This window comes from Oncorhynchus keta, chromosome 28 (assembly GCF_023373465.1).
Source record: "Oncorhynchus keta strain PuntledgeMale-10-30-2019 chromosome 28, Oket_V2, whole genome shotgun sequence".
Taxonomy (NCBI): domain Eukaryota; kingdom Metazoa; phylum Chordata; class Actinopteri; order Salmoniformes; family Salmonidae; genus Oncorhynchus; species Oncorhynchus keta.
Window position 1 is genome coordinate 16,624,884 of NC_068448.1, and position 256,991 is coordinate 16,881,874.

The 256,991-nt window shown below is 42.1% G+C and overlaps 9 protein-coding genes and 2 long non-coding RNA genes across 25 annotated transcripts; 4 read left to right on the forward strand and 7 right to left on the reverse strand.

Annotated features, from left to right (window-relative positions):
• Positions 1–4,247: 4,247 nt before the first annotated feature.
• On the forward strand, positions 4,248–32,767 carry LOC118360710 (6-phosphofructo-2-kinase/fructose-2,6-bisphosphatase-like). 4 transcript variants are annotated; one of them, XM_035740045.2, is made up of 14 exons: positions 4,248–4,412; positions 12,241–12,366; positions 12,502–12,598; positions 12,884–12,950; positions 17,305–17,379; positions 17,537–17,593; positions 17,699–17,820; positions 18,130–18,337; positions 26,670–26,816; positions 27,118–27,222; positions 30,206–30,335; positions 30,536–30,598; positions 30,688–30,752; positions 30,857–32,767. In XM_035740045.2, exons 1-14 carry the CDS (start codon positions 4,376–4,378, stop codon positions 30,914–30,916), a joined length of 1,359 nt encoding a protein of 452 aa, XP_035595938.1. In that variant the 5' UTR covers positions 4,248–4,375; the 3' UTR covers positions 30,917–32,767. The 4 variants fall into 4 exon arrangements, with proteins under 4 accessions (XP_035595938.1, XP_035595936.1, XP_035595937.1 ...); XM_035740043.2 differs by lacking the exon at positions 4,248–4,412 and adding an exon at positions 4,600–4,755; XM_035740044.2 differs by lacking the exon at positions 4,248–4,412 and adding an exon at positions 10,636–10,878 and having other exon boundaries at positions 18,169–18,337.
• LOC127913231 (uncharacterized) lies at positions 27,664–29,647 on the reverse strand. Of its 2 annotated transcripts, XR_008085348.1 has the most exons (5): positions 29,610–29,647; positions 29,421–29,462; positions 28,434–28,517; positions 27,821–27,904; positions 27,664–27,757 (listed from the first exon to the last, which is right to left on the reverse strand). It is a non-coding gene; the product is annotated as an uncharacterized LOC127913231 (long non-coding RNA). The 2 variants fall into 2 exon arrangements; XR_008085349.1 differs by lacking the exons at positions 29,421–29,462; positions 29,610–29,647 and adding an exon at positions 28,707–28,755.
• Positions 32,768–32,964: 197 nt separating the features above from the next.
• Positions 32,965–66,904, forward strand: LOC118360707 (inter-alpha-trypsin inhibitor heavy chain H6-like). 5 transcript variants are annotated; one of them, XM_052485042.1, is made up of 20 exons: positions 32,965–33,415; positions 37,002–37,037; positions 39,670–39,824; positions 49,496–49,606; positions 49,906–50,153; positions 50,962–51,131; positions 51,291–51,407; positions 51,813–51,984; positions 52,209–52,669; positions 52,828–53,176; positions 54,857–55,072; positions 62,292–62,324; positions 62,646–62,663; positions 62,843–62,884; positions 63,022–63,045; positions 63,153–63,203; positions 63,291–63,404; positions 65,358–65,465; positions 65,674–65,759; positions 65,896–66,063. In XM_052485042.1, the coding sequence occupies exons 1-20, from the start codon at positions 33,293–33,295 to the stop codon at positions 65,929–65,931; spliced, it is 2,670 nt and encodes an 889-aa protein (XP_052341002.1). In that variant the 5' UTR covers positions 32,965–33,292; the 3' UTR covers positions 65,932–66,063. The 5 variants fall into 5 exon arrangements, with proteins under 5 accessions (XP_052341002.1, XP_035595928.1, XP_035595929.1 ...); XM_035740035.1 differs by having other exon boundaries at positions 65,358–65,759; positions 65,896–66,904; XM_035740036.1 differs by lacking the exon at positions 54,857–55,072 and having other exon boundaries at positions 65,358–65,759; positions 65,896–66,904.
• A 154-nt stretch (positions 66,905–67,058) lies between these two features.
• Positions 67,059–74,812, reverse strand: LOC118360717 (rab GDP dissociation inhibitor alpha-like). Its single transcript, XM_035740059.2, has 11 exons — positions 74,500–74,812; positions 73,577–73,684; positions 73,251–73,350; positions 72,776–72,910; positions 72,416–72,614; positions 72,158–72,289; positions 71,841–71,940; positions 71,417–71,588; positions 70,850–70,994; positions 70,283–70,337; positions 67,059–70,162 (listed from the first exon to the last, which is right to left on the reverse strand). Exons 1-11 carry the CDS (start codon positions 74,542–74,544, stop codon positions 70,010–70,012), a joined length of 1,344 nt encoding a protein of 447 aa, XP_035595952.1. The 5' UTR covers positions 74,545–74,812; the 3' UTR covers positions 67,059–70,009.
• A 4,062-nt stretch (positions 74,813–78,874) lies between these two features.
• LOC118360715 (V-type proton ATPase subunit S1-like) lies at positions 78,875–85,874 on the forward strand. Of its 2 annotated transcripts, none has more exons than XM_035740054.2 (10): positions 78,875–79,118; positions 79,314–79,440; positions 80,536–80,610; positions 80,809–81,002; positions 81,118–81,155; positions 81,280–81,365; positions 81,540–81,784; positions 83,271–83,324; positions 83,546–83,777; positions 83,985–85,874. In XM_035740054.2, coding segments are annotated over exons 1-10 (1,269 nt in total). In that variant the 5' UTR covers positions 78,875–79,116; the 3' UTR covers positions 84,201–85,874. The 2 variants fall into 2 exon arrangements, with proteins under 2 accessions (XP_035595947.1, XP_035595946.1); XM_035740053.2 differs by having other exon boundaries at positions 78,876–79,053.
• Positions 85,875–87,447: 1,573 nt separating this feature from the next.
• On the reverse strand, positions 87,448–92,983 carry LOC118360723 (transcription initiation factor TFIID subunit 8-like). Its single transcript, XM_035740067.2, has 9 exons — positions 92,797–92,983; positions 92,378–92,537; positions 92,088–92,186; positions 91,925–91,987; positions 90,257–90,381; positions 89,978–90,125; positions 89,649–89,791; positions 87,918–88,176; positions 87,448–87,779 (listed from the first exon to the last, which is right to left on the reverse strand). The coding sequence occupies exons 1-8, from the start codon at positions 92,842–92,844 to the stop codon at positions 88,036–88,038; spliced, it is 927 nt and encodes a 308-aa protein (XP_035595960.1). The 5' UTR covers positions 92,845–92,983; the 3' UTR covers positions 87,448–87,779; positions 87,918–88,035.
• Positions 92,984–93,846: 863 nt separating this feature from the next.
• g0s2 (G0/G1 switch 2) lies at positions 93,847–94,874 on the reverse strand. The gene is made up of 2 exons (XM_035740073.1): positions 94,797–94,874; positions 93,847–94,566 (listed from the first exon to the last, which is right to left on the reverse strand). Exon 2 carries the CDS (start codon positions 94,549–94,551, stop codon positions 94,213–94,215), a length of 339 nt encoding a protein of 112 aa, XP_035595966.1. The 5' UTR covers positions 94,552–94,566; positions 94,797–94,874; the 3' UTR covers positions 93,847–94,212.
• A 10,887-nt stretch (positions 94,875–105,761) lies between these two features.
• LOC118360706 (F-actin-monooxygenase mical1-like) lies at positions 105,762–155,346 on the reverse strand. Of its 2 annotated transcripts, XM_052485043.1 has the most exons (27): positions 155,163–155,346; positions 154,203–154,272; positions 144,634–144,944; positions 144,126–144,333; positions 143,778–143,885; positions 143,508–143,603; positions 143,230–143,385; positions 142,728–142,828; positions 136,550–136,807; positions 131,277–131,392; positions 130,855–130,981; positions 130,079–130,166; positions 128,091–128,238; positions 127,620–127,816; positions 125,135–125,235; positions 124,491–124,544; positions 123,910–124,144; positions 122,837–122,907; positions 121,949–122,603; positions 120,283–120,495; positions 119,940–120,052; positions 118,773–118,886; positions 117,979–118,072; positions 111,618–111,711; positions 111,231–111,301; positions 109,716–109,959; positions 105,762–109,456 (listed from the first exon to the last, which is right to left on the reverse strand). In XM_052485043.1, exons 3-26 carry the CDS (start codon positions 144,889–144,891, stop codon positions 109,751–109,753), a joined length of 3,885 nt encoding a protein of 1,294 aa, XP_052341003.1. In that variant the 5' UTR covers positions 144,892–144,944; positions 154,203–154,272; positions 155,163–155,346; the 3' UTR covers positions 105,762–109,456; positions 109,716–109,750. The 2 variants fall into 2 exon arrangements, with proteins under 2 accessions (XP_052341003.1, XP_035595926.1); XM_035740033.2 differs by lacking the exon at positions 136,550–136,807 and having other exon boundaries at positions 155,163–155,345.
• LOC127913232 (uncharacterized) lies at positions 137,098–140,231 on the forward strand. Of its 2 annotated transcripts, none has more exons than XR_008085350.1 (4): positions 137,098–137,303; positions 138,418–138,480; positions 139,121–139,640; positions 139,836–140,231. It is a non-coding gene; the product is annotated as an uncharacterized LOC127913232 (long non-coding RNA). The 2 variants fall into 2 exon arrangements; XR_008085351.1 differs by having other exon boundaries at positions 139,381–139,640.
• A 3,147-nt stretch (positions 155,347–158,493) lies between the features above and the next one.
• LOC118360730 (proto-oncogene tyrosine-protein kinase Src) lies at positions 158,494–197,384 on the reverse strand. 4 transcript variants are annotated; one of them, XM_035740074.2, is made up of 13 exons: positions 196,899–197,384; positions 167,810–168,041; positions 167,394–167,493; positions 164,241–164,258; positions 163,715–163,813; positions 163,499–163,525; positions 163,212–163,315; positions 162,045–162,194; positions 161,759–161,914; positions 161,234–161,490; positions 160,972–161,125; positions 160,686–160,817; positions 158,494–160,403 (listed from the first exon to the last, which is right to left on the reverse strand). In XM_035740074.2, the coding sequence occupies exons 2-13, from the start codon at positions 168,030–168,032 to the stop codon at positions 160,195–160,197; spliced, it is 1,629 nt and encodes a 542-aa protein (XP_035595967.1). In that variant the 5' UTR covers positions 168,033–168,041; positions 196,899–197,384; the 3' UTR covers positions 158,494–160,194. The 4 variants fall into 4 exon arrangements, with proteins under 4 accessions (XP_035595967.1, XP_035595968.1, XP_035595969.1 ...); XM_035740075.2 differs by lacking the exon at positions 164,241–164,258 and having other exon boundaries at positions 196,899–197,382; XM_035740076.2 differs by lacking the exon at positions 163,499–163,525 and having other exon boundaries at positions 196,899–197,381.
• A 5,376-nt stretch (positions 197,385–202,760) lies between these two features.
• LOC118360732 (potassium voltage-gated channel subfamily G member 1-like) lies at positions 202,761–228,818 on the reverse strand. Its single transcript, XM_035740078.2, has 3 exons — positions 228,676–228,818; positions 205,865–206,764; positions 202,761–204,382 (listed from the first exon to the last, which is right to left on the reverse strand). The coding sequence occupies exons 2-3, from the start codon at positions 206,675–206,677 to the stop codon at positions 203,615–203,617; spliced, it is 1,581 nt and encodes a 526-aa protein (XP_035595971.1). The 5' UTR covers positions 206,678–206,764; positions 228,676–228,818; the 3' UTR covers positions 202,761–203,614.
• Between the last annotated feature and the right edge of the window lie 28,173 nt (positions 228,819–256,991).

Genomic DNA, 256,991 nt, shown 5'->3' on the forward strand with positions numbered 1-256,991 from the left:
AAGGAGGAATTGGCTTTGGGGGTGACCAGTGAGATATACCTGCTGGAGCGCGTGCTACGAGTAGGTGCTGCTATGGTGACCAGTGAGCTGAGATAAGGTGGGGCTTTACCTAGCAGAGACTTGTAGATAACCTGTAGCCAGTGGGTTTGGCGACGAGTATGAATCGTGGACCAACCAATGAGAGCGTACAGGTCGCAATGGTGGGTAGTGTATGGGGTTTTGGTGACAAAACGGATTGCACTGTGATAGACTGCATATAATATAATCCCTAACTGTGTATTGCCGCTTTCCATGTTGTCTGTTTTCTGTAGCTTGTGAGGTGTGGAAACACTTTGTTGCTTTTATGAAATTTGTCTTGCTGCTTTTTGTTCTATGTTGCTCTGTCTGTATGCTACGTCTTGCTTGTCCTATGTTGCTTTGTGTGTATGCTATGTCTTGCTTGTCCTATGTTGCTCTGCGTGTGCTCACTGCTCAATGATTGTCTATATTGTAATTGTTTTTAATAACCTGCCCAGGGACTGCGGTTGAAAATTGGCTGTCTGGCTAAAACCGGCATTTTACTGAAACATTGATTAATGTGCACTGTCCCTGTAAAAATAAAATAAACTCAAACTCAAACTCAAACTCAAACAGAGCAATGTGAAATCTGGGCTGGTAGCCCTTTCCTGCAGTTAAATGACCTAGTGGCCTCATTGGTGGAATGTTATTCATATTTTTCATCATTTCATTTTCAATAGATAGCTTATCTATTAGTTCAAAACTACACAGAACAAAAATATAAACGCAACATGCAACAACTTCAAAGATTTGACTGAGTTACAGTTTGTATAAGGAAATTATTATATATATTTTTTAATTAAACGCTTAAAATCCTATGTTTCTTTGTCAAACGGTGTTATTCTATTTCAGTCTTCTGTGATGTATATGAAGTGTAATATTGGGATGTAAACTCATAACTGAATGAATTTCAACGCTGTATCTGACATGATATTGGTGTCTTCTCTTTTTTAACCATGTAAGTGAGGTGTATACTTTAGTTTCAAAGTAGATTTGTTTAAGACTACCAGGAAGCACTCTTTGTGACCCTGATTTAGCCGCCTGCAGTAAAAAGATGATGCATGTGCAGAGGAACAGGAAACAGACTAACTGTCAGCAGAGTTTTTAATATAGGTGTGAAACTCCATTCAAAGTAGAACATTATTATATTGTGCTGATCGGCTTTAAATGTGGTGAAGGTCTAAAAAGAATGCATGATACTGTATATATTCTAAAGTGAACATTTGAATTTAAAGAAGACTTTTGAACATATTCTTAGTCTTATTTCATGAAACATATATCTCATCCTTTATATGTATGGAATCAAATGTTACAATTTATACTGTATTACAAAATGTAGAACATTAGTTCAAATACATGGCGAAGGTACTTCATTACAATAACCCAATAAAAACTTGATTCAAAAGATGAATGTAATAGTTACATATGACTTGCATATTTTACATATTAGAAAGATTCTCTACATAAAATACCAGACACTTTGGAAACCCCATTATATCAACCTTCAGGTTTTTTAAATTGCTTTCCCTATATCTGAAATACACTGCATTACTTAACAGGAATGACAGGCCCACTGCCACTACAATCACTACATTAGAACTGATACATGGGAATAGATTTGAATCTTTAAACTAAGAATGTACAGGACTTCACACACCAGAGTTCGTTATCACTTTGGTTCACATTTTGCTTAGAAATGTTCTGCAATTTGATGCGACATAGTTGTTCTGCCAAGAATAGCCTTGTGTTCCTCAGTAAGAACATTCGGTAAAGTACACACTCTAGTGCTTAGCAGTCATTCAGCAGCAGACAGGAACACAACCTATTTACGCTGCAGGATGTGGCAAGGTCCCAAACGATCTCTAATGATGCACGGTAGTATTGTATAGCATACTATGTTAAGTTTAAACAAAGATCTCCTAGATTAGAGTGAGAAGTGCAATACTAGATACAGCACAGGAAAAGCTTCATAAAAAGGGATTAAAAATGATTGAGGGCAAAAACTATGGGAACCAGTGCTTTTCAAATGTCACTGTACAAATATATTTTCTCTGAAAATGTGATAAATTAATGTCATGACCTCAAGCAAAAATAGTGGTGTAATATTACAAGAACAAAACTACATACTGTGAAGTGAGGTAAATGACTGTGCCGTGAGGTCAATTACTGTGCATTGAGGTCTTCTTGGGTGCCATTGAGGATTTCTTGGGTGGGTGTTTTTTTGAAAATGTTTTACTCTAGTTGCCAGACTTCAAGGTTTCTTAAAACACGGGTCTCTTCTCAGTTTCCCTGTTGTATATATATGTATATTGTTATATATATATATATATATATATATATATATATATATATATATATATATATATATATATATATATATATATATATATATATATATATATATATATGTATATTGCGGACCCAAGGAAATCTAGTGCTCACCGATGCGTCTGCTAATGGGGATCCAGATTAAGAAAACTTTCGTTCGGTTACAACCCTCGCCATATGAAATCAACCTGCACCATATGAAAGGTCACACTTGTGTGGTGACCCAAAGGATCATTACAGTACTGTAACACACTGTGCAGGCAGCAACTCATTACAACAAAATACACCCAACAGTCTATTGAGAATAGGGAGGCAAAGTCTTGAGGGAGTACTGATTGTGATTAAAATCAAACAGATGATTATTTTCCATATTTACTATTGTTTTGGTGCACTAAGGTTTTTGCTCAGTAAATGAGCTGTAGTGATATGTTTGAGTTTTGCTGGCTGCCGTCCATGGCTGTGTGAGAGATAGGGATAGTGGTAAATGAGTAGATCCTGACAAAGTAAGTGGAAAAGTTTTGTGAAGGAAAATGCCCCTTTACAATCCATAAGAGATGGTACCTTACTAAACTATTTAGAATAGGAGCAGATCATTTGGGGCTTGGTTATAAAATAAGGCATGGCTAGATGCTTTGTTTTGCTGCCTTAATTAAACCACCATCCATTGCTTTTTACATTACCCCTGTATATCAAGATTTCACTGGATTCTTTTGGGTCCTCACGTGAAGAATGGAGCTTGGGTGTGGTACTGACTGCAGCAATACCATGCTTCTGTAGCAGACATTTCACATACAGCTAATGGTAGGCTATACATTTTGATGTGCATGCAGTAATATATATATATATTTTTTAATTGTATTTAACTAGGCAAGTCAGTTAAGAACAAATTCTTATTTTCAATGACAGCCTAGGAACAGTGGGTTAACTGCCTGTTTAGGGGCAGAACAACAGATTTGTACCTTGTCAGCTCAGGGATTTGAACTTGCAACCTTTCGGTTACTAGTTCAACACTCTAACCACTAGGCTACCCTGCCGCTGTATGTGACAGATTTTTTAATTTGTCTGCTGCATAACACAGTCGGTTAGTGGTTTTATGATTGCGGCACATAGTAAGCTCCAGTCATTAAAAACATATTTGTTGAAACTTTTAATGTTACACACCCTTTCAAATCAAATCAAATCCAAATATATTGGTCACTACACAGATTTGAAGATGTTATCGCGGGTGCAGCAGAATGCTTGTGTTTCTAGCTCCAACAATGGAGTAATAGACAAAATACTGCAAAGTTGTCTAGGAGCTAGAAACAGGGTGTCCGTGTCTGTCAGTGCCATCTTGCCAGAGAAACTGTAGTGTATGGAACACAACAACAAGAGTTCAAGACATGGCCTATAAGTCCTTACTTGTTGCATTCTCATGTAGTAATTACTTTGTATTAACCCTGGGCTCAAATACTATTTGATATTACTTCAAATAGTTTAGCTGGGCTTGATTAAGCTTGCCTGGTGCAATTGAACCAATAGAAGAGTCACAGAAGGGTAAAACCAGCCCGCCTGGCAATAAAGGCAGGCTTAAGCTAAAGCTAATAGTATTTGAAAGATTTCAAATGGTATTCAAACCCAGGTCTGAATGATAAGCGAAGCCACGGAGTTGTAAAGGTTCAAATCCCATCGGTGACCTTTGTTCCTGTTCTGAGCTCACTCCCCTGGCTGTGTGTGTGTATGTGTGCGTGTGTGCGCGTGTGTGTGTGTGTCTGTGTGTGTGTGTGTGTGTGTGTAAGTTGTGAATGGTGAACCCAAGACCTGGCAAACATTAAAGGACAAGCCCAGCGTATGTCCATGTGTCGTAGAAAGAGGGAGAAGGTGGTGAGAGGGGAGAGAATGCTTTGGCCGTGGGGTTTGGTTACATTAATAAGAGTATCTGACAGCAGAGCCATAGGCATTAGTAAGTCTTCTTCAGACCGTGCACCCTGCAGGGATAGAACTGCTCCATATGGAATACATAATGAGGCGTCGCTGTGACAGCGCAGGTGAGAGCATTCAATGATAAACATACACTCACTTGAGAGAGAGGAGTAGGAAGCACTAAGATGGTATAGTAAAGTCCAACTTTACTATGCTGGTTCACTTCTGTAAATGCACATGTTGTCCCGAGCACATGTTGTCCAGGGGGCTAAGTGCAGCAGCACAAAAATACACTCGAGTAAGATAGACTTGGTGGATTGGTGTTACACTCTATGATTCAGACAGTGGAGCAGACACTGCTACAGACCGGACAACGTCTTCTCTGGGTTTCAAGTTGCCTTGATTTAGAAAGCTGCATTGATTTAGAAAGGATGGACACGCAGACGAAATGGGAAAGGACTTGGGAAGGTCTGTCTGTCACTCTGGTAACTCTGATATCTTCTGTTGTTTCCCTTCTATTTCCTTATACAGTAGTGGTATCATCTTTGTGCTCTGTTACAGTGTGATTAGCACAGTCAAGTATAGTAGTAACCTATCACTGAATGAATGGTACAGTTGTAGGATCTTAATTGGAGCCAGTTTGCTACAGCAGGAAAATGATTCTACCGCAACAGGAAATGTGAATTATTATGTGGATTATAAATGATGGTATAGAACAAGAAGGCCTGCACACTGTTAAAGCTCCGAATTCACCGCTTTATTGACAACGTTTCCATCTGAAGCGGATCTTGATCAGGTCATTATAAATAATGGACATTGTTTGTAGGGGTTGATACATCTTTTGTGTCACAAAAAGGAAGCCTTTTTAAACCTTGAATATACTAGAAGTTAACATTTCCTGATGTGGAGGAAAGGTTTATTTACTGTTTTATAAACTTCAGATGTTTAAACTGCATTCTAGTCAAGGCACATCCTATATAACTACACCTGCACACACCTTTTCAATTCATATACTGTCTATACACACCATTACACACTGAGTGTATAAACATTATGAACACCTGCTCTTTTCATGACAGATTGCCCAGGTGAATCCAGGTGAAAGCTATGATCCCTTACTGATGTCACTTGTTAATTCCACTTCAATTGGAGTAGATGAAGGGGAGGACACAGAATAAAAAATGATTTTTAAGATTTGAGACAATTGAGACATGGATTGTGTATGTGTGCCATTCAGAGGGTAAATGGGCAAGACAAAATATGCAAGTGTCTTTGAACGGGGTATGGTAGTAGGTGCCAGGCGCACCGGTTTGTGTCAAGAACTGCAACACTGCTGAGTTTTCCATGCTAAACAGTTTCATGTGTGTATCAAGAATAGTCCACCACCCAAAGGACATCCAGGAAACTTGACACAACTTTGGGAAGCATTGGCGTCAACATGGGCCAGCATTCTCGTGAAAAGATGTGGACACCTTGTAGAACCCAGGCCCCACCGAATGGGAGGTGTGGGGGGTGCAACTCAATATTAGGAAACTATTCTTAATTTGTTGTACACTGAGTATATATACAGTGGAAGTTGGAAGTTTACATACACTTTAGCCAAAAAAATGTAAACTCCTAATATTTAATCATAGAACATTTCCCTGTCTTAGGTCAGTTAGGATCACCACTTTATTTTAAGAATGTGAAATGTCAGAATATTAGTAGCTATTTTGCCACAACTTTGGAAGTATGCTTGGGGTCATTGTCCATTTGGAAGACCCATTTGCGACCAAGCTTTAACTTTCTAACTTCCTTGAGATGTTGCTTCACTCTATCCAGATAATTTTCCTACCTCATGATGCCATCTATTTTGTGAAGTGCACCAGTCCCTCCTGCAGGAAAGCATCCCCGCAGCATGATGCTGCCACCCCCGTGCTTCATGGTTGGGATGGTGTTCTTCGGCTTGCAAGCCTCCCCCTTTTTCCACCAAACATAACGATGATCATTATGGCCAAACAGTTCTATTTTTGTTTCATCAGACCAGAGGACATTTCTCCAAAAAGTACCATCTTTATCCCCATGTGCAGTTGCAAACCGTAGTCTGGAAGTTTAATGGCGGTTTTGGAGCAGTGGCTTCTTCCTCGCTGAGCGGCCTTTCAGGTTATGTCGACACACGGCTCGTTTTTACTGTGGATATAGATACTTTTGTACCTGTTTCCTCCAGCATCTTCACAAGGTCCTGCTGTTATTCTGGGATTGATTTGCACTTTTCGCACCAAAGTACGTTCATCTCTAGGAGACAGAATTCAACTCCTTCCTGAGCGGTATGACGGCTGCGTGGTCCCATGGTGTTTATGCTTGTGTACTATTCTTTGTAGAGATGAACGTGGTACCTTTAGGCGTTTGGAAATTGCTGCTAAGGATGAACCAGACTCGTGGAGGTCTACAATTGTTTTCTGAGGTCTTGGCTGATTTCTTTTTATTTTCCCATTATGTCAATCAAAGAGGCACTGAGTTTGAAGGTCGGCCTTGAAATACATCCACATGTACACCTCCAATTGACTAATATTATGTAATTTAGCCTATCATAACCTTCTAAAGCCATGACATCCTTTTCTGGAATTTTCCAAGCTGTTTAAAGGCACAGTCAACTTAGTGTATGTAAATTTCTGACCCACTGGAATTGTGATACAGTGAATTATAAGTGAAATAATCTGTCTGTAAACAATTGTTGGAAGAATTACTTGTGTCATGCACAAAGTAGATGTCCTAACCGACTTACCAAAACTATAGTTTGTTAACAAGAAATTTGTGGAGTGTTTGAATTTTTTTTTTAATGACTGTTTTGAGGGTGCTTTGTTGCAGGAGGGACTGGTGCATCTCACAAAATAGGTGGCGTCATGAGGAAGAAAAATTATGTGGATAAAGTGAAGGAACATCTCAAGACATCAGTCAGGAAGTTAAAGCTTGGTAGCAAATGTGTCTTCCAGATGGACAATGACCCCAAGCATACTTCCACAGTTGTGGCAAAATAGCTTAAGGACAACAAAGTCAAGGTATTGGAGTGGCCATCACAAAGCCCTGACCTCAATCCTATAGAAAATGTATGGGCAGAACTGAAAAAGCATGTGCGAGCAAGGAGGCCTACAAACCTGAGTCAGTTATACCAGCTCTGTCAGGAGGAATGGGCCAAAATTCACCCAACTTATTGTGGGAAGCTTGTGGAAGGCTACCTGAAACGTTTGTCCCAAGTTAAACAATTTAAAGGAAATGCTACCAAATAGTAATTGAGTGTATGTAAACTTCTGACCCACTGGGAATGTGACGAAATAAATAAAAGCTGAAATAAGCTATTCTCTCTACTATTATTCTGACATTTCACATTCTTAAAATAAAGGGGTGATCTTAACTGACCCAAAACAGTTTTTTTTTTGTTTAAATGTATTTGGCTAAGGTGTATGTAAACTTCCGACTTCAACTGTATATATATATATATTATTATTATATTATTTATATTCCCGGACTCTGACATTGCTCCTTCTGATATTTTTTATTAATTTTTTATTTTGTGTATATTGTTTTGTATTGCTAGGTTTTATTGCTGCACTGTTGGAGTCATGAAAACCTGTGAAAACATCTCTGCAACCGACCAATAAACTTTGATTTTAATTGATTGATTGAAAATTCTCTGCAACAAAAGAGTGATCATCTTTACATCTGTTGTAGCCTATAAGTGAGTGAATGGTTAGGATTGGGTTCAGTTTTCTGCTAGCAGCCTAAATGTGAATGAATGAAAGAAGCGAGTCAACCGTACTGGGATAGTTATCCAACCAGGACCCTTCAAATGGAACCTGATCAGATCTTTGGGACCTGTTACGGAACGGGATGGTCTGTCTTCTGAAGGAATCTTGCTCAAGCATAAACCAACTCCAAAATGTCATGTACCCTCTTGCCATCTTAATATCTCATTCCATCTTCATATGGAATGTAACCTCAACCACCTTAAAGGCCCATCACAGTGAAAAACGTGATTTTCTGTGTTTTATATATATTTCCACACTATGAGGTTGGAATAATATTGTGAAATTTAGAAAATTATGGTAACGCCCTTTACGTGCAAGAACTATAAAAGACTGTTTGAAATTTCTGCCTGTTTTTGATGGGATGGAGTTTTGGCCAGACTGGTGACATCACAAGGTGGTTAATTAGTTAATAGACCAACAAAAAAGAGAGTTTCAAACTCTCTGCCATGTCTCTGCCATAAAAGCTAGTTTCTGATAGTCCTAGCAAAATTCTTGCTTGAGAAATTGCTCTTCGTTAGGAAGCTGTTTTTGTTTATTTTTTTTTGAAAACAATCACAGTAAGAACTATATTGTTACCGAAAAATGATTTGATATTGAGATAAACATTTCTGCATTGGACCTTTAAGTACAGTATGTTCCGTGTAAACTTTTATTATGCAATTTACAGTTCCTTGGAGAGAGAGAGAGAGAGAGAGAGAGATGTTTTCAGGAACACATTTACACTTAGCTGTGGTTTACAGGAGCTGCCCATAGGTCATTTCTCAGCAGCTACAGTGCAGTCAATCCCTGTCATTCTATTTGGAGCATGGAGGCCAGGCTAAATTCCTGCCAGGCCAAACTCTCAGCCAGCAGGGATAGCATGTTCCTCTCTCGCTTCTCCTGGGCTCTACTAACAAAACCAGATCTAGACTCTGTGGTCATTACTGTTGCTGAAAGGCATAAACATTGTCTGTACTGCAGAATATCAGGTTAGATACTTAACCTTTTTAACATATGCCCAGAATGAGGTCAGTTAGGTAGCTTAACAGTTGGTATGAGGTCTGACACTTAGATACAGAATGTATTTCTGTGTTATGGGAATTATATTTTCTGTTGGAGAATAATGGCAGAGGCCAAAGACACTGTAAGACTAACTGCCAAACTAACTGTCTGTCTCTGTTAGAATTTGACCCCAAAGTTTTATTCAAAGTATCCTGTTCCAATGCCCATTTCAGCCTTGCTAAGTTACTGCAGGTCTAAGTAAAAATGTGTTACAGCAAACACCACAGTGGAAATGTCTAAACAATGTTGCCACTGCATGTAAAACCTGATACTATACAGTAGGCCTACACTCGTAGAAAAAAGGGTTCCAAAAGGGTTAATTGGCTATCCCCGTAGGAGAACCCTTTTTGGTTCCATGTAGAACTCTTTTGAAACAAAAAGATGTTCCAAAGGGTTCTCCTATGGGGATAGCCGAAAAAGCCTTTTTAGTTCTAGATCGCAATCTTTTTTTAAAGAACGTATGGATATAACATAAATAAGAACTGCAGGGGTAACAATACCCAGTGGGCCCAGTGAACAAAGCTGGTTGACATGACGTCAATACAACTAGTTTGCAACCAGGTTGTAATGGTGTAGTACTGATATCATTTCAATCAGTTTTGCTCGCCTGCTGGGAGGCTACATTACGTATTGATGACATTATCTAACCCATGACGCCTCTTCCCTTTAATACTCCACTGCATTAAGTTGTAATGAGATCAGATCAGGGACTGTCCATGTCTCATAGGTTGTCAGATGTCTAATTCCTTAGTCAGGTTAATGCCTCGTTGCCTTGGTAACCTCTTGAAGTACTGTCAACAAAGTCAGATATTTTCTGAATGAGAATGATTGCACCAGAGCAGAAAGACAGCAGAGAACATAGGGATGAGCTGTTTTGTCCGTTTATTTGCTACCTACAGGCTACAGACCGTGAGAGTGTAAGTAGTGATAGAGCCAGTTGATCTTTCCTCTGGATTAGCATTTCAAAAGGAACTGTGAACTCTGACTTCCAACTGCCACCTTGTGGTATAATTGAGCAACACCACACCATTGCCAAATACAAATCAAGCAACATATATGTGCTGTACTATGGCCTCACAACATATATTGTTTTGATCAGTTCATCGTAACGGTTAACTATGGTAAACTGTTACTCTGTGATGAGCTTGGTCTTCAAAGGGACTGATATATTTAATGCTTTAGTGCCATGTCACCACCACAACACAGACTTGTGTGACTTTGTGATTCCTGGCTGATATCCCAGGATATTTTAGATCCCTCTAAAGTAGTTGGCCTCGGACCATGTTCTATGCTAACTGCTGAGTAGCAGTGAAACAGCATGGCATCAATGAGCTAACATGTATCCCAAATGGCACTAAATTCCCTATGGACCCTGGTCAAAAGTATTGCATTATATAAGGAACCAGAGCCCTATGGACCCTGGTCAAAATTATTGCATTATTTAGGGAATCGGATGACATTTAGAGGTCCTCCCCTTCCATCGTCCCCTCTGCCTTCTGCTCCTTGGCAACAGTCAGGTGACCCCGCCGGAGTTCACTGAAGCAGGCGGCTGTGTTGCTCCTCTTGTCTCCCTCACTCACACTTGCTCCGCTGAACAGGGCCAGGGGGACTGTGCTGTGTTGCATGACTCTGTCTGTCTGGGCTCTGCCGAGTGCTGACATGACCACAGAACAGGAGAAGAATGAGCTCACGCAGACTCCTCTGCTCAAGATATGGGTGCCATGGTTGGGGATGGGAGGCTGCAAGCTAAGTCGCCGGAGAGGCTGTAAGTGTGAAGAACCAATTTCTGTCTAGTGCTCTCTTTCTCTTTTTCTGTTTCTTTTTTTCCTGTTTCCGTCTGTTTCTGTCTGTTTCTCGCTCTCTCTTTGCCTCTCTCTCTCTGTCTCTCTGTCTCGCTCCTTCTCGTCTCCTGTCTGTTTTCTCTGTCTCTTCTTTCCTCTCAACTTCCTAATTCATTCATTAGTAAATCAAATCAAATCAAATTTTATTTGTCACATACACATGGTTAGCAGATGTTAATGCGAGTGTAGCGAAATGCTTGTGTAGTATAAGCCACAGGAAAGTTATCTTCAACAACAGGTGGATGAGTGCTCAAGTTTTGATCTTGTTGCCATGTTAAGACTATGATCGAATGTTTCCTAGTGTAAATCTTAGATCTGTTGAATGGCTTCCCTCCCTCCTCCTCCATGCCCCATGTGTGAGAATAAGATGAATCCTACTTTAACATTGTCCTGTGACCTGTAATATATGAATGAATACTGTATACTGACGCTGCAGTCAGTCGTCATTCATATAGACTACCAGCTTCTATATCCTGCAATAAGTCCTGGTTCTCCTATATCCTCCCTCATACTACCTATTGTACTGTAACGCTCCTCTAAAGTCACAGTTAAGTGGAGTTGCTTCCTGACATGTGAAATGATATCTGGTGCCGAGTTTGAACATTACTTCATTGAGAGGTCTGATGTAGCCTGTGGAGTGATTCTGTTCCACATGCTTTCACAGTTATTTTGTTTCTACGATTAAATCTCATGCTGAACAAGAGGTACTGCATGCTGGTACTGTCTGCAGTAGCACCCTTGTCCCAGTGTGTTGTCACCGATGTGACTGGCTGCATGGGATACTCTGTGGTTCTCAGGGTATATTCTGAAGTAGTCTTACACTCTTAAAGGAGTTGGCTAATTACTCTGGGATTATTATGCAGAACACATTACCTCTGGCGATCCTGTTGACAAGGTAAGTAAGACATAACATGGTAACAATGAGGGCTCAACCAATCCTTACCTGTTGGGAGATGACTCATCTGATAGGTGTGCCATGGTTAACAGATATTTGATCTCTCTGTCACCTGGTGTTCTCTCTCTTGAGGAGATGGTGAGGATTACCTCGGCAATTGGCGCACACACACACACACACACACACACACACACACACACACACACACACACACACACACACACACACACACACACACACACACACACACACACACACACACACACTGTGTGTGTAAGTGTTTACTCTCACCAGTGATTTGTGCCTTGTTAAAAGTGTTCACAGAGAACCACTCTATTTACCTACCAGGCATGTACAGTAGATTCCTACGGTCTGTCTTGTTTTTCCCCAGCCTCCGTGCCCCAGCTCACCAACTCCCCCACTCTGATTGTGATGGTTGGACTGCCTGCCAGGGGGAAGACATACATATCCAAGAAGCTCTCCCGCTACCTCAACTGGATAGGGGTTCCAACAAAGGGTCAGTTCACACCCACACACTAAGTTAAATGACCTGAGGTGTGCTTGAGTACTCATACACGTCACTGAGGATTGGAGTTTATGGTCTTTCCCTTATCTATCCTATATCATCTATCATCAATCACCTATCGTCTAGTCTTCAACTTGGGCCAGTATCGCAGGGAAGCAGTACAGAGCTACAAGAACTTTGAGTTCTTCAGACCGGACAATGAAGAGGCCATGCAGATTCGCAGGTAAGAGATTCCTCAGGTTTGATGGGTTTCTCTATCTATGTGACGAAGCTATGGGTGGGGCTGCGTCTGAAATAGCACTCTTTTCCCCATAGCACTCTACTTTCCCACTACTTTCATTGTCAAAGTAGCAATGCACTGTATAGGGAATAGGGTGACATTTCAGGTGCAGACTAGCGGTGGTTTGTGTAAATTATTACGTAACAACTGACATGCTATGTCCTTTTGTGCTGTGAATTATCTTTCTGTGGTTAATCCAATGATTTCTCATTGCATTTGCTTTCTCAGGGCCTGTGCTACAAATGCCCTTGAAGATGTAGTTATCTACTTCTCAAAGGAACATGGACAAGTAGCCGTGAGTAAGAGGACAATTTAAAACTGCCCCTCTGAGCTGACTGTCAATCGGGCAAACACACCATACCTCTTACACATGACTGAGACTCAGGGTACTGGGTAGTGGGTACTGGGTAGTGGGTTCGATCCCCGGGACCACCCATACGTAGAATGTATGTATACATGACTGTAAGTCGCTTTGGATAAAAGCGTCTGATAAATGGCATATATATATATTGAACTTCAAACATACTGTACATGATAAACTGGATACTTCCAGGTCTCCATGGGTAAAACTATATTTTGACCTCTATGGATTTACAGATGAAATAAAGGTTAAAGAAATATACACTGTGCCAATGTTCCCTCTATGCTGCGGGTGCACAGTAGCCTCAAGACTGCTGCTCAGCTCCCCCTGGACAGCCAAGCAGACGAAATATCAGCCCACAGAGAAGAGTGCGAGATTGAATTTCACTCAACTTTCTAGAGCAGTGGTCATCAAACTCGACTGATTGATCTTCAATGGATTCCTAATCGATCGACAAACATTTCTGTAAAAAAAAAAAAAGATGAAGCCTTGTGTTCCTATTTTGTTTGGCCATTTTGAACAATTTCATGTGTCTGAAAGTACAAACTCTGCCTGTTGGCGGGACCGGAGAGCAAATCAAGTGCACTATAGGCCTACAATGGGCCAATCGGATGGCTCAGATAACGTGTCTGCAGTAACGTAGCAGGCATAACAGAAAGCTACAGCAAAATTGATACTGTAAGATTTCAAAACATTTAAAACCATGACTAGAAAGAGACTGTCAATGAATATAGCAAAGAGCTGCTGTTTTACGAGTGAGTTCATGTTTAAGTTCTTACTCAGCACTGTCAACACTTCGTATTCAACATTAAACGTGTGTTTTTCCTATTTCCACTCAGCGCTACAATAAGCACTGTAGCAGTAAGGAATGAGTAGGAAAGTATATATATATAGGCTTGCGTTGTTGTTATTATTAGCGGCTTGGGTCTTTTTAACATTGAGGAATATTTCTCTTAATCTGTTCATAAGAGTAACAACACATTTGTGGATGATGTGCGGTGCAACTCCAGTTTCACCATCAGCTGGAAGACAGTGTCCCTTTTGGTGAGTGTCAGTGGAGGAAAGGGAGAGCGGAGGGATGGACCCTAAATCTGCTGCTCTCTGCCTCCATTGAGACTAAAGATCAGATGCAGGCACCGTCAGCCCAGTAAAATATTTAAATGTTTGCTCACTCAGCCGTGCTTCACAAGTAATACAACAACGGATCTATTACGGGAATGATCATATAGCCTACCTCCATTTTTTTTATATATCTTTTTTTAAATGCCCGAACAACAATGCGGTGATAATACAGTTGAAGTCGAAAGTTTACATACACCGTAGCCAAATACATTTCAACTCAGTTTTTCACAATTCCTGACATTTAATCCTAGTAACAATACCCTGTCTTAGGTCAGTTAGGATCACCACTTTATTTTAAGAATGTGAAATGTCAGAATAATAGTAGAGAATAATTTATTTAAGCTTTTATTTCTTTCATCACATTCCCAGTGGGTCAGAAGTTTACATACAGTACACTCAATTAGTATTTGGTAGCATTGCCTTTAAATTGTTTAACTTGGATCAAATGTTTCGGGTAGCCTTTCACAAGCTTCCTACAATAAGTTGAGTGAATTTTGGTCCATTCCTCCTGACAGAGCTGGGGTAACTGAGTCAGGTTTGTGGACCTCCTTGCTCGCACATGCTTTTTCAGTTCTGCCCACACATTTTCTATAGGATTGAGGTCAGGGCTTTGTAATGGCCACACCAAAACCTTGACTTTGTTGTCCATAAGCCATTTTGCCGCAACTTTGGAAGTATGCTTGGGGTCATTGTCCATTTGGAAGACCCATTTGCGCCCAAGCTTAAACGGCCTGATTGATGTCTTGATAATTTTCCTCACTCATGATGCCATCTATTTTGTGAAGTGCGCTAGTCCCTCCTGCAGCAAAGCACCACCACAACATGATGCTGCCACCGTGCTTCACGGTTGGGATGGTTTTCTTCAGCTTGCAAGCCTTCCCATTTTCCCCCCAAACATAATGATGGTCATTATGGCCAAACAGTTCTATTTTTGTTTCATCAGACCAGAGGACATTTCTCCAAAAAGTACAATCTTTGTCCCCATGTGCAGTTGCAAACCGTAGTCTGGCTTTTTTATGGCGGTTTTGGAGCAGTGGCTTCCTCCTTGCTGAGCGGCCTTTCAGGTTATGTCGATATACGACTCGTTTTACTGTGGATATAGATATTTTTGTACCTGTTTCCTTCAGCATCTTCACAAGGTCCTTTGCTGTTGTTCTGGGATTGTTTGCACTTTTCCCACCAAAGTACGTTCATCTCTAGGAGACAGAATTCATCTCCTTCCTGAGTGGTATGACGGCTGTGTGGTCCCATGGTGTTTATACTTGCGTACGATTGTTTGTACAGATGAACGTGGTACCTTCAGGCATTTAGAAATTGCTCCCAAGTACGAACCAGAATTGTGGAGGTCTACACTTTTTTTCCGAGGTCTTGGCTGATTTCTTTTGATTTTCCCATGATGTCAAGCAAAGATGCACTGATTTTGAAGGTAGGCCTTGAAATAAATCTCAGGTACACCTCCAATTGACTACAATTATGTAAATTAGTCTATAAGAAGCTTCTAAAGCCATGACATAAGTATACACACTTCTATACATAAGTATGTAAACTTCTGACCCACTGGAATTGTGATACAGTGAATTATAAGTGAAATAAGTGAAATAATCTGTCTGTAAACAATTGTTGGAAAAATTACTAAAAAACTATAATTTCTTAGCAAGAAATGTGTGGAGTGTTTGAAAAACACGTTTTAATGACTCCAACCTAAGTGTATGTAAATTCCGACTTCATCTGTATACGTGGTGATAATGTATTGGGCCTATAGCTTACTGCACAAACCTCATTGCTACAGTACTGTTTTTAATTGGTTAATGTTGCATAGGCTTACGTTTTTAAGCCCTGTTAAAAAAACAGAGCGGTAGATCTTGGCTAGCATTTTGAAAAGATTGGTGACCACCGTTCTTCAGTTTTCCCTGTTAACACTATCCACGTTTCCCTTTAATGTGGCAATTGTGATTGAATCTATGCAATATTAGCCACTTTTAATGGTACATATCGAAACAAAACAAACTATGCAAGAGATTTTGTTGTTGGCAGAAAGCATCAGAGTTGGATTCTATTGCATCGACACGCACTACTCAGTCCGTACTCTACACAGACCGATCTGTGCAATTTACTTTGATTAGAGTAGATGCGCTTGTTTTGAGATCAAAGTGAGAGCTGCATGTAGCAACGTGTGTACATTTTGTTCATATCCTTTGCTAGTTAGTGAGTTATTAGCCCAGTTATAGATAGGGAGTGATTGCTTCCTACAAGACCACAAAACATGTACATTTCCAGACATCTTTGAAAAGCGTTTCAGGCAAAGAGCTTTTTTTGTCTTAAAGGGGCAGTGTTTTATTTTGAGACAGGTTTGAAAAAGCTAAGTAGCCAATAGGCAGAGGGTAGCATAATTTGTCTGATTCTCTATAATAATGGTATGGGAATAATAATTTATTTTACTTTGTAAAGTGGTTTCTTACATCAAACAACACAACAAAATATTCAGTCACCTCCTTGTCTGATGGACAAGTGGATAAGCAGGTTAATGTCAAGCCCTGCATTTTTTTTCAAACCTCTCAAGGAATGTAGGCCTAAATTGAACACCACACATTGGCTGCTACTCTAGGCTGAATGATAGAACAGCTATTTCCATGTTAAACTGTTATGGGATGCATTTTCTCCATTGTTGTTGATGGTTGACCACCCAGCCTACATGGCCTACTTGGCCCCTGTTAAAACTGTAACTTAAAACGGGTACAGGCTCAGTGTTCACAGTAAACTTTCGCTGGAAGTTTTTTTACAAAGTTCAAGTTTGCGCTCAGCAGACCTGAAATTTGCCCAGTGCCAAAATAAGTTTGAGGGAACATTGCACTGTGCCCACAGTGCCCACATTCTGCTACATTGACTGGAATGCATAGATGTAGGATCTTCATTTAAGCCAGTTTGCTACAGCAGGAAAATAATTCTGAAGCAACAGGAAATTTGAATTTTTATCTGGATTATAATTAATGGACCTTTTTGTAGGGGTTGATACATTTTTCGTGGTGGGAAATGACAAACTATAGAAGCTTTTTTAAAAAGATATCAAATACACAGGAAAATGCTCAGCAACAAAATAGTAAAACAATCCTACATCTGTAAAATCCTACATCTGTACAGCCGATTAAAATATATTTCTTCCCTCCAGGTGTTTGATGCCACCAACACAACACGGGAGAGGAGGATATCCATTGTGAGCTTTTCCAAGGAAAAAGGCTACAAGGCAGGTTCAAGGGCAGGCCAACTGACAGTCCTGTAGCTGCTACTATACATAATGAATAAACACGTTACTACCACTGCAACAGCTAAATACAAACTCAGATGGTGAAACTGGACAAAACCCCTTTGGTATAATGAAAACAACTGAATTGTCCTTACAGGTATTTTTTGTGGAGTCCATTTGTGATGATCCAGACATCATTGCACAAAATATCACGGTGAGAAAGTATATTCTCAAACCTTACCGGAGGGCTCTCTGTTTCTAAGATGCCAAACTCTGCAAGATGTAAAACTCTACACTGTGACACTGACCTTTGTCCCAGGAAGTGAAAGTGAGCAGCCCAGACTATGTGAACTGTGACAAGGATGAGGCGCAGGCAGACTTCCTGAAACGTATCGAGTGCTACAAGCAGACCTATGTGCCTTTGGACGATGAGAAAGACAGGTAGAGTTCAACAGACTATGCCAACTAGCCTGGTCCCAGAACTGTTTGTGCTGTCTTGCCAACTCCTTTATAGTCATAGACAAAAAAACACATCTGGGATCAGGCTTTATGCCAACAGCTCCTCTCCCTGAATGAGAGAAAGAGTAAAAACTAAACTGAAAAAAATACTTGGTTATCAGATGCCTGTGATTAACAAAAAATCAATCTCTCCTTCTATCTTCCTGTATTTCCCCTACATGTTATTGTGTCGGCACCTGTCTTGAATAATAATTGTCTCCCTATGTGTCTCTCTATATTTCCTATACAAAGGCATCTGTCTTACATTAAGATCTTCAACGTGGGCTCTAGGTACTTGGTGAACCGTGTGCAAGACCATATACAGAGCCGGATCGTGTACTACCTTATGAACATCCACGTCACACCGCGTTCTATCTTCCTGAGCCGCCACGGGGAGAGCGAGCTGAACCTGCTGGGTCGCATTGGGGGAGACTCAGGACTCTCTCCCAGGGGTCACAAGGTCAGTAGGCCACACAGGCACAGTGGCTTGGAAAAACTCCCTAGGAAGGCAGGAACCTAGGAAGATACCTAGAGAGGAACCAGGCTCTGAGGGGTGGCCAGTCCTCTTCTGGCTGTGCCGGGTGGAGATTATAACAGAACATGTCCAAGATGTTCAAAAATTCATAGATGACCAGCAGGGTCAAATAATAATAATAATTACAGTGGTTGTAGAGGGTGCAACAGGTCAGGACCTCAGGAGTAAATGTCAGTTGGCTTTTCATAGCCGATCATTCAGAGTTAGAGACAGCAGGTGCGGTAGAGAGAGAGTCGAAAACATTAGGTCCGGGACAAGGTGGCACGTCCGTTGACCACGTCAGGGTTCCATAGCCACAGGCAGAACAGTTGAAACTGGAGCAGCAGCATGACCAGGTGGACTGGGGACAGCAAGGAGCCATCATTAAAACAATAGAGGTCCTAAAACGGAACCTTGAGGAAAACCAAAACTTACAGTTGATTTGTCAGAGGACAAACCATCCACAGAGACAAACTGATATCTTTCCCGACAGATAAGAACTGAAATCAGGCCAGAACTTGTCCGTGTATACCAGTTTTGGTTTCCAATCTCTCCAAAAGAATGTGGTGATCGATGGTGTCAAAGCAGCACTAGGGTGATTCTCACAAAATCTTGGTTTCAAATATTTCAAACATGAAATCTTTAAAAAGACTTGCATCAGCAAATTTCCTTTATAGGCATAAATAACAAGGTCTGTGTTTGTGTTTGTGAGCATTCATGTTTGTGAGCATTCATTTAAAAACATTTACTGACAATTTAACGCCTTTATGAACATATTTTCCAAAACAAGTACTAAAAAATATCATTACCAGAATGGTCTGAAAACATCAAGACCATTAGGAAAGCTAATACATTTAAAAAAAAAAGAAAGTAAAATAAAGATTATTAACAGTCATGCACAGAATACTTAAACTCTGAAATAATATAGATTTTTTATATAGATTTTTTAATTGATTTCTCCCATTACCGCAACACCTTCCGCAATCTACAATTTAACATTAACACTGGAGTGATAGATGTGCAGATGATGATGTGGAGATACTGGGGTGCAAAAGAGCAAAAATAAATAACAATATGGGGATGAGGTAGTTGGGTGTACTATTTACAGATGGGTTTCAAGTTCAATCAATTTCATTTTGCAGTGCTTCAAAAGCACATAACACACATACAGTGCCTTGTAAAAGTTTTCACCCCCTTGGCATTTTTCCTATTTTGTTGCATTACGACCTGTAGTTTAATTTTTATTTGGATTTCATGTAATGGACATACACAAAATAGTCCAAATTGGTGAAGTGAAATGAAAAATACAAAATGGAAAAGTGGTGCGTGCATATGTATTGACCCCTTTTGCTATGATGCCCCTAAATAAGATCTGGTGCAACCAATTACCTTCATAAGTCACATAATTAGTTAAATAAAGTTAACCTGTGTGCAATCTAAGTGTCACATGATATGTCACATGATCTCAGTATATATACACCTGTTCTGAAAGGCCCCAGAGTCTGCAACACCACTAAGCAAGGGGCACCGCCAAGCAAGCGGCACTATGAAGACCAAGGAGCTCTCCAAACAGGTCAGTGACAAAGCTGTGGAGATTACAGACCAGGGCTGGGTTATCAAAAAATATACGAAGCTTTGAACATCCCATGAAGCACCATTAAATCCATTATTAAAAAAATGAACGAATATGGCACCACAACAAACCTGCCAAGAGAGGGCCGCCCACCAAAACTCACGGACCAGGCAAGGAGGACATTAATCAGAGAGGCAACAAAGAGTCCAAAGTTAACCCTGAAGGAGCTGCAAAGCTCGACAGCGGAGATTGGAGTATCTGTCGATAGGACCACTTTAAGCCGTACACTCCACAGAGCTGGGCTTTACTGGAAGAGTGGCCAGAAAAAAGTAATTGCTTGCACATTTGGTGTTCGCCAAAAGGCTTGTGGGAGACTCCCCAAACATATGGAAGAAGGTACTCTGGTTAGATGAGACAAAAATTGAGCTTTTTGGCCATCAAGGAAAATGCTATGTCTGGCGCAAACCACACACCTCTCATCACCCCGAGAACTACATCCCCACAGTGAAGCATGGTAGTGGCAGCATCATGCTGTGGGTATGTTTTTCATCGACAGAGACTGGGAAACTGGTCAGAATTGAAGGAATGATGGATGGCCCTAAATACAAGGAAATTCTTGAGGGAAACCTGTTTCAGTCTTCAAGAGATTTGAGACTGGGACAGAGGTTCACCTTCCAGCAGGAAATATTTAAATGTCTTGGAATGGCCTAGTGAAAACCCAGACCTCAATCCAATTGTGAATCTGTGGTATGACTTAAAGATTGCTGTACACCAGCGGACCCCATCCAACTTGAGGGAGCTGGAGCAGTTTTGCCTTAAAGAATGGGCAAAAATCCCAGTGGCTAGATGTGCCAAGCTTATAGAGACATACCCCAAGAGACTTGCAGCTGTAATTGCTGCAAAAGGTGGCTCTACAAAGTATTGACTTTTTTTGGGGGGGGGATAGTTATGTACGCTCAAGTTTTCTGTTTGTTTCACAATAAAACATATTTAGCATCTTCAAAGTGGTAGGCATGTTGTGTAAATCAAATGATACAAACCCCCCAAAAAGCTATTTTAATTCCAGGTTGTAAGGCAACACAATAAGAAAAATGCCAAGGGGTTGAATACTTTCGCAAGTCACTGTAGGCTGAGAACAGAGAACACATAAAAACAACACATACAAAAATATTAGAACAGCACATCATCGTCAATAAACACACTGGCCTGTATAGTGTCCCTTGGGGATGATGTTTCTATGACCCCAAGCTGGTGCAGCTTCTTTATCTTCAAGCCAAAGTTGTCATGCATTTTGCAAGCACATGTTCTCTGTCTGTGACATGGCTTAAGGTTAAATAATTGAGGCTTGGAGAGGTTGTGCCTCATCAGACAAGTCTTCTATGAAGATAGTGTCCGTTAAGGCTCTCTTACGGAAATCTGGCCCTTTTTCCGAATTTCTCCGGATTTCCCATTTATTACAATGGAGACTTAATCTTGATGAAGGAATCGGCTAACAAGTTTGTGCATTAGTCTTCTCTGGCTGTTATTGGGTAATGTTCTCTGATGACCTCTCTTTATAGTTTTCTTCTGGACCTCTCTGCCTTCCATGTTGACAATTACCTGCATCCTCTTGGCCATCATCTCAAGTCTTTTCAGTCTTTTCTTTAGATTCACCATCTCTTTGGTCCTCTCCAGCAGCTTCTCTTCTGTGTAATGTAACTTTGACATACATTTGAATAGTGTTTTCTTTCTTCTGTTCCTCTTTTTGGGTGATTCCTTTGGGGTAGATGTCTTCATTGGTCCCAGTGTCTGTAGAGATGTCTCTCTTCTTTTAGGAGTTGAGTTGATGGCATGGACATTTACCTGCTGAGGTGATAATGGCTGTTCTCTTGGGGAGGCTGTGTCTTGAAGATTTTGAATAACTTCTTAATTTTGCTTTTTGAACATGTTGAAGTGTATCATCTTCCTGGTTTGATGGTGTCATGTCCAATACAGCTTTTAGCTGTTTCTCTCTTCTGTAATACCTTTTTTGAGTTTTCCCGCCACTCTTTTCTTCTTTTCATGTTGCTTCTTTGTCAGATCTAGAGTTTTCTTAATTTTACCATTTTGATTTTGATTTTGATATCTGGAACTGGAAAGGAAGATGAAATTAAATGAAATGAGCAAGTCTCAAAACATGGGAAAAATGTTACGGACCAAGTCATCCTATAGTAGTACAGACTGTGTGTGTGTGTGTGTGTGTGTGTGTGTGTGTGTGTGTGTGTGTGTGTGTGTGTGTGTGTGTGTGTGTGTGTGTGTGCATCCTACAGTAGGGACTGAATGGCTTACAGACTGTCTGTGTGTACACATCCTATAGTAGGAACTGAATAGCTTACAGACTTTGTGTGGACATTTTATAGTACAAACTAAATCGCTTACTGGATATGTGTGTGTCTGTGTGTGGTGGACGTGTGCTTGCGCATGTGTAGACTTCCTAACAATGTAGGGTATTGACTTTCTTTTTTTTGTTTTTTTACCTTTATTTAACTAGGCAAGTCAGTTAAGAACAAATTCTTATTTTCAATGACGGCCTAGGAACAGTGGGTTAACAGCCTGTTCAGGGGCAGAACGACAGATTTCTACCTTGTCAGCTTGGGGGTTTGAACTTGCAACCTTCCGGTTACTAGTCCAACGCTATAGAGACTGTATGAGGGCATAGGCTTCCTATAGACTATATATATGCTAATATGCTAATTACTCTTGCTGTAACCTCTCCAACCCCTAACCTCACTCTCCTTCCTTCTGTACTCTTCCAGCAGTTCTGGGAAGGGTGTAAACATTTTCTCTGAATTTGAATTTGTCAGCCTAGCCTTCGCTAAAGATTTATTTTTGTCCCTTGCTGACTGTCTGCAATTAAACAGGACATAAGGCAAAATATCAACAGTCAGTAAATAATATTTAAATGAATAGTTCATTATATATATTTAAAAATATAGTCTGTATGATTAAATTCTCATTACCGAAACAAAGGTTCTCTCTACCGCAACTGGCCTTAAATTGCAGCGGTGAGTGAAAATGGTGTTGCGGAGGAGGAGGAACCTTGGCATGTTTTGCTAACAATGGAGACGACATGATGACTAAGCACATTTTTACTTAATCTACATAATTAGACATTAATGAAGTATATTTTCATAGAAAATTTGAAATCTAACGTTTTTCTAAATGTGGAAACCTTCTTGTATCAGTAATGATAATCAATTCTGTCTCATAGTCTGACAAGAGAATGTTTAACTTTTAACTAGAGAAATATAAAGAGATCTGCTTACCTGGTAGCCATATTGAAGGTACTGGCAGATGTGTTGCTTCATTCAAAGTCAAACTTTGTTTAAAATTCTCTGTGTGTGTAAACGGCGGCAGCGTAGCCTAGTGGTTAGAGCGTTGGACTAGTAACCAGAAGGTTGCGAGTTGCGGAAGGTTGAGAGTTCAAATCCCCGAGCTGACAATCTGTCGTTCTGCCCCTGAACAGGCAGTTAACCTGCTGTTCCCAGGCCGTCATTGAAAATAAGAATGTTTTCTTAACTGACTTGCCTGGTTAAATAAAGGTAAAAAAAAAAAAAATTAAAACAGTCCTTCAAAAATGTTGCAGTGGATGAGAAAATCATTCCTATTATTATTATACATGAATATTCAGTTGATATTTTTTATGTCATTTGAAAACACCTGGTATAATATACATTTATTTTTTTCTGAATATTTTCATTTTACTCTGTTAAAATTAAAACATGACACATTCTGGACGCTGGACGCGTTGCGGTAATGAGTATTTCATCAGAAAATGCAATAAAACACCAAAATAATTCATTTCTACATTGAAATTACTGTTTGTGCAAGAGAACACTCTCTTTCTTATGATATTTTGTTATATTACTAAATTACATGTTTTATATTTAAAATCATTACTGCCGTAGTATTTCAATGGTTTCATGAGAATAATAAGTTCTAGGAGTGGGAGGACAGATACAGAGCCATTAAAAGGTAATTTACCATCTCCATGAGTGCAGTCTCAGTGTTATGATAGGGTCTAAAGCCAGATTGACGTGCTTCATATACATTGTTTGTCTTCAGGAAGGCAGTGAGTTTCTGTGCAACAGCTTTTTCTAAAAGTTTTGAGAGGAATGTGAGATTCGATATAGGCCAATAGTTTGTCAATATTATCTGGGTCAAGGTTTGGCTTTTTCAAGAGAAGCTTTATTACTGCCACTTTTAGTGAGTTTGGTACACATCCGGTGGATAGAGAGCCGTTTATTATGTTCAACATAGGAGGGCCAAGCACAGGAAGCAGCTCTTTCAGTAGTTTAGTTGGAATAAGGTCCAGTATGCAGCTTGAAGGTTTAGAGGCCATTATAATTTTCATGAATGTGTCAAGAGATATAGGATTCAAAAACTTGAGTGTCTACCTTGATCCTAGGTCCTGGCAGTTCTGTGCAGACTCAGGACAACTGAGCTTTGGAGAAATATGCAGATTTAAAGAGGAGTCCTTAATTTGCTTTTGTAATGATCATGATCTTTTCGTCAAGGATGTTCATGAATTTATCACTGCTGAAGTGAAAGCTATCCTTTCTTGGGGATTGCTGCTTTTTAGTCAGCTTTGAGACAGTATCAAAAATACATTTTGGATTGTTCTTATTCTCCTCAATTAATTTGAAAAAAATAGGATGATCAAGCAGCAGTGAGGGCTCTTAGATCCTGCACGGTACTGTCTTTCCAAGCTAGTCAGAAGACTTGCAGTTTAGTGTAGCGCCATTTCCATTCCAATTTTCTGGAAGCTTGCTTCAGGGCTCGGGTATTTTCTGTATTCCAAGGAACTAGTTTCTTATGACAAAAGTTTTTAGGGGTGTGACTGCATATAGGGTATTACGCAAGATTAAATTTAGTTCACCAGTTAGGTGGTTACTCTGATGTCCTAGGGTAGGTGCAGGGAGTCTGGAAGGGCATCTAGGAATCTTTGTGTTGTCCGAGAATTTATAGCACGGCTTTTGAGGATCTTTGGTTGGAGACATGTTGGACAAAACCCACTGAGTCAATGATGGCTCCGCAAGCCTTTTGGAGTGGGTCTGTGGACTTTTCCATGTGAATATTAAAGTCACCAAAAATTGGAATATTATCTGCCATGACTACAAGGTCTGATAGGAATTCAGGGAACTCAGTGAGGAACGCTGTATAAGGGCCAGGAAGACTGTAAACAGTAGCTATAAAAGGTGATTGAGTAGGCTGCATAGATTTCATGACTAGAAGCTCAAAAGACGAAAACGCAGTAATTTACTTTTTTGTAAATTGAAATGTTCTATCGTAAATGTTAGCAACACCTCCGCCTTTTGCGAGATGCGCAAGGGATATACTCACTAGTGTAACCAGGAGGAGAGGCCTCACAGTAAATTCATCAGGCTTAAGCCGTGTTTCAGTCAGGCCAATCACATCAAGATTATGATCAGTGATTAGTTCATTGACTATAACTGCTTTGGAAGTGAGGGATCTAGCCCTATTTTGAGATGTGAGATATCACAATCTCTTTCAATAATGACAGGAATGGAGGAGGTCTTTATTCCAGTGAGATTGCTAAGGCAAACATCGCCATGTTTATATTTGCCCAACCTAGATCGAGGCACAGACACGGTCTCCATGGGGATAGCTGAGCTGACTACACTGACTGTGCTAGTGGCAGACTCCGCTAAGCTGGCAGGCTGGCTAACAGCCTGCTGCCTGACCTGCACCCTATTTCATTGTGGAGCGAGAGGAGTTAGAGCCCTGTCTATGTTCATAGATGAGATGAAAGCATCCCTCCAGCTAGGATGGAGTCCATCACTCCTCAGCAAGCCAGGCTTGGTCCTGTTTGTGGGTGAGTCCCAGAAAGAGGGACAATTATCTACAATTCTATCTTTTGGGAGAGGCAGGAAACAGTTTTCAACCAGCGATTGAGTTGTGAGACTGTATAGCTCATCACTCCCCCTAACTGGGAAGGGGCCAGAGACAATTACTTGATGCCGACACATCTTTCTAGCTTGTTTACACACTGAAGCTATGTTGTGCTTGGTGATCCTAACATCGTTGGTGGCGACATGGATAACCATATCCCTATACTCTCTACACTCGCCAGTCTTAGCCTTAGCCAGCACCATCTTCAGATTAGCCTTAACATCGGTAGCCCTGTCCCCTGGTAAACAGTGTATGATCGCTGGATAATTATCTGTACTTATTCCTACACTTAAATTACCCTTGCTTAATTATTACATCTGAAGCTAGTCTTGTAGCACGGCTATCCTCACCATAAGGCGATCGTTCTCCTGTATATTATGAGTACAGTGACTGCAACTAGAAGGCATAATGTTAATGCTATTACTTTGCTTCGGCTGGTGGAGGTCCTGTAGAATCATGTCCAGATAAAGCGTCCTGGGGGAAAAATATGAATGAATAAAATAGAGCGAGGGAAAAATGAAAACATAATTGTTTTAATCCAGATATAATGCTATTGTCCCATCCAATGACTTAATGTATTGGGCCCTCCCTTATGTAGAAAATAAAAAAAACATAAAGCATAATGTATATGTGTCTCGGACGTTGGGTTGAAATCCGAAATATAAAATGTCATTCTCCGCAAAGAAAGTGGACAATAAAGCATTCCTCTATAGTAAATAATTGTGTAAAAAATCACCCCCACCCACTCCCTGTGAACATGGTCTGTCCCTGTAGTATGCCACTGCTCTGGGGGGCTTCATCAAGGGCCAGCATATAAAGGATCTGAAGGTGTGGACCAGCCATATGAAGAGGACCATCCAGACTGCAGAGCATCTGGGGATTCCATACGAACAGTGGAAGGCTCTCAATGAGATTGATGCAGTAAGTCACTGTTTACTGCTGAGTTTAAACAAGATTTATACAATAAGTCACTATTTACTGCTAAGTTTAAATGAGATTGATGCATTTAACCACTGTTTACTGTTGAGTTTAAGCATACATTTTATGTGAGTGTGTAATGCATGTATACAGTTTGCAGTGAATGTGTGACCAACTGAGCTAAAGTCAATGCATTGCCCTGAAGAGCAAATGCAAATCTTTCGGTCTCGGTATAGGTTACTCATCACTGTACATGCCCGTACCACTCATTGACATCTTCTCTGCACCGCCATTTCCTCCTCAGGGTGTGTGTGAGGAGTTGACATATGAAGATATCCAGGAGAACCACCCAGAAGAGTTTGCACTGAGAGACCAGGACAAGTACCGGTACCGTTACCCCAAGGGTGAGGTAGGACCTGACTTAATTCACCACACACTGCTTACAAAATACACACAAAATATACACACACTGTACATTACTCAGACAAATTGTGGAGATCTTAGTACAACACCTAGCAGTGGTCCTTCTGTAGCTCAGTTGGTAGAGCATGGCGCTTGTAACGCCAGGGTAGTGGGTTCGATTCCCGGGACCACCCATACGTAGAATGTATGCACACATGACTGTAAGTCGCTTTGGATAAAAGCGTCTGCTAAATGGCATATATATATATATTTTTTTCATAGAACAACACCTAGCGATCATAGTACAACACCTAGTCATCTTAGTACAACATCTAGTGATCATAGTACAACACCTAGTCCTCTTAGTAGAACACCTAGTCCTCTTAGTAGAACACCTAGTCCTCTTAGTAAAACACCTAGTCCTCTTAGTAGAACACTTAGTCCTCTTAGTAAAACACCTAGTCCTCTTAGTAGAACACCTAGTCCTCTTAGTAAAACACCTAGTCCTCTTAGTACAACACCTAGTCATCTTAGTACAACACCTAGTTATCTTAGTACAACACCTAGTCCTCTTAGTAGAACACCTAGTTATCTTAGTAGAACACCTAGTCCTCTTAGTAGAACACCTAGTCCTCTTAGAAAAACACATAGTACTCTTAGTAGAACACCTAGTCCTCTTAGTAGAACACCTAGTCCTCTTAGTAGAACACCTAGTCATCTTAGTAGAACACCTAGTCCTCTTAGTAGAACACCTAGTCATCTTAGTAGAACACCTAGTCCTCTTAGTAAAACACCTAGTCCTCTTAGTAGAACACCTAGCGATCATAGTACAACACCTAGTCATCTTAGTACAACATCTAGTGATCATAGTACAACACCTAGTCATCTAAGTACAACACCGAGTCCTCTTAGTAGAACACCTAGTCCTCTTAGTAGAACACCTAGTCCTCTTAGTAAAACACCTAGTCCTCTTAGTAAAACACCTAGTCCTCTTAGTAAAACACCTAGTCATCTAAGTACAACACCGAGTCCTCTTAGTAGAACACCTAGTCCTCTTAGTAGAACACCTAGTCATCTTAGGAACACCTCCTCTTAGTAAACCTAGTCCTCTTAGTAAAACACCTAGTCCTCTTAGTAAAACACCTAGTCCTCTTAGTAGAACAACACCTAGTCCTCTTAGTCCTCTTAGAAAAACACATAGTACTCTTAGTAGAACACCTAGTCATCTTAGTAGAACACCTAGTCCTCTTAGTAGAACACCTAGCCATCATAGTAGAACACTTAGTCCTCTTAGAAGAACACCTAGTCCTCTTAGTAGAACACCTAGTCCTCTTAGTAGAACACATAGGCTTCTTAGAAGAACACCTAGTCCTCTTAGTAGAACACCTAGTCCTCTTAGTAGAACACCTAGTCATCTTAGTAGGACACCTAGTTATCGTAGTAGAACACCTAGTCATCTTAGTACAACACCTAGTCCTCTTAGTAGAACACCTAGTCCTCTTAGAAGAACACCTAGTCCTCTTAGTAGAACACCTAGTCCTCTTAGTAGAACACCTAGTCCTCTTACACCTAGTCCTCTTAGTAGAACACCTAGCCATCGTAGTAGAACAGTCATCTTAGTTTTAGTAGTCCTCTTAGTAGAACACCTAGTCCTAGTCCCTAATCCTCTTAGTAGAACACCTAGTCCTCTTAGTAGAACACCTAGCCATCGTAGTAGAAGACTTAGTCCTCTTAGAATAACACCTAATCCTCTTAGTAGAACACCTAGTCCTCTTAGAAAAACACCTAGTCTTCTTAGAAGAACACCTAGTCCTCTTAGTAGAACACCTAGCCATCATAGTAGAACACTTAGTCCTCTTAGAATAACACCTAATCCTCTTAGTAGAACACCTAGTCCTCTTAGAAAAACACCTAGTCCTCTTAGAAGAACACCTAATCCTCTTAGTAGAACACCTAGCCATCATAGTAGAACACTTAGTCCTCTTAGAATAACACCTAATCATCTTAGTAGAACACCTAGTCATCTTAGTATAACACCTAGTCATCTTAGTAGAACACCTAGTCATCTTAGTAGAACACCTAGTCCTCTTAGAATAACACCTAATACTCTTAGTAGAACACCTAGTCCTCTTAGTAGAACACCTAGCCATCATAGTAGAACACTTAGTCCTCTTAGAAGAACACCTAATCGTCTTAGTAGAACACCTAGTCCTCTTAGAAGAACACCTAGTCCTCTTAGTAGAACACCTAGTCATCTTAGTAGAACACCTAATCCTCTTAGTAGAACACCTAGTCCTCTTAGAAGAACACCTAGTCCTCTTAGTAGAACACCTAGTCCTCTTAGTAGAACACCTAGCCATCGTAGTAGAACAGTTTGTCCTCTTAGTAGAACACCTAGTCCTCTTAGTAGAACACATAGGCCTCTTAGAAGAACACCTAGTCCTCTTAGTAGAACACCTAGTCCTCTTAGTAGAACACCTAGTCATCTTAGTAGGACACCTAGTTATCGTAGTAGAACACCTAGTCATCTTAGTACAACACCTAATCCTCTTAGTACAACACCTAGTCCTCTTAGTAGAACACCTAGTTATCTTAGTACATCTTAGCTACCCTAGTAGAGGTGGATCTGAGTGACTGGGAAAGATAATTAAAGATGATTTTCTTTATTGTCACATACACCGGATAGGTGTAGTGAAATGTGTGGGTCAGCCATGGTAGTACGGCGCCCCTGGAACAGATTAGGGTGAAGTGCTTTGCTCAAGGGCACATACAACAGATTTTTGACCTTGTCTGCTCAAGAATTCAAACGTTTCCAGCTGGAACCAAGCCGAGCTGGTAAGGAAAGAAAGAAAATAGATAGCATGGTGTGGTTCAGGTTGGTGCAATAGTATGAAGAAGGTACATTTCCTGGTGCAATAGTATGAAGAAGGTACATTTCCTGTTGCAATAGAATGAAAAAGGTACACTTCATTTTCCTCTCTCTACCACAGTCGTATGAAGACCTGGTCCACCGTCTGGAGCCAGTGATCATGGAGCTGGAGAGACAGGAGAATGTGCTGGTCGTGTGTCACCAAGCCGTCATGCGTTGTCTGCTGGCCTACTTACTAGACAAAACCGCAGGTACTTTACAGTCCAAAATACATGGATTCATTTAGCATTGTCTTGTGGTAATTTGTAAGTCGCTCTGGATAAGAGCGTCTGCTAAATGACTTAAATGTAAATGTAAATGTAATGAAGTTGGTCATGTCTAAGACTATCTCGTCACTCAGAACCAAATCTCGCATGCGCACTGGACTTGAGACTACTTTTTTTCCCCACAGATGAGTTACCATACCTAAAATGTCCTCTTCATACTGTGCTCAAACTTACACCGGTGGCCTATGGTAAGTTGTTGTTCCAATTGGACTTGAACAAATTCACATGCTGTAATTGGATCCAACAATTTCACTCATATCTCTTTCTCATGGTACAGGGTGTAGAGTGGAGCACATTTGCCTAAACATTGAGGCAGTCAACACGCACAGAGAGAGACCTGGGGTAAGCTTTACAAAACGTATCCATTTATTCCAAGCACAATAGGAAAATGTTATAAGAGATTTCACAAATCTAACAGTGTGACTCCATGTGTGTTGTTGTTATAGAATGTGGACATAACCAGAAACCCAGAAGAGGCGCTGAAGACTATTCCTGACCACTTTTGAATATGATTTAGAGGATATGGACTCTAGGACCGTACTGAACCAGCAATATTATATTTTCAAGTTTTAACTTTATTGCTCGATCAATTATGTCTTAGTACCTTTTCCCGATTAAACTTGTCAAAATCAGCAAGTGTCAAAGGGGAAAAAGATAAGGAAGAAGACTAGATGAATAGAAGGTCAAAAAGGACAAACCCCACTGCCCCCGGAAACAGTGAGGGGGAAATGGACATTCTGCCTCCAACATGGGACGGCTAAAGCCCAGTACTGTATGAGTGTTGTTGACTGACCTATAACGTCCAATAAATGTGCATCAGTCTGCTCTGTCTTACCCTGGAGTCTCATGGTGAAGTGCAGTCGGACAGGCTGTGTGAGAGGTGGTTTGGCATGGTATTGTCACTAGAGTGTGAAAGAGGCCAGACAATTCTGACATTAGGCTACAGGATGACAAATGTAAAATGTCCTCCATTCTAGTAGATTAATAAACACATCTTCTGTTACTTAATGATACATGTCTGACTAATTATTAACATCATGAACAGTTCCCAAACAAACAACATGTTTACATTTTAGCAGACTTATAGTAGTGAGTGGGTACATTTTAGCAGACTCTCTGGTCTTATAGTAGTGAGTGGGTACATTTTAGCAGACTCTCTGGTCTTATAGTAGTGAGTGGGTACATTTTAGCAGACTCTCGTCTTATAGTAGTGAGTGGGTACATTTTAGCAGACTCTCTAGTCTTATAGTTGTGAGTGGGTACATTTTAGCAGACTCTCTGGTCTTATAGTAGTGAGTGGGTACATTTTAGCAGACTCTCGTCTTATAGTAGTGAGTGGGTACATTTTAGCAGACTTATAGTAGTGAGTGGGTACATTTTAGCAGACTCTCTGGTCTTATAGTAGTGAGTGGGTACATTTTAGCAGACTTATAGTAGTGAGTGGGTACATTTTAGCAGACTCTCTGGTCTTATAGTAGTGAGTGGGTACATTTTAGCAGACTCTCTCGTCTTATAGTAGTGAGTGGGTACATTTTAGCAGACTCTCTGGTCTTATAGTAGTGAGTGGGTACATTTTAGCAGACTTATAGTAGTGAGTGGGTACATTTTAGCAGACTCTCTGGTCTTATAGTAGTGAGTGGGTACATTTTAGCAGACTCTCTCGTCTTATAGTAGTGAGTGGGTACATTTTAGCAGACTCTCTGGTCTTATAGTAGTGAGTGGGTACATTTTAGCAGACTTATAGTAGTGAGTGGGTACATTTTAGCAGACTCTCTGGTCTTATAGTAGTGAGAGGGTACATTTTAGCAGACTTATAGTAGTGAGTGGGTACATTTTAGCAGACTCTCTGGTCTTATAGTAGTGAGTGGGTACATTTTAGCAGACTTATAGTAGTGAGTGGGTACATTTTAGCAGACTCTCTGGTCTTATAGTAGTGAGTGGGTACATTTTAGATTATTTTTTTCCACACTGGTCCCACATGGGCATTGAACCCACAACCCTGGTGTTGCAAGCACCATGATCTACCAACCAAGCCACACAGGACTTGATGGATGTGAAAAACGGTGTGACTTTGCTAAAGGAGTCTCTTGGCTTGGCTAGATGTGCAACACTACTGATGACATATTTTTAAGAAAACTTGTTGACAATAAATACATTTGTGACAAAGGTATACGATACCACTAGTTAAGACAAAGAGTTTATTGTACTGAATAAGTGGAACTAGATTTATGAAATAAATGGTGAAATTAAAATAAATTGCCCCACCAATTTTTATAAATGTTTTACAGATCATGCAAACTTGTATTAGAGCCTAGATGTCAGATAGTCATGTATACAAATTAAAAATACTTGTTTTACATTTTTGTCGGCCTATGTTGTAGCCTATTTATTTGTATGTCAGGGTGGTATAGCTTCTTTATAGGGTCCCATTGTGGAATTGAGAAAGGGACAAGAGCAGAGAGTTTGGGATGTTTTTCTGTCAAACTGTCGACATTCATGGGTTAATAATTTGTCATTTCTTCTCATGCTGCTGATGGCAACAGTGCGCGAAATATCCAGTTATGTACACTCGAGGATACACTACCGAACTCAACTCTTGCAACTTTGCGCCCACTGATTTTCTTTTGAGTTTTCATCTGAATATCTGTCAGTTATAAATTATACTTCAACTTATTTTAGGTTATTTATTCATAGGTTACAAAACGATTAAAATAAAGTGGAGGGAGGGGAACGAGTCGACTGCCCCTTGCAAAACTAACTTGTGTAATATGTGAGGCTTGTACTCCTACCGCGCGCTGTGTATACGCACTGGATCTCTCTCACTGACTGGCAACGTGAGACCACTGGCAACATAACGTTTTTCATCTCGGAGACAAAAGTATATGACCATGGGGAAAGTGGATTTAAAAATCCGTTGTATTTTCTTTTTCATCATCATCTCAGGCCAGCGGGGATTTTCAGAGGAATTTGGAGCACACCAGGGTGCAAAAGGCATACTTTTACAGGTGAGAATTATTGTATATTCCTATGGGACTGGACTAATATTGGAAATGAATTTACATTTCTATGGGACTGAATTAATATAGGAAACTCTTGAAAAACATGCTACTCAGTCAAGACAGCCTCAAAAATCATGTTTTTTTTCTTCATAATTGATCCACGGTCAGCTTTCACCCCTTATACTACGCTACATTCCTTTTTGCACTCAATATGTCATTTTTCTACTCGAGTGAGGGTGTAACTTTACTGCACATTACTTTGGGATACAGTGCCTTCAGAAAGTATTCGTACCCTTGACTTATTCCACATTTTGTTGTGTTACTGCCGACATTAACATTAAAAATAGATGAAATATATATGTTCCAACCCATCTACACACAATACCCAACATGACAAAATGAAAACATGTTTATAGAATTGTTTTGCAAATGTATTGAAAAAGAATTACAGAAATGTCTAATTTACATAAGTATTCACATCCCTGAATCAATACATGTTAGAATCACCTTTGGCATCGATTACACATGTGAGCTTTTCTGGGTAAGTCTCTAAGTGGTTTGCACACCTGAATTGTACAATATTTGCACATTATTCCTTTAAAAAATATTCAAGCTCTGTCAGGTTGGTTGTTTCAAGTCCATTTTCAAGTCTTGCCATAGATTTTCAATACGATTAAAGTCCAACTGTAACAAGGCCACTCAGGAACATTCAATGTCGTCTTGGTAAGCAACTCCAGTGTATATTTGGCCTTGTGTTTTAGGTTATTGTCCTGCTGAAGGTGAATTTGTCTCCCAGTGTCTGTTGGAATATAGACTGAAGCAGGTTTTCCTTTAGGATTTTGCCTGTGCGTAGCTCTACTCCATTTCAGTGATTTGTTTTGTTGAATTAGCCCCAAATATAACACTTTGTATTCAGGACAAGTTCATTTCTTTGCCAAATTGTTTGCAGTTTTACTTTAGTGCCTTATTGCAAACAGGATATATGGAGTAACTACAATGTTGTTGATCCATCCTCAGTTGTCTCCTATCACAGCCATTCAACTCTGTAACTATTTTAAAGTCACCATTGGCCTCATGGTGAAATAACTGAGTGGTTTTCTTCCTCTCCAGCAACTGAGTTAGAAAGGATGCCTGTATCTCTGTAGTGACAAAGTGTAATAAATAACTTTCCATGCTGAAAGGAAGATTCCATTTCAGTTTATTTTTTGTTGTTGCCATCTACCAATATGTGACCTTCTTTGCGAGGCATTGGAAAACCTTCCTGGTCTTTGTTGTTGAATCGTTGTTTGAAATTCACTGGGCTACAAAGATGAGGTAGTCATTCAAAAATCATGTTAAACACTATTATTGCACACAGAGTGAGTCAATGCAACTTATTACGTGACTAGATAAGCATAATATTTACTCCTGAACATATTTAGGCTTGCCATAACAAAGGGGTTGAATACTTAATGACTCAAGACAAATTCATTTAATTTGTAAAAATGTCACAAAACCTACACTATATATACAAAAGTATGTGGACTCCCCATCAAATTAGTGGATTTGGCTATTTCAGGCACACCTGTTGCTGACAATTGAGCACACAGCCATGCAAGCTCCATAGACAAACATTGGCAGTAGAATGGCCTTACTGAAGAGCTCAGTGACTTTCAACGTGGCACCGTCATTGGATGTCAGTTTGTCAAATTTTTGCCCTGCTAGAGCTGACCCGGTGAACTGTAAGTGTTTTTATTGTGCAGTGGAAACGGCTAGGCTTCACAAGCTCACATAACAGGACCACCGAGTGCAAAAGTGCGTAACATGTAAAAATCATCTGTCCTCAGTTGCAACACTCACTACCGAGTTCCAAACTGCCTCTGGAAGCAACGTCAGCACAAAAACTGTTAGTCGGGACCTTCATGAAATGGGTTTCCATGGCCGAGCAGACGCACTCAAGCCTACGATCACCAAGCGTCGGCTGGAGTGGTGTAAAGCTCACCGCCATTGGACTCTGAAGCAGTCTAAATGCGTTCTCTGGAGTGATGAATCACGCTTCACCATCTGGCAGTGCAACGGACTAATCTGGGTTTGGTGAATGCCAGGAGAAAGCTACCTGCCCCAATGCATGGAACCAACTGTAAAGTTTGGTGGAGGAGGAATAATGGTCTGAGGCTGGTTTTCATGTTCGAGCTAGGCCCCTTAGTTCAAGTGAAGGGAAACCTTCACACTACAGCATACAATGACATTCTAGAAGATTCTGTGCTTCCAACTTTGTGGCAACAGTTTGGGGAAGGCCCTTTCCTGTTTCAGCATGACAATGCCCGCGTGCACAAAGCGAGGTCCATACAGAAATGGTTTGTCGAGATCAGTGTGGAAGAACTTGACTGGCCTGCACAGAGACCTGACCTCAACCCCATTTAACACCATTTGGGATGAATTGGAACGCCGACTGCCAGTCAGGCCTAATCACCCAAAGTCCCTGCAGAAATGTTTCAACATCTAGTGGAAAGCCTTCACAGTAGAGTGGAGGCTGTTATAGCAGCAAAAAGGGGACAAACTCCATATTAATGCCGATGATCTTGGAATGAGATGTTCGACGAGCAGGTGTCCACATACTTTTGGTAATGTAGTGTAATTCCACTTTGACATAATGGGGTATTGTGTGTAGGCCATTGGCACAAAATCTCAATTTATTCCATTTTAAGTTCAGGCTGTAACACAACAAAATGTGGAAAAAGTCAAAGGTTGTGAGTACTTTCTGAAGGCTCTGCATATGGCAGATGTGAATACGATTATGAAATGGAAACACATAATAAACATAGTAACACATAATATAGCCTACATTTACATTCATTTAAAATAAAGTTTCTATTTCACCTAAAATGTATATTAAAATTGTCACTGAAGAATGAACCCCGGCCTGCAAATTAAAATGTTTTCGTCTCTTTAAAGGTATTTGATTGTGTTGTATATCTTGGAAATGTGGTAAAGTATTGACACAACAATGATTTGTGATCTAAATGAACATTTGAAACCGAACCTGCACCTCTGTGTACAGTGAAAGCATTTATTTAAAGTTACCCCTTCATTCATGAATAGCTTCGATTCATCTTATTTTGACACAGAAATATTGACCCAACACCACACATAGATTCTGGAGATTAATTTAAAAGGAGGGGATTTTGTAAGGTAACCCTTGTTAGAATGTTGTCACTTTTCTAAGTCAAGTTCTCCTCTTTAATACAACTTATTATCGTAGATAAGGACCTAAATGTACTAACTTACATTTTAAATCATCTTCTTTCCCATACAGTGATAGGAAATTGTGTGGAAGCTTAAACATTTTGGAATAATGATGGCTTTAGGGCAACTCTGTGGTCTTAAGTCACTACTAAGCTAGCTTTTATGAATCTATTAAGATTTTAAAGCTTTGCACAATGTTCAGAGGACATCAGCTTGTTTTGATTACATTTTTCCAAACTACAGGACTCCAGAAATCTGTTACTGTCAGGGCACTGGTGTGAATAAATGTTCCTTACTGCTGTGCTCAATCCTATAGTTAGGATTCATTACACTTTTATTAACTTTCGCTCTGTTATTTTCTCTCCAGAGAGTGAGACGCCAGAGCAAAGCAGCTAAATCTGTGGTGAGTATGAGCTACATGAAACAGCCTGTTGTTCATGACCCAGTCCCAGTGGAATGTGTCATAAGCAAAACAAAACATTCAAATCAGGGATATCTGGCTAGTGACAAAAGTGTCGGCTTAGGGCCCCGCATGACCAACAAAATCAATGGGGCCCCCTGGAGGTCAAGGCCCTTGGGCACGTGCCCTGCCTGCCAGGTTGATCATTCGGCCACGATTATTACAAGTTTACTGTAGATACTGTCGCTGGCTAGACTAACTAGACTAATTTACCAATCCATTTTTATTTTTTACTAACCGTGTAATAGAGTGACTGTCAGTGAGTGACATATAACAAGAGGAAAACTCATCAGTAAATTGAATCTTCCCACCAAAAAAGTAGCTACATGCCTGCTGACAGTCACTCAATTAGCCAGTGATGTAATGTACTTAAGTAAAAAATACTTTAAAGTACTACTTAAGTAGTTTTTTGGAGTATCTGGACTTCACTTATTTTTGCCAACTTTTACTTTCCTAAAGAAAATAATGTACTTTTTACTTCATACACCCAAAAGTACTCGTTACAATTTGACAGGAAAATTGTCCTATTCACGCACTTATCAAGAGAAACTCCCTGGTCATCCCTACTGCCTCTGATCAGGCAGACTCACTTAACACAAATGTTTCATTTGTAAATTATGTCTGAGTGTTGGAGTGTACCCCTGGCTATCTGTAAATGGAAAAATGTAATTGTTCCATCTGGTTTGCTTAATATCAGGAATTTATCATTTTACTTTTACTTTTGATATTTATAAGTATATTTTAACAGTTCCATTTACTTTTGATACTTGAGTATATTTAAAACCAAATACTTTTAGACTTTTACCGAAGTAGTATTTTACTGGGTGATTTTCACTTTAACTTGAGTCATATTCTATTATGGTATCTTTTACTCAAGTATATTCATTAAGTACTTTTTCCACCACTAGCCCTTGTCAGCAACATTTTATAGATGGCTTTAAAACTGCTAAATGTTCTCTCCGTCCCATGGCATAATGTGAAGAACTGCAGGAAATTAGTTTTGAAAGTGCAACATTTTCTCTCCATCTCATAGGAAAATGTTTAGATTTGTATTAAATATGCTTTAAAACTGAATTTCTTTCTCTCAGACCCATGGCAAAATGAATAGAATTGCCTGAAATTAGTTTTAAAACTGCTAAATGTTTTCTCTGCCCCATGGAAACATTTGTAGAGTTGCAGAAATTATGCTTTAAAAATGTTTTCTCAATGCCCCATGCTACTCCACATTGGTTCAACGTAATTACGTGGAAACAACTTTTCTTTTTCAAAATAGTGTCAAAATTGACTACAAAGTGTAAAATAGGATACTTTTGGTCATAAAGTCAGTCTCGTCAAAACTGAGATTTGCGAGATGATAGGGAAACATTTTATGTCACGCAATGAATTGTCTCATAACAGTTTTCTATTGGTTGGGTTTGTTTTAATCCTGCCCACCTGCTCACAGCTGGCAGCACCCAATAAATATTCCTATGGGGCTAGTGAGGGACCATCAGTAAATTACACACTGTACATGGGACAATATTTTAAAAGGTCAATATCGACAAATAACAATGACTTGAAAATCTCCAACCACCTACAAATTGTAGAAATGCATATTTGAATGTCGAAAGCATTTAATGAGACAACTGAAAAATGTGCAACATGAAAATGTTGTCCCATTTACATTGCGTAGTTCATTGACTGTCCCTATCTATCCCCAGAGCTAGGCTATTCAAAGTCAAAACAACTTTGCCATGGTAGCGCACCAGCCAGCTGAAGCTAATTGGTTAAATAATTTGGCTTACACTTCCCACCTGCGAACACACACAAGAGACCCCCACATCAAACCCAACCCTGAACCAACTCATATTTGAATTCAGTTTATTAATGAACCAAATCTAAAACAAGGCAACATCAGGAAATGTATAGCAATATGATGATTAAAGGCACTAGTATTAGGTTAGGAAAAAGTCATGAAGCAAGTGAAGATCTACCTATCACTCTCATTGCAATCTGCAGTTATAACCTGTGTGCCACACATAGTAAGAAACCCTACAGTGCTCAATGGAGGCAACACTTTATTTGATGCTTTGAATGTTGACAGTGACAGAATGTAAATAATCCATTATTACACTAAATTGATAGGTCTCTGATGTGTCAGAAAGCTTGTCCACTGTCTTTGATACCAGTGAGTAACGAAAAACCTGTCTGTCTGTCTGTCTGTGTCCTGGCCTAGCAGTAATGTGGCCCAGCTGACCAGATTGGTCTCAGCAGGGCCCAGAATTAGCCAAGTAAACAAGGGGGTGGGAGGGATATCTTGCAGAGTGTGGCTTTGTATCATTTGTCTAAACTTGTCAAGCCACTGAAGCCAGGGTAAAAAGCCCAGTAATAGTTGGATTTCCAATTTCAAAAGAGCCTGATCAGGACTCAAACCTGGGTCTTCTCAACTGTCAGTCAAACAGCCATTACACCAAGAAGTCCAAAGCTCCTCATGAGGTCACTATTGGTTTTGTACTAGGGTAGCTATATAAAGATTTCATCAGATCAAATGTACATGTTAGTTGCTGAAGGTTTGGTGTGTCTTGTGTGTTCACAGCTGAAGGTGACAGACTACCATGTGAGGTGTTCTGTCGTGTCTCGCTACGCCCACACCACAATCCAAAGCTCTGTGTGGAACCAGCTACCTGTCACCAAGGAGGCAGCCTTTGAGGTGGACCTGCCCTCTGCTGCATTCATCTCCAACTTCACCATGTGAGTCAGAATCACACACTTCAAGTCAAGTTTACTTATTATCCTCTCTCTCTCTCTTGTGTTCTTATAAGACACCTCATCACAGGTAGTGGGCATGTAATCAAATTAATTGTTCTTTCCCTTGGAATTATATCCTTCTTGCCTGGGTCCCAGTCTGTTTCTGCTCCCTTGCCAACTCCTTATGCTTGACAATGAGGGACGAGGAGTTGGCATTATAGCACAAACATACTGGCACTCAGGCTATTGTCCTTCAGGATCAAAAGGACTTTTACTTTCAACTGTGAAGGGGATCGTTCACATGCGGGAGACAGTATGACTCACCTCAGAGAGTATAACATTTAATTAGTACATAGAAATATAGAAAAAAGTAAATAAACAAAACAAATCCTGTACACCAGTCAGGTCAGTGGTTCCAAATAAAAACTTCAAAGGAATTATGTCAGGAACTGACATTCCGTCCAGTGTGGAAAGGAGACACATCATTTGATGTGTAAACATTACAGACACAACGAGGAACCGCAGTCTGTAGTTGGGTTTGGGAGCAGAAGCGTCTCAGAAGGGGGAAGACTCGGAGGGACCTTAGAACCAGATGAATACCTGGCTTTATAAATGTACGTCGGAAAGTTCTAAGAAAAAATGACAGGACGTTGGCCTGTTTTCTTCCCCCTCTCTCTCCTGCGAAGTCTACCAAGGCATTGAGCCAAGGTACACGTGCACGCACGCACGCACACACATACAACTACATACTGACACACAGCCTACACATGTCACGCACAGACCCATTTACATGTAGTTTTAGTTTAACATGCATAGAGTCTCATAATCTCTTTTACTGTCAGTCACACACTCGACACACTCGACACAGGGCCGCCTGCTCGTCACCAACTAACTCAGTGGGAAAATAGCTGTGCGACTCTATTTCTTAGTTCAGTTGCATTTCTCAACGTGGGACTGAGGGCCTTGTGTTCTGTGTGTAGGTCACTCAATTGCAGCCGTTCCCAGTTCCCAGCTACACATACATACAGGCCGCTATATTTTCCACCCTGATAAACCCAACATTCCATTCTGCTCTGTGTCTGAAACAAGACTTGCTTCAAGGCTGCAGTTTATTTCGGTCCCTGTTGGTTATTATTTTAATATATTTGTTCAAAGGACCTTATTTTAGCACATAAACTGTATGGTTCGGATTAAGGTCTTTCCAGTAACCAGGTATGGGTCCCAAATGCCACTCTATTCCCTATATACAGTGCATTTTTAAAGTATTCAGATCCCTTGACTTTATCCACATTTTGTTACGTTACAGACTTATTTTTACGAATAAATCTACACACAATACCCCATAATGACAATCAGAAAAACAGGCCTTTAGAAAAAACTGAAATGAGACTCGAAATTGAGCTCAGGTGCATCCTGTTTCCATTTATCATCCTTAAGATGTTTTTACAACTTGATTGGAATCCACCTATAGTAAATTAAATTAATTAGACATGATTTGGAAAGACACACACCTGTCTATATAAGGTCCCACAGTTGACAGCGCATGTCCGAGCAAAAACGAAGCCATGAGGTCAAAGGAATTGTCCGTAGAGCTCAGAGTCAGGATTGTGTTGAGGCACAGATCTGGTGAAGGGTACCAACAAATGTCTACAGCATTGAAGGTCTCCAAGAAGACAGTGGCCTCCATCATTCTTAAATGGAATAAATGTGGAACACGAAGACTCTTCCTAGAGCTGGCCACCCGGCCAAACTCAGAAATTGGAGGAGAAGAGCCTTGCTCAGGGAGGTGACCAAGAACTCAATGGTCACTCTGACAGAGCTCCAGAGTTCCTCTGTGGAGATGGGAGATCTTCCAGAAGGACAACTATCTCTGCAGCACTCCACCAATCAGGCCTTTATGGTAAAGTGGCCAGGCGGAACCTACTCCTTAGTAAAAAGCACATGACAGCCCGCTTGGAGTTTGCCAAAAGGCACCTAAAGACTCTTACACCATGACAAACAATATTCTCTGGTCTGATGAAACCAAGATTAAACTCTTTGGCCTGAATGCCAAGGGTCACGTCTGGAGGAAACCTGGCTCCATCCTCCTCTGTGTAGATGGGAGAACCTTCCAGAAGGACAACCATTAGAATTGATCTTCTTTGGAGAATAAAACACACAGACGCATACAAATCTCTCCCTTGCCCTCCATTTGGCAAATCTGACCGTAATTATATCCTCCTGACTCCTTCTTACAAGCAAAAATTAAAGCGAGATCAATAAAAAAGTGGTTGGATGAAGCAGATGCTAAGCCACAGGACTGTTTTGCTAGCGCAGACTGTAATATGTTCCGGGATTCCTCCGATGGCATTGAGGAGTACACCACATAAGTAATTGGCTTCATTAATAAGTGCATAGATGACGTTGTCCCCACAGTGACCATACGTATGTACCCCAACCAGAAGCTATGGATTACAGGCAAAATCCGCACTGAGCTAAAGGGTAGAACTGCCACGTTCAAGGAGTGGGACTCTAACCCGGAAACTTATAAGAAATCGTGCTATGCCCTCAGACGAACCATCAAACAGGTAAAGCGTCAATACAGGACTAAGATCGAATCGTACTACACCGGCTCTGACACTCGTTGGATGTGGCAGTGCTTGCAAACCATTACAGACTACAAAGGGAAGCAAAGCTAAACTACTTCTATGCTCGCTTCGAGGCAAATGACACTGAAACATGCATGAGAGCACCAGCTGTTCCGGGAGACTGTGGGATCATGATCTCCGCAGCCGATGTGGGTAAGACCTTTAAACAGGTGAACATTCACAAGGCTGCAGGGCCAGATGGATTATCAGGACGTGTACTGTGAGCGTGCGCTCACCAACTGGCAAAGTGCCTTCACTGACATTTCAATCTCTCAGTGTCCGAGTCTGTAATACCAAAATGTTTTAAGCAGACCACCATAGTGCCCGTGCCCAAGAACACTAAGGTAACCTGCCTAAATGACTACCGACCCATAGCACTCACGTCTGTAGCCATGAAGTGCTTTGAAAGGCTGGTCATGGCTCACATCAACACCATTATCTCAGAAACCCTAGACCCACTCCAATTTGCATACCGCCCCAACAGATCCACAGATGATGCAATATCTAATGCACTCCACACTACCCTTTCCCACCTGGACAAAAGGAACACCTATGTGAGAATGCTATTCATTGACTAGAGCTCAGCTTTCAACACCATAGTGCCCTCAAAGCTCATCACTAAGCTAAGGACCATGGAACTAAACACCTCCCTCTGCAACTGGATCCTGGACTTCCTGACGGTCCGCCCCCAGGTGGCGAGGGTAGGTAACTACACATCCACCACGCTGATCCTCAACACAGGGGCCCCTCAGGGGTGCTTGCTCAGTCCCCTCCTGTACTCCCTGTTCACTCATGACTGCATGGCCAGGCACGACTCCAACACCATCATTAAGTTTGCCGATGACATAACAGTGGTAGGCCTGGGAGGTCAGATACCTGGTCGTGTGGTGCTAGGACAACAACATCTCCCTTACGGGACAACAAGCATACCTTACGATTATTTGAGAACATAGCCAGCAGACAAATCATTACAAACAGTAACCAGCAAAGTAGAAGAGTTACACAAGTCAGAAATAGAGATACAATTTATCACTTACCTTTGATGATCTTCATATGGCTGCACTCAGAATACATTAATTTATTCAATAAATGTTATTTTTGTTCGATAAAGTCTCTTTATATCCAAAAACCTCTGTTTTGTTTGTGCATTTTCTTCAGTAATCCACAGGATCAAACACAGTCACAACAGGCAGACAAAAAATCCAAATAGTATCCGTAAAGTTCATAGAAACATTTCAAACAATGTTCATAATTAATCCTCAGGTTGTTTTTAGCCTAAATAATCGATAATATTTCAACGGGACAATAACATCGTCAATATAAAAGGTAAACAAGAAAGGCACTCTCTCGGTCGTGCGCATGAAAAAGCTCTGACACGGCAGGGTCCACTCATTCAGACTGCTCTTACTCCCTCATTTTTCAGAATACAAGCCTGAAACAATTTCTAAAGACTGTTGACATCTAGTGGAAGGCATAGGAACTGCAATTTGAGTCCTAAATTAATGGATACTGTAATGGCATTGATTAGAAAACTACAACAAACAAAATAAATCCTACTTCCTGAATGGATTTTTCTCAGGTTTTCGCCTGCCAAATCAGATCTGTTATACTATCTTAACTTCTTGCGTCGAGCCATCCCGGATCCGGTATCGTGACTACACCCTCAAGCTCATTACCGTAACGCAACGTTAACTATTCATGAAAATCGCAAATTAAAGGAAATTAATCTATTTGCTCTCAAGCTTAGCCTTTTGTTAACAACACTGTCATCTCAGATTTTCAAAATATGCTTCTCAACCATTGCAAAACAAGCATTTGTGTAACAGTATTGATAGCTAGCGTAGCATTTAGCGTTAGCATTCAGCAGGCAACATTTTCACAAAAACCAGAAAAGCATTCAAATAAAATCATTTACCTTTGAAGAACTTCGGATGTTTTCAATGAGGAGACTCTCAGATAGCAAATGTTCAGTTTTTCCTGAAAGATTATTTGTTTAGGACAAATCGCTCCGTTTTCTGCGTCACGTTTAGCTACGAAAAAAATCTGTATCCAGGATTGTGTAAATCTATCCGCAAGCTCATTAGCATAACACAACGTTAACTATTCATGAAAATCGCAAATGAAATGAAATTAATCTATTTGCTCTCAAGCTTAGCCTTTTGTTAACAACACTGTCATCTCAGATTTTCAAAATATGCTTTTGAACCATAGCTAAACAAGCATTTGTGTAACAGTATTGATAGCCTAGCATAGGTTTATGCCTGTCTTTTAGCATGCAACATTTTCACAAAAACCAGAAAAGGATTCAAATAAAATCATTTACCTTTGAAGAACTTCAGATCTTTTCAATGAGGAGACTCTGTTAGATAGCAAATGTTACGTTTTTACAAAAAATATTATTCGTGTCGACTAATCGCTCCGTTTTGTTCATCACGTTTGGGTAAGGAAAAATAAAAATAAAATATATATATATATATATATATATATTAAGTAATTAAAACGCAAACTTTTTTTCCAAATTAACTCCATAATATCGACAGAAACATGGCAAACCGATGTTTAGAATCAATCCTCAAGGTGTTTTTCACATATCTATCGACGATAAAATCCTTCGTGGCAGTTGACTTTCTCTTCTGAAGAAATGGAACGCGCATGGACCTACAGATTACGCAATAATTTCGACACAAGACACCGGGCGGGACACCAGGTAAATGTAGTCTCTTATGGTCAATCTTCCAATGATATGCCTACAAACACGTCACAATGCTGCAGACACCTTGGAGAAACGACACAAAGGGCAGGCTCATTCCTGGCGCATTGACAGCCATATAAGGAGACATTGGAACACCGCGCCTTCAGAATCTGGGGCATTTCCAGTATGAAACTTCATCTTGGTTTCGCCTGTAGCATTAGTTCTGGGGCATTCACAGATAATATCTTTGCAGTTTTGGAAACGTCAGAGTTTTGTCTTTCCAAGGCTGTCAATTCCATGCATAGTCGAGCATCTTTTAGTGACAAAATATTGAGCTTAAAAAAATTTTATCCAATAATGACATAGCGCCGCCATAGATTGAAGAGGTTAACAGTTCTGGAAACGTTAGAGTGTTTTCTATCCAAATCTACCAATTATATGCATATCCTATCTTCTGGGCCTGAGTAGAAGGCAGTTTAATTTGGGCACGCTTTTCATCCAAAATTTCCAAAAGCTGCACCCTACCCAGAGAAGTTAAACTCAGGATTCTGTAAAGGCCTACCCCAATGAGGATATGTGTTTACTTTTAGCTTCCCGTGCCAATCGGAAGTGCATTACATTGGGGTCAAAAGGGCTGCTTCGAAGGGTTAAGAAAGTCACATCTTTCCAAAACTTCAAATGTGTGATTAGGCAACCCTCATGAACTTTAAATCAGTCATTTATCCCATCAGATTTCCAAGAAAAACTCACACACAGCAAAGATGGAGTGACACACTGTGGAGCTGACAGACACACAGAGCCTGCAATAGTTACCTTTGTTCGAACTATCAAAGAACCGTCAGACCTAGAGCTCTGAAACTTTAGAATCCTGTTCTAGAGCTCAAGTTGATAGTGCACGGTGAGTTATGTGGCTCTAGAAGGTTCTCAGACCGAGAAACAGCCTCGTACATTTGCAATAACTTTAATTCATTTTGACCATCACAAAAATTACGACATTTATAAAAGTCCCAGAGTCGCAAAACTAGGTGCATTGAAACTGCCTCGGCCCATAGAGACGGACCCTAACATTTCTGTCCGATAGCTCACTCAAGGACCCCGTAGCAAAATGTGGATTTTCAGCACCAATTAAGATCGCTGCTCGGGCTCCAAATGACCTATCGAGCCGAAACTCGGGATTCGGGGTCGCCTCACATAGGCCTACACATTATGTCAGAACTGGAACCGCAGCTAGAACGTAACTATGTGTTTTATGTTTTTATTATGGTTTAAACTGAAGGTGCTGTGAATTATGGGCCTGCTCTGAAATATGTAATAGATAGCTTCTAAACGAGTTGGAAAAAGTGGGTTTGGTGTCAGATGGTATCAGTTTGGTGTCAGAATGATATCTATTTGATGATTGACGATGACTTGCTGGCTGACTTTTGTACATTTGCAATATGTTTAAAAAGTGATGAAGCATCACCAAATTGACATTCTGAAATCAACACCAACAAGCAACGGAGAGGAACCAGAATCACTGCCCGGCCATCCCAAATTCTCCGGGACAGTACATTTGGGTAATTTTGGACGTTTTTCAAAAGATCGTAAAACAATGACAGAGTCCCACTTCTCTCATGTCACCATCGAGCAATGGAGAGGAACCACTATCACTGCCCGGCTATCCCGAGTTCATCGGGCCAGTCAATTTTGCATTTCTGCAGTATTTTTGAGTATGTCAAATTCATGATGGTAAATGCCTATTGAAACATATTGCAAATGGACAGTACACTTACAATAAGATTCAACAGTGAAAAAACATCACCAAATGGACATGATGAAATCAACACAACAAGTGATGGAGAGGAACCACTATCACTGCCCGGCCATCCCGAGTTCATCGGGACAGTCAATTTTGCATTTCAGCAGTATTTTTGAGCATGTCAAATTCGTGATGTAAATACCCATTGAAGCATATTGCAAATGGACAGCCGTGCACCTGGTGATTGGAATGGGTTCCCAGGAGCATATTTTAAAAAAATGTTTTTTAATGCCTTAAGGGGGTAGCAAGGGGTCTATGGTTGGGTAGGGAGCACCCTCCACCCGGGCCCACCCAATAGGGGGCGCCCCTGGTTATTTTGAACACTTTTCAAAAAATGGTTAAAAAACAACAGACTTCTCCCTCATCATACATGACAAATAGACCATCTAGGTTGATTCATGGCTTAACATAGTTCACTGACTTTTGGATTTGGAAACCGACTTCCTATGATCGTACATGGAAAATGGACATAACATCCTGATTTGTCACTTTCAATACTTTCATATTGCATTTAGAGATTTCTTATGGCATTTGGCAATGGTTCACTGACTTTTGACTTTGACTTTTGACTTCCTATGAAATCATATTGCAAATGGACAATGCCTTATGAACAACTTTTTAAAAAATGACAATAAAATATGACAAAGGTATGTTCATACAGTTCTTATACATGTATAATTGTCAAAATAATCTAAAGAATTTCAAAAAACGGTCCAGAAAGCACTTTTTGAGAGGGTGATACATTTTTTATTTTGTTTTCAAATGTTCTAAATTTCACCCTTGGGTCTTGATTTGATGTGCATTTGCAGTATGAAAATTTACTGTGGAGCTCGCTCGCCATCTTTTGGATTTTTGCTGTGTGACACTTGGCATTAGCCATATGACATTTGCCATATGACATTTGCCATATGACATTTGCCATAAGCTTTCAATGATCTGCTGTCCATTTGAGTGTTATTGGACATCATATATATATTTATTTAACCTTTATTTAACTTCTATATCAAGTGGCAACAGTGAGAGACTTATTTCTGGAAAGGTGGATTTTTAAAAGTTGTAGCTCGAACTGTTTGGGCACAGACCTGGATAGCATGACAGAACTTTGCAGACTGTCTCTGCAATAGATTGCAACTACACCCCCGTTGGCAGTTCTGTCTTGGTGGAAAATGTTGTAGTTGGGGATGGAAATTTCTGAATTTTTGGTGGCCTTCTAAGCCAGGATTCAGACATGGCTAGTACATCAGGGTTGGCGGAGTGTGCTAAAGCAGTGAATAAAACAAACTTAGGGAGGAGGCTTCTGATGTTAACATGCATGAAACCAAGGCTTTTACGGTTACAGAAGTCAACAAATGATAGCGCCTGGGGAATAGGAGTGGAACTGGGGGCTACAGGGCCTGGGTTAACCTCTACATCACCAGAGGAACAGAGGAGGAGTAGGATAAGGGTACGGCTAAAGGCTATAAGAACGGGTCGTCTAGTGGGTTGGGAACAGAGAATAAAAGGAGCAGATTTCTATGTGTGGTAGAATAGATTCAGGGCATAATGTACAGACTTTGGTAGGATGTGAGTACAGTGGAGGTAAACCTAGGCGTTGAGTGACAATGAGAGCGGTTTCGTCTCTGGAGGCACCAGTTAAGCCAGGTGAGGTCTCCGCATGTGTTTGGGGTGGGACAAAAGAGCTATCTAAGGCATGTTGAGCGGGACTAAGGGCTCTACAGTGAAATAAAACAATAAGATCTAGCCAAGACAGCAGTAGACAAGGCATATTGACATTAGAGAGAGGCATAAAGCATTCATAGATGTTGATCAGGCGAGCTAAGACAACAACGGGTAAATGGCGATGAATGGGAAAAGCGGGTCAGTTAGTTACATTCAGGACCTGAGTTCGAGACTGGGGCCGACAGGTAAACAAAATGAGGTACCGTGTTATTGAAACAGTCCAGGCGGCATCATCAGTGTAGCCGAGTGATCATAGGGTCAAAAGAGCAGCAATAGGTGAGTCAGGGTGCCGTTTGGTAGTCACTGCTATGCTAGGTGAACAGGGGATACAGCGTTCAGAAAAGCTTGTGGGTCGGGGCTAGTAGATGGATCTTCGGCGACAACGTAACAGAATAGCCTGTTGAGACCACATCGGGCGATCATGCCAGCAGTCCAGTCGTGATGGATCGGCAAGGTTCCGTGACGACAATAAAGGGTCCAGGCCAATTGGCGAAGGAGGTATTGTAGCCCTAGAATTAGCTGGTATATGGGCCTAGCTCGAGGCTAGCTCAATGCTAGCTGGTGTATGCTTTGGGACAAAGATGTCTAAGATGTCCTCCATCTTAGTCCAACTCAAATGCTGTGAAGTATAGTATATTATTGTTTTGTAACACGTGACTGATAATACAAATAGTTACCATAAAGGAAAGTACATTTATGGTAAAGAAAAGTCTATTTACTGTCAATAAACCTTGACGTTTTCAATCTATGAGACCAAAGCATGTTTGTTCACATAGTCGGACCATTGTGAGTTACCCAGAGGGCTATTTTACTTTATTTCAGTCCTCTTATTCCACAGCACCTCCAATGACAAAGTGTACATCGCCCAGGTGAAGGAGAGGAGTGTCGCCAGGAAGATGTATGACGCAGCCAAGAAAAAAGGAAAAACAGCTGGACTTGTTGCCACCAAGTCAGTCTGAAAAAGTATTTGATACCACGTTCACTCTTTGATATGCTTTTTATTCAGATTTCTATGTTTTGTGTGAAAGAGTAAGAAACTACTTCCATTTTTCTCTAGATTTTCTGCAGTACAAATCAGACATCCATCACCCACCCACTACATCCACTCACATCTTTCTATCACTTCAGTCTGGATCCTACTCCATTCCATCAATGCTCTCAGCCATTCTTTCAGGTTCACCATAGACCACTGACACCATCACTCCAATACTGTCTCTCTCTGTTGTTTATCCTCTGCTGTGGTCTAAGAGAGAGGGAGATCGAGAAGTTCCGCGTGGCGGTGAGTGTTCCCTCGGGGACCCGGATGTCCTTCTCTCTGTCCTACGAGGAGCTGCTGCCCCGCAGGTTGGGTCGCTATGAACTGACCCTGGGTCTGAGGCCTGGAGGACTGGTCACTAACCTTACCCTGGACGTCAGTATTGCAGAAAGGACAGGACTCAGCTTCATCAAGGTCCTCCCGCTGAGGAACAGTCGACTGCTCTACAACACTGTCACAGGTAACATAGGAAAAGACAACCATCAATGTTCATTGTCAAAGTAGTAGTACTAGTTGTAATACAATCAGCATGTTTAGGGCATCAGTTTGAGCAAGTCAGGGCGCAAAATCACTAATGGCAGGTAGCCCAGTGGTTAGAGCATTGGGACGAGCATTGAGACGGTAACCGAAATGTTACTGGTTGGAATAGCTGAGTCGACAAGGTGAAAAATATTGAGCAAGGCACTTAACTCTAAATTGCTCCAAGGCTGCTGTACTACTATGGCTGACCATGTAAAACAACATGTTTCACTGCACCTATCCGGTGTGTGATGTTAGGTTCTAATTTTCAGAGTACAAACTCAACGTACACTATGGAAGCTTCAAACCAAGGTTATTCTGCCCAGAGGGTCAATACAACTGCATTAGACAAAAAACATGGTTTCCCCCATGGTAGTTTTCATAAACATTGCATCATTATTGCTAGTCAGGGAGCTGAGTGATATGGGCCTTAAATGGTTCTTCCCCTTGTCAGTACTGCCACATGTGACCATGTTCCCTGCACTCAGCCCCTCCCAAGCTTCATTATGGCACCCCTCATGTGTCTTTTATAACTAATGATTAATTATAGTTAAAGCTCAGAAACCAAACCTATCAGTGACAATTAAACTTAAAAAATAATAATGAGTAGTTATTGTATAGTAGGGTGATTTGTGTTTGTGTGATTGTGGGCAGTCCGACTTCAACATTCTGTAGTATATCTCAAACATGCACAATGACTGTCTGTGAACTGACTGGGTGTTCTCTGGCCTCCCTTCTCTTCCATCCAGGTGAGTCTGAGGCTCCAGCCTCCACCCAGGTCCAGCAGAACCCTCGTTGTGCTCGTGTGCACTACAGCCCCAGCCTGCAGCAGCAGAGCAGTGCCTCTTCTAAGACACTCAACGCTGACTACATCATCCAGTACGATGTAGAACTCAGTGACCTCATTGGGGACATACAGGTCATCACACACACACACCCATGTATGCACGCTTGCACAAGCATTACACACTGTCTAGGACCAAAGTCCTTCACAACAAATACCGTACAAATGACAGTATCTAGTGAGACAATAATCTCATCAAGTGAGTTATCATTCTCTTCTTTTGGCCTCTCTCAGGTGTTTGATGGATACTTTGTCCACTACTTTGCACCTCGTGGGCTTCCTATTGTCCCCAAGGATGTCATCTTTGTCATTGATGTCAGTGGCTCCATGATTGGCACCAAGATCAAACAGGTACAGTAGAAGTATTACAGATGTATTTATTTATTTTACCCATATTGTCACAGCAAAATAATGCAGCAACAGGATTTTAACGTTTAGTCCATAATGTTGCTTGATCGGTGGTTAGGCTATTAGCTTGACAAAAGTATGCTACATGAAAAGTGCAATATTGTTAATATACAGTAACCGTGTGTTAGTGTGGGTTTTCAGTGAATTTGTGTAAATCACGAAGCTCATCTGCATTTCCTGCAAAATTCCCAGCTACAAAAGTGATCAAATTAAGATCCTACACCTGTACCTCTTTCACATTGCACCCAGCTGCACCCCATTCATTTAGACAAGAATGACAACATTGACTCTACATTATATAGATCAATAAATGATCCTGTCTCTTCTCTCTGCATTTGTGTGGACCAGACAAAGCAGGCGATGTCCACAATCCTGGGGGACCTGCGTGAGGAGGACCACTTCAACATCATCACTTTCTCAGATAAGGTCCACACATGGAGGAAGGGTCGCACAGTGAGGGCCACGCAGATTAACATACGAGACGCTAAGGACTTTGTCAAGAGGATCATCGCTGAAGGATGTGAGTGGGATTGAGTCTGATGTACTTGAATTGCAATATATCTGCAGCAACTTGACAAGACCATGAAAACACTGTCGGTATTTCTCTCTTCTTCATTCCATTCCATCTTCTGACTCCTCTTTTTCTTCCTCTTCTGCATCCTCTTCTGCATCCTCCATTCCTTCCACCGCCACCCCTCCCTCTCTGCTCCACGCCTCCTTCCCATTTGTTCCTCTATCCTCCAGGGACCAACATCAATGCAGCCCTCCTCTCAGCCGCCCAGCTGGTCAACCCTCCCTCCTCCTCCGGTGGTACCCGCCGGGTCCCTCTGGTCATCTTCCTGACGGACGGTGAGGCTACCATCGGCGTGACATCCGGTGACTTCATCCTGAGCAACGCTAAGAGCGCCCTGGGAGCCACCTCTCTGTTCGGCCTGGCTTTCGGTGACGACGCCGACTTCCCTTTGCTACGGCGTCTGGCACTGGACAACCGCGGCGTGGCGAGGATGGTGTACGAGGATGCGGACGCCGCACTCCAGCTGAAGGGATTCTACGATGAGGTGGCCAGCCCGCTACTGTCAGACATCCAGCTGACCTACATGGACGACCAGGCCTTTGACGTCACACGCTCCCTCTTCCCTAACTACTTCCAGGGCTCCGAGCTGGTGGTCACTGGGAAGGTCAAGCCAGGGGTCAGGGACCTGAAGGTTTGTGTCATTTAGATCATGTTGCTTGATCTGTGTTTGTCAATTGTCTATACCATAAGATGAAAGGAAATGTCCACTTGAATTATTCATATTGTAATGGCCAATAAAGATGTATCTTCTCTTATCTTCTCTTCTCTATTTTTGTATTTTCATCTCAGGTGTCTCTGACGGCCAGTGGCTCCAAGCAGAAGGTGGAGAATGAGGTGTTGGTGTCTAATGGAGAGGGGAATAGGACAGTGCTCTCTATGGGCTGCCCTGGGGGCATGGATGGGATCCCCAGCTTTGTACGGCGTCTCTGGGCTTACTTCACTATCAAAGAGCTGCTGCTGGCCAAACTGAACACCACTGACCCTAACATACAGAAACTGCTGGGAGAGAAGGCCACCAACCTCTCCCTCAAGTACAACTTTGTCACTCCTGTTACTTCCCTCGTTGTAGTTAAGCCTGATGCCGATGAAATTCCTACCTCAGCGTCAACTACAACGGTTCGACCCACCACCACCACAGGTACTACAACAACCACAGTAGCCCACACACCCACCACCACCACAGGTACTACAACAACCACAGTAGCCCACACACCCACCACCACCACAGGTACTACAACAACCACAGTAGCCCACACACCTGCCACCACCACAGGTACTACAACAACCACAGTAGCCCACACACCCACCACCACCACAGGTACTACAACAACCACAGTAGCCCACACACCCACCACCACCACAGGTACTACAACAACCACAGTAGCCCACACACCTGCCACCACCACAGGTACTACAACAACCACAGTAGCCCACACACCCGCCACCACCACAGGTACTACAACAACCACAGTAGCCCACACACCTGCCACCACCACAGGTACTACAACAACCACAGTAGCCCACACACCTGCCACCACCACAGGTACTACAACAACCACAGTAGCCCACACACCTGCCACCACCACAGGTACTACAACAACCACAGTAGCCCACACACCCACCACCACCACAGGTACTACAACAACCACAGTAGCCCACACACCTGCCACCACCACAGGTACTACAACAACCACAGTAGCCCACACACCCGCCACCACCACAGGTACTACAACAACCACAGTAGCCCACACACCCACCACCACCACAGGTACTACAACAACCACAGTAGCCCACACACCTGCCACCACCACAGGTACTACAACAACCACAGTAGCCCACACACCCACCACCACCACAGGTACTACAACAACCACAGTAGCCCACACACCCACCACAGGTACTACAACAACCACAGTAGCCCACACACCTGCCACCACCACAGGTACTACAACAACCACAGTAGCCCACACACCCGCCACCACCACAGGTACTACAACAACCACAGTAGCCCACACACCTGCCACCACCACAGGTACTACAACAACCACAGTAGCCCACACACCCACCACCACCACAGGTACTACAACAACCACAGTAGCCCACACACCCACCACCACCACAGGTACTACAACAACCACAGTAGCCCACACACCCACCACCACCACAGGTACTACAACAACCACAGTAGCCCACACACCTGCCACCAACATAGCCTCCTCAATCCCTGTGAAAAAGCCCAGGATGATCAAAGCTAAACCAGACCCTCTTGTCACAATTCCTCCACCTCTCCAACCACCTCAACCCAGAAAGGGCTCCACCCCACCAACAAAACCCAACCCAGTGAAAACAGTGGCTCCACCATCCCCCAAGAAAACCACTACAACTACCACCCCCAGCCCCAGTGCTGTCAAAACCGTCCCTGTCCCTCTCTCAGGGAAAATCCCTACCCCTCCTCCCAGCTCTCCTAAAACTGCTCCTGCCCCTCCTGCCAGAATAGTCAGTACCCCCCTGCCCAACTTGCTCAAAACAGCCACTGCTCCTGCACCTGGGAAACCTACCACCACAACCCCTCCACCCACCACAGTGAAGACCATCCCTACAACCACCACCACTACCACCCGACGCAAAACAGTAAAGACTACAGTCCCTACAACTGTGAAAACCACTACCTCCACTACCACCACCACCTCAGTCAGAGCCGACCCAACCCCTGCTCCACAGCCTGGGAAACCCACTACGCCCCTGCCCATCTCTGTTAGAACAGCCCTCCCACCAGTTAGAATATCCCTCTCATCCCGCTCATCCTTCTCTTCCTCAGAAAACGCCACCATGTCTGCTGCTGATGCCAACCAACCTCAGGTCACCACACACCTATACAGTCTTAAGTATGTCCCCCCTACTCCAGCTCCACAGGGCAGTAACACAGACACAGACCCAGATGTGGACCAGATTGCCACCTTTGTCTCTGCCACGTTTTCCCCCATGCCAGGCGTTACAGACGGACCGAAACTGTGGGAGGCTGCAGGACTATTGGGTAGGTCTTCCACTTATCTCGGAAACCCAGAACTAAAATCTTGCGTAATTGTGCCAGATCTTAGAAAATAAACTAGAATGGTAGCCCCTTCCCCTTCTCTCTATCCATGCAAGTTTATGGGTCAAATGTCCCTTCCCTTCCGAAATTGTAAAGATGCGAGCACCTGCAAAATCGTGATTTGTCTAAATGATCAGTGACAAAAAAACAGCTCACTGGAACAATGTTCTTTGTTAGTCGTGGCATCCCAGTCTGTTGACAGATGCTACAATATCAATTATGTGCATCTGTGTACGAGAGGTAAGTCCACTCTCTACTGTCTATTTCACTTGGAACTCGAAAAAGCAGTGTGCAAAGTATAGGCGAGGATACATTTTTACCGAATACCAGTATTGCATATTATATACATTTCTTTGTATCAGGTATTGAACTTACAGTCCATATTTTGTACTTGTCTATCAGAGAAGTACTAGTACAATAGCTAGAGGACTCCTGATATCACCAGGAGTGATAAGTATCATTTGTTTTGTCTTTATCTGTTGTGGTCTAGTACTGTATTTTTGCTAGCTATGGCCATCTACTTTAAGTGCTGCCTGTTTTCACAGTAGCATACTTGGTGTGAACTGCTGACTGCTTATAATTTTCTGATAGTTTTCACACATCAACCAGGATCAAGGGGCAGGGCAGTTTGTGACTTGTTTTGTAATCAGTGGCTGTATTGGGGGGGGCGAGTGGTTTCACCTCTCCTAGGCAATCAGCAATTAGTACAGGGTGTTGTGTTCTCCACCTCTTCTAAGCAATTAGCAATTATTGTTACTTCTTCAGTCTCCCCTGGTTTCACAGCAGCAGCTCTACGCGGTGGGTGTGTCAGTGGCGCTTTTGTCAAGGAAACAAAGGTGTTTTTTCCGAATAGTTCTGTGGAGTTGTTGGAGGAAGGAAAGAGAGAGAGGCGCTCCATCCCTCTCTCACTTGAGTATCTTGCCTACGTAGTTATTTACAGATGATCTCATTTTGCTCTGTTGTAGCTTTGTCAAATATGTGTGTGTGTTTTCAATGCCTGTTCGCACCACTCCCTGTAGGCTTTACAGATGTCCCCCACCCCTTGGCTGTAACCCCTCTAATTTAGTGTACCCTGTGTGCCCAACCCATGTGGAATTCCGGGTCTCTGGCAGTGTTTGGAACTGCTGATCTGCGGTCAAGAATTTTTGAGTTCATCTCATCCTATACTGCCCTTCAGACCCTTGACGTTTTTGGCCCTGACGGAGACATGGATCACTACAGAGAGCACTGCTACTCCAGCTGCTCTATTTTCACCTGACTATGTTTTCTCTCATAGTCTGAGAGCATCTGGTCGTGGAAATTTTCTCTATTCTCCATCTCTCACCTGTCCATCTTCTCATTTGAATTCCATGCTGTCACTTGTCATCTATCACCCACCAGGTGCCCTTAGAGAGTTCCTCAATGAGCTTGACACCTTGATAAGATAATTTCCTGACGATAGCTCACTGCTCTTTGTACTTGGTGACTTCCACCTCCCGACATCTGCCTTCAATTAATTCCTTTCCAAATCTCCCTTTCCCCTCCTTGCCTCTTGACCCCACCCTTTCACAATCCCCTCCAACTCACAAGGCAGGCAATACGCTTGACCTCATCTTTCTATCTTTCTCTCTCTCACTACTCTCTCCTCTTCTATTCTATCATCTCTCCATTCTGCTAAATCCTTCTCCCTTCTGTCTCCTGATTCCGCCTCTTTTCCCTTTCCGCATACTACGACTAACACTGTCCACTTTCCTCCCGGCCGGCTCGGCCCTCCTCTCCTGCTCCGTGGCTGGGTGAGTCATTGTGAGTCTCCCTCCTCCCTATCTGTGGAAAAAAAAGGTAGACCACATCCGCTACTTATTCAATCAGCCTATTGAGTCCACTGGTCTCACTCACACAGAACTACCTTACGCCTTGACCTCTTGCTCCCCTCTCTCTCCAGATGACAGAAAGAGGGGAGAAAGCGCCATTGAGAAAATCAAAGATGGTAGCCAATCAGTTTGTATGTGTGATCCTTGAGATCAAAGTTTTAAGAGTTATGTTTTAATGACCCTGAACCTGTTTACAGAAGCAAATACTTTTGATGTGAAGGTGGATGCTGTATATAACAATTATTTTTTAGATTTGTCTCTATTTTACAAAATATACTTGGATTTTGGATTGAGAAGGCCTTTATTTTTTTCTACACCTTTCTGGAGTTGGAACTCACCGAGTCAGGAGCGTCTGTCTGCGTGCAAGGCCTGCTACGCGAGCGCAGGTGCGCACTGAAGGCTAGGAGCGGAGTAGCGGTCAGATTGGAAAACCTGATGCACCTTGGGCGGTGGGAAAATCTACATTCTACAGTCTTCGCCAAAAGTTTTGAGAATGATACAAATATGAATTTTTACAAAGTCTGCTGCTTCAGTTTGCATGATGGCAATTTGCATATACTCCAGCATGTTATGAAGAGTGATCAGATGAATTGCAATTAATTGCAAAGTCCCTCTTTGCCATGCAAATGAACTGAATCCCCCAAAAACATTTCCACTGCATTTCAGCCCTGCCACAAAATGATCAGCTGACATCATGCCAGTGATTCTCTCGTTAACACAGGTGTGAGTGTTGACGAGGACAAGGCTGGAGATCACTCTGTCATGCTGATTGAGTTTGAATAACAGACTGGAAGCTTCAAAAGGAGGGTGGTGCTTGGAATCATTGTTCTTCCTCTGTCAACCATGGTTACCTGCAAGGAAACACGTGCCGCCATCATTTCTTTGCACAAAAAGGGCTTCACAGGCAAGGATATTGCTGCCAGTAAGATTGCACCTAAATCAACCATTTATCGGATCATCAATAACTTCAAGGAGAGATGGTGTCAAGAAGGGCAGCAAAGAAGCCACTTCTGTCCAGGAAAAACATCAGGGACAGACTGATATTCTGTAAAAGGTACAGGGATTGGACTGCTGAGGACTGGGGTAAAGTCATTTTCTCTGATATATCCCCTTTCTGATTATTTGGGGCATCCGGAAAAAAGCTTGTCCGGAGAAGACAAGGTGAGCGCTACCATCAGTCCAATTTTGCTTAAGAACACGGCCATGAATAAAGAACGGTACCAACACATCCTCCGAGATCAACTTCTCTCAACCATCTAGGAACAGTTTGGTGACGAACAATGCCTTTTCCAGCATGATGGAGCACTTTGCCATAAGGAAAAGGTGATAACTAAGTGGCTCGGGGAACAAAACATAGATATTTTGGATCCATGGCCAGGAAACTCCCCAGACCTTAATTCCATTGAGAACTTGTGTTCAATCCTCAAGAGGCGGATAGACAAACAAAACCCCACAAATTCTGAAAAACTCCAAGTATTGATTATGCAAGAATTGGCTGCCTTCAGTCAGAATGTGGCCCAAAAGTTAATTGACAGCATGCCAGGGCAGATTGCAGAGGTCTTGAAAAAGGGTCAGCACTGCAAATATTGACTCTTTGCATCAACTTCATGTTGCAGGCCCACACATGAAATGCTAGCAATTATACTTCAGTATTCCATAGTAACATCTGACAACACTATCTAAAGACACTGAAGCAGCAAACTTTGGAAATCAATATATGTGTCATTCTCAACTTTTGGCCACGACTGTAGACAACGTCTACTGGTCGTTGCACAGTTGTGCTGAAATACCTCTAAAAACTGACATTATCTATCTGTTACTGTGCTTGCTCTTTACTCAATGCCATCATGGATTAAATGGGCTGAATGATCAATGGGTGAGCGAATTATCTTCGCCTTATGCCCTACAATTTGCAAATGCTCCGAGACCATAATGTCAATACCACCAGGAACTTGGTCTCTTTCTGCAATTGCATTTCTACCACTCTCAAACGTGACTGGTCCTACACTTGATGACCTTCTTCCAAACTCTCAAACAATTGAATGACAAAAATAATTCTGTGTCAAAAGACTGTTTTATTGACAATAGTGCTGGCTCCACCAAGTCCTCACGCATTGGACAACAGATTTATTGTTATGCTTTTATTGTTGATCTCTGGTAATGTGTGACCAAACCCTGGGCCGGTAGATACCATGCGATCTCTACCGACTCCCTATGATTTCAAAAACAGAGCAGGTTTTGGCCTCTTGAATGTTAATGTCAGACGTCTATTTCCAAAAAATAGACATGATTAGAATATGGGCCAAAATGACAAATGCAGACAATGGCTTTATCAGAAACTTGACTAAAGAAGTCTGTGTCAAATAACTCGATTTCTATTGATGGGTACACGGTTTTTATAATGGATCGGATGAGTAAAGGAGGAGGGGTTGCAATTCATGTTAAAGCCGAGTTTAACACCTCTGCAATTCTCTCAATTACCAAAGCCAAACATTTTGAATTGCTTGCGGTTAAAGAACACAAACTCAACAAAAAAAAGAAGTGTCCTCTCACAATCAACTGCGTTTATTTTCAGCAAACTTAACATGTGTAAATATTTGTATGATCATAACAAGACACAACAACTGAGACATAAACTGAACAATTTCCACAGACCTGTGACTAACAGAAATTGAATAATGTGTCCTTGAACAAAGGGGGGGTCAATATCAAAAGTAACAGTCAGTATCTGGTGTGGCCACCAGCTGCATTAAGTACTGCAGTGCCTCTCCTCCTCGTGGACTGCACCAGATTTGCCAGTTCTTGCTGTGAGATGTTACCCCAGTCTTCCACCAAGGCACCTGCAAGTTCCCGGACATTTCTGGGGGGAATGACCCTAGCCCTCACCCTCCGATCCAACAGGTCCCAGACGTGTTCAATGGGATTGAGATCTGGGCTCTTCGCTGGCCATGGCAGAACACTGACATTCTTGTCTTGCAGGAAATCACGCACAGAACGAGCAGTATGGCTGGTGGCATTGTCATGCTGGAGGGTCATGTTAGGATGAGCCTGCAGGAAGGGTACCACATGAGGGAGGAAGATGTCTTCCCTGTATCGCACAGCGTTGAGATTGCCTGCAATGAGAATAAGCTCAGTCCGATGATGCTGAGACACACCGCCCCAGACCACGACAGACCCTCCACCTCCAAATTTATCCCGCTCAAGTGTACAGGCCTCTGTAATGCTCATTATTTCAACGATAAACGCGAATCCGACCGTCACCCCTGGTGAGACAAAACCACTTTTTGCCAGTCCTGTCTGGTCCAGCGACGGTGGGTTTGTGCCCATAGGCGGCGTTGTTGCCGGTGATGTCTGGTGAGGACCTGCCTTACAACAGGCCTACACGCCTTCAGTCCAGCCTCTCTTGGCCTATTGCGGACAGTCTGAGCACTGATGGAGTGATTGTGCGTTCCTGGTGTAACTCGGGCAGTTGTTGTTGACATCCTGTACCTGTCCCGCAGGATGTACCAATCCTGTGCATGTGTTACGTGGTCTACCACTGTCCGCCCTGTCTCCCTGTAGCACTGTTTTAGGCATCTTATAGTTCCGACATTGCCATTTATTGCCCTGGCCACATCTGCAGACCTCATGCCTCCTTGCAGCATGCCTAAGGCATGTTGACACAGATGAGCAGGGTCCCTGGGCATCTTTCTTTTGGTGTTTTTCAGAGTCAGTAGAAAGGCCTCCTTAAGTATCCTAGGTTTTCATTACTGTGACCTTAATTGCAGACCGTCTGTAAGCTGTTAGTGTCTTAACGACCGTTCCACAGGTGCATGTTCAAGCATGGGATCCAGTGTTTAAACCCTTTACAATGAAGATATGTGCAGTTATTTGGAATTTTACTAATTATCTTTGAAATACAGGGTCCTGAAAAAGAGACGTCTCCCACATCACTGTTGTCGGCTTCTACAGACCGGCTTTGGGAGGCGCACTAAACTCTTTCAATGTCATGCACAAGTTAAATGACTCTGTTTTTTAAAAATGAGATTTGAACTGGGACATGCTTACATCTGTCTGGCTTTAGATCGGGGCACAGCACCACAACTGCAGCTGTGTCAAATGACATTAATGCACTTGATAAAAAGCAACATTGTGCTGCTCCGTTCGTGGATTAATCAAAGGCCTTTGATTCAGTTGACCATGAACTGTTGCTCGCTAGACTCAGAAACATTGGTCTCAGTGAAGAGGCAGTAAATTGGTTTAGGTATTTGGTTGGATGACAAGTTGTCCTTTAAAGTGCATGTAGATAATCTTGTGACAAAGCTTAAATTGAAACTGGGTTTTTATTTTCTTAAGGCTTGCTTCCCTCTTTTGGCTAGAAAGAAGCTTGTTCGGGTCATTTTTCTCTTTAATTGATTATGGTGACTTGCTGTATATGCATACAACCTCCGTCTGACAGAGACTGGACTCTGGTTATCATGCATCCTTGCATTTTATTACAAATACCAAGTCACTCACCCACCGTTGTACCAAATGATGGGTTGGACCTCACGTTATATGTGCAGAAAGATACATTTGTATGTGTTCATCTACAAAGCCCTTTTGGGTAAACTCCCTCTTTACCTCTGTAGTATGGTCTCCTTCACCACCAGCAGTTACCATACCCGGTCTGCTAGGTGGTTGCTACTTAAACTCCCCAGGACAATCACAGTATTAGGCAAGACTGCCTTTTCTTCTTGTGCACCAGAGGCATGGAATAGTCTACAATCCATGCTTCATCTAGATATGTTAGTGCCACTGAATTCATTTAAAAAATGTTGTATGTTTTAATGATGTATTGATTGTTGCTGCCTTCTTGGCCAGGTCTCCCTTGAAAAAGAGACTGGGTCTCAATGGGCTTTTCCTGGTTTAAAAAAAAAAGTTTTATCCTGCAACGAGTGAAGTCTGGCCACCCGACAACCTGCCTGCTCAACCCCATCGCCTTCTCCAGACCATCTCTGGAGACCTCCTATTCGTCACTTCCCTCATCAACTCATCCTTGACCACTGTCTGCGTCCCCTCTGACTTCAAAATGTCTTGAGCTGCTCCCCTCCTCAAGAAACCAACACTCGACTCCTCTGATGTTAAACTATAGACCTGTATCCCTTTTCTTTCCAAAACACTTGTGTCTCTGATCAACTCTCTCTCAAAGATCTTCTTGACTCTAACTGTATGTCGCTCTGGAAAAGAGCGTCTGCTAAATGACTGAAATGTAAATGTACAATCGAATGCACCACAGGCACTGTACTATCAATCTGCCCTTAGTTGTGACATATTCCACTTCTCTCCACCAGATGTCTCTACTTCCATTCAGCTCCAGAGAAAAGGTGAATCAAGCACACACTTAGCACCTTTTTCTCTATCTAGAACCTAAAAGGGTTCTTCGGCTGTACCCATAGGAGACCCCTTTGAAAAACCCTTTTTGGTTCTAGGTAGAACCCCTATGAGTTTCATGTAAGACCTTTTGCACAGAGGGTTCTACCTGGAACCAAAAAGGGTTCTCCTTTGGGGACTGCTGGAATCCTTTTGGAAACATTTTTATGTAAGAGTGTGCCAGTAGATTTAATCATTCTATTGCACAAAATGTATTAAGTGATGAAGTGGTGCTTTAAACTGTAATCTTTTTTTCCTCCCGGGTCTTCCTTTAGATATGGAGGTGGTTAAAGGTGAGTTCTCTCTTACTTCCCTGCCATGAAAAATAGATTCACTGTCACAACATAAATGTTGTATATTAAAATCTGTTTCCCCTATAGAGATTCTGATGACAGCCCCCAGACCAGCTCAGGGAGAGGGTATGTTTTAACTGTCTGGTGTCTAATGATGTCCGTCTGATTTCATCTTTCAGATTATGATGCAACCTACGACAATGACCTTGACTATGACTCCTGTAAGTCATAGTTTCTAGATGTATATACATAAATGTGTGTGTATATAACTGTTTAGTTGTGTTGGCCATGTGGATACTTTGTTTCTAAATGGATACAGATGTTTAACATCTTTTTTTGGAATTTGTATTTTTTACAGGGGATGAATCAGCATCAAATCCTTGTAAGTATTTCTATGCATTCTAGCATAAGATTAATGTACTTCAGGCTCTGACCTGTCATTGGTTTCAGTGCTTCAGATAGATGAGATTGCCACTGTTGTCCTTCCAGGGCCGCCCCCCCCCTCCAGACTGAGCTCTGTCAGAGTCTTCTCCTCTTCTGGTAAGGGGCCTACACGACATAACATATGACTGAAAGTTAATGTTTCTCACCTGTTTTTCTTAATGTCCAACATGTTTTATTCTGAAGTTGATGGAGACCCTCACTTTGTGGTCCAGCTCCCTAAACTGAAACAGAATCTGTGTTTCACGGTGGACGGCAGGGCCAACGATGTACTGAGACTGCTGGAAGACTCCGAGAGAGGTTAGTCAGCACAGACGACCAAGACAAGTCCAGGACTCTCATATTATATTACTGGCATGCAATTTCATTTTAGCAATGTGCCGTATAATTTGAGAAGCACACTGACATTGTATAGGAACAGAATTGAATAGGAACTCATTAATACGAACACATTAATCCTGTTAATGCATATATACAGTGCCTTGCGAAAGTATTCGGCCCCCTTGAACTTTGCGACCTTTTGCCACATTTCAGGCTTCAAACATAAAGATATAAAACTGTATTTTTTTGTGAAGAATCAACAACAAGTGGGACACAATCATGAAGTGGAATGACATTTATTGGATATTTCAAACTTTTTTAACAAATTAAAAACTGAAAAATTGGGCGTGCAAGTTCTCCCACTTAAAATGATGAGGCCTGTAATTTTCATCATAGGTACACTTCAACTATGACAGAGAAAAAGAGAAAAAAATTCCAGAAAATCACATTGTATGAATTTATTTGCAAATTATGGTGGAAAATAAGTATTTGGTCACCTACAAATAAGCAAGATATCTGGCTCTCACAGACCTGTAACTTCTTCTTTAAGAGGCTCCTCTGTTCTCCACTCGTTACCTGTATTAATGGCACCTGTTTGAACTTGTTATCAGTATAAAAGACACCTGTCCACAACCTCAAACAGTCACACTCCAAACTTCACTATGGCCAAGACCAAAGAGCTGTCAAAGGACACCAGAAACAAAATTGTAGACCTGCACCTGGCTGGGAAGACTGCATCTGCAATAGGTAAGCAGCTTGGTTTGAAGAAATCAACTGTGGGAGCAATTATTAGGAAATGGAAGACATAAAAGACCACTGATAATCTCCCTCGATCTGGGGCTCCACGCAAGATCTCACCCCGTGGGGTCAAAATGATCACAAGAACGGTGAGCAAAAATCCCAGAACCACATGGGGGACCTAGTGAATGACTTGCAGAGAGCTGGGACCAAAGTAACAAACGCCTACCATCAGTAACACACTACGCCGCCAGGGACACAAATCCTGCAGTGCCAGACGTGTTCCGCTGCTTAAGCTAGTACATGGTCCAGGCCTGTCTGAAGTTTGCTAGAGAGCATTTAGATGATCCAGAAGAAGATTGGGAGAATGTCATATGGTCAGATGAAACCAAAATATAACTTTTTGGAAAAAACTCAACTCGTCGTGTTTGGAGGACAAAGAATGCTGAGTTGCATCCAAAGAACACCATACCTACTGTGAAGCATGGGGGTGGAAACATCATGCTTTGGGGCTGTTTTTCTGCAAAGGGACCAGGACGACTGATCCGTGTAAAGGAAAGAATGAATGGGGCCATGTATTGTGAGATTTTGAGTGAAAACCTCCTTCCATCAGCAAGGGCATTGAAGATGAAATGTGGCTGGGTCTTTCAGCATGACAATGATCCCAAACACACCGCCCGGGCAATGAAGGAGTGGCTTCGTAAGAAGCATTTCAAGGTCCTGGAGTGGCCTAGCCAGTCTCCATATCTCAACCCCATAGAAAATCTTTGGAGGGAGTTGAAAGTCCGTGTTGCCCAGCAACAGCCCCAAAACATCACTGCTCTAGAGGAGATCTGCATGGAGGAATGTGCCAAAATACCAGCAACAGTGTGTGAAAACCTTGTGAAGACTTACAGAAAATGTTTGACCTCTGTCATTGCCAACAAATGTTATATAACAAAGTATTGAGAAACTTTTGCTATTGACCAAATACTTATTTTCCACCATAATTTGCAAATAAATTCATAAATCCTACAATGTGATTTTCTGGATTTTTTTTCTTCTCATTTTGGCTGTCATAGTTGAAGTGTACCTATGATGAAAATTACAGGCCTCTCTCACCTTTTTAAGTGGGAGAACTTGCACAATTGGTGGCTGACTAAATACTTTTTTGCCCCACTGTGTGTGTTAACCATTGCCTTCCTCTCACTGAAGGTATCACGGTGGATGGTCATTTGATGTGGGCTCCATCCAAACAAGACGTCGAAGACCGTTCCCGTACATACTTTGACCAGATAACCATCTCCACCAGGGGCGGGACAGGTGTGCTGGGCGCCATAATGATCACCCTCTCATTGGATGCTGTGGTGGTGGAGGGGGAGGGGCGGGACACCCTACACACCAATCAGGAGGGATCTGTGACAAGGCAGGGTGTGATGGTTTCCATGGAAAGCAGAGATGACTTCCATCAGAGCTGTTGGATCGAGCTGACGAAGGACATTTGTTTCCTGGTTCTCTTCCACCACTACAGACACCCCAGCTACCTGCAGATGGCACACCTCGGATTCTACATCACTGACGGACAGGGCCTCTCTCTTTCAACCAAAGGCCTACTGGGTACATTCATTTATCACCCTTCAATTACTTTAAACGGGTTTCTTTGTCTTTTTGCACCTGACCCTGAAGCCCCTGCTGTATAAAGGAATTTAGAAAAATATGTAGTGATTTAGTGATTGTTCTCTTGTCCCAACAGGCCAGTTCCAGCATGCTGACATGCGTGTCACGCTGATGAAGGACCCTCGTGACACACTGCGTCGGCCCAGTAAAGAGGGGGTGCTGAGGTGGGGGGTGATACACATGCCCGTCACCCTACAGAACAAGACCCTGAAGGACACAGTGAGGAAATGTCACCTGGGAAGTTGTTGGGTCGTGCCCAAGGCGCAGGTGGAGAGACTGCTGGGGCATCCCTACCAGAGCTATGTGGTGGATCACCTGTAAATACTCACTGGCTCTTTTCAAATCCAAAACCCATCCTAGCACACTAGTTAGAATACTATACATGCCTAATGCATTGCTTTATATTAAGTGGTTTGGAGATTGGAACCGGACACTCATCTAGCTATCCCCTTCACCTCAAAGCTGGGTAGCTCAGGCCATGGGAAACTCTGTAAGGACAAACAGCACTGGGACAAAGGGTGCTGCTGGCTAGCCTTCAATACCAATGTCACATAGTGAGTTATTACTCTCTGAGAGCACCGGTGGCAGTGTGCATGAATGCATATTCATGATTATGAGAGGAAAAAGAGAGCCAATTACGAGACAGAGAAAAGAGAGGGCAAAAGAGAAAATGTGAGAGACTGATACAAAGAGAAAAATAGTGAGAGACCGAGGGAGAGTCCAGTAAGTATGATGAGGTAATTCACACAGGTGTCAGACATGAATAAATAAAGGATATGGGATGATGTCATTGCACCACTCCTTTCTGAAACAACAAGAGTGACAGACTTCTCCTTCTGCAGTTAACATTGCAACAGTAAGATCTTAATTTTCTGTATACTTCGGCAGACAAATGCTGCTTGATCTTCACATACAGCTCATTCCAATCTCTCCTTCACGCAAATCATGTTTCATAAGTACTTTTATAATTCCAATGTTATAACAAATATATTAGATGATGTGAGCAATGTGGAATTTTTTTAAGTGTCAGGGTTGTGTATATACAGTATGTATATTCCTAAAATGACTAAATATTATAAATTGTCTATGGAACTTGTTTTGGTCTTATTGGGGTAGGTAGTTTTACACAAATGATTTAGTTCTGTTTACATTTACATTACATTTAAGTCATTTAGCAGACGCTCTTATCCAGAGCGACTTACAATGAGTTAAAACACATAGACTCTCAGACACTATGGATTTGACTTTTCAGGTTTGCCATGTGCTTTTAATTTTTTTTCTATACTTTTGTTCATAGTTTAATTCATTTTATTTGTTACACAAGACATTGTTCACATACTAGTGATCAAACAAAGGACTGTAAGTTGTTTACTTCTCCGTCTGCCCTATGTTTTCGGCAATTTCAAGGGATGTCATCAATAATATTAGTCAAAGGCCAAAACTCTTAAATGAATACATTAAACCACATTTTAGGCTTTCATTTAAATAAATAAAGAGAAGACAGCGTCTGGTGTCGAGGAAGGGGAAAAATGCCCAAATATAACTAGCTACACTTGCAGAGTAAACTCAACACAATTCACCAAGGTAACATAATTCCAGTATGAAATTCACACAATGTGGAACCTGTAGAAATGAGTCTAAAAGATGAGTGGACTGAAGGGTTGAAAGCTTCATTGAACCCTATGATTGAGGACCAGACTGTTGCTATCGTCCCACTGTCCTTCATCACAACCTGTTATAAGACCTGTTAATGTTTAACCCATGTAAAACTGGAATAACCAGTAAATCAGGTCAAACATGATACAACAAAACTAAAACAATTAAGTTGGCATATGCATCACTTTGAGATCAGTTATGATAATATAACAAACTAATAGCAGAGAAGCATATTCAGCATTACCTTCCATCACCATAACGTCAGTGAAATCAAATAAATTAGCATTGTACTAAGACACACAGAGCCACCCCAAATCCGTAAAAACTGAGGCGTTTAGAGATATGAGGGACTACATGAAGGGATCGGCAATAATTCCCACTAACGTCATCCATGTTACTGTAATCGAATTTGAAGGGAAATGTTGTGGCATCTATCTCAGCATTGCTGCCCACAATTGATATGTACTGTAAATAACTAACCAAGCTGCAGATCCAAATCTCAAAACAATGTCATTCCTGGAAACATATAGATGAAGAGAACACAGCTAACCTCAAAGGGTCAGACGGAATGGAGGTTAAGGGTTTCTACAATGGAGGAGATTCACATTAGGGCCCAGCCAAGTCTACAGAACCCCAGGATTTACTAGAACATAGAAATAGAATGACTAGAATTTCTGAGATTCTATCGCTGTTATATTAGACTGTGGTGGTAGTTAGTGGAAATACAATGTTCACAGTTAGCAGTCATGAAAGACACAAGACATTTGCAGCATCAAGTCAACCAACTGACATCAATAAGCAGAGGAATGGTCGGCAGATAACATTGTTTTTAAATATACTGAAATTATTTGAGAACCCAAACCTATTGGATAAGACCCCAAATTTAAGGCTAAAACCAAGTAAAAGCAATTAGTTCATACTCTGGGGAGGCACTTCATATCGAGGCCTCAGAACCTTTTGTAATGGTGCATTCTGTTAAGTGTTTTACATTTTGGGAGTGTCCGTGTTTCCCTCCACTTGCTACTGTAAGGTTGCCTAGCAGGAGTCCAAAGGGAATTTGTCTCTCTGTGTGACATACACAACAAGGGTTAGTTAGACCACAACAATGATTTGGAGCTTCCTTTCACTACAAGCCGAGAGTTCAGTCTTCCTTCTTTTACACAAAAGCAATACTTTCCTGATCTCAAATCTGCGACAGTCCCTAACTACATTAGTTCTTTATCACCTTGTTTCATCGTATCTCAACATGTAGTGATCTGATTTCCTGTTTGAGTACAACTCAGTGCTATCCTTGGGATGTCCCTACCCTAAACCTAACCTTAACCATAACCCTTACCTAACCCTAACCTTGACCCTTACCTTAACCATTTTCAACTTCAATGAGGTGACATCAGTTCGGTCATCCCAAGGACACTGTTTAGACTTTCTCATTTCATGAAAAATGTATTCATGTAACCTCACCAACATGCCTAGCCTCCAGACAGACCCTCACTGTAACCGCCCTCTCTCACTCTTCTACACAACACATTCCCTTTTCAGTTTGACCTCAAGGTCCACTTCAGAGTATTACAGTCCATGTTTCTATTTCAAATTCAGTAAACTTCATAACTTCAGCAAGTGAAAATGCGCACCAAATGTTGAAATAAAAACTCTAAACATTTAAAAAATAAAGAACGGAAACCATTCAAATCGTAACTTTGACATCACACAACAAACAGAGAAATAAAACGTGGTTTTAGGGACAACAGAACAGTTAGCCACCGGTTAGCTTAACTACTAGCACAGAGAACACAACAGCACTGCAAAGTGAGCACTATCAGTTTGACAGAACAGCCTATTGATATAACTTTTCATTTTAAAACATTTTATCTGACCGAGCGAGAGATTTGCCGAAAAAAGAGCAGTTGTCTATGTAAATAAGTAACAGGTTAAATAGTAGGAAGAGAACAGGGTGAAAGCAGGGTTGACAGGAGGGAATGATCAGTGTGAGAATGGCCCAGCCTTCAGAACGCTGCCGCATCATCGTGTTCTATGTGCAATACTACTGTCTATTCATGCATGTCGAAAAGTGAAAAGGCTTTTGAAATTGCAACTACAATGAATCAGTCTACCTCTAATGATCATAGTTTAGACGTAGTTTAAAATAGAATGAGAGACCATATCAACCTTGCCTTTCAGTGAGAGATAGAAATAGGGAATGTGAGTCGTGGAACAATGTGCTGTGTGTGTGTGTGTGTTTTAATTATGTTTGAGTACGGAGACCTCAGGAGGGGGAAAAAAGGAGGACAACCGGAAGGCAGAACCTCCCTGTCTACTCTAGAACCTTCTAGAACTCCCCTGAACACTCCCACCGTCTCCCATATAAGGTACCCTACCCAGTACCCTGCCCCTACAATCTGTAAATGATCTAACTCGTTACCCTTTGTACTCTTTACCCTGCCCTCTACCACCTCATCCATATGTTCTGCCTTCTTCCATTAACCCCCTCTTCACTCCCTTCTCTGCCCCGCCCTCTCCCTGATGCCCCTCCCTCCTCATTGCTCATCCTCCCCAAACACATCGTTCTGTTTGCGTTTCATGTTCTCAAAGTCAAAGTCGCTTCCGGTCATACGCTTGTAGATGTCCTTGATGTCGTTGCAGGTGGTCTCGAAGTGAGTGGTGGCGTCGTAGGCCGATGAGGCAAATATCTGAACGAGACATAAAATCACACCAATATTTTTTTCACTCAACTGCCTTGTCCTAAAACATGTCTCAGAAAGGTGGTGTTTTAGCAATATAGGAGGTATATCCAGATGTGTTTGACTCACCTGACTCTCAGTACCGTCGTCTGTGGGCTCATAGAGGTCACTGAGGGACACAAACCTACAGATAAAGAGGGAAGAGGTCAGTTATTGACTTACAAAAGCCTCCTTACTGCTATTCATTTTATTAATTTGTGATAGCACACATCGTACAAGCTGAGTTTTGGACAGTGATGAAACAACACGAGATATACAGTATAATATATATATAAATACATAATTCGTAAGTCACTCTGGATAATAGCATCTACTAAATTACTAAAATGTAAATTATAATGCATGGCATTTAGCAGACACTTTTATCCAAAGCGACTTACAGTCATGTATGCATAAATGTTATGTATGGGTGGTCCTGGGAATTGAACCCACTTTCCTGGTGTTGCACGCACCATATGCTCTACCAACTGAACTACAGAGGACCAAGACAATCAGAGAAGTGGGAGGGAGAAGAGGAATGGAGGAGAGAGGAGGAGAAGACAGGAGGGAGCAGAGCGGAGGAAGGGGGACTAGAGAGGAGGGAGAAGAGAGTAGTAAAGGGGAGGAAGAGGTAGTAGAGAAGAGGGAGAGACACACTTCTGGTCAATGGGTTCCAGCAGCTCCAGAGCAGGCTCTATCTCAGCCTCAGGCTCGTTGGTCTCCACAGTGGTGCTGACAATGGCAATGTACTTCCCCTGGGCCGCCACATTGTGGGCATAGGAGATCATACACACGTAGATGTCTGGAGGACAGAACACAAGTTCGATCAGTTTAGGGATTTGGAAAAGAGGGTTTGTGATATATGGCAAATATATCACGGCTAAGGACTGTGTCCAGGCACTCGGCGTTGCTCTGTGCATAAGAACAGCCCTTAGCCGTGGTATATTGGCCATATACCACAACCCCTCGTGCCTTATTGCTTAAGTATAAAATATGCCTGACAAATATGTTCTGTGGCAGTCACTTTGCTTTTCTGATACCTAATTGTGTATTCGATTGAGATTTTACAATTGTACTTTTCTGGACTATTCCAGACTTTTTCACTCTCCAACAACACTGCTATTGTACTTTATGTGAGGTAAACTTACTGGTAGAGAGAACATCTGACAACAGGAAGTCAGAAACATCCCATCTTAGTAAACCTGTATTTGGTCCACCCCTCACCTGACTTGCGGTTGACCTGGTTCTGGGGGATGATGATCTGACAGGAGTTGGCGTCATTGGTGTCCTTGATCGGGTGGCTGAGGATACAGATGACCCTGATCACCTGACCTGCCTTACGCACACGGTCCTGGATGTAGCTGGGGTCACAGATCAGCTGTTTGCACCGAGCCACCTGACAAGGGAAGGACAATATAGAAGACAATGTCAATCTAACATACTGTACTTTCTCTCTTCTACCAATTGTATATGTGCAGGTATTGTTCACTTTTCTTCAGTGCATTATCAGAAAGAGAGAGATTAGATATTATAGACCTATTAGATTGTGATTTTAATGATAGTTTAGCGTGATTTTTATAGATACATTGTGATTTTATAGAAGTGATTAGATTGTGGTTTTATAGAACTGATTAGATGGTGAATTTACCTCTCCCTCAGACTTCACTCCCACCACATGGCCATCCTCCATCACTATCTCCTCCACTGGTTTGTTGAGCATGTAGGTTCCTCCATAAATTGCACTCAATCTAACAATGTATGAGAGAGAGACTATGAATTATACGTTATTATAAATATGCTAATACACTATTGAATACATTTTACATTTACAATTTAGTCAGTTAGCTTTAGCAGACTATTTTATCCTTATCCAGAGTGACTTAAGATCATAATTCTATATGAACAGCTTTGTCTGACTAAAGAAAGGACATAGAGATTTAGGGATTACAAATATAACACACAGACCTGGCAAATCCTTGAGGCAGCTCCCCCAGGCCATAAAGGGGGTACAGGTAGGGGCTTTTCCCATATCGGGCCAAGGATTCACTGTACAGCTTGATACGATTGATGGTCTCCAAACAGGGCACATCAAGGTAACTGGAGAAAATGTTAATTTATTCAATGCTTTTCAAAGCATTAATTTGGAATTTCAGTTTACTTTCTGATAGGCCCGGGCCAGGTTAAATCTCATTAGCGATTGGTAATCAATCTAAGTGCTCTTACTCGTCTGTCCTGTAGAGGGCCAGGGCGTGGCCAGTGAAGTCGATGACATCCTGACCCAGGTCAAACTTCTTGTACACATCTCTCATGGTGGTGACTTTGGGGTCGACGCCCTCGAAGGTCTTAGGGTCGTTCTCGTCAAAGTTGGCCACAAACACGAGGAATTTCCGGAACCTTCTCTTCTCAAACATACCCATAAGATCTGGAGGACACGTGACAAAAACAAAAGTGAAAGCTCTGCCTTATATATGACACTATACTGTATATATAGTAGGAAAACGTTAATAAATGTAATCTTTGATGGTACATATAGCAAACTCACAACACAATCTAAAGTACAGTTTACTGTATATTCAAACTTACTTGAAGCTAGAGCCTCAGTCTCAGTTGAAGGAACCTTGTAGATCTTTCCTCCCTTGTACACAAAACTACCCTCCACTACTTTGAAGTCCAGGTATCGTGTCACTTCTGTGTATAGCAGCATTTTCACAAGCTGACCTGTTTTATTGGATTGTCAGACAAAAAGGATGGTTTTCATTTAATAACTTGAAGGTATCTCCTTGTTTCATCAACAGCCATGCCATATTTTGCTTTCTTGGTATCATGATCTCGATGTACATTTTTTCTTGGGTAAATTCTGCTTCCTACTTATACTCATGATGTGGTGATGGTCTGCATACATGAATAAGTTGAGTAACTGAGCAACATGATTTATGATTGAGGCTATTGGTGTACCGATTGGTTCTGTATGTATCGACTGGTAACAGGAATATTCATTCATCTAATAGGTTTAATTGTATCTCTCATTTGCAAACAAAAAACAAATCCCACAACTGACCATTGGCCATAAGAAATTTGGGGATGAGGTCCACGTTCCAGTCTCTTCCACGACCCATAGACTCTGGAGGGCTGTCAGGCAGCTCAAACCGCTTATACAGCTGTGGAAGGGAAATATATGCACAAGTGAAAACATCAATAAATACTCTTACAAATACCAAACCATTAACCTGGGGCAGTGAAAGGAAAATACAGGATAATAAAATATCTGACTTAAACCATGGAGGGCTGGGTGCAACTTTGGAATATATTAAATATGATTGAATATTTGAGTGGATATTGACACAAAATGATGACCATTAGATCCACAATGTTCTACGCCCTTACCTCTTCCAGAGGGGTGATGGAGGAGCTTTCACCTCCATAGTAGGGGTTCCTATCCATGTGCAGAACTTTCTTTCCATTCACAGACATGATCCCAGAGAGGATGCATTCCTAAAACGATATGAAAGGCAAAATATGAATCAGTATTAAAAAAGCAAGTGTGTGTGTGTATCAGGAGGGAGAGATATAGAGAGAGGAGGAGGAGGGGAGGGGGGTGTAAGAGGGAAGATGTGCGCAAGCGCGAGCCGATGTCTGAGCCATAACAATAATACTGTACGAATAATACAAATAATACTATTCATAAAAAAACGAACAATTGTAGTATAAATAAAGAAAATACATTTTTTTTTATCTTTGCATGTGCCACCCCAAATGAAATGAGTGTAGTTGATATTGTTCATATCCAGGCGAAATCATGAACTGTCTGCACTAAAAAGAAAACATTTTATGTATATCCATCGTACTCGTAAAATGTTGGCTTTGTCTTATTGTAAACTCTGTACACATGTGCCTCGAATATGGAACAGGGTCTGATGACTGAGGCGAGTCTACGAAACATCATACAGTACTAGGGAGAGGTTCTATTTATTTAAAACCATTCTCAGACCTGCGCAAATGCTGTTCAATGAAGGCCACTACACCATCACTCTGGGGCTACGCCTAAAGATGCTGCACAACGAATGAACAATGCATTGACAACACAAATGTATCCAAATAAATTGTTGCCTACTTGTATCCATTATTCAAATATATCTTATTAGCTTTGGGGCAGATAGGCTATTTACCATCACATTTTCCTAAAGTCAGCCAGAGATGCAGATGCTCCTATCAATTGCATTATTGGATGAATAAGGAAACATAGGCTAACTTCATACATGTAAAGTTGAGTATGCTATATCACAAATACAATTGATTAGACTACTTACCGTGAGTCCGGTGCCCAAAACGATCACATCATATTCCTCATCCATGTTGTATCACCGCCTCTCCTGTCTCGCCCTCTTTTGCCTAGTGAAATTTCAGGGAATTGGCAGGAAAGGAAACCAAGTGGAAGAACGGACGCAATTTGTCCCCGTTTCTTTTTAGCAAGTGTATGTTGGTTAGATACCTTTTTAAGTTAGTATTTATTTATAATCAGTTGTAATTTGTAAGTGGAATATGGTCCACACACTGTCACCGGCAAGAACGACCAAAGATGGCCCTAACCATGGAACGCTGTGGAACAGCAATGATGCATTCGCGTCGGAAAGTAGGGCACATCCCTTGCGTCTGCGCCTCACACTAGGCTACACCCCTAGTCTCACAACAGACAAAACAGAGAAACCTCAAACCGTCCCTCCTCACATTTAAACAGTTATGTTATTGTATGCTTACGCTATTCATAAAAAGGCTTGATTTCTTTTTTTAAACATTTTTCAATTATCTTCTATTGTCTGATAGAATCTAACGTGTGCGTTTTTATTTTATTTTCCCCTTCAGTCCTTTTCATTGCGGTAGGCGCAGCAATTGCGGATGCAGTGGTATTCCTCCGCCAACACTGCTGTTATGAAAAAGCTCAGAAGAATGATAAAAGACTGAAAATAGTTACCGGTAGCTATGTCTTCTATGGGTCTAGTCAACTAGGTGTGTTTATAGGCGAAAAGTAACATCAGCTGTGTAGACTAAAGAATGACATACTATTAATGTTGCTCATGGAGGCATTATGTTGGTTACTTTGTGTAGCCTAGTCATGGTGGCATATAAAAAAAAACATTCATTTTAGCCCTATATGCGAATTCCTCCTCAAGATTAGACACACGTGGAAATGTCTAATGGCCTACTTATTTATACTATAAGACCACCATATTTGACTAGGTCTAGGGGCCACCTACACATTGATCATATCGATGACTGACAGCAACGAAAACGAAGTCCGGAAATATGCGCACGCTAGCTGTCACTCATATCAGCATTTATGTGACCCGCTCTGACGGTCCACTCAGGTCCTCGTTTCAGGACCAAGGAGAGCACCACAGTTTTCTCGGACAACAAAGCGCCCGGTTTACTTTAAAAGTCCCATATTATTCAACAATATTCTAAGATAAGGCCTAATGAGGGGTCTATAATAAATAGCCTTTCAATTACTTTATCAGATCATCACAGAGAGACAATTGATAGGCCTACAATCAATAGGCCTTCGTTGCTAGGAATCAAAGGCTAATCCTAACATAATGATTATATAATCTTACAGATCTAATTTGATAAAATCTCAAATATTGTGGTGGTAAATCAATTGTAAAATAGTCTAGCTATTTTGGGCTATTTCCTTCTTTGCCTACTGCAATTATTAGTGTTATTGCTTGGCAAAAAAAATACGCTTGATGTTGCATTTGTACGTGTAATCGCGGCAACGTTTGCAACGTTGCGTGAAGGTTTACTGCCCCCTACACTGTTGAGGACTAGGAGAGAAAACACTTTAAAGTTTCCAAAACTGTCAAAATATTGTCTGTGAGTATAACAGAACGGATATTGCAGGCGAAAACCTGAGGAAAATCCAACTAGGAAGTGCCTCTTATTTTGACAGGTCCCTGTTCCATTGAATGCCTTCCCTCCATTTAAAGGAATATCAACCAGATTCCTCTCCCTATGGCTTCCACATGGTGTGAACAGTCTTTAGACATAGTTTCAGCCTTTTATTCTGAAAAATGAGCAAGAACGATCACATCGCGCCAGTGATGGCTGGGTGCCAGCAGAGTTTTGCATGCGCCAACAGCTTGGAGCAGACATTTTCTCTCTCTCTCCAATTGAAAAAGCTACGGTCCGGTTTAAATATGATTGATTATTTATTGTAAAAACAACCTGAGGATTGATTATAAAAACCGTTTGACATGTTTCTACGAACTTTATGGATACTATTTGGAATTTTTGTCTGCCCCGTCGTGACCGCTCGAGCCTGTGGATTTCTGAACAAAACGTGCCAACCAAATGGAGGTATTTTGGATATAAAACTAATCTTTATGGAATAAAATGAACATTTATTATGTAACTGGGAGTCTCGTGAGTGCAAACATCCGAAGATCATCAAAGGTAAGCAATTCATTTTATTGCTTTTCTGACTTTCGTGACCAATTTGCTATCTAATTTGCTGGTAGCTGTTTGTAATTTTTTGTCTGCTGAGAGAGAGATGTCCTTACATAAATGCTTGGTTTGCTTTAGCTGTAAAGCTTTTTGGAAATCTGCCACGCCAGGTGATTAACAACAAGCGAAACTGTGTTTTGCTATATTGCACTTGTGATTTCATGAAAATTAAATATTTGTAGTAATTTAATTTGAATTTGGTGCTCTGCAATTCAGCGGATGTTGACGAAAATGAACCCGCTAACGGGATGGGTGCGCCAAAGATGTTAACGACACGTTTCCCAAAACAGTGTGCACAGTTCTTGAACGGCTTGAATCCCGCTAACGGGATCGATATGACAACAGCCAGTGAAAGCGCAGGGCGCCAAATTCAAAACAATAGAAATCTCATAATTAAAATTCCTCAAATATAGATGTATTTTACACCATTTTAAAGATAAACTTGTTGTTAATCCCACCACAGTGTCCGATTTCAAAAAGGCTTTGCAATGAAAGCACACCAAACGATTATGTTAGATCTGCACCTAGTCACAGAAAAACACAGCCATTCTTCCAGCCAAAGAGAGGAGTCACAAAAAGCAGAAATAGAGATAAAAAATGAATCACTAACCTTTGAAGATCTTCATCAGATGACACTTATAGGACTTCATGTTACACAATACATGTATGTTTTGTTCGATACAGTTCATATTTATATACAAAAATCTGAGTTTACATTGGCGCGTTATGTTCAGTAGTTTCAAAACATCCGGTAATTTTGCAGAGAGCCACATCAATTTACAGAAATACTCATAATAAACATTGATAAAAGATACAACTATTATGCAAGGAATTATAGATACACTTCTCCTTAATGCAACCGCTGTGTCAGGTTTCAAAAAAGCTTTACCGAAAAAGCACACCACCCAATAATCTGAGTACAGCGCTCAGACAACAAATCAAGCCATACAGATATTCGCCGTGTTGTGGAGTCAACAGAGGTTAGAAATAACATTATAAATATTCACTTACCTTTGACGATCTTCATCAGAATGCACTTCCAGGAATCCCAGTTCCACAATAAATGTTTGATTTTTCGATAAAGTCCATCATTATTGTCCAAATTTCTCCTTTCTGTTTGCGCGTTTAGCCCAGTAATTCAAATTCATGACGCGCAGGCCAGACGAAAAGTCAAAAAGTTCCGTTACAGTTCGTAGAGACATATCAAACGAAGTATAGAATCAATCTTTAGGATGTTTTTAACATAAATCTTCAATAATGTTCCAACTGGAGAATTCCTTTGTCTTCAGAAATATAATGGAATGAAAGGTAACTCTTACATGAACGCGCGTGACCAGCTCATGCCACTCTGCCAGACCACTGACTCATTCAGCTCCCATCCCCCCCTCCTTCACAGTAGAAGCATCAAACAAGGTTGTTGAGATTGTTGACATCTAGTGTAAGCCTTAGGAAGTGCAATTTGACCCCATAGACACTGTATATTCAATAGGCAAATATTTGAAAAACTACAAACCTCAGATTTCCCAAACCTCAGATTTTTTTCTCAGGGTTTTGCTTGCCATATGAGTTCTGTTATACTCACAGACATCAACAGTTTTAGAAACTCCAGAGTGTTTTCTATCCAAATCGACTAATGATATGCACATATTAGCAACTGGGCCTGAGTAGCAGGCAGTTTACTCTGGGCACCTTATTAATCCAAGCTACTCAATACTGCCCCCAGCTATAATAAGTTTTTATTAAACCTTTATTTAACTAGTCAAGTCAGTTAAGAACACATTCTTACTTTACAATGAAGGCCTATCCCAGTCAAACCCTGCCCTAACCTGGAAGACTCTGGGCCAGTTGTGCTCCGCCCTGTGGGACTCCCGATCACGGCCGGTTGTGATACAGCCAAGGATCGAACCAGGGTCTGTAGTGACGTTTCTAGCACTGAGATGTAGTGCCTTTAACCACGACACCACTCGGGAGCCCTATGGTGTACATATGGTACACTAACACACTGAGGTATAATAAGAACCATATGGTAACTGCCCTTTGGGTGACCATAATTAGAACGTTTTTCAACTGGTCTTTCAGTCGAGTACCGGTTCCGTTGAATTCAACGTTGCACACCGTTCTGACATACTGAATGCAACCCAGGCTGCATAAGCAGGAAGTGTTCCACGCACATGACAGTCAGCTGATTTAATGAAATCGTTTTACACCACGTGACTTGGACGGAAAAGCAAACTGACGATGGCAGGATCTGAGTCGTCAAGTAAAATGCGTACTAAAATGGCCTTTATTGCTCTTTTATTCGCCTTATTTTCGACTGGAAGTTGTAGCAGTCAGGTACCACTTGTAATGTGGTCCAGTGAAGGGTAAATATGTATTATTAGTTTGAAAGCGAAGGGATTTTGAGCACTGTGCTAACTCTATCTATCATGTAAGCTAACCAATCCAGCTGTATTGCATAGCTATACTCACTTTATAAGACAACATTATAATGGTCAAGGCATTAACTCCCTTTTGGATATCATTGGGTTATTATGCACTGCTAATAATTTCCGTGTTAGTTGTTGATTTGAGTAGTTAGATGTACTGTTATTCTATAATTTTAAGATGTTATACATCTTTCCAGGTACACCTTACCACAGCTGGTATCTCCCGCAGCTGGTCACATAATATCTAATGTCCAGCTGATGGCCTACCTAAACTCTGCTCTGGGATCTGCCCCACACAATATGCTGCTCTTCCTACAGGACAAGGTCAGGCCTGATATTAATCATATAATTGTATTCAGTTGTACCACGTACAATTGTCTACTACTTGGCAGACACTATTTAAAGCTGTGTCACATAGTATGCAATGACCATTATATACTGTAATGTCAAAGCTGGATAGCCTACTGTGCTCTTGCTTTAAAATCAAATCAAATCAATTTTTATTTGTCACATACACATGGTTAGCAGATGTTAATGTGAGTGTAGCGAAATGCTTGTGCTTCTAGTTCCGACAATGCAGTAATAACCAACAAGTAATCTAACTAACAATTCCAAAACTACTGTCTTATACACACAAGTGTAGGGGGATAAAGAATATGTACATAAAGATATATGAATGAGTGATGGTACAGAGCGGCATAGGCAAGATACAGTAGATTGTATCGAGTACAGTATATACATATGAGATGAGTATGTAAACAAAGTGGCATAGTTAAAGTGGCTAGTGATACATGTATTACATAAGGATGCAGTAGATGACATAGTCATTTAGGGACCAGTAGTGCAGAGCTTGTAGTGCAGAGCTTGGCCAGCTACAGTATAGTAACCCACTTGTGATTCCCTGTCCTGGTGTTTCCCACTCTGGTGTCCTGTCCTGGTGTTTCCCACTCTGGTGTCCTGTCCTGGTGTTTCCCACTCTGGTGTCCTGTCCTGGTGTTTCCCACTCTGGTGTCCTGTCCTGGTGTTTCCCACTCTGGTGTCCTGTCCTGGTGTTTCCCACTCTGGTGTCCTGTCCTGGTGTTTCCCACTCTGGTGTCCTGTGCTGGTGTTTCCCACTCTGGTGTCCTGTCCTGGTGTTTCCCACTCTGGTGTCCTGTCCTGGTGTTTCCCACTCTGGTGTCCTGTGCTGGTGTTTCCCACTCTGGTGTGACAATGCGTCTCAGCCCCACTTCCTCCTTACTACTTCCTATTCTCAGACTGACCTGTTTCTGCAGGCTGGAATTTCAGATATGTAGTAATAATGAGACTAGCCATGTAAATGGATTTTAGCTTGTTATATTGTACTGTTTTTAATTCATCTCAAACTCTGTGAAGCAGATGACACTGACATTGTTGTTGATATATGCATTTTCTACATAGCTGAGCAAAGATGACTTCACAAGGTATGGAGGAGTTTTTGGAAACAAGCAAGACAGTGTCTTTCCTAACCTTGAGGTAAATATTCTGTCTTTTGAGGTAGGGCATGGTATTGAGATACTAATATGAACAGGGCCATAAATCATCTCAGCGTAGGAGTGGGGAATAAGATCACATGGACAGTGGGGATCTAATCCTACATCAGCACTCCTACTTTGTGAATTTAGACCCGGATGTATGTTGACAACTCATTTTGGCTCCATTTATCTCTCCCAGTCTGCGTTACAGTCTTCGTCTTCACCATTGGTGCTGCCTGCCCTGTCATGGCTAGGTGCTAGTGCGGTCCCAAGCCTGCTACAGGAGAAGCTGGGTGTTTCCCCACTCAGCGTAGACCCAGACACACTGGAGCATCTCCGCTTCAATGCCTCAGAAAACACTCTGCTGGTTATCAACCTGCCATATTCTTCTGGGTAATACAATTAAACCAAATGTTTCTAGAGTGCAGGGTTCTGGAAAAATACTTTTTGATTGATTTGTTCACAATCCCACAGTAACTTGAACATGTATTGTATACTTATGTTCCAGTGCTTACCTGTCCTGTCAGGATGTCCTGCGTAACAATGGTACGTTTAAGTTTTGGCCATTTATTGTTCTTGTCAAAACCTTGTTATTATATGTATTGGTATGTATGTATTCAAAAACTATTTCTTTGACTCAACAATGTGATGCATTTTTCTCTCTCCCTAGATGAGGTCATTGGTAAGGTTCTGAGCATCATGAAAGCCCAGAGTGTGCCCTACACTGCCATTTACACTGGACTCAAGCCCTCAAGAGTAAGAAACATAAAAATATTCTTAACAAATGCTTCTAATCTACACCATGCATCAGCACTTTTTCAGAATTCACCTGACTTGAAATAAAGTGTCATGGTGTACTTTTTATGTTCTATAGATCTTCTCAATATCGCTGTAGCTGTATTTTGATTGCGTTCTCTCCTTGCTCCCTAGGTGATTGAGGAGCCGTCTTTGATTGTCCAGTCTTCTATGAGCCGTTCCTTGCTGCAGGCAGTTGTGGATGAGGTCAAACCTCCTCTGATGTTCAATTCTACTAGAGGCCCTTGCATCATGCTCTGGGCCCAGAATCTAAACGTCAGCTTTAGTGACAAGGAATGGATTGATCTCGGTCAATCGACCTTTGCTTCTGGTGGCTCTGTGAGCACGTCTGGGTCCTTCTGTAATGAAACCAACTCACAGTGAGCCTGATACTCTCTTTTTACTATGACATGCCATTTTTTGCTATGTATTACAGTAAAGCAGCAGTATATTAAAGTCATCGATACTACAGTATAGTGACATCATTGATACTGCAGTATAGTGACATCATTGATACTACAGTTTAGTATCAGTATAGTAACATAATTGATACTGCAGTATAGTAACATAATTGATACTGCAGTATAGTAACATCATTGATACGGCAGTATAGTAGCAGTATAGTGACATCATTGCTACTACAGTATAGTAGCAGTATAGTGACATATCCTTGATACCACAGTATAGTGACATCATTGATACTACAGTTTACTAGCAGTATAGTAACATCATTGATACTGCAGTATAGTAACATCATTGATACTACAGCATAGTAACATCATTAATACTACAGCATAGTAACATCATTGATACTACAGTTTCGTAACATCATTGATACTGCAGTATAATAACATCATTGATGCTGCAGTATAGTAACATCATTGATACTGCAGTATAGTAACATCATTGATACTACAGCATAGTAACATAATTGATACTGCAGTATAGTAACATAATTGATACTGCAGTATAGTAACATCATTGATACGGCAGTATAGTAGCAGTATAGTGACATCATTGCTACTACAGTATAGTAGCAGTATAGTGACATATCCTTGATACCACAGTATAGTGACATCATTGATACTACAGTTTACTAGCAGTATAGTAACATCATTGATACTGCAGTATAGTAACATCATTGATACTACAGCATAGTAACATCATTAATACTACAGCATAGTAACATCATTGATACTACAGTTTCGTAACATCATTGATACTGCAGTATAATAACATCATTGATGCTGCAGTATAGTAACATCATTGATACTGCAGTATAGTAACATCATTGATACTGCAGTATAGTAACATCATTGATACTACAGCATAGTAACATCATTGATACTGCAGTATAGTAACATCATTGATACTGCAGTATAGTAACATCATTGATACTACAGCATAGTAACATCATTGATACTACAGCATAGTAACATCATTGATACTGCAGTATAATAACATCATTGATGCTGCGGTATAGTAACATGCTTGATACTGCAGTATAGTAGCAGTATAGTAACATAATGTATACTACAGTATAGTGACATTGATACTACAGTATAGTAACATCATTGGTACTACAGTATAGTAGCAGAATAGTAACATTGATACTGCAATATAGTAACATTGATACTGCAATATAGTAACATTGATACTGCAATATAGTAACATTGATACTGCAATATAGTAACATCATTGATACTACAATATTGTAGCAGTATAATAACATCATTGATTAGTTGCCTTATGTTACATGTGTTGCATATTTTAGCACTATCAAATTACCCAGTGTGTTGACCGCAATAGGGAATCAGAGCTCTGTGGTGGAGGATTTGGATATGAATCCTATTTTGTTTTTCTCAGGCTTGTCCTTGATTATGGGAGTTCTGTTTCACCTTACAATCCCTTCCGTCTCATGTAAGTATATAATGTTAACATTTAAAATAGTTTTTGTATTAATGAGATGCAAGTCAAATATCATAGCAGCTTATACCAAAAAAGTGCACACCATCTGTTCCTATGACACCACCTGTCTCCTCTACCTTCTTTATTTATATTTTCAATGCATGAACAGTTAATTCCTGGACCTTCCCATTCCTATGTCAAGTGTGAGGTTACTAGAGTCTTGTCATTTCCAGCTTCTCCATGAGCCAGCGGCGCTATCCTGTGTCTGCGCGGAACTGGTTCACCCTGGACACTGTGGAATTGGTATTCAACACCCTAACAGCCACCTACAATGGCAGCCACGGAATCTATGCCCCGGCAGAGTACTCTTTCCACTGCCAGAATGTCAACAACTTCCGCAATGCACTTCTAGTGCCCCGCGCTCAGAATGCCACCCAGTGGAGAATCCTCTTCACTGACTTCCAGGTACGATTGCTTGAATTTCAGCCACGCAAAGAGCCTTTCAATAATCAGGGTTTAACTTCGAGGGTTTTTAACTTCTTAGAACAAAAAAGTTTCTATTTTTTAATGCATCCTTTATTTACCCAGGGAAGTCACATTGAGCTTGACATATTTTTCAAGTGAGCCCCTGCTCCACTGTTAATAATTTTGCCGGCATCTGTTTCCATCTAGATCCAAGGCTTCAGCATACTGAATGGGACAACAGATTTCTCCTATGCCAGTGACTGTGCTGGCTTCTTCACACCAGGGATCTGGATGGGCCTGATCACCTCTCTGCTGATGCTGTTGATCCTCACCTACGGCCTGCACATGATCATGCAGCTACGCTCCATGGACCGCTTTGACGACCCTAAAGGCCCCTCCATCTCAGTGCCTCAGTCGGAGTAATGAAGACGAGACAATGCCCCCTAGACTGCTCCCAGACCTGTTCGTGCTGTCTTTCCTATTGTCATGTGACAATGTTCCCTCCACTTTTATTTGTTCAATAAATTCTATTGTTCGTTGCTTTAGCCACCTCCCCATTCTGATTACCAGTTCAGCCATCCCATCCCCTTAGCCTTTATTCTGTTTGTATTACACAAACAGTCATTTAACAGATGCTCTTGTCCAGAGCGACTAACAGGAGCAATTAGGGTTAAGTGCCTTGCTCAAGGGCACAGACAGATTTTTCGCCTAGTTGACTCTGGGATTGGAACCAGCTAACTTTTGGTTACTGGCGCAACACTCTTAACCTCGAGGCTACCTGCCACCCAAGAGGGTACGTTTCTTACCCTCTCTTCATTTGCACTTGCCCAAAGAACTGTATAATGTACTGTAAATGCCTCCCTTTTCCCTTGATACCTAATCAGCTCACGCATGTGCCAATAAAAGGGGTTTGTTTGTACAGGAAAGCTTTTGATGCCAATTCAGTGACTGAAATATGATTGCAGCATTTTGTGTGACTGATCTTGGTTATTTCGCTTGCATTGTAAGTTTCTCAGCTGTGTAATTTAAAGACTAATGCAAGAATTGCCTGTAAATATTAAGTTGAATTTATGTGTGCAGACGATGTTTGTGGGCATTTGAGAATGCCTACCCTAAATTTTGCTGTTGGAAATGCATAGTAGGACGAAATGTGAGAAAAGAATACTCTGCAAATTATGCTTTGTTTCAAAAGACCGCTTTACTCAATGCTGACATTTTATCATTTGACATCTGTGAAATTGAAATAAAATGTCAAAACTATCAGTGACCCTCATGCCTCTATACATACAAAATAGTGCTAAAATCCAAGGCTTTGCCATTTTATCTTGACAGTGCATTTGGAAAGTAGTCAGACCCCTGGACCTTTTCCACGTTTTGTTACATCACAGCCTTGTTTACAAACATATTCAGACCCTTTACATTTGGCAGCGATTACAGCCTCGAGTCTTCTTGGGTATAACGCTACCAGCTTTGCACACCTGTATTTGGGAGTTTCTCCCATTCTTTACAGATATGCTCAAACTGTCAGATTAGATGGGGAGCGTCACTGCGCAGATATTTTCTGGTCTCTCCAGAGATGTTCGATCGGGTTCAAGTCCGGGCTCTGGCTGAGCCACTCAAAGATATTCAGAGACTTGTCCTGAAGCCACTCCTGCGTTGTCTTGGCTGTGTGCTTAGGGTCGTTGTCCTGCTGGAAGGTGAACCTTTGCCCGAGTCTGAGGTCCTTAGCGCTCTGGAGTAGGTTTTCACCAACGATCTCTCTATGTACTTTGCTCCATTCATCTTTCCCTCGATCCTGACTAGTCTCCCAGTCCCTGGGCGGCCAGCTCCAGGAAGTCTTGGTGGTTCCAAACATCTTCCATTTAAGAATGATGGAGGTCACTGTTCTTGAGGACCTTCAAATGTATCAGAAATGTTTTGGTACCCTTCCCCAGATTTGTGCTTTGACACAATCCAATCAAGTTGCAGAAGAATCTCAAGGATGATCGATGGAAACAGGATGCACCTAAGCTCAATTTCACCTCTCATAGCAAAGGGTATAAACACTTACGTAGATAAGGTATCCATTTTTTTCCTTCAATAAAATCTAAAAATCTGTTTTTGCTTTGTCATTATTTGGTGTATTGTGTGTAGATTGATGAGGAAAACTATTTTATCAATTTTAGAATAATACTTAATACTTGCCAAATGCACTTTTGTAAAATATTGGCCTCTTACACTATCCTTAAAATCCTACACCCTGCTTTATGTTTGGACAGTGTGGCCCGTTTGTCTCCCAAAAAAACATTTTGGATTGTCATTATATACAGGAATATTGCATTATGGTCACATAATTAAATTACAATATAATAAGTTAATTCTCGTTCATTGAACGTGGAGAACAGAGCAGCCAATCATGTCAACGTGAAGTTCCCAGCCAAGAATTTGCATAATTTACATGCATCCATTCACCTGGTTACCATTGTTACCCAATAAGAAGGTAAACAAAAGAAACAAGGCAGCGCAGGATGAAGGGACAATTATTAGCATCAGTCCACATTGCATGTTGCAGTGATTATCTATTTGCATCAATAAAAATGTCGGAGCTTATCGCTTAATTTATAGCTCCCCTGCGAAGCGCCGCATTAGGCAGCGACCAAGAGCGGAAGCCATTTCCGACCTGTGCACTGTGCACCTAACCGGCTGGGCAACGACCTGTCATTTCAGGGAGCCCCACACCTGACCCCAGCTGCTATGACAATCATGTTGTGAGTTTCTCAATCCTATAGTGTCATATTCTTTCAACAACCCTCTATCCACTATACCTGTTATGTTGTTTTCAAATAAAACAATTTGGTTGTTTTCAGCATTGTAATACCCAATGCATTGCAGAAGCTACTCAAACTGCCAGTTAAAATAATACAAAATACATTTTATTGTGAAGCGTTTCATGTTGGTCATTGTCCCATCAAGTTGCTACCATTCTGTATGATGTACAGAAGAGACCTGAGAGTGATGCCGATTGTAACCTCTACTTTCCGTACATTTTCAGGTCTCTGAATACCCTTCTCTGTTAATGTGTTTTCTTCCCACCACCCAGATAATCACTCCTTCCCCTCGGAAGTATCAGCAGGACAGAACCTGGTGTAAAGTACCCTCTTGGAAGAACCCCCTTCAACTACACCACAAATAGGTTCAGGAACCAAGCCTGTTACAGCTGACTCCAACCCAGGCTGAGTGTGTGGTTATTGGCAATGGCACTCTCCAAACTGTCCATGATAGGAAAACACTGATTATCTATTGTATAAATGTATTGCATGTATCAACCTTCAGATAGATTGACCACTAACAGCTGTTTTTTCTGATGCAGCCCCGGGGCATATGCTCATGATACTACTCAGAGCCGGAAGGTGTTTTGGCCTATGAACTTTGGCTCCTCAGACGGGGGTAGACTGCCCCCGACTCAAGAGGAAAGCCTTGAGGACAGAGGTGTGTTATTTTACTTTGCATTACTATACAAAGTAATACAGAGATTCTTGTAAATGTATCTTCAGCAATAACATCTAATGCCATTGCATGTTTGTCTTACATAGCTGCTTTGTGACAAGGAGTTTGCCAAGCAAAGGACATATCTACAGTTGTTGTACTCCTGACTCTGCAGGGGGTCAACCTGATACAAGCATAAATAAAGTGTTTTTATATATCCTCTTTAATATAGATATTCGCCATTTTCTCCAGGTATACAAAGTAGACAATAAAGTTGCCGGACTTTTGTCCTCATGTGTATTTGGTGATTGGCTAAAATGTGTCATCAAAAAATTGATTTCCTACTCATTATTTATCAATGACTGAACTCATAATTTGGAAATGTTACACATTTTCTTTCACGACAGAACTACTCCACAAATTTGAAAAAAAAAAAAATGAATAGCAAAATGTTTGTTTTCTCATGAATGTAATTAGTGAAGAAAGTCATATTGAGCAGTATTTGCCCTGTAGAAAGTTCAGGTGAGAGTCCCTCACTCCAGATGTCCACGTGGGTCCAGATGTCCACGTCGGTCCAGATGTCCAGTGGGTCCAGATGTCCACGTGGGTCCAGATGTCCCGTGGGTCCAGATGTCTGGGTCCAGATGTCCACGTGGGTCCAGATGTCCACGTGGGTCCAGATGTCCACGTGGGTCCAGATGTCCACGTCGGTCCACTTCTCACAGAGGCACAGAACTGTTGACTGCTTCTTACAAGATAGAAGTCAGAATTAGTAGCGAAGTGTAGTAAACGTTCACTTCTTCCTCCTCACTTTGGGTTTCTTGACCGGCCTCAGGTATGGATTGTCAATCATGTTTTCTTCACTGGCCTTCACTGAGGGAACCACACCCCCAGGGGGCAGCATGGAATTCTCCTTATCAGCTCCAGGATCATCCTACATTTTAATAAAGGTATAGATGAGGAAAATGAACATAATTTAAAAAATATAAACTCATTTACAACTAGCCTTGCCATGGACTCCATATTAGAGATGGATACTAACAGTGTCATCCCAATAAGGATGTAGCAATCAACACCAGCTACAGTTGAATATACATTGTGTAAACCAAACATTAGGAACACCTTTCTAATATTGAGTTGCGCACCCCACCCCTTTTGCCCTTAGAGCAGCTTTAATGAGTTGCTTTAATTCATTGGGGGTTTCAAAAGCGTTCCACAGGGATAATGACCAATGCTGACTACAATGCTTCTCACAGTTGTGACAAGTTGGCTGGGTGTCCTTTGGGTGGTGGACCACTCGATACACTCGGGAAACTGTTGAGCATGAACTGGTACACCTGGCACCTACTACCATACCCCATTCAAAGGCACTTAAATCTTGCCCATTCACCCTCTGAATGGCATACATACACAATCTATGTCTCAAAGCTTAAAAATCCTTCTTTAACCGGTCTCCTCCCCTTCATCTTTAACCAGTCTCCTCCCCTTCATCTTTAACCAGTCTCCTCCCCTTCATCTTTAACCAGTCTCCTCCCCTTCATCTTTAACCAGTCTCCTCCCCTTCATCTTTAACCAGTCTCCTCCCTTCATCTTTAACCAGTCTCCTCCCCTTCATCTTTAACCAGTCTCCTCCCCTTCATCTTTAACCAGTCTCCTCCCCTTCATCTTTAACCAGTCTCCTCCCCTTCATCTTTAACCAGTCTCCTCCCCTTCATCTTTAACCAGTCTCCCCCCCTTCATCTTTAACCAGTCTCCTCCCCTTCATCTTTAACCAGTCTCCTCCCCTTCATCTTTAACCAGTCTCCTCCCCTTCATCTTTAACCAGTCTCCTTCATCTTTAACCAGTTCATCTTTAACCAGTCTCCCCCCCTTCATCTTTAACCAGTCTCCTCCCCTTCATCTTTAACCAGTCTCCTCCCCTTCATCTTTAACCGGTCTCCTCCCCTTCATCTTTAACCGGTCTCCTCCCCTTCATCTTTAACCGGTCTCCTCCCCTTCATCTTTAACCGGTCTCCTCCCCTTCATCTTTAACCGGTCTCCTCCCCTTCATCTTTAACCGGTCTCCTCCCCTTCATCTTTAACCGGTCTCCTCCCCTTCATCTTTAACCGGTCTCCTCCCCTTCATCTTTAACCGGTCTCCTCCCCTTCATCTTTAACCGGTCTCCTCCCCTTCATCTTTAACCGGTCTCCTCCCCTTCATCTACACGGACTGAAGTGGTTTTAACAAGTGACATCAATAAGGGATCATAGCTTTTTCCTGGATTCACCTGGGCAGTCTGTCAGGGAAAGCAGGTGTTCCTTGGTTTTCCTCATGAAAGGTTAATTCTGTATAGGCGTAACCACATTGAACTGCAGATAATATAACTCTGGGTTAAATATTTCCCTTGGCCCTTGTCCCCGACTCACATTGAGGTTGTTGCCTGGCATGTTCTCGCTGTCGGTCTGATCATCCTGTTCAGAGGAGTCCGTCTCCTCCAAAGTCTGCAGCTCCAGTTCTGAAGGCAGTAGGGCACTGAGATACGGGATGGAGCTGGGCCGCGCTGCGATCACTGGCAATCACAATAACAAAGGCACAAGTTATATTAACAATGCAAACACAGGCACATAACATTGTCTGTAGTAAGAAATGAGATTAGTGGGAACTGAAAACTTTTTTTACAGATTGAGAAAGAATGAAGGGAAACATATAACAGAAACAGAATCACGTGTGACCACAACGACGAGCGCGCACTCACAAGGAAAGGCAGTGATGTCATCCTTGAAAAGGCTCTGTGTTTCTCCGGTCTTGGCCATGAAGCGTGTGAGAGCTCGCTCCACGTCTCTCCTCTGAGAGGCTGCCTTCTCTCGCACCACCTGGTAATCTGACACAGGCTCCCGAAACGTCTGTGACAAAGACAACAGAGAGGAAACTCACTCATCTTTCAAATCTTTTCACTAGACTACTGGAAAAAGTGTAAAAGCGTATTAATGCTAATGTTTCTGGCTGGGAAAACTAAGAAGTGTGGTTAACTCACTGGAGTTTTGATGTAGGTGTGGGGATCAGGGAACTCAGGGAAGTGGCTGGGTATGTGGGAGGGATGAGTGCGTTTCTGTCCAGCGATCAAGGCCTTCGGGATCACAGGAGCATTCGTTACTGGAGCTGAAAAATACACACCAATTGTCAGGTAGGCAACTAGGCATCACAATTACTTTCATTCTAGGACCAGTCACTAGTGCTCTATAGTGTTCTTGTGTTTTGTGCTCAGTTCTAGTCCAAGGGTGTTCACAGTCTTCTTTAAATAACTGATCTCAGTCCTCTTAAAGTTAACTTTTAAAGCACCAGCACAGCTGTTGTTACAACAGTGCTGAAGAACGACAAAACTATTGGAACACAATAAAGAGAAAAAACAGAGACGATTATGCACGACAACCAAAAAAAGGTCCTGTGTAGCTCATGTGGTAGAGTATGGCGCTTGCAACGCCAGGGTTGTAGGTTAAATTCCCACGGGGGACCAGTACAAAAATGTATGCACTACTCGCCAACGTGCAAATATTGGACAATAAATTAGACGAGGTACGATCACGAATATCCTACCAACGGGACAGCAACAACTGTAACATCCTATGTTTCACGGAATCGTGGCTGAATGACGACATGGATATTCAGCTAGTATATCCTGCTAGCTGAATATCCATGTCGTCATTCAGCCATGTCGTCATTGCACTTTGGCGAGTAGTATTGACAGTAACGGTAGCTTTCCCACTCTCCTTCTCCGGGTCCTCACGAGGCATCCGGCTCTTTGTCCTCTGTACCTGCGTCGCTTCATGTTGCAAATAACGGGGATGTCGGTCCTGTCGGGTGTTTGGAGAATGTCGTGTGCATCCTGCTTATTGTAGAAAAAATCTTCATCAAATCCGAGGTGAGTGATCACTGTCCTGATACCCAGAAGCTCTATTTTGCCGTAAGATACGGTTGCAGAAACATTATGTACAAAATAAGTTACAAATAACACAAAAAAATAATCACATAATAGCACAATTGGTTGGGCGCCCGTAAAACTGCTGTCATTTCTTCCGCCGCCATGTTAGGAATCTAACTTTTGCCATTGCATAGAAATGCACACAATATAAGAACGAGTTGACAATAATTTACTGCTGTCATATCGACATTCATTATAATTGCTTGTGTCGAGTTTCACTATTTATTTAAGGCCACTTGGCACTTATAATGGTGTTTAAGCTACTGATGTTTGGGGTATTTTTTGGGCGTTATAAAAATAAACTTACTGTGTTCCAACACATATGCTTTCTGTTTCATAGTTGTAACAATGCCACTCCATGAATAACATTGATTGAACACTTATTTTTATTTTTTTTACATATCGTATTCTAATGTTTTTTTTCTTCAACTAAACAAGTCAGTTAACAACAAATTCTTATTAACAATGACGGCCAACCCCCCGGCCAAACCCTCCTCTAACCCGGAAGACGCTCGGCCAATTGTGTGCCACCCTAAGAGAATCCCAATCACTGCCGGTTGTGACACAGCCTGGGAACGAACCAGGGTCAGTAGCGACGGCTCTAGCACTGAAGTTCCTTAGAGCGCTGCACCACTCGAGAGGCCAATGTTACCTAAGAACTTCAAAAACACAACCAAATGATTCCTAACAGTAAAGACATACTAACAGTAAAGACATACTCACGGGCAGTTATAACCATCCTCTGTGATCTCTTGGCATACACTGGCAAAGTGTTTACATTGAAACCTGTGGTGATACATGAGAGATAAGTTGATGAAGGCAAATTAAATAGAGATTTCATTTTCAAGCTGCAATTCTTTAGCATATTTCCTGAAGTTAAACTCACCCATTTCAATGAGTGTGACCACAGTGTCAGAAAGGGTGGGCGTGATTCTGGCTGTGTGTTCACAGTACGCCTTGGCACAACGTCCCACTTCAGATATGTCTCAAAAAGCATAGGGAATAGACACCAATTAGTGGTCAGTAATACAGACATTTGTGATTATTTCTTAAAAATCCTAGTCACTTGACATGGCTTGTTGTTTAATTCAAGCCAGTAAAGGGTTATTGTTAGTTTAATCCCAAACTGAAAACATGTATAACATTTTCAATAACAACAAAACAATGGTTGCATACAGCTCTGGATCATCTCAGTGAGTGATTCCACGGCCGCCTTCTCTGCGCTTTCGAACCCACACTCTGTCAGCAGCGAGCTCACCACCACCTGGAGGGTGCGACGCCGGGCAAGCTGGTAGTTCTCTGCCGGACTGGACGTCGCCTTACCACCCCCTGAACGCTGTAAAACAAACATGGGTGAGAAAACCCTTTCACTCAGGGATAGCAAACTACAATAGCTAGTTATACGTTTAGTCAGCATTGTTGACGTCAACGCCAGTTTATAAAACAGCAAGTCAGCCACCTACAACATTCGTTTAAACGTAACGTTAACTAGTGAATGGCTTTCATTTGATGACCCCCCCCCCCAAATTATAGCGTCTCTTAATTTGCTAGTTAGCTAACGGCGTTACATAGCTATGACAAAATATTTGATTTACCCCTACTACAGCACTGAATCCACCCGCCATCACCGCAGGGTCTGCCATCTGCACGGTATATGGTGATTATTTGCTATCAAAAAGCTACAGTTACACAAAGTTACGCCTTTCTGACTAACTAATAAATTATCTAGCTAACGTTACTGTGGCTAGGTAGGTACAGCCAGAAAAACAACATTGACGTAATTTCCGGCAGGACAGGCAGTTTCTGCTTATAAAATAGATTTGCTGCCACCTACTGCATGAACTGTCTTAAAGCAATTATAAACTGGGTGGTTCTCGCCCTGAATGTTGACTGGCAGCCGTGGTGTATCACGAGTATGACAAAACATTTATTTTTACTGCTCTCATTACGTTGGTCACCAGTTTATAATAGCATTTAGGCACCTCTGGGGTTGTGACATTTTGCCAATATACCACGACTAAGGGCTCTGTCCAGGCAATCCGCGTTGCGTCGTGCATAAGAAAAGCCCCCTTATTGGCCATATACTACACTTCCTTCAGCGTTCCCGTACCTGCTCAAAATGTGTGTCCTCTCTGAAACCTATAGTATTTAAACATTGGATTGCTGATGCTATGTATTGGCCAATGATAGGCTTTGAAGCCACTGACCTCCATATTGGTACACCTCAGAAGGAGCAGTCCTTCAATGGAATGGATGGAATTTTACAATATTTAAATTAAATGTTTCAAGGACAGAATGACATGTTTTTATGTATTTCTTTCTTGTAGTGGGAACAGTAACATTGGACCTCTAAAAAAAATCTACCTTAAGATTTTTAAAATATTTTTATTTATTTATGTTCAGTTCAAATATGTATGCATGAAGGTGTCTGTAATAGAATATACTTGGCAAAAATGAATGTAGACATTTATAAATGCATTTCTATAACTTTTTACACTAGTGGAGGAGTACAAAAATGCCTGCGCAGTGGCCTTAAAACAGAGCCCCCTGTCAGTCATCTAGGGTATATATATATACATTATTGGGCAGGCTACCTTAGGTTACTCAAAACACTGTTTGACATGAAACACATCATGACCCAGTGGTAACATAAAATAGGTTTATTAGGTCGCCAAAAGATAATACAAATTCTCAATCAGTCATAAAGCTTCTGCTGCCCAGCAGCCAGTCATAACTGTAGCCTGTTGTTGCATCGGTCCATCCATCCATCCATCCATCCATCCATCCATCCATCCATCCATCCATCCATCCATTCAGTCTCTTCTCTTCTCATTGCTAATACGTCAAGGTGTCCCTAAACATGGCCAAATTATCATGATAAAATCACCAAGTGCAATCCCTTTTGATTGCCAGGTGGATTTAGCTTATTTCACAACATTTTGTGTTCTAAGTGTTGGTTTCATTAGTGTGTGTAGAGTTCAATCAACATGAGAAGGAGTTGCAGTGCATCTTCAACAGGCATGTGACCTGATAGACGCCCTCCTCTGACGACTTTCCAGTGGCTTCTTAGCATCAATCTCCGTTTGCAACTCATCCACAACATCAGGCTCGTCAGTGATTATCTCTGGCTCCAGCATTTGCCTCTTCTTCTCCTCTGTAATCAGCTTGATCATTTCCTCGTCTAATGGATCCTGATCACAAAATGGCATGCAGACCGTTTCCACCAGCCCACCGACCACTCCAAACAATGCCAGGGTAGAACCTAGCAGGTACACCTTCATCATGCCCCGACTGGGCCTCTGGCTCAGGATCTCTTTAGCGAAAGGAATGATCTCGTTCATAGTCTCCATTGTCTTAAGTTGAGTCTATGGAGAAAAAAATGACATTTAATAATTAATAGGCTATTCAATAACTAATTTGCTAAATGATTAGTATTGACCGCCGATCATTTTATGATCATCATAATGCATTAAGTAATATATCAGTGAAAATATCTCAAATAATATTCTGACCATGTAGATTTCACTGTATAATTCTAAATTAGATTGAATGAAGAGTCCACAGAAAAGAGCAGAAAATATTTTAATATACTTACTTGTATAGCAACCTGTTAAATGATTTCCTTAGATTTCGTCTTAGTCGAACATCCACAAACGAAGATGCAATGAGATGTGCTGGGTTTTATACATAATGGGATCCATGTCAACTCCCACATAGTGTCAAATGATGAATATTCATGACGATGGGTGTTCAGAGCAAGTGCTGTGGTGGAGGCAACTGCTTTGAGGCAATGTCTTCAATGTCTGGTGCAATTGGCATTTGTCCAGGGCTGTTTTAGAAACAGCCAGGAGTGGGTACAAAGGCAAGGTCATCGAAAACCTCCATCTTGCCAAAATATATTGTGCAAGTAATATCACGTGAGTCACATGTGTTTGGGTCATGCAACATAGATGCAATGGTGTGGTTGGACAAGTTAAAGTGATGCTCTAGAGGTTTTGTATAATTTCAGCTAGTAGTTTTGAAACTAGCGCTCATGAGGCAAAAGGGGTCTCTGAAAATTGTGCACAATTGTGTACTTCGTCATCCATTTCATATGATATGCTACACCCTGCAAAATATGATATGCTATGAATTCCAATTTGTATAATATGTTACGAATTTGTAAGTACTTAAGATCCCGGACTGCATCTTTATTAAGCGTAGTAGTGCTGAATAGGCTACTGTATTACTGCAGTCTTATCACGTGAAAAGCAGTCATCACTAAGCCCTGAGTGTCAGCTTGACAGTGTATGATGCTACGTAATACAACGACAGAAACTCATTGATCTTGCTGCTTTTAAACACTGCTATGAGTGTGGCCTGTTAGTTCTACACTGACATGTCATCAGAAAAAAATTAAGTTAAATTATGTCAACGGTTAAAGTCCTGACCCTCTTTTGTGGGTCTCATCTACCTGCAAAACTTTGAAGTTGAACTAGGCAAATAGTTCATCTTAAGAGTGAAACGTGTATTGCCTACTATTCTTTTATATTCTGGAATTGACAACTCCACAATGAATAATAAAGAGTGCTTAGACTAACACTACACATGTTGCTGAACATTGACCATCATGTGCATTTGGTTGATTGGTTTGTGTCCAGTGTCTGGTTGCTGAACATTGACCATCATGTGTGGTTGATTGGTTTGTGTCAAGTGTCTGGTTGCTGAACATTGACCATCATGTGTGGTTGGGTGGTTTGTGTCCAGTGTCTTATACATTAAACACCATCAGGAGAGGTTGACTTGTATCCAATGAGAATTATTTGATGTTAAGTACCTCCCCCATAAAGATCAATCAAATTACAGTGCCTTGCGAAAGTATTCGGCCCCCTTGAACTTTGCGACCTTTTGCCACATTTCAGGCTTCAAACATAAAGATATAAAACTGTATTTTTTTGTGAAGAATCAACAACAAGTGGGACACAATCATGAAGTGGAACGACATTTATTGGATATTTCAAACTTTTTTAACAAATCAAAAACTGAAAAATTGGGCGTGCAAAATTATTCAGCCCCCTTAAGTTAATACTTTGTAGCGCCACCTTTTGCTGTGATTACAGCTGTAAGTCGCTTGGGGTATGTCTCTATCAGTTTTGCACATCGAGAGACTGAATTGTTTTCCCATTCCTCCTTGCAAAACAGCTCGAGCTCAGTGAGGTTGGATGGAGAGCATTTGTGAACAGCAGTTTTCAGTTCTTTCCACAGATTCTCGATTGGATTCAGGTCTGGACTTTGACTTGGCCATTCAAACACCTGGATATGTTTATTTTTGAACCATTCCATTGTAGATATTGCTTTATGTTTTGGATCATTGTCTTGTTGGAAGACACATCTCCGTCCCAGTCTCAGGTCTTTTGCAGACTCCATCAGGTTTTCTTCCAGAATGGTCCTGTATTTGGCTCCATCCATCTTCCCATCAATTTTAACCATCTTCCCTGTCCCTGCTAAAGAAAAGCAGGCCCAAACCATGATGCTGCCACCACCATGTTTGACAGTGGGGATGGTGTGTTCAGGGTGATGAGCTGTGTTGCTTTTACGCCAAACATAACGTTTTGCATTGTTGCCAAAAAGTTCAATTTTGGTTTCATCTGACCAGAGCACGTTTCTTCCACATGTTTGGTGTGTCTCCCAGGTGGCTTGTGGCAAACTTTAAATGACACTTTTTATGGATATCTTTAAGAAATGGCTTTCTTCTTGCCACTCTTCCATAAAGGCCAGATTTGTGCAATATACGACTGATTGTTGTCCTATGGACAGAGTCTCTCACCTCAGCTGTAGATCTCTGCAGTTCATCCAGAGTGATCATGGGCCTCTTGGCTGCATCTCTGATCAGTCTTCTCCTTGTATGAGCTGAAAGTTTAGAGGGACGGCCAGGTCTTGGTAGATTTGCAGTGGTCTGATACTCCTTCCATTTCAATATTATCGCTTGCACAGTGCTCCTTGGGATGTTTAAAGCTTGGGAAATCTTTTTGTATCCAAATCCGGCTTTAAACTTCTTCACAACAGTATCTCGGACCTGCCTGGTGTGTTCCTTGTTCTTCATGATGCTCTCTGCGCTTTTAACGGACCTCTGAGACTATCACAGTGCAGGTGCATTTATACGGAGACTTGATTACACACAGGTGGATTGTATTTATCATCATTAGTCATTTAGGTCAACATTGGATCATTCAGAGATCCTCACTGAACTTCTGGAGAGAGTTTGCTGCACTGAAAGTAAAGGGGCTGAATAATTTTGCAAGCTCAATTTTTCAGTTTTTGATTTGTTAAAAAAGTTTGAAATATCCAATAAATGTCATTCCACTTCATGATTGTGTACCACTTGTTGTTGATTCTTCACAAAAAAATACAGTTTTATATCTTTATGTTTGAAGCCTGAAATGTGGCAAAAGGTCGCAAAGTTCAAGGGGGCCGAATAGTTTCGCAAGGCACTGTATCTCTGTGGCTACCCCTTTATTGGTTGGAAAGCCCCAGCTGCAGTATTCGGTTCATTCCTAATCAAACAAAATTGTACAGATAGCTTTGTGTAAGTCCTAATGCCTCTGAGACCTCCTGTGTCAGTGCCTTAGCCTATGGGTGTCCACAATAAATGGGTGTATATATTGACATTGATGATAAGTCGATGGGGTTACGTTGGATATGTGTGAAGAACCATGCCCTTTGACATGATTTCCAAAAGGAGGACAAGAGGAGGAAGGCAGTCGTCTGGATCTGTTGTGAAATAGTCTGTTCCCTATCACTCGTCACAGAGGGCCATGTGTTGGGGCACTGATGGCGATAATAAAATACAGAACATATTGTCAGACCTGGGTGACTGTTGAAAAGGCTTTTTCACACTCCAGACCCACTGACATTCTTCAAAATGTGACTGCCAGTCAGACCGAAGGGATAAAGTCCACTGTAAAATTGCGTTATCACACATTGCTATCTGGAATCCTGAGATGCACACTCATGTTCTTTATTCTCATGCTATGTGCACAGTAAATTCAACCTTTCCCTTCTCACTGGTTCTTGGCAATGATAAACTCCCTAGAGGTAATGTTGCATAATGTGGCTGCAATTATGCTGTCAGAAAAACCCTTACGTGTAAGAGGAATAGCTCCACAAACTCTACACAGACTCTGTTTTAGTAGTGGCTCTGAACTGGCATGTATGTGACTGTGAAGAAACTGGGAGACTGTTCGGGGACCGTTGACCCATATTTCTGGGTTCTGTGCCACGCTCTTTTGCCTGAATAGGAAGTCTGTCTCGCTCGCTGTGCTCCAAGTCAACTATTTTGGGGTTGGGAGAGGAGGGAAGTGGGGTGGGAAAGAGGGATAACACGCTGCATGTAGCGCTCATGTGGGGACCTTTTCATCCATACCACATGAGAAGAAAGGACAAAAGTACACCAACTGGGGTCAAATGTTTTGTGTCGCCTTCCAAAAGCTTCCCACAATAAGTTGGGTGAATTTTGGCCCATTTCTCCTGACAGAGCTGGTGTAACTGAGTCAGGTTTGTGGATCTCCTTGTTCGTACATGCCTTTTCAATTCTGCCGAGAACTTTTCTATAAGATTGAGGTCAGGGCTTTGTGATGGCCACTCCAATGCCTTGACATTGTTGTCCATAAGCCATTTTGCCACAACTTTGGAAGTATGCTTGGGGTCATTGTCCATTTGGAAGACCCATTTGCGACCAAGCTTGAGATGTGGCTTCAATATATCCACATCATTTTTGTTCCTCATGGTGCTATCTATTTTGTGAAGTGCACCAGACCGTCCTGCAGCAAAGCACCACCACAGCACAATGCTGACACCCCCGTGCTTCACGGTTGGGATGGTGTTCTTCGGCTTGCAAGCCTCCCCCTTTTCCTCCAAACATAACGATGGTCATTATGACCAAACAGTTCTATTTTTGTTTCATCAGAACAGAGGATATTTCTCTAACAAGTATGATCTTTGTACAGATGTGCGGTTGCAAACCGTAGTCCGTCTTTTTTATGGCGGTTTTGGAGCTTCCTTGCTGAGCGGCCTTTCAGGTTATGTCGATATAGGACTCATTTTACTGTGGATATAGATACTTTGGTACCTGTTTCCTCCAGCATCTTCACAAGGTCCTTTGCTGTTGTTCTGGGATTGATTTGCACTTTTCACACCAAAGTACGTTCATCTCTAGGAGACAGAACGCGTCTCCTTCCTGAGCGGTATGACGGCTGCGTGGTCCCATGGTGTTTATACTTGCGTACTATTGTTTGTACAGATGAATGTGGTACCTTCAGGCGTTTGGAAATTGCTCCCAAGGATGAACCAGACTTTTTTTCTGAGGTCTTGGCTGATTTCTTTTGATTTTCTCATGATGTCAAGCAAAAAAGGCACTCAGTTTGAGGGTCGACCTTGAAATACATCCACAGTAACACCTCCAATTGACTCAAAGGATGTCAATTAGCCTATCAGAAGCTTTTAAAGCCATGACATCATATTCTGGAATTTTCCAAGCTGTTTAAAGGCACAGTCAATTTAGTGTATGTAAATATCTGACCCACTGAAATTGTGATACAGTGAATTATAAGTGAAATAATCTGTCTGTAAACAATTGTTGTAAAAATTACTTGTGTCATGCACAAAGTAAATGTCCTAACCAACTTGCCAAAACTATAGTTTGTTAACAAGAAATCTGTGGAGTGGTTGAAAAACGAGTCTTAATGACTCCAACCTACGTGTATGTAAACTTCCGACTTCAACAGTATCTAATTGAATAACATTGGATTAGCAAACTGATTTAATAACATTGGACTAGCTAGCTGATTTAATAACATCTGATTAGCTAGCTGCTTTAATAACATTGGATTAGCTATCTGATTAATAACCTTGGATTATCTAGCTGATTTAATAACATTAGATTAGTTAGCTTCTTTAAAAACATTGTATTAGCTATCTGATTTTATAACATTGGATTAGCTAGCTACTTTAATAACATTGGAATATCTATCTGCTTTAAAACAGTATTTTTGAAGAGGGAGATTTGGTGGAAAGTATAAGAGGGACAAATAACATGTTTTCAGATTATAAAAAAGAGTCCTGTATTGCTGCTGGTTCCCTTTATCTAATATTAGGTTTTGGATTTTATTTATCTCTTATTTTACCAGGTAAATTGTCTGAGAACACATTCTCATTTGCAGCAACAACCTGGGGAATAGTTACAGGGGAGAGGAGGGGGATGAATGAGCCAATTGTAAACTGGGGATTATTAGGTGACCGTGATGGTTTGAGGGCCAGATTGGGAATTTAGCCAGGACACCAGAGTTAACACCCTTACTCTTAAAATAAGTACCATGGGATCTTTAATGACCTCAGAGAGTTAGGACACCCGTTTAATGTCCCATCCAAAAGACAGCACCCTACACAGGGCAGTGTCCCCAATCACTGCCCTGGGGAATTGGGATAATTTGTTGTTGTTTTTTTGACCAGAGGAAAGAGTGCCTCCTACTGGCCATCCAACACCACTTCCAGCAGCATCTGGTCTCCCATCCAGGAACTGACCAGGACAAACCCTGCTTAGCTTCAGAAGCAAGCCAGCGTGGTATGCAGGGTGGTATGCTGCTGGCCAAAATATCAAAAGATTAATATCTGATAATATTCAGTATAAAAAAAAGTAAAAGTAAAGAAAATTAGAAAGGGGTCAAATACCTTTTCACGGCACTGTGTGTGTGTGTGTATATATATATATATATATATATTGTCCTGACTTCCGCCGAAGTCGGGTCCTCTCCTTGTTCGGGGAGCGTTCGGCGTCACCGGTCTTCTAGCCATCGCTGATCCACCTTTCATTTTCTATTTGTTTTGTCTTGTTTTCCCACACACCTGGTTTCTATTCCCTCATTACCTGTCGTGTATTTAACCCTCTGTTCCCCCCATGTCTTTGTGTGAGATTGTTTGTTGTATGGGCATGTGCACTTATGTCTGGTTTTGCGAGGGGTTATTTTACCCGTATTTTGTTGTTCTGGGTACAGCTTGTTTTGTGCATTATTAAAGTGCTCCAGTTGTTACCCATTTCCGCTCTCCTGCGCCTGACTTCCCCGCAGACAGTTAAGCACTGCTTACATTTTATATATATATATATATATATATATATATATATATATTAGTGTGTGTGTGTGTGTGTGTGTATATATATGATTGTGCATATAGAGTAAATCCAGACGATTGTGCATATTCAGTAATCCAGATTCATGTGCATATCCAGATCAAATCATCCAAGTGCAGAGCAGAGCATACAACGCAAGAAGAATACCACATCATAGCATAGATGATAGCTTCAGACACGTGCAATAGCCTAGGCTAGACACAATTGAATAGAATATACTATTTTCCCCAGAGGAAAATACATTCCGGAATACCGTGTTCAAGTGTTGCTATCCATAGTTCAGAACACGTACAACATCGTTTAGATATGTTTTAATCTTTTTATCATCACTTCAGGCTCGTTTAAACTTTAAAGACATTTCTCAGATTGTTAGACGTTTAAAAACTGGTCCAGTGTTTTTTTCCTACGGCTCTAAACACAAAGGGACCAAATTGGCTGCTGCATCCCCTGCGCAATCAATCGAATTAGCCTGTTAAAAATGATATTTTACACGATTCTGATTGTAAAACAACCTCAAAAATAGATTTACAGATAAGATACATTATTTGAATTTAGTTGTAGGGTTATGGACTTTTTTTCAGAATCTGAATGTCATCCACGCGCAGAATAGCCTAGAAATTCGGCTAAAAAGTTGCTTGCTGAAATTACATATTTTATTTTATTTATATATATAAAAAAGCAACTATATCATAGGACGTGGCTACAATCCTTCAATTCAGAAGCACTGATGGACCGATTTTGGAATGAATGAGATAGGCCTATATATACCCCAGAAGCAGTTTACACGGGCATAGCGGATTTCTCTTGGACTTTCCTGTGAGGCTGCTGTAGTTGATGTATGTAGCTATTCTGACTCTCCTGCCAAAAACACGTTGAAGACTGGACAGATTACTGTGTCGGCAGCCGCGGAAATAACAATCTTTTTCAGGTCTTAAATGAGGTCCCGCGGTTAAATCCCCGTTTAATGGGGAGGGGCCGAGATCTCACGGTTGTTCATTTATTGAGAGAGAAGTGCAGACTGTAGTCAACACTTTGTCATGTCTCTCCAACGTCGTGCTGGTGTTGAACAACAAATAATGGGATAATTTTTGTCAAATTGGTTACTTTTCCATCCATCAGTTTACCAAACAAAGTGGCAGGGTCATACTGTTTCAATTACAGATTGTATCTTTGATCTATACATTTGTATTACCAGATGTGCAGTAGCCTATTCATTGAAATAGGAATGTGTTAGGATTTATTACTTTTCATCAAGGTGACATCATGCAAATATATATTTAGTATTTTACTGTTGATGCATTCATTTATACTTTTCATACACATGCAGAATACTGAAAATGGCACTGCACAGCCAAATTGCAATGGGTTTATGCATGCTCTCAATGCATGTTGATTTGGCAAACATTATTACTGTCAGACATTGTATATCAGTAATTATTATTTGATAATTATAAATTATATATCAAGCTTTACAGCTAGCCATAGCCTATGTGCTCACACAACACCACAATGCAAGCACAGCACTCACAAGAAACAGGATGCAAATTGTTAATGACCACACTGGATTGTAACAGCATATTGTAGATGTGAAGGACTCCTTCATGCCCTTGACTCTTCACAGGTTTATAGTGTACATGAATCTCTCATAGGCTTATCCGGTACTGATCATTTGATAACTTGTCATAACACTAGGCAATGACAAAGGAGAAGCAATGTCAAACACAGCATCAATTAGTCATGGAAGGAAAACAAGGCATGCCATCACATTTCTATGCAATGATTATAACACATATTAACCATTGTTTCTTTAATGGTCCTGTTCAACATCAGAACACGGTTTAACACACTTTAACCCTAAAAGCAGCAACATTTTTTTTTTACCCAAAATTAGTAATGATTGAAAAGAGACACTTTGAAACGCTATGGGCTATCAAATCAGTTCCAATTGTATCTGAAAGATGAGACTCTCAACTTGGTATAGAGACATTGACTGGAAGCTAAGCATGTATTTTCTGGCAGCATACCACCCTGCATCCTGCTTCTGACTTGCCTCTGAAGCTAAGCAGGGTTAATCCTGGTTGTTCCCTGGGTGGGAGACCAGATGCTGTTGGAGGGCCAGTAGGATGCACTCTTTTCTCTGATCTAAAAAAAATATCCCACTCCCCCAGGGAAGTGATTGGGGATATTTCCCTGTGTAGCGGTGCCTTCTTTTGGATGGGACGTTAAAAGGGTGTCCTGACTATCTGTGGTCACTAAAGATCCCATGGAACTTATTGTAAGCGTAGGGGCATTTAACCCCAGTGTCCTGGCTAAATTCCCAAGCTGGACCTCGTACAACCATGGCCACCTATATATAGGGTTAACCTTGGTTGCAGAGATGAGTACTGAATAGCTGTTACATGATAAGAATGATGAGGGTACAGTATTATCCTGTACTGATGAGCTCACCTCAGCTGAAGGGCTCACACTCAAGCCATACCAAGTTACCAAGACCCGGCGAAGCAGTTCATCCTAAAATAAATCTGTTGTACAACCTCACTGACAATCAAACCAAAGGTCCATTCTAGAGCTCATGTGTACCTAATAACACTGACTCAAAAAGGACCATCACTAGTGTACTAGTAAACTATGCTTAAAGTCCCAATGCGGTCTTTAAATTGTGTTTTAAAATCATCACTGTGTGTTTAATGAAAATCCAGCATATATTTTGTTTAATTTATTTCACTGAGTATATTTTGGCCATTCAAAAGCGCAGTCTTATCGTGTGGGTGTTAGAAAATACATTTGAAGATATTTACATACACCGTTCTGATTGGTAGATGATATTGTAATTGGTCTATTGTAATCAGATCATATTGTGGTCTGGGTCAAGAACTCCATCCCACCAGAACAGGCTGAAATTACAGCCATTTTTTCAAACAGCTCTTACACAAAACAGGAATCATCATAATTTTCACAATGTCAGTTTTATGTCGACCTCATATTGTGAAATTGTCATAACATCTTTGGAATGGTTTGCATCCTCCCTCGCCCAGATTTCCAAGATGGCATCATACGCACTTGCCCAGCTTGCCATACTCACCCATTCATACATAAAGCCCAAGGTTAAAACTTTGGGATGGCCCTTTGTAACTTTGGCCAGGTAATGTATATTGTAAGTGTTGTACGCAAGCACTGTAATCAAGGGTTCCTGTTAACATCAAATTAATCTCATGATCTCTTCTTCCTTTGCTGAATAATAAATATAAAGGATGAGGGTTCATATTTATAAAAATAAAACCTGCATGAGATTAAAGAAATAGGTACATGTAGGAAATTCACCTTGGTAAATGTACATGATTTTGCAAGGAGAGACAATTAGCAATAAAGGTTATAATTTTTTTTTATAATAAAGAAACATTTGAGGTATAATGCTTCACCTGCCCCCTTTGTTTGGCCTGCAAATGGGGCTTTGTTTGGGATCAATTAGGCTGCGTTTACACAGGCAACCCAATTTGGATCTTTTTCCAATAATTTGTCTTTTGGTCAATCAGATCAACTCTTTTGGTCAATCAGATCTGAATCTGGCACATGCTTATACAATAATTGAACATCTAACTCATTAAGGCTTCAGGTCGTTTCATTTAGTTTGGTTGCAGAGTGGAGACATTTGCATAACACTTTAATAAGAGGCCTGTTTCTCTGCAGGGCGCTCGCGTTGTGTGCCTAAGTGAGTTGGTCTACTTTGAGCTCACGTCTGCATCTCAGAGCACCAGCTCCTTCAGTAGGTGACATAACCCTCTTCAGTAGGTGACATAACCCTCTTCAGTAGGTGACATAACCCTCTTCAGTAGGTGACATAACCTCTTTTATTACTTCCAGTATTATATTCAGGTTATTAAAAACAGTCCAAGAGGCTGGATATAGTTGTTTTGCACTGCTAGCAGGTATCACTGAGCATGTTCAATTTGCTGTGAAACAAAATACAATACTTCTTTATACTAGATTATGTTTTGAAAGTCAATTCAACGCCAGTGCCATCAGAATAAACTGTAGATTACAGCCAACACTCGCTGAATTTATAGTTCATGGGCAATTTGTGAAGTCACGTCTCTACAAACTCTGTTCCACAATGTAATGGTTACCACTCTCTAGTCAACACGTCTTATACAGCAAACAACTCCAATACTGTACGTATAATCTAATAACTAAGGGTTTTAGTCTATTCAATCTGTATTGTGGAAGTTCAGCATTAGAGCATGATTGACATTTAAAGGAAAGGTTCCCGCGTTAGCGGATACTGCATTCACGGCAAACGCTGGATATGTCCACTAAATCGGAAATTAGCTTTACATTTCTATCAAACAATCTGTAACGCTTTAGCGATACAGATTAAATAGAGTCCTTAGTAAAAGGAGCTGAAACTGCATGATCTTTATTTGAATTTCTGCAAAAGTACTGTCCTGGCAGCACAATAAGATACATAGGCCTAAGGCCGGGTCTCACTCACAACAGTTTTCCCTGTATTAAACTTGGCCATACTGTTAACATATATTTATTTACAGAGATTTGCAAATGACAAAATGATGGCTAATGGTTATAGTCAACAACAAAAAAATACCCGGTCACTTCAGAATGTATTTCACCGATACACTATCATAGGCTGCGTTTAGACAGGCAGACAAATTCTGATATTTTGACCAATCAGATCAGCTCTAAAAAAGATAAACGAATTATTAGAAAAAGGATCAGAATTGAGTCTTAGTACCACACACATTCACAAAGGGATATAAAATCCATCCAACATGGATTCCGAGAGAGAACCATTAACCCCTGAGAATATTTTATTTATTTTTTATTTAACTAGGCAAGTCAGTTAAGAACAAATTCTAATTTACAATGACGGCCTACACCAGCCAAACCCAGACGACACTGAGCCAATTGTGCGCCGCCCTATGGGACACCCAATTACAGCCTGGATTTGAACCAGGGTGTCTGTCTATAGTGACGCCTCTAGCACTGAGACGCAACGACGTAGACCTAGACCACTGTTGTATTGTAATTACTTTGCCACCATGGCCTATTTTTTGCCTTACCTCTCTTATCCTACCTCATTTGCACTTGCTGTATATAGATTTTTTTCTACTGTATTATTGACTGTATGTTTGTTTTACTCCATGTGTAACTCTGTGTTGTTGTATGTGTTGAAATGCTTTGCTTTATCTTGGCCAGGTCACAGATGCAAATGAGAATTTGCTCTCAACTAGCCTACCTGGTTAAATAAAGATTACATTTTAAAAATAAAACTGCGCCACTCGGGAGAATAACATTAACTATCAATGTAACATGCAAAGCAATCCACAACATGAGCCACTGAAAAGTGCTAACAAAGTGAAAAATTATTTAAAAAATAGTAATAGCAATAATATCATGTATTTAAAGCCCCCATGCAGTCTTATTATTTTTATCATCACTGTACAGCTAATAAAATCACGGTGTTTTTATTTTACGAATACAATATATATTTTTTTTATATGCTCAGTCTGATCGTGTTGACACAAATGTTTGATGCAAATATATTTACATACACAGCCCTGATTGGTGGATAGCATCATCTAGACAAGGGCTCGCCAACCCTGTTAATATATGCCATTTAGCAGACGCTTTTATCCAAAGCGACTTACAGTCATGTGTGCATACATTCTACGTATGGGTGGTCCCGGGAATCGAACCCACTACCCTGGCGTTACAAGCGCCATGCTCTACCAACTGTGCTTGAGAGCTACTGTCCTGTTTTTCAAACAGGTCTTACATAAAAAGGGCACTAATCATTTCATCATTTCAGTGTGTAATTTTGACATCAGTGTGGAAATATCATTTAAAAAAATGGAAAATCACATCAACTGCACTGACCCTTTAACATCATATATATATATGTATAAATAGCACACACACAACCATTCAAATGTTTGGGGTCACTTAGAAATGTCCTTGTTTTTTAAATAACTTTTTTGTCCATTAAAATAACATCAAATTGATCAGAAATACAGTGAAGACATTGTTAATGTTGTAAATGACTATTGTAGCTAGAAACGGCAGATTCTTTAATGGAATATCTACATTGGCGCATAGAGGCCCATTATCAGGAACAATTACTCCTGTGTTCCAATGGCACGTTCTGTTAGCTAATCCAAGTTTATCATTTTAAAAGGTTAATTGATCATTAGAAAACCCTTTCACAATTATGTTAGCACTGAAAACACACTAAAACTGTTGTGCTGATTAAAGAAGCAATAAAACGGTCCTTCGTCAGATTAGTTGAGAATCTGGAGCATCAGCATTTGTGGGTTCGATTACAGGCTCAAAATGGCCAGAAAAAAATAACTTTATTCTGAAACTTGTCAGTCTATTCTTGTTCTGAGAAATGACGGCTATTCCATGTGAGAAATTACCAAGAAACTGAAGATCTCGTACAACGCTGTGTACCACTCCCTTCACAGAACAGTGCAAACGGGCTCTAACCAGGATAGAAAAAGGAGTGGGAGGCCCCAGTGCACAACTGAGCAAGAGGACAAGTACATTAGAGTGTCTAGTTTGAGAAACAGATGCCTCACAAGTCCTCAACTGGCAGCTTCATTAAATAGTACCTGCAAAACACCAGTCTCAACGTCAACAGTGAAGAGGCGAGATACTGGCCTTCTAGGCAGAGTTGCAAAGAAAAAGCCATATCTCAGACTGGCCAATAAAAAGAAAAGATTAAGATGGGGAAAAAGAACACAAACACTGGACAGAGGAAGATTGGAAAAAAGTGTTATGGACAGACAAATCTAAGTTTGAAGTGTTCGGATCACAAAGAAGAACATTCGTGAGACGCCGAGAAAATGAAAAGATGCTAGAGGAGTGCTTGACGCCATCTGTCAAGCATGGTGGAGGTGTAACAGTATAACTGTAGACTGTCCCCTCGCCCATACCCGGGTGCGAACCAGGGACCCTCTGCACACATCAACAACAGCCACCCACGAAGCATCGTTACCCATCGCTCCACAAAAGCCACGGCCCTTGCAGAGCAAGGGGAACTACTACTTCAAGGTCTCAGAGCAAGTGACGTCACCGATTGAAACGCTATTTAGCGCGTACCACCACCAACTAAGCTAGCAGTTTCACATCCATTACAGAGGCAATGTGATGGTCTGGAAGTGCTTTGGTGGTGGTAAAGTAGAGGATTTGTACAGGGTAAAAGGGATCTTGAAGAAGGAAGGCTATCACCCCATTTTGCAATACCATGCCATACCTGTGGACGGCGCTTAATTGGAGCCAATTTCTTCCTACAACAGGACAATGACCAAAAGCACTCCAAACTCCAAACTATGCAATAACTATTTACGGAAGAAGCAGCCAGCTGGTATTCTGTCAATAATGGAGTGGCCAGCACATTCACCGGATCTCAACCCTACTGAGCTGTTGTGGGAGCAGCTTGACCGTATGGTACGTAAGAAGTGCCCATCAAGCCAACTCAACTTGTGGGAGGTGCTTCAGGAAGCATGGGGTGAAATCTCTTCAGTTTACCTCAACAAATTGACAACTAGAATGCCAAAGGTCGGCAAGGCTGTAATTTCTGCAAATGGAGGATTCTTTGAAGAAAGCAAAGTTTGAAGGACACAATTATTATTTCAATTAAAAAAAAATCATTATTTATAACCTTGTCAACACCTTGACTATATTTCCTGTTCATTTTGCAAATTATTTCATGTATGTTTTCATGGAAAATAAGGACATTTCAAAACACATTTTTATGGACCAATTTTGTTTTTATTGTATCTAATTTTGTCACTACATTATAGAAAAGTAGAATTGCGATAATCTCATTAACTTTATGCTTAGCAGAACTAGCAGATTTAGGTTTACCAAAATAAATGAACATGAATCCAGAATTCATTTGAAACAATACTGTCCAACCCACAGAATATAATATCTCCACAATCCACCATGTGTTAAGAACATGCGACTTTGGGTCCTTTGTATTGTCAGCAGGTCCTCAGTGAGGTTGGTGTGAGTTCAGCTGGCTGTGGTGGTCTCTGTATCCTGGGGCTGCTGCTGGAGCAGGACTGCCTTGACTGCGGATGGGGACAGGCCAGGAAGGACAGACAGTTATCCAGGCCAGGGTCTGTGTCGTTGCCTCTGGTCAGTATACTGTACCTCAACATTTAGCACAACACTTGTGGAGAAATACCTTCACCAATACATCTTTGGCTTCGCAAATGCAACATTATGGATGTGTCTGTAAGCAGCAAGTCTCTACTAATATATTTAAGTGTGTATGTAACTGCACATGTATTTCTGTGTGTGTGTGTATGCGTGTGTGTGTGACAGTACCTGTATGTCACCCTCACGTCCAGTCCAAGTCACCCTCACGCCCAGTACACCTGTGCCCCAGCTGAGGCTGTAGGGTGTCTCTTGACCTCTAGCAGCGAGGTGGACTGCTGCTCATCAGAGTCCATCTCTTGTCGTCTCTTCTCGTCTAGAAAGGCCACCAGAGAGTTCCTCATGTCCACCACCTCCAGCATATCCTGCAGCACACGCTCCTCTTCTGCCTGCTGCTCCACAGACTTCTCAGAATCTGGGGTGGACACGGACAGAACGAAAATGACAAACTTTGAACTGGAGCCGAACAGAAAGAAGTCTATCCGCACACAGTCTGCTGCTCCCGATAAGTGATCTTTCAACAATGCTATCAGTAGCTAGGTTTCCATACAATTGGCGACAGACTTTCATGCAAATATTCTCAAATCCGCATAAAGAAAATATGTGCATTTCCCACTAGTGGTGTATTTAAAAAACAACGGACTAGTTACAGATAAAAATCAGTGCATGATGATGTAGCACACACAAAATGTACCTTTTCATGTAGCGAATAAAAATCTAAAGTTCAATGTGTTTCTATCACATTTTCTACTCTAGCAGTGTGTTAAATAGCAAATGTGCCTACTCTGGTCATGGCACATGTGCTCTAGCAAACAGCTGGCAGATAGTGCAGGTAGGCTCTGCGGCAGTGGAGGCTGGTGGGAGGAGCTATAGGAGTACAGGCTTATTGTAATGGCTGGAATGGAATGGTATCAAACACATCAAACATATGGAAACGACATGAGATTATGGATTATAACTGTCAAAACGGCAGTCAAGCATCAATCATCATGTCACCAAAATAAGACCCTTAACACTTATTGGAAAGTGGCATCAAGCTCATACCATGCAGTTTCACCACTATTTGTTATTTTATTTAACCTTTATTTAACTAGGAAAGTCAGTTAAGAACAAAATCTTATTTACAATGACGGCCTACCCCGAACAAACCCGGATGCCGCTGGGCATATTGTGTGCCGCCCTATGGGACTCCCAATCACAGCCGGATGTGATACAACCTTGGTGAGGTGCGGTGCCTTAGACCACAGCGCCACTCGGGAGCCACTGTGAAGTTCATCATAAATTATTTCATCTGTAGCCTAATTTAAACTGCATGGTTTTCCGAGTCATAGTGTGAGGACCACACACCATGCCGTCGTGTGACTCCAAGTTTACTTCGATATAATGGTTATTATATAAATATTTGCACATAAAGGCGTTTACACTGCCATTTCTCGCATAGCACATGTTACACTAAAAAGATCCCACCATGTTGAATGAACTAATTATCTGTCTGCATTTATAAAATTTAATGTTTCCATCACAGCTCTTATGATTTATTTTATATTGTATGAATTAAATCGCATAAAACCTGGATGGAAACGTGGTAAGTGACACAAATGCAACGTTTCGGTCTGTGTTTCATATTGAAATACAGTGAACATCATGAATATAAAGAAAATAAACTGTTTGTGTAGGGTAACTTACCATCCAGCTCGTATCGTCTCAGTTCCATCTCTAGCGTGCTCTGTTTGTCCTCCAGCTCTAGCTGTCGAGACCTGAGGGGCCAAGAGAAGGAAACACCAGCTGGATAACAACAGGGTGACTCAACCTAGAAGACTGCTTCCGGCTGTTTACAGTCAATGGAGCCTATATTAAAGTAAGTTGTGATCAAACCCCCAAAACAAGGAAGTAACTGTTGAATAAGGGTCAGCGTAAACAATAGTGACAGTGTGGAGAGAGGGACGTCTGCTGCTGTGTCCCCACTGGCTTGCTGGGAACTTATGTGCTACACAGAAAACAAAGCATTACTCAATATGTATTGAAATGTGATGAATAAAAACAACAAAATATAAACCAGGGCTATATACTCACGCCACCATAAGGTCTGACTCCTCAGAGACCAGAGTGTTCTTCTGGTGGACCAGATGGACCCACTGGTCGATCATCCCAGGAGAACCACAGCTGTCTGGGGGAGGAAACAGAGGGTGAATGTCAAAAGTATTTTCCACCATTTGTTGGTGAAAATACAGACGAGGATTACAGTGCCTTCAGAAAGTATTCATATCCTTTGAATTTGTGTTAAAGCCTGAATACAAAATGGATTAAATATTATTAGTAGTATTTTTTTTTACACAATACCCCATAATGACAAAGTGAAAACATGTTTAGACATTTTTGCTAATTTATTGTAAAAGAAATACAGAAATATCTAATTTACATAAATATTCACACCCCTGAGCCAATACATGCTAGAATCAACATTTGGCAGCGATTACAGCTGTGAGTCATCCTGGATAATTCTCTAAGAGATTTGCACACCTGTATTGTACGATAGTTGCACATTATTCTTAAAAACAATGATCTCGATTGTGCAACTTTCCACCTCCTCTACTACTGTTCCATATCGATGTGGATAGGGGGTTGCTCCCTCTACTGTTTCTTGAAGTCCACGATCATCTCCTTCGCTTTGTTGACGTTGAGTGAGAGGTTATTTTTCTGACACCACACTCCGAGGGCCCTCACCTTCTCCCTGTAGGCGGTCTCGTCGTTGTTGGTAATCAAGCCTACCACTGTAGTGTCGTCTGCAAACTTGATGATTGAGTTGGAGGCGTGCATGGCCACGCAGTCATGGGTGAACAGGGAGTACAGAAGAGGGCTGAGAACGCACCCTTGTGGGGCCCCAGTGTTGAGGATCAGCGGGGTGGAGATGTTGTTTCCTACCCTCACCACCTGGGGGCAGCCCGTCAGAAAGTCCAGGACCCAGTTGCACAGAAAAGGGACGAGACCCAGGGTCTCAAGCTTAATGACGAGTTTGGAGGGTACTATGGTGTTAAATGCTGAGCTGTAGTCAATGAACAGCATTCTTACATACCGTAATTGCTGGACTATTAAGCGCACCCGAATATTAAACCGCACCCACTGAATTATTTTAAAAAAAATATGTATTTTGTACATAAATAATCTGCACATGTCTATAAGCCGCAGGTGCCTACCGGTACATTGAAACAAATTAACTTTACACAGCCTTTAAACGAAACACGGCTTGTAACAAAAATAAATAGGCTTTAACGAAACACGGCTTGTAACAAAAATAAATAGGCTTTAACGAAACACGGCTTGTAACAAAAATTAAACAGTAGCCTACCAGTAAAGTCATTGGTCACTATCTTCCTCCTCCTGTGCACTGAAACCACTGAAGTAATCTCCTTCGGTGTCGGAGTTGAATAGCCTCAGAATTGCTTCATCCGATGTTAGATGGTTTTCATTGTCGCTCTCGTCACTTTCATCCGGAGGCAAATACCCCGCTGAGCTCATGCTGCCCCTTCAACACGCAGCAGTCCAGCCTTTCGAAACCTGTTGATGATAGTGGATTTTTTGACAATGCTCCACGCTGTCAGGACCCACTGGCAGACTTGACCATAAGTTGCTCTTCGCATGCGGCCCGTTTTAGTGAAGGATTTCTCCCCACTGAACACGGAGCGCCACCTTAAATGCAAGATTTACACTGATGTCGAGTGGCTGCAAATACTTTGGGCCATCTGCTTTTCTTCCCTCTGAAAAGTTTGTCTTTTTGCACTGAGTCAGTTCCTCACGCTGCTGTTTGCAAAGTCTTATAATCGACTCATTAAGGCCAAGCTCCCATGCAGCAGCTTTATTTCCTTTTCCAACAGCCAGATCGATCGCCTTCAACTTGAAAGCTGCATCATATGCATTTCTCTGTGTCTTTGCCATGATGAGGGTGACAAAATTACTACCGTAATCAGAATGATGGGAAGTTTGAGCACGCTCGATTTACGTCACATTATGTGGCGGTGCTCAGTTTTTTGGCGGCATGAATCTTGTGAAAGCGGGAAAAATCCATAAATTAGCCGCGTCATTGTATAAACCGCGAGGTTCAAAGTGTGGGAATAAAGTAGCGGCTTATAGTCCGGAAATTATGGTAGGTATTCCTGTTGTCCAGATGGGTTAGGGCAGTGTCTGTGGTCTGTGGACCTATTGGGGCGGGAGGCAAATTGGAGTGGGTCTAGGGTATCAGGTAGGGTGGAGGTGATATGATCCTTGCCTCGTCTCTTAAAGCACTTAATGACGACAGAAGTGAGTGCTACGGGGTGATAGTCGTTGAGCTCAGCTACCTTAGCTTTCTTGGGGACAGGAACAATGGTGACCCTCTTGAAGCATGTGGGCACAGCAGACTGGGATAAGGATTGATTGAATATGTCCGTAAACACACCAGCCAGCTGGTCTGCGCATGCTCGGAGGCCGCGGCTAGGGATGCCGTCTGGGCCAGCAGCCTTGCAAGGGTTAACACATTTAAATGTTTTACTCACCGATGCATTTGCTAATAAACTCGCTCACCGAGTTAGCGTATACATCAATGTTGTTGCCTGGGGCTATCCGGAACATATCAAAGTCCACGTGATCGAAGCAATCTTGAAGCGTGGAATCCGATTGGTCGGACCAGCATTGAACAGACCTGAGCACGGGCGTTTCTGTTTAAGTTTTTGTCTATAGGCTGGGAACAACAAAATGTCGTGGTCAGATTTGTCCGAAAGGAGGACAGGGTCCGCGTCGTGGAAGTTAGAGTAGCAATGACCAATAATGCTGCTAGCTCGAGTCATTCGATATGCTGATAGAATTTAGGGAGCCTTGTTTTCAGATTAGCTTTGTTAAAATCCCCAGCTACAATAAATGCAGCCTCAGGATATATGGTTTACATAGAGTCCATTTAGTTATTTCAGGGCCGTCAAGGTATCTGTTTGGGAGGGGGATATACACGGCTGTGATTATAATCGAAGAGAATTCTCTTGGTAGGTAATGCGGTCAGCATTTGATTGTAAGAAATTCTAGGTCAGGTGAACTAAAGGACTTGAGTTCCGGCATGTTGTTATGATTACACCACAAGTCGTTAATCACAAGGCATATAACCCTCCCTTCTTCTTACCAGAGAGATGTTTGTTTCTGTTGGCACAATGCATGAAGAAACCGGGTGGCTGTACTGACTCTGATAACGTATCCCGAGTGAGCCATGTTTCTGTGAAACAGAGAATGTTACAATCTCTTATGTCTCTCTGGAAGGCAACCCTTGCTCGAATTCCGTCTACCTTGTTATCAAGAGACTGAACATTGGCGAGTAGTATACTCAGGAGCGGTGATCCATGTGCCCGTCTATGAAGCCTGACCACAAGACCGTTCCGTCTGCCCCTTCTGTGGCGCCGTTGTTTTGGGTCAGCTACTGGGATCAGATCCATTGTCCTGGGTGGTGGTTATTCCTGGTCGTAATGTTGGTAAGTTGACGTTGCTCTTATATCCAATAGTTCTTCCCGGCAGAATGTAATAATACTTAACTAAGAACGCGAAGCGAGGCGACCATCTCTGTCGGCGCCATCTTGCTATTCCTTGCCGATGACAAGAATACCCATAACATGATGCAGCCACCACCATGGTTGAAAATATGAAGAGTGGTACTCAGAGATATGTTGTGTTTGACCCAAACATAACACTTTGTATTCAGGACATTTCTTTGCCACAGTTTTGCAGTTTTACTTTAGTACCTTATTGTAAACAGGATGCATGTTTTGGAATATGTTTATTCTGTACAGGCTTTCTTCTTTTCACTCTGTCATTATGGTTACTGTGGTGTAACTAAAATGTTACTGATCCATCCACAGTTCTCCTTTCCCAGCCATTAAACTCTGCAACCGTTTTCAAGTCCCCATTGGCCTCATGGTGAAATCCCTGAGCGGTATCCTTCCTCTCCGGGAACTGAGTTAGGAAGGACACCTGTATCTTTGTAGTGACTGGGTGTATTGATACCCCATACAAAGCATAATTAATACAGTACATTCGGAGAGTATTACAGCCTTATTCCAAAATTGATTTTTTTAAATACAAAAAATAAATCTACACACACACACACACAACACCCCACAATGCCAAAGTGGAAGCACATTTATTAAAAATACAAATCAGAAATACCTTATTTACATAAGTATTCAGACCCTTTGCTACAAGACTCTTTATTGAGATCAGGTGCATCCTGTTTCTATTGATCATCCTTGAGTTGTTTCTACAACTTGATAGGAGCCAACTGTCATAAATTCAATTGATTGGACATGATTTGGAAAGGCACACACTTGTCTATATAAGGTCCCACAGTTGACAGTGCATGTCAAAGCAAAAATCAAACCATGAGATCGAAGAAATTATCTGTAACGCTCCAAGACAGGATTGTGTAGAGGCACAGATCTGGGGAAGCATTGAATGTCCCCATGAACACAGTGCCGCCCAGACAAACCGAGCAATCAGGGGAGAAGTGCCTTGGTCAGGGAGGTGACCAAGAACCGATTGTCACTGACAGAGCTCCAGAGGTCCTCTGTGGAGATGGGAGGAGCTTCCAGAAGGACAACCATCTCTGCAGCCCTCCACCAATCAGGCCTTTATGCTAGAGTAGCCTGATGGAAGCCCCTCAGTAAAAAAGGCACATGACAGGCCGCTTGGAGTTTGCCAAAGGCACCTAAAGGACTCTCAGACCATGAGAAACAAGATTCTCTGTTCTGATGAATCCAAGCTTGAATTCTTTGGCCTGAATGCCAAGCCTCACGTCTGGAGGAAACCTGGCACCATCCCTACAGTGGAGCATTGTGGTAGCAGCATCATGCGGTGGGGATGTTTTTCAGTGGCAGGGACTGGAAGACTACTCCAGATCAAGGGAAAGATGAACGGAGCAAAGTACAGAGAAATCCTTGATGACAAGGACTCAGGACATCAGACTGGGGCGAAGGTTCACATTCCAACAGGACAATGACCCTAAGCACACAGCCAAGACAATGCAGGAGTGGTTTCGGGAAAAGTCTCTGAAAGTCCTTGAGTGTCCCAGCCAGAGCCCGGACTTGAACCCGATCTAACATATTTGGAGAGACCTGAAAATAGCTGTGCAGCGAAGCTCCCCATCCAACCTGACAGAGCTTGAGAAGATCTGCAGAGAAGAATGGGAGAAACTGCCCAAATACAGGTGTGCCAAGCTTGTAGCATCATACCTAAGAAAACTCAAGGCTGTAATGCTGCCAAAGGTGCTTCAACAAAGCACTGAGTAAAGTGTCTGAATACTGATGTAAATGTGATATATTTTTATTTGATTTAAAAAAATTTAAAAAATCAGCCCCCCAAAATATACACATTTTAGCTTAGTCATTATGGGTTATTGTGTATAGATTGACGAGGGAAAAAGCGATTTATTCCATTTTAGAATAAAGATGTAACGTAACAAAATGTGGAAAAAGTCAAGGGGTCTGAATACTTTCTGAATGCACTGTAACTTTACCATGTTCAAAGGGAAATGCTGTTATTTTTACTCATCTACCAATAGGTGCACTTCTTTACGAGGCATTGGAAAACCTCTGTGGTCTTTGTGGTTGAATCTGTGTTTAAAATTCACTGCTCGACAGAGGGACCTTACAGATGGTACAGAGAAAAGGTAATTATTGAAAAATCATGTTAACCACTATTACTGAACACGGAATGAGTCCATGCAACTGATGTGACTTGTTAAGCACATTTTTACTCCTGAATTTATTTAAGCTTGCCATACCAAAGGGGTTTAATACTTATTGACTCAAGACATTTCAGCGTTTTATTTAGAATTAATTTGTAAACGTAATTCCACTTCGACATTAAGGGGTATTGCACCTTTCTGCTGTGGAATTATGTTTACAAATAAACTAAAAATGAAACGCTGAAATGTTTTGAGTCAAGTATTTATTAAACCCCTTTGTTATGGCAAGTCTAAATAAATTCAGGAGTACAAATGTGCTTAACAAGTCACATAATAGGTTGCATTGACTTACACTGTGTGCAATAATAGTGTTTAACATGATTTTTGAATGACTACCTCATCTCTGTGCCCCACACATGCAGTGACACAAAATCTAAATGTAATCCATTTTAATTTCAGGGTGTAACGTAACAAAATGTGGAAAAGGTCAAGGGGTCTGAATACTTTCGAAGGCACTGTATATGATTACTGAAGAGCAAAAGACTAAAAAGTCCATTTGTACATTGCTGGCTTAGTAAAGTTAACCAAATACCGGTGTAATTACATCCATCAGAATATCAAAGGATCAAAGATGAAAAATCTAATCCCTGTTGTTCAGGGCAAGCTAAGATGAATATTTTCCTAGTTATTGTTAGTGGTAATTGTGTTAGTTAGAGCAAATGGATCTGTCTGGGTTCCCACCTTCCTCTCCTCTGAGTACCTGCTCCAGCACCACACCTTCATCCTCCAGCTCTTTATACGTCACCTCGATCTCCTCCAGTCGCCTCTGGATAGACTGGAGAGTACAAGCAGAAGATGGGTAATATTGGATAAGCAGCAATCGTCAATATACTGCGTCCAGTGTTAAAGGGATACTGCGAGATTCTGGCCATTTCTTTTTACTTATCCAGAGTCAGATGAACTCATGGATACCATTTGTATGTCAAATCTAATTTTATTTGTCACATGCGTAGAATGCAACAAGTGTAGACCTTAATGCTTACTTACAAGCCTTAACCAACAATGCCGTTTTAAGAAAATACCTACAAAAGTAAGAGATAAAAGTAACAAATAATTAAAGAGCAGCATTAAAATAACAATAGCGAGGCTATATACAGTGGTTACCGGTACAGAGTCAATGTGCGGGGGCAACGGTGTTGAGGTAATTGAGGTAATATGTAGGTAGAGTTATTAAAGTGACTATGCATAGATAATAACAAAAAGGTAGCAGTGTAGAAGGGGGGCAATGAAAATAGTCTGGGTAGCCATTTGACGTCTCTGCATGCAGTATGAAGGAAGTTAGAGGTAGTTTCACAAGCCAATACTAACTAGTGTTAGCGCAATGGCTGCATGCAGAGACATGAAAACTGTATCCACCATGAGTTCATAGGACTCTGGGTAAGTAGAAAAATGGCATAATTGCCAGAATCTCGCAGTATCCCTTTAACTATTCCAAAGCAGAGCTGATTAGATAACTTGGTGAACTGTGAACTGACCTGGGCTTTGTGGAAGCGCTGCATCTCAGATGTCTTGGCCCGACGTGCCAAAGTCCTCATCTTCATCAGCTGTATCTTCTCAGCCTTCACAGGGTCTGAAGGGACGATCTGGAACTAGAGACAGCAGAGTAAGGGTGAGTGTGTGTGTGTGTGTGTGTAGCTAATAATACTAATAATAATAATAATAATAATAATAATAATGAAGAAGAAGATGAAGACTATACAGTACCAGTCAAAAACATCTCAAATTTGGACTCATCAGACCAAAGGAAAGATTTCCACTGGTCTAATGTCCATTGCTTGTGTTTCCTGGCTCAAGCAAGCCTCTTCTTCTTATTGGTGTCCTTTAGTAGTGGTTTCTTTGCAGCAATTCAACCATAAAGGCTTGATTCACGCAGTTTCCTCTGAACAGTTGATGTTGAGATGTGTCTGCTACTTGAAATCTGTGAAGCATTTATTTGGCCTGCAATCTGAGGTGCAGTTAACTCTAATGAACTTATCCTCTACAGCAGAGGTAACTCTGGGTCTTCCTTTCCTGTGGCGGTCCTCATGAGAGCCAGTTTCATCATAGCACTTGATGGTTTTTGCGACTGCAAAAAATGTTTAAAGTTCTTGAATTTTTTTCGGATTTACTGTCCTTCATGTCTTAAAGTCACGGTGGACTGTCGTTTCTCTTCGCTTATTTGAGCTGTTCTTGCCATAATATGGAATTGCTATTTTACTAAATAGGGCCATCTTCTGTATACCACCCCTACATTGTCACAACACAAATTGTCTCAAATGCATTAAGAAGGAAAGAAATTCCACAACTTAACACACCTGTTAATTGAAATGCATTCCTGGTGACAACCTCATGAAGCTGGTTGAGAGAATGCCAAGTGTGCAAAGCTGCCGTCAAGGCAAAGGGTAGCTACTTTGAAGAATCTCTAATATAAAATACATTTTGATTCGTTGAACACCTTTTTGGTTACTACATTATTCCATATGTGTTATTTCATAGTTTTGAGGTCTTCACTATTATTCACTATTATTAATGTAGAAAATAGTAAAGAATTAAGAAAAACCCTGGAAAGAATAGGTATCTCCAAACTTTTGACTGGTACTGTATATATAATGAAATTCCATAGATGGAATTAAAACGCCAGCTAAAAAAGTCCCAGTCCTTACCTTGTCATCATATAAATCCATGCCATCTACTCCAAACATATCCAACTCATCATAATCATCATCATCCTCATCAGCACCACCATCTTCGGATACACTGTGGTGATAGTGTACTTCTGTGAAGATAGAGAAATTAAACAATTCATTCAGGACAGATATGAAGAACATGGGAATCAACAACTGCTGGTTGCTCTTTCGGGGTCCAGGTCAGGTATCTGGAAAACACTTTTGTGACAACTGTTGCTGTACAAAGCCTATACAAATACATGCTATCGATTAAATAGATAGATAAATACTGTGGCAAAGCTGAGACAGTCCAACCACACCACTTTACATGGAGCTTTACCTGGGTGGCTGTTGAGGACGCTGAAGCGGTAGTCCCTCCTCGGCCGAGGGGAGGAGAGGTTCCAGGGGGAGAATTTGGAGCGGACCCTGCCGTGTTGACCCTGGCCCTCCTCAGGCTCCTCTTTCCTTCTGAAGCAGCGGCGGTTCCTGAGCTCCCGGATGTGTCCCGCCAGCCTCGAGCCCCCAATCCAGTAGCCCTCCTCCTCCTGGCAATCTGCAAATCAAACTCGATTTAACCTTCAAGCTACCAACTGTGGTAATTTTGAACATAACTTATCATACCTCAAAAGGAGTTACAGTGCATTCGGAAAGTATTCAGACCCCTTCACTTTTTCCACATTACAGACTTAATTTAATATGGATTAATATTGAAATTGAGCTCAGGTGCATCCTGTTTACATTGATCCTCAGTGAGATGTTTCTACAATTTGGAGTCCACCTGTGGTAAATTAAATTGATTGGACATGATTTGGAAAGGCACACACCTGTCTATATAAGGTCCCACAGTTGACAGTGCATGTCAGAGCAAAAACTAAGCCATGAGGTTGAACGAATTGTCCATAGAGCTCAGAGACAGGATTATGTCGAGGCACGAATCTGGGGAAGGGTACAAAAACATTTCTGCAGCATTGAAGGTCCCCAAGAACACAGTGGCCTCCATCATTCTTAAATGGTAGAAGTTTGGAACCACCAAGAATCTTCCTAGAGCTGGCCGCCCGGTCAAACCAATAACCTGATGGCCACTGACAGAGCTCCAGAATTCCTCTGTGGAGATGGGAGAAACTTCTCTGCAGCACTCCACCAATCAGGTCTTTATGGTAGAGTGGCCAGACGGAAGCCACTCCTCAGTAAAAGGGAAATGACAGCCCGCTTGGAGTTTGCCAAAAGGCACTTTAAGGATTCTCAGACCATGAGAAACAAGATTCTCTGTTCTGATGAAACTAAGATTGAACACTTTGGCCTGAATACCAAGCGACATGTCTGGAGGAAACCAGGCACTGCTCATGACCTGGCCAATACCATACCTACGGTGAAGCATGGAGGTAGCAGCATCATGCTGTGGGGATGTTTTTTAGCAGCAGGGACTGAGCAATCTACAGAGATCCTTGATGAAAACATGCTCCAGAGCGCTCAGGACCTCAGACTGAGGCGAATGTTCCCCTTCCAATAGGACAACGACCCTAAGCACATACCCAAGACAACGCAGGAGCGGCTTAGGGACAAGTCTCTGAATGTCCTTGACTGGCCCAGCCAGAGCCCGGACTTTAACCCGATTTAACCTGAACATCTCTGGAGAGACCTGAAAATAGCTGTGCAGTCAACCTGACCTAGTCCAACCCAACAGAGCTTGAGATGATCTGCAGAAAAGAACTCCCCAAATACAGGCGTGTGCCAAGCTTGTAGTGTCTTACCCGTGAAAACGCGAGACTGTAATCGCTGCCAAAGGTGCTTCAACAAAGTACTGAATAAAAGGGTCTGAATACTTTAATACATTTTCTAATAAGGTTGTAACGTAACAAAATGTGGAAAAAGTGGAGGGGTCTGAACACTTTCCGAATGCACTGTATATTCCATCCTCACCATTTAAAATCCTAACGCTTACAGTTAAAACACAGTAGAAGAGATCAAAACAAACAAAAGCAATAATAAAAGAGGAGGAGGAATACCTGGAGGTTTGGGTGGGCTGGGACCCCCTGCTGTTACTGTTGAGGAGCAGGAGGAAGAACCAGGTGTCTCCGAGTCAGAGTCCAGGATGAAGCTCAGATTGACTAATTGGTTCTTCTTCTTGTCGGTGAGCTGCAGCTTCCGCAGGGACTGCTTCACCCTGGAGTCAGGGGCTGGGGCTGCCTTGGGGGTCCCTTTCTCTCCTGCTGCTTCGAGGGACCCCTTCTCCCCTACATGGGCCGGTGACATGTCCCTTTTTGGGGTGGGGAGGACGGTGCGTGGTTTGGGTACAGGAGGGGAGGCCTGAGGGCTGGGGATTTCCGAACAAGATAGACGAGGTTTTGGGACAGGTGTCGGGGGGTATGAAGAGGGATCCTCAACCCACTCCTTACCCTCCTTTTCTTCCTCCACCTCACTGGCCTTAAACCCTTTCTTCGGGTAAACGTCTATGGGTGGATTTGGTGGGACATGGGGCTCCTCTACAGGATTAGATTGTTTGCTGCTGGGGTGTTCCTCACCCTGAGAAGCCATTGGTTTAGGAAGACCCAAGTCTAGAGAGTACTCTTCATCATCATTTTCAGAGGGACAAGGTGAGGGCTCTTCACTGGAGATCCCATTCACACCTCTCTCCTTCTCATTGTGATCTTCTATTGTATCCTGGAAGGGAAAATATTAAATTAATGGAAGAAGCACTGTATCATTGGCATTGTATTATGTGATTAAACATTCCTCTATAAATGAATGGTTAAAGCACAATGTCCTGTGAAATTAACTAGTCATTTGAGTCAAAAGCAATGTACTACATAGACAAGTAAGCCACAAGCTGGCAACATGGTATGCAACAGAATGGTTTAATTTCCCATCTGCTCAAACTCAGAACAGAGACCCACCTGAACGGATGGGCATTGTTCCCCGTTCTCCATCTCCAGTTGTTCAGAGTGCAGCTCACAGTAGAACTTCCCTGCGGGCACATGAGAAGGAAAACAACAGCTTTCAGAGAGTCTGGATCTGGCACGTTAGAGAGACGCTACTTAATAACCCTTTCTCCTGTTCCCCTTTTCACATCAACCAGAAAACATATAAAAGGGGATCTTTCATTCATTTTTCATATGGTGCAGAAATAAATTAAACTGTGCTGTATTTATCATCCGGAAATGTACGTTTTTAACTTCATACAGGTACGACAGCTTTTGGAATAGACATAGCTATATTCTGTTTCTGTATTGACAAAAGAGGGAGTAATTTGCAGCCTTTTTGCGAACAGACAAAATGTAACATAACATTTCACACAAAATATTTTCCATGCTTGAGTAAATAATGACCATGGAAGTCCCACTTGTACAGTAACGTGACGTTCTACTGTACAGTAACGCAACGTTCTACTGTACAGTAACGCAACGTTCTACTGTACAGTAACATGCTGGTCTACTGTACAGTAACATGCTGGTCTACTGTACAGTAACATGCTGGTCTACTGTACAGTAACATGCTGGTCTACTGTACAGTAACATGCTGTACAGTAACATGATATATTGTACAGTAACATGTTCTATTGTTCTAGTGTACAGTAACATGCTCTATTGTTCTAATTTACAGTAACATGCTGTTCTACTGTTCTAGTGTATAGTAACATGATGTTCTAGTGTACAGTAATATTGTGTTCTACTGTACAGTAACATGATGTTCTACTGTACAATAACATTATATTGTATTGTACAGTAAAATGATGTTCTACTGTACAGTAACATGATGTTCTACTGTACAGTAACATGTTTTATTGTACAGTAACATGATGTTATTTTATAGAATCTCGTAAAAAATCCTGCTTCTAAAAGATTCTCATTGGGCTCATTGGGACCATATAAATAACGTGTTACTAAAATTGCAGATTACCCACTAGCCTATTGCCCTGAAAAAGAGTACCCGAGTATAGGCTGTGGTACAAGCGGTGCTCACTACTCACCAGTGTGCTGGTTGAAGGTATACCCGCCCAGTCTAAGGGTGGTGCCGCACTGATAGCAGGTGAAGCAGCTACGGTGGAATAACTTTCCCTCAGTACTGATCCTCTCCAGAACATAGACCCGTTCGCAACAGAAGTAACACTCCTCATTGCTACTGATGCCTGGCATCAGGCTCGGTTCAGGGTCAGGGTTCACAGGGTCAGGGTTTATCTTAGGGGTTGAGAGAGGAGCTAAAGGCTGGGGGGAAAGAAATTGAGAACAACGGTAATATTTTTTACAGTAGTTCAATAACATAGCACAAAAACACGTGCTTATGGTTCAACATTAGGGAGTAGTCCTGAAGGCCAAAGAAAGACACACAATAAAAAATTACAAATCTGATGGGCTCAACAACTCTTCACTCTGTGTACATATCTCTGGGTTCTGTATCCCAGTAGTAATCAAATAGAGGAACAAAGCACAGAAACTATTTATAGTATAGTAGTTGGAGTAGTCCTGAAGTCTGCAGATACATCCATCAGTAAAGAGAAAGGTTAGCTCTGTACTGCATGTGAGCCTCTGATAATAAGGATACACTACTCACATCCTTTTCCTCTCCCATCGTCCCGTTTCCGTCTTTCTTGCTTGCCAGTCTCTCCTGTGTAAAAGAGAAAACAGTCATGTGACCACGTTTATGGTTTAAATTACAGTAACTGAATAACCTCAAAATGACCAATGCTTTAGATATTATCTTGCATGTTTGAAAAGTATCTTTGCCATTACAGTTGATTTTGGAAAAGGCCAAAATAAATTGTAAACCTCATGCAGCATGGTCTTATTTATAATACAGAAGTAAAATAATCAAATGATCATTAAAAATACTATAACTAGTGAAAATTGAATGTACAATGAAAGTATAATCACAAGAAACAAACTAAAATAACAGGGCATATGAATTTGAGGTTCTCATATAGAAAACTCTGATATTAAGTAAATAATCTAGCTACAGTAGTCTCAGCGACAACATGCAGCTGCTTGTTTTAGCTCACCTCGCGGCTCTGCAGGGAGTTGCATGAAAAAGAATGACGTCCATACGAACTTGAGGTTGGCCTACTCCTCTTTTCACCCAAAAGACAACTGGTTTTGCACAAATGTTCTTATCCAGTCCATCCCTGATATTAAATAAACACTAAACAGCCAACTACAGTGGTCTCAGTGACAACATGCAGCTGCTTGCCTGAACCTTACCTTGCGTCGCTGCAGAGAGTTGTGCTTGAGGTTGTTGAGGAAGACCACAGCAGCCCGAAAAGACCGGGTCTTGGATGGCTTCAGGGGAAGGCTCTGAGGTTCTGCAGCAGAGAGAAATACACACAAGCTTTAGTGTCCTCCTGCTCTGTTCTAGCGGAAAGAAACATGCTCATCTGTGTGTCAGCTAGCCAGCCGATCCCCTTACATAGTGATTCTCTACCTCCAGCATCACAGAGACAAGACAAAGCCAAGCGGAGCAACTGCTCTCCAAGCCTGCTTCCAAATGCTGGATCCCCACTGAAAATCTCTCTCCTACACACTCTGCTAGTATTTACCAGAAATACCTCCGGCAGCAAAAACAGCCTGGGAAAATCCGTACTCCTCACAGGAATAGTAGCTAGATCTCTTTTAGGTGAGGCTGAGGCTAGTCCCACCCGAGCCTGATAAGCCATTTCCTCAGAGGCTGATGCTGTTTGCTTTGGCTGCTGCCTGGTTTACCCACCGAGCGCAGGAGAGCGGCACAACCCTGGCAGCCAATCAGGGCTGGTTATGAGCTCAGCCCCAGCTACTCTAACCAGAGGCACGCTGGGTAATGCTCTTAAAGTGACAATGACAGCCCTCTCCCTTTTATCAACATCAAACACATTTCAGAGGGAAAAACACCTGAGCCCTTATACAAAAGGGGTTACATAAACTGTGTACTGTCTGAACAACTGACTTGGGACCAGATTCAATTCCTTTCACTAATAATACAATTAATCTTGGTCCAGCGTTTTAAGAAATGCCAACTAGAAATATGCCAGTAAACATCTTCATGTAATGAATACAACTATGCTCAATGACAAGATAACAATGTCACAGTAACAGAAAATTATATAAATATACATAATGTAGTCTCGTGAAAACAGACCAACACCACGTTCTTCTGGAGTCAAGGCTACAAGTGATCAAGCAAACAATCACAGTGATTATTACGTAACATGTACGACAAACATTGACCTAATGCAGGTATTCCCAAACTGGGGCATTGTCGGGGGTACGCCAAATTACGGCAGGGGTACGCAATATAAAAATGTGATTCAAATGTTTTCTTTTTTATTAAAACAAACAACGGGGCTAAACATTTGGGTGAGGTATTTTTCTCTCGACCTGAGTAGCCTCATTTCACTGACAAAAATTGAATTAAACCATCTAGTGTTCAGCAAAATAACAACACAATGTCAAATACAGGTAGCCTAGTCAAATAATTAACATCCAATCACATTAACCGTTACCCTCTCATGGAAATTCCACTAACGGTATGTAGCTAAACATAGCTGCTGCTCATGTTGGTATCTGTACTGATGGCGCAAAAGCCAGGACAGAGAGACATAGTGGGGTGGTAACGCGCGTGCAAGCAGTTGCTCCCGATGCCACTTGGGGACACTGCAGCATCCACCGAAAGGCTCTTGCTGCCAAGATGATGCCTAACAGCTTGAAAGACGTTTTGGACACTACAGTGAAAATGGTTAACTTTGTTAAAGCAAGGCCCCTGAACTCTCGTGTATTTTCTGCATAATGCAATGATATGGGCAGCGACCATGTAAAGCTTTTACAACATACAGAAGTGCGCTGGTTATCAAGGGGCAAAGTATTGACACGTTTTTTTTAAATTGAGAGACAAGCTTAAACTTTATTGACCATAATTTCCACTCGCCTGACAGCTTACATGATGACGAGTTTCTCACACGACTGGCCTACCTGAATGATCATAATGTAAATGAGAACTTGTTCTCAACTTGCCTACCTGGTTAAATAAAGGTGAAGTAAAAAATACAAATAATCTAGGACAAACTTCAGGCTATGATTAAGAAGTTGGAGCTCTTTTCTGTCTGCATTAACAAGGACAACACACAGGTCTTTCCATCATTCTATGATTTTTGTGTGAGCAAATGAACTCAAGCTTAGGGACAATGTCAAATGTGATAGAGCGAAGCACCTGAGCGCGCAATTACGCAGGTTCATTCCCGAAACAGACGAAACAAACAACTGGATTCGTTATCCCTTTCATGCCCTGCCTCCAGTCCACTTATCAATATCTGAACGAGAGACTCATCGAGGCACAGACTGTGTGGAAATGATTTAAGACTGAGACTCTCACCAATACAACCCAACATTGCAGAGTTATGAGCATCCTTTCAAACACACCCTTCTCATTAACCTGTGGTGAGTTACTCACAATTTTCAATGAACAAATAAGGTTTTATATGTAAGATGGTTAAATAAAAGGGAAAAATGATTGATTATTAGTATTTCTGTCCTAGTCCTATAAGATCTCTTTGTCACTTCCCACGAGCCGGGTTATGACAAACTCACTCATTCTTATGTTTAATAAATGTATCATATAGTGTGTGGCAGGTTTACAATGATGGCAAAAAACAACATTTGAGAGTGCGCTGACCCTGGTGCTAGAGGGGGTACACAGCTAAAGTTTGGGAACCACTACCTTTAGTAGGTGTCCTTTCATTGAACGCATCGAGGATCTGTGTGAGGTAGTGCACCATGGAGAGCTTGTCTATCTGTCCCTTGAAAGACATCTCCCTGGCTGACATTATGGGAAGGATGCCCAGCTCTCTCTCCAGGAAGTTGAAGGCCAGCTGGTTATTGTAGACTGCATTAGACTCCTCCAGAGAGGACATGTCACTGTGGAGGAAGAGGTTAGGGATAGCTACTATGTTGACCAAGGGCATGTTCAGGAGGGCACACAATAGCAAAACTATTTGTAACAGAACACAGAAGTTTGTTTTCTTATTGGACAGTTAGTACCATGAATAACTTGAACAGGAAAAGTCCTTCAGACCAATTAAATTTGACTAGGCTTATGGGTAAGTTTTTCCTTCTGTAGTACTACTTGTGCATTTGCTACATAGGTGGTGGATACGTTGACTTGCCCCCCTTGTAAAGCCCAGAGACTCACATGACACGGGGTCTGAAGGTGTTGATGAGGGCACACAGGGCCAGGCCAGACCTCCAGGACTGGTTCAGATCTTTCACATTCACCCTGTCATACCCTGCAGTGTGCTGCTGGCACCACTTCAAAAGCACCTCAAACGCTCCAACCGAATCTGGGCCATGAACACACATAGGAACACTGCATGAGGACGATGAAACATAGTGACATTGCATCAAGGCAGGCATTGAAACAATTCTGTGATTCATACACAGACAGTTTACATTCCAAGTTGGGCATCTAAGGATGCAACAGAAAGGTCTCAGCCATTTCTATTTCATTCGGAATTTTAACACCCCTTGAATTATAAAAAAAAATACATAAAGATTATTTGCCCGCTATGCCAGGGGTGGGTAATTGCAGTCCTCGAGGGCCTGATTGGTGTCACAGTTTAGCCCATGCCCCACCTAACATACCCGACTCAAATAAAATCACATAATCAGGATCTTCAGTTTAGAATGCAATTTGATTAATCAGCTGTGTTTGCTAGGGATGGATTACCTGAACGTGTACTCAAATAATACTCAGACCAACGGGCAAGTGCCCTGACATTTTCAACCTCTCCCTGACGCACTCTGTAATACCTACATGTTTCATGCAGACCACCATAGTAGTCCCTGTGCCCAAGGAAGCAAAGGGTACCTGCCTAAATGATTCCTGCCCCGTACCACTCACATCGGTAGCCATGAAGTGCTTTGAAAGGCTGGTCATGGCTCACATCAACACCATCATCCCAGAAACTCTAGACCCACTCCATTTCGCATACCGCCCCAACAGATGTACAGATGACACAATCTCAATCCACACTGCCCTTTCCCAAAGGAACACCTATGTGAGAATGTTGTTCATTGACTACAGCTCAGCGTTCAACACCATAGTGCCCACAAAGGTTATCACTAAGCTAAGTACCACGGGACTAAACACCTCCCTCTGCAACCGTATCCTGGACTTCCTGACGGGCCACATCTGCCACACTGATCCTCAATACTGGGGCCCCTCAGGGGTGCGTGCTTAGTCCCCTCCCTGTTCACCCATGACTGCGTGGCCAAACACGACTCCAACACCATCATTAAGTTTGCTGACGACACAACAGTGGTAGGCCTGATCACCGCCAACGAGAGAGCTGGCAATGTGGTACCATGACAACAACCTCTCTCTCAATGTGAGGAAGACAAAGGATCTGATCATGGACTATAGGAAAAGGCAGGCCGAACAGGCCCCCCATTAACATCGATGGGGCTGTAGTGGAGTAGGTCAAGAGTTTCAAGTTCTTTGGTGTTCACATCACCAACAAACTATCATGGTCCAAACACACCAAGACAGTTGACAAGAGGGCACGGCAACACCTTTTCCCCCTCAGGATGGGTCCCCAGATGCTCAAAACGTTATACAGCGGCACCATCGAGAGCATCCTGACAGGTTGCAGTACACCTGTAAATTGTATTATTATTATTATTATTATTATTATAAATTGCCTCGTTATTTTTTATTTAACTATTTTTACTATAGTGTATTTAGTAAATATTTTCCTTAGATTTTTCTTGAACTACATTGTTGGTTAAGGGCTTGTAAATAAGCATTTCACGGTAAGGTCTACACCTGATGTATTCAGAGAATGTGACAAATAACATTTGATTTACTGCTATTAGCCCATACAAACGCATTGAATAACAGATTCACTACATAGAACAGATAATCTCCCCCCCCCCACACACACAAAAAAATCTAAGGGCAGTTTGTCCTGAAGTGTCTGACCTATATCTATTTGAGAGATATATCTAAGATCAGGAAACATAATTCAAAAAAATATATAAAACATGTATTTAATGGGTTGTAGTCTCTGCATGCCTATGATCTCAGCACAGCACAGCACAGCACAGCCGTGCCAAAACCAAAATGAATCACACCCCTGCCCCTCAGGCATTATTGCTTTAGTAATGTGAAGCCAGACTAACCTTGTCGCAGGTGAGACCAATTGTCTTTCGGCTTCTTGTTGGGTCGCCCAGGATTAAGGTGTTCTTCCACATCATAGAGACGTTTCACCTTCGTAATGCATGCAAAGAGAGGGAATACCAAGAAACAATAGAGTTGAGATCAACTTCACATTGAAGCCAGAACATAGTAGCCTGGTAACATATGCGTTTGTGCTGTCTTGCCAACCTCTATGGTCATTGTCAAGCAACAAGCATAGGAGTTGGCTATACAGCACAAACAGATCTGGGGCTAGGCTAAGAACACAGCAGGCTTCATAAAGGCAGAAGCTGGGGTTTGGTTTGATGCAGTGTAATTGATCTGGTAGCTTCTGAAAACTCTCTAAAGCCTTTTAGAACAATACTCCTCTAGTGCCATTCAGCTCACCACAAAATACAAACACACAGCAGTTTCCTGACAATGCATGAATACTATAGGAAATATCCACCAAAATGGGGGAGCAGCATTGATCTATTTCAAAACGTGTTTACAATGTTACACAGCACAATATACAGTATATTTATTTTACTAGCGTTGATACAGTGAGGCTGTCATACCCTTTCGTACCAACCCAAACCTTACTGAGCTGACCTGGTTACTCATCCCCTATAGTTGCTGGAACCGCGCTGAAAAAGGGAAATGTCCAAGCCAGCACTGTGCAGTTCTGGTCAGCCCAATAATGTGAATCAGGCATGAGTGTAGCTTTGTGTCGGCACTGACTATAGAAATAGAATGAATAGATTATATTTATGTTCTTGACCTGGAAGGCCTTGACGGAGTTGAGGTTGACATGCTGGTAGCGTGTAGCCGGGTCTATGCTGAAGGCGCTATATTTCTTACTGGTGTTCTCTGGCGTGGTCTGAGACAGGAGCTGGTAGATACTCTCTCTATTCAGTCAGAGGGAAAGACATTTTAAGAGATAGAAACTCACTATGGAACTGAAGAAGCGCCAACTAAGGAACAGAAGATTCCGATGGGTTTGTACAGTAAGATCTTTTACAAGCAGCTGCTTGTGTATTAATGGATGTTCAAAGATATACAGTTACAAGACTAGAGTGGCATTACTAGTTGAAGAATTCACTGAAAGGCCCAGCCAGGGTAGTCCTTTCTATACAGTGAAGAGGGATGGTCACATGCTTTTAAAGGTGGTGTTATTGATCATATAGGAAAACTCTTCTTTACCGCTCAGCAAGTACTTCCATGTGGGGTCTTCCCTTGCCCCAGCTCCTAACCATCCATGCTGTGTCGAAGGCAGCCAGGAACCCACGGGCAATACCTGTTCCCAGAGGCCAAAACGGCTGTGGACACACAGACACACACTTTAGAATTATTAATTGACACGATAACTTGTCAGATTTAAAAGGAAGGAAATAAAGGTATGACACTCTGGGCTGATTTAATACCCACAAGCTGCTGCATTAAGCTGATTTAGTGACCCGTTTCTTAACAGAGCTCTGTGTCTATATACTGTATCCACACCCCGTGCATCCTGTTTCCATTTATCATCCCTTGAGATGTTTCTACAACTTGATTGGAGTCAACCTTTGGTAAATTCAATTGATTGGACATGCCTTGGAATGGTACACACCTGTCTATATAAGGTACCTTAGATGCCAGTGCAAAAACCAACCATGAGGTGGAAGGAATTGTCCGCAAATCTCCGAGACAGGATTGTGTCGAGGCACAGATCTGGGGAAGGATACCAAAATATTTTGTGTGGCCTCCATCATTCTTAAATGGAAGAAGTTTGGGACCACCAAAACACTTCCAAGAGCTCGCCGCCGGGCCTAACAGATCAATCGGGGGAGAAGGGACTTGATCAGGGAGGTGACCAAGAACCTAAAAGGTCACTGACAGAGTTCTAGAGTTGACCTGTGGAGATGGGAGGACCTTCCAGAATGACAAACATCTCTGCAGCACTCCACCAATCAGGCCTTTATAGTAGTGGCCAGACAGAAGCCACTCCCTCAGTAAAAGTCACATGACAGCCCGCTTGGATTTTGCCAAGATGTCAGGATAGAAGGAAAGATGAACGGAGGAAAGTACAGAGAGATCCTTGAGCGCTCAGGACCTCAGACTGGGGCAATGGTTCACCTTCCAACAGGACAACAACCCCAAGCACACAGCCAAGACAATCCAGGAGTGGCTTCGGGACAAGTCTTTAAAATGCCCTTGAGTGGCCCAGCCAGAGCCCGGACTTGAACATCTCTGGAGAGAACTGAAAATAGCTGTGCAGCGATGCACCCCATCTAACCTGATTGAGAGGATCTGCAGAAAAGAATGGGAGAAACTCCCCAAATACAGGTGTGCCAAGCTTGTAGCGTCATACCCAAGAAGACTCGAGGCTGTAATCACTGCCAAAGGTGCTTCAATAAAGTATTGTGATTTCAGTTTTTTTATTTCTAAATAAGCTAACATTTCTAAAAAAAAAAAAAAGATTTTTGCTTTGTCATTAGATAGATGAGGGGAAAAAAACATTTAATCCATTTTAGAATAAGTCTGTAACGTAACAAAATGTGGAAAAAGTCAAGGGTCTGAAAACTTTCTGAATGCACGGTGTACACTAAGTGTACAAAACATTAGGAACACCTTCATACTATTGAGTTGCACCCCCTTTTGCCCTCAGAACAGCCTCAATTCATCAGAGCATGGACTCTACAAGGTGTCAAAAGCGTTCCACAGCAATAATGGCCCATGTTGACTCCAATGCCTCCCACAGTTGTGTCTAGTTGGCTGGATGTAATTTGGGTGGTACACTATTCTTGATGCACACAAGAAATTGTTTGGCATGAAAAACCCAGGAGTGTTGCAGTTCTTAACACACTCAAACCGATATGCCCGGCACCTACTCCGTTCAAAGACAATTCAATATTGTCAAACATAAACAATCCATGTCTCAAGGCTTCTTTAACCTGTCTCCTACCCTTCATCTACACTGATTGAAGTGAATTTAATAAGTGGCATCAATAAGGGATCATAGCTTTCACCTGGTCAGTCTATGTCTTGGAAAGAGCCGGTGTTAATGTTTTGTACAGTCGGAAGTTAACATACACTTTGGTTGGAATCATTAAAACTCATTTTTCAACCACTCCACAAATTTCTTGTTAACAAACTATAGTTTTGGCAAGTCGGTTAGGACATCTACTTTGTGCATAACACAAGTAATTCTTCCAACAATTGTTTACAGACAGATTATTTAACTTACAATTCACTGTATCACAATTCCAGTGGGTCAGAAGTTTACATACACTACGTTGACTGTGCCTTTAACTTCTTATGGCTGGGGGGCAGTATTGAGTAGCTTTGATGAATAAGTTGCCCAAAGTAAAGGGCCTGCTCCTCAGTCTCAGTTGCTAATATATGCATATTATTATTAGTATTGGATAGAAAACACTAAAGTTTCCAAAACTGTTTGAATGATGTCTGTGAGTATAATATAACTCATATGGCAGGCAAAATCGTGAGGAGAAATCAAAACAGGAAGTGAGAAATCTGAGCTTGGTATGTAGTCACCAAGGTTCCCATTGAAATCCCCTTGAGATATTAATGATGTTGCACTTCCCAGGGCTTCCACTAGATGTCAACCGTCTATAGAAATTTGAATGAGACTTCTACTGTGTTATGGGACTGAATGAGAGCAGAATCTATCAGGTGACTGGCAGTCAGCCACTTTCTGATCACACACATCACTCATGGTATCCACTTGCATTCCATTGCTCATCAAGACAAAGGAATACTCCGGTTGGAACTTTATTGAAGCTATATGTTAAAAACATCCTAATGATTGATTCTGTACTTAGTTTGAAATATTTCTTCGACCTGTAATATAACTTTTTGAAGTTATTGTCCGACGTAACGCTGACCAGAATGAGCGGTTGGATATGTATACCAAACGCGCTAACAAAATTAGGTATTTGGACATAAATAACAGACATTATCGAACAAAACAAACATTTATTGTGGACCTGGGATTCCTGGAGTGCTTTCTGATGAAGATCATCAAAAGTAAGGGAATATTCATCATGTAATTTCTTGTTTATGTTGACGCCAACATGGTGGCTATTGTGACTATTATTCTGAGCGCTGTCTCAGCTTATTGCGTGGTTTGCTTATTCTGTAAAGTTTTTTAAATATTTTTTATCAGACACAGCGGTTGCATTAAGGAGAGGTATATCTATAATTCCATGTGTATAACTTGTATTATCATCTACATTTAAGATGAGTCTTTCTGTTGAATGATGTGGCTATGCAAAATCACTGGATGTTTTTGGAACTAGTGAATGCAACGCACCAATGTAAACTCATATTTTGATAAATATGAACTTTATCAAACAAAACACACATGTATTGTCTAACATGAAGTCCTATGAGTGTCATCTGATGAAGATCATCAAAGATTAGTCATTAATTTTTATCTCTTTGTGCTTTTGTGACTGCTATCTTTGGCTGAAAAAATGGCTGTGTATTGTCGTTTGGTGGTGACCTAACAATCGTTTGTGGTGCTTTTGCTGTAAAGAATATTTGAAATCTGACACTATGGTGGGATTAACAACAGGATAACCTTTAAAATGGTATAAAATACATGTATGTATGAGGAATTTTAATTATGAGATTTTTTGAATTTGGCGCCCTGCACTTTCACTAGCTGTTGTCATATCTATCCCGTTAACGGGATTTCAGCCCTAAGAGGTTTTAAACAGCTTTTAAATTTACAGAAAAGTATGTAATGGATTTAGAAGCTTCTGATAGGCTAATTGACATCATTTGTCAAATTAAGGTGTACCTGTGGATGTATTTTTAGGCCTACCTTCAAGCTCAGTGTCTCTTTGCTTGACATCATGGGAAAATCAAAAGAAATCAGCCAAGACCTCAGAAAAAGAAAGTCTGGATCATCCTTGGGAACAATTTCTAAACACCTGAAGGTACCACGTTCATCTGTACAAACAATAGTACGCGAGTATAAACACCATGGGACCACGCAGCCGTCATACTGCTCAGGAAGGAGACGCATTCTGTCTCCTCGAGATGAACGTACCTTGGTGCGAAAAGTGGTGAAGGAGAGTCGGACCAAACTGCAGCGCGTATATTGTGATCCATGTTTATTTACACAACGTAACACAAATCCAAAACACAAACTCTACAAAACAATAAACGTAGTGAAAACCGAAAACAGCCTTAACTGGTGCAAACTAACACAGACTAAGGACATCAAGACACTCAGGACAATCACCCACAATACAACCAAAGAATATGGCTGCCTAAATATGGCTCCCAATCAGAGACAACAATAAACACCTGCCTCTGATTGAGAACCACTTCAGACAGCCATAGACTCTTCTAGAACACCCCACTAAGCTACAATCCCACTAAGCTACACACCACATACAAAAACCCATGTCACACCCTGGCCTGACCAAATACATAAAGAAAAACACAAAATACTTCGACCAGGGCCTGACAAACCCAGAACAGCAAAAGACCTTGTGAAGATGCTGGAGGAAACAGGTACAAAAGTATCTATATCCACAGTAAAACAAGTCCTATATCGGCATAACCCGAAAGTTCGCTCAGCAAGGAAGAAGCCACTGCTCCAAAACCGCCATAAAAAATCCAGACTACGGTATGCAACTGCACGTGGGGACAAAGATTGTACTTTTCAGAGAAATGTCCTCTGGTCCGATGAAACAAAATTAGAACGGTTTGGCCATAATGACCATCGTTATGTTTGGAGGAAAAAGGGGGAGGCTTGCAAGCTGAAGAACACCATCCCAACCGTGAAGCACGGGTGTGGCAGCATCATGTTGTGGGGGTGCTTTGCTGCAGGAGGGACTGGTGCACTTCACAAAATAGATGACATCATGAGGTAGAAAAATGATGTGGATATATTGAAGCAACATCTCAAGACATTAGTCGGGAAGTTAAAGCTTGGTCGCAAATGGTTCTTCCAAATGGACAATTACCCCAATCATACTTCCAAACTTGTGGCAAAATGGCTTAAGGACAACAAAGTCAAGGTATTGGACTGGCCATCACAAAGCCCTGACCTCAATCCCATATAAAATTTGTGGGCAGAACTGAAAAAGCATGTGCGAGCAAGGAGGAATGGTCCAAATTTATTGTGGGAAGCTACCTGAAAACGTTTGACCCAAGTTAAACAATTGAAAGGCAATGCTACCAAATACTAATTGAGTGCATGTAAACGTCTGACCCACTGGAAGGCTTAAATAAATCATTATCTGTACTATTATTCTGACATTTCCCATTCTTAAAATAAAGTGGTGATCCTAACTGACCTAAGACAGGGAATTTTTACTAGGATTAAATGTCAAGAATTGTGAAAAACTGGGTTTAAATATATTTGGCTAAGGTGCATGTAAACTTTGACTCCAACTGTAAGCACACACACACACGCACAAGTGAATCAAGTCCTCCAACACACTGACATGACCTCTCACCTCTACCAGGCAGTCTCCCACTAGGCCCATGAGTAGTTTCTTGCCCTTTCTCTCCCTGACCAGAGAGGCGTTCTCAGCTCGGTGCATGCAAGTGAAGTCGAACATGGCCACATCAGGCTGGCCCGCGTGGTTCTGGGCAAACTGCATGTCGGGCAGGCAGTGGCCCGTGGAGAACTGGGCAGCATCGTAGGCGTAACGCAACAAGGCCTCCTGGTCAACATTTACCTGGGCCAGAAGCTTATCGGCATCACTAAAGTCCTGGAGGCAGAGGGAACATATTGGAGGTGGTCACCGTAGAGATGTATAACTGTTTTATATCTATGGTGGTCACAGAGGGAACATATTGGAGGTGGTCACTGTAGAGATGTATAACTGTTTTATATCTATGGTGGTCACAGAGGGAACATATTGGAGGTGGTCACCGTAGAGATATATAACTGTAGAGATATAACTGTTTTATATCTATGGTGGTCACAGAGGGAACTATATTGGAGGTGGTCACCGTAGAGATATATAACTGTTTTATATCTATGGTGGTCACAGAGGGAACATATTGGAGGTGGTCACCGTAGAGATGTATAACTGTTTTATATCTATGGTGGTCACAGAGGGAACATATTGGAGGTGGTCACCGTAGAGATGTATAACTGTTTTATATCTATGGTGGTCACAGAGGGAACATATTGGAGGTGGTCACCGTAGAGATGTATAACTGTTTTATATCTATGGTGGTCACAGAGGGAACATATTGGAGGTGGTCACCGTAGAGATATATAACTGGTTTATATCTATGGTGGTCACAGAGGGAACATATTGGAGGTGGTCACCGTAGAGATATATAACTGTTTTATATCTATGGTGGTCACAGAGGGAACATATTGGAGGTGGTCACCGTAGAGATATATAACTGTTTTATATCTATGGTGGTCACAGAGGGAACATATTGGAGGTGGTCACCGTAGAGATATATAACTGTTTTATATCTATGGTGGTCACAGAGGGAACATATTGGAGGTGGTCACCGTAGAGATATATAACTGTTTTATATCTATGGTGGTCACAGAGGGAACATATTGGAGGTGGTCACCGTAGAGATATATAACTGTTTTATATCTATGGTGGTCACAGAGGGAACATATTGGAGGTGGTCACCGTAGAGATATATAACTGTTTTATATCTATGGTGGTCACAGAGGGAACATATTGGAGGTGGTCACCGTAGAGATATATAACTGTTTTATATCTATGGTGGTCACAGAGGGAACATATTGGAGGTGGTCACCGTAGAGATATATAACTGTTTTATATCTATGGTGGTCACAGAGGGAACATATTGGAGGTGGTCACCGTAGAGATATATAACTGTTTTATATCTATGGTGGTCACAGAGGGAACATATTGGAGGTGGTCACCGTAGAGATATATAACTGTTTTATATCTATGGTGGTCACAGAGGGAACATATTGGAGGTGGTCACCGTAGAGATATATAACTGTTTTATATCTATGGTGGTCACAGAGGGAACATATTGGAGGTGGTCACCGTAGAGATGTATAACTGTTTTATATCTATGGTGGTCACAGAGGGAACATATTGGAGGTGGTCACCGTAGAGATATATAACTGTTTTATATCTATGGTGGTCACAGAGGGAACATATTGGAGGTGGTCACCGTGGTCACCGTAGAGATATATAACTGTTTTATATCTATGGTGGTCACAGAGGGAACATATTGGAGGTGGTCACCGTAGAGATATATAACTGTTTTATATCTATGGTGGTCACAGAGGGAACATATTGGAGGTGGTCACCGTAGAGATATATAACTGGTTTATATCTATGGTGGTCACAGAGGGAACATATTGGAGGTGGTGACCGTAGAGATATAACTGTTTTATATCTATGGTGGTCACAGAGGGAACATATTGGAGGTGGTCACCGTAGAGATATATAACTGTTTTATATCTATGGTGGTCACAGAGGGAACATATTGGAGGTGGTCACCGTAGAGATATATAACTGGTTTATATCTATGGTGGTCACAGAGGGAACATATTGGAGGTGGTCACCGTAGAGATGTATAACTGTTTTATATCTATGGTGGTCACAGAGGGAACATATTGGAGGTGGTCACCGTAGAGATATATAACTGGTTTATATCTATGGTGGTCACAGAGGGAACATATTGGAGGTGGTCACCGTAGAGATATATAACTGTTTTATATCTATGGTGGTCACAGAGGGAACATATTGGAGGTGGTCACCGTAGAGATGTATAACTGTTTTATATCTATGGTGGTCACAGAGGGAACATATTGGAGGTGGTCACCGTAGAGATATATAACTGGTTTTATATCTATGGTGGTCACAGAGGGAACATATTGGAGGTGGTCACCGTAGAGATATATAACTGTTTTATATCTATGGTGGTCACAGAGGGAACATATTGGAGGTGGTCACCGTGAGTATAACTGTTTTATATCTATGGTGGTCACAGAGGGAACATGTGGTCACCGTAGAGATATATAACTGTTTTATATCTATGGTGGTCACAGAGGGAACATATTGGAGGTGGTCACCGTAGAGATGTATAACTGTTTTATATCTATGGTGGTCACAGAGGGAACATATTGGAGGTGGTCACCGTAGAGATGTATAACTGGTTTATATCTATGGTGGTCACAGAGGGAACATATTGGAGGTGGTCACCGTAGAGATATATAACTGTTTTATATCTATGGTGGTCACAGAGGGAACATATTGGAGGTGGTCACCGTAGAGATATATAACTGTTTTATATCTATGGTGGTCACAGAGGGAACATATTGGAGGTGGTCACCGTAGAGATGTATAACTGTTTTATATCTATGGTGGTCACAGAGGGAACATATTGGAGGTGGTCACCGTAGAGATATATAACTGGTTTATATCTATGGTGGTCACAGAGGGAACATATTGGAGGTGGTCACCGTAGAGATGTATAACTGGTTTATATCTATGGTGGTCACAGAGGGAACATATTGGAGGTGGTCACCGTAGAGATGTATAACTGTTTTATATCTATGGTGGTCACAGAGGGAACATATTGGAGGTGGTCACCGTAGAGATATATAACTGGTTTATATCTATGGTGGTCACAGAGGGAACATATTGGAGGTGGTCACCGTAGAGATATATAACTGTTTTATATCTATGGTGGTCACAGAGGGAACATATTGGAGGTGGTCACCGTAGAGATATATAACTGTTTTATATCTATGGTGGTCACAGAGGGAACATATTGGAGGTGGTCACCGTAGAGATGTATAACTGTTTTATATCTATGGTGGTCACAGAGGGAACATATTGGAGGTGGTCACCGTAGAGATGTATAACTGTTTTATATCTATGGTGGTCACAGAGGGAACATATTGGAGGTGGTCACCGTAGAGATATATAACTGTTTTATATCTATGGTGGTCACAGAGGGAACATATTGGAGGTGGTCACCGTAGAGATATATAACTGTTTTATATCTATGGTGGTCACAGAGGGAACATATTGGAGGTGGTCACCGTAGAGATATATAACTGTTTTATATCTATGGTGGTCACAGAGGGAACATATTGGAGGTGGTCACCGTAGAGATATATAACTGTTTTATATCTATGGTGGTCACAGAGGGAACATATTGGAGGTGGTCACCGTAGAGATATATAACTGGTTTATATCTATGGTGGTCACAGAGGGAACATATTGGAGGTGGTCACCGTAGAGATATATAACTGGTTTATATCTATGGTGGTCACAGAGGGAACATATTGGAGGTGGTCACCGTAGAGATATATAACTGGTTTATATCTATGGTGGTCACAGAGGGAACATATTGGAACATATAACTGGATATCTATGGTGGTCACCGAGGGAACATATTGAGATATATAACTGGTTTATATCTATGGTGGTCACAGAGGGAACATATTGGAGGTGGTCACCGTAGAGATATAACGGTTTTATATCTATGGTGGTCACAGAGGGAACATATTGGAGGTGGTCACCGTAGAGATATATAACTGGTTTATATCTATGGTGGTCACAGAGGGAACATATTGGAGGTGGTCACCGTAGAGATATATAACTGGTTTATATCTATGGTGGTCACAGAGGGAACATATTGGAGGTGGTCACCGTAGAGATATATAACTGGTTTATATCTATGGTGGTCACAGAGGGAACATATTGGAGGTGGTCACCGTAGAGATATATAACTGGTTTATATCTATGGTGGTCACAGAGGGAACATATTGGAGGTGGTCACCGTGAGAGATATAACTGGTTTATATCTATGGTGGTCACAGAGGGAACATATTGGAGGTGGTCACCGTAGAGATATATAACTGGTTTATATCTATGGTGGTCACAGAGGGAACATATTGGAGGTGGTCACCGTAGAGATATATAACTGGTTTATATCTATGGTGGTCACAGAGGGAACATATTGGAGGTGGTCACCGTAGAGAGATATAACTGGTTTATATCTATGGTGGTCACAGAGGGAACATATTGGAGGTGGTCACCGTAGAGATATATAACTGTTTTATATCTATGGTGGTCACAGAGGAACATATTGGAGGTGGTCACCGTAGAGATATATAACTGTTTTATATCTATGGTGGTCACAGAGGGAACATATTGGAGGTGGTCACCGTAGAGATATATAACTGGTTTATATCTATGGTGGTCACAGAGGGAACATATTGGAGGTGGTCACCGTAGAGATATATAACTGGTTTATATCTATGGTGGTCACAGAGGGAACATATTGGAGGTGGTCACCGTAGAGATATATAACTGGTTTATATCTATGGTGGTCACAGAGGGAACAACATCAGTGGTGGAAAAAGTACCCAATTGTCATACTTGAGTAAAAGATACCTTAATAGAAAATGACTCAAGTAAAAGTGAAAGTCACAGTAAAATACTACTTGAGTAAAAGTCTAAAAGTATTTGGTTTTAAATATACTTAAGTATCAAAAGTAAAAGTAGGAATCATTTCTAATTGCTTATATTAAGCAAACCAGTAGGCACAGTGTTTGCGTTTTCTTGACATTTACTGATAGCCAGGGGGAGACTCCAACACTCAGACATTGCTTACAAACAACGCATGTGTGTTATGGAGTCCGCCAGATCAAAGGCAGTAGGGATGACCAGGGATGTCCTCTTGATAAGTGTGTGAATTGGACCATGTTCTCTCCCACTAAGCATTCAAAATGTAATAGGTACTTTTGGATGTCAGGGAAAATGTATGGAGTAAAAAGTACATACTTTTCTATAGGAATGTAGTGAAGTAGAAGTACACAGTGAATCAATTGGAAAAAAATAGATTACTGGTATGTCAATATGATTTTTAAACAAAATGGAACAGTGACAAGAACTACAAAAAAAACAACCCCCATAATCATGCAAATACTGTATATAGAAGGATTACTCTACTGGTATGTCAATATGCATATCATGAAATAGAATATTGAGCAGAACAAGAGGACACAGAGGAAATATATATTTTGGGGGGGGGAAAGTCAGTGTGAGCTCAATCATTGAAGACAAAACTAAATGATCTAGCTTAGTCCTTCCAGGCTTGTAGTGTGAGAAGTGGGGGTGAGCGGGTACACTGTAGCATGGCTCAGTGCTAACCCTGTGCTGCACAGACATCAATTCCATTACAAGTGTTTATTAGCATCTAATCCCTTACAGCAGGAAAGGTCCCCAGCCTATCTGGGGAGGACTATATTGTGATGCTAAAGGTCAGAGGAGCCAGAGATGGATAATAGACTAGAGAAATAGATGGTTTGGTGGTTTTGTAATAAAACCGACACGTGCACCACTATGGGACAAAACAGACGGAGCTGGCTTAGATTGTTGACATCATGTAAACTATATTTAGTCTAAAATACATTTGCCTAATGAGTATTTGTGGTCTCTCAAATACATCGTTACAGTTGTTGGTTAGCGAACTAGCGAATTCTAGCCATATTAGCATAGATGTGACATCAGTCAAAACAAGACACGGTATAAATAACAAGATAGGAGCCAACTAGGATTCCCCACATGGCAGCTTCTTGTCATTGTTGCTAGCTATCTGACCTCGAGAGGCCTAGTATGGAGCTGCTGCTGGTACTAATGGATGCGTTTTCCTCACCTGTTTAATGACCCCCATCTTTAACAGGCTCTTCTTCTTGGCAGTCATGACAAAGTAGTGGGTGTCGTCTTTATAGTAGACTATGTTCTCCAGATCAATACCTGGAGAGAGAGAGCGAGAGCGAAAGAGAGAGTGAGACAGACACACACAGAGCAGACACACACAGAGAGAGAGAGAGAGAGAGAGAGAGAGAGCGACCGAGAGAGAGCGATTGAGAGAAGGGGGATAAAGAGGGACTGAATGAGTGAAATAAACTAGTTACAAGACAATGACAGGACAAGTGAAACAGCAATAGAGCACAGGAAATTACACAGGAAATTGACAAAAAGAGGAAGAGGGACAGCAATTAAAAGACAGCACTGTCACTCCTTATCAGTCACCATGCCCACCCAGCCCCTATGGTATTCTTTATTCCGATCCCCAGTTGCTGACACCATAGCAACCACCAGTAGAAGTGTTGGCACTCGTAGCCCCAAACCCAGGGCATAGAATAGAATCCTACCAGTCTCTGTGAGCAGGTCCTGGAAGAACTTCTGGTTGTAGATACGTGCCACACCGCTGATCTCTGCCACCTGGGTCTCGGCTGCAGTGTGACGGTTGAGGAAGTTACACGTGATGCCAATGGCCAGCTTCCCTCGCAGCTCCTTCCTCTTGAAGCCTGGGGAGTGGGGACAAAGACAGAAGCACATGCAGCCTGAAATCAGGTTCATATAGTTGAGTGTTTCTGTTGAATACATCCATTGTATCGGAGCTACAGTAGTGTGTGTCCTCTCTCCTCACCATACGGGACAAAGCTTCCTCCTCCTGCAGATATGAAGACATCAAACTGGAACTTCCCAGCAGGGTGATTGTCAGGAAACAGCTTTGCCATCCAGCCTGATGGAGACATACAACCACGGAGGGAGAGATACATGAAGAGCAAAGAGTTAAGGTATATTTCCACTCACAGTGGACACTCCGGACAAATATTTAAAACTGCCCTACAAGCTTTTACTACCACAGAAATATTTTGTATTGTATTCGTTTAATACACGGGGGGTCTAGATGTACCTGTGGCTCCTGAGGGCTCCACAAATCCTTTGAATTCCACCCCTGTTTGAACTTCCACTCCCAGGAGAAGACACACTTTCAGCAGTATCAGCTGGAGCTGACGGATGCCTGAAAGATACAGACACGTACAAGTATGTATGATATTGTCCCACAGGGAATTAAAACAATCCTCTTCAATTCAATGCACGATAATACATACTCAGACACTATGTCCAAGAACCTTAATAGCATCATAGCAAACTGATAAGAGACTGGTTTGATTTAGTCATACGTAATAAATAAAGAAATATGATTGGCATTATGACACCAAGACATCAGGTTGATCTAGTATGGTACTGGTGGACATACTGATGTGATCCAGAGCCCCCGTGCAGAATTTGCCATAGAACTTCTTGGCAGCCAGCCCACGCAGGTCATAGATGGTGTAGGGCCACAGGTGCAGCACGTTATTCCGGGAGAAAGAGTCTCTCTTCTCTAGTACCACCACATGAGCCCCCAGCAGAGCCAGCTCTATGGCTGTCCTGAGCCCGCACGGCCCTGCACCCAGCACCAGGCACTGAGGAGAGGGGAGAGAGAGAGGAGAGAGAGAGAGAGAGATGGGGAGAGACAGAGGAGAAATAAAAAAGGAGGAAGAAATGAGGAAGGAGAGACTAAGCTCTGCAGGGATGAATGCACCTTGATAGTATTAAAAGGACAGACTGTACTCTGCCAAAGTAGATCCACAACACTGATGTAGAAACCTTAACCACTACATAGCCACCGTCCTTGTACAAACATATTTTACTTCAAAGTACTTCTTGAGTATTTCTCTTCCTCTCTTAAATAAGAAAAAAATAAAAAATAAATAAATACACGCCTTGTTTTTGGCACAGACTTCGCCTTGCTGGTAGTCTTGGTGTTGGGCCCGCTTGTCCAGCTTGACCCAGAGGGACTTGGCCTTCCAGTAGTTGAGCCTCTCCTTGAGCTTGGTGTAGAAGCTCTGGTAGTCCTTGGGGTCCACCTGTAGGTGGTGGCAAAGCTCTGAGAAAATATGCTGCACCTCCTTACAGGTCTGGGCTTGGACAAACTGCTCAAACAAGTCATGGGACGGGTTGGTAGAGTCCTGGTTGGACATGGTAGTGGATGGTGTGGCGCACCAGTGCCTTGGCTCAGAATCTCTGGAGTTTACTGTGGAGAAAGCAAATACCAACACCATGAGCAAACTACAATATACTGTATAATGTAGTCATCTTTCATTTTCTGTGAATACAAATATATTATAACAATTATATTTGTTATAGTAAGTTGTCCTCCGAATAAAAAAATAACTGAGCTCAGTTATAGCACTTAATATAATGAAAGATTAGTCCTGCAATATTGCCGTTGAGGTTATATATAGAGGTGGTCCTGAGGTCTAAATAACAGATACAACGACTGGTGACAATTCCCTCTGTCTGAAAATATAACACTGAAATGAGATGTTTTCAAAGTCACCTGAGTCCACATCATCACCAACTTCCCCAACCATGTGTTCTGTGTATACAGTACATTTGTGGTCTTTATGACACCACCCTAAGGTTGTGAATGATACCACGATGGGTGTTTGAACTTAGTGACAATATATATTTCACACAACTAAGAGAGATTGAACCTCACAAGTAGAACTCAATGTCAACAAAACAAAGGAGATGATTGTGGACTTCAGGAAAGAGCAGAGGGAGAACACTCCTATTCACATCGAAGGGACAGCGCCTCTTCAACCTCAGGAGGCTGAAGAAATTTGGCTTCTCACCCAAAACCCTGAAACTTTACAGATGCACAATTGAGAGCATCCTGTCGGGCTGTATCACAGCACACCCTCAACCGCAAGGCTTTCCAGAGGGTAGTGCGGTCTGCACCGGGCACAAACTACCTGCCCTACGTGACACCTACAGCATCCCATATCACAGGAAGGCTAAAAAGGACATAAACCACCTGAGCCACTGCCAGTTCACACCGCTACCATCCAGAAGGCGAAGTCAGTACAGGTGCATCAAAACTGGGACCGAGAGACTGAAAAACTGCTTATTTCTCAAGGGCATCAGATTGCTAAACAGCAATCACTAACTCAGAGAGGCTGCTGGCTACATTGAGACCCAGTCACTGGCCACTTCAATAAATTGATCACTAGTCACTTTATATATGCACTCTAAATAATGCCACTTTAATCATGTCTACATATCTTACATTACATGTATATACACTGTATTTTATACCATCTATTGCACCTTCACCATCACTCATCTATATACTTACATGTACATATTATCATTCACCCCTTTAGATTTGTGTGTATTAGGTAGTTGTTGGGGAATTGTTAGATTATTTGTTAGATATTATTGTTAGATATTACTGCACTGTCGGAACTAGAAGAAAAAGCATTTCGTAACAATCACAGTAACATCTGCTAACCACGTGTATGTGACAAATTGATTTGATTTTTGAAACTCTAAATGTTTTGCCTGACCTCTTCACTGCACGAACAAAACACAACATTCACTTTGAGGAGAAATATACAGTACAATGGAGGACATGTGCCAATCAGCCTCAGGCCAAGTGTTCTCTCTCAATTGTGAGGATACTCCTCTAAAATAAACACTTCCTGTATCTGTGGTCCAGTGTCTCTGCCAGAGGGATCAGAGACAAAAGCCACATCACACTGATCAGATGTGTGATAAACTCAGCCTCACTGGCCACACACACACACACAATACAGAAGCTATCCACCCTACTTAAACAACTGGTTAGAAATAAAACACATTTGCTCTGTGCAGAGGGATGTCAAGAGATTTGAAAAGCTCTTACTTACTATCACATACTGTAAAAACATTGACATGTCAATGAGATAACATTTACACATACTGTAACTTCCTGGTTGTGACATGACATTCAGCATCATCTGCTACACACCTGAGAGAGACCAACCCTATTGGTCAGAGTGGGTGAAGGGCTTTTTAAAACCACAGAGAGCTGTAAAAAGATATGCGAGAGAAATATAGGCTACTGTTAATCAAACATAAACCAAGAGCTATTCATTCAATGGACTGAGATTGTCCATGTGAATTCTGTGGATGTAGAGAATGGGGTAATATCACAGGCTCTACTCTAATGTGTGTAGTTCTATGAGTGGAAAATCCTCATCCTCTCTGTAAAGTAACTCCCTCTAACTCTATATTGTAGCCTTTTACATATCAAATTGTATTGGTTGCGTACACATATTTGCAGATGTAGCAAGTACAGCGAAATGCGTGTATTTCTAGCTCTAACAATACAGTAATATAAATCCAAAAAATAAAAATTGAGAAACATCAATGTCAGTATCTAGAATTTACAGTGCAATCGGAAAGTATTCAGCCCCCTTGACTTTTTCTGCATTTTGTTTCGGCCTAATAACCAAAATGATTTAATCAATTTTACAATGTCACAGCCTTGTTCTAAAATTGATTTAAAAAATGTGTTTTCCTCAGCAATCTACACACAATACCCCATAATGACAAAGTGAAAACAGTTTTTTTGGAAAATGTGCAAATGTATTCCAAATAAAAAACAGAAATACCTTATTTACATGACATTGTGCATGGTGATCTTAGGCTTGTGTGTGGCTGCTCAGCAAGGATTTACACTGCCAATGTTTACGTATGGAGATTGCATGACTATGTGCTCGATTTTATACACCTGTCAACAAAGGGTGTGGCTGAAATAGCCGAAATCCACTAATTTGAAGGGGTGTCCGTATACTTTGTATATATAGTGTATGTCGATACTATTCTCAGAGCTAATCTGGGACAAGGAGTAGCAAGGGTGTTCAATGCGCGAGTAGCACAGGAGATGTGTTGATAGAGTTTCGGTAGCGTTTTCCTCAGATTTCCTTACATACATTCAATTAGTATTCGGTAGCATTGCCCTTACATTTTTAACTTGGGTCAAACGTTTCGGGTGGCCTTCCACAAGCTTCCCACAATAAGTTGGGTGAATTTTGGCACATTCCTCCTGACAGAGCTGGTGTAACTGAGTCAGGTTTGTAGGCCTCCTTTTTCAGTTCTGCCCACAAATTATCTATAGGATTGGGTCAGGGCTTTGTGATGACCACTCCAATACCTTGACTTTGTTGTCCTTAAGCCATTTTGCCACAACTTTGGAAGCATGATTGAGGTCATTGTCCATTTGGAAGACCCATTTGCGACCAAGTTCTAATTTCCTGTCTGATGTCTTGAGATGTTTCTTCAATATATCCACATAATTGTCCTTCCTCATGATGCCATCTATTTTGAAGTGCACCAGTCCCTCCTGCAGCAAAGCACCCCCACAACATGATGCTGCCACCCCTGTGCTTCACGATTGGGATTGTGTTCTTCAGCTTTTTCCTCCAAACATAACAATGGTCATTATGGCCAAGCAGTTATTTTTTTGTTTCATAAGACCAGAGAACATTTCTCCAAAAGATATGATCTTTGTCCCCATGTTCAGTTGCAAACCGTAGTCTGGCTTTTTTATGGCGGTTTTGGAGCAGTGGCTTCTTCCTTGCTGAGCGGCCGTTCAGGTTATGTCAATATAGGATTTGTTTTACTGTGGATATAGATACTTTTGTACCCGTTTCCTCCAGCATCTTCACAAGGTCCGTTGCTGTTGTTCTGGGATTGATTTGCACTTTTCGCACCAAAGTACGTTAATCTCTAGGAAACAGAACGTGTTTCCCTCCTGAGAGGTATGACGGCTGCGTAGTCCCATGGTGTTTATACTTGCGTACTATTATTTGTACAGATGAATGTGGTACCTTCAGGCGTTTGGAAATTGCTACCAAGGATGAACCAAACTTGTGGAGGCCTACAATTGTTTTCTGAGGTCTAGGCTGATTTCTTTTGATTTTCCAATGATGCCAAGCAAGGAGGCACAGAGTTTGAAGGTTAGTCTTGAAATACATCCACAGGTATACCTCCAATTGAGTCAAATTATGTCAATTAGCCTATCAAAAGCTTCTTAAGCCATGACATCATTTTCTGGAATTTTCCAAGCTGTTTAAAGGCACAGTCAACTTAGTGTATGTAAACTTCTGACCCACTGGAATTTTGATACAGTGAATTACAAGTGAAATAATCTGTCTGTAAACAATTGTTGGAAAAATTACTTGTGTCATGCCAAAAGTAGATGTCCTAACCGACTTGCCAAAACTATAGTTTGTAACCTGTTAAGCCTACCCCCTACTTTTTCGAACATTCTGTTAAAAATCGTGCAACATTTCAGCGTCCTGCTACTCATGCCAGGAATATAGTATAAGCATATGATTAGTATGTGTGGATAGAAAATACTCTGACGTTTCTAAAACTGGTTAAATCACGGCTGTGACTATAACATAACGTGTGTTTAATCGAAAAGCGGAAGAAAAACTGATCACCAAAATCTGGAAAATATATCAATGCGCCACTTGCATATGTATTGTCCATTGGAAAGCAAATTACATGGGGCTGAGATTGCAAGTCCTACAGCTTCCACACGATGTCGCCAGTCTTGTCAATTGCCTGGGCTTTGTTTCTTGGTCAAACGAGTTAGAGAGAGCCCATTCCTTCCGGTCTCCGACAGGATGTTTTGGATGAGAAATTTCCAAACGTGATTTCAAGACGTGGAGCTATTGAATACACATCGCCCTGTGATCAATTTGATAGATTATTAACGTATTATTATTTACTAATACCTAAAGTTGGATTACAAAATTATTTAGAAGTGTTTTGTGAAAGTTTATCGTCGACTTTTTTAATTTAAAAAAATAACGTTGCGTTTTAAAACGCTGTTTTTTCCTGGATCACACACTTTTCATAGATCGACATTTAGGGTATATATGGACCGATTTAATCTAAAAAAAGACCCAATAGTGATGTTTATGGGACATCTAGGAGTGCCAACAAAGAAGATCGTCAAAGGTAATGAATGTTTTATATTTTATTTCTGCGTTTTGTGTAGCGCCGGCTATGCTAATTATTTTGTTTACGTCCCCTTCGGGTATTTCGGGGTGTTGCATGCTATCAGATAATAGCTTCTCATGCTTTCGCTGAAAAGCATTTTAAAAATCTGACTTGTTGGCTGGATTCACAACGAGTGTAGCTTTAATTCAGTACCCTGCATGTGAGTTTTAATGAACGTTTGAGTTTTAACGAGTGCTATTAGCATTTAGCGTAGCGCATTTGCATTGAATATAGCCTGGTTATTGTTATGTTAGTGTGTTACTTTATATATACAGTGGGGAGAACAAGTATTTGACACCTGCAAAATCAGCAGTGTTTCCTACTTACAAAGCATGTAAAGGTCTGTCATTTTTATCATATGTACCCCTCAACTGTGAGAGATGGAATCTAAAACAAAAATCCAGAAAATCACATTGCATGATTTTTAAGTAATTCATTTGCATTTTATTGCATGACATAAGTATTTGATCACCTACCAACCAGTAAGAATTCCAGCTCTCACAGACCTGTTGGGCTTCTTAAAGAAAAACTTCCTGTTCTCCACTCATTACCTGTATTATCTGCACCTGTTTGAACTCGTTACCTGTATAAAAGACATCTGTCCACACACTCAATCAAACAGACTCCAACCTCTCCACAATGGCCAAGACGAGGCAGCTGTGTAAGGACATCAGGGATAAAATTGTAGACCTGCACAAGGCTGGGATGGGCTACAGGACAATAGGCAAGTAGCTTGGTGAGAAGGCAACAACTGTTGGCACAATTATTAGAAAATGGAAGAAGTTCAAGATGACGGTCAATCACCCTCGGTCTGGGGCTCCATGCAAGATCTCACCTCATGGGGCATCAATGATCATGAGGAAGGTGAGGGATCAGCCCTGAACTACATGACAGGACCTGGTCAATGACCTGAAGAGAGCTGGGACCACAGTGTCAAAGAAAACCATTAGTAACACACTACGCTGTCAAGGATTAAAATCCTGCAGCACACACAAGGTCCACCTGCTCAAGCCAGCGTATGTCCAGGTCCATCTGAAGTTTGCCAATGGCCATCTGGATGATCCAGAGGAGGAATGGGAGAAGGTAATGTGGTCTGATGAGACAAAAATAGAGCCTTTTGGTCTAAACTCCGCTCGCCGTGTTTGGAGGAAGAAGAAGGATGAGTACAACCCCAAGAACACCATCCCAACCATGAAGCATGGAGGTGGAAACATCATTCTTTGGGGATGCTTTTCAGCAAAGGGGACAGGAGGACTGCACCGTATTGAGGGGAGGATGGATGGGGCCATGTATCACGAGATCTTGGCCAACAACCTCCTTCCCTCAGTAATAGCATTGAAGATGTGTCGTGGCTGGGTCTTCCAGCATGACAACGACGCGAAACACACAGGCAGGGCAACTAAGGAGTAGCTCAGTAAGAAGCATCTCAAGGTCCTAGAGTGGCCTAGCCAGTCTCCAGACCTGAACCCAATAGAAAGTCTTTGGAGGGAGCTGAAAGTCCGTATTGCCCAGCGACAGCCCCAAAACCTAAAGGAGCTGGAGAAGGTCTGTATGGTGGAGTGGGCCAAAATCCCTGCTGCAGTGTGTGCAAACCTGGTCAAGAACTACAGGAAACGTATGATCTCTGTAATTGCAAACAAAGGTTTCTGTACCAAATATTAAGTTCTGCTATTCTGATGTATCAAATACTTATGTCATGCAATAAAATGCTAATTAATTACTTAATCATACAATGTGATTTTCTGGATTTTTATTTTAGATTCCGTCTCTCACAGTTGGAGTGTATCTATGATAAAAATTACAGACCTCTACTTGCTTTGTAAAGTTGGAAAACCTGCAAAATCGGCAGTGTATCAAATACTTGTTCTCCCCACTGTGTATATATATATATATATATATATACACAGTGGAGCAAAAAAGTAATGTCAGCCACCAATTGTGCAAGTTCTCTCACTTAAAAAGATGAGAGAGGCCTGTAATTTTCATCATAGGTACACTTCAACTATGACAGACACAATGAGGGAAAAAAAAAATATATATATATAAATAAAAGATATCAACGTAGTGTATGTAAACTTCTGACCCCCTGGAATATATATGATTTTTTATACTTTAGTTTATTTGGTAAATATTTTCTTCGTATAAAAAAAATATATAGTTAGAGGGCACACCCCTGCAGACACCGGGAATATACACGGACGTGACGCTGACCGAAGAACATTTTCTGGGGAAGTAATGTGGTCGGCATTTAATGGTGAGGCATTCCAGATCGGGAGAACAAAAGGATTTGAGTTCCTGTACGTTACCACAGTCACACCATGAGTAGGTAATCATGAAACATACACCAGGAGAGTTCATTCTTCCTGTCCGCACAATGGATAAAGAACCCCACTGGCTGAATAGACAAGACAATATATCCCTGATGTCTCTCTGGTAGGAGATCCTATCCTGGAGAATGTGTACTTTGTAGTCCAGGGACTGAACGTTAGTGAGTAATATGCTGGGCAGAAGTGGATGGTATGCACGCCTCACGAGTCTGACTAGGAGCTCCTTATTCCTCTTCTCCAGAATCAGGGTTTTAGTGCAGCCCCCGGGATGAATGGAACTGCCTCAGGGAGCTCAAACACAGGATCCAATTCAGAGAAGTCTAATTTCTGGTAGAATTTCTATTGACTGCCGATCTAATGTCCAAATGTTATTTTCGGCTGTCGGTAATAATGCAAAAAACATTTTGAGAAATGTGTATAATGTGAGAAACAACAACAAAAATGCTGTTGGCTAGGTGCTAGAAACAGGGCAACCATGTCTTTCCTGATTTCTCTTTGCCCCTCATATAGTTGCACTGTCATAGAGCTAAATCTAACTACCATGGCCTGTCCTCAACCCTGCCTCATCTTACACCATCGAATTATTACTGCTGTTCACAGCTTAGATGACTTGCAATTAACTGGCCAATATATCCGACAACAGTCCCACTCCTGCCAACCTATGTGTAACTGGTCTGGCTGTGTAGCTGTGTGTCGTGTTTGAAACCTAAAGGACAGCTCGTCGACAGCTTGATGTTATCCATTGATCTAGCATAGAGTAAATTAACTGCCCTACAAAAGGCAAAACGCAGTAACTATGAATTTGGTCAAAATCTTTGATCGGTTGTAATGGTCAGGTGTATTATCTGATTAATGTGGTATTTAGTTTCCTGACACAAGAACAAGCCAATTGATCAGAATATATCATGGATAATCAAACATCTCTGTGTGTTGAGACAAAAGACTTTGAAGTCAGATTTTGCATTAAAAAAATGACCCATTAGTTCCACTGCAATAACTGCAGAATTTACAGTTGAAACCCTATAGCTGTCAGATCCACATCTTCAGTATTGTGACCAACAGTCACACAGAAAGAAATGCCATCTATGCATTTACTTAGGATCTTGCTGCACTGGAGATGACTAACCACAATCAAATCATGACCAACATCATGACCCAGTCATGATTAAATTCATAACCAAAAAGCTCTTGGACGAGTCATGCATTAAAACAGTTGTGACTGGTACATCACACTGGTACATGCCATACAGCTGGCACTACCAGAGAGCCACCACACACACAAACGGAAATGGTCGTGTTCAGACAATAATTAATGCTTCCTTGATTAACAATGATTAACAGCTTGTATGTGGGCACAACAGTCTAGGTTAAAGTCACTCTCTCAATGGACCTCCTTAGGGAAACAAATAAAAAAAGTATGTCAAATACAGTAACAGTAATCCTATCCCATCCTACTGTCTCCAGCTTTTCATCATCATGTCATCTTCTCTCAGTCATGTGTCTTTCACACTCTTATGACTGTTTACTCAGCCTGATTTTGGATGTAATATTTTGGTACTTCTTATTGGTCACGCAGCAGATTTCTAACAGATATTACTGCACAGTTGGCACCAGGGACACAAGCATTCTGCTACACCCCAATAACATCTGCTAAACACAGTGTGACAAATCAAATTTGACTTGATTTTGATTTGATAAAGCTATGTAATTCTTCTTCATACTCAATATCCAGATTATATAATTTAAGAGAGAAGAGCAGTAGTATACTTGTTCATACTGTTGAAAGACAGATGACATCTTCAATGCAGCGTTGGCTACTGGGGTGGAAGATAACAAAGCAGACCGGTCTTGCCTGTTCTTAACTATTGTGGTGATGTGGGTAAGAATGCTACACTGTAAAACACAGAGAATCTGACTGGTAAAAACACACCATTTAGAGTCAGGAATGAACTTTCAGGTTCTTTCTGAAACACATCTTGGCATGACAAATATGAACATAGCCAAGAGAGAAAAAACCTGAAGAGTGAGGAAGAATCTTCCTTATGAAGTAGACGGACAGAGCAATGATCAAGTTATTTCAATACTTTTGAGAAAACAACAGTGGAAAATGTTTGTTGACTTACCCTGTCACAAGGTTGGCTGAGAACAAAGGCTCTGCCAATGCTGTGTATATTGTCAGGATGCTGGATGCCTCTGTAACATGACAGAGCAGCCGAAAGTTGGAACCAGTAAAGGGGCAGGACAGCAGAACAGTAGCCACAATATAAATTCAAGAGAGATAGTGAAAGAAAGAGAGGGAGGGGGGATGGAGGGAGGGAAAGAGAGGGGAAGGGAAAGAGGAAGGGGGAGGTAGGGAGCGAGAGGAAGGGGGGCAGTAGAGAGCGAGAGGAAGGGGGGCGGTAGAGAGCGAGAGGAAGGGGGGCGGTAGAGAGCGAGAGGAAGGGGAGCGGTAGAGAGCGAGAGGAAGGGGAGAGGTAGAGAGAGATGGGGGGTAAAGAGAGATAGGAGGGGGTAAAGAGAGATGGGGGGTAACGAGAGATAGGGACGGGGGTAAAGAGAGATAGGGAGGGTGGTAAAGAGAGATAGGGAGGGTGGTAAAGAGAGAGGGAGGGTGGTAAAGAGAGATAGGGGGGTAAAGAGAGATAGGGAGGGGGTAAAGAGAGATTAAAAATAACAGTTAATGGTGTTGCTGAATAATATGGTGTGTGCCAATCCTCCCCAACAGAACATTCTGATTACGATTTCAAAATGGCCCAGTATCTGGAATATTAAAACATTTTGTGAAATGTTTAATTGAACCTTTATTTAACTAAACAAATCAGTTAAGAACCAAGTATTATTTACAATGGCGGCCTACCGGGGAACAGTGGGTCTTGTTCAGGGGCAGAACGACACATTTTTACCATGTCTGCTCAGGGATTCGATCCAGCAACCTTTCGGTTACTGGCACAACCACTTGGCTACCTGCCGCCTCAAATTACTGGCCTCGGTTGTGTCTATCCCTGAATTCAGTCAGTAAGTTTTCGAATAAAATGCATCAGCACAACATGTTAACACATTTTAAAAACAGATTAATACATTACCTTGTCGAGTAAAGGTATAAATAGAGCGTGGTCATGAAGTTAGTATTCTGTTCGCTCAATCCGTTTTTGTTCAGTGGAGGTTAATTCCCGAAAGAAATCGGTCCGTGTATTGTCCGTTCATTGGTTATACCATTGAAATCAGGAAGTGAAAAACCGAAATCGTTCATTTGATCACCTACGGCTGTACGCGCGCACAGCCGACATTATGATAACTTATCCGTGCGTTTCTGCCAATTATGCAATGTCAGGGCATTGCTTCACTTAAAGTAATATAACACTAAAATGTTCACGTCATTGTTTTTATGTTGTTTTCTATCATATCGTATATTGAATGAAGATGTGACAAACAGGCCTACAATAGCCTACTATAATATCTAGCCTGGGCTACTCAATAACATAAAATATGTATTTGACATTATTTGTTTAAAATGTTTACAGCACATGACATCAGGAATGTTATGTTCAAAACCTAAACCTAAAAATGATACCAGGTTAGTATCTCAAAGATAAGCAATTAGACCAATTGAGCTCAAAGTAAATTTTGGATATGATGACAGTGAGTCAGTCACTGCACCTTTACCTCCACCCTGTATAAGCTCACTGAAAGGATGCCATCACTTCAGAATGAAACGAAAGCCTAATGGGCTCGAGTTGTAGGCCTGAAGTTCTATTTGGCATCCAGTCTGTTATGGATAGGGAGAATAGAGCTTGCCGGCTTGTAGTCCTAACAACTGGAAATGAGTTACCTCTGGTTCGTTCAGCCATTCCTATGGGGAAAAGAATAGGGTTTTGGGATAAACAATGAAAATAAGGTCTGAGGTTAACACAGACTCTTATATATTTTGTTTTATGAGATAATCAATCATGACCTTTAGGTATTATGTTCTTTATGTGCTTTTTTAAAATTACACAAATGCTTACAAATTCACAAAAAGAGACGGTAACTGATAAGAAAATGATCTCATAGAACAAAACGTATAAAATCTCATAAGCCTGTGTTCCCACAGACCTTATTTTCTGAGTTTATTTTCTGAGTTTATCTAAAAACTCTCCAAAAACTCATTCATTTTCCCATAGGATTTGTCCAACGAACCATGGCAGAGTTAGGGCCCACAAAAATACGCCATTACTATTTCTCTCTATGTGTAGCTAGACACCATTTCCTGTCAATGGGTAAGCATCAATTGACTCTCTGTCTGGTTACCATCAATATAAGAACCATCATTTATTGCGTTTTCAACTAATTACAACGTGACAGATTACAGTTGGCAATTTAAACATTTTATTCCAAAATTGCCATTTGAATTTTAAACAATGTACAGTAGTATTTAAAAAAACATTGCCTGAAATTCTAAAATGTTCCACTGAATGCAGTAAAAAATAATATACACAGGAATATCACAAATCCCAAAACTGCATAGGTTGAGGAGAAAGACCCAAAGAACCCAATGGAGACATGTCCTTGGTTTTTCAAGATGATGGAACAATAGGGATTACATTAGGATTAAGACAACAGCCTAGTCAATCTGCTGCTCCATATGTTCACAGGACATAAAATAACAAGTTATATTAATAATAGCATACTTATAGAAGATTAATAATTAATGTCTGAGGAAAAACAGTGTAGGCATTTATAGTGGTTTATGAAATGTTGGCATTCTCCAGGAGTTGGTCTTACCTAAATAAAAAAGGTTGCATTTATAATGTAAGTCTTCTATCCACAGTTAGATATACACTATGCTGTCCCATAGTACATCAGATGTCTTCTATAAAAACACTGTCATTCATTGTAACAATAACAGAGGAACAGTTCGCAAACCTGCCTCCCCATCAATGTCCTTAGAAATAGGAGATGTCGACATGTAAATGTACAGTTGTGGCCAAATATATTGGCACCCTTGCACTTCTCTTAAATAATTCACAATTTCCTCTCAATTTTTTAAAAATAAAACATTTAACCACTAACTCAACATTGCAGAACCAATTATATTTTTGTAAACTTAAGTTTACAATTGAATTGAATAAAGACAAATGGCATCGACTAAATTGTCACCCATAGCTAGTACTTGGTTGCACAGCCTTTGGCCAATATAACTGCAGACACACACTTCTTGTAGCCACCAATGAGCTTGCTGCACCTTTCAACTGTCAATTTGGCCCACTTTTCAGCAGCAAACTGCTATAATTCTTCAATATTTGAGGGGTGCCCTCAAACAAATGCTGTTTTCAGATTTTGCCATAGGTTTTTAATGTTTCAGATCTGGACTCTTCTTCGCTGGCCACTCCAGAACAGTTCAGCATCCCTTCTTAACCATTCCTGGATGCTTTGTGATGTGGGTGTTTGGGGTTGTTGTCCTGCTGGGAAGACCCAGAACTTTCAATGGAGACCCAGTTTTTGGACAATGGGTTGAACGTGGAACAAAAAAAAAACACCTGATAATCTCTAGTGCCAAAGAGCTCCGATTTTGTTTCATTAGTCCACAGAACATTTCCCCCAGGATTTAGGCTCTTTTAGGTGGATTTTTGTTCAATAGGGCTTTCTTTTGTCTCTTTCAGCAGTGGGGTCTTTCTATATTTACCAATGACCAAGTTAAGCATTCAAAGAAAAAAACTCCCTAATATCAATTTTATGGGAAGGTTTAATCATACTGTGGGATTGTGTACTGGGGGACTTGAAAGTGTGCAAGACATTATGAAATCAAGGTGTTTTGGAGTGCAATGTTCGAAAAACTGTCTCTCTGATAAATGTTGTGGGATGTGGGTCATCCAGTATGACAACCACAACAAACACAGATAAAAAGCACCAAGAAGAAACGCTGGACTGCCCTGGAGTGGTTAGTCAAGAGTCCAAATCTGAATCGCATCCATAACCTACTGCAAAAGCTGAAATCATCAGTTGGTGGAGGGCACCAATCAAACATTAAAGAATTAGAGCAGTTTGCTGCTGAAGAGTGGGCCAAAGTGCCAGTAGATAGATAAAGCAAACGACAAGAAGCCTTTGTTGGCAATGGCTGTGCAACCAAGTACGAGCTGGGTGACAATTTTGTCAATACCATTTGTCTTTATTTTCTAAATTAAAATTGTTTAAAAAAAGTTTGCAAAAATGAAATGGGTTCTGCAATGTTGAAAATCCAATAAGTTGTGAAGACCAATCTTTTTTTCAATTTAAACTTATTTAGGAAGAAATAGGGAATAAGTTAAGAAAAGTGCAAGGGTGCCAATATATTTGGCCCCAACTGTATGATTCAATTTTTGATATAAAAAATATAACCAGAGACACCTTTATAGGTTATATAAAAAGGTCTTCTCTTATTCTGACCAGATGAAGAGATTGTTTTCAATACGAGTCATTGTTTATTTTTTTGATTGCAGAGTACCACAGTGCTTAGATTTACAGATAGATGGACACAATATGAACACAACGTATAAAGATAAAAGTGGAACAAATAAGGATGTAATTATATAAAGAAAATACACCACTTTCTTCACCAAAAGATGTACCATAGACATGATGGCTGGCCAGTGGTAGAATGATGCTGAAAATAGACAAGACAAACCAAAAGTATCTTTAAAAATTAATAAATTACCAACAGGATATATACACAAATATTAGCAATGAGGATATTTATGTACAATTTCCCAATGACCGTGGATATTCAAAATGCCAATTCAGCTTCCCGAGCCACTGGAAAGCTCAGTCCTCATATCTTCAGAATCATCTCTCCATCATTCAATGAAAACAAAACCACATTAATTACCGCCAAAATGACCAGCAGCTGCACTGATAACACTTTTCAAAGAATATATTGTGAAAGGTCTTATAGTTACTCCTTTACTGAAAATAACTGAAAACCATTGCAGAACATTGACTGGGTTTTAATCTGAATGTTTGAACAACCAAAGACTTAAAATGCATTCCTTATATATTGGATGGAAAATGGATGGTATTATTAGGTATGCAGTACACAAGTGTTTGAGCATGATTCACAAATAAGTCGATTATCATTGAAATATATAATTACAGGAAAATGCTTATTGAACTTCGTAGATATAAAAAGTTAATCAAGAGTAATAAAAATACACTTTAAACAATAGAAGAGAGTAGAAAATAGTTGTTTTGATCATTGGCACAAAAACATTGCAGCAGGATTCATGGTCCCAGTCCTGAGAGGAGACTGTTCATCAGTAGCCGTTTGTCTTCTTCTAGAAAAGTTGTAAATATAGAATGCAAATAAACAAACAAATCATTCCCATCTCCTCTTCTTTAGGAGTGCCTGAAGAGGTGTTCCATGTCTAGAAAGTCTCTGCGAAGTCGAAGTGCCGCCCACCTCGGCCAACTTCTCAAACTGTCAGTAGTACCATAAATGCTTAGTCAAGAATGGCTACAATGTAGAGGAGAAATATTCACCTGAAATGCCTGTGACCTGATAATAATGTCAAATATTCCAGTTATTCAGGTTTGATAACTAAATTAAATCAAAAACGCAACATACAGTAAGTGATATCCTGAAAAAAGTACCCCTAAGAGTTACTTCTCAAGCAGACTGTGGGTATAGATTGGAAGACAGTGCCCAGCATACCACAAAAAGAAAACATCCTCAAACATCCTCATTATAGAAAGGAACCAATTGGAATATGAGAAGTCAGTCGATTATTTAGCCCTCCAAAGGTGTAGCTATAAAGAGATGCATTGAAGTGGTGCATACAGTAGGTGGCTACTCGTGTCAAATGTCTGATGATGCGTTTGGAGTTACCGCACAACGTCAATAGGAGCATACAGTAACTGACAGGCATGAACACAACTCAAAATTAACCAGTAGATTCCTACTGTCCTGTTCAAATCAGAAGGATATCAATAAGATAACTAAATCATGATATCATCACAATGAATAATGCTAATGGTAGTAATGAGTGTGTGTGTGGCCATTGGTAGTTCAGTTCCAGGTGCACAACAGAGGTCAGAGCTTCAGAGGTTAGTGTGGTTGTATCCAGAGCACTGTTCCTCTCTTCCACCCTGAGCCCTGCTACAGCACTACAGGTTCTCTCCAGGCTGGTACTGGGGCTCAGTGGAGGTGAAGTAGTCTTCCAGGAAGCCCTGCAGGTACTCAAAGGTGGGCCGCTCCTCGGCGTCCTTCCTCCAGCAGGTCAACATGAGGTCGTGGAGGGACTCAGGGCACTCAGCTGGACAGGGCATCCTGTAACCACGCTCCACCTGGTCCAACACCTCCCGATTCACCATGCCTGGGCGAGGGAGTTGGAGACAGAGAGAGAGGGTGGAGGGAGAGAGAACACAAACATCAATATACAGGGACCACTCGCAGGCACAGAATGATTACCCCAAAGATACTCAGTCAACCTTCATGGTTTCAAAGGATAACAGTGTCATCACATAGGAAGTCTTGCTTGCCAGCACTGTGCGTCTTTGGCAAGAAGTCAAGGAATGTGCTTTGAGAGGGATAAGCAATTCAATTAAATATGGGATCTGTTAAATAAGTGACATTATAGAAGAGTCATGGTAGCTACCTGGATATGGTACTCTGCCTTTAGTGGCCAGCTCGGTCAGCAAGACCCCGAACGACCAGACGTCAGACTTGATAGTGAAGCGGCCGTACAGCGCAGCTTCAGGGGCTGTCCACTTGATGGGGAACTTTGCTCCTGCAACAAGAAAGAGAGACACACATTAAACTAGAGACATCTCAGTAATATCTGAGGACAGCATTCCAATTTGTCTGGAAACTGAAAGATTAAAAGTGAGGTGAGAGAGACAATAGAAAGAGAGTTGGTAATCCACGCCCTCTAGTGGTCTTACCCTGCCTGGCGGTGTACTCGTTGTCTTCTATGAGGCGGGCCAGGCCGAAATCAGCCACTTTACACACCATGTTGTCTCCCACTAGGATGTTGGCAGCCCTGAGGTCTCTGTGGACGTAGTTCATCCTCTCTACGTACGCCATCCCTGAGGCAATCTGAAGAGGAGACAGGTTTAGCTTTGATTGACAGTGTGTCTGTGTGTGTGAGAGAGAAGGGGTACATAATTTGACTAGACAGTATTTTCCATATCTAAACTCTCTTACCTGTGAGGCCATGTCTACCAGCTGAGGAAGGCGGAGCATCTTGCCCATGTCTCCCTTCAGGAAGTCCAATAAGCTCCCTTGTCCCATGTACTCAGTAACAATATAGATGGGTTCTTCAGACACCACAGCATAGAGCTGGACAAGCTTCTCATGTCTCAGCTTCTTCATGACCTGAGCCTCCTGGAGGAAGGCCTCGGGGGACATGGTACCGGTCTTCAGGGTCTTGATTGCTACCCGCGTCGTACCATTCCACGTGCCTTCACAGACAAAGGTTACACAGTTATGTCGTTGTAGTTCCAATTGTCATCAGATCATGTTTTTTTAAATAATGCCAACTGCAAAGGAAAATGTTTTGATGCAATGATAAATGCACTCTATAGACATGAGGTCCTCAACATGGCAATACCCCCTGCTTTGTCAGATCAGTTTTGGGAGTCGGCTGAATATCAGGAGAATCACGCTGATTCCTACAGTAGCTGATTAAATCCCAAAGACAGTAGTGATAGTGGAGAGAGACTGTCTTACCCATCCAGACCTCTCCGAAGCATCCCTGTCCCAGTTTGAGGTCGAGGCGGAGGGAGTCCCTGGGGATCTCCCAGGCATCGCGTGCTAGGCCCTGGGTCTGAGGCTTCAGTACAGGACACACCTCGGTCAGACAGTGGCACAGTCCGTCTGCATGCTCTGAGAGGAAGGGAAGGAAACATGGTGAGCTTCAATATCATCTTCTGGTAGTGTTACTGTTAGTTGTTCTTCACACATGTACAGCAGTAGAGTTTCCATTTTCTATTTTAATTTAGAAAGAATGACTCACTGTGGTAGTGTGCGACAAGCTGCTGTAGGTTGTTAAACTGAGTGCGTGAGGTGATGTAGAACCCTCCACTGTCCAGCTTCCTGATCTTGTAATGTTTCACGTTCAGCCCTTTAGTGTTGTCATAGTCCAAGACTGACAGACAGTAGGCACCTGGGGAGGGGTACATAAGAGAGGAAATCAGTAAAGAAAGCAAGATAACCTTGGAGTGGAAATATTGCTTCCTCCTTTATTTTTCATTCCATTAGCTGATGCCTTAGGCGACTTCTAGTCTTCCTGAGTTCCAAAGGAAGAGTAGTTTGAATGGGTCCTTTTGTGTTGATAAGTTCCTTTCCCTTGTGACAAGTCCCACAAAAACTAAGCAGTAGCCAGTCTCTCACCAGAGGGCAGCACCAGCCCAGTGAGCCAGCCTGATGATTGAACTCAAAGCCTGGGAATTCTCCCCTCCTTCCCTCTCTGTTTGAACTAGGCGGTAGGGCTTGTGGTTATCGAACAGAGCCATCATGATTCCTTATTCTACATGTTATCACGAGGCATGTTTGTTCTACATAACATATTTCTATCTGAACACTTGTTCCCCTCCGTTTTTCCCTGCTGAACACGCCCCTGGGTCTACAATGACCTACTTTTGTCCCACTCAGTCACCGAGGCCTCCCCACTGCTCCCACTCAGCTACCAGCAGGGTATCCCCCCCTTTCCCTTTTTACCCTCCCTCTCTACGTTGAGCTTGGCCACGCACGCACACAGACCATGGAGAGTGTGTAATATTACCATGGCAGTGCAGTATCAGAGGCATCACATCTAACCTTTCCCCAGTTGCCCTAATGCTTCACTGTCTAAAACAGCATTCATCTAACAAACAGCACAGCAAGGCACAAGAACTAGAACAGTGAGGAACAATGTCTTATCAGACAGTGCACTGTTTTTTCATTTGTCAATTTTAAATTAAGATGTGCTTCCCCAATCTCTATTCTGATCTTACAAATCCGTTTTTTATTGATAAAAAAAGCTGCAAACAGCTACTTCAAAAGAACATGTTTACACAGCTACACCGCTTCATCCCAAGAAAAAGGACAATGCCAATGGGCCGGCATTCTAGTGTGGTCTTAATTGTCAGTAGAGACGCTTTGTGATGTGTTTCCACTGGAGATGCTAGCCTTAGACACTCACCTTTGGTGGTCTCGCTCTCTCTCACCAAGAACGTTCCTTTCCTGTTCTCCAGACCCAACAAGAGCCGCTCCGAATCGCGACGTGTGATCTTCCCAAAATACCACCTAGGGAAGAGAGGGGAGAGAGCACGAGACACGGGGACCAGGTTGAGAGGGGAAAAGGTGTGTCTTTGTGAGAGAGAGGGAGAGAGAACCGCCCGTGCTGGTTTCTGAAAATAAGTGACTTGTAAACTCCTTCTGTGCATGCCCCAATCAAATAAATATTGCATTCTGATTACTGCCCCTTACCTGGAAGCCATAGGCAATCTGAGATGACTGGTAGGATAAAGGTAAGAAATGGAATCATTACACAGTTTGTTTGTGTTATTGTAATGTGTGTCTATGCACGTCAGCTTGTACAGTATGTACGCCTTCAAGGTGCATTCAATTTTCAATTAAATACATAGAGAGAGAAGAAAAGGCCGGAAGGATAAATAGATAAGAGAGAGAGAGGGAGGGATTTACTCTTCTGCCTGGATGGAGTCGGAGGGAGCCACATAATTGCTGGGGATGTAACCGCTTTCTCCCGTAGTCAGAGATCGAGCCAGCCACCAGTCCCCTTCTCTGTGGAGACAAGGATAACAGAATATCACTGACGTTCTACTTTACACAGAGGGATTCTACTTCGCTTGGAGTGATTCTAAAGAAAAAACGAACACACATTCCTCATGAGTAGACTCAACAACAAGGAGGAGATTATTTACAATATCCATAGATTACAGGGCGGTTTCCAGGACTGGTCCTAGGAAATCAGCCCTACAACTACTAGGAATACTAATGGAATGGATCCACAAGGGATTCAAACACCAAAGTGCACTGCGACACAATTAACCAAATGCAGTGAAGTTATCATCATGTGAACCAGCTACTATGATGCGTTAGTGACATGAACACACTGAGACACAAACACACACAGTACATTCACAACGGGACACACACACACAGTACATTTACATGAAGGACACACAAAGACAACAGAAGAATCACTAACCTGCTGTTCAACTTTCTCCTAAATACAATTATGAAGGTATGCGATGGAGAAATAGTTTGGGGAGATAGAGAGGAGATGCGAAAGGGGTGGGTTGGGTTTAAAAAAAGAGACAGAAAGCGTGTTAGCAAAGTCGATTTGTAGAGATACAGTGAACAGAACAGAAGAATCATTACAACAGTAGTTATCCACCACACCCTCATCCCAACACTACAACGGAAGATATAGGCCTAGCTCACCATTAAACCAGAAGTTGGTCTAAAGCTTTCACATCAAAGCAGGGTTTTCATTGATTTTATAGACAGAAGAGATTAAAAGCAGCGATATTTAAAAAACAGAGAACAGAAGAGGTGATTTGAAGCACAAAAATGTGGTGTAGACCTAATATCAATTTCAAGAAAGCCTAATGATCCATATCAAGTGTAGAAATCATAACATTTTACATTGACATATTAGTAATTTAGCAGACGCTCTTGTCCAGAGTGACTTTAAGGAGCAATTAGCGTTAAGTGCCTTGCTCAAGGGCACGTCAACCAATTTCGAACCACCGACCTTTCAGTTACTGGCTCTTAACCGCTAGGCTACCTGCCGCCCCTAAGCTACCGAAAACTAAGACAATGGGTTTGGGTCATAAATAAGAAATAATAATGAAACATTATCTATGTTTTTATCATCTCGGAGGGGTTCACTAGTTTTATGTGTTTGACCTGGGTAACACTGTAGGTCCTGTGTGGCTCAGTTGCTAGAGCATGTTGCTTGCAACGCCAAGGTTGCTTGATTCCCACGGGGGACCAGTTCGAAAAATAATTACAATGCACGCGCTCACTACTGTAAGTCGCTATAGATATGAGCGTCTGCTAAATGACAAATAATATAAAAATGTAAACACTAAGAGTAAAGATGCATCAGCTTCAGTGGTGAATATTATTATTATTATAATAACAACAACAAACTATCATTACATTGTCCTCAGCTCAGGCCTTCTAGGTCAACACTTGTTATAGCTGCAGTATTGGGGGCTCACTAGAATAATAGTCCACTGCACTTCTATTCATCAGAGACGCATCACAGACTGACTCCCTGTTATTGGGTTACATTATCAGAATGAATGAACAGTCATTTTCATAATTTGAACAAGTACATTTTAGTTATTAAGCAGAAACTCTTATCAAGCAATCAGTGCATTCAACTAAGGTAAAACAAAAAAAAGGGGCTAGTTGCAACAAAATACATATCAGCCTCCAAGTAGAAGCACCAGTGAGACATACAGCTGTGCTTTTGTGAATGAGAAAAAAGTACATCTACAACAAAACTCTGTCAGCTCACACAAAACAGATCCTTATGAAGGGAGTCTGTTCCTATGGTTACGGGCTGTACAGAGGGGGGACTGACACGCGGTTTGGGGGCAGAACAGCCAGCCAGCGCAGTGAGAGAGCAGTCATGCAGAGTACAGTGTGTGTATACAATGGGTGGATCGAATCCTGAATGTTGATTGGTTAAAAGGGCATTCCAGCCGGTGTCTATTCCACAAGTTACCACCTGCTAAATCTATGAAGTTAAAATTACGTTAAAATGCCTATTTACTCTGTTCCATCTGACTGCGCAATCCACAGTCTCATCAGCCCAGCCAGGCAATTTATAAACTTGATCTCCACTATAAAAAGCATCTAGACATCATCTCACATTTCTTTTATACTAAATCAAATCAAAGCTTATTTGTCACGTGCACCTTACAGTAAAATGCTTACTTACAGGCTCTAACCAATAGTGCAAAAAAGGTATTAGGTGAACAATAGGTAGGTAAAGAAATAAAACAACAGTAAAAAGACAGGCTATATACAGTAGCGAGGCTATAAAAGTAGCGAGGCTACATACAGACACCGGTTAGTCAGGCTGATTGAGGTAGTATGTACATGTAGATCTGGTTAAAGTGACTATGCATATATGATGAGCAGAGAATAGCAGTAGCGTAAAAGAGGGGTTGGCGGGTGGTGGGACACAATGCAGATAGCCCGGTTAGCCAATGTGCGGGAGCACTGGTTGGTCGGCCCAATTGAGGTAGTATGTACAAGAATGTATAGTTAAAGTGACGATGCATATATGATTAACAGAGAGTAGCAGCAGCGTAAAAAGAGGGGGCACACAATGCAAATAGTCCGGGCAGCCATTTGATTACCTGTTTGGGATTCTTATGGCTTGGGGGTAAAAACTGTTGAGAAGCCTTTTTGTCCTAGACTTGGCACTCCGGTAACATTTAGTTTTCAACAGAGGAGACTTGTATAAACCTTGCTGTCCGTCTCTACAACATTTGCAACATTGTTTCAATATTCAAATTTGATCTCCAGCTGTCGCATAGTAATGAACGTGATGAGATAGACATGCAGGCAGCGTTTTGAAGTGCAGTAAGTTTGCAGTCTTTCCAGCTTCAGTTTGCTGTATTGTTGGCTAGCTCCTCTCAACAACAATGTCCTGACAAGAGAGCACATTTTCTATGCCAGGTGAAATCACACCTCATTAGCTCATTGTTATGGATGTCTCCAAATAAATGTCACTAGAAAACAGCTTAAACAAATGCAAATGCAACTACTGTTGTTATTCTGGCTGCACTGTTCGACGTGACTGTAAGTTAGCCGTAGTTGGCTAACTAGCAAGCAATGGATAAGAATGTTGTCAGCCATTATGGCAATAGAACATTTAGAACAAACAACTGGGTCGCGTCCAGATACAGAACAAAAAGACTTAATGTATCTGTCAACCGAATGGATGGAAGGAAGAATAACCAGCCGGCTGGGGTAGCAACCCTAGATGTGTCGGGACTATATCTTGTGGAAAGATGAAATAGTATGAATAAATTATAACTTTTAATGAAAATATGTCAATCATTATTTGAATATGTTGGTAAACTGTTGTATAAAAGTGATAATGCCCTTGAAGCTAGTGTTTAGAGTATATATTGGCACGGTTCCAATATATCCTCCAAACACCAGCTTAACTCTATTTCTTAAACTGCATTGTTGGTTAAGGGCTTGTATGTAAGCATCTTACGGAAAGGGCTACACCTGTTGTATTCAGCGCATGTAAAAAATACAGTTTGATATGCGTCTATCCATGTAGGTGTGACATTATCCTCATCCCAGTGTGTGTGTGTTGTCTCACGTGTTGTTTACTATCTGTAGCCGCTCGCCCTTCCTGAAAGACAGATCAGAGGCAGTGCGAGACTCGTAGTCATACAGCGCCACGAACGTCGTCACTCCTCCTGTGGGGGAGAGAGCAGACAGACACTTATCTCAAGAGAGAGGGTCATGAAATATTAAGTGATATAGCAATACCATGTTTAAAAATACACCATATGTACAATTCAGATATCCCCGAGTAAACTGTGTTTCAAATTGTACTAAATAAGATTTGCATATACTAGTCAGAAGCATCAAATATATGGCATCCAATGGAGCTTGAGACGTTTTATATAATAATCATTCCTTTAATGACATTAATAATGTATTTCTATGTTAATAATGTATTTCTATGCCATACAAGGTTATTAGTGGGGTATCTGGGCCCTAGTGTCTTACCTGCAAGTGTCCCTCTGTTAGGAGACGTGACGCTACTGGTGGACTCTGCACCCCCAAACAGGGCCAGCTCCGGGGTATTGGTCAGGGGCTGAGTGGGCTGGCGTGTCCCGTCCACTGCAGGGTTCCGATTGGATGTGAGGGTGTGCTGGGCAGGGCTGAAGTTGAGGCTACCAGCCCCTCCTCCCGAGCTGACGTCTTTGGGCTTGCTTTTGGTTCCCCCCATGGCCTAGACCTATAAGACCAACAGACAGACGAATGAGCTTCAGCAATTCAATAAAAAAATATATACTAAAAGTGTCTATTGAAAAATGAAACAGAGTTCGCTAGGCTTAGAATAGCTACAGTATTTTTTGCAAACTACCCTCTCACACTAGGCCTCCCCTCCTAGGCAGCTTAGCCGAGGGCATGGCCAAGAGAGGAAACTGAAGTACATGTGAAGTCATACAGTTGCTATGTTCTAACCAGAGCAATACAGTATCATGTGCAGTAATAATACATGCTAAACCTAAGCTTCCCTAAGGATGGGCTTGTAGCTGCCACTCCTTAGCTACCACATAGGAATCCATGGCTGAGACCCTGCCCCACTCCCATCCTCCACCCTCCTCTGTCCCACTCCCATCCTCCACCCTCCTGTCCCACTCCCATCATCCACCTTCCTGTCCCACTCCCATCCTCCACCTTCCTGTCCCACCCCCATCCTCCTTATACCTGTCCCACTCCCATCCTCCACCCTCCTGTCCCACCCCATCCTCCAATCCACCTGTCCCACCCCAATCCTCCATTTACCTGTCCCACCCCCATCCTCATGTCCCATCCTCCATATACCTGTCCCACCCCATCCTCCACCCTCCTGTCCTACTCCCATCCTCCACCCTCCTGTCCCACCCCATCCTCCTCATACCTGTCCCACCCCATCCTCCTTATACCTGTCCCACCCCATCCTCCAAACTACCTGTCCCACCCCAATCCTCCATTTACCTGTCCCACCCCCATCCTCCACACACATGTCCCATCCTCCAACCACCTGTCCCCTTCCCATCCTCCATATACCTGTCCCCTTCCCATCCTCCATATACCTGTCCTGTCCCACCCCCATATACCTGTCCCACACCCATATCCCTGTCCCACACCACCCACCTGTCCCACACCACCCACCTGTCCCACACTATCTACCTGTCCCACACCATCCACCCCCACCATCCACAGCAAACAGAGATGTTTCTTCCCCCCCAAGAGATATGATTGAAAATGAAATGCATGACATGGTGTTACAGATATGACAATGGTCAAGAGCATGCTAGGTGAGCAAAAACTCAGCTACTAAAGTACAGTGCCTTCAGGAAGTATTCAGACCCCTTGACTTTTTCCACATTTTGTTAGGTTACAGCCTTATTCTAAAATTGATAAAATCGTTCCCGCCCACACAGCATGATGCTGCTACCACCATGGTTCACTGTAGGGATGGTGCCAGGTTTCCTCCAGACATGAGGCTTGGCATTTGGGTCAAATAGTTGAGAATTGGTTTCATCAGACCAGAGAATGGTCAGAGTCTGTAGGTGCCTTTTGACAAACCCCAGATCTGTGCCTCGACACAATCCCATCTCTGAGCTCTATGGACAATTCCTTCGACCTCATTGCTTGGCTTTTGCTCTGACATGTAATGTCAACTGTGGGACCTTATATAGACGTGTGTGCGCCTTTCCAAATGATGTCCAATCAATTGAATTTACCACAGGTGGACTCCAAGTTGTAGAAACATCTCAAGGATGATCAATAAAAGCAGGATGCACCTGAGATGAATTTCGAGTCTCATAGCAAAGGGTCTGAATAAGCTATCGGTTTTTTTCTTGTCATTATGGGGCATTTCTTTTCATTATGTAGATTTGAGGATTTTTATTTAATACATTTTAGAATAAGGCTGTAACCTAACAAAACGTGGAAAAAGTCAAGGGGTCTGAATACTTTCCCAAGGCACTGTATATATGGACATGGCTGTGTAGGCCATCATGGCTGTCATCATAGCATTGTGCCACTGTGTGGCCTTCAGTATTCAGTGGCAGAGCACACATTGTTCTCTGCCATCGTGGTTTTGCAATGGCACTACAACACTAGTCGATGGTACAGGGTGCAGTCCTCGATAGCTTATTAATGAGTCAGGATCAATAGACTCCCTCCCAGTCAGATCAAAGGGCTGGTTGTACAGTACGATACCCAACCTAACCCCTTATTCACACCCTCCTACCACCCAGTGAATAGTGTGACCTGGTGCTGTGTCATCGCTCGAGCTTATTTGCTCCAGAGGAATGATGTGATCATGTTGCCCGAGGTGACTAAGTCCATCTGGCCATGCGGCTACATATGGGCTCATAAACATAAAAGGCAAGAGTTCAATTGAGCATAAATATTTACATGTTGCTGAATCAGTGTGCATATGTACAGTAGCAGCTGTACACAAAACAGTTCTCTTGAGATAAAGATGTTCTCAATGAGAATAACCTGGATTAATAAAGTAGATGTTCTCAATGACAAGAGTATACCAATGACAACTGAGGAGTGTTTACACTATTTAACACACAATTAAAGGGATACATCAGGATTTCGGAAAAATACCCATTCAGATGAACTCGTAGATACCATATTTATGTCTCTGTATCAAGTATGAAGGAAGTTAGCATTAGCTTGAGAAGCTGCCTCTAACTAGCGTTAGTGCAATGACTGGAAGTCCCTGGGTATCTGCTTGCAACTTCCTTCAAACTCCACGCAGAGACATAAAAATGTTATCCACTAATTCATCTAACTCTGGGGAAGTAGATAGTCATTGCCAAAATACAGAAGTTTCCCAAAGTAAGGTGCTAAGATCACTTGAAGACTCTAGCTCTCTACTCCTCCTCAGCATCCTGCCTGTATTCTTAGAGACTCCAGTTATAAACACATGAAGCATTTCAGTCTTCTCTAATCACAGTTTAGTGCACAAAATCATTACACCAGGATCATTTAGGGACCCAACCCTACTACTGTCATGGATGGATATAGGCCTAGCAGTAGGGTTTTGCTACAGATAGATACTAATTTGGAGAGGAGAGGCAGGGCCAGCGATGTTTTTTTCAAAGTCCTAGCAGTAGTCACCTAAACTAGAAAGTGTCATGTTGACTAGTAATAAGGTAATTACTGGTAGCGTTTTTTTGTGTTGCTTTTGCTTGTCAGCTATTTCTTTGACCTAGAACAGACATCTCTATGGTTATGGTAGCAGTAGGTGGGCTAATGAGCCCTGTTACCAGGGCCTTTATTTAACTAGGCAAGTCAGTTAAGAACAAATTCATTTACAATGACGGCCTAGGAACGGTGGGTTAACTGCCTTGTTCAGGGGCCGAACGACAGATTTTTACCTTGTCAGCTTGGGGATTCGATCTTGCAACCTGGCCCAAAGCTCTAACCACTAGGCTACCTGCCACTCCTAGTGATATTCATTACTAGTACTATTCATACTAATGAGACTACAGCGTCATGAGTCATGGAATGTGAAATGAAGGTTATTGGTCAGCCAAATGACCTCGGGGGTCACCGTAATAACCTTTTTTTTTTTTACAGCAGAAACGGACTTAACCGCATGAATGCCCAGCCCCCCGGTCTTCAGCCAGCTGTTCGTGCCACACAGTTTTTATTTTTAGACGGCCTTCATCTGTAACCGCCGGTTACACGGTTATTGTGCCAGCCCTACTACAGCTACTTTCAATTTTGTGGATCTAACTATGGAGTCAGTCAGTTAGTGTGGTACTGGTCTCATTCAACAGACCGACATATGTCTTACTGGAAGCCTGCTAAGCTAAAGCAAGAAAGCAAGGCTGAGACAGAGACAGCAAGGCTGAGACAGAGACAGCAAGGCTGAGACAGAGACAGCAAGGCTGAGACAAAGACAGCAAGGCTGAGACAGTAGTGTCTAGATCTTTTAGATACTGTGTACTAAGGAAATCATACCAGTTGAATAGTTATGTAATGAGTGATGTACTACAGTTCTTTTTAGATGTACCAAGTCTGGAACCAACAGGACCACGAACAGCTTCTACCTCCAAGCTATTAGACTGCTAAATAGTTAGTTCAATAATTAACCAATAGTTACATTGAATATCTCCATTTATCCTTTTTGCACTAACTCTCACATTTACATTTGACATTTTAGTCATTTAACAGATGCTCTTATCCAGAACAACTTACAGTAGTGATTACATTTTCATTTTTTTTTTCTGTACTTTTGACTCATCACATATGCTGCTGTTACTGTTTATTATCTATCCCATCACTTTATTCACACCTACAGTTGAAGTCGGAAGTTTACATACAACTTAGCCAAATACATTTAAACTGAGTTTTTCACAATTCCTGACATTTAATTCTAGTAAAAATTGTCTTAGGTCAGTTAGGATCACCACTTTATTTTAAGAATGTGAAATGTCAGAATAATAGTAGAGAGAATGATTTATTTCAGCTTTTATTTATTTCATCACATTCCCAGTGGATCAGAAGTTTACATACACTAATTAGTATTTGGTAGCATTGCCTTTAAATGTTTTAACTTGGGTCAAACGTTTCGGGTAGCCTTCCACAAGCTTCCCACAATATGTTGGGTGAATTTTGGCCCATTCCTTCTGACGGAGCTGGTGTAACTGAGTCAGGTTTGTAGACCTCCTTGCTCGCACGCGCTTTTTCAGTTCTGACCACAAATTTTCTATAGGTTTAAGCTCAGGGCTTTGTGATGGACTTTGTTGTCCATAAGTCATTTTGCTACAACCTTGGAAGTATGCTTGGGGTCATTGTCCATTTGGAAGACTGATTTGCGACCAAGCTTTAACTTCCTGACTGATGTCTTGAGATGTTGCTTCAATATATGCAAATAATTTTCCTGCCTTATGATGCCATCTTATTTGTGAAGTGCACCAGTCCCTCCTGCAGCAAGCACCCCCACAACATGATGCTGCCACCCCTGTGCTTCACGGTTGGGATGGTGTTCTTCGGCTTGCAAGCCTCCAGCTTTTCCTCCAAACATAACGATGGTCATTATGGCCAAACAGTTGTATTTTTGTTTCATCAGACCAGACAACATTTCTCAAAAATCTTTTGTCCCCATGTGCAGTTGCAAACCGTAGTTTGGCTTTTTTATGGCGGTTTTGGAGCATTCTTCTTTGCTGAGCAGCCTTTCATGTTATGTCGATATGGACTCGTTTTACTGTGGATATAGATACTTTTGCAATTGTTTCCTCCAGCATCTTCACAAGGTCCTTCGCGGTTGTTCTGGGATTGATTTGCACTTTTCGCACCAAAGTACGTTCATCTCGAGGAGACAGAATGAGTCTCCTTCCTGAGCGGTATGATGGCTGTGTGGTCCCATGGTGTTTATACTTGTGGTACTATTGTTTGTACAGATGAATGTGGTACCTTCAGGCGTTTGGAGATTTCTCCAGACTTGTGGAGGTCTACAATTTTTTTCTCTGAGGTCTTGGCTGATTTCTTTTGATTTTCATGATGATGTCAAGCAAAGAGGCACTGAGTTTGATGGTAGGCCTTGAAATACATCCACAGGTACACATCCAATTGACTCAAATGATGTCAATTAGCCTATCAGAAGCTTCAAAAGCCATGACATCATTTTCTGGAGTTTTCCAAGCTGTTTAAAGGCACAGTCAACTTGGTGAATGTAAACTTCTGACCCACTGGAATTGTGAAACAGTGAATTAAAAGTGAAATAATCTGTCTGTAAACAATTGTTGGAAAAATTACTTGTGTCATGCACAACAAGGCTGAGACAACAAGGCTGAGACAACAAGGCTGAGACAACAAGGCTAGGCTAACGCTTCGAACACACCAATAGCATCAATGCGCAAAATAGTACGAAGCATCATCATATGTACGCAACAAAAGTTCAACATTCACTTTCTGCTACCATTTCGGTCAAGCAGTCTACACATACATTTTGACACATACGTTTGATAAATCCAACGTAATCACCATACAGAACGCACTGCCTCTGCAATGCAATGCTGCAAGGCATATGCAGCGTTTCAATGGAAATTAATGTAATTCTGGAGTACCAAAATGCAATGATGCTGTTGGTGTGATCGAAGCGTAAGACAGCAAGGCTGAGACAGCAAGGCTGAGACAGCCAGGCTGAGACAGCAAGGCTGAGACAGCAAGGCTGAGACAGCAAGGCTGAGACAGCAAGGCTGAGACAGCAAGGCTGAGACAGCAAGGCTGAGACAGCAAGGCTGAGACAGCAAGGCTGAGACAGCAAGGCTGAGACAGCAAGGCTGAGACAGCAAGGCTGAGACAGCAAGGCTCAGAGAGTTGCAATGTACTGAAGACATGATGGAAAATGAGACAGCAAGGCTGAGACCCATCTCTCAATTTGCTGAGACATCCAGGCTGTTGGAGGACAGCAACCTGGCAGACAGCAGGGATGAGATGGAGCCCCGGCTGAGACAGCAAGGCTCTTGCTGCTTATCAAACAGGCTGAGGAGATTCCTATGGATGATGACAGCAAGGCTGAGACACAAACACCCACACAGACACTTTTCATGAGGGAGAAAAGCTGAGACCAGCAAGGCTGAGACAGCAGCCGGCTGGACGGCTAGGCTGAGAGGGAGGGGGCAGGCTGAGAGAGGGGTCAAGAGGATAGAGACAGTCCCCCAAGGCTGTACAACAGGATAGTTCTGTAAACAGCTGACAGTCTGGTCAGGTTAGAGAGCACACTCAGGCAGACACAAAGAGGACGGGTGGCACAGCAAGCTGGTCTTTGTGTCTTTATGTGTCTCATCCACTAGAATGGTTGCACGGTTAATGACACATTTCCTGGAAAATCTCATCCATCAAATAAACCCTCCATATTTCACCCATCTGGCACTTTTATGGTGGAGTTCATCCATGCTTCACGTCTGTTGGAGGACACACACCTGGCAGGCAGCCAGGAGATTGGAGATGGAGGCCCCGGAGTTTGGAGACGGAGGCCCCCAGCCTCTTGCTGCTTATCAAACAGCTGAGGAGATTCCTATGGATCAGATGTACCTCCGTCTTTCTCACACACAAACACCCACACAGACACTTTTCATGAGGGAGAAAAGCTGAACCAGCGGGGCTTTATTTCTCAATACTAAAATCAGCTTAAGACTATACCAATATGAATAGCTGCTTAAAATACCATGTGATAAAAAAATGTTCTCCCTAATTTCCCGTAATATAAAACAGAATTTCATCCCATTAATATCTAGCCAGTGGTGTTCTATCACAATGTCCAAAACAAAACTCCAACAAAGCTTGTTTGTCAGATCTGACAAATCAGGATAGTTCAACTGTAAAGTAGCTGACAGTCTGGTCAGGTTAGAGAGCACACTCAGGCAGACACAAAGAGGACGGGTGGCACAGCAAGCTGGTCTTTGTGTCTTTTATGTGTCTCATCCACTAGAATGGTTGCACGGTTAATGACACATTTCCTCTCCCATCTCACTCCATCAAATAAACCCTCCATATTTCACACAACTGGCACTTTTATGGTGGAGTTGTTATTTGAACGATATGTCGCAGGTATTTATTCAGCATTACAAACTGGGTGGTTTGCGTCCTGATTGTCTGACAGCTGTGGTATATCACTGTATGGTTTGAATCACAGGTGCATATCAGACCGTATACCACTGTATGGTATGAAAAACATATTTTTCAGGCTGTTCTAATTAAGTTGGTAACCAGTTTATAATAGCTGCACTGACACCTCAAACTGTATTGTGGTATATGACAAATATACTGTATGGTTTTCAGGCTGCAATCAGGCTGCACTGTATCCAGGCACTAGCGTTTGAATCAGGCTGCATTGTACTGCATAAGAATCAGGCTGCAATAGCGCTGGGTCGGCCCTATTGGTTTGAATCACCTCCTCGTGGCTAATTGCTTTGAATCAGGCACTGTGCTGCTTGGAATATTTTGAATCAGGCTGCACTGTGCTTTCGGCCCTACTGTATGGTTTGAATCAGGCTGCACTATACCTATCGAATGTATGGTTTGAATCAGGCTGCATGTGGGTAAAACTAGGCTCTCGGCCCTACTGTATGGTTTGAATCAGGCTGCACTGTTAGCTGGGTCTCTCGGCCCTACTGTATGGTTTGAATCAGGCTGCACTGTGCTATAAACTGTATGGTTTGAATCAGGCTGCACTGTGCTGGGTCGGCCCTACTGTATGGTTTGAAAGGCTTCTCCCCTATTTTGGTTTGAATAAAACTGCAATTTCATCCCATTAATATCTAGCCAGTGGTGTTCTATCACAATACTCCAAAACAAAACTCCAACAAAGCTTGTTTGTCAGATCTGACCAAATCTACCCATGTCTCAGACAGCTGAGTAAAGTCTAAGTCTTGGCTCTGGGGCATTCCACCCATCCTCGATTACACTACTGGTCAAACAAACAAGTCTATTGTCAGCTCACACTCACAGCAAACCCTGCAATCAAACACAATATGCCTGATTCACATCATATACATCCTACCCGAACCACACTGTGCTGGGTCGGCCCTACTGTATGGTTAGAATCAGGCTGCACTGCGCTGGGTCGGCCCTACTGTATGGTTAGAATCAGGCTGCACTGCGCTGGGTCGGCCCTACTGTATGGTTAGAATCAGGCTGCACTGCGCTGGGTCGGCCCTACTGTATGGTTAGAATCAGGCTGCACTGCGCTGGGTCGGCCCTACTGTATGGTTAGAATCAGGCTGCACTGCGCTGGGTCGGCCCTACTGTATGGTTTGAATCAGGCTGCACTGTGCTATCTCGGCCCTACTGTATGGTTTGAATCAGGCTGCACTGTGCTATCTCGGCCCTACTGTATGGTTTGAATCAGGCTGCACTGTGCTGGGTCGGCCCTACTGTATGGTTTGAATCAGGCTGCACTGCGCTGGGTCGGCCCTACTGTATGGTTTGAATCAGGCTGCACTGTGCTGGGTCGGCCCTACTGTATGGTTTGAATCAGGCTGCACTGTGCTGGCTCGGCCCTACTGTATGGTTTGAATCAGGCTGCACTGTGCTTGCTCGGCCCTACTGTATGGTTTGAATCAGGCTGCGCTGTGCTCTCGGCCCTACTGGCCCTACTGGTTTGAATCAAAATCTTCTCTTCACTCCGCCTCTCCATGGATTGAAAGCCACCGGGCTATATGGAAATGGATAATTAAAGTCATGAATCGACCACCATGTTGAATCAGGCTCCTGTCTGGGTCGGCTCAGTTGGTAGAGCATGGCGCTTGTAACGCCAGGGTAGTGGGTTCGATCCCCGGGACCACCCATACGTAGAATGTATGCACACATGACTGTAAGTCGCTTTGGATAAAAGCGTCTGCTAAATGGCATATATTATTATTATTATATTATGTTTAGGCGGGAAAAGGGGAAAAAAAGAGAGAGCGAGAGAGAGATAGCGAGACATACACAGAGCGAGAGATGGCGAGAGAGACAGAGCGAGAGGCAGAAACACACAGAGAGAGTGTGCGCGTGCGTGTGAGAGACACAGCGAGAGAGAGAGGCAGCGAGACAGACAGAGAGAAACAACAAAGGGCGAGAGAGGGAGAACTATACCACCCAGATTCTGCCTTTCTGTGTGATAAACCAGTGAGGTCTAGTCTGTGCCTCATTGGGTCTAATAAGCCTGAGGTAACTAAGCACTCAGCACCTGCTCCACCCACTACAAGGCAGAAATAAACCCAGCAAAATCCCTCTGGCAACAAGGCATGGGGGGGTGATGGATTTGCTTAATTATGCACAAGAAACCAGCAACGGATACAAAATCCTTCAAGTCTCATGGGCTTTGGCTGAACGGGGGAATCATCTTTTAATTTAGCTGCCAGGTTGTCTTTTGTATATTCCATTTTTTTCCCCACTCTCATTTTTATGTTTCTTCTGAAAGGATAACAAAGTTAATCTCTGAATAAGAAAGTGAAACAGACAATTAAAAATGCTATTGTGTCAATCATCTATTTAAGACGGTGCATTAAATCACTTCTTTGTCTGAACATTTCCTATTAATTCAATAACATTTCCCTGATGAATTCAGTTAATGTTTCTGTAAAATAAACCTGAATCCCCTTTTTGATCATCAAGCAGTCTTAATTTACTCATGAATAGTGGTTCTGTGTAACACCAGGGTTGTGGGTTTGATTCTCGCTGGGGCCACCCAAATGAATTTGTATGCACATTTGTAAGTCGCTTTGGAGAAAATAGCATATGACATATTCTTATATTATGAAAGTAATAACAACATAAAGACTTGATTCTATTTGTTCAGGCTAAGATTGAACCCCTATAACCAACTAAAATGATGATAGGCTGTTGACAGTAAGTGAGAATGTCTAAGCCAATATTTACATAGTATTGCACTCTCATTCCAGTGAAAGGAGAATCACCTGTGGGAAAATAGAGACAGAACTTCAAAGAGAGCCCCCCACAAAAAAAAAAAAAAGAGCTGTCATTGTGGCCCTGCTGTGACAGTCAGTCTGACATCAGTGGTGAGGTTTGACATTAAAGCCCCATCCTATCCACTAGCCTTCCTACCGTAGTAGAGTCCTCCCATCACACCTGTGACAGAACAACAGGTTGGCGAGATAGCCATCACATTGATGTTGCATTTGCATGAGTCAGGCATCAAACATTGTTTTAATATGCTGTATGCATCGGAGCCCTGGACAGCTCTGCAGTCTGTACTAAGGCTTTTAGGATCAGGCCAGGAAACACAAACATGTACTCTAGATGTGCTTCTTCCTTCTCTTAGCGTGCAACTTATAGTACATCTAACCACACAGGTTCTAGACAACAAATCAACATACAGAATGACTCTGTCCTGTTACATAACATGTGACCTGCATCCCAGGCTACTACCATAGTTATCAGCTGCAGACAAGTCTGAGCCACAGGTATACTCAACAGGCATGCTAAAGAATCAAATTCAGAGAAAGACATAAAAAACTGAGGTTAGGAGGGTTAGGTTTCATGTCATTGATCAATGTTCTTATTTAGGCGGAAGGTACACATCAACTTCTAGAGAAGAGTTGAGGGGGAGCAGGTGAACAAAGACTAGGCCGCATTAAACCTGAGGGGTGAACTATGACACGAGATAGCAAGCTAACTTCGATGAACTAACTCCTCTGAGTTCAACTCAACTCGGGATAACAGTTGACACGAAAGTGGCTAGCTTTATAGAATCCTAAGTAAATCTAGCTAGCATCGTAGAATACCCCAGTGGGGCTGTGTCAGAAAAGTTTTACTAACCATAAAATCCTTGCTTTCTCAAGTCCTTGTTTTCTCCATTGCATGCTCAAAGTTAATTGGATGAGGTCCGAGGGAGGAACCATTGACCTCGTCCAAAGCACTTTGAGAGGAATAGAAAACAAGGACAGAGGAAACAAGGATTTGATGTTTTCAGACCCAGCCCTCAAATCAGGCCTTATAAGTATTCCTTCATCTTAATGCTCTCTATGTAATTACTCCAGGGAAAGCAGGAAAAGTGGGAGGCTTTGGCCTTGGCCCTCCCTGCGTCACTGCCCACCGATTGCAGCCCTAATCCAGCCGCTTGTTCTCCCCAGATTATCAACATCAATTCCGTAATTGCATTTGGATATACCGTGATGAAGTTCCATCTGTGGAGTCAGGACTAGATGTAACTGAACAACATTGGTTACAATATATTTTAAAGGACCGGATTCAGATCCCTCGACTTTTTCTAGATTTTGTTACTCTTCAGTCTTATTCTAAAATGGATTACATAAATAAAAAACTCAATCTACACACAATACCCCATAATGACAAAGTAAAAACAGATTTGTTTAGTTTTTTTTGCAAACATAAAGAACAGAAATACCTTAATTACATAAGTACATTTTGCTATGAGACCCAAAAGTGAGCTGAGGTGCATCCCGTTTCCATTGATCATCCTTGAGATGTTTTAATTGACTGGACATGATGATCTGGAAAGACACACACCTGGCTATATAAGGTCCCACAGTTGACAGTGCATGTCAGAGCAAAAACCAAGCAATGAGGTCGAAGGAATTGTCAGAGACAGGATTGTGTTGAGGCACAGATCTGGGGAAGGGTACCAAAAGATTTCTGCAGCACTGAAGGTCCTCAAGAACTCAGTGGCCTCCATCATTCTTAAATGGAAGAAGTTTGGAACCACCAAGACTCTTTCCACAGCTGAACGTCCAGCCAAACTGAGCAATTAGGGGAGAAGGGCCTTGGTCAGGGAGGTGACCGAGAACCCAATGGTCTGACAGAGCTCCTCTGTGGAGCTGGGATAAACTTCCATCTCTGCAGCACTCCACCAACCAGGCCTTTATGATAGAGTGGCCAGGCGGAAGCCACTCCTCAGTAAAAAAGGCAAATGACAGCCCACTTGGAGTTTGCCAAAAGGCACCTAAAGGCTCTCAGACTATGAGAAACAAGATTCTGTTGTCTGATGAAACCAAGTCTCAACTATTTGGCCTGAATGCCAAGCATCACGTCTGGAGGAAACCGGGCACCATCCCTACGGTGAATCATGGTTTTTCAATGGCAGGGACTGGGAGACTACTAAGGATCGATGCAAAGATGAAAAGTACAGAGAAATCCTTGATAAAAAACTGCTCCAGCGCACTCAGGACCTCAGACTGGGTTGAACGTCCCTAAGCACACAGCCAAGACAACGCAGGAGTGGCTTCGGGACAAGTCTCTGAATGTCCTTGAGTGGCCCAGTCAGAGCCTGGACATGGCCCCGATCGAACATCTCTGGGGAGAACTGAAAATAGCTGTGCAGCAGCACTGCCCATCCAACCTGACAGAGCTCGAGAGGATTTGCAGGGAAGAATGGGAGAAACTCTCCAAATACAGGTGCGCCAAGCTTGTAGCGTCATACCAAAGAAGGCGAGGCTATAATCACTGCCAAAGGTGCTTCAACAAAGCATTGAGTAAAGGGTCTGAATACTTACGTAAAATGTCATTTCTATTTTTTATTTAGTATCAAACATTTCTCAAAACCTGTTTTTGATTTGTCATTGAGGCATTGTGTGTATATTGATGAGGAAAAATGCCAATTTAATCCATTTTAGAATAACCTAACAAAATGTGGAAAAAAGTTGAGGGGTCTGAATACTCACTGCAGGCAGCTACTGCAGCCGAGCATATATATCATCTTGCCTAGACAAATCCATCTGCTGCAGTGTGCTAAATACGGGCAGGCACCCGACAGTAAATCTCCCCTACAGACTCCAGAGCTTGGACTCAGTCAGAGAATTCATTAAGTAACTTAAGTCGTGCTTATCCTGCTCAGACAGAGAGCTGCTCTGGTTCATAGCCCTTAACAAAGTTCAGTTACAGAATGTGGGTTTTTCGTTTATTTTCCCCACAAACAAGAAGATTTTTTCTACTATTTCTCAAATTTTTCCCCTCTTTGCATTGTTGGTAAGGGCCCGTAAGTAAGCATTGCACTGTTACTCTACGAAGCACGTGACAATTTTTATGTGATTTGAAATGGTTAAATGTCACGCAGTGTTCAACACATCCCTCCTCTATTTGATTCAGCCAACCTACACCTCGGTAACAGGACCTAGCCTACCTCCACTATGCACGCGTCCCATCCAGTAACCCATTAAATAGGCGAATTATTTCTGTGTAGTTTCAATGGAGTCAGTCCATCCACACACACCATCTAACACTCTCAAGCTTGTTGTGTTCAAACTCTTTTCATGTGATAGTGTGTGTGTGTATCAAGTCAAACCAGGAACACTCAAAGCCAAATAGCTCTCCCATGTTTGGAAGGGCCAAAGGTAAACCTCCACCACACTGGCTGCTAGTGAGTGTTGAACTGAGGACAGCAGGGCTGTCAGCCCAGAAAGAGACCCTCCTCTGCTCTCCAATCACTGAGAGACACCAGAGCAGAATGGGGAGTTAGTGGAGCCAATATTTACCTCTCCACACAGAACACACCAGCCGTTGCCATGGAGATGATTCCTCACATTCCACAAGCAACGGCTCTGATGCACTTGTACTCTCACACTTATTTGTCAGAGAAACGTGCAGAAAACGGTAGCAAACTTCTCAGATAAAGAGTAAAACACAGCCTTTATCCTTCTTTTCATTTTCACTCTTAAGAGACTACTGTATTGTGGTTCTTAATAGGATCAGAGCCTGTGAGTCCTGATCCCTTCCACTGTTCAAGTGTGTGTGTGTCAGCAGCACTGATACTTCTGCTTTACCCAATCTAAGTTCATATCACTAACTGTTTTCAAAAAAAAACATCCATTCAGTGTTACCCTCAAAAAAGGCTGAGGCTGATTGGTCTTAAAACCCTCTCCCTCCACAGGCAGGTTACATATTTACGACTTGAAAATCAACAAACGAGCCACTGGTCTGGCAGGGTTCCCAGGTCCATGGTTTTTCTAAAGGCCTGTTATGCCCGGTGCCGAATCTCAACTGCAACACGTATGAAATCATTTTGGAATTGAGGCTCAACTCGAAAATATCTAGGCCATTTTGTAGTAGGAGGGGATTTGTTTAGAGGACAGTTCCTGTGACGTCATGGAGGGAGGGAGGAGCGTCGGGGAGGGAGGGAGGGAGGGAGTGCTGAATGAACCAAAACAGAAGTGAATGTTGAAGTCTCAAAGTTAACTTCACATCAAAACAGTTAGATATTTCTCACCATTTTAATCTTTCCCTACTTTCCTCCTTTTGCTTTCTTTAATCATTTACTTTTTTATTTTAGTCATTTAGCAGACTCTTATGCAGAGCGATTTACAGGAGAATTTAGGGTTAAGTGCCTTGCTCAAGGGCACAGACAGATTACTCAGTCAAGTTACTCATTATAGGACTAGAGGTTGACCGATTAATCAGCATGGCTGATTAATTAGGGCCGATTTCATGTTTTCATAATCGGTCATTGGTTTTTGGATGCCGATTACATTGCACTCCACAAGGAGACTGCGTGGCAGGCTGACCACCTGTTATGCGAGTGCAGCAAGGAGCCAAGGTAGGTTGCTAGCTAGCATTAAACTTATCTTATAAAAAACAATCAATCTTAACATAACCACTAGTTAACTACACATGGTTGATGATATTACTAGTTTAACTAGCTTGTCCTGCATTGCAAATATCAATGCAGTGCCTGTTAATTCATCATCGAAACACAGGCTACTTCGTAAAATGGGTGATGATTTAACAAGTGTATTTGTGAAAAAAGCACTGTCGTTGCACCAATGTACCTAACAATTAACATCAATGCCTTTCTTAAAATTAATACACAAGTATATATTTTTAAACCTGCATATTCCGTTAAAAGAAGTTAATGTTGGCAGGCAATATTATCTAGGGAAATTGTGTCACGTCTCTTGCGTTCTGTGCAACAGAGTTAGGGTATATGCAGCAGTTTGGGCCACCTGGCTCGTTGCAAAACTGTGTGAAGATCATTTCTTCCTAACAAAGACCGTAATTAATTTGCCAGATTTTTACATAATTATGACATAACATTGAAGGTTGTGCAATAAAACAGCAATATTTAGACTTAGGGATGCCACCCGTTAGATAAAATATGGAAGGGTTCCGTATTTCACTGAAAGAATAAACGTTTTGTTTACTAAATGACAGTTTCCGGATTTGACCATATGACATTAATAAGGCTCGTATTTCTGTGTGTTTATTGTAATCTATGATTTGATATTTGATAGAGCAGTCTGACTGAGCGGTGGTATGCAGCAGCAGGCTCGTACGCATTCATTCAAACAGCACTTTCGTATGTTTTGCCAGCAGCTCTTCGCAATGCTTCAAGTATTGAGCTGTTTATGACTTCAAGCCTATCAACTCCCGAGATTAGGCTGGTGTAACCGATGTGAAATGGCTAGCTAGTTAGCGGGGTGCGCACTAATAGCGTTTCAATCGGTGACATCACTCACTCTGAGACTTGGAGTAGTTGTTCCCCTTGCTCTGCAAGGCGCGCGGCTTTTGTGGAGCGATGGGTAACACTGCTTCGAGGGTGGCTGTTGTCGATGTGTTCCTGGTTCAAGCCCAAGTAGGGGCGAGGAGAGGGAAGGAAGCTATACTGTTACACTGGCAATACTAAAGTGCCTATAAGAACATCCAATAGTCAAAAGGTATATGAAATACAAATGGTATAGAGAGAAATAGTCCTATAATTCCTATAATAACTACAACCTAAAACTGCTTAACTGGGAATATTGAAGACTCATGTTAAAAGGAACCACCAGCTTTCATATGGTATCATGTTCTGAGCAAGGAACTTAAACATTAGCTTTTTTACATGGCACATATTGCACTTTTACTTTCTTCTCCAACACTTTGTTTTTGCATTATTGAAACCAAATTGAACATGTTTCATTACTTATTTGAGGCATTATATTAAGTTAAAACAAGTGTTCATTCAATATTGTTGTAATTGTCATTATTACAAATGAATTGGCCGATAAATCGGTATCGGCGTTGAAAAATCACAATCGGTTGACCTCTAGTGTGTGTGAATCATCCACAGATTAGACCTCAGTGGGCATGTCAAATAACATGTTAAACAGCACAGTTTCCCACGCAACTTTGACTGACTGAGCCATAGGCCTAAACCTAACCAATCCCAACCTAGACTGTGCTGTACCATTCCTAGTGGCTTATAAGAGGCTCTTAAGAGACAGACATGGAGAATTCAGATCCTTTCCTCAGCTTCAACTTGGTTAGTTTACACAAGTTCGAGATGTGGATTTGCTAAATATAACTCTTTCCATTTCTGATGATACGTAAACTGTTTAGACTATGAAAGAGAGAAATCCGAGGGTGCCAAAAGTGATAATCACTGCTGAACTAATAAAAACGGCAACAAACAAAAACAACTTATGCGGACAGCTTCAGAGCAGCAGTGAAGTCTTAAAAATTGATTACAGTTTGCAGAGGCTACTGTTTAACAGTAAGGAAGACACTGGGCAGGTGTGACAGCAGTTCATCATCTTGTTGTGTTAAATGACAGCTTCGAAGTAGCCGTTATAAGAGCAGTTGTGCCATTCCTATATATGAGAAATGACAGATATAAAAGAGCAGTTGGTTAGGTTACAGTTATCTTGTGAAACCGTGTTAATACAAAAGCGTGTTCGGTTTCCTGGCTTCAGGATTCATGGCTGCTATCTTGGCCATATATCTTCAGATAAATATAAAGACTGAAGCCTGAGACTGAAGGAACTTGAGGATCTTAACCTCACTAGGGTAGGGGGCAGCATTCGGAATTTTGGATGAAAGTAAACTGCCTGCTACTCAGGTCCAGAAGCTAGGATATGCATATAATTGGTAGATTTGGATAGAAAACACTCTAAAGTTTGCAAAACTGTTAAAATAATGTCTGAGAATAACAGAACTGATATGGCAGGCGAAAACCTGAGGAAAATCCATCCAGGAAGTGCTATTATTTTGAAAGGCTGTTTTTCCATTGAAAGCCTATCATACAAAGACTTATGACGTAGTTCACGAGCCCTATGGCTTCACCTACATGTGGCCAGTCTTTAGGCATTGCTTCAGGCATTTACTCTGAAAAATGAGGGAGATACAGCACTTTCAATGAGAGGACATTGGACATTTCCAGACGAGTCCAGCGTGTGACCGGGAGCGCGCCTTTGTTTCTTTTCTATTGAAGAAGCTATTGTCCGGTTGAAATATGATCAATTATTTATGACAAAAACAACCTGAGGATTTTATTTTAAACATCGTATGACATGTTTCTACGAACTTTTATGGTACTTTTTAGATTTTGTGTCTGTCTGTTGTGACCGCGCTTTGTTCCAATGGATTACTGAACTAAAACGCACCAACAAAACAGAGGTTTTTGGACATAAACAGAGACATTATCGAACAAAACAAACATTTATTGTGTAACATGGAGTCTTCGGAGTGCAACCATATGAAGATCATCAAAAGGTAAGTGATACATTTTATCACTATTTCTGACTTTTGTTACTCCTATTCTTGGCTGCTAACTGTTTGTAATGATTTGTCTGCTGGGCGCTGTTCTCAGATAATCGCATGGTTTGCTTTCACCGTAAAGTCTTTTTGAAATAGAGAGGTTAAAGGGATGGTTCATCAAAATGTATAACTGAACTGTCTCTTTAAGCATCTGGGCCTCAGCAATGTGACTGCACTGCAGTGACCTTTGCGTGTGTATTATGTTCTATAGAGACCATAAGAAGCGCCATATTGTTCCACTGTGGTATATTTAGACTAACAATACAATGGTTGATATATTGTTTAAATCTGCTTTGCCATAGCTTCACACTTGATTCTTGGAAGTCTTAATGGAAGTCTGTGTAGTGTTTGGGTACCCTATGTTCTTCTGCCATTACCCCCAAACGATCACATCTCCTTCCCAGCTCTTTCCCTTCATCTAAATATGGTCATGTGTTTGAGGGACAAGTAGATAGAGAGCAAGAGAGACAGAAGAAAAATATAATCCTCTAAGGGTTTAGCTTTTTCCCATTCCTTGTCGCTCTCTCCAATCCTTTCAGGAGATTTCCAAATGGAAATCAAATAATCCAATTCCTTCCACGACCTATGATGGCACATGACAAAAAAGAAAAAAACATCCTCTCTTTCCCACTTTCCAAAATGTTATTGAACTATTCAATCCTAAGTATTGGGAAAACACACAGATCCTCTTAATCAATTTTCATTTATCTGACTTTTATTGATCCAGCCTCACAATGAAGTGTTTTACAGTTTTCTTTTCAGGACAACCAGGGCTGAACACAAAACCATTTGACATACATAGTTGCTTTCATGAGTTTTGTTGGCAAATGTCAATGAAAACAATTAGGTCAGAGTAAAGCAAAAATCTGATAAGTGAATTTATATGAATGCTGTAAAAAAACATAAATTGTTTTATCAGTGGGAAATGAATATCCAATTATCCAACTGTGTGGAGTTTGGAGTTTGTGACAGAAACTATGTGAGCTTATTACAGTATTATAGACACTATGTCCTGGGATTTCCTATGATCTACACGTATGTAGAACATCCCCTTCCCTTCAAATGACTCATGTAGCTTGTGAGCATCATAGAGCAAAACATGTTACATGTGCGTGTTTGTGAGAGTCTCAGCCTTTCATAGGTGAATAGTTTGTAGCTCAAACCACACTTTCTGACTCTACATACGTGTAAAAAAAAAGACCCGTCCCTTCGGGATCTTGCCCTTTTCTCAAAAACACTGCTCTCTCTCAGCCTCCATTAATCACAAAGACGAATGGTACCAATGGATACAGAAGAAATAGACCCAGAAGTCTGTAGCTGAAACAAACAATGTTTAAAAAAGGTGTTTGAAGTCCTAAATCACACCAGTGGGACTCACTGGGTTCAAATTTAATTGAAAGCCGACATGTTTTCATCCCTATAGTTTTGTTTGTTCACATTCTGAACAATGTCAGATCAGATTAAAATGATATCACTATGCAACATAAAAGGTCACAGGCAGAAACTAGGATAATAAAGAAGAGAACCAGTCAAAAATATTGGTGTAAAAACCTGCACCGAGATGCTTTGAAGTATAACCTAGCCCCTCAATGACCCTTCTTCTTAATCTTATTTTAAAAAGAGGGAACTTCTAAGCAGCTAGCATCCACCGAGACTGGAGTGCCGCATGCTTCACCAACTCTGGGCTTTGACTGTTTAACTTCTGATTTAGGCAGAAGTGCCTAGTACTGTTACCATTTAAGAAAACGCCATGTTCCTCTGAAATCTGAGGCCCCAGCAGGAAACCATATGGATGTAAAATGGCAGTTCACAGCAACTCTAAACATAATCATGTGTGTGTAAACATAAGTTCAAATATTAGTCTCCATTACAGGTATGAGGAATGAGACAAGCAGGTGTGTGTATTGAAGAGGTTAGGTGTGCGCACACACACACACACACACACACACACACACACACACACACACACACACACAGTGTTTCCCCTATATTCCTTTAGCAGTAGCGGGCTGCCCTGCTAAATCGTTGCCACCACTCCATAAGATAAACAAATAAATCATGTTTTCAGTGCAAGCTTAAACGTCTAAAATCATATACAGTATATAGAAAAGTAATGGAGTATATCTTTTTTTAAATAAGACCATCTTTGAGAACTAACAATCACCAACATAAAAACTAGGCAGAATCAAAAATCAAAAAAATGGAATGGGATGGGTCCCACATTGATTTTGTCACTGATGTGAAGAATTGCAGGAAATTATCTTTAAAACTGCACATTGTCTCTAAGCCCCATGGCAAAATGTGTAGAATTGCAGAACATGTGCATTAAAACAGCACCATTTTGTCTCTGTGGCCAAGAAGATGGCCCCATTGTCCACGCCCCACACACACACACTAACTTTGCTACTGCTTTTGGAAAAACTCCTAGGGGAACACTGCATGTACATGTCTGTATGTGTACTCCCAGGTGTCTGTACACTCAGGTTGGTGATATCAGTGTGAGCCCCAGTCACATCTGTGGAATGCAGAGTGAAGAATGAGACAAGTCCTGACACCACTCCATCTCACACACCATACGAGGAATGTTCTGAGAGCAGGTAGAGGCACCCTACACCCAGGACGTGGATAGACGTTCATGATGCCACAGGCCACAATCAATCACAGAACATCCTAACATCCCGCACAGTCAGCCAGGGACATTTCACAACATCTTAGAGTAGGAAAAACTTGAGTGTTTCCATTCCTGAAACCAATAAGCAGTACTAAACCAAAAGAAGATTGATTGTTGTTCTCGTCAACAGATTTCCTCAGGCTAGTGGATGTTTGGATTTAGAATCGACTGAATCAGGCGACAGTGTGTGGTTCGTCACTTGTCTGAAACTATTAAAAGTTTCCTTTTTGAGGCTGCCAAGAGCACTTCCTCAGTGAGACAAGAACTATCCTTAAGCAGAATAGAAGGTTAGAAAAAGATAAATTACCTTTCTACAAAAGTACAAACATTCATTATAGATTTGCACCAAGATTAAGCTATACATGTCTAATTATTAGAATCAGGTGCGCTAGATTAGGTTTGGAGTCAAAACCTACAGGACGGTAAGGTAGTCTCTCCAGGAACATGGTAGGAGAGCCCTGACCTATTCTCTTGCCAGTAACTACAACAGATTGGAATGCTTCTCCTGCAGAGCCAATGGTATATAAACAAGGTGACAATAAAACAACAGCTGAGGCCCTCCCAACCTGAAACAAATGTGATCGTCACGCATGATCATTAAAATATAACAGGTCTCCTCCATGCCTTGGTTAGTATTTCCATAATCTAACGTGACAAGCGTAAAAATACTGGTCTTTACAAGAATAAAAAATAATTTAAACTGTCTGGGTAGGTTCTCTTCTGCACCAATCCAGTAAATGTGGAGGAGGAGTTAAGAGTGTTGGCTTTGTTAACATCCAAAAGCGGAAGTTGTGTCACAGGCTCTCTTTTCATTTCCCCTGAAAACCGGAACATCCGGTTGTTGGGTAGTCGGGAGAGGCTAGCATTTTCATAACAGATTTTAGGGCGAGGGCCCCATCAATGAACCGATTTCATCCATTCATAGGTGAAGACCAGAGTAAACTTCATTTGCTTAGAGGACAGCAGGGTTGTGTTCATTAGGCACTAAATGGAAGGAAACAGACAAACAGGGAGGAACTACCTGGTCTTACTCAATAAGAAACGCTTGGTTGTTTTTCATTGGAAAATGTTTTGCTACAGTGTGCACTAACTAATACACCCCAGGCATGTGATCCCTCCTCACAGGACAGAACATGCAGCTGTAGCAGTAGCTGTATAGCTTCCAGTCCACAGGGCGTGGCTGCTGCTGCTCAGCTCACACAATTCAAATTTCAAGTTTTATTAGTCGAATGTACAGGATACGCATGATCCAACGAATGATTACCTTGCAGGTTCCTTCTCGAAAATGCAATAAGAAATAACAGATAAGAATATGAAGATAAATATAACAAAAATGTAAACGCAACATGTAAAGTTTTGGTCTCAGGTTTCATGAACTGAAATAAAAGATCCCAGAAATGTTTCATACGCACAAAAATGCTTATTTCTCTCAAATGTTGTGCACAAATTTGTTTACATCCCTGATAGTGAGCATTTCTCCTTTGCAATATAATCCTTCCACCTGACAGGTGTGGCATATCAAGAATCTGATTAAACAGCATGATCATTACACAGGTAAAAGCCCTTTTACCAAATTCAGTTCGGCATTTGGAACAGTTAGCAGGATAAAGTCCAGCGAACGAAGAGAGCACCCACCACATTTCTGAACAATAAAAATGCCCAAATAATAAGGTAGTAAACCCAAAATGGCTTTGTAAATTAAAGTATACCAGTGATTGAGCCTACGATGGACTAGAGACGGCCTTACGGTTGTGGATGGAGCAATTCCCATACCAGGCCGTGATGTTCTCGATGGTGTAGCGGAAGTATTTGGAGAGGACCCAGGGCGGCATGCAGAATTTCTTCACCCACCTTAGGTTGCACCCTCAACAAGACTGATGAGGAAGAAGAGGACCCCAGGGAGCGTCTCTCACACTCACACAGATAAGCATCAGGGGGGACTACGGCCACCGCTCAGGAAAACTGCTCCTGCCTGACTATGAGGAGTGGAAAAGGTTTTTAGTGCCTCCCGGGTGGCGCAGTGGTTAAGGGCGCTGTACTGCAGCGCCAGCTGTGCCATCAGAGACTCTGGGTTCGCACCCAGGCTCTGTCGTAACCGGGAGGTCCATGGGGCGACGCACAATTGGCCTAGCGTCGTCCGGGTTACCAGCGCACCAGCGACTCCTGTGGCGGCCGGGCACAGGGTGCGCTAACCAAGGTTGCCAGGTGCACGGTGTTTCCTCCGACACATTGGCTGGCTTCCGGGTTGGATGCGCGCTGTGTTAAGAAGCAGTGCGGCTAGGTTGGGTTGTGTATCGGAGGACACATGACTTTCAACTTTCGTCTCTCCCGAGCCCGTACGGGAGTTGTAGCGATGAGACGAGATAGTAGCTACTACAACAATTGTACACCACGAAATTGGGGAGAAAAAGGGGTAAAAAAAAGAAGATTACCTTATTAAAAAATAAAATAAAAGGTTTTTAGTTTAAGATGGATAGGGGCGGCAGGCAGCTACTGAAACCTACTGTTTCTAGGCCATTATTGTAAATACAAATTTGTTCTTCACCGACTTGCCTAGTTAAATAAAAAATACATTAAAAAAAAGAGGCTACTCTTCAAGCATTACTGATTAAATTCCTAGACCTCCTACACACAAAATTCCTATTTACCTTGTTCTCCCTGACCTGCTGTAGCCTTGTTGTGGTTGTTCTCAACTCATAGTCCTCACATGAATCGCAGTCCTCATCTGTCTTTTGTTCCAAGAGACACTAAAGCCACACTCTCAATCCAGAAAGGTGAATTGTGGGAATTTCCATGCCCTTGAACATGAGAGGATATGAGATCGTGTCATCTACCTACATCCTCTTGTACTCATAATGACATGGTACTTCAGATCAGTACACACAAAAAGTGTGTTGTGCCTTCAATTAGATTACATCTACAGGGAAAAGGCCAGCAAGTCCAACTTGAGGGGGTCATTTTGTCAATACAACATTTACATAAAACCCATTTCAATATAGTGATTTTCAGGCAGGGGACCCTGAGAGGAACAAAGATCAAGGCTGGTCCAGCATCTCAAAGAAGGTTGAGTATAAATATCAACGTTCATTAATCCTTTATTTAACCAGGCAAGTCCCATTGAGATAGGAGTCTCTTTTTCAAGTCAGCCTTAGCCCTGAGGAAGCAATCAGCAAGCAGTCATGCAGTCATATAACTTGACTTAGTGGCCCAGCTGTGACTGCATAGACACAGAGAGACATCTCTCTGAATGAAAAGGAGCCTTTTCTTGTGAAGAGAAGTGGTGGGAGTGAGAAGAAAATCCAAACAAGACCTTTCGACTGATAACCCTCCCGTCTCTACTCCCAAGCAACAGTGGAGGGATTGAGATTAGATGTATGGGCCCGGTCACACTGTTCACAGAGCACTCTAGGACAGAACAGGAAGTGACTAGCATCAGTAGCCTGGAACCCTGGGAGGAATGAGAGGACAGTCCCTCCTCTGTTCTGTTCCACTCAATGAACCACAATCAGATACTCCATTCAAAATGTCTCCAGCCACAGGGCTTCAGATACAGTTGAAGTCAGAGGCTTACATACCTTAGCCAAATACATTTAAACTCAGTTTTTCACAATTCCTGACAATTAATCCTAGTAAACATTCCCTGTTTTAGGTCAGTTAGGATCACCACTTTATTTTATGAATGTGAAATGTCAGAATAATAGAGAGAATGATTGATTTCAGCATTTATTTATTTCATCACATTACAAGTGGGTTAGAAGTTTACATACACTCAATTAGTATTAGTGGTAGCATTTCCTTTCAATTGTTTAACTTGGGTCAAACGTTCCGGGTAACCTTGCATAAGCTTCCCACAATAAGTTGGGTGAATTTTGGCCCATTCCCCCTGACAGAGCTGGTGTAAATGAGTCAGGTTTGTTGGCCTCCTTGCTCGCACAAGCTTTTTCAGTTCTGCCCACAAATGTTCTATAGGATTGAGGTTAGGGCTTTGTGATAGCCAGTCCAATACCTTGACTTTGTTGTCCTTAAGCCATTTTGCCACAACTTTGGAAGTATGCTTGGGGTCATTGTCCATTTGGAAGACCCATTTGCGACCAAGCTTTAACTTCCTGACTGACGTCTTGAGATGTTGCTTCAATATATCCACATCATTTTCCTACCTCATGATGCCATCTATTTTGTGAAGTGCACCAGTCCCTCCTGCAGCAAAGCACACCCACAACATGATGCTGCCACCCCCATTCTTCACAGTTGGGAGGGTGTTCTTCGGCTTGCAAGCCTCCCCCTTTTTCTTCCAAACATAACAATGGTCATTATGGCCAAACAGTTGTATTTTTGTTTCATCAGACCAGTCCAAAAAGTACAATCTTTGTCCGAGTTTTAATGACTCCAACATAAGTGTATGTAAACTTCCAACATCAACTGTGTCTTGCAAAGAGTGCTGGGTGAGTGACTGCTATCAGATAGCTGCATGCAGAGAGGGCTGGGTGAGTGACTGCTATCAGATAGCTGCATGCAGAGAGGGCTGGGTGAGTGACTGCTATCAGATAGCTGCATGCAGAGAGGGCTGGGTGAGTGACTGCTATCAGATAGCTGCATGCAGAGAGGGCTGGGTGAGTGACTGCTATCAGATAGCTGCATGCAGAGAGGGCTGGGTGAGTGACTGCTATCAGATAGCTGCATGCAGAGAGGGCTGGGTGAGTGACTGCTATCAGATAGCTGCATGCAGAGAGGGCTGGGTGAGTGACTGCTATCAGATAGCTGCATGCAGAGAGGGCTGGGTGAGTGACTGCTATCAGATAGCTGCATGCAGAGAGGGCTGGGTGAGTGACTGCTATCAGATAGCTGCATGCAGAGAGGGCTGGGTGAGTGACTGCTATCAGATAGCTGCATGCAGAGAGGGCTGGGTGAGTGACTGCTATCAGATAGCTGCATGCAGAGAGGGCTGGGTGAGTGACTCCTATCAGATAGCTGCATGCAGAGAGGGCTGGGTGAGTGACTGCTATCAGATAGCTGCATGCAGAGAGGTCTGGGTGAGTGACTGCTATCAGATAGCTGCATGCAGCAGAGGGCTGGGTGAGTGACTGCTATCAGATAGCTGCATGCAGAGAGGGCTGGGTGACTGCTATCAGTGATGCAGAGAGGCTGGGTGAGTGACTATCAGATAGCTGCATGCAGAGAGGGGCTGGGTGAGTGACTGCTATCAGATAGCTGCATGCAGAGAGGGCTGGGTGAGTGACTGCTATCAGATAGCTGCATGCAGAGAGGGCTGGGTGAGTGACTGCTATCAGATAGCTGCATGCAGAGAGGTCTGGGTGAGTGACTGCTATCAGATAGCTGCATGCAGAGAGGGCTGGGTGAGTGACTGCTATCAGATAGCTGCATGCAGAGAGGGCTGGGTGAGTGACTGCTTATTATCATATACAGTCGTTTCTAAGCTGAACACTTAAAAAATATCGATTTAACATTGGTTTGACTTTTACATATGGAGTTACCCTTAAGCAATTCTTCTGCCGTAACTCATGTGACGTCCTGCGGGCTGTTCACTGCTCAGCTGACTGTAACCTGGAAGTGAAATTTGGTAATACTGTACACTTCAGGTCATAAGTCTGGTTCCCTTTTACATGCACACCTCCACGCCCTGAAGATGGGTTAGAACGTGGCCAGGGCTCTCTTGAAAAATAAGTCCTCTACCACCATTTATGATTAACTACCCCAAACAAAGCCTATTTCAACAGAGAAAGAGAACAGGTGGCATTTCCCCCTCCCCCCACCATTAAAATGGCTGCCCTTGAAAATCACTGGGCACTAATTAGTACTAAAACTGGGCCAGACAGAGCAACATAAGTTTGGTGTGTAAGTCTGTCACATGAAAAATTCAATGAGTTCATTGGGAGGCTGTCGCTGTCCTCACGCCAGCCGCCCAAAGTACCAATACAACTGCAGTGAGTGCTGTAACTGAATTATAAATCCAAAGGCCAAATTGAAGTGAGCATGTTCTAGGCATTGTTGGCATCAGATAAGTGTTTTCTTTGTTAAGAACTCCTCAATAAGCCATCAGGGAACATTGTGCTGTTCTACTTGGACCAAAACAGCACGTGTCTACGCTTGTGTCTGGGTTTTTATTTTCACCATCCCGCCATTTGTGCATCACTACAATCCTATTCCTCAGGCCCAAGAACCAGCCCCCCTACTCATGATATTATAGCCAATTAAGTTGTTAAACTTTACGCTAATTTATCCTTGTCTGACCTGAAGGAAACCGGGACAACTCTGTTGAAATGATATTTGCAGGCAAACTAGCCTGTTCGGTTTTCATTGTATTTGCCTTGTTTGCCTCCTACAGCTAAATAAGGTTAACTCTCAAATTCAAGGTAACAATATAGGGTCAAAACTTTATTCATAGTAATAGTCACTCCTCAAAGCCCCTCGAAATGCCCTTTCCATTAAGTACACAAAGACATTTTAACAGAGCCAGTCCCAATTGTTGCATAGGCAGATCATTCTCAAAGGCTTGGATGCCAGGCTTTGGAAACAAGCGAGTCATTGACTCCCGCCAGGCCCAGTGTAGTGTACTACTCTGTCAAAAAGAATGTTTCAGTATATAGAGGGAACAAAGGGGTCAATCCACCAACTACAGGACATTGTGCCACTTTGCAGTGATCTCGTTGGAGTCAACAAAGTTCCAGAGGTTTCACTGGGGGACATTATTTCGAAGGATTCCAAGGGACATTTCCTTTATCAATGGCTCCTACATCAACCAGGGAAGATTCAGTTAGGCATGTTGATGAAGCACTTATGACTGACAGGCCATCTGAAAAGACCTGCAGAGAGAGATAGAATGGCTGCCAAGAAAGCAGCAAAATCATATGGAATTATGGCCAATGGTGGAACAAACTCCCTCACGACGCCAGGACAGCGGAGTCAATCACCACCTTCCGGAGACACCTGAAACCCCACCTCTTTAAGGAATACCTAGGATAGGATAAGTAATCCTTCTCACCCCCCCAAAGATTTAGATGCACTATTGTAAAGTGGCTGTTCCACTGGATGTCATAAGGTGAATGCACCAATTTGTAAGTCGCTCTGGATAAGAGCGTCTGCTAAATGACTTAAATGTAAATGTAAATGGAATTCTCCCATTGTTTTAGTACAAAATAAACACATTTAAATTAAATTGAGTGACTAAAACACTGCAGTACTTTTCTCGTCATCATGTATGATTTTGGGCATTTAGAACTAAATCTCCTTGGAGCATACGTTTGGTTTGCGTGTCAGATTTTTGGAAACAGAGGAGCAGATTGTGGGAAGGGATATAGGCTAGCCTATACAGAGACTAATAGGTTCAGAATGCTCTTGCCGAACAACAGAATTCCTCAATAATGCAGAAACAGATACATATTATCATCATTACAGAAACTGAGACATAGTTCATATTCAATTAAGGATGTGTCCTTCAATTCATCTAATCATCCACAGTTTACAATGTACTGGCCAATGCAATGGCACATTCTAAACAAAAATATCATTCCTTGGGAAATGTTACATTCTTTGTGATTTTAAAATGAACTCAGTGAATTCCCAGAGAGACAATTCCAGTGGAGATTTTTCCTTTGTTTGTTCACACATTATCTAGACTTCAGATAGATCAAAAGGTACAAGACAACACTCAATGGGGGTGGAAACAGAGTGAATGCATACTGTGTAATGTGTATGTTTTAGGATTATGGCAACTCTGTTTTGAATAAATACAATTGCCATGGGGCAAGGCGATCCTATTACTTCATCAAGTGTATACCACTTCCAAAAGTCAACACTGAAACCATTTTTTTTTGTCCTTAGTCATAAACATTCTCAATAAGGAAAAAAACGTATATGTTCAAAAACTGAAATGAGACATGCTATGCTTCAGCAAGAGTCAATATTTGGCTTGTTGACTCATCTTGAGTTGGAGAACACTAATCCTGAGCATGACAGCCCATAGTTTAGAGGCTATAGTCACCGGCAGAGCTGGTGAGAGCTCTATGGCCTATATAGCTACACTTTATTATATATCTCTCTCTCTTTCGTTCTCACACACTAGTGTATTGCTGATTGACATATCTTGGCATGAATGTAGGTACTTGAAGAACCAATAATGTGATGGTCAATGGAGTTCCATTGCGTTGTCCCAATCATAAAACTAGGTACTTAATAACTATGTAAAATGTTAGGCAACAATTAGCCTACTTTCAGTAAGACATTAATTATTGGATTAGAAAGACGTTCCGGAACACCCTGATCCAGCGAGCTATTTCACATCAGCTTTATTAGAAGCATTGCGGCAATGTTGAGTTTAGAACGTATTTGATTTCAATGCAACTTGACGGCCATACATTGTTTATGTTCAATCAATGGTTTCATCATATACAAAAATAACAAGTCACTTACCCTGACGAGTACCAACCAGTGTATTGCCGATGCTTGTTTATTTACCAGATGGGCAATAGTTCATCGAATAAACGACCAAATATCACAGACTCCGTCATCGAAGTAAACCCAAAAATAACCGATTTCAGACGACGTTCACAGCAGAGAACCGATGGTCGAACTGATGCGGAGGGATCCCATTCAACCGGAGGGGCGGGCTCGACCAAGACGGGGATTGCCTGAGAATCAGGGCAGCAGTCCGAACCAGTGTGATTGCGGCAATCATTTGAATCCCTAATTATGAGAGAGAGTATCCAGCTCTTTGCTAACTGCCTTGAAATCAAAGGATAGATTTGACTTTATTTTGTAGAAAAATATCTAGGCTACTGCGTTCACTGCTGCGGGTAGTAGGCCTATCACACACACAAGCAAAGAGAATACAGGACCAAAACATTGACAGTGAAAATGAGGAGGGGAGGATGGGGTAAAGACGTCCGCATGCTTCCCATTCGAAACAGTTAGTCAATATATTATGACGACATTTTATGACGTTTTGGTCTTCGGCAAAGCGTTAAGTGTATAAAACTTAGTGCACTGTGTTCGTATCAGATTATAGTTTTGGGAACAGAAACATTTATTGCGATGAGAAGATTATATCGGCCCAGTTTCAACCTCTCACACTTCCCACAACTGGATTTCCTTTCCCTACCAAACGTTATGCATCTTCTTCTGTGGGGATTATCGGTGGTTGGCATCTAACGTTATGGTGAATTACTGCCACCTACTGTACTGTACTGGAGTGTGGACCAGAGACAGGGAGAAACTAAATCCTACCTGTCAGGCCTGTTGCTCTTGAAAAAAGATAACAACATATTTGAGACTATCTAATGCCATACTTCTCAATATACTTTCATTTCCAGTATCCTCTTCTCTCTCATACTATATCAAATCAAATCAAATGTATTTATATAGCCCTTCGCACATCAGCTGATATCTCAAAGTGCTGTATAGAAACCCAGCCTAAAACCCCAAACAGCAAGCAATACAGGTGTTGAAGCACGTTGGCTAGGAAAAACTCCCTGGAAAGGCCAAAACCTAGGAAGAAACCTACAGAGGAACCAGGCTATGAGGGGTGGCAAGTCCTCTTCTGGCTGTGCCGGGTGGAGACTATAACAGAACATGGCCAAGATGTTCAAATGTTCATAAATGACCAGCATGGTCCAATAATAGGTCTGGGACAGGTAGCACGTCCGGTGAACAGGTCAGGATTTCATAGCCGTAGACAGAACAGTTGAAACTGGAGCAGCAGCACGGCCAAGTTGACTGGATGGCAAGGAGTCATCATGCCAGGTCCATATCAAGCGTTTTGCCTCTGCCTTGATCATTGAAACTACAACATCAACATTGCCACTACTAAGTGCTTGTTTAGTCAGTACATCAACTGCCTCGTTCCCCTCCAACCCCACATGGGCTGGGATTCAAGTAAATCTTATCTGAATACCCATCTTTCTAATCCTGCCATGGGTTTGTAGCACCTCATAAAGCAGGTCTTGTCTGCGACGTGATATAAAGGACTGGAGGCTCATCAACACTACACTGAATCAGAGCAAATAACTACTCTGTCTGGCTTGACTTCCTCCATCCACTGCAAGGCCAACAGTATGGCCATCAGCTCATTTGTATATATACAGCCAGATGATCTGTAACGTTTTCTGACTGCTATCCCACATTCCTGCACTATAAATGCTGACCCAATATGTCCTGTCCTTGGATCTTTGAACCATCTGTGAAAATGGGCACACAATTCTGATAGACCGTATTCAGATGTCTCTTAAACAAATTAGATATATCAACACCCTCCCTATCTTCCTGTAGTCTCTTCAACACTTCTAGATCAACTACTGGAGGCAGGAGTAGCCATGGTGCATATACAGGAATAGCTATCATTGGAGTAAACTCCATTCCATACAGTCCCATCTCCTTCCTCTGGGTATTACCCACAAACCCAAAGCTTGTGTTCTATCTTTAACTCATGCTCTCAGCATGCCTGTAAAATCCCTTTCGCAGGATGAGACACCCCATATCCCTGTAGGTTGACCCAATAATTAATTGCCAGCTGCTGTCTCCTTATCTGCAATGGCATATCCCCTATCTCCACCTGTAGTGCAGACACTGGGGATGTCCGAAATGCTACACTACATATTCTGAGTCCTTGCCCCTGTAGAACATCTAGCCTTTCCAATGAGGTCCTTGCTGCCTGAACCATAGGCAATACTGCCATAGTCTATTACAGATCGAATCAATGCAACATACATGGTCCTCAATGAGGAACGCCCAGCCCTCTACTCCTTCCCTATCAGACAGCGCATCACATTCAGCACTTTCTTAAAATTTTCTGACTACTCTCTCAATGTGTTCTGCCCAGGTCAGTCAGTGTCAAGTATACCCCAAGGAACCTGAAGGCCAACCATCTCCAAATTTCCCCCATATAACCTCATGCATTCCTCATCTCCCACCGTCCTCCTGGTAAGCACAGTCTGAGTTTTCTCTATAGAGGACCTGAATCGCCACATTAATGCCCACCTCTCTACTTCATCAATTGCTCCCTGAATCTTCCTGACTATGTCTGGTATATTTATTCCCCTCTTCCATAAGGCCCCATATTCTGCAAATAACGACCTCACAATATCCGGCCATACCTGAGAGTAAAAATCATTGATGGACAACAGAGGACTAATCACATTCCCCTGCGGTGTATCGTTATCCACCAGGTAGCTTCCTGATAGAGACTTCTCCACCCTCACCTTCCAAACAGGAAATCATTTGTCCGTTCTTCCTCCCACTCTCATAATATCAAGCTTGATTAACAACCCCTCCTTCCACATCATATCATATGCCTTCACCACATCAAAAAAGACACCTACAACAGATTCCTTGTGCTTCTCAAATCAAATCAGTTTTTATTGGTCACATACACATGGTTAGCAGATGTTAAGTGTAGCAGAATGCTTGTTCTTCTAGTTCCGACTGTGCAGTTATATCGAACAAGTAATCAAACAATTCCCCAACAACTACCTAATACATACAAATTTAAAGGGGTGAATGAGAATATGTACATGTAAGTATATGGATGAGCGATGGCCGAGCGGCATAGGCAAGGTGCAATAGATGGTATGAAATCCAGTATATACATGTGATATGAGTAATGTAAGATATGTAAACATTATTAAAGTGTCATTATTTAAAGTGCCATTGTTTAAAGAGACTAGTGATCCATTTATTAAAGTGTCCAGTGATTGGGTCTCAATGTGGGCAGCAACCTCTCTGAGTTAGTGATTGCTGTTTAGTAGTCTGATGGCCTTGAAATAGAAGCTGTTTTTCAATCTCTCGGTTGAAATCTCGGGTGAATCTTTGATGCACCTGTACTGACCTCGCCTTCTGGATGTTAGCGGTGTGAACAGGCAGTGGCTCGGGTGGTTGTTGTCCTTGATGATCTTTTTGACCTTGGGTGCTGTAGGTTGTTGTCCTTGATGATCTTTTTGGCCTCCTGTGACATTGGGTGCTGTAGGTGTCATGGAGGGCAGGTAGTTTGTCCCTGGTGATGCGTTGTGCAGACCGCACCACACTCTGGAGAGCCTTGTGGTTGAGGGCGGTGCAGTTGCCGTACCAAGCTGTGACACAGCCCGACAGGATGCTCTCGATTGTGCATTTGTAAAAGTTTGTTGGGGTTTTGGATGACAAGCCACATGTCTTCAGCCTCCTGAGGTTGAAGAGGCGCTGTTCCGCCTTCACCACACTGTCTGTGTGGGTGGACCATTTCTGTTTGTCTGTGATGTGTATGCCCAGGAACTTAAACCTTTCCACCTTCTCCACTGCTGTCCCTTTGATGTAGATAGGGGGGTGCTCCCTCTGCTGTTTCCTGAAGTCCATGATCATCTCCTTTGTTTTGTTGACGTTGAGTGAGAGGTTGTTTTCCTGACACCACACTCCGAGTGCCCTCACCTCGTCCCCTGTAGGCTGTCTTGTCATTGTTGGTGATCAAGCCCACTACTGTTGTGTCGTCTGCAAACTTAATGATTTGAGTTGGAGGAATGCATGGCCACACAGTCGTGGGTGAACAAGGATTACAGGAGTAGGCTGAGCACACACCCTTATGGGGCTCCAGTGTTGACAGTCATCGAAGTAGAGATGTTGTTTACTACCTTCGCCACCTGGAGGTGGCCGGTCAGAAAGTCCAGGACCCAGTTGCATAGGGCGGGGTTGGGACCCAGGGCCTGCAGCTTGATGATGAGCTTGGAAGGCACTATGGTGTTGAATGCTGAGCTGTAGTCAATGAACAGCATTCTTACATAGGTATTATTTTTGTCCAGGTGGGATAGGGTCTGTGGACCTGTTGGGGCAGTATGCAAACTGAAGTGGGTCTAGGGTGGCTGATAAGGTGGTGATGATATGATCCTTGACTAGCCTCTCAAAGCACTTCATGATAACAGAAGTGAGTGCTACGGGGCGGTAGTAATTTAGTTCAGTTATCTTTACCTTCTTGGGTACATGAACAATGGTAGCCATCTTGAAGTATGTGGGGGCAACAGACTGGGATAGGGAGTGATTAAATATGTCCGTAAACACACCAGCAAAGGTGGTCTGTGCATGCTCTGAGGACACGGGTTGGGATGCCGTCTGGGCCAGCAGCTTTGCGAGGGTTAACAAGTTCAAATGTTTTACTCACGTTGGCCACGGTGAAGGAGGGGGGGGTGCTGTCTTTGTTAGCAAGCCACGATGGTGGCACTGTATTATCCTCAAAGCGGGCAAAGAAGGTGTTTAGTTTGTCTGGAAGCGACAACGATGAGACAACCTATAGGGAGTAGGTCAGAGACCTGGCAGTGTGGTGCCAGGACAACAACCTTTCTCTCAACGTCAGCAAGACAAATGAGCTGATCGTGGACTACAGGAAACTGAGGGCCGAGCATGCCTCCCATTCACATAGACAAGGCTATAGTGGAGCGGGTCGAGAGCTTCAAGGTCCTCGGTGTCCACATCACTAAGGACCTAAGGAAGTGAAAAGTTTTGCCATGGGCCCTCAGATCCTCAAAAAGTTCTACAGCTGCACCATTTGAGAGCATCTTGACTGGCTGCATCACCGCTTGGTATGGCAACTGCTTGGCATCTGACCATAAGGCGCTACAGAGGATAGTGGGTACGGCCAGTTCATCACTGGGGCCAAGCTCCCTGCCATCCAGGACCTCTATACCAGGCGGTGTCAGAGGAAGGCCCAAAAAAATAGCCAAATACTTCAGCTACCAAAGTCATAGACTGTTCTGTCTGCTACCACACTGCAAGCGGTACCAGAACGCAAAGTCTGGGACCAAATGGCTCCTGAACAGCTTCTACCCCCAAGCCATGCGACTTCTGAACAGTTAATCAAGTGGCTACCCGGTGTATTTGCATTGATTCCCTTTGTTTTGCACTGCCTCTCTTGCACTGGCTCTATGCATACTCACTGGACCCTACCGACACACTAACACATACTACACTGACACACCAACACACACATAGACACACTTTCACCCTCTACATATACGCTGCTGCTACCTATTATTATCTATTCTGATTGCCTAGACACTTTAACTGTTACCTACACGTAGATATGATCTCAATTTCCTCAACGACCTCATACCCCCTGAACATTGACTCAGTACCAGTACTCCTTTTATATAGCCTCGTTATTGTTATTTTATTGTGTTACTATTTTCTTTTTTCATTAAGAAAATGTTTCTTAATTTTTAATAATGCATTGTTCTTAAAGGGCTCGTAGGTAAGCATTTCATGGTAAAGTCTACAGCTGTTGTATTAAGCACATGTGACAAATTAGATTTGATTTGATTTAATTTGCTGTGTTTTGAAAATAGATATATAAATGGTTAGGAAATAGCAGAAAAGTCAGTCAATTACAAATAAGTCCAAGCAATCATGAGGCAGATCAGATTAAGTTCAGTTAAACTTTAAAGAGAAAAATAAGTTCATAACATTTAACAATCAATAGCAAAAAATAAAACAAACGTACCATTTTTTTTACACACAAATTACTATGTTTTAGAAATACATTTGTGAGAGACGGAGCACATAATAACTACGTACGGATACATATTCCTTCATTGTTTTATACAGAAAATTGCAACCTAGTGCTGAGCACCAATACACCTCCAATACATGTAACTCTTGAGAAATATGGTTATGGACTCACACTTTGCAATTGAGACACAAAAATGAATAAGAAATCGATCACATATTACATGTAGCCTATACTGTACGTCCATGTTATTTTTGATAAATGACTTTGTGGAATATGATGTACTGTTATGTCAATCATCTAAAATGGTTTATTATAATCTTCTTTCTGCTATTGTGCAGATCTTCTGATTTCTGGGAACATTTCCGGCATCTGTTAAATCATAATGCTGTAGGCAGAGATGACGTCATCCATTGAAGAATAATAAACTCAAAAAATGGAAGCAGAGTAATCTTACTTAACCCCTATTTTATCACTCTCAGTTTGTCTCTCTGTCTATAGTCTCTTTGTCTATAGTCTGTGCTTTGTGTCCTTGATCTCTTCTCTCATCCTCCTCAGTCATTTGGTTCCCTGTTCACAGATGAAGTTGCCAAGTTCTAACCCCTATTTTCTCTCATTTTCTTTGTGTGCTGTGCCCTTTAATCATCCCTCCTCCTCCTCCTCCTCCTACTCAGTTGTCCCTGGCCCCAGAGGAACCATAGCTGGGGTAGTCACTCTCCAGCGACATGTTACTCCCCAGTCCGCCTATCCTCCTGCGTAACAGGAAGTGTGTCCGTCTTTGCAGTAGCCTCTGCTGCTCCTGCTTCAGCTCCACATAGGACCGGGAGAATGTATGGAAGATGGAGGTGACTGGGAACGCCATGAGAAGAATCCCGCTCAGGATACTGCTCAGAGCCACCACCTGACCCGGGATGCTCCTCGGAACCATGTCCCCGTAGCCCACTGTCGTCATGGTAATGACGGCCCACCAGTAGGTGGCGGGGATACTGCTGAACTCGTGGGTCGTAGCCATCTCGTTCTCAATGAGGTAGAGCAGCGGGGAGAAGAGGGCAATGGCCACGCAGAGGAAGAGGAGGAGTAATCCGAACTCCCGCGTGCAGCGCCGTGCAGTAAGCCCCAGAGTCTGCAGGCCCAATGAGTGGCGGGCCAGCCGCATCACGTACAGAATCCTCAGGGCACGGAGGATCCGGAGCACCAGACCCACCTTGTCAAGGTAACTGCTGCCCGAGCCCAGCTTCTTCTCCCCCTGGTAGCTGTCCACTACTAGGGTGATGTAGTAGGGCAGGATTGCCACCACGTCTATGAGGTTCAGAGGGCGTCTCAGGAAGGCAAGTTTGTCCCGGTCCTGGATGAAGCGCAGGGTGAACTCAAGGGAGAACCAGCCCACACACACCGTCTCCACTATGAAGATGTTGTAGCACATCTGGGAGCACTTGCCCTAAGAGGCACAGGAGACACTGGTTAGCACCTGTACATACATCTAATATTATGCATCTAGCATATACCACATTATTCTTTGCAATTTGTCCTATAAGGCCACAGGGTGTGTAGGCTTTTGTTCTGAACTCGTTTTGGACCTTTTGTTGTTACAAGGATGTAGTTAGACACTAGAGGGAGCTATTATGCTGCCTACAATCTAAGGGACATTATTGTGGTATACCAATTTGTATTCCTCAAATGTCAAATTGTAGACTGCAGGGCATCAAAAACAGACTCTATTTATAACAGACCATTTATTTTCTAGTCACAGCTTGTTGCCAATCTTTTCATGTTAAACTCCAAGATTGCACCTTCTCTGTTCACTGCTCAGATGGTTCTGTTCAGAGTGAGGTGTTGTGAGTGTAGGTGTTGCTTTATTAAGCTACATAAAAGATGAGAATGCAATGTACTGAACCAAAAACCTGACAAAACTCCTGAATGTAGTTAGCACCAGAAAATCCTCTCCAAGCCCGATGGTTATGTATTATTTGGGAGGTTGTTTCTAATAAATTGTTTTCGTGAAGATGTTTCAATTGATATTCAATTGTTAACCAATTCAAAACACATACAATATAATATAAAATGGCCTTTGAGTTGATTCTATTTCAGAAGAAAGCACACAGTATTATTATGAAACACTCCCACACAGTCGGAAATGACTTATACCAGTGTATGATATCTACACAGTATGTACAATAAGCTTTTTTTCAGAAAGAACAGCTTTTAGAAAACAACATTCTCCTCTTCAATTAATTCTAACTGTGTAACAATATAATATATCAGGGATACAATTTTGGAATGCACTGCTCATGTATCAGCCTTTGGAGCCCCATATAAAGTAATTCCCCTCTGGGGTAATGAATGACCTTCTGGGTACAAAAATATGTTCCATAATGGTTACATACAGGTAACTGAGGCTAAAGACAAATTAATTGCTTTTGCTCCACCTGAAAGTACTCTCCTAGAACTCACAATGAAACCAGTGAAGTGCGGGTATGTGTGTGTGTGTGACTCCAATTTTCTATTTATTTTCTTTTTATCTGGCTACTGAGGCCAGAAAAAGTTAATTACCGCAGTGATTGAAGTCAGCCATGATAATGAGCACTTAAATTAGATTAGAACGAGACTTTTCCAAATGTTTTCTTTGCAAATTAGAAGAGTGGTCTGATGCCCACACACATAATCAATTATTACTTTTACTTGCCAAATGCTCTTTGAGCTTTGATATAAAAAAAGTTATTTACAATTTCAAAGTGCAGGCTTTGTTATCAAGGGTCGGGGAATAGAATTCTGTGTTGATGTAATGGCTATGTTAGTAATTATGTAATACGTATGGTGTAATTATTATGTCCATATGTAATAACTATGTAATATCCATGGTGAGAGTGTAAGTCCTGTTGCCCTGTGCTGACGCTTCCTAGTCCTCATGATGTCCCCCTACCTGCTCCTCCTCCTCTCTCATGGCCGGCATGGTGCTGATGGACAGGTTGACAGCCGTGATGGTGACAAACAGCACCGACAAACAGGCAAAGATCTTCCCTGGCAGGCCTGAGTGAGGCCTCTCCACCATGTCTCTCAGCTTGTTCATATAATGTCCCATCCGGGTCTCCGTAGCCCGGGCGGCGCTGCCTCTGCGGTGCCCGCTTTCGGTGTCCATCATCAGCTCCTCCTCCTCCTCATCCTCCTGGGCTGCCCGCTCCAGCTCGTCACACTCCTCCACCCGCTGGATGAGGCGGCGACGGCAACACCACTCTAGGTTCTCCTCAGGGACCCCCCAGTAGAGAAGCTCCTCCCTAAAGGAGAGGGCACACATCTCCCTGAGGGATCGCAGCTTCCCGGCCCGCAGGAAGGTCAGGATGGTGCGGAAGGCGCAGGGCGAACGATCGAAGAAGTACTCGTTGCTGGCAATGTCATAATCGTCGCAGACGCACATGATCTCGTCAAAGCTGCTGCAGAGGCGCAGCTGGCCAAGTCGGGACAGGGGGAAGTCCTCCAAGGTGGTCCAGGGTAATTGATAACGCAGCCCACCGACATTGATAATGGCATGGAGTTTACGGGCAGCGGAGAGCGAGGTGGAGTTGGTGAGGTGGTGGTCTGGGTCCTCAGGTAGGCGTTGGGCCCGTTTGTAGTAGGCCCCCTTGAGGGCCTCTTGCTCTGACAGGGGCGGGGGTTGAGGGAGGAGGAGGGAGGCATCGGAGGCACAGCTCAGAGCGCTGTAGTCATAGTCTGAGCCGTCGCCTGCCAGCAGAGTCATCTTTACCTATATAGGCACAGAACCTCCATGTGCACTCCCACCGCAGCTCACATTCCTGTGGTCAACTTCTCACGGACACACCTTTACCTTCGGGAGGGAAAGGACAAACACAAAAAATCATGTACTATACACTCTTAAAAATACTCTTAAAAGGTTGTTAGAACCTTGTTAGAACCTATGGTTCTTGAGGGAAATATGGCCTTTTAGAATGTAAACATTTCTTGACCCTTGCATTAAAGGGATAGTTCACACAAATGACAAAATTACATTAGCTTCCTTACCATTTAACCAGTTTATGGACATGGTATGACAATAATGCATGCTTTGGTTTAGTTTACCTGGCACGGTTTCCAAATGATAAATCCCATCCCATTTTGTGGCACAAATCCCATTCAAGTCATGGAACTGACATTAGCATTTTTTGAGCATCATGTCCAAATTGTTGTAAAGAATCTAAAATGTATTGTTAAGCTCAACAAAGTCACTTATAGATCATTTGAATATGATGCACGAAAAATGCTAACATCGGTTCTATGACTTGCCAGCCACTGCCAGGTAAACTTAACCAAAGCATGGATTGCTGTCATACATTATCAACAGACTGCTTACATGGTAAGGAAACCAATGTGTCATTTTGTTATTTGGGGGAACTATCCCTTTAAGAGTACAAGCCCCCAACATTCTTTAGGCATAGTTAGCCTCTTTCGTCAGTGGCCCGGGGCCCCAAATGCAGTAGTCCGGCCCTGTCTTTTGTATTTGCTTGAAGCTTAATGTCATACAGTAAATCAAACTTAGGACATTTTCTCCACGTCCTCCTCCACAAGTTATTGTGCCACTTTTTCTGAGATAATATCACCTGAAGTTGAACCTCAACCTCTGTCTGAAGAACACGTGCCTGGGACGCCGGAATTGAAACTTTAGGGAGTTAATTTTTCCTAACATTACTTTGCATTTAACTGAATAAGACCTACAGTACATTATATTTGGTAGTGTATCTTTCTAGTTAGCTACATTTATATTGTTTCTTCTTTGAGTTGGCTCGTAGCATATCAATCAGCTGGCTGGGAAGCTAACTGCTCATTCCTGTCTATGCATTTCTCTATGTAGGCAGAACCAGTGCTGTTGTTTTTTGTTGTTGCCTATTTTGCATGTTATTTTGCCATTAATACGTGTCACATATCAGTTTGAAAACAATGTAAAAAAAAAAAAAATCTTTCAATTAATAAATCCACATACAAATATGGTCTCCTTTTTGCTTTATTGAGTAAGGCAGCTCCAAAATGCAGGTGTTTCAGCCTAGCTCAGTGCTTTCTGTGGTGGTGGTGGTGGGGCAGCCAGCGGAAAATACGGAACGTAGGGGTTGGTACTGTTCTCTAATTGCTCAATGTTTTGTCACTCATAGGGACACTACGTCGCCACAAAATCTAGGTGTAGAGCTCTAAAATGGAAGCCCCTTAGGTGCTGCCACAGAGTTACATTAGAATTGCCCATCCAAGAAGGCTCAAAGTCATTGGCCACAGATAAAATGACGTCAAATCACGTTATATCTACAGTAGCTTTGATTGGACTAATCATGTCAACATCATACTTTCAAAAATTAGCTGGCAAGCTAGCAGTCATCATCAATGAATCAAGTCCACAATCAACTAGCAAAGCCTTTTTAATCCTTTTTGTATGAAGATAAATTAATGATATAACGTATCGGTGCTCATCGACTATTGGACATAAACATTAAACAACAAGTTGTAAATCGGAAATTCAACAATGAGTGGTTTGGAAGGAATGAGTGGCTAACTGCAAGCATTGAAAGGCTTTCACTAGCCTGGTATTAAGGGGAGTGGGTGTGTGGTCCAAGTCTGGGTTTAAGGGTCTCTTTCCAAGCTTAAAAGGATCAACATTTAACATGATTTGCCAGTTTGAATACATTGGCCATGCTGTCAATCCAGCATGACTTCTGCCGTGTTCAAAACAACTGGAAACTCGGAACTGGGAAAGACTTCAGTGAGTTCAAGACAACTGGGAACTCTGAAAATAACGAGCTCCGACTGGGAAAATACGTTTTGAACAGTCATCCAACTCGGGAACTCGAGCCTCTTTTAGCGCTACGACCTGAAGATCACGACGTCTAGATTCAACCTTGTTCCCAGTTGTCATGAATGCACCATAAATCCAGAGAATGCCATACTTTCATGACAATGTTTGATGACAAAATTTGCCCATGAAGGACCGTTGCACCACTTTCCTATTCAAGTGAGCAAAGCACAAGAAGGTGAGTCCAAAAATGTATTGTAGGCTGCTGCATATGTGATGTAATATGCCAGGGAGATATGTATACTGTAGCTAAGTAACTCTAAATGTATGTTATGGAGTAAGGTATTAGTAGCCTATGTGCCTCACCCTAATAATTTGGTCCCTTTCCCCCTCATGACTAAGCCTACTGTTCTGACTTGGTGGTCCACATGTAGACTATAGTCTGTTTTAGAGAAATGTCATCATCTAATATTGTAAGAGCTTTCATTGTCTGCTTATATGGCCCCTTTATTTATCCTGCGGTTCGCACTTGCTGTAAACACTAACACATTACGCCATCATGGATTAAAATCCTGCAGCACACGCAAGGTCCCCCTGCTCAAGCCAGCGCATGTCCAGGCCCGTCTGAAGTTTGCCAATGACCATCTGGATGATCCAGAGGAGGAATGGGAGAAGGTCATGTGGTCTGATGAGACAAAAATAGAGCTTTTTGGTCTAAACCACTCGCCGTGTTTGGAAGAAGAAGAAGGATGAGTACAACCCCAAGAACACCATCCCAACCGTGAAGCATGGAGGTGGAAACATTATTCTTTGGGGATGCTTTTCTGCAAATGGGACAGGACGACTGCACCGTATTGAGGGGAGGATAGATGGGGCCATGTATTGTGAGATCTTGGCTAACAACCTCCTTCCCTCAGTAAGAGCATTGAAGATTGGTCGTGGCTGGGTCTTCCAGCATGACAACGAGCCGAAACACACAGCCAGGGCAACTAAGGAGTGGCTCCGTAAGAAGCATCTCAAGGTCCTGGAGTGGCCTAGCCAGTCTCCAGACCTGAACCCAATAGAAAATCTTTGGAGGGAGCTGAAAGTCCGTATTGCCCAGCGACAGCCCCGAAACCTGAAGGATCTGGAGAAGGTCTGTATGGAGGAGTGGGCCAAAATCCCTGCTGCAGTGTGTGCAAACTTGGTCAAGAACTACAGGAAACGTATGATCTCTGTAATTGCAAACAAAGGTTTCTGTACCAAATGTTAAGTTCTGCTTTTCTGATGTATCAAATATTTATGTTATGCAATAAAATCAAATTAATTACTTAAAAACCATACAATGTGATTTTCTGGATTTTTGTTTTAGATTCCGTCTCTCACTGTTGAAGGGTACCTACGATAAAAATTACAGACCTCTACATGCTTTGTAAGTAGGAAAACCTGCAAAATCGGCAGTGTATCAAATACTTGTTCTCCCCACTGTACGTACGTTCACTATGTGGACCACGTCATCGATGCACTAATTTTTGAAGCCAATGACTGATGTGGTGTACTCCTCAATGCCATCGGAAGAATCCCAGAACATATTCCAGTCTGTGCTAGCAAAACAGTCCTGTAGTTTAGTAATTCATCATCTGACCACTTCCATCTTGAGCGAGTCACTGGTACTTCCTGCTTTAGTTTTTGCTTATAAGCAGGAATCAGGAGGATAGAGTTATGTTCAGATTTGCCAAATGGAGGGCAAAGGGGAGCTTTGTATGTGTCGATGTGTCTGGAGTAAAGGTGGTCTAGAGTTTTTTTCCCACTTGTTGCACATGTAACATGCTGGTCAAGCAGATTTAAGTTTCCCTGAATTAAAGTCCCCTGCCACAAGGAGCGCCGCCTCTGGATGAGCATTTTCTTGTTTGCTTATGGCCTTTTCAGCTCCTTCAGTGCAGTCTTAGTGCCATCATTGGTTTTTGGTTTTAAATAGACAGCTACGAACAATATAGATGAAAACTGTCTTTTTTTGGTAAACAAATGTGTGTATATACAGTATATATATATATATATATATATATATATATTTTAGGTGCTGGATCAGTTTTAATACTGAAAACTCTCTTGGTAAATAGTGTGGTCTACAGCTTATCATGAGATACTCAGGCAATGACTCAGTCAAGCAAAACCCAATATATAGATTTTTTTTTCATTTTTTTTTTCATTTTACCCCCTTTTTCTCCCCAATTTCGTGGTATCCAATTGTTTAGTAGCTACTATCTTGTCTCATCGCTACAACTCCCGTACGGGCTCAGGAGAGACGAAGGTTGAAAGTCATGCGTCCTCCGATACACAACCCAACCAAGCCGCACTGCTTCTTAACACAGCGCGCATCCAACCTGGAAGCCAGCGGCACCAATGTGTCGGAGGAAACACCGTGTACCTGGCAACCTTGGTTAGCGCGCATTGCGGCCGGCCCGCCACAGGAGTCGCTGGTGCGCGATGAGACAAGGATATCACTACCGGCCAAACCCTCCCTAATCTGACAACACTAAGCCAATTGTGTGTCAGCCCCACGGACCTCCCGGTTGTGGCCGGTTACGACAGAGCCTAGGTGCGAACCCAGAGTCTCTGGTGGCACAGCTGGCGCTGCAGTACAGCGCCCTTAACCACCCGGGAGGCTAATATTCTGATTCTTACAAGGCACCCCGACCTATGACCCATAAATATCTCCGCCACTTCTTCATGCTAATGACAGGGATTTGGGCCTGGCTGATTTGTAGCAGGCTGAATGTTTTACGTCCCTACTCTTCGCCAGTGCTTTTATATAACTGGCTACCATTGTTTAATGGTTACCCAGTCATTCACAATAGTTTGATTAGTGATTGCTAACTGGCTACAGTTATATGGACTAGACATATGGGGCTATTTATTGGGGGAAAATTGTACTTGACAGTTAGGATTTCTAATTGACTTTCTATATGTATCCTATTTAACGTATAAGTTAATTCAAAGAAGTGCTGAGTTAATTTCATAGCTGTAATATATTTTTGTTACTTTTAAAAGGATTATTTTACAATCATGTAAGGGATAATCAATGAGGAGCTATGCGTTCTAAGGAAAATAGAGTATGTTGTGGAAGTTGTTAGTCACAATGCATAGCCTAAGCGGAGTGGCACCAAGCTTCCATGGAGTTGCATTATTTTCCAAAGAACGCATAGAACCCTGAGTTGATTATCCCGCTTATACTACGGCTATAATTTATCACATTTGCCACTAGAAATGTGTTAATTTCTGCAGTAGCTAGAAAATGTATCAGATAGCTACAGCCTTGGTAATCAAACAGATTTGCTAGCATAGCGAACCAAACCATCAGTCCTCCAACAGTAGCTTGCTGTTATGAAAATTAAATTCAACAATGCCAATAATGTTTTCAATTCTACTTTCAAACACAGCTTAAACATAGAACATGTCAAAATGAACTCCATAGCCTTTGAATATTGCTGGGCATTATAGGGAAATCATGCATGCTCTAGAATGCCCTTCAAGCCAATCAGAAACAAGATTTCAAAAATCCCACGGTATAAGTGGACATAATGTACATCACTATACCACAACATACATGGCACCAAATGTACAGGGTGTTGTGACAATTATGGGAAACATCGAACACTACAACATGGATAAATCATTGATTTAGCCTACTGTCTTTTCTCATTGTGCCCCTAATGGAGAGATTATAGTCACAGCAGAGCAAAAGCCTCAAAAACAAAAAAACTATTGCATTTAGTGGTCGATTTAGGACGTTTGAAACAGTTACTGATTGTGGCTGATTTCCCATTAATGCACATAAAAGCTTTGTCTAATCAACATATAAAATGTCTTGGGTTTTGCGCATCAAAAATTCTGACACAACATGATTTCACTGTGATGTTGATGCTTGATTGACAAAAGCTGAAATGATCCTGGCTTCTGATTATGTAGGGGGTGTCATTGTGAAATATGTCAATGTGAATAATTGTTGTTACGTGTCACCACACACACACTTTGTTCAATTCAGCCAGAGGGGAACCATGTATCATGTAGTGGAGTCATGTAGCCAAGAAAAACACTGGGTTGAAATGAAATATTTACTTGTATCCAAAACACAAGTGAAAACACATTCAGAGCCAAAGGTGAGGTGGTTCTGTTGTTATGGGAATCAAGATCTGCTAGAAAACTGCTTCTATTTCAGGAGCTTTGCATAACAACACTTATAGACAATAGACACACACACACACAGATACACAAACGCAGATAGCAATATGACATCATCATACACAGCGGGGTGACTTCCTGCTTACAAAAATGGACTGTTACTATCGACTCTTCCTAATATGGACATTCCTGCCTCATTGGTTCTGACTGCATTGTTGTTCTTGATGGCTGGCCTTTAAACTGTCGAGGCAGCAGAACAGAGGTAACCCCAACCCTGTTACCCCCTCCCCCCGGGTTGGTCACAGCAAATGGATTATTACAATAGAATGGTGTAGCACGACACCCACACTGTTGACCCCTGTTACATGAAGATGCAGTTTACACATCTTTAAACAAGATTACTTGTCTTGATGAATTGATAATAATCTAGCCATGTTCTGACAGCAAATATCCGTTGTGTAACAGTTGCTCAAACTGAGAACAATATGTTGCGTTTTGTTTTTCCGAAGTTGTTCTTATTTGTCCAGACTATATGTTAGCGAGAGCATTTAGGGCTGGATTGATTGCATGTGGCATCTAAGGCCAAAACTCTGTATGTACTGAACACTTAACACTTTTTAACAAATCTCGCGTCTTGTGACGGCCGGCCGCCCAACAACCTGCCCGCTTGACCCTATCCCCTCCTCTCTTCTCCAGACCATTTCCGGAGACCTTCTCCCTTACCTCACCTCGCTCATCAACTCATCCCTGACCGCTGGCTACGTCCCTTCCGTCTTCAAGAGAGCGAGAGTTGCACCCCTTCTGAAAAAACCACTATCCCTCCGAGTATCAGACCAGTTCTTTCTTTTCTCTCCAAAACTCTTGAACGTGCCGTCCTTGGCCAGCTCTCCCGCTATCTCTCTCAGAATGACCTTCTTGATCCAAATCAGTCAGGTTTCAAGACTAGTCATTCAACTGAGACTGCTCTTCTCTGTATCACGGAGGCGCTCCGCACCGCTAAAGCTAACTCTCTCTCCTCTGCTCTCATCCTTCTAGACCTATCGATACTGTGAACCATCAGATCCTCCTCTCCACCCTCTCCGAGTTGGGCATCTCCGGCGCGGCCCACACTTGGATTGCGTCCTACCTGACAGGTCGCTCCTACCAGGTGGCGTGGCGAGAATCTGTCTCCTCACCACGCGCTCTCACCACTGGTGTCCCCCAGGGCTCTGTTCTAGGCCCTCTCCTATTCTCGCTATACACCAAGTCACTTGGCTCTGTCATAACCTCACATGGTCTCTCCTATCATTGCTATGCAGACAACACACAATTAATCTTCTCCTTTCCCCCTTCTGATGACCAGGTGGCGAATCGCATCTCTGCATGTCTGGCAGACATATCAGTGTGGATGACGGATCACCACCTCAAGCTGAACCTCGGCAAGACGGAGCTGCTCTTCCCCCGGGAAGGACTGCCCGTTCCATGATCTCGCCATCACGGTTGACAACTCCATTGTGTCCTCCTCCCAGAGCGCTAAGAACCTTGGCGTGATCCTGGACAACACCCTGTCGTTCTCAACTAACATCAAGGCGGTGGCCCGTTCCTGTAGGTTCATGCTCTACAACATCCGCAGAGTACGACCCTGCCTCACACAGGAAGCGGCGCAGGTCCTAATCCAGGCACTTGTCATCTCACGTCTGGATTACTGCAACTCGCTGTTGGCTGGGCTCCCTGCCTGTGCCATTAAACCCCTACAACTCATCCAGAACGCCGCAGCCCGTCTGGTGTTCAACCTTCCCAAGTTCTCTCACGTCACCCCGCTCCTCCGCTCTCTCCACTGGCTTCCAGTTGAAGCTTGCATCCGCTACAAGACCATGGTGCTTGCCTACGGAGCTGTGAGGGGAACGGCACCTCAGTACCTCCAGGCTCTGATCAGGCCCTACACCCAAACAAGGGCACTGCGTTCATCCACCTCTGGCCTGCTCGCCTCCCTACCACTGAGGAAGTACAGTTCCCGCTCAGCCCAGTCAAAACTGTTCGCTGCTCTGGCCCCCAATGGTGGAACAAACTCCCTCACGACGCCAGGACAGCGGAGTCAATCACCACCTTCCGGAGACACCTGAAACCCCACCTCTTTAAGGAATACCTAGGATAGGATAAGTAATCCTTCTCACCCCCCTTTAAGATTTAGATGCACTATTGTAAAGTGACTGTTCTACTGGATGTCATAAGGTGAATGCACCAATTTGTAAGTCGCTCTGGATAAGAGCGTCTGCTAAATGACTTAAATGTAAATGTAAATGTCTTAAATGTAGCTGTAAAAAAAAAACATGACAAAAAATCTCCAGTTTGAATGTTTTGTTATGCCTATGATTATAATGATTACAATACATATTCTAATAGTATTTCTCTGATTCCTGACAGAATTTCCTTGGCAACGCCATAACAACCAAAAATACCACTAAGAAAACAAAATTGGATTTCAATTTTTAGAAGTTTCAGTGTGCAGCCATAAGACCAACCACAAATGAAAACTATTAACTTCATCAGTGGCTCTGAGGGCCTTGTGGCTTATGTCCAAACTAATTAAATAAATGATTGTGATTAAGGAGAGGCAGGTTAGCAAGTCGCAAATTGTGACAAATTAATGTCAGAGCGCAGGCGTCTTCAGCCACCAATCACTGGGTGAGGAAGGATCCTAGGGGTTCTAAAAATGGATGGATCGGAGTGCGTCACGGTCAGTGGATAGTTATTAGGCACCTGCACTGTCAGTTCCTCTGAGCCAATGATTACAGTTACTGTTGGCCTTGTCTCTGTTTCCCGCCTGTCACATTAGAGTGAACCACCCCAAGCGAAGCCAAAGATTATGGAGTACATTGACATTTGCCTATTCCTCTCTGGCAAAGCATCACTGTAACATTTAGCCTGCTTGGTATCCAATGGGAGGAATCTGTGTTTGGTTTGCCACTGGTTGTTTCTAAAGAACAGAGGGAACCAGCATTACTCATAGAAGTATATGAGTAAGATGAGGAGAGACACTTAGGTCACAATGATCAGCATCTTGAATCGACTCAACAGCTTGAACAAGGCCACTGTTGTGATGGTCAATAGAGAGCAATAGTAATAGCATCTTTTTGTAGGCACTAACTCCGCCATGGTTTGTGGACAAAGCTTATAATGTTTTTATTTTTTATTTCCTAATAAACGCTGAAAATATGTCCTGTGGTAAACACATGCTTAGGATATCTTATAGGTTTTGTTCTGTGAGATAGCTGATGAAGATTAACATCACTTTTTGTGAATTTATAAGCATTTATGTAATCACAATGAGCACATAAAGAACATAAAGACCTCATAATTCATAAAGTCCATGTTAACTGACTGATATCTCATAGAACAAAACGTATACGATCTCCTTAGCCTGTGTTAACCTCAGACCTTATTTTCTGCATTTATCCCAAAACTCCATTAATTTCCCCATAGGAATGATTGAACGAACCAAAGGTAACTCATTCCCGGTTTTTAGGACGACAAGCTGGTGAGCTCTATAACACTGCAGTGACTCCCAACAGCATTCTATGTCTTTATGGAATACCACAAAAGTATAACAAATAGACAATTTTAGTTTCAACAAACCGTATCCCATCTGCTTCTAAAATCCTAAATATCCAGTAAATCTTTCATGAAAATTACTAATTTATTGATGCTCCAAGGATATTATACTGATAAAAATCAAGAATAGAAGTTATTGAGGCATTCTTCAAATCCTCTCCTCTTCTTTTCCCAAAGACAGTAAAAATGTGTTCCACTCTAAATTGCAGAACAATTAGTTATTTATTCTTCATGCTCCAACGGTCAAAATTCGCAATTAAATTATCTTAAAAATTCCTCTCCTCTTCTTAGCCCAAAGACATGGATGGCAAAGATATGATAGATAAAACCCTTATATTCTCCAGTTTTGTTTACTCTCTAGGGCCAGTAGTAACAGGTGTCTCCAGTCACAGGAGAACCCTTGTAGTTGTTGTGTTTTAGAACTCTGCTGTGCCTTTAAACACCTCCTTAAGGGAGATTTGTATTTCCCAGGGATCTCGGAGAAAGAGATGAAACAACACAGAGCCAGATACATTTTTCTCTTTCCACCAGATCGGGTGAGGTCTGGCCCTCTCTCGATGTGCCTCTCTGTGCAGGCGCTATGCCATGCTATCTATCACAGCTTTGCCACAGGGCATGTTCTCTCCAGATTGCTTGTGAGTCACTGGCCTGGGCTGTGATTCCCTCTGTCTGCAGTGCTCATGCATTTCCAACTGTGCCCCGAGAAACTGACTCAAACTGTCTTTGGAAAGCACTACTAGAACATTTCAAGGGTCTGAGAAATATATGATTGACTGTGGCTTTGAAATGCAACACGAATGAAGCAGATTTCCAACAGTACCTTGAGAATGTGACTGAAATTGAAATATATAGTGAGCAACATACTTCATGTGTCTAATGAAGGCTATGACTGAGATCCTGGAATTGTGCCATTCAGGCCATCGTAATGTGACAAATATGAAGTTGATCCTAAGTGATCCTTATTTGGTGACATTTTCTGGTCACACTTTGAATGAACATTGATGTGGTTTGGTAATGAGTAAAAGGTTTCAGAGAAGTCTGTGTAAACACAAGTACATTATAGTTTATTAACTATACGAAGCTTAAATGCATCATACATTTTTTATTTAATATTTTACCCCCTTTTTCAATCTTGTCTCATCGCTGCAACTCCCCAACGGGCTTGGGAGAGGCAAAGGTGGAGTTATGCGTCCTCCGAAACATGACCTTAACACCCGGCAGCTTAACCCGGAAGCCAGCTGCACCAATGTGTAGGAGGAAACACTGTTTAGCTGGCAACCGGGGTCAGCCCACAGGCACCCGACCCGCCACAAGGAGAGCACGATGAGCCAAATAAAGCCCCTCCGGCCAAACCCTTAAGTGGGACGATGCTGGGCCAATTGTACTACGGACCCACGAATGGACCCTGTTTTAATGCCTCTAGCACTGTAATGTAGTGCCTTAGACCGCTGTGCCACTCAGGAGGATCCTAAATACATCGTCTTAAATTATTTTTAAGCTTGACACATTCATGTTCAGTTTAGATCAAATGACCGAAACTGAGTCTACATTTTTCCAATCTCTTATTAATGAAATATTTGGAATTTAAAACAGAATCTCGATCTGTTAAATATAAAACTCACACAGAGGTTGAATTAAGCAAATCATATATCTTATTAGTCATACTGTTGGTTACTTTGATTAGTTTTGTATTCGCTGTCATTATTTAATAATCCTGTCTACTTGGTATGAGCAGAGATATTTTTTTTCACCCTCTACTATAGACTGGTTTCTCTATAGACCATTTTCTCTGTTTCTCCACACGTTATGTGAAATAGATTTTTGACCACAGAGATACTGAACTCTGTCTGTCACTCACTCTCTCTTCCCCTCTCTCTGGCTCACTTGCTCTCTCTCTCTTTCTCGCTATGTCTCTCTCTCTCTCCTCTCTTTTCAAATCAGTTTTTTTTATGCAGGCAAGAATCAACGCCTGGAGCAAACCTTATGCTTATGAATTGCGGAATCGAAAAAAGGCCCTTTTATGATGTAAGTGGGTGGATTTAATAAAATCTGAATACATTGGCACAAGAAATATCTCCAGGGCTATAATTGCTTTGCTAGCCTTCAACATTGTCCACCATATCCAAATGTCATTTACTTTAATCCACACAATACTACTACTTGACATTTTTCATACAGTATAATGTAAAAGGAGAGAGTGGGGTAAGTTGAGCCAAAGGGGTAAGTTGAGCCACCTGTCTTTCAAGGGAACCATACACAAAATGTATAATTTGACCAAATATTTTATTTTATGATTATGAAATGTTAATGAAAACCATTTTATCTCTTCTGTGACTCTTACTTTGATGAAAACCCTTCATGCAATATTTTTAATCCTTCACTCATGCTGCCAAACATACCCTCGTAAAACTGACCATCCTAACGATCCTCGACTTCGGTGATGTCATTTACAAATTAGCCTCCAACATTCTACTCAACAAATTGGATGCAGTCTATCACAGTGCCATCCGTTTTGTCACCAAAGCCCCATATACTACCCACCACTGTGACCTGTATGCTCTCGTTGGCTGGCCCTTGCTTCATACTCATCGCCAAACCCACTGGCTCCAGGTTATCTACAAGTCTCTGCTAGGTAAAGCCCTGCCTTATCTCAGCTCACTGGTCACCATAGCAGCACCCACCCATAGCACACGCTCCAGCAGGTATATCTCACTGGTCACCCCCAAAGCCAATTCTTCCTTTGGCTGCCTCTCCTTCTGCTGCCAATGACTGGAACGAACTGCAAAAATCTCTGAAGCTGGAGACACTTACCTCCCTCACTAGCTTTAAGCACCAGCTGTCAGAGCAGCTCACAGATCACTGCACCTGTACATAGCTCATCTGTAAATAGCCCATCCAATCTACCTCATCCCCATACTGTATTTATTTATCTTGCTCCTTTGCACCCCAATATCTATACTTGCACGTTCATCTTCTGCACATCCTACCATTCCAGTGTTTAATTGCTTTATTGTAATTACTTCACCACCATGGCCTATTTATTGCCTTACCTCTCTTATCCTATCTCATTTGCACATGCTGTATATAGATTTTTATACTGTATTATTGATTGTATGCTTGTTAATTCCTTGTGTAAATCTGTGTTGTTGTATGTGTCGAACTGCTTTGCTTTATCTTTGCCAGGTCGCAGTTGCAAATGAGAACTTGTTGTCAACTAACCTACCTGGTTAAATAAAGGTGAAAAAATAATAATATATTTTTTTCTTGAAATTAGTTATTTTGTGTGCACTGGGGAACCTTTTGTCGTTAATCTAAGGAAATGTCCTTTCTTGCAGTGGTTATGTATTTCTTTCAGTAGACAGTTCCCACTCTCAGAAAATTTAGGCCATCAATGGGAACGATCATAATTTTCTCCATTTATCTTAGTGTACCCTCCTTGTCCTCCTTTATGCCCTCAGAACTCCCCAGATAGACGCTCAGAAGACCCTGCCAATCCAATCAAACCCACAATCCTGGTGTAGCAAGCAACATTCTCTACCAACTGACCCACACAGGACTTTCAACACCACCACAACGTGACTGATAATTAATCCCAGTGGTGTTCAATGGGGTTGAGGTCAGGGCTCTGAGCAGGTCGTCAACTTCGTCCACACCAATCTCAACAGACCATTTCTGTATAGACCTCGCATTGTGCAGCGGGACATTGTCATGCTGAAACAGGAAAGGGCCTCCCCCAAACTGCTGAAACAGGAAAGGTCCTTCCCAAAATCTGTCACAGAATCGTCTAGATTGTCATTGTATGTTGTAGCGTTAAGATTTCTGTGTCCCACTTGTTGTTGATTCTTCACAAAAAAATACAGTTTTATATCTTTATGTTTGAAGCCTGAAATGTGGCAAAAGGTCGCAAAGTTCAAGGGGGCCGAATACTTTCGCAAGGAACTGTATATAGTGTAGTACAGTGCAGCTGACAAGGTACAAATCTGTCGTTCTGCCCCTGAACAGGCAGTTAACCCACTGTTCCTAGGCCGTCATTGAAAATAAGAATTTGTTCTTAACTGACTTGCCTAGTTCAATAAAGGTTCTAAAAAAAATCAAATACATTTTTTGGGGGGGAAAGTATCAGACCCGTTTACTTTTTGCACATTCCAGCCTTATTCTAAAATGGATCACATTTTGCACACAATACCCTATAACGACAAAGCAAAACAGTTTAAAAATATTAATTATTGCAAATGAATAATAATAATAAAACTGAAATATTACATTTACATAAGTATTCCGACCCTTTACTCAGTACTTTGTTAAAACACCTTTGGCAGCGATTACAGCCTCCAGTCATCTGGGTATGATGTTACAAGCTTGGCACACTTGTATTTGCGGAGTTTCTCCCATTCTTCTCTGCAGATCCTCTCAAGTTCTGTCAGGTTGGACGGGGAGCGCCGCTGCACAGTCTCAGGTCTCTCCAAAGATGTTTCATCCAGTTCAAGTCCAGGCTCTGGCTGGGCCACTCAAGGACATTCAGAGACTTGTTCTGAAGCCACTCCTGCGTTGTCTTGGCTGTGTGCTTAGGGTCGCTGTCCTGTTGGAAGGTGAACCTTTGCCCCAGTCTGATGCCTTGAGCGCTCTGGAGCAGGTTTTCATCAAGGATCTCTCTGTACCTTGCTCCGTTAATCTTTCCCTCGATCCTGACTAGTCTCCCAGTCCCTGCCGCTGAAAACATCCCCAAAGCATGATGCTGCCACCACCGTGCTTCCCCATACGGATGGTGCCAAGTTTCCTCCAGACATGTTGCATGGCATTCAGGCCAAAGAGTTCAATCTTGGTTTCATCAGACCATAGAATCTTGTTTCTCATGGTCTGAGAGTCATTTAGGTGCCTTTTGGCAAACTCCAAGCAGGCTGTCATGTGGCTTCCGTCTGGCCTGATTGGTGGAGTGCTGCAGAGATAGTTGTCCTTCTGGAAGGTTCTCTCATCTCCATAGAGGAACTCTGGAACTTTGTCAGAGTTACCATGGGGTTCTTGGTCATCTCCCTAACAAAGGCCCTTCTCCCCCGATTGCTCAGTCTGACCAGGCGGCCAGCTCTAGGAAGAATCTTGGTGGTTCTAAACTTCTTCCATTTAAGAATGATGGAGGCCACTGTGTTCTTGGGGACCTTCAATGCTGCAGACATTTTTTGGTACCCTTCCCCAGATCTGTGCCTCAACACAATCCTGTCTCTGAGCTCTACAGACAATTCTTTCGACTTCATGGCTTGGTTGTCACGACTTCCGCTGAAGTCGGCTCCTCTCCTTGATCGCCGTCACCGGCTTTCTAGCCATCGCCAGTCCATTTTTTCATATATCCATTTGTTTTGTCTTGTCCCATACACACCTGGTTTTCATTCCCTAATCAATTTACATGTATTTAGCCCTCTGTTTCCCATCATGTCTTTGTGTGTAATTGTTTGTTTGTGTTGTGGATAATTGTCAGGCTCTTTACTTTTGCCATGTTCTGTGTTTTTGGCACGTTATTGTTTTTATGTGCTGTATTTTGTAGTACGTACAGTGGGGAGAACAAGTATTTGATACACTGCCGTTTTCCTGCTTACAAAGCATGTCGAGGTCTGTAATTTTTTATCATAGGTACACTCCAACTGTGAGAGACGGAATCTAAAACAAGAATCCAGAAAATCACATTGTATGATTCTAAGTAATTAATTTGCATTTTATTGCATGACATAAGTATTTGATCACCTACCAACCAAGTAGTATTAGTATCATGTTACAGTATTGTCCATTCATGTCTCGGTAGGTGCAGGGGAAGCAGGTTAAATTCAGGTTTATTTGAGCCCCAACTCTGCTCTTCAGCCATTGGTAAAAGCATCCCAGTAGGGATGTGTACCTGAAGGCAGACAGCTTGACACTGCATGGACAGAGTGTTTTGAAGGGATTGCTCTATGAGATTGCTCTGCTTCCTTAGAAGGGATTGCTCAGTGTGGCTACCAGACCAAACCAGATCCCACTACAAGCCTCAGCGGGATGGTCTGGCAGGGAGGACAGGGAATGACAGATCAAAGAGAGATGGAGGGATGAGGGATGGATGGTGTTGGACGGAAAATTTGAAAAATCAACATCCAGTCTTTCTGGACACCATTATTAGATTGTGTCAGCCTGAACAGAGAGGGGAAACTACTTTAGTTGATGGGATTGATTAACAGAGCTGGGCCCTAGGTAATACCAACAGGGGGAAACTTGTTTTGTGTGGAGTTGAGTGAAGAGCTGAGTGCAGTGGTAGCAAATAGGATTGTATAGAATGGTAGGGCCTCAAAAGGAAAAGCTATTTTACATGGAGCGGATTTAAGACTGATATATTCAGCAGTGGTTTTGGTAGCAAATCGGATAGATTTGATAGAATGTGTAGTGGCTCAAAAAGATGGACAGTAGGTTCCTCTATCATTTATAAACTCTTGCCAGTAGGGATTTGTACTATAACATGCAATTGTACAAAAGATATAAAGAGATATAAAATGACAATCTGCCCTGTTGGTAAAGTATAATGCAGTTTAAATGCACATAATTAGATGTAAGCCTCTGTCTGCTTACTGTTCAGCCAGCGTTGGTTTACTATCCAAATTACCTAGACCCCAAAAATCTAAAATCATTCTAAACTGGGAGATTTGTACTGTACATCAATTTCTATTGAATACATCTAGGAATAGCAGTTTAGAATTACTCTGGCTTTGGCCAAATCTGAGTGTGGGGGAAGCATGACTGCTAAAGATGTAGGTACAAGAAAGTCATTCGTTCATCTCATTCAAATCTGAATGACCCTGTAGAGTGGGAGAAATTGATCCATGGGTTACACACCATACATCATAAATAGGTCTAAAGAAGAAATGAGCATTTTGCGCACTAATACATCTGCGGAAAATTATGATCAGGTTATTGATAGTATCACAATTGATGAATGACCCTACTAACAAATCCTGTGATCAACAGGAGTGCAAGTAAATCAACTCTGCTCATTTTCCTTCACTTCTAAGCTCTCTTATTGCTCATAATTTCCCAATAGGCTATTTTCAGTAGTGGATTTAAGAGATGTAGTCAACGTTTTGAGCATTGCCACCTTCATGTTGCCTGTTACCAATGAATATAGAAAGTCAGTGTGGGGTTTACAGTGTTTTCTGGGACAAAAAGGGTTTAGGGTTTTCTGGAACAAAAAGGAGCTTAGGTGGTGGGTGTGGCAGGGGGCGTGGTAGGGGGCATGCTAATGGGTGCTGTCGGCCTGTCGGCATGGCTGAAATTTTGACAAAATGTTTGTCTGTAACCAACTTTCCACCCAACCTTTTTGTCAGATGAAACATGTCTTGACAGGCCTGATGGAAACAGAAACATTTCAGTCAACTTTCCAAATGTGACAAAACAAAATACTCTAGAAAATGTGGGATCTTTTTGTTTCTGTAAAATGAATTATGTGAGAAATCGGTGGAAATGCTTTTATGCGCAAATATTGACATAATAGTCCTCAGGGAAGCAGGCTGTTAATTAGGCAACAGACTAAATAAATTTTGATGAACTTCACAGGATGGTGATGCTTGTGTCACGACTTCCGCCGAAGTTGGTCCCTCTCCTTGTTCGGGCAGCATTCGGCGGTCGACGTCACCGACTTTCTAGCTACCGCTGATCCACTTTTCATTTTCCATTTGTTTTGTCTTTGTTTCTCACACACCTGTTTTCAATCCCACAATCACGTGTTCATTATTTAACCCTCTGTTCCCCACATGTTTTTTGTGAGTGATTGCTTGTTGCATGGTGGTCCATATTGTGTGACCGTATATATTATGTGTATATATTTAGATTTTTGAGTAAAAGTGTTTTTATTACTCATATCTGCGGTCCTGCGCCTGACTCATCTCACCAGCTACACACAGACGACGTTACAGATTGATGCTCTTTTCCAATTAATATCAAGGGTCTTATTCTGGTGACATGATGATTGTTTCCTGTCTGTCATTTGACAAGTAAAAAAATCTTGCTCTTTTGTCCAAATGTTATTTTATTTGTCACACGCGTCAAATACAACAGGTGTAGTAGACCTTACCCTGAAATTCTTACTTACAAGCCCTTAACCAACAATGCAGTTTTAAGAAAAATAATAGTTAAGAAAAATATTAACTAAATAAACTAAAGTACAAAAAAAAGAGCAACAATATAATAATAATAACGAGGCTAGGGGGTACTGGTACAGAGTCAGTGTGCGGTGGTACAGGATATTTGAGGTAGTTGAAGTAATATGTAGGTAGGGGTAAAGTGACTATGCATAGATAATAAACAGCGAGTAGCAGCAGCATAAAAAGGGGGGTGGGTCAATGCAAATAGTCAGAGTAGCCTTTTGATGAGCTGTTCAGAAGTCGCATGGCTTGGCTGTTAAGAAGCCTTTTGGACCTAGACTTGGCGCTCCGGTACCGCTTGCCGTGTGGTAGCAAAGAGAACAGTCAATGACTGGGAGGCTGGAGTCTTTGACATTTTTTAGGGCCTTCTTCTGACACTGCCTGGTATAAAGGTCCTGGATGGCAGAAGGTTTGGCCCCAGTGATGTACTGGGTCGTATGCACTACCCTCTGTAGCGCCTTGCTCTCGATGGTGCAGCTGTATAACTTTTTGACGATCTGAGGACCCATGCCAAATCTTTTCATTCTCCTGAGGGGCAATAGGCATTGTCGTGCCTCCTTCATGACTGTCTTGGTGTGTTTGGACCATGATAGTGTGTTGGTGATGTGGACACCAAGGAACTTGAATCTCTCAACCTGCTCCACTACAGACCTATCGATGAGAATGGTGGCGTGCTCGGCCCTCTTTTTCCTGTAGTCCACAACCATCTCCTTTTTCTTGACCACGTTGAGGGAGAGGTTGTTGTCCTGGCACCACACTTCCAGGTCTCTGACCTCCTTCCTATAGGAAGTTGTCGTTGTTGTCGGTGATCAGGCCTACCACCGTTGTGTTGTTTGCAGACTTAATGATGGTGTTGGAGTCGTGCTTGGCCACGCAGTTGTGGGTGAACAGGGAGTACAGGAGGGGACTAAGAACGCACCCTTGAGGAGCCTCTGTGTTGATGATCAGTGTGGCAGATGTGTTGTTGCCTACCCTTACCACCTGGTGGCGTTCCGTCAGGAAGTCCATGATCCCGTTTCAGAGGGAGGTGTTTCGTCCCAGGGTCCTTAGCTTTGTAATGAGTTTTGAGGGCACTATGGTGTTGAACACTGAGCTGTAGTCAATGAACAGCATTCTCATATTGGTGTCCCTTTTGTCCAGGTGGGAAAGGACAGTGTTGAGTGTAATAGAAATGGCATAATCTGTGCATCTGTTGGGGCGGTATGCAAATTGGAGTGGGTCTAGGGTTTCTGGGAGGATGCTGGTGTGATGTGAGACATTACCAGCCTTTCAAAGCACTTCATGGCTACAGATGTGAGTGCTACAGGTCAGTAGTCATTTAGGTGGGTTTCCTTGGTGTTCTTGGGCACAGGGACTATGGTGGTCTGCTTGAAACATGTATGTATTACAGATTCGGCCAGGGACAGGTTGAAGATGTCAGTGAAGACACTTGCCAGTTGGTCAGTGCATGCTCTGAGTACACGTGCTGGTAATCCGTCTGGCCTTGCGGCCTTGTGAATGTTGACCTGTTGAAAGGTCTTGCCCACATCGGCTACTGTGAGCTTGATCACAGAGTCGCCCGGAACAGCTGGTGCTCTCATGCATGCTGCAGTGTTGCTTGCCTCGAAGTGCACAGGATGCACCTGAGCTCAATTTGGAGTCTCATAGCAAATGGTCTTTGTACATGTGCAAAAATGTCTAAAAACCTGTTTTCCCTTTGTCATTATGTGGTATTGTGTGTAGATAGAATCCATTTAAAATAACGCTGTAACGTAACAAAATTCAAAAAAAGGTAAGGGGTCTGAATATTTTCCGAATGCACTGTACGTACATACATAAAATACATGACCAAAAGTATGTGGACACCTGCTCGTCGAACATCTCATTCCAAAATCAAGGGAATGAATATGGAGTTAGTCCTCCTTTGCTACTATAACAACTTTAACTCATCTGGGAAGGCTATCCACTAGATGTTGGAACATTGCTGCGGGGTCTTGCTTCCATTCAGCCACAAGAGCATTAGTGAGGTCGGGCACTGTTGGGCGATTAGACATGGCTCGCAGTCTGCGCTCCAAATCATCCCAAAGGTGTTTGATGGGGTTGAAGTCAGGGTTCTGTGCAGGCCCGTCACGGTCTTCTACGCTGATTGTGACAAACCATATCTGTATGGACCTCGCTTTGTGCACAGGGGAATTGTCATACTGAGACAGGAAAGGGCCTTCCCCAAACTGTTGCCATAAAGTCGAAAGCACAGAATCGTCTAGATTGTCATTGTATGCTGTAGCGTTCAGATTTCCCTTCACTGGAACTAAGGGGCCTACCCCAAACTGTGAAAAACAGCCCCAGACCATTGTTCCTCCTCCCCAAACGTTGCAGTTGGCACTATGCATTGGGGCAGGTAGCGTTCTCCTGGCATGCTCCAAATCCAGATTCTTCTGTCGGACTGCCAGATGGTGAAGCATGATTCATCACTCCAGAGAACTGGATTCCACTGCTCCAGAGTCCAATGGCGGCGAGCTTTACACCACTCCAGCCGACACTTGGCATTGCGCTTGTGTGTGGCTGCTCGGCCATAGAAAACCCCATTTTATGAAACTCCCGAAGAACAGTTATTGTGTTGACATTGTTTCCAGAGGCTGTTTGGAACTCGGTAGTGTGCTACGCACTTCAGCACTCGGTGGTCCTGTTCTGTGAGCTTGTGTGGTCTACCACTTCACTGCTGAGCCGTTGTTGCTCCTCGACATTTCCACTTCATAATAACAGCACTTACAGTTGACCGTGGCATCTTTAGCAGGGAAGAAATTTGACGAAATGACTTGGAATGGAAAGGTGGCATCCTATGACAGTTCCACGTTAAAAGTCACTGAAAGCTTCAGTACAGCCATTTTACTAACACTGTTTGTCTATGGAGATTGCATGGCTATGTGCTAGGTTTTCTACACCTGTCAGCAACAGGTCTGGCTGAAATAGCTGAATCCACTCATTTGAACAGGTGTCCACATACTTTTGTATATAAAGTGTATGTATGTACTGTATGTATTTGTGTTTACTTGTTGGTCTTAGGTGGCTCAATAAAATGGGGGAGGGGGGGCACACCACTTACAACCAAATATGGGTAACTGTTGGCAAGGAATATAATAAAACATTGTTATGCAGATCTTTACTTTGGAAACATTTATATTATGTTCAGAATGATCTGCAGTTATTATTATCCACTCTGCTTCAAATGTCTGTCTGACAGCAAAATGACTAAATACCAATAATACTGGAATTTTGTCGCGTGAATGTTTTTCAATTCATTCTTTTTATATATACTCCTTGACAACAACAAATACTGTATGTTGCTCAGATGCTTCAGCTACGGAATTTCAAATAAATCTGTCCTCTAAGAAGAAATACATGTGACTCACTATGTAGCGTATCTGCTGTATCTGCCACTCGTTTACCATGGGCTGATCAACAGTATGCTAATCATAGTCATCTGTCAGAGACATGGAGATGGAGTGATACAACGAGAAGAAATGAACAGATGGAATCATTGGATAAAATCAGAGTGGACAGTAGCTAAAATGTTTCATATGGCACTGAAAGGACAGCATATTACTATGATTTAATTCAGAACCTGGGGAAACATATTAACTTGCAATATGCCCATAGATACTCAAATGGGTGCTGTGTGCAAGAGTACCAGTATCAAAACTTGTTAACGCTGAACACTATGATCTCTGAATGACTGATTTTTCCAACTAACTGAAAACATGCTCACCAGATGAACATGTTGATTGATCACCATTTGTTTACATTTTGAACTGTTTAATCATAACCATGTAAACTGTGAGGTTGATTAGTACAGTAGCAATACTGCTGTTACACCACCCAATGTTTTACGTCTCCACTGAAAATTAAAAAGGAATACAATACATTAAATGTTGAAAGGGTGGTCAGCGTCAACAGATGCACACTTGTTGAAGTCTTGGTAAATACTGAGAGCACTATGCATTTACTATTACATGAGGTGTGAAAACTGTATTGTATCAATATCCTCTGAGATGAGCTAAATAAGAACAAATATGATGAAATACTCACTGTGGTTGTGCATCAGTTCTTCCAACAGTTGTGAGTTTTAGTTGATGCAAAAAAGCCAGCGGCTCTCCAAGTGATCAATAAGAGAAGAAAACATGAAGTCCTAACTGTTGCTGTTGCTTCTGCATCGCACGACAACTCTGCTCTCTCTGCACACAGTCACAAGGCATGCAGAGTATTACCAGGTTATTTGATGATCATGAGCAACAGGCTACAGCCTCGCCCCTCCCACTATATCAACAGCTAGCCTCACAGCTCTGACATCACAGGTGGGATGTGCCATTCTAACATTATTCTGAGAGCTTTTCACAGAAATCCATAGCAACCAGCATCTAGCTAGCGAGTGGAGTGAAGGGTTCCCCCCCTGAAACAGGAATAATCACTCGCTTTTGGCCGTAGACTCATGTGGATGGATTATATTTTTCCCCTGAAGTTAGCGCCTAAGAAGGTTCACTCACTGTGGTTCCTCGTTTTTTTATATTTTTTATTTAACCTTTATTTAACTAGGCAAGTCAGAACAAATTCTTATTGACAATGATCGCCTACCCCGGCCAAACCAGGATGACGCTGGGCCAATTGTGTGCCGCCCTATGGGACTCCCAATCACAGCCTGGATTTGAACCAGGGACTGTAGTGAGGCTTCTTGCACTGAGATGCAGTGCCTTAGACCGCTGCGCCCCTCACTCTATGTGCTCAGATAGCCGTCGCTGTGTCCAAAATTAGACAGGTCTGAAGTCACTGTTAGAATGAGTTGTTGGAGGTACTGTCTACCATTATCAACAGTAGGCTATCAGATATCCTCTTCCTCCATCCCATTCTCTATGTCCATTTCTGGTAACACTTTACAGAAAGTAGATTTTATACCTGTGTAGTAACTTTGTAATTACACTCTTAATAATCCCTCAGACATTGGACAGATGTTAATAATGGTAATGCCTATACTTACTGTAGCTTAGAGAGCCAAAGGGTCTCTGTCTTGTAATTCTGATCAACTCACAGTAGGCTATCTTTGGGTTGATTCCCCAGTCAATACATGTAATGCCTACTTAAGAATATTTGTTTATCTTCTTGTTGATATGGCTTTATATATCATGGCTGAATATTGAACACAGAAGAAGTAGCTATGGATGTATCTCATGTATTGGGTATTACAGAATGTTAAGGTATGGAATAATGTGGTAGTTATCAACAGGATACCATCATTAGCTCTTTAAGTGTGTTTTTCACAGACAGCTAATTGTCATTTCACAGTTAATGAGGCCAAGGGTCCAAGACAAAAGCTACTCTGAGTTCATCACTTCTGAAGTTAATCCACATTATAGTTAACATGCAGAGTTGATTTGGTCCTTACTTTATACTCAGTGACGTGTGAATCCAAGGAAGGTAACTACCACATTATTCCACACAAGGAATTTATTGGTGGAAAATCAAGGTCTTTAACTGTATGATGAGATCGAATCTGTCTGTTTTTGGTGGTTGAACTAACTGGTTTCATCCCTGGTCCAGCTTTCAACTGTGGCCTGGCTCAGATGAATGGACTGTACATGAGCAGGCACACACAATCAGAGCATTCACTGTCTCATCTCTGGGTGATGGGATGTTGCATTGATCTGACAGAAGGAAATGTTTGAAACACTCACTTACCTACATGCGCTTGTGCTTCCTACAGCCTGACTGACCCACACTAATCACCCCAGATCTCTCCCTGATATAACGCTACACACAGAATCTCATTTATATGCAATACACTGGAGGGGAAATGAAGGTCTCCCTTAGAGTATTGTAGTTTGCTTCATTAAATTGTTCGTAGTTCACCTGATTTGTCTTTTGTGAAAGGATAATACTCAAATTGTCTATTGACATTTTATTGTGCATCACCTGAGTGGGTTGATTCACTGTTGTGGTCATCCTGTCTGGGTTGGCGCCGTGGCAGAGATCTTTGTGGGCTATACTCAGCCTTGTCTCAGGATGGTAAGTTGGTGGTTGAAGATATCCCTCTAGTGGTGTGGGGGCTGTGCTTTGGCAAAGTGGGTGGGGTTATATCCTTCCTGTTTGGCCCTGTCCGGGGGTGTCCTCGGATGGGGCCACTATGTCTCCTGACCCCTCCTGTCTCAGCCTCCAGTATTTATGCTGCAGTAGTTTGTGTCGGGGGCTAGGGTCAGTTTGTTATATCTGGAGTAATTCTCCTGTCCTATTCGGTGTCCTGTGTGAATCTAAGTGTGCGTTCTCTAATTCTCTCCTTTCTTTCTCTCTCTCTCTCGGAGGACCTGAGCCCTAGGACCATGCCCCAGGACTACCTGACATGATGGCTCCTTGCTGTCCCCAGTCCACCTGGCCATGCTGCTGCTCCAGTTTCAACTGACCTGAGCCCTAGGACCATGCCCCAGGACTACCTGACATGATGACTCCTTGCTGTCCCCAGTCCACCTGGCCATGCTGCTGCTCCAGTTTCAACTGTTCTGCCTTACTATTATTTGACCATGCTGGTCATTTATGAACATTTGAACATCTTGGCCATGTTCTGTTATAATCTCCACCCGGCACAGCCAGAAGAGGACTGGCCACCCCACATAGCCTGGTTCCTCTCTAGGTTTCTTCCTAGGTTTTGGCCTTTCTAGGGAGTTTTTCCTAGCCACCGTGCTTCTACACCTGCATTGCTTGCTGTTTGGGGTTTTAGGCTGGGTTTCTGTACAGCACTTTGAGATATCAGCTGATGTACAAAGGGCTATATAAATAAAATTTGATTGATTGATTGATTGTAGCAGGTTTCATTCCATCATTGTTGTCACATTGTCAATAGAGCATTGATAACTGCGTATCAGCTTCCTACAGTAGGGTTGGCTTGCTATACTGTACTGTTATTATTAGGATGTATGTAAAGCTACAATGCAGCAGCATCACACAGTGGGGAAGTATGTGGGAGGCAGCTATGACCCCTGGCTATTTCTGACAGATTTCAGCTCTCAAATCCCTGTGTAATTCAGGTGTGAATAACAGCTTGATTGTACTGTACATTCACTTTGTTTACCGTTGGATAACAGACACCTTTACAGTATGGGTATAGCAATATTGCAAAGAATTCAATTGGTTAAGAGTAATTCTTGAATTCAATTAACTCTCCTCTCTGCCATGTTAGGTATTCAACTCACTTCTCATAATATTCTCTCTAGGGTGAGCAGTGGAAAATATCAGCTCACAGACAGTACTTCTGGACAAGTCCTTCAGTATTTCTGCATTATCATTCATCACAGAACACAATTCTCAGAGTATGAACTCAAACAACTATCCTCTTCACTGTGTTTGGTATTCAACACACTTCCCCTTCCACCTCATGAAATGTTAAGCCGTCCACCTAGTAGCTCTGAAAACAGCCTCATCCATTCAGTTGTACTAGCTAACACATCTGTTGTGTGAACCATCTTGCAGTTGATTCAGATAAGTCATCATTTTGGGGTAATGGCCACTTTGAATTAAAAAGGCACTAAGTATCCAAGCAGTTTGGATCATTGTAAAAAATAACAAAATGTTTTTAAAAATCTGAATACAAATTAGGAGGAATCTAATTGCGCTATTAAGTGTATTTGACCATGGCATGGAAGTAACATATATTCATATTCACTCATATTACTTATCTTGAACATAACAATTATTCCAATTCTGTAAGTGGTTTATGTACAGGTAACTGCCAAAATAATGGAATCGCCAACATAAAGTATCTTAATAGGGCATTGGGCCACCACGAGCCGCTAGAACAGCTTCAATGTGCCTTGGCATAGATTCTACAAGTGTATGGAACTCTGTTGGAGGGATGTGACACCATTCTTCCAAGAGAAATTCCATCATTTGCTGATGGTGGTGGAAAACGCCATCTCAGGCACTGCTTCAGAATCTCCCATAAGTGTTCAATTGGGTTGAGATCTGGTGATTGAGACGGCCATGGCATATGGTTTACGTCGTTTTCATGCTCATCAAACCATTCAGTGACCACTTGTGCCCTGTGGATGGGGGATTGTCATCCACTCCCATCAGGATAGAAAGGATTCAACGTAGGTTGAACGTTTACCTTGCCCTCTTAGGGGTTGAGTGGACCTAAACCATGGCAGGAAAATAAACTCCACAGCATAACAGAGCTACCAGAACCCTCATTTACTCATGTGTTTCCATTATTTTGGCAGTTACCTGTATATGAGATGTGTGCATGCACTGTTAATTTTCATTTTTACAATGACAAGATAATAATAATAAATATAATGTAATAATATAATAAAATTAGGCATCCATTTGTTCCTTGTGAAAATGTTTATGCATGTTGGCAATTAATTTAATGAACCATAAACTATTAAGAACATTAAATGTATATTGCCACATTAATTACATCAATCCAATACTTACAGATGAATCTTAACCAGAACAAAAACTACCATAAAGTCTGTTTATTAAGCTTTCTCTAGACTGAAATACAAACAATCAACAAAATTAAAGTAGGTTGTTTTGCAGCCTTTATTTCAGACACAGTGGCACTTAATTAACTGACTGCCTTTTGTTCTCCTTTTTATTGAAATTTTAATGACACAATTAGGAACCAGTGAGCAACTTAATTCCCCTCACCAGCAGGGCTGGAGCAGAATGTCATTTCAAATCAAATCAAATTGTATTTGTCACATACACATGGTTAGCAGATGTTAATGCGAGTGTAGCGAAATGCTTGTGCTTGTAGTTCCGACAATGCAGTAATAACCAACAAGTAATCTAGCTAACAATTCCAAAAATACTACCTTATAGACAAGTGTAAGGGGATAAAGAATATGTACATAAAGATATATGAATGAGTGATGGTACAGAGCGGCATAGGCAAGATACAGTAGATGGTATTGAATGCAGTATATACATCATTTGAGGAGCGTAGTGTCAGTCATCCCTACTCCCGTTCCCTTTCTTCGGCGCTCGACGTCGCCAGTCTACAAACCACCAGTCCTTGCAACCCACATTACGCACACCTGGCAACCATCATTAAGCACACCTGCTCCCCTTCGTTAAGCACACCTGGACTTCAAAATGACCTTGATTACTCTCAGCAGCCGACATCTTCAGGTAGTATTGGCTTTGTTTACGTTCAGTACGCTACTTCTGTTTTGATATTCTTCATGTTTCTTACTATTAAACTCACCTTCTGCACCTGCTTCCTGACTCCCTGTGTATACGTTACATACGGAGAGCAGTATGACTGACCATGATGGAGTCATACAGTTGAAGTCTGAAGTTTACATACACTTAGGTTGGAGTCATTAAAATCCGTTTTTCAACCACTCCACAAATTTCTTGTTAACAAACTATAGTTTTGGCAAGCTGGTTAGGACATCTACTTTGTGCATGACACAGGTCATTTTTCCAACAATTGTTTACAGACAGATTATTTCACTTGTAATTCACTGTATCACAATTCCAGTGGTTCAGAAGTTTACATGCACTAAGTTGACTGTTCCTTTAACCAGCTTGGAAAATTCCAGAAAATGACGTCATGGCTTTATAAGCTTCTGTTTGGCTAATTGACATAATTTGAGTCAATTGGAGGTGTACCTGTGGATGTATTTCATGGCCTACCTTCAAACTCAGTGCATCTTCGCTTGACATCATGGGAAAATCAAAAGAAATCAGCCAAGACCTCAGAAAAAAATTGTACACCTCCACAAGTCTGGTTCATCCTTTGTAGCAGTTTCCAAACGCCTGAAGGTACCAAGTTCATTTGTACAAACAATAGTAAGCATAAATACCATGGGACCACGCAGCTGTCATATCGCTCAGGAAGGAGAAGCGTTCTGTCTCCTAGAGATTAACGTACTTCGGTGCGAAAAGTGAAAAATCCCAGAACAACAGCAAAGGACGTTGTGAAGATGCTGGAGGAAAAAGGTACAAAACTATCTATGTCCACAGTAAAACGAGTCCTATATCGACATAACCTGAAAGGCAGCTCAGCAAGGAAGAAGCCACTGCTCAAAAACTGCCATTAAAAAGCCAGACTATGGTTTGCAACTGCACATGGGGAGAAAGATCATACTTTTTGAAGAAATGTTCTCTGGTCTGATGAAGCAAAAATATAACTTTTTGGCCATAATGACCATCGTTATGTTTGGAGGAAGCAGGGGGAGGCTTGCAAGCCGAAGAACATCATCCCAATCATGAAGCAAGATGTGGTAGTAACATGTTGGGGGTGTTTTGCTTCAGGAGGAACTGATGCTGTTCACAAAATAGATGGCTTCATGTGGAAGGAAAATAGTTTGGATATATTGATGCATCGTCTCAAGACATCAGTCAGGAAGTTAAAGCTTGGTCGCAAATTGGTCAATGACCCCAAGCATACTTCCAAAGTTGTGGCAAAATGGATTAAGGACAGCAAAGTCAAGGTACTGGAGTGGCCATCACAAAGCACTGACCTCAATATAGAAAATGTGTGGGCAGAACTGAAAAAAACATGTGTGAGCAAGGAGGCCTACAAACCTGACTCAGTTACACCAGCTCTATCAGGAGGAATGGGACTAAATTCACCCAACTTATTGTGGGAAGCTTGTGGAAGGCTACCCAAAATGTTTGACCCAAGTTAAACAATTTCAAGGCAATGCTACCAAATACTAATTGAATGTATGTCAGCTTCTGACCCACTGGGAATGTGATGAAAGAAATAAAAGCTGAAATAAATCACTCTATTATTATTCTGACATTTCACATTCTTAAAATGAAGTGGTGATTCTAACTGACACAAGACAGGGAAATACCACCCTAACTAATTGTCTGAAGTATGAACATAATCCAGTGGCAGAGCAGGGGTACTGTATGCAGTACTGTATGAATCTCATTGAGCAGGTCCATATATAATGGTTCAGAATTCTACTGTACTGATCAGGATGGAGGTTTGAGCAATCAACCAAGATGAATATGATGAATGGTACTGTACAAATCAATATATCAGTAATGGATCAATACATCTTAAATGATACCTCAACTGTAATGTGGAAGAAGAATATTTCTCTCCAGTTTGAGTTATTTACCCATTGTGAATATGCATTATGCATGACGGAAAACCCATCCTGCCTCTGCCTGGGCACACTCTCAAATTCTGTTGCTGTAATTTTGAGACACAGCACATCAATCATGGTATTGTTGAAATATGTGCAAAAAATACCTAGACCTCTCTATCCATCACTAGTTTTACAATAAACTGGGGAGCAAAGTTTTATTGTGGATGAACTTGGAAGGGACATCTGGGTGCAGTAGCCTTCCTTTTTATATATCCAACAGCAGTCAGTAATTCATTAATGCAATCAGGAGCAATATTAACTGCAAAATAATTATAATGCTAAAATACTAACACTAAAATAATATCAACTCTCAAACAAACCTCAATAAAACACTTGTCCCCATCTGTCTACTACAGTAACTGAGGTTCTTTTGTTAATCTGGCCGGGCACTCAAAGATCTGTGAAGAAGGAGAGGATGAATTTGACCGCTCCACTCTGCTGAAGAGCCTTTGATGGGCTCTTCAGGGGAAAATCAATGAAGTGTTACCGCTAGTTCAGTCACAACTGAGAGTCAAGACAATAACACACAGCAATACTATAGGTGCTCCAAGACAAAGCAATAAGAGCACATTCGCAGGATGGGAAATGTAGGCCATTCATGTCTTACTTGTCTTTATTGATAGATGCTTTGTCGTTCTGGAATGTTTTTGTAGAAAGAATGTACAGTAGACAAATTCATATTTTCTAGTAGGTTTTGCAGCACGGCTCTGCTTGTTACAAGCAAAAAGAGCAGACCTGATAACAGATATCAAGGGCCAGAGACATGAAAGCCTTCCATTCTGCAAAAATCTGTAAAGTAACTACGGTAAGTTTGAATCAATAATCATCAAAAATAAATTGCTTCATCAATAGTTTTTATATGTGGTCGAGCTGTAACTTCAGACAAGAAAGCAAAGGACTCTAAATCAAATCAAATTTTATTTGTCACATACACATGGTTGGCAGATGTTAATGCGAGTGTAGCGAAATGCTTGTGCTGCGAGTTCCGACAGTGAAGTATCTAACATTTGTGCTGCTATCTAACAAGTAATCTAACAATTCCCCAACAACTACCTAATACACACAAATCTAAAGGGGTGAATGAGAATATGTACATGTAAGTATATGGATGAGCGATGGCCGAGCGGCATAGGCAAGGTGCAATAGATGGTATAAAATACAGTATATACAGATATGTAAACATTATTAAAGTGGCATTATTTAGAGTGCATCGTATGAAGTGACTAGTGATCTATTTATGAAAGTGGCCAGTGATTGGGTCTCATTGAACGCAGCAGCCTCTCTGAGTTAGTGATGGCTGTTTAGCAGTCTGATGGTGTTGAGATAGAAGTCTCTGGGTCCCATCTTTGATGTACCTGTACTGACCTCGCCTTCTGGATGGTAGCGGTGTGAACAGGCAGCGGCTCGGGTGGTTGATGTCCTTGATGATCTTTTTGGCCTTCCTGTGACATTGGGTGCTGTAGGTGTCATGGAGGGCAGGTAGTTTGCGATACAGCCTGACAGGATGCTCTCGATTGTGAATCTAAAAATTTGTCAGGGTTTTGGGTGACAAGCCAAATTTCTTCTGCCTCCTGAGGTTGAAGAGGCGCTGCTGCACCATTTAATTTTGTCTGTCATGTGCACGCCCAGGAACTTAGAACTTTCCACCTTCTCCACTGCTGTCCCTTCGATGTAGATAGGGGGTGCTCCCTCTGCTGTTTCCTGAAGACCATGATCATCTCCTTTGTTTTGTTGACGTTGAGTGAGAGGTTGTTTTCCTGACACCACGCTCTGACTGTCCTCACCTCCTCCCTGTAGGATGTCTCGTCGTTGTTGGTGATCAAGCCCATTACCGTTGTGTCGTCTGCAAACTTGATGATTGAGTTAGAGGCGTGCATGGCCACACAGTCGTGGGTGAACAGGGAATACAGGAGGGGAATGAGCACGCACCCTTGTGGGGCCACAGTGTTGAGGGTCAGTGAAGTGGAGGTGTTGTTTCCGGCCTTCACCACCTGGGGGTGGTCCGTCAGAAAGTCCAGGAGCCAATTGCACAGGGTGGGGTTGAGACCCAGGGCCTCCAGCTTGATGATGAGCTTGGAGGGTACTATGGTGTTGAATGCTGAGCTGTAGTCAATGAACAGCATTCTTACGTGGGTATTCCTCTTGTCCAGGTGGGATAGGCAGTGTTCAGTGTGATGGCGTCGTCTGTGGACCTGTTGGTGCGGTATGCAAACGGAAGTGGGTCTAGGGTGGCCGGTAAAGTGGAGGTGATATGGTCCTTGACTAGTCTCTCAAAGCACTTCACGATGACAGAACGGGGTGGTAGTCATTTAGTGTCATGAGAATTATGTTCTCAATGTTCATAACCCAAATAATTTATACTACTCAGTCTGCAACCCAGAATTTGTAAGATACTGTCAAGACCCGGTTACGAACTCGGGTCTCCGGTGTGAGAAACAGTGACTGAGCTACTAATAGTCGGCAGAACCAAGAAGATGAGGCAGACACAGCAGTACTTGAGACAGTTTTTTATAAAGTAAAAAGGAAAGTTCTTCAGGCAAAAATATAAATCCACAATGTCAAAAGTAATTCCAAGAGAACAAAGGTAATCCTCCAAGTCAAAAGGTAAATCCACAAGGTGGTAGGTACAGCAGAAAAAGCCTCAAAAGATAATCAAAAATAAATAAACGAGAACAAAAACCGAGTACCACAAGAGAGTCCAACTGGAGTAACAAATGTTCACAGCATCGCTGGGGCTGGGTGCTAACATTCAAACACAGAGCAAAGAACTGAGGGTTTAAATACATTCAAGGGAAACAAGGCACAGGTAATAACTGGGAACAAGGGAAAACAAAAGGGTCAAAAAGCACAACGGGGGCATCTAGTGGCAAAAAACGGAACAACCCTGGCCAAATCCTGACAGATACTGGTTGAAATGAAACAGACGGAGGCCCAGCTACGATAGTCAGAAAGTTTATTTACAAGAGCACTGGTTAGTTGTATAAATCCATTCATTTTATACTGGCTTCTTACGCACATACCTTCACACACATACAGTACTTACACACACAAACATTAAGGATCCTACGTACATACGGTCCTACTACCCAGCCGACAAAGATTAGGTGAGGCCGTGAGAATCACTCCCCGTCCTCCCTCAAGATAGGGAGACCGTGTGAAGTACCTCCCGTCCCTTCCTCAATCTTTCAGAGGCCCCTAGCCAGGTAAGCACTGAATTCTGCTAAGACAGTCGGTGTTTAAGATACCATAGAGACATATTGTACAATTATATTGTTTTACTCTAATTCTGACTAAAACTACACACATCATGACTAAAACTACACACATCATTAATTATAGTTTTATGATTCTGATCAATTTCACTGTCCTTAGAGGTCAACCGAATATGACCAAAAAAGCCGATACCGATTAATCGGCTGATTTAAAAATGTAAAAAAATGTATTTGTAATAATGACAATTACAACAATACTGAATTAACACTTATTTTAACTTCATGTAATACATCAATAAAGTCAATTTAGCCTCAAGTAGATAATGAAACATGTTCAATTTGGTTTACATAATGCAAAAACAAAGTGTTGGAGAAGAAGGTAAAAGTGCAATATGTGCTATGTAAGAAGGCTAATGTTTCAGTTCCTTGCTCAGAACAGGAGAACATATGAAACCTTGTGGTTCCTTTTAACATGAGTCTTCAATATTCCAAGGTAAGAAGTTTTAGGTTGTAGTTATTATAGGACTATTTCCCTCTCTACCATTTGTATTTCATTAACCTTTGACTATTGGATGTTCTTATAGGCACTTTAGTATTGCCAGTGTAACAGTATAGCTTCCGTCCCTCTCCTCGCTCCTCCCTGGGCTCGAACCAGAAACACAACGACAACAGCCACCACATCGAAGCAGGGTTACCCATGCAGAGCAAGGGAAACAACCACCCCAAGGCTCAGAGCGAGTGAAGTTTGAAATGCTATTAGCGCTCGCTAACTAGCCAGCCATTTCACTTCGGTCACACCAGCCTCATCTCGGGAGTTGATAGGTTTGAAGTTATAAACAGCGCAATGCTTGACGCACAAGGAAGAGCTGCTGGCAAAACGCACGAAAGGCTTTCAACACTGGATCACACCTTATTTAATCTACGATTGGCTTAGATCGGGCTGCTTGTAGCTGGTTTGAAAATTATTTAAAAGACAGAACACAGTGTGTACTTACTGACTGCGTTAAAATCAGGATTTCTAGACATAAAAGGTGTCCCACAGGGTTTGTTTCTTGGTCCAGTTCTTTTTACTATTTATATTAACAGCATTGGTCTATCTGTACAATACTGTAACTTTCATCTGTACGCAGATGACACTGTTGTATAAGCTACTGCCCCTATGGCACCTCAGCCTCTGTTGATTCTTCAATCTGCTATTACTACCTTGCAGAAAGCCTTGTTGGACTTGAAGTTGGTACTAAATGCTGGTTAAACCAAGTACATGTTTTTTTCCAAATCATGTAATAATGTAACTGATGATTTGTGCATAAGTACGTTAGATGGTGCCACCATTGATCGTGTCCCCGCCTATAAATATCTGGGCATCTGGATTGAAGAAAAGCTATCTTTTAAAAATGAAGTTAGGCTTCTTCGATAGGAGTAGGGCTTGCCTTTCGTTAAATATTAGAAAACAGATAATTCAGTCTACATTAATTCCTGTAATAGATTATAGTAGTATTATATAAATGACTGCAGCTACCAGTGTTTTGAAGCCCTTGGACACAATTTATCACAGCGCACTTTGTTTCATAACATCTGACCGTTTTGACACTCACCACTGCAACCTTTATCATAAAGTTAGTTGGACCTTGATAAAAACTCATAGGTCACTTCATTATTCTGTTTTTGTTTATAAAGCCTTACTCAGAAAACTACCAATTTACTTGACATCATTGTTGAAATGTACTGTAGAAACTCAGATTACAACACTAGGTCAGAGGGTTGGTTAATGCTGGAGACTCCATTTGTATCCAGAGTTGTGTAAATCTGCCTTTTACTACCAGGCCCCTGTCAGGTGGAATAATCTCCAGGTAACGTTTCATTTGGATGCGTTGTTGTCTCTGGGTCAGTTTAGGAGAAAGTGATTATTATATAGATAAATGTGTTTGTTTTGTTTGATTGTTTATGTGTATATAATATTAGCTATTTATTTAATGTTGTGTTTTAAATTGTGTATAATTGTATTTTCTGTATTGTTCCCAGGGCACATTTGCAAATGAGGCCTAGGTTTCAATGTATTTTTCCCTGGTTAAATAAATAAATCAAATAAAAAACCAAGGAAAGCTTAGGCCCTTATTTGTTCAATTAAAATACAGAAGATATTGTTTCCTTTTAAGCATAATTAGTCCTAAGAGACGGAATTTGCCCATCAGTGCTCCTTTCCTAAAGAAAACAAACAAGAGGTGCACAACACCGCTGGTCAACACCGCTGCTCAACACCGCTAACACCGCTGGTCAACACCGCTAACACCGCTGGTCAACACCGCTAACACCGCTGGTCAACACCGCTAACACCGCTGCTCAACACCGCTGCTCAACACCGCTGCTCAACACCGCTGGTCAACACCGCTGCTCAACACCGCTGCTCAACACCGCTGGTCAACACCGCTGGTCAACACCGCTAACACCGCTGCTCAACACCGCTGCTCAACACCGCTGCTCAACACCGCTAACACCGCTGGTCAACACCGCTGGTCAACACCGCTGCTCAACACCGCTGCTCAACACCGCTAACACCGCTGCTCAACACCGCTAACACCGCTGCTAGCTGTTTATATTTCCGTGGGGAGGAATATTGTTGACTTGCTGCTGTCAGCCTCAGAGGGAAATGGAGGCAGCAGGACAATCTCTTCACGCTGCAGTCAGATGACAGGTCGATTGTGCTTCTATCCCATTGACTGCCATTTGAGGGTGGGATCTAAAATAAACAACATGTTAACCGGTCATAACCAGATAGACACTGACTGAAGTTGCCATTGGGCAATAACTCCTACAGTACCCTCATATCATTAGTGTACTGTCTGTGTGGTGATGAAAAACAAATGGTTTTGGGAAATGTTATGAGTTTACCTAGCATGTGAAGACCAGAGGACAGTTGTTTTCACAAGGTGGCTGAGCCACATGCCTTTAACCACAGAAGAAAGTGATGAAAACTATAAGGGTGAATTTCTGTGCCCGCACTCCTTTTCTGTGGTGCTTTATCACAGGGCCATACTGAAGCTAACCGTCCATGGTTGAGCTGTCTTGTCAGTCAAGAGGGATACTGTGTCTGTGTTCTGTTTCCAATTGCCACCTGGCCTGAAGACAACTTGGGAAAAGTATAATTATTATTGACTACATGTCAAAGTGGATTTGTTTATATATTTTCAATACATAACAATCATTACAAAGTGGGTGGGGATGGCTAAGAGTTAGGGGATAGAAAACATTTGTTGATCACAGAAACAACGGCATACCTGTCACGCAAGGTCATTTTTAAGTCTGTAGTGTTTTCACACTGGCCTTTTTACCCTGAAGGGAGAAACAAATATTTTAAAAGGGGAGACCGAACCTTGTTTTGGACTAGTGTCACCCTTTTATGAACAGAACACAATCAGAGAATGGTCTCACAGACCTACAGTACAATTGAAAACTGTGGCACTCAGTGCTTTTTATGTACAATAATGGTCATCAATTTTTTCCCGACATATTAATTGCAGTGTATCAGTAAGAGGCTGCAGAACTGGGCCAATCATCCCTATTAACCCTACTGTATAATAAAGTGATTAGAACAGATTCCCTTCTTCCAATGTGGATCGAATGGCCTTTAATTGATACATTAATTACTAATAGTCCATTTTTCACCATATTCTGTTGCAGTATTCTGTAAGAGGGATGGGACAGGAGCTATCTAGAATCCCTTAGCTAGTACCCACCGAACCCACTGGCTAGCCTAGTGGTTAGAGCGTTGGACTAGTAACCGAAAGGCTGCAAGTTCGAATCCCCGAGCTGACAAGGTACAAATCTGTCGTTCTGCCCCTGAGCAGGCAGTTAACCCACTGTTCCTAGGCCGTCATTGAAAATAAGAATTTGTTCTTAACTGACTTGCCTAGTAAAAAAAAAAAAAAAAAAAAAAACAGAGTCAAAAGCCTTGGCCAGATCAATGAATACAGCTGCACAGTAATGTTTCTTATCGATGGCGGTTAAGATATTGTTTAGGACCTTGAGCGTGACTGAGGTGCACCCATGACCAGGTCTGAAACCAGATTGCATAACAGAGAAGGTATGGTGAGATTCGAAATGGTCGGTAATCTGTTTGTTGACTTGGCTTTCGAAGACCTTAGAAAGGCATGGTAGGATAGATATAAGTCTGTAGCAGTTTGGGTCAAGAGTATCCCCCCCTTTGAAGCGATCGCAGCTGCTTTCCAATCTTTGGGAATCTCAGACGACACGGAAGAGAGGTTGAACAGGCTAGTAATAGGGTTGGCAACAATTTCGGCAGATAATTTTAGAAAGAAAGGGTCCAAATTGTCTAGCCCGGCTGAAATGCTTATTGAAATTCTCAATTATGGTGGATTTATCAGTGGTGACAGTGTTTCCTATCTTCAGTGCAGTGGGCAGCTGGGAGGAGGTGTTCTTATTCTCCATGGACTTTACAGTGTCCCAGAACTTTTTTGAGTTAGTGTTGCAGGAAGCAAATTTCTGCTTGAAAAAGCTAGCCTTGGCTTTTCTAACTGCCTGTGTATAATGGTTTCTAGCTTCCCTGAACAGCTGCATATCACAGGGGCTGTTCGATGCTAATGCAGAACGCCATAGGATGTTTTTGTGTTGGCAGTCATTTAAAAACAAATATCCAGGCATCCTCTACTGACGGGATGAGATCAATATCCTTCCAGGATATTCCAGGAAGTGTTTCAGGGAGCGTTTGCCAGTGATGAGTGGAGGTCGTTTGACCGCTGACCCATTACGGATGCAGGCAATGAGGCAGTGATCGCTGAGGTCTTGGTTGAAGACAGGAGAGGTGTATTTAGAGGGCAAGTTGGTTAGGATGATATCTATGAGGGTGCCCGTGTTTAAGGCTTTGGGGGGGTACCTGGTAGGTTCATTGATAATTTGTGTGAGATTGAGGGCATCAAGTTTAGATTGTAGGATGGCTGGGGTGTTAAGCATGTTCCAGTTTAGGTCGCCTAGCAGCACGAGCTCTGAAGATAGATGGGGGGGCAATCAGTTCACATATGGTGTCCAGAGCACAGCTGGGGGCAGAGGGTGGTCTATAGCAGGCGGCAACGGTGAGAGACTTGTTTTTAGAGAGGTGGATTTTTAAAAGTAGAAGTTCAAATTGTTTGGGTACAGACCTGGATAGTAGGACAGAACTCTGCAGGCTAACACCGCCCCCTTTAGCAGTTCTATCTTGTCTGAAAATGTTGTAGTTTGGAATTAAAATTTCAGAATTTTTGGTGGTCTTCCTAAGCCAGGATTCAGACACAGCTAGAACATCCGGGTTGGCAGAGTGTCCTAAAGCAGTGAATAGAACAAACTTAGGGAGGAGGCTTCTAATGTTAACATGCATGAAACCAAGGCTATTACGGTTACAGAAGTCGTCAAAAGAGAGCACCTGGGGAATAGGAGTGGAGCTAGGCACGGCAGGGCCTGGATTCACCTCTACATCGCCAGAGGAACAGAGGAGGATTAGAATACGGGTGTGGCTAAAAGTAATAAGAATTGGTCGTCTACAACGTCTGGAACAGAGAGTAAAAGGAGGTTTCTGGGGGCGATAAAACAGCATCAAGGTATAATGTACAGACAAAGGTATGGTAGGATGTGAATACAGTGGAAGTAAACCTAGGTATTAAGTGATGAAGAGAGAGATATTGTCTCTAGAAACATCATTGAAACCAGGAGATGTCATTGCATGTGTGGGTGGTGGAACTAATAGGTTGGATAAGGTATAGTGAGCAGGACTAGAGGCTCTACAGTGAAATAAGCCAATAAACACTAATCAGAACAGCAATGGACAAGGCATATTGACATTAAGGAGAGGCATGCTTAGTCGAGTGATCAAAAGGGTCCAGTGAGTGGAGAGGTTGGTTGGGGGTCACAGCGATTTAGACAGCTAGCCAGGCCATCGGCAGCGTTCCGTCAGTAGATTAGTGGGGTTCCGTGTGGTAGAGGGGATTCATCTAAATCACACAACAACAAACAATAGATATAGTTATAGAGGCCCAAGAAGAAAACTAATAATAATAATAATAATAAAAATAAATAAATTGTCCGATTGTCTATTCAGATAGCAGCCGATAAGACAGCTACCGGTTAGCAGGCCGAAGATGGGCGTTCAGGTAACATTGCGACGGAGGAGCCAGCCGGATAACTCCTTCGGGTAGATAACGTCAGCAGTCCAGTTGTGAAGGCCCGGTGGGGCTCCGCGTAGGCAGTAAAACGGGTCCGGATAGGTGATTGTAGCCCAGGAGTGATTGATGGAACTCTTCAGCTGGCTAGCTCCGGAATAATTGATGTTTGCTCCGGAATCGACGAAAGCCGATGGTCACACGGATAGCAGCTAGCTAGCTGTGAGATCCAGGTATGAATGGCCAGAGTTAGCGGTTGAAATCCAGGGACACGGAGAGAAAAATTGGTCTAGTATGTTCCGTTCCGAGCCGCGCCGTACAAAACTGGCGATAGATTTTCGAGCTAAAGGACAGCTGATGACCACAAACCGTGGTTAGCTGAATACTAACGAATTGCCAGTAAAGAAGCTAACTAGCTTCTGAACTAGCTTCTGGACTAGCTTCTGGATTAGCTTCTGGATTAGCTTCTGGATTAGCTTCTGGATTAGCTTCTGGATTAGCTTCTGGATTAGCTTCAGACGTGGCTAAATATATATATATATTTACACGTTTCTTGGAGTTTCTGGCTATTTTCTCAGCTTCTCAACAGAACTGGGAGGATTACAGATTTGAACTAATTAAGGTAAATAATACTTTTTTATAAATATAAATTGGTGAGGCATACAATAAGTGTTGCAGGAGAGTGTTTTGAAGATGAGTGTTTAAAATGGAAAAATTAAAGGGATAAATTAAAAAATGTTATGTGAAAAAAATATTTTTGAAAAGAAACCTTATATATTTATTTCCTTTTATATGGTCTGGATTAGCAGTTCAGAGTGATCGTCTTTTGTCCAATATTTGGTCGCTTGTGAAACTTTTCAATGTGTCCCTGTAAATAGATGGGGCAGTCTTGGAAAAGTTCCAACAGGCAATCCTCATACACAATGTATTTTGGTGTGTCCTACATGGATTTCAGGGGTCATGTGTGGGGAAATAACGCACACACACACACGCACACAAAGGACTCAATAAATCTCCAATTCGCCAAATATTGTCAATCATGGAACTAACCTACTTGTAGGTAACAGAATTCATAGTTGCCCCTAGTGGCCGGTTTCCACATTATCTCCTGATGTTCTCAGACATGAATGGACGTTAAATATTGACTTGTATCACAGGTAACTGGCCAGTATCAGAATTTATTAGAGTAACTGTCAAATCCTTGCTTCCTCCCATCACTGTTGTCTCTATTATTCACAACCTCTCTAAGCACGATGGATGAGAGGATCAAATGTCTATCCACTTAGATCTCCTCCAATGAACAATGACATTGAGATGAGGAATTGAGGACACGTGGATAGGAGTAAATAAGTATTTGATGTCTAGTGTAGAGACACTGAGAGCAGTGTCACAACCAGTCCCAATTCACTCCCCAGCCCTCCCCTTTTGCCCTAATCCTTTACTGTTTGTTGATATGTAAGGTGTAAACAATATGATGGAAGCTCCGCTAGTACTTTTACCTATCCACACTATTCAGATCTGGAAACACTGAAGTGTTCTGGACAAGGGGAAGTGGGGGGATTTGGGACTGGTAGTTCCTCTTCCAATACCAAGGCCATGGTAGAGGATAATAGAGAATATCTATAGATCCAGAAAGATTTACAGTAGCTTACTGTTTAATTGGAGATTCATCCAAGCAACTGTCAAAGAAGCCACAGTTGCATGATCTAACTTTAGCCCCCCCCCATCCCCTCAAAATGTTGGCTACCGTGTTAAACTCATCAAACTCTGATACTTACATTTGTGGTCAGAACTTGCAAGATCCACTGTCAATGAAGGTATTAGCATCCGTCTTCAGGATTGGCTTCCTGGCAAGACTCATCGAATGTTCTCCCCAATTGATAAAGCAACTTCGCTCTAAATGTACACTGCATACACGTGACATGATTGTAATTTTCAGTGCAGATTTTTCACCTGAAACGAAAAGCAGCAACTGCTCTCGGATGTCTTCATTCTTCGGAAAATAGTTTCAAGTTAAATTTACACAATGGCATCGAGTCACAACACAGTGTGAAGTTGCCGACGTGCTGGTAAGTAGCTTGCTAGCTAACACACTACAGATGAAAGGTGAAAGGTTACTAGTGACTTTGGCTGTATATTCTGCTTGAGCTAGCTAACTTCCAGTTTGTAAACAAAGTCAAAGAAGGCATAGGCACACATGTGATGATGGTTTTAAGGCGGTACATATTTAAATGAGTTAAGATGATAAGACGCTACCATTGGTGTATTACATTTCTTGGCTTTGTGTGACATTGCATAAAGCCCAGAAGTAAATCCTTGGTAATGCCTGCCTCCTGAATCCAAGTGTTTGACACAGGGGAAGGGGACCTGTACCTTTATGATAAAACTTTATCAATGTACTAGCTACAGTCATTTTTCATTCTTGCATCACCCTACTGTGAACTTGTTTAATAGAAAAACCTGATTTTCACTGTTCGGGACCTTTAATACTGTGAATTGAATTAATATATTTTCTATATTAATCATCACCCTTTTATCATTGCAGACATGTTTATCTAGAAAACAAGTCAGGAATTCGATCAGAAATTGTTGTCACGTTTTATTGCTTTGGCTTGTTTTTAAAAGCAAAACAAACACATTCCCAGAATGTAATAAATGAAACCTAAATGAGTTCACTTTGTTGATCTGCTTGAGTGGAACTTATTCAGCACATATCCTGCAATGCTGTGACTGTGAGGGCACTCATTTATATTCAGAGAGAAATATAATGTGTTAAAAAGAATCAGCGCCGCAGAGTTTAATAGATCACAGATTGAGGGAGCATAATTATAACCTAGTGTGACACGCATCACCTGACTATGATTGTGCCCAGGTGCGTCTTGTTATTGTGTGATATGGTTTTTCCCTATAAAATGCCAGCATTTCCCTGTGCCCAGCAGATTCCCATTATTCACAAAGGTTGCATTTCGCTACACCCGCAATAACATCTGCTAAATATGTGTTTGTGAACAATAAAATTGGATTTGATTTGAGGAGACCTAGCTAAGCTTCCTTGGTCGGTGCTGCTCTCTGTCAACCAGTAACTAACAATTGAAATGCATTCCTCATCAATCATTTGGAAAACACAACAAGGACCAGGCCAGATTTTATCCACCATCTACAGTATATGTACCTTAAATGTAAATTGTTATGGTAATACAGTCATTGAACTGTCAGTATTTTACTGAGCTGAGTGCAGGCTATTCATCTTTTCACCAATTCATTTTTTTGTTGTTGATACAGACATGTTCATTGCAAAGTTGAAAATATGTTAAATATAATTTATGTACGATGTAATTACGGTATCTATAGTTGAAAATGTATAATCTATATTAAATATCTATATACAATTTAAATATCTATATTTGAATATATATACAATGTAAATATCTATAGTTGAATATCTATATACAATGTATGTAAATATCTATAGTTCAAAATGTATAATCTATGCGAATTAATGTACAGTTTTCATAATAATCTATAAACTAGTGGTAGGATGACATTTCACTGTGTGACTGTGACACATTTGGCATGGCTTGTATCTGAAAAATAGGTGCTTCATTTTCACATCCCTACCAAAATGAATATAATGATGGGGTTATGACATGAGGAAACAGATCTGTAGGAGGGGTGCTTTTAAGGTTCAGCACTGTGTTCTTAGTTGTGTTGTTGCCATGGACAAGTGGCTCGTCTCCCACTCACTTCCTCTTTCCGGAGACAATATTATAGTGTGACCCTGTTAGACTGTCTCATTTAGCATATTAAATTAACTCACTGTACTATATGTCTGCTTCCCAAATTAGCACCTAATTAGCACCTTAGCAACTCTGGGGAGTTTCCTGGCCATGGACCCAAAATATTGATGTTTTGTTCCCCAAGCCACTTAGTTAATACTTTGACCTTATGGCAAGTTGCTCCATCATGCTGGAAAAGGCATTGTTCGTCGCCAAACTGTTTCTAGATGGTTGGGAGAAGTTGCTCTCGGAGGATGTGTTGGTACCATTCTTCATTCGTGGCTGTGTTCTTTGGCAAAATTGTGAGTGAGCCCACTCCCTTGGCTGAGAAGCAACCCCACACATGAATGGTCTCAGGATGCTTTACTGTTGGCATGACACAGGACTGATGGTAGCGGTCACCTTGAAAAAAGCAATCGGAAAGGGGATTCATCAGAGAAAATGACTTTACCCCAGGCCTCAGCAGTCCAATCCCTGTACCCTTTGCAGAATATCAGTCTGTCCCTGATGTTTTTCCTGGAGAGAAATGTTTTCTTTGCTGCCCTTCTGGACACCAGGCCATCCTCCAAAAGTATTTTCCTCACTGTGCGCGCAGATGCACTCACACCTGCCTGCTGCCATTCCTGAAAAAGCTCTGTATTGGTGGTGCTCCAATCCTGCAGCTGAATCAACTTTAGGAGACAGTCCTGGCACTTGCTGGACTTTCTTGGGCGCCATGAAGCCTTCTTTATAATAATTGAACCGCTCTCCTGGAAGTTAAAATCAAATCAAATCAAATGAATTTATATAGCCCTTTGTACATCAGCTGATATCTCAAGGTGCTGTACAGAAACCCAGCCTAAAACCGCAAACAGCAAGCAATGCAGGTGTAGAAGCATGGTGGCTAGGAAAAACTCCCTAGAAAGGCCTAAACCTAGGAATTGCTTGCTGTTTGGGGTTTTAGGCTGGGTTTCTGTACAGCACTTTGAGATATCAGCTCAGTCATTTAGCTGGTGCATTCACCTTATGACATCCAGTGGAACAGCCACTAAGAAGGATTACTTTATAATCATTGAAGGGCTTAATTGATATAAATGAATTTGATTGGGGGACACCAGTGGTACTGGTGGTGGACAGATTCTCGCCACGCCACCTGGTAGGAGCACCTGGTCAGGTAGGATGAATTTGAGGAGGATTATGGTTCACAGGCAGGAGCCCAGCCGATAGCTAGAAGGATGAGAGCAGAGGAGAGAGACAAATGCTTTAGCACCTGCGGAGCGCTCCGTGATACAGAGAAGGGTATTGCTTGCCAAACAGCAAGCAATGCAGGTGTAGAAGCACGGTGGCTAGGAAAAACTCCCTAGAAAGTCCAAAACCTAGGAAGAAACCTAGAGAGGAACCAAGCTATGAGTGGTGGCCAGTCCTCTTCTGGCTGTGCCGGGTGGAGATTATAACAGAACATGGCCAAGATGTTCAAATGTTCATAAATGACCAGCATGGTCAAATAATAATAATCACAGTAGTTGTTGAGGGTGTGCCATGGTTGTGGAGGGTGTGCTGGATCCCCCAGGATGTGGATATCTTTGGGCACCATAGACTGGCGGATCAGCGGTAAACATCTGATGCAGGTCTGAGTTCCGATACACCCTTGCATCATGCACTGAGACGGGATAGGCACTAAATACATGGGTGAAAAGCATTTTGTCAGCGTAGGCGGCCTGGAGATGCATAGAATGGAATGACTTTCGGTTGACATACAGTATGTCTCAGGGTATTCTCGGGGGGCCTTGTTGGGAATGTATGTTGCCTTTGTGAAGCCACTGATGACCTCTTGTGCTCTGGCCCCTGTTGGCTAGACAATGACTCGTGCAGACAGATGTGATACTGCTTCGATCACCCTCTGGAAGCAGGCGTTGACCGTAGATTTAGAGACATCGAACCTGTCGCCGAATATAATTATAATTTTTATAATGATATTATATACATTATGATATAACATTATAACACTACTCTGAACTTAAGTTCAATCTTTGCCAACTAGGCCTATCAGTCATGATTCAAGATCAAACCCAAATGATGCTGCAGTAACATAGAGTTCGTCATTACCACCACAAGGTGTCAGCTAACATGTGCCTTTTGATACAGTGCTTTATGACAGTTGAAAGGCCATGTCAATATCATGTAAACAAAACCGATTGATCATTTAGCAGGGTGGATTTCTAGTGAGTTTTATTGTAGATCGCTTGCTGTTTTATTGTATATCATTTGAAATGTTGGCAGTGTCATACTCCAAAAAGAAACAAATAAAATACATTGTACTGTAGCAAGCTAGTTGTCTGGCTAGACTAGCCTGCTATGTTCCTAGCTAAGTCAGTTCCGTTATACTACTCAAGCTATTGCCATTCCAGCTAATAATCAGCAGATTGCACTTACCAACGTTAGCTAGCTTGATGTTACTGTAGCTAAAAAGAAGGTTAGTAACACACTGACATGCCAAATGCATGTTGCAAGGCCAATGTGTTCATCTTACTGTCCTCATCACTGTCGCTGTCAACCAGTCTCAAAAATGGATGAGATATTGTTCACTACCCAAAAGAGAGCAGTCATGCCTTCTCTGTTTTCGGCCATTTTTATTTGTGAAACGTTTTATAGTTCGGAAATGTGTCTTTATCAAGCGCTCTAGGACGCTTGAACCAGAGCGCTTGCATTTCAGAGCAGATCGTGGAGTGAATTTCAGAATGCACCCCATATTAGAATTATTTATTTTTTAAATCGTAATTAATGTATTGTATGAGATATGCCTGTGGAGATTTGTTCCTACATGATTGACTGTAAGAGTGATGCTTTTGGAGATTTCATCCTAAATGATTGACTGTATGAGTGATGCCTAATTAAAGAACACTCATTTTTCTGACAAAAGAGATACACATACAGTACATTTTGTTTTAAGTTTGAAGCAGTTTCTATGGATACAGCATTGTTGCTATGTGACAGATTTGATATGTGGCATGAAGTGCGAAGTGTATGTGTTTTCCATGTATGTACATGTGAATGATTGGATATTTGACCATTTTCTGTGGTTAATGGAATAACAGAAGTCACGGCCATCACTCGTATCCTGTCAGTAATAGCCACAGTCCCTCACGGTGCAAGTTACATTTTAGACTCAACATGGCATGGAAGATGAAACCAAACAAGAGGCCTTTGGTGACTGGCTTCTTTCAACTTGTCAGATCAAATGTTTTTCTTTTTAATAAACTCAGGATCAGAGATAATATGGACTCTCAAGGCAGAGCCAATTTGGCATTAGTCAAGACATTTGAAAATGAGTAAAGCCCATGGAGTCAAAATAACAATGAACAAACCAAAGACTGCACGCATTAGCATACCTTTGCATGGTTTACACGTTCATCTGCTTTTTCACCTCAGGTGTTGTTCATCTGCTTTTTCACCTCAGGTGTTGCGCTCTACTTACGATTCAAATCTCTTGAGGGGGTTAACTTTGATTATTTGATCAGGTGTATAATTAAGGTTCCCTCTCAATTTGGCCTAATCAGTGTTCTTTGCTACATCGCTGATAGAGAGTTCTACAGGAACAAGGTTCAAGGGCATGTTGAGGTTTGGTCACAATGGGTAATTATAGCAGGGCAGTAGATAACTGCTTGGTGGGTTTAGTTAGGTTAGCTAGGTGTCATTCAAATAATGTTTGAGCAGGTACCCGAATCTGTCTAACCCTAACCCTAGCTTCATGCCCACATCCTAGCTCAATCCTAGCCTCAACTCCAACCCTAGCCCTACTGTAGCTTCATGTCCACATCCAGGTGTCAAGCCTAACCATAGACTCAAACCTAACCCCGGGTTCGTATCCTGTTCCCACCCCTAACTCTAACCCTAACCCTACTCATGACCCTATTCCTAACCCTAACCCCACTCCTAACTTTAACGTCACCCCCATCCCTAACCCTAACCCCATCCCCATCCCCAACCTCATCCCTTAACCCTCAACCCCATCCCCACCCCCAAACCCACCCCTAATCCCATACCCATACCCACCCCTTACCCTAACCGTACCCCCCTATAGCAACAGAATTGGACATTGAACCCTTTCTGAACAACAACTTTCTCTCAAATCAAATCAAATCAAATGTATTTATATAGCCCTTCGTACATCAGCTGATATCTCAAAGTGCTGTACAGAAACTCTCCTCCTCTTATTGCCCTTCCAATCAGCAGACAATCCTTATCCCCTTAGTTACTACATTCTCACATAGGATCAGATCGTTACATCAGGCATTCCATCATCTAACAGGCATACACACCCTTCCAGCAAACAGGCCCATCTACACACAGAACTAGTCACTCATTTCCAGGATCACCCCATCACTTACCTCAATATACAGTATCAGGCTTACAGTCGTGTACTGGGTGGACCAGTGGGCGGCGAAAAGCAGTAGAACGTAGGTGGATAAGATACCTACAAACAATTACACCCAGCGGTCTGAATGAGCGTTTTTAACCAGTCAGATAACCCCAACCTTAGCATCACGTCCACATCCTGGCTCAACCCCAAACCTAACCGTAACCCCAACCTTACCATCAACCCTAACCCCAACCATAGCATCATGTCCACATCCTGGCTCAACCCCAAACCTAACCGTAACCCCAACCTTACCATCAACCCTAACCCCAACCATAGCATCATGTCCACATCCTGGCTCAACCCCAACCCTAACCCCAACACTACCATCACTCCTAACCCCAACCCTAGCGTCACGTCCAAATCCTGACTCAACCCCAACTCTAACCGTAACCCCAACCTACCATCAACCCTAACCTCAACCCTACCATCAACCCTAAACCTAACCCGAATCCTACCTTTAACCATAACCCCAACCCTACCATCAACCCTAACCCCAACCCTAGAGTCACGTCCACATGCTGGCTCAACCTTAACCCTAACCCTACCATCAACCCTAACATCAAACTACCTTTAACCCTAACCCCAACCCTATCATCAACACTAACCCCAACCTTATCATCAAGCCTAACCACAACCTTAGCATCACGTCCACATCCTGGCTCAACCCCAACCCTAACCGTAACCCCAACCCTACCATCATCCCGAACCCCAACCATAGCATCACATTCACATCCTGGCTCAACCTCAACCCCAACTCTAACCCCAACTCTACCATCAACCCTAACACCAACCCTAGCGTCACATCCACATCCTGACTCAATCCCAACCCTAAACCCAACCCTACCATCAATCCTAACCCTAACGCCAACCCTACCATCAACCCTAACCAAAACCCTAGCGTCAAGTCCGCATCCTGACCCAAACCCCAACCCTAACCCTAACCCCAACCCTACCATCAACCCTAACCTTAACCCCAACCCTACCATCAACCCCAACCCAAACCCTAACTGCAACCCTTTCATCAACCCCAACTCTAACCCCAACCCTACCATCAACCCTAGTCCCAAACCTAGGATCACGTCCCTAACCCTAACCATAACCATAACCCCAACCCTACCATCAATCATATCCCTAACCCTAGCGTCACGTCCACATCCTGACTCAACCCCAACCCTAACCGTAACCCCAACCCTACCATCAACCCTAACCCCAACCCTAGCATCACATCCATATCCTGGCTCACACCCAACCCCAACCCAAACCCTAACTGCAACCCTTTCATCAACCCTATAACCCTAACCCCAACCCTACCATCAACCCTAACCCCAACCCTGACGTCACACCCACATCCTGGCTCAACCCCAACCCCAACCTTATCCCCAACCCTACCATCATCCCTAACCCCAACCCTAGCATCATGTCCACATCCTGGCTCAACCCCAACCCTAACCCCAACCCTTCCATCAAGCCTAACCCCAAACCTACCATCAACCCTAACCCCAAACCTAGCACCACGTCCGCATCCTGGCTCAACCCCAAACCTTGTATTCCTTTACAGCTGTGGACTATATTATAAACTTAAGAATGTGTAAGATAGAGTATATATATTATAGAGTATATAAACTTCATAAACTTTGCTTCAAGTTGTTTAATTAAATTAAACAGGAAAGGAATAATACTCATGACACCACCAGGAGCATGACACCACCAGGAGCATGACACCACCAACAGTAGTAAAACCAGGGGAAATGAAAATGTTGTTTACGTAGGAGAAAATGGGCTTCTCACTAATTGGACCATCCTGTCTTCCCTTATCAACAGAACACAGCCAATAATTTTGTCAACACATATTTTATTTGGTTCAGAATCAGTCAACTGAGAAATGACAAATTGTCCAAACATCCACTATCAACCACTAATGAATCTTCCTTTTTGATGTTTAGCTAACAGCATCTGGCTATGCATATTAATTGTATATTTGAGTATACACAGAGTTCAATATACTACATTGCATGATGATTTCACAGAACAAAGGAGAAAACTAAGTATGTGGGCATAGACAATGGCCATCATTACCTGTTAGCTGGGAAGCACGTGGCTGGAATAGAAGATCCAAATCAATTCAAATCGACTTGTATTTGTCACATGCGCCGAATACAACATTTCACAGTAAGGTGTAGACCGTACCATGAAAGGCTTACCGTACTTATACAAGCGCTTAACCAGCAATGTAGAAAATATTGACTAAATAAACTAAAGTAAAAAATGTAAAGTAACACAATAAAATGACATAACAGTTACAAGGCTATTCACAGGGGTTTCCGGTACCAAGTCAATGTGCGGGGCTATAGGGTAGTCAAGGTAGTTTGTACATGTAAGGTGCAGAGAAAACAGTCTATGACTTGGGTGACTGGAGTCTTTGACAATTATTTGGGCCATCCTCTGACACCGCCTGGTATATAGGTCCTGAATGGCAGGAAACTTGGCCCCAGTGATGTATTGGGCCATACGCACTACCCTCTGTAGCGCCTTTCGGTCAGATGCCGAGCAGTTGCCATACAAGGCGGCCATACACAGGCCTGAGTGCATCTGAAATCCAAGAGCCTTTTAGGGTGCGGCAAAGTTCATATAATTTAAATTACTGGGCACTTTCGGTTGTAATACTGTTAATGCGGATGCCACTTTTCTTATTATGCCACAATTACTGTATTCTACTTGGAGGAAGACAAATCCTCTTGGCGAACAGACACATTCATTCATCACACATCTGTTTCCCTGTAAACAGAAGAAACAAACCTCATGTAGCCACAGATATCAATCATTCAGCCAACAGTGGAATACCATGCTGTCTATCTGTCTATCTGTCAATCTGTGTAGTAAAAGCCAGCAGTGTTATCTCTTCATTTCTTCCTCATTTCCTCTTATCCTCTCTGTTAGAAACCCTAACCAGAGGATCTCTGCTCTGGCTAAAAGTCATTAGTCACAACAACAAATCAGTTGTTTTCAGTTGATCCGATTCCAAATTCCAAAAGGAGTGAGGAGCTAGCGAGTTGATATGCAACCGTGTGTTCTACAGCAGTGGAACATGTACACAACAAACAGTTGAATACGAGTAGTATTAGACTGAAACTCAGGCAGTAAAGCATGAGTAGTGATCTTAGATGAGGGACCTACTGTATGGTACTGGAAGATTCATGTTATTACTGTATATAGGGCTATATATGGCAGTACCGAGCAGAAAGGTCATCCTGACCTACACTCACAAAAGGCCTAGAGAGACCCATTATCTCTGGCAGACTCGGGCTGAGAAACATTGTGCAGGAAGATCCATCTCTAGTGCATAATGGATCTAGCATAATGGTGATATAATTAACCTTTGTCACGAACAAACTGTTCTTGTAACGGTCGTTGGTGGACGAAATTGAGGACCAAGGTGCAGCGTGGTACGTGTTCATCTTTATTTATGAATTGAAGACTGAATGAAAAAACAACAAAAGAGAATGAACGAAACAGTTCTGTCTGGTACAGAATACAAAACAGAACAACTATCCACAAACACAGGTGGGAACAGGCTACCTAAGTATGGTTCTCAAACAGAGACAAGGATTGACAGCTGCCTCTGATTGGGAACCATACCAGGCCAAACACAAAGAAATACAACACACAGAACAAAACATAGAATGAAAAACATAGAATGCCCACCCCAACTCACG

Excerpts from the sequence above, each read along its gene's own strand:
- LOC118360710 (XM_035740042.2), top strand. The coding sequence starts at position 10,737 with ATGACTCTGTCTGTCTGGGCTCTGCCGAGTGCTGACATGACCACAGAA. Across the intron at positions 17,380-17,536 it reads CCAAGGAAAAAGGCTACAAG|GTATTTTTTGTGGAGTCCAT; the intron begins GCAGGTTCAAGG and ends TTGTCCTTACAG. Across the intron at positions 17,821-18,129 it reads TTGGACGATGAGAAAGACAG|GCATCTGTCTTACATTAAGA; the intron begins GTAGAGTTCAAC and ends TCCTATACAAAG.
- LOC118360707 (XM_035740035.1), top strand. The coding sequence starts at position 33,293 with ATGACCATGGGGAAAGTGGATTTAAAAATCCGTTGTATTTTCTTTTTC. Across the intron at positions 55,073-62,291 it reads GGAGGCTGCAGGACTATTGG|ATGTCTCTACTTCCATTCAG; the intron begins GTAGGTCTTCCA and ends TCTCTCCACCAG. Across the intron at positions 65,760-65,895 it reads TTCAACCAAAGGCCTACTGG|GCCAGTTCCAGCATGCTGAC; the intron begins GTACATTCATTT and ends TTGTCCCAACAG.
- LOC118360717 (XM_035740059.2), bottom strand. The coding sequence starts at position 74,544 with ATGGATGAGGAATATGATGTGATCGTTTTGGGCACCGGACTCACG. Across the intron at positions 70,995-71,416 it reads CCAGGTCAACCGCAAGTCAG|ACATCTACGTGTGTATGATC; the intron begins GTGAGGGGTGGA and ends TCTGTCCTCCAG. Across the intron at positions 70,338-70,849 it reads CTGGAACCCATTGACCAGAA|GTTTGTGTCCCTCAGTGACC; the intron begins GTGTGTCTCTCC and ends CTTTATCTGTAG.
- LOC118360715 (XM_035740053.2), top strand. The coding sequence starts at position 78,929 with ATGGCAGGATCTGAGTCGTCAAGTAAAATGCGTACTAAAATGGCCTTT. Across the intron at positions 79,441-80,535 it reads TGCTCTTCCTACAGGACAAG|CTGAGCAAAGATGACTTCAC; the intron begins GTCAGGCCTGAT and ends TTTTCTACATAG. Across the intron at positions 81,366-81,539 it reads CTGGACTCAAGCCCTCAAGA|GTGATTGAGGAGCCGTCTTT; the intron begins GTAAGAAACATA and ends CTTGCTCCCTAG.
- LOC118360723 (XM_035740067.2), bottom strand. The coding sequence starts at position 92,844 with ATGGCAGACCCTGCGGTGATGGCGGGTGGATTCAGTGCTGTAGTAGGG. Across the intron at positions 92,187-92,377 it reads CACTGAGATGATCCAGAGCT|ACATATCTGAAGTGGGACGT; the intron begins GTATGCAACCAT and ends ATGCTTTTTGAG. Across the intron at positions 90,126-90,256 it reads ACACCTACATCAAAACTCCA|ACGTTTCGGGAGCCTGTGTC; the intron begins GTGAGTTAACCA and ends TCTTTGTCACAG.
- g0s2 (XM_035740073.1), bottom strand. The coding sequence starts at position 94,551 with ATGGAGACTATGAACGAGATCATTCCTTTCGCTAAAGAGATCCTGAGC.
- LOC118360706 (XM_052485043.1), bottom strand. The coding sequence starts at position 144,891 with ATGTCCAACCAGGACTCTACCAACCCGTCCCATGACTTGTTTGAGCAG. Across the intron at positions 127,817-128,090 it reads ACCTTCAGACCCCGTGTCAT|TGACATGTCCTCTCTGGAGG; the intron begins GTGAGTCTCTGG and ends CTTCCTCCACAG. Across the intron at positions 120,053-120,282 it reads CGTCCTCAACAGCCACCCAG|AAGTACACTATCACCACAGT; the intron begins GTAAAGCTCCAT and ends CTATCTTCACAG.
- LOC118360730 (XM_035740074.2), bottom strand. The coding sequence starts at position 168,032 with ATGGGGGGAACCAAAAGCAAGCCCAAAGACGTCAGCTCGGGAGGAGGG. Across the intron at positions 162,195-163,211 it reads AGAGAGCGAGACCACCAAAG|GTGCCTACTGTCTGTCAGTC; the intron begins GTGAGTGTCTAA and ends ACCCCTCCCCAG. Across the intron at positions 161,491-161,758 it reads CTTCGGAGAGGTCTGGATGG|GCACGTGGAATGGTACGACG; the intron begins GTAAGACAGTCT and ends TTGTCTGTGAAG.
- LOC118360732 (XM_035740078.2), bottom strand. The coding sequence starts at position 206,677 with ATGACTCTGCTGGCAGGCGACGGCTCAGACTATGACTACAGCGCTCTG. Across the intron at positions 204,383-205,864 it reads TGAGAGAGGAGGAGGAGCAG|GGCAAGTGCTCCCAGATGTG; the intron begins GTAGGGGGACAT and ends TGTGCCTCTTAG.